General features: G+C 31.3%; 6 protein-coding genes across 13 annotated transcripts; 2 read left to right on the top strand and 4 right to left on the bottom strand.

Annotated features, from left to right (window-relative positions):
* Window positions 1–75,160: 75,160 nt before the first annotated feature.
* Window positions 75,161–132,784, top strand: LOC134684579 (uncharacterized). Its single transcript, XM_063543874.1, has 48 exons — window positions 75,161–75,378; window positions 76,282–76,453; window positions 77,962–78,205; window positions 78,724–78,841; window positions 80,048–80,229; window positions 81,627–81,786; window positions 82,197–82,394; window positions 82,597–82,821; window positions 83,627–83,786; window positions 84,398–84,639; window positions 85,143–85,273; window positions 85,997–86,147; window positions 87,163–87,384; window positions 88,350–88,443; window positions 92,712–92,829; window positions 94,228–94,376; window positions 95,724–95,857; window positions 96,140–96,412; window positions 96,598–96,888; window positions 99,509–99,657; window positions 100,784–100,925; window positions 103,094–103,197; window positions 104,033–104,236; window positions 104,806–104,980; window positions 105,769–106,043; window positions 106,326–106,481; window positions 108,077–108,272; window positions 109,149–109,297; window positions 109,980–110,472; window positions 110,912–111,123; window positions 111,989–112,175; window positions 112,878–113,048; window positions 114,485–114,892; window positions 115,942–116,092; window positions 117,400–117,536; window positions 119,444–119,529; window positions 120,217–120,391; window positions 120,746–120,866; window positions 121,373–121,580; window positions 122,114–122,305; window positions 125,390–125,609; window positions 126,964–127,261; window positions 128,196–128,229; window positions 129,171–129,260; window positions 130,258–130,332; window positions 130,817–130,891; window positions 131,866–131,955; window positions 132,662–132,784. Exons 1-48 carry the CDS (start codon window positions 75,180–75,182, stop codon window positions 132,716–132,718), a joined length of 8,493 nt encoding a protein of 2,830 aa, XP_063399944.1. The 5' UTR covers window positions 75,161–75,179; the 3' UTR covers window positions 132,719–132,784.
* Window positions 132,785–135,655: 2,871 nt separating this feature from the next.
* On the bottom strand, window positions 135,656–191,402 carry LOC134685652 (signal peptide, CUB and EGF-like domain-containing protein 2). 3 transcript variants are annotated; one of them, XM_063545604.1, is made up of 24 exons: window positions 191,301–191,402; window positions 187,544–187,808; window positions 176,959–177,600; window positions 152,898–153,017; window positions 151,880–152,002; window positions 150,891–151,016; window positions 149,884–149,994; window positions 149,340–149,456; window positions 148,827–148,943; window positions 148,052–148,174; window positions 147,352–147,468; window positions 146,366–146,488; window positions 145,558–145,767; window positions 145,002–145,121; window positions 144,402–144,560; window positions 142,339–142,441; window positions 141,602–141,705; window positions 139,900–140,064; window positions 139,511–139,678; window positions 139,101–139,262; window positions 138,632–138,829; window positions 137,923–138,075; window positions 137,343–137,422; window positions 135,656–136,244 (listed from the first exon to the last, which is right to left on the bottom strand). In XM_063545604.1, exons 2-24 carry the CDS (start codon window positions 187,569–187,571, stop codon window positions 136,101–136,103), a joined length of 3,513 nt encoding a protein of 1,170 aa, XP_063401674.1. In that variant the 5' UTR covers window positions 187,572–187,808; window positions 191,301–191,402; the 3' UTR covers window positions 135,656–136,100. The 3 variants fall into 3 exon arrangements, with proteins under 3 accessions (XP_063401674.1, XP_063401673.1, XP_063401675.1); XM_063545603.1 differs by lacking the exon at window positions 191,301–191,402 and having other exon boundaries at window positions 187,544–188,009; XM_063545605.1 differs by lacking the exons at window positions 176,959–177,600; window positions 187,544–187,808; window positions 191,301–191,402 and adding an exon at window positions 167,828–168,417.
* Window positions 191,403–201,157: 9,755 nt separating this feature from the next.
* LOC134685651 (MAP3K12-binding inhibitory protein 1-like) lies at window positions 201,158–209,935 on the top strand. Of its 2 annotated transcripts, none has more exons than XM_063545601.1 (8): window positions 201,158–201,268; window positions 204,217–204,395; window positions 205,452–205,545; window positions 205,713–205,784; window positions 206,639–206,779; window positions 207,648–207,748; window positions 209,082–209,144; window positions 209,623–209,935. In XM_063545601.1, exons 2-8 carry the CDS (start codon window positions 204,234–204,236, stop codon window positions 209,707–209,709), a joined length of 720 nt encoding a protein of 239 aa, XP_063401671.1. In that variant the 5' UTR covers window positions 201,158–201,268; window positions 204,217–204,233; the 3' UTR covers window positions 209,710–209,935. The 2 variants fall into 2 exon arrangements, with proteins under 2 accessions (XP_063401671.1, XP_063401670.1); XM_063545600.1 differs by having other exon boundaries at window positions 201,179–201,268; window positions 204,214–204,395.
* Window positions 209,936–215,808: 5,873 nt separating this feature from the next.
* Window positions 215,809–233,370, bottom strand: LOC134685649 (APOBEC1 complementation factor-like). 4 transcript variants are annotated; one of them, XM_063545596.1, is made up of 11 exons: window positions 232,594–233,370; window positions 231,612–231,792; window positions 230,196–230,296; window positions 229,489–229,542; window positions 226,645–226,742; window positions 225,877–226,018; window positions 225,092–225,181; window positions 222,580–222,678; window positions 221,654–221,774; window positions 219,002–219,193; window positions 215,809–217,797 (listed from the first exon to the last, which is right to left on the bottom strand). In XM_063545596.1, the coding sequence occupies exons 1-11, from the start codon at window positions 233,281–233,283 to the stop codon at window positions 217,769–217,771; spliced, it is 1,797 nt and encodes a 598-aa protein (XP_063401666.1). In that variant the 5' UTR covers window positions 233,284–233,370; the 3' UTR covers window positions 215,809–217,768. The 4 variants fall into 4 exon arrangements, with proteins under 4 accessions (XP_063401666.1, XP_063401667.1, XP_063401668.1 ...); XM_063545597.1 differs by lacking the exon at window positions 229,489–229,542; XM_063545598.1 differs by lacking the exon at window positions 225,092–225,181 and having other exon boundaries at window positions 232,594–233,369.
* A 10,011-nt stretch (window positions 233,371–243,381) lies between these two features.
* Window positions 243,382–254,023, bottom strand: LOC134685648 (leishmanolysin-like peptidase). Its single transcript, XM_063545595.1, has 4 exons — window positions 253,930–254,023; window positions 250,370–250,930; window positions 248,703–248,986; window positions 243,382–247,797 (listed from the first exon to the last, which is right to left on the bottom strand). The coding sequence occupies exons 2-4, from the start codon at window positions 250,861–250,863 to the stop codon at window positions 246,554–246,556; spliced, it is 2,022 nt and encodes a 673-aa protein (XP_063401665.1). The 5' UTR covers window positions 250,864–250,930; window positions 253,930–254,023; the 3' UTR covers window positions 243,382–246,553.
* Window positions 254,024–266,492: 12,469 nt separating this feature from the next.
* LOC134685647 (integrator complex subunit 12-like) lies at window positions 266,493–284,943 on the bottom strand. 2 transcript variants are annotated; one of them, XM_063545593.1, is made up of 9 exons: window positions 284,820–284,943; window positions 282,749–282,888; window positions 278,075–278,137; window positions 275,130–275,270; window positions 274,355–274,656; window positions 274,022–274,088; window positions 270,053–270,145; window positions 268,944–269,072; window positions 266,493–267,290 (listed from the first exon to the last, which is right to left on the bottom strand). In XM_063545593.1, the coding sequence occupies exons 2-9, from the start codon at window positions 282,875–282,877 to the stop codon at window positions 266,604–266,606; spliced, it is 1,611 nt and encodes a 536-aa protein (XP_063401663.1). In that variant the 5' UTR covers window positions 282,878–282,888; window positions 284,820–284,943; the 3' UTR covers window positions 266,493–266,603. The 2 variants fall into 2 exon arrangements, with proteins under 2 accessions (XP_063401663.1, XP_063401664.1); XM_063545594.1 differs by lacking the exon at window positions 278,075–278,137.
* Window positions 284,944–288,358: the final 3,415 nt, after the last annotated feature.

The raw sequence follows: 288,358 nt of genomic DNA, 5'->3' as shown, positions 1-288,358 counted from the left end.
ACAGCTCTCCACAAGAGACCAAAATGACACCGAAATTAACATTCAAAGGTCACCTGACGGCCTTCAACAATAAGCAAAAGCCGATACTGTATTGTCTGATATAAAAGGCCCCGAAATGACAATGCATACCAATGAGACAGCTCTCCACAAGAGACCAAAATGACATCGAAATTAACATTCAAAGGTCACCTTACGGCCTTCAACAACAAGCAAAAGCCGATACTGTATAGTCTAATATAAAAGGCCCCGAAATGACAATGTAAAACAATTCAAATGAGAAAGCTAACAGTCTTATTTATGTACAAAAAATGAACTAAAAACAAATATCACTGAACCACTGAATTACAGGCTCCTGACTGGAATGTGCATGATACATGTACAATAAATGTATGTTCATAATGAAATTAATAGAAAACAAAAACTGGAAATTTTGGAAATAAAGGAGGAGGGTTAAAAAAAACATTTTCATGTCCCCAAGTACCTGAAATTCTCAAGTCATTAAATCTTTTACAAATTTCTTCCTACAACACTTTACATCCTTTCAAATACGCTCTGAATGCCCGCGATTTCGCGGGTGTGTTCTAGTTGTTTTGAAAATAGAATAATCAATAAACTTTTTTAATATACAAGCAGTTTTTTTTATTTATTTTCGGCAGCGAAATGTGTTATATTATATATATTTATTTTTTTTAATTTTAAGGATACTTTTTTAAAAAATGTTGAATGAATATTGATAGATTTTTTTTTACCTGCCTTTATTTGAATCACATGATTTAATTTCAGCCTTTTCTCTAAAACAGTGGTATTTAGAGAAAGCACTCACACCAGGTGACACATTACAAGACTGGATGATATCACATCTATTAAATGGAATGGGTGTTTCCACCTATCTCAGTATCCAGGAATGTAGGAGATCGGATGTATCATATTCTCCAAGTATCAATGGCTGGAAGAACGGTAAAATACTATTATATAAGCTTTTGATATACTTCAGATAACACTAATTTTGAATTGATTCATAGAAATTCAGTATATTAATGTTCAAACAGCAAACGATAGCAATAAATGGAAACAAATATAACTACAGTATTTTATCTGATATGAAGGTTCACACATTTAGAACACACTGAAACACATTGCTTTATTATATATGAATAATTATATTGTCAAAATGGCACCATTTCAACTTTTTTATGTGCTCATGATTAATGCCAGAATTTTCTTTCAGCACTGTAGTTTCTCCTTTTCACTTATATAATCTATGTTACATGCATTAATAAAAAAAATCTGCAAATAATATTTAGATTTGCTAACTAAAATGTTTTAAAGTATCTTGTGTTACATTTTAACGTTGTGTCTTTTGTTTTCTTTTATATTTGAGTGTAAATTCGCGTTACTAAAAGACTTGTCACGGTACTTTTCTATCCCACATTCATGTCTTTAGTTTTGATGTTATATTTTTATTCTCATCGGATTTTGTCTAATGCTAAGTGTGTGTTACATTTTGATGTCGTTTTTCTTCTCTTCTATTTCTCTCTGTTTTAGTTTGTTACCGCGGTTTTGTTTTTTTGTCCATCGATTTACGAGTTTTAAACAGCGGTATACTACTGTTGCCTTCATTGGAATACAGGACAAAAATGTCAGTAATCACCTCAGAAACTAACAAAACCTTGAAATAGACTTATTTAGAAGTGAAATAGTTACGATACTGTTGTCAGGTCTTTAAAGCTTGCATATTTTGGCGTTAATATTGCTGCACTAATAGGGTTTTTGCATCGGAACTCAACACATTTTTTCAAAAACCAGATGTTGGCATGACACAGGTTATGTTCTTCTTATATATGGTATGATGGTATGATAATCAACCCCTAACGGGAAGGATTGTGCCTGAAATTCATATGATGAAATCATAATCTTTCACTCAGTTTAATTGAAGTCTAGAGCTGGCATGTTAGTTAACTGCAAGTAATTTGTTGTTATATATGTATTATTGTCATTTAATTTATTTTCTTTGGGTACAACTCCTGACTTCAGACTCGGACTTCTCTTGAACTAAATGTGCGTATTGCTATGCGTTTACTTTTCTACATTGGCTAGAGGTAAAGGGGGAGGGTTGAGATCTCATAAACATGTTTAACCCGGCTGCATTTTTGCGCCTGTCCAAAGTCAGGAGCCTCTGGCCTTTGTTAGTCTTGTATTGTTTAAATTTTAGTTTCTTGTGTACAATTCAAAAATTAGTATGGCGTTTATAATCACTGAACTAGTACTGTGAAAGTACTTTAATTCGTGGGTATCAATTTCGTGGTTTGAGCAATATTTACATGTTTGTGGGTTTTTAAATTCAGGGATTTGAGTTTTCTAAAAAAAATATTGAAAAAATTAAGCCTTTAGAAACAAGGTTATAAATAGTCTGGATTGACGGAAATTGCAAAGTAAACATTGACCCGTGTAATCGTAGTAACAATACTTATTAACCCCGGATAAAGTAATCAACAGATTAAGGACCATCAAGGGTGCTAATTATGCCATAAAAATGTCACCTAAAAAAATCAGTATCATAAACAAATACTATAAACGTATCTTGAATTATCAAATAATTCTTATCAAAATCAAGCCCAGCATGAAATAATCATTTCCCATTTGTACGAGAACTATGAGGAATAAAATGAACACTTTATCATACTAGCATATCCATACCGGAAATCTGACATTCATCGATTTTAATTTTGTTTTTATGATAATTAAAAGTTCAAAAGTTGTTCAGTTTAGGTTATTAAAGATTAAATGGGTACATAATCCTGCATGCAGTTGTAGTTCTGTGACAGCTATTAAAGTATTCTCAGATTCGAGGTTATTCAATATATTCTCTAGATAATATCAGTAGTCAAACCGAGTCAAACCTTCATAGTGATCTTTCCATGTCTTGATTTGGACAATGGTTGTTTTATTTCGTTGGATACTAAAAATCGTGGATATAGTTATCCACGAAAACCACGAAAATTAGTACCCCACGAATAAAAGTACTTCCACAGTATATATTTGTTTAGGGTCCAGCTGATGGACGCCTCCGGGTGCGGGAATTTCTCGCTGCATTGGAGACCTGTTGGTGACCTTCTGCTGTTGTTTTTTCTATGGTCGGGATGTTGTCTCTTTGACACATTCCCCATTTTCCTTCTCAATTTTAATAATACACATTTTTCAGGTTGTTCAACAAATACTGCTGTATTACCAAAAGTGGATGACCCAGTGTCCTGTCTCCTGTCTTCTGAATGTACTTATATAGAATGCTGTGTTGATGTTCACTTCATTCCAAAGTCAATTATGTTCTACCTTCACATTGATCCATGTGAATATCAACTTACAGTTGGAATAGAAAAGTTCTACAGGAATATGTCATTAATAAACTACAGGTGGGGTGAGTATTTGAACATGCCAAAGAGATGTGTCATGCAGTTTTTTATAAAAAGTTTTTTGTGTTTCTTGCATACATAAAAATGAAGAAAACACATTCGAAGCTCTTCGATCAACGTTTACACTCCTAATATCTTTGTACATTGATAAAAACTGAGGACATTTTTAAAATACTAAAAATTGACATTCGCAATAGACAATTTGTCAACTTCATAAGGGTTGATGATGAATTAATTTATCCGTTATATGTGGAGATTTAGATACCAATTTAAAATACATTCTTTTGTAAAACTTTTTTCTTTATCTTTGATAACTATTAGAAACAACACATTAACAGAAAAAATACTCAACACATTATTATAAGATAGTTATCAAAACTACCAGGATTATAATTTTAAACGCCAGACGCGCGTTTCGTCTACATAAGACTCATCAGTGACGCTCCGATCAAAATATTTAAAAAGCCAAACAAATACAAAGTTGAAGAGCATTGAGTATCCAAAATTCCAAAAAGTTGTGCCAAATACGGCTAAGGTAATCTACTCCTGGGGTAAGAAAATCCTTAGTTTTTCGAAAAAATCAAACTTTTGTAAACAGAAAATTTATAAAAATGACCATATAATTTATATTCATGTCCACACCGAAGTGCTGACTACTGGGCTGGTGATACCCTCGGGGACGAAACGTCCACCAGCAGTGGCATCGACCCAGTGGTGTAAATAGTTACAGTACGGGTAGGGACTTATTTTTATGGATGTCTTAATCCGTCTTGTCGGATATGAATAATCGGACATTTTTATGGTAGGTAGTATGGTCATTAATCAACAAATCCAGGTGTGATTGGCAATATATTTGTCCTTTCATCTTAATCCGTGCTGCTAGAATTACGGTTCACTGATTTCAGAATCAGGTTACCTGTAATTTTAACCTCTCAGTCAATTTATTGATTACATCGTTTTTGACATAAAATATTTTTACAGGTGAAGTACTGGAGACAACTTTGTTTTAATAAAAATAGCCTATTTTTTTAATTATGGTTTTCATATTTCAACTGCTTTTTATTTTCTAATTTGTTCCTCAAAATTATTTTTGTTCTATGTTCTTTGTTGTTTATTTTTTGTTTTTTTGTGTATCTGTTTCTTATTTATTTGCATAAAATTTCAAACATAAATATTTTTACATGTATTCTATTTCTGGAAGCTTACGCTTATTTTTGTTTTACTCGTAAATCCATTAGCAGAATGCTGTCTCCAGGGTTAGTTTGAAGCGGCCACATGCAAAATATTTCTATAATATGTATTTAATAATCAGTCTGTGTTGGGTCAGTTCCGAGATAAAATAAAAATATAATTACAGTGAGCAATACTTGTATATTATTTAGTAGCTTGCTGATTCTTTGTAGTTTTTACTTTTTACTGTTAACAATTTATTGTCCGAAACTTCAAAGTTGGAGATGTATCAATAAAATAGAACGCAAATAATAACACTAGAAGAAGATATTGATTCTTCCCGGACATAAGTTTATTTTAAGATTTCCGTGTTTGTTCATTATGCTAAATTTATATAATTGATCTGCATTTGGGGGTAGGCAGTAAATAGGGTCCGGATCTCGAAATCCCGGGCTTAAAAACACGAAGTCCCAAAGTCCCGAATTTAAATAAATCAAAATCCCGACATCGCGAAAAAAAGAATTCCCAGATCACTATAGTGTTAATCCCGAAATCCCGAACTTAAATTAATTGTGTAATAATAATTTACGCACAATCCATGTAAAAAAGGAAACTTGTATGTTATATATTTAACAGCAATTTGTTAAGAAAAATTTGCCGTGAAAAGATAATTCCATGATACACATATTAGTGATCAACAGCGTGTGCACGTGGTTGAACTTTAACTTGACTCCACTCACAATATTATTGAATGCTAATAAAAGATTATTGATTTTGTCCACTGCACGAGATTTTTATATGGCGGGAAATGTCGTAACAGTAAACTCAGGTGACCTTACTGAACTATCGTGGGAAAATCCATTCATGATTAAATTTGATGTGGAATGATTGACAGTATTGTGCGTTAGTTTTGAGGCTCTTGATCGATTGACCAGAATAGAAATTTAATTGATTTACATACATGTAAAATCAAAACAAGATTTAGTCTTCTTTAACTTTTTTTTGTTTTATTTTTATCAGTCATTTCCCGGATTCCCATTTAAATATTCTACTTTGGAGAACTCCTTTAAACTTCGGAAATAATACAACATCGATTTAAAAATTCTTACGGACTGCGCGAGCTATAGAATGACTAGAAGTACGACGAAAAAGTAAAGACAGCTGATCATGACTAGTACGATTAGCCTTCAACCCTATTGGGGTATAAATGTGCATTTATTTAATAAACTATATAAGGTTAAATTTTGATTGTCGTGCATCGATTCGTAAAATATATTTATAATAAAAACTCCGGCGATTTTCATAAAAGAGTCAAGACATGAAAATAGAAAGGCAATATCTCGAATGTCAATATTTTTTTGTAAAATAAAAAATAGGAATCGAAATATAATCACGGCGTTATAAATATTGTATTTAAAGAAACCAATTGTTTGACTTTCAAAGAGATTAACGGGAAATATGTCAAAATAGAAAGCACGATCGTGATCTGTCTGACCAAAATGTTTTACTTGCGAGAAATGATTGACAGGTGTGAATTGATGTAAAGGCTCCGACGGGGAAAGTTGTATTAAAAGAAAAAATAACTTTATTCACAATGCCTATACATATTTTATAAATACGATATGTTGGCCTTATACTTAAAATTGTGTTTCTAATAATAACATATAAAGGAACAGGACGTTTAAAGGGGGAAATAATATAACCATCAATGAAAACTCGTATAATTTACGGGATTGATGTCTCAACAATTTGATTTAAACTTCGATTGAAAACAGTCTTGGTTGTTATTAGGCTTATTGTTTTTAATTAGATGAAATATTTACGGTTTACAAATACAAATAAAAAATATTTTATTGGCACAAAACTATTATAATAATTGGCAACACAATATATTGTTAAAAATCGTCTTTATTTCATTTTCAAATTATAAAAAAAAAATCCACATTCATGATATTTAATTTTGATTCTAAGTATTTAATTTTTAATTTAAATTCTAATATTTAATTTTAATTTCAAATCTTTCTCTTTGAATACAAGACAATATTTTACATTTATCTATTCTCCATAAATACAAATATATCTGTACAGGTAAAATTTAATTCTAATCAAGCTGGTTCAGATTGATTTACGACCTTCCACTTGGATATTGCACAGCAGGTGTTTATTACTCTGGGACAACTGTCCGACCAGTCTGACATCTAGACGGATTAAGGCTTCCATAAAAATAAGTCCCTACCTGTACTGTATATTAGGAATTATTATAAATTAAGGAATGTATCTCCCTCATGCAAAGCTCTGATTCCTTTTACGAATTTGGCTTTACTTTTTGGACCTTTTGGATTATAGCTCTTCATCTTTTATATATGCTTTGGATTTCAAATATTTTGGTCACGAGCATCACTGAAGAGACATGTATTGTCGAAATGCGCATCTGGTGCAACAAAATTGGTACCGTTGATTTTGTTATCAAAAGTACCAGGATTATAATTTTAAACGCCAGACGCGCGTTTCGTCTACATAAGACTCATCAGTGACGCTCAGATCAAAATATTTAAAAAGCCAAACAAATTCAAAATTGAAGAGAATTGAGTATCCAAAATTCCAAAACGTTGTGCCAAATACGGCTAAGGTAATCTACTCCTGGGGTAAGAAAATCCTTAGTTTTTCGAAAAAATCAAACTTTTGTAAACAGAAAATTTATAAAAATGACCATATAATTTATATTCATGTCCACACCGAAGTGCTGACTACTGGGCTGGTGATACCCTCGGGGACGAAACGTCCACCAGCAGTGGCATCGACCCAGTGGTGTAAATAGTTACAGTACGGGTAGGGACTTATTTTTATGGATGTCTTAATCCGTCTTGTCGGATATGAATAATCGGACATTTTTATGGTAGGTAGTATGGTCATTAATCAACAAATCCAGGTGTGATTGGCAATATATTTGTCCTTTCATCTTAATCCGTGCTGCTAGAATTACGGTTCACTGATTTCAGAATCAGGTTACCTGTAATTTTAACCTCTCAGTCAATTTATTGATTACATCGTTTTTGACATAAAATATTTTTACAGGTGAAGTACTGGAGACAACTTTGTTTTAATAAAAATAGCCTATTTTTTTAATTATGGTTTTCATATTTCAACTGCTTTTTATTTTCTAATTTGTTCCTCAAAATTATTTTTGTTCTATGTTCTTTGTTGTTTATTTTTTGTTTTTTTGTGTATCTGTTTCTTATTTATTTGCATAAAATTTCAAACATAAATATTTTTACATGTATTCTATTTCTGGAAGCTTACGCTTATTTTTGTTTTACTCGTAAATCCATTAGCAGAATGCTGTCTCCAGGGTTAGTTTGAAGCGGCCACATGCAAAATATTTCTATAATATGTATTTAATAATCAGTCTGTGTTGGGTCAGTTCCGAGATAAAATAAAAATATAATTACAGTGAGCAATACTTGTATATTATTTAGTAGCTTGCTGATTCTTTGTAGTTTTTACTTTTTACTGTTAACAATTTATTGTCCGAAACTTCAAAGTTGGAGATGTATCAATAAAATAGAACGCAAATAATAACACTAGAAGAAGATATTGATTCTTCCCGGACATAAGTTTATTTTAAGATTTCCGTGTTTGTTCATTATGCTAAATTTATATAATTGATCTGCATTTGGGGGTAGGCAGTAAATAGGGTCCGGATCTCGAAATCCCGGGCTTAAAAACACGAAGTCCCAAAGTCCCGAATTTAAATAAATCAAAATCCCGACATCGCGAAAAAAAGAATTCCCAGATCACTATAGTGTTAATCCCGAAATCCCGAACTTAAATTAATTGTGTAATAATAATTTACGCACAATCCATGTAAAAAAGGAAACTTGTATGTTATATATTTAACAGCAATTTGTTAAGAAAAATTTGCCGTGAAAAGATAATTCCATGATACACATATTAGTGATCAACAGCGTGTGCACGTGGTTGAACTTTAACTTGACTCCACTCACAATATTATTGAATGCTAATAAAAGATTATTGATTTTGTCCACTGCACGAGATTTTTATATGGCGGGAAATGTCGTAACAGTAAACTCAGGTGACCTTACTGAACTATCGTGGGAAAATCCATTCATGATTAAATTTGATGTGGAATGATTGACAGTATTGTGCGTTAGTTTTGAGGCTCTTGATCGATTGACCAGAATAGAAATTTAATTGATTTACATACATGTAAAATCAAAACAAGATTTAGTCTTCTTTAACTTTTTTTTGTTTTATTTTTATCAGTCATTTCCCGGATTCCCATTTAAATATTCTACTTTGGAGAACTCCTTTAAACTTCGGAAATAATACAACATCGATTTAAAAATTCTTACGGACTGCGCGAGCTATAGAATGACTAGAAGTACGACGAAAAAGTAAAGACAGCTGATCATGACTAGTACGATTAGCCTTCAACCCTATTGGGGTATAAATGTGCATTTATTTAATAAACTATATAAGGTTAAATTTTGATTGTCGTGCATCGATTCGTAAAATATATTTATAATAAAAACTCCGGCGATTTTCATAAAAGAGTCAAGACATGAAAATAGAAAGGCAATATCTCGAATGTCAATATTTTTTTGTAAAATAAAAAATAGGAATCGAAATATAATCACGGCGTTATAAATATTGTATTTAAAGAAACCAATTGTTTGACTTTCAAAGAGATTAACGGGAAATATGTCAAAATAGAAAGCACGATCGTGATCTGTCTGACCAAAATGTTTTACTTGCGAGAAATGATTGACAGGTGTGAATTGATGTAAAGGCTCCGACGGGGAAAGTTGTATTAAAAGAAAAAATAACTTTATTCACAATGCCTATACATATTTTATAAATACGATATGTTGGCCTTATACTTAAAATTGTGTTTCTAATAATAACATATAAAGGAACAGGACGTTTAAAGGGGGAAATAATATAACCATCAATGAAAACTCGTATAATTTACGGGATTGATGTCTCAACAATTTGATTTAAACTTCGATTGAAAACAGTCTTGGTTGTTATTAGGCTTATTGTTTTTAATTAGATGAAATATTTACGGTTTACAAATACAAATAAAAAATATTTTATTGGCACAAAACTATTATAATAATTGGCAACACAATATATTGTTAAAAATCGTCTTTATTTCATTTTCAAATTATAAAAAAAAAATCCACATTCATGATATTTAATTTTGATTCTAAGTATTTAATTTTTAATTTAAATTCTAATATTTAATTTTAATTTCAAATCTTTCTCTTTGAATACAAGACAATATTTTACATTTATCTATTCTCCATAAATACAAATATATCTGTACAGGTAAAATTTAATTCTAATCAAGCTGGTTCAGATTGATTTACGACCTTCCACTTGGATATTGCACAGCAGGTGTTTATTACTCTGGGACAACTGTCCGACCAGTCTGACATCTAGACGGATTAAGGCTTCCATAAAAATAAGTCCCTACCTGTACTGTATATTAGGAATTATTATAAATTAAGGAATGTATCTCCCTCATGCAAAGCTCTGATTCCTTTTACGAATTTGGCTTTACTTTTTGGACCTTTTGGATTATAGCTCTTCATCTTTTATATATGCTTTGGATTTCAAATATTTTGGTCACGAGCATCACTGAAGAGACATGTATTGTCGAAATGCGCATCTGGTGCAACAAAATTGGTACCGTTGATTTTGTTATCAAAAGTACCAGGATTATAATTTTAAACGCCAGACGCGCGTTTCGTCTACATAAGACTCATCAGTGACGCTCAGATCAAAATATTTAAAAAGCCAAACAAATTCAAAATTGAAGAGAATTGAGTATCCAAAATTCCAAAACGTTGTGCCAAATACGGCTAAGGTAATCTACTCCTGGGGTAAGAAAATCCTTAGTTTTTCGAAAAAATCAAACTTTTGTAAACAGAAAATTTATAAAAATGACCATATAATTTATATTCATGTCCACACCGAAGTGCTGACTACTGGGCTGGTGATACCCTCGGGGACGAAACGTCCACCAACAGTGGCATCGACCCAGTGGTGTTAATAGTTATCAAAAGTACCAGGATAATAATTTTAAACGCCAGACGCGCGTTTCGTCTACATAAGACTCATCAGTGACGCTCAGATCAAAATATTTAAAAAGCCAAACAAATTCAAAGTTGAAGAGCATTGAGTATCCAAAATTCAAAAAAATGGGCCAAATACGGCTAAGGTAATCTACTCCTGGGGTAAGAAAATCCTTAGTTTTTCGAAAAAATCAAACTTTTGTAAACAGAAAATTTATAAAAATGACCATATACTTTATATTCATGTCCACACCGAAGTGCTGACTACTGGGCTGGTGATACCCTCGGGGACGAAACGTCCACCAGCAGTGGCATCGACCCAGTGGTGTAAATAGTTATCAAAAGTACCAGGATTATAATTTTAAACGCCAGACGCGCGTTTCGTCTACATAAGACTCATCAGTGACGCTCAGATCAAAATATTTAAAAAGCCAAACAAATTCAAAGTTGAAGAGAATTGAGTATCCAAAATTCCAAAACGTTGTGCCAAATACGGCTAAGGTAATCTACTCCTGGGGTAAGAAAATCCTTAGTTTTTCGAAAAAATCAAACTTTTGTAAACAGAAAATTTATAAAAATGACCATATAATTTATATTCATGTCCACACCGAAGTGCTGACTACTGGGCTGGTGATACCCTCGGGGACGAAACGTCCACCAGCAGTGGCATCGACCCAGTGGTGTAAATAGTTATCAAAAGTACCAGGATTATAATTTTAAACGCCAGACGCGCGTTTCGTCTACATAAGACTCATCAGTGACGCTCAGATCAAAAAATTTTAAAAAGCCAAACAAATTCAAAGTTGAAGAGCATTGAGTATCCAAAATTCAAAAAAATGGGCCAAATACGGCTAAGGTAATCTACTCCTGGGGTAAGAAAATCCTTAGTTTTTCGAAAAAATCAAACTTTTGTAAACAGAAAATTTATACAAATGACCATATAATTTATATTCATGTCCACACCGAAGTGCTGACTACTGGGCTGGTGATACCCTCGGGGACGAAACGTCCACCAGCAGTGGCATCGACCCAGTGGTGTAAATAGTTATCAAAAGACCCAGGATTATAATTTTAAACGTCAGACGCGCGTTTCGTCTACATAAGACTCATCAGTGACGCTCAGATCAAAATATTTAAAAAGCCAAACAAATTCAAAGTTGAAGAGAATTGAGTATCCAAAATTCCAAAACGTTGTGCCAAATACGGCTAAGGTAATCTACTCCTGGGGTAAGAAAATCCTTAGTTTTTCGAAAAATTCAAACTTTTGTAAACAGAAAATTTATAAAAATGACCATATAATTGATATTCATGTCAACACCGAAGTGCTGACTACTGGGCTGGTGATACCCTCGGGGACGAAACGTCCACCAGGAGTGGCATCGACCCAGTGGTGTAAACACTTCTTTGTACATGTTGTACATGCACAGAATAGAAAATAAAATTGTAAAAGTGCAGTTTATTATAATTCATTTTAAATGAAAACTTAGTTTGTAATTTATATTGTATTTAAAGACAGCTTTAGAAAAAATAAAATATTTACTTTCACGGACAAGTCAATGTAATATGTATAAATATACTGCACATTCAGTATATATGTTTCTTACAGGTATTACACATGACCTCTGGTTGGTCGGAGTATTTCACGCCGCTTTCAACATCAATAGTTTTGATGGAGAAAAATTCCTTGTCGTTTCACTTAATATAAGCATTTGCTTTGAAGAAGCACAACCTTGTTATCTTTCTGTACAGATTCTGCGCAATACTAGACTTCCAAGACGTATATGTACCTGGGAAACTCAATATAGTATAAAAAGTAAGGTGCATTTTATACTGTTAAAGAAGTAGTTTTTATTGACCATTTTGGTAAAATGAAATTATTTATATAATGTGAAAATTTTGAATGACCTTTATATTTCTGGAAAATCCGAATGTTCTGTCTGGATTTTCCCATGTATTGTCAAGGAAATTATTTTCATGGTAAAATGTACACTTTCATGTGTAAAAGTGTTCAAATGATGTTTGATTACGTCAGTTTCACAAAAACATTTTGTGATAGTTCTGTGGTTACTGTATTGAATGATTGTTTAATGAGTTTTTTTTTCGACGAATCATCTTTATCTCATGTTATTTAAATTTAGCTGATCATTGCTTTTTTTGAAAGTAGAAGTAGCACATGTATGAAAATCTTCATCTCAAGATATTTTACAAAATGTTGTGCTGTCAAAATTGATGAAGCAGGCAAGACATTTCAGTGTACCTACCTTTTGCCGAAGGTTTTTAAATATTATCATACATATCACGAAAATCACTTTTCGTTTTGATCTATCATGAGATATGGCAAAATTTAAAACCAGGTAATCAAGTAAGTTACAAACGAGGGTGAGCTGACAGTTAATGTGAGACTTAAATAAATAAGTGTTAGAGTAGCGACTACAAATGGCAGCAACAGTTGCTTTTTTGTAACAACTTTAAGGAAGGCCATATTTTTTTCTAGAATTTAAAGGTGACCAAAAAAGAAAAACAATATGTTTCTTGTCTGTAAATGTCTTGTTTGAATATTTCTGTTGCTGATATATTTACTCAAATATGTTGTTTTCCTACTCTTCAAAACCTTTCGTCCTTTGCGATATGTTACACGAAAGCAACTAATTTATTGCACGTTACTCATATCAAAATTGACAGAATGATTTCATTTTAGGTTAGCAGCTTTGTATTGATGAGTTGTAAAGGGTGAATGCTTTTCGGATCATCCAGACATTTACTGTATGTTTGATAATAATGTGATTAACAATTTTAGGTTTGCTCAGCATGGTATACCTTCAAGTTCGATTTATATAAACCAAACATTTATACAATCTGTAATCTGTTTAAACAAAATAACAGCCTAATTTTTACAAAATTGCATTGTTTTTATTTTAACACAGATTTCTCGTTAGAAAAATGGAAACAATCAAAATATCTCAACAGAGACCACCCTTTACCAGACTATGGATTGTCACTTTTATTTGAGGAACTTGATATATCACCGTTCGTAAGGAAAGAGCAGTGCAGTCAAGATATACAAAAGTACAGAAAAGATAGTCGGATAAAAAACGGTAAAAAGATTAGATAAGGAAGAGGATTATGATCACTTCTTTATACTGTGTCCGTATATTTCTTAGAATAAAATAGATCAAGTTTTAAAGAACAGTAAAATAATGTTTAAGATAAAACTAAGACACTTGGTATTTGGATATAAAACTTCTGACGAAGAATATTTTGACTTTAACTATTTTTTAACAATTGTTGGTTTTTCAATTTATAAAGCCTATTACATATCTGATCAAAAGACGAAAAAAGTCAATGTTTTCTCCATTTTTTTCAATGAGTTCAATAGAAGAGAAGGTAATTTTTTAGCAACTATTAGAAAACATATGAATAGTTATACTAAGTGATATTATACAAATATAGCCTTTGTATGAGGTCGATACAAGGATATATTGACCTGAAAGAAGTATAATGACTGAGGACGAAGTCCGAGGTCGATATACTTCTTTGGGTCGATATATCCTGTATTGACCTCATACAAAGGCTATATTTGTTATATTATTAATTTCCGACCATATTTGTATCAAAATCGTCATTTAAGTTTGTTGGAATTTTATAGATATTACATTTTCTCCTTGACAATAACAACATATAAGTTGTTATTTCATTTACTTTTTTTTTAAATATATTATGTATTCGAAGATTTTTTTCGTCAAATAATCGATCACAGATATTATGTGTTTCAAAACGTTAAACAATATCCTGAAATTCATTACATGACGTCACAAAGTATATCGGTTTTTAGATATTCTAAAAATAACCGTGCGATATGCCTTTTGCCGGTCAATATGCTTTTTGCTATCCGCCGTTTTCTCTCTACCTTCGAAAATATAGTTTAACATGTGACTATCCCTAAACGAATCAAATTTGTTAAAATATACGAATTAATAATATTATTTAATATATATTTGATATACAAATGTAATATATATTTGATATACAAATGTAATATATATTTGATATACAAATGTAATATATATTTGATATACAAATGTAATATATATTTGATATACAAATGTAATATATATTTGATATACAAATGTAATATGTATTTTACAACTATTCACTACCCTGAGTGATTAGTCGATTGTAACAGGGAACATCAGGAGGAGCTTGGACTCCTGAAGGATATTGTAACAAGCCAATATTTGAAATAAATATTATATTATGTTGTTAAAAAAAAAAAAAAGATTTGATAAGGAACATGAACAAAACAAAAAGTTAACAATAAGAAAAGGACGGACTACATGTTTTATGAATCACCTCAGAAATCGATGTGATCTCCTAAAGTAAAAACAATGAGTTTATTGTTTCTATATTTTAAAAACTAATTCACACATATAATTGTTCGTTTGTTTTTCCTTTAAAAAAAAGTAATTAAACAAAAAATGTCTACCAGCTGTTATTAACCTTGTTGAAGTTAATGGTTTATATGGTAAAGTCTGTTCATCATATACTATAATAAAAATATTTATTGTAATTAGTAGGTATTTAGATAGTAAAAAATCGACTATCGTGAAACTGTCTACATCATTCAGTTTGCGTTTATCTCCCTTTCAGAACAGTTTCTGCAGAACATCAAGATGTATCAAACAACTGCACCGATGGTCTGGTCTTCTAGACTTCAAGATAATAAGAATTTTTTTTTAAATAATTGTCAGCACAAACATTTCTTATACTTTTAATATCTATAATTCATTTAATCTAAGTTTGAAGTATCAAATTTTGATGTGTAAGTCATTACAAGTTTTAAGGTTTTAATAATTGAGGACATTTTGTAGATTGTCTTTTAGAGAGATCATCTGAAATCATCATAGAGGCGGATGTGCCATGCTATATTCCCTCTCTTTGCACTGGCATCCAGTGCTGTGTCCCTGCTAATGCACTGAGAACAGATTTTGAAGTTACCGTCATTCTGGATCCCTGTCAGTTTGTTTTTACAATTGGAATTGAAGCATTTATGAGGAACATTTCTATTGCTAAATTAGAACTGGGTATTTATTATCTGTTTTCATTTTAAGCATTTTGGATACGTAAAGTGAAGGTAAAAAAAGTGTGTTTATAATTGAGTTTAATAGATATATCGTTAAAGAAGAGAACAAAACTGGAGATGTATTTTATATATCAACTTCTGATGTGAATATTCTAATTATTTATCATTGGTTATTTAATGAGACATATATTAATGATTCTTCTTTCATTACAACAAATGTTAAAATTTTGTAAAACATGTTCAAATTTTTGTAACTTTTTACGCCCCACCTACGATAGTAAAGGGGTTTAATGTTTTTTGGTATGTGCGTCCGTTTGTTCGTTCGTCCGTCCGTCTGTCCTTTCGTCCGTTCGTCTCGCTTCAGTTTAAAGTTTTTGGTCAAGGTATGATCTTTCTAATTTTATTGCCAAATTAATGTTTTGACCCCAATTTCACGGGACACTGAACATAGAAAATGATAGTGCGAGTGGGGCTGCCGTGTACTATGCACACATTTTTGTTTATGAATTTATTTTGTTTACAGGAAGACTACAACGGTTTTCATTTGGAGGGATTGTTAATGTGTTGTAAGTTTTATACTTTGAAGACCAAATGCTAACCGCAAAATATGATTGCTTTCTGATAGGTTTTGGTTTTGCAGATTTTGAATTCGTGCACTTAGATTGTTTCAAATGTTAAAACTATTACTTTTTTTTTTCGGTACATGGTATTTGTTTTATATGATATTGTAATTCAAAGGAAAATATTTAAAAGAAAGCGTTCGCTCTTATTAAGACATGTTATTAGCAGAAAAGTTACCTACTTATGACTTGATGAACGTCTACTCTTCTATGTTTTCAAAATGCAAACACAGGGGATATTTTTTTAATTTACAGTTTTTAAATAGTTTCAGGCAGGTAAAACATAAGCGTAACATTTTCTCTTTCAGAGTTATAATCGACAAGATTCAGAAGGAGCATGTTTATGTTATGTCACTGAATGTTACAGTTTGTACAGAAAGCAACCAACCTTGTGAACAGAACTTAGTGGTGTTAAAAACTGCACTATTCCCTATACTACAGTGTTCGTCTGAACTGAGATTTATAGATGAAAGTATGTATTTTCTATAGTTTCCTCAAAACAAAAACAAAATGTTTTCGGCATTTCGTCTATACAAATTTCTCTATTTAAATTTCCCTAAAACGTTTTTTTTTTATTACTACCATTTACTCTTTATTCACACAAAGTGATTTTTCTCTGTATTTCTATAAATGATTTGAACTTTGTAAAAATTTTAAACTTGAAAACGTGCTCGGTGAGATTTTTTTTGTAAATATTTGCTTAGAGTATTAAAGTATACACTTCATTGCGGCAAATTACAAAAAAAATGTAGGGATGTCAACGAATACTCGAGTATCACTCCATAGTACCGGGTATCGATTACTAACATGATACACGACTTATCGGTTCCCTGATGCTGAGAGAATGTTGTTGCTTTCTTAAGTTGAAAATGAAAATTAAACTACGATTCGAATGCTTGCGTTAAAATGTCATTTAAAATTCTCCAAACAAAGGTACATGTAGGATATTTGAATAAAACCATTTTCCCAAGTAATACACTTTTAGTTAATCTAAGTTACTGTCCTACCTTTTCCGTCAGAACACATATTTTCAACAGGCAGACTGTTGGCAACTTTGAAAAATGGCTACGTCTCCGAAAAGTTTGCCGAGATTTTTTTTTTTTAATAAGAACAAATGTGTTGCACCCTCAGAAAATGATCAATTGCGCCAGTAAGTTCTATCATCACCCCTTTCTTATTTGACAGTTCCGCAAAAATGTTGTATGAGTAATATTTTTGGTATAGATATTAATCAATTACTCAATTAGATTATTACAAGTTTACATTATTAGTACATGACGTAAATGAGGTTTTAATTATGTTATAAATGCCTTGGCCTATTATCTAGTCATAGGTAATAGCGTTAATGGTTTTACAATCATATAACAACGACCCACAATACATAAGATGGGTATAACATGTATAATTTGATATGTTTGTGCTTTTATTTTGTAAATGTTTACCAAACGAGCAATCGAGTATAGCTCGGTAAATGCAACGAGTAATCGATTAGTAAATCTTCACCGAGTTGACATTCCTAATTAAAAATATAAATAATTTACTCTTTATATTCCTACGCAACCTTAGGATGCTAAACTATTTTTCAAAACTTTTTATTGCCTTAAAATCAATTAAAAAAATTTATTTAAATGACTTACATGTATATTTTTAAGATTTTTCACTTGTTGGTTGGAAAGCAGAAAAGAATATATTAAGAGAAAATCTGACAGAAAATGAAGCTGCCAAACTGTTATCTGACATAGGACTATCCTATTACCTGAAAAAAGTATCCTGTGATAGAACCAAATATCCGTACTCGCCATCAGAGTCAGGCTGGAATAACAGTAAGACTCTTACTTGATAAACTTTGAATTACTTAAATCATGTGAGCGTGCAGGATCATTTTTGAAAAGATTTAAAAGGAGTTGTGCACGGAGGTTCCTATTTTTTATTTTTCTTAATTAAATTTGTGAAAAATTACAAAAGAAGGTAAAACAAAACTGATTCTTTACGTTTTGAGCTATTTCAAGTTTAAAATCAAGAGATCGAAAGATTTCTGTATCTTTTCGCTTTTTGAAATCGTATTTGTTAAAATCAAACGTTATATTAATAGTTACAGCTGTCTTGTATTTATCTCATAAAAAACAAATAGCAGGGATCCAAATTTGAAGAAAACATCTTTAAAATTTGATCCTTTGTATCAAAGTAGTCTGATATGGTTTGTTATGAATTCCCAACTGTTATATGCCAGTAACAAAACTACGTCTATTTTCTTTCAATATACATTAACGCAACAGTAATATATCGCTGTTCGAAAGTCATAAATCGCTTGATAGAAAATAAATCTGGGTTACAAAATAAAATTGAGGTAAACACTCACTATAAGGGGAAACAACCAAACAACAGATACTCTGAAGTTTAGAAATAAAAACAATACGACAAAACAACACACACAGAAACAAACTATAAGATAACAACTGCCGTTTTCCTGACTTGGTACAGTAAATTTATGAAAAAAAGGTGGATAGACACGGTTTTGCAGCTAACCAAACCTCGCGCAAGACAAGTGTAAGAGATTTTTTTCTCTATCAAAAGGAGATTAGTATGAATGGTAGTAACACCTGAGTAACCTTACAATTTGCGTGCTGTTGTTTTAAAAATATGTGTTAATTAAATTTATTTTTCTGGGTTCTGTATAGTGTTTCATTGAGTACTCTTTTGTAGTTGCACATCGTGTGTCAGAAATATGAAAACTCGACGTTTTGTGACGTCACACTCTTAACAATGACGTCATTTAATAAATTGCGTCACGTCCGAAGGACCCAACTTTTGAGGATTTTTTTTTCTCGACGTAATACACGTAAGCATGTACATGTGTAGGAATTTGATTGATTTTGGAACATTCTAATACGAATTCAGAGATGGTCTTTTTTGTTGGCACTAAAATCGACTCATTTTGCAAACTGTATAGAGATTTTCAAAGCTTACAGATGTATTACTACTCATAAGCATAAGGTCTATTTCTGTCGCAGCTCATATTAATAATTTTATTGATATAGACTGATAATTCATTATATTTTGCAGTGTGTGGGAGAATTAAGTCTTTGCCAGCCTTGACATCTACTGTTCGTTGTTCCATGGATACATCATGTACTGATATAACCTGCTGCGTTGATATTCCTGGTGTGGGAAGAAGTTTGTTCCTTGCATTGTCAGTTGATAGTTGTCACTATACAATGTCATTACAGCTTGAAAGATTTCAGAAGAATATATCTCTATTGAATTATGAATGGGGTTAGTTTTGATGTTTCAGCAGTTTGATAATTAAAAATGACGATTGAAATTTTATTTAGGCAGTAAATAAGATGATTAAGGGAATTATTTGCTTATCATATATATTGAAACTCTTCCATCATGGAATAAGAATACAGAACATTTTTTAAATATCAAATATGCAAATTTAGTTTGTCCATGGTTGGTTGTTCAAATCTTTTTAAATACAAATGTGTTTAATTGTCTCTTTTTAGGCAATACTCTTCAGTATAATTTGGTTGGTGTTTTAAGAATATAGTAAGTATACATATTATACACTGAAATACAGTCAAATTTAGCGTTTGATAGTTCATTGATAAAATTTTGGCGTATCACAAACAAACAACATGCAACGTCTAATTGCATTGACCGAAAGATAAAAATACAACAACGATAGTAGTGTGCACGTGAATTAACACAGGTGACCGACAATGGATTGTACTATGTTAATACGAACGTAAATAGTTTACAAATAATTGTTCCAAAGAATTTAATGTTTTGTGAAATTTCAAATAGTAGGGTCGAAATATTATACTGCAGAGCTTCGTGCATGCACCAGCACAATTATCTTTTACCGCATTATGAAAAATATAAGGATGAAAAAAATACATGTGCCGCTTTTATAAGGATGAATATATAAACCACTTTTAATTTCTATCATAATGACGCTTGGTTATTATCCTCACAATGTCGTAGTTACTTCAAATAGAATCATATTCAAAATGTAGCTGTGGCCATTCATTGACGACCTTAAAAAGTAAAATCACAAAAATACTGAACTTAGAGGAAAATCAATTCGGAAAGTCCATAATCACATAGCAAAATCAAATAACAAAACACATCAAAAACGATTGGACAAGAACTGTCATATTTCTGACTTGGTACAGGCCTTTTTAAATGTAGAAAATGATGTTTTTAACCTCGTTTTATAGCGCTAACCCTCTCACTTTGATGACAGTCTCATCAAATTAATTTATCCCATTGACTGGAACAGATTATGTGAACGTTTGTCTGTAATGACCACTGCTCACTACTAACTTATTATAAAATTTAAACTGTGGGGTCATCAAAGGTTCTTAAGGTGATTTATATTATTGATACAAATCAAAACATCGTGTTATTCCTGATTATTTTTAATCTAATTACTTTATTTAGGTGTTGAACCTTTTGTGAGTCCACAGTTTATAAGTGTCTATAACAAGTACATAGTGAGCAGCGGTCGTTACAGACAAACGTTCACATAATCTGTCCCAGTCAATGGGATAATTTAAGGTCGTCAATCAATGGCCACAGCTACATTGTTTTGAATATGATTCTAAGGATCTCATAATACTGACCCTTTACAATAATTTATGATGGGTTGCACATTCCTTTTTATAATTACATGCTGCTATAAAACTAACAAATAGTAGCTAATCGTTTGTTGATTCAGAAATAATGTATCATAAACGGAGAAAATTGTCTCCAAAGGTAGAAACAAAACAATTATCGTATCATGTGTGCACGTGAATGAATTCAACGAAGGCATGTTGGTATAAAAAGGATTGAAATATTACATGGGCTAATAAGATAATTCTTTTCATTTGCTTGTGTGGAACTAAATAATAAATAAATACTTGTGAGAATTGTCGTATTTTATAAAGAACAATATACATGTACTGGTTTTTAATTTTATTTTAATTGAGTGAACAGTAATCTTTTAGTTTTATACCGTGAGAAAAGAGCTTTACATAACATTGTTGAACTATCCGCCAAAGTGTTCTATGGTAAAATTGAGAATGGAAATGGGGAATGTATCAAAGAGACAACAACCCCACCATTGAAAAAATAACAGCGGAAGGTCACCAACGGGTCTTCAATGTAACGAGAAATTCCCGTATGCATGCGTATTTAAAATAAAATACAAAATCATCAATGTATAATAAACTAATAAACGAAATATCAAGAAATTAAGGATGACTAAATGCATGTTCAAGAAGGAACTCACCTTTTTATCAATACATTTAATGAATAGACACGATTAAAAACTGATTGTTTTCGATGTTTCTATTTAAATATTTACAGTATAAAATTAACGTTCGTTTTTCAACCGAGAATAACAAAACATTTAAAATGATAGTTCATGAAGTATATCGCTGGAGCTTATAACGTACATTTTCTTTCCCCTGTCCCATGGTTTGCTAGCTCCATTTTTTCTGAACAAAGCTATTTTTAAGCATCATATTCGGTTTCATCTTCTGAATTTACTCAGAACTTCGGGATATTTTTCAAAATCTAATAAAAAAAAGAAAAAAACCCACTATTCTATGTCTATTACCTAAAACCGGCGAAAGAATATGATAAGTGAATATGACAGTTTATAACACATACCCATTTATTAAAAAAAATCAACCAAAATCTTTAGCATGTAATTCGGTTATTTGCGTAGTTAAGTACGGTTTTATTTCAAGTACAGCGTTAATTCATCGATTTCATTGAGTATAAGAGAAGGCAGGATAAGCAACTTGGCAAGATGGTGTTTCATGTAAAAAAAAACCATTAAGATTAACTAATAAAAAAAGGTAAAACTGAATAAACTGATATTTATAAAAATGGGTAGTGTTTACAACTTAAAAAGTTGCAGGACAAAACATTTCATTCAAGTCTCTCCCAACCCCCCCCACTCCCCCACCCCCACCCACCCCCTAAATCAAAATAAAAAGTTAATTCCCTTACGGACGACATCAAAAGAATAATGTAGGATAATATTTGACACCGATAGTACAGATATCCATATTGGTCAATGATTGTATTCCCCAAAGTAAGTTCAGGAGGGTGGTCAGTAACAAAAATATGTGAATTCAGGTTTTTTTCTATCCTACATTGAACTGTTGATGTCGTCTTTAAATCCAGAGAGAAGATAGTTGATTTAAATACTTCGATTTGAAAAAAAATTTAAAGTTTGAAATTTTACTTATGCATAAAAAGTCAAATCACAAAAATACTGAACTTAGAGGAAAATCAATTCGGAAAGTCCATAATCACATGGCAAAATCAAATAACAAAACGCTTCAAAAACAAATGGACAAGAACTGTCATATTCCTGACTTGGTACAGGCATTTTCAAATGTAGAAAACGGTGGATTAAACCTGATTTTATAGCTCTCACTCTCTCACTCTCTCACTTTGATGACAGTCTCATCGAATTCCGTTATATTTATATTGATGCGTTAAATAAACAGACACAATAAATAAAATAGTCAAAATATCGATACATCAGTCATCATCGTATAACAATTTTAAAAGGAACAATTTAACAGAACACAAAAACATCTACTATCTACGAACACATTCATTGATTTGAGTGTCTGACGTCAGAAAATTTTATACGTCACATAAATCTGTCGTTCAATGTGCATACAAACAATTTTCAAATTTGCATAGGCAATGTTAGCATACAGGGTTAAAACATCAAGTATGTAAGAATAAATTACAAAAATAGACCGAGATTTAAACTAGTCCAATTTTAAAAAAAGCAATGAATTTTACACGCACATGTTTACAAGCTAGAATTGAAATTGGATAATCAAGTACACAATCGTATACACGACATGTTTACGACGATTGGAACTCTTAACGACTTCGACCAGCTACGTGAATATTGATCAGTCCATTCTACGCTATAGTACGTGTGTTATATTTTCGCGGGTGTGAGGTGTATTTTGATACCAAGCATGTATGTTAAGACATTGCAACATATGAATTCGCATTTTTGTCATTTGTTCAACAAAACTTTTATACTGTTCCATGCAATAATGTTATAGTAATTCTTTATATTATTTATTATTACTAGTATATGATCCGATTTTTTAAAAATGATGTTGAATCTTAATGGGTTTTTTTAAAGATCAGTCCACTTAATGACCAATTTTCTATTCTGTGTTTTTTATTAATAACTTTTTTGTATTTCAATGGCAAAGGTCTTAATTTAGAAATGTTAGATTACCAAAAGCTGTTTAAAGAAAAACAACAGCAGACAACCAAAAATTTACTAAAGCTTCATTAAAATGCTAATTGAATGCGACCGATTAAAGTTGGAATAATTTTGAGGAAGTTTAAGGAATAAACCATGATTCTTCAATGTGAGATATTTTTTATACGGTTATGAATTATTAACATCATCTTATCGAAGATATCACGTGTTTATGGCACTTAATATTTGTATAGTATTTGTCTTACTGGTAAATAAAGGCAATAGTAGTATACCGCTGTTCAAAACTCATAAATCCATGGACAAACAACAAAATCGGGTTAACAAACTAAAACCGAGGAAAACACATTAAATATAAGAGGGAAACAACGACATAACACTTAAATGTAACACACACAGAAACGGACCGAGCATCAGAAAAAATCCCATGAGAATAACAAAAATAACATCAAAACAAAATACATGAATTTGGGATAGACAAGTACCGTGACACGTCTTATAGCAATGTGAATTTACACTAAAAAATAAGAGAAAACAAACGACGCAACGTTAAAATGTAATTCACACAGACACGAACTATAATATAACAATGGCCATATTCCTGACTTGTACAGGGCATTTTTCAGGACAAAATGGTGGGTTGAATCTGGTTTTGTGGCATTCAAAACCCCGCACTTTTATGGCCATTTGAAATATAACATCAAAATGACAACACAACACCACAGGACTACAATATAAATAAATTGGAGAACACAATTGACAAAGAATTACACGAACAACAGCCAACAAAAGGCAACAAGTTCAAAATTTTAATACGCCAGGTGTGCATTTTGTCCACACAAGACCCACAAGTGACGCCCAGATACAAAAGTTTGAAAGCCAAAACAAGAACAAAGATGAACAGCATCAAGGACCAAAAGATCCAAAAAAGTTGTGCCAAAAACGGCAAGGTTTTTTGTTAGTTACCAGAACATCCCTATTATTTAGAATAATTTATACTTTTGCAATCAGTAAATTTTATAAAATGACTACAGAAAAGATGTACATGATTAAACTGAAGTATTAACTAATTACAGGAAAAAAAGTACTTAAAAAAACATTAAAAGTGTTTAACATACTTATATCTGTAATTGTTTTACTGTTATATTATGTTATGAAATTATTTAGACACTTGTGATAAAACATCTTGTACTAGAATCAAAAAGCATAACACCAGTCTATTGTTTAGTGATTGAATTAGATTGACAGTTTTCTATTGGTGTATTTAGTTTTTGTAAGATATAATCTTTTTAATCGATTTTATAACATGATTATTATTTTTATTTCGTAAGTTTGAAAATATATGATCTTCAAGTGGAAGACAAGTACATGATTACTTTTAACATCAGTCTGTGTATGGAATCCGAAGGACCATGTATGATCACTTCTCCTATTTTAAAAGATACAAAAATACCAAAGTCTTACTGTTACTCGTCAACTAAGTCAGGTATATTGTTACAACCTTTATCTTTTTAATATGATGTATTGTATTGATTGAAACCATTATGATCTGATATTTTGTTGTTATGTTGCCAGCAAATGGATGTAAATAGAGTGAATGTCATATGTATTTTTTTAATAACTCGTCTTTGTCAACCCGAGGCAATCATATATTCCAAGAGCTCTGCTCGAGGGAATTATATATTGGTTGAGGGTAGAAAAATCAGACAGATCAGGAATTTGAGAAAGCATTTGCCATCGATGATTCGACGTAATATATATTAAAGGTGCGACTAAGCCTTTACATCCGTGACTGATATCGATATGATCACAGATAGCTGATATAACACGATTAGTTGTATCACACAGAAAAATTATGTGTATTTACTTCTATTATATAAGAGGGACGAAAGATACCAGAGGGACAGTCAATCTTTCAAATAGAAAAAAATGACAACTCCAGAGCTAAAAAGAAAAACAATAGTACAGGTGTTGCTGGAATGTTGCTACTTAGAAATGGGAAGTTCACAATTGGAGAGCTGCAATTATCTCTTTTGTTGTAAAGTTTTGTTTTCAACAGACCCTCATTGTCAATTTTTAGATGCAAGTCAAGATATGAGGCCGACTTAAATATATAATTAACTGTATATGTAATATCCTTTATCTGTAGATCGATGGGATATATGCGTGCAATAAAGGCAACAGTAGAATAGTATTATACCGCTGTTCAAAACTCATAAATCCATGGACAAAAACAAAATCGGAGTAACAAACTAAAACCGAGGAAAACGCATTAAATATAAGAAGAGAACAACGGCACAACACTAAAATGTAGCAGACAAAGAAACGGACCAAGCATTAGACAAAATCCCATGAGAATAACAAATATAACATCAAACCCAAGTACATGAATTTAGGATAAGTACCGTGACACGTCTTATCGCAATGTGAATAACACTGAAAAATAAGAAAAAACAAACGACGCAACGTTAAAATGTAACACACACAGAAAGGAACTATTATATAACAATGGCTATATTCCTGACTTGGTACAGGACGTTTTTAATTGAAAAATGGTGGGTTGAACTGGTTTTGTGGCATGCCAAACCTCCCTCTTTTATGGCCATGTGAAATATAACATCAAAATGATAACACAACACAACAGGACTTCAATATAAATAAATTGGAGAACACAATTGACAAAGAAACACACGAACAACAGTCAACAAAAGGCAACAACTTCAAAATTTTAATACGCCAGAAGTGCATTTTGTCCACACAAGACCTACTAGTGACGCCCAGATACAAACGTGTGAAAGCACAAAATTGAACAGCATCGAGGACAAAAAGATCAAAAAGGTTGTGCCAAAAACATAGTCATCAAATTTTGGATTATTTAGTAAAAGAACATTATCTTTATAGCAGAACGTAGAGTTAAAAGATATTGATAGCTTCTTATCTTTCTTCATAAGAAATTTCTGTATGAAGTCAGCCTCATAATAATAAAGATTATATTAGATATAAACGATGTCTGATCAATAGCCCTATATTTATAAATCTTAATCTTACGAAGCGATGGATCATTACAATATGATACAGTACACTAAAAAAAATATATAATATCTTATACGGTACAACATCACCAAAAATAGTAAACTCATGATCAAATAGTTAGTTGTCTGTTTAATTTAAATTAGTCAGGAATATGACAGTTCTTGTCCATTCGTTTTTGATGCGTTTTGTTTTTTGATTTTGCCATGTGATTATGGACTTTCCAAATTGATTTTCCTCTGAGTTCAGTATTTTTGTGATTTTACTTTTTATAGGTTGAAAATATATGTTAATTATCGTTTTTACCTGTATAACATTTTGTTTGGCTTTATAACTTTTTTTGGATTCGAGCGTCACTGATAAGTCTTTTGTAGACGAAATATGCGTCTGTCGCATACACCAAATTTTGTCCTGGTATCTATGATGAGTTTATTTGCGGGTCATATCGGTCATTCAAATAATTTGCCCTTGTTTTATATTCAATGTTGACCTTTTTTTCCTTTAGATAAGTAAACACGCATGATTCGTGTGTTATCCAGGTCTAGCTAAGGGTTTTTAAAGTGAAGTTCATGAGATTGACTGTACTTTTGGGATCTTTTGCCCCTCTTAAAATGAATACAGATTTAATGAGGTCGAATTATTCACATGCTAGTTATTCACTTGCTCGTGAATAATGCATCATTAATATTTCTCAGCAAATTATCACAAAATTGAACGGCACAGACTGCTATATGCAAAATATTATTCAATTACTTTACTTTATCACTTCCAGTAACAAAAACATCAAAGCACCTTTGTTTAATGACAATGAGAATCATCTTCGCTGAGCGAAATCTTGTTTTCAACTCAAGGACCGTGAGTTTAGTTATTCGTGAAAACTTCTGACTCTTTAGAATTTTACTCCAACAAAAGCTTGTTAGTTTTTGTATTTTGAAGTCAGAACTACATACATATTTTACCTTTCACAATGTTTTGAGTAAACAGAGTTTGAGACAACGACAGTTTACTGTATATGATTACAATGAATTAATGATCCCAATTGATATTAAATTAATTCTTTTATTAACATAATTTCCTCACAGATTTGTCTCTAGTCTCTTCAAGAAACCGACCATATCGTGTTCCTGCAATTGATAGCATGTCAACATGGGCAATTTCAAAACTTAAAGAAGATTTGGGAATAGAACATTACTTATTTGAAAAATCCTGCAAGATCGATTTGATTCAAAAGAATCATATGAAAGGTATTTCTATTTACGAAAATCGTATTTTTACATGAATTTATGAACTATATTGATTTATTTCTATTATTTATATATTTTTCTATCGATAAAACTTATCAATTCGGGAAAAATTGGAGCAAGGTTAAAAGTAATGTTCATATTGTAATTTACTTCACAAAGAAATAGGATTTTTTATGTTTTTCTTTTTCAGAGTTTTAAGAATAAAGGATATTTGCATTTATGATTTTTATAAATGACTAAACACAACTACACAAAATTCAATTTGTGTTGATAATTGTTTAAATTTAAGAAATTAAAATCTTTGGAATAATAGGCAAAACAATCACATTTAGTACTATCACAACATAATTAAAGCACTGTAAATGAGGACAAATAGGATGAAAAAGACATCTTCATGTATTTATTATAAAAAACTATTCAAGTTAGGCAGGGATGCTGATCTTTCAAATAAATTAAATGCATATGAAATCAGTATTCCTTTCTGCTTTTCTATAGAATGTTCAAATCAGTTTCAAGATAATCCTGTGAATGAAGATAGTGTGAATTGTGTCATGTCATCATGTTATGGATTTATATGCTGTGTGAAAACCCCAACACTTAGCACATCTGTTCAAATATCCTGGGAAATTCTGGAATGTAGAAACAGAATCAACTTACAAATAGAAAAAATGAAGAAGAAAGTTAAGCTTGATAACTTTCACTTTGGTAAGAAATCTTACTGGTATAAATGTTGCTGTTGTTACATTGAAACTTTTCTATCATTCTTCATGTGTTATATAGCTGCATTGTATAGTTCTTAGTCAAGTTGGAATTAAAATAAGAGCAACAAGGGAACAAAACTTTATTTAGACAAACAGTCTCCAACATCAACGCAGAAAAAAAAGTTTAGTCAATGCAAACTTTACTACATATGTTGTGTCCTTCATTTTATAGTCGTGTGATATTGAATTATATGTTTTAGCTTTAGAGCAACTTACTTCATGTTCTATAATTATTAGAATATTGATTATTCTCAATCGTGTCAATGAGCATGAAATGTTTCATCAGTTGCTATTACCCGTTAAAGTATACCTTGTATGACATTTCTTTGAGAATTTCAGGTGCCCGCACATTAATTTTTTATCTTTTGCTTCTTCTGAACTGATACGTTGATTAAATGTAACAATGAATAATAAATACATATCATTGAAAGAAACAGCCTAATAATACGAATTTATATCCTTTTTATAGGAGAACACCACACAATGTCTTTGTTAGATATTTTCAAAATAACGTAAGTATAAAATAAATGTCATTAACACACGTGTTTGTTAAAATATTCAATATTGTATAATTCAAAATAGTGAGGTTGACCTTTTGGAAACGTTTCCTGTTTAAAATGTAACTATAAGATGTTTCTTATTGATATTATATTGATGTGTGTCCAAAGCTGATTGAAACATTTTTTGTTTTGATTACTGTGTATTAACAATGATTAAGGTGGCTCGCTTGGCTAACTTGAATCGATCATTTAAATAGAATATCGCTGTATTTTTCTATAAATGATCTTAATCTTACAATTTATAGAAAAATAGAATTAAAAAATCGGGTCACTATTCATTTACACTCATAATCTGCCTTTGAAGGAACCATACATGTTTGTAAATCTACCTTTTTTTTTCTGTTGAACAAATAGGGGAAATAGAGGTAATATCGGAATAAAACAGTACTTAATTACAAAAATCGCTCAAATTTAACAATAGTTTAGAGATCATAATAAAAAATATAGGTCACCGATGAGTTAAAAAAAGTCTTTTCAATTCTAATGCAAAAAAATGTACCAAAGGGAGATAATTTGAGCATTTTCAATGATATCTACATTTTAAAGTTTATCTGGGGCTAACATGAATTTACTTTTTTGAATTAATTTTGTACCATAAGATAAAGTAACAACTATGTACGTAAGGTAATGATTAAAATTTGTAATGAAAATTAAGGTTTTTTTCTGAACGTTTTATACCCTCGAGCCTTCTAAACAGAATTTTCTTCTATTTCAGGTACCAAATAGACACTGATGAAATAAATGAAAAAAATATAATAAATGTGAACATAAGTGTATGCTTTGAAACAGACAGATGTGAAGTGAATTTGACCATTTTAAACGATTATTTAGTTGACAGGAAGAAATGTGATAATGGAAATGGTTTCCTAGATAATAGTAAGTATTATCCCGGTCAACTACGACCAATGATGATGGGATATAATATCTGCATGCAAATTAAAGAATATTAGAAATGACTTGGTTGTTTGTCTTCTATAAACATGTTTTATCTTGAAGCACATTTCCGCATTATGAATACAATAATATTTGCAGTAATATACATTAAACGAAGAAATGGTCTGATTACCAATGAGACTATATGACAATGAAGTTGGCAACGAAATAAGTTGACAATATAGTCTTAAGCAATTGGCCAAAAAATTACTGTATTTTAAACTATAAAAGTACCTCGAAATGACAAAATGGTAAAACAACTAAACGAGAAAAAAAATATAATCAAACTAAATACGATTGACGACAACAACTGAATTCCTGAATGACTTTTTATAGAGGCATATTCAGATTGTTGAATTGTGAGAAAGTTCTACGTGTACTTGATGGCTCAACTCTCAACCGTACCTGGGACCAAAGTGTAACACTGCATAAGAAGAAAAAACATGCAAATCAGTTGAACAAGGTTTAACCGACTAAATCAGTAAACATTATATAGAATGTTTGTGTTAAGAACAGCAAAGAATATACATGTTTTAAACTATTAATAACAAGATCAACAATATAACGGTTTCAACATTATTGGATAATATTATCAAAAAAGGGAATTGATAACACGTTTATTTGACTCGGTTTAATACAGCATTTGAAAAATACTATTTATTCGCGAATAAAAGAAGTTTTAAATACTCTAGATTCAGATAGTGTTGCAATATTTTGTTATTATTACATGAATTGCGACAGGGTTAATTCACTGGTTGTCGTTTGTTTTATGTGTTACATATTTATTTTTCGTTCATTTTTATGCCCCACCTACGATAGTAGAGGGGCATTATGTTTTCTGGTCTGTGCGTCCGTTCGTCCGTCCGTCCGTCTGTTCGTCCGTCTGTTCCGCTTCAGGTTAAAGATTTTGGTCAAGGTAGTTTTTGATGAAGTTGAAGTCCAATCGACTTCAAACTTTGTACACATGTTCCCTATGATATGATCTTTCAAATGTTATTGCCAAATTAGAGTTTTCACCCCAATTTCACGGTCCAGTGAACATAGAAAATGATAGTGCGAGTGGGGCATTCGTGTACTGGGGACACATTCTTGTTTTACATAAATAAGGCCGTTAGTTTTCTCGTTTGAATTGTTTTACATTGTCTTATCGGGGCCTTTTATAGCTGACTATATGCGGTACGGACTTTGCTCATTGTTGAAGGCCGTACGGTGACCTATAATTCTTAATGTTTGTGTCATTTTGGTCTTTTGTTGATAGTTGTCTCATTGGCAATCATACCACATCTTCTTTTTTATATTAAATTCGCAATAATTAAAACTCGCATTTTTAAATTTCCAAATGGATCAAAATATTTTTCTCGATATCGCAAAAATTAACATCACATTTTAGTCTAAAATAAGAAAATGATAAATGCACTCATTAATTTCTGAATTTTACAGTAATCACCATAGTGAGAGCTATCGAGTATTATAGACAAATTCAAAATACACCTTTAGCTCAATTGACAGTATTGAATCTTAGACAATAATCGCCTCTGATACTGAACCAAAGGCCGACAGAAATAACTACTCACTTTTATTCTATGAATAAGTGTACGAGAGAGATAACCAAGCAAATGACTCAAAACTCTTATCAAAGTTCCAGTTCAGTTAAAGCAAGATAAAAAAAAAATTGTTTTAAACTCAACCTTATATTTAACAATAACGTATAGTATTTAACGAAATAACAGTAAACATGAATTGCTTTACTTAGCCCAAAACTGAAACATTGTGTTTAAGACAGAATGTACGGACTAAATTGCCAACGAAAGACACTATTTGTTGTTCAAGACATGTTTTCGAGAACAAATTTATTGAAGGACCAAATAGAATGTTTGAAGCATTTAAATCAAGCAAGTTCTAAAAAACATCCAAATGTGTGAACAATCACATTAATGTTAGGGTAGAAACCATATTTTTTTTCTTTTCAACTGATTTAAGCTGCAAAATTAAAGCCTCCAAATACATTTGAGTTGTACAAACTGTAAAAATGTTAAGTTTGTTTTTTTTAGCTTTTTCATTGAAGAAATGGTTCAAAGAAAAACAACTTGCATCAGAAGTTTCCAACAGTGATGTCATTGCAAACGAATTAATGGTAGTACTGGGTATTGAAGATTATATGGATCCTAAAAGTCGGTGTGATGTAGATTTGGCACCCTATAAAGAGACTGTACATGGATGGAATAATGGTACTTATATACATAAAGTATTACATTGATACCAATGATTATTCAATTTACTAATCAGGATAGTTATTTAAAACAAATAATAATGAAAGCCTCAGTGAAACTTTAGAAATTGGTTAATTTGAATAATACCCTACTAACTATTTTATTATCTGTTGCTATAATGATTATCAAAAATAATACCTTTCGATCGAGTGCCTTTCTTATTTCTGATTTCCACGTTATACATATAAATTGTTAATTTCTAAAATACCCGTTGATACATGTCAATTGATCACAAGAGCTGATAAAGTTATTGCACCTAATAATGTTCGACTATCAAGTATCCATCTTTTGCGAAAAAGAGGCAAAACTTATCAACGTTACATAAAACTCATAAGTCGAAAAAGTAGAAAACCGAACACTGATCAAGATGAACCCCAACAAAAACCAGGTGATTCATAAGTCTCATAAAATTAAACCGAAAACATTATCGAAGGTAATATGGCAATTATTTCTGATGGTAAAGAAAACCAGACAACCCTATGACTGAAAAAACATTAAAAGAGCAAAACACAAACAGTCAAATACAATCTATATATTTCTCTGCTGATAGGGTAGCATATATGTGATATATAAAGTGTAACGGAGCAGCTAAATCTATAATTTGTAACACGGTAATATTTAAACCCATCATTGTTTCCAGGATATAAATTTTGTAATATATGTTACTTTGCATTTTGAACATTATCTTTTGTACTATTCAAGATATAAGATATAAGAGTTGTGAACTAAAATACATTTCAGGTTATGTACAGCCAGATGTGTTCAATAATTTTGGAAGAGTCACCTATTAGATTTGTTTAACTTCAAATTAAAAGAGTAATGGCATGGGTGTTATCGATGATTTATTGCTTATCTTACATATATTAAAACAAGATAAATCGTATAATGGTTGTTTTTGTTTTTCTCTCAGCATGTCTGAACATTACTACACCGGTTGCTGTTTTGCCAGCCAACATGAAATGTTACATGTCATCTGCCTGTAATAGGATATCTTGCTGTGTATATGTGGATGTCTTCAGAAGATCTTTACATGCCTATATAGAAGTCGATACATGTCAGTATATGTTGGTAGTTTATTTGGAAAATCTCCGATATGAAGTTCCGCTTTTGAACTACAAATGGGGTAAGAAGTCGTTTTCTTAATATTTCATATCCCTGAACTATTCTCTTTACCTAATCATACAAAAGTGTTGAGTTGAGTGACATAAAAGAAATTCAGAATCAATTTAGAATTTTACTGATAACCCTTTCACAAAGGTATCATTAGTTTTGCTATATCGACTTTGCAGAATGGAAAGAAGTAGGTGTTGGTTTTTTTTGTACAATTCTACTATTAAAAGATTTAATCCTAAAACATATTAAAGTCATCCTATCACAATTAATAATAAAACAAACTATCGAAATTTCAGTAAAGAAACAAGACCAAAGAAGGTACAGGAAGAACTATACACTTTAGATTCCATGTAAATGATATAAATATATAAACATTTTAATCAAAAAGAGGGGCGAAAGAAACATGTACCAGAGGGATAGTCAAACTCATAGTTCGAAAATAAACTGATGATATCATGGCTAAGAAAGAAAACGACAAACATATGAAAAAGACAAACATATAAATTATAGTACACAAGACACAACATAGAAAACTAGAGACTAAGCTTTATGAACCCCACCAAATACTAACGATGATATCAGTTGATCCAAAATGTTACGTAGATTCTGCTCCGTTTGTGGCATCTGTCGTGTTACTCATGTTATTACAAAACCGGTAAATAGTAAGTTACATGATCATTATAATGTTTTACTATTCAAACGTCATGGAGAAATAAAAGTAATGAAACTGGAGTGTAATTAATAAACTCGCCTTTTTATTTCTTAGACAAAGATGAAGAAGTTCAGATTCATGGAGTGTTCAGGCTGATGTAAGTTGGTATATTTGCCGCTGTAACTTGCTGTTCAAAGATATTTTTATATTCCATAAAATCAAGATTAAGCCATAAATGGTTTAAAATTTCAAAAAAAGAGATACCGATTAAATGAGACAGTGTATGAAGCAACATTACACTGCAAAAAACAAAACTATAAAAAAAATGACCTTGAATTAATCTCATATTTTTTTCGCACAAAATGTTGACTAAACCTCAAAACACAATATAACAACGCTTTTTTAATACCTGTGCACTCCAGTGCAATGACTCATGCATTTAGCCATGACTCCTTTATATTATCAATTGTGATATATCGTAAAAACTGTTCGTATCTCCACCTCAATACAATATACATTCTTATGTTTTAGGACAATACCGTTTCGTTGCACCTTGTGTCTTGGCCTTTTGGTCAACACTGACTCATTATACAAATATCAGTGACAAACATGCCTAGAATGTGTATAGAACAAACCCTTAAATCGCCACAATATATAAGTATTTTTATTTTTTTTACAAAATCTTGTTTACACAAAAACAAAATATTACAGTAATGTTACATATATATATGTGTCCCTATAAAGATACAAGTATGGTGAACAAAATTATTATCTTTCAATACATTTGTAGTTTTGGGAACATTTATTGACAGCATTTTACATTATCTTCCGAAGTCAGGGTTAAAAGAAACACAAAAGTGTGAACATTTAATATGTTTTTTATTATTAATATACGTATTACTGCAGTACAGAGGTCGCATTTTCTATTATAGTTTCCCTGATAGATAGTTGTTGATTACAAATAAAATTTTGAGGGAAAAATTTAAAGTGTTGAAGTTGAAATAATCCCTTCCAAAATAACAGATGTCATCACAAGTTGGCTTATAGTTCTAAATTATAGTTATCTGTTTCACAGATTACCATGATAACTTGCAATAGTTGGAACCACAATCCAGTACTCTTTTCCTTTTATGTGAATTCTGTATAAGACTCATCACAATCGTTGTTCGTAAATAAGTAGCGCATTAGGTTCTATGTACGATGTGAGATAACCCTTAGTTTCAGCTGGTTTATATGTTGTTCATTCTTTACTTTTCTATGTTGTAGTTCCTGATCTGCCGGTTATCTTTTCGTCGTTATGAGGGTTTTTTTTTGTGTATGCCAATGTCAGTTTGCTTTATGCTTATGAATTTGAATGTGTGTTTGATATCTCTCGCGTCATATGAATATTTTAGATTTAGAGTGAGAAACATACCTTCTGAGACTAGATTTTCTGTTGATGCTGAAATTAAAGTCTGTTTTGATGCTTCAAGTGATCAATGCCAGACAGAAATATCTGTAATGAAAGCATCTGATCTTTTGTACACAGTTTGCTCCCCTGACGATGACCAAGCGCCTTTTAGAGGTAAAAATAATAATATCTGTTTTTTATCTTGTTTCCATTTTAAAATTTTCCGAGAAAAAATGCATTGTAACAGTTACATTACAGATTTTTAATGTATCAATGTGGCTAAAGGCAATATTGAAATTATTACATCAAAGTTTTCGATTGCACATTAAAGATCTGAAAAGAAATTTTCTCTTGTAAGAATTGCAGCTTTGGCGTAATGAAGACTAACATTGTGATAGAAATTTTGTTAAATAATTCCGAATCATCATTTTCTACTTGGATTTGAGTGTTTATAGATGTAGATATGTATGCTTCAAACAGGTATCGAACTGATTTATACTATCAAAGCTTATTTCTTAGTATTTTAATGATTAAAAAATTGAGAAAGGAAATGGGGAATGTGTCAAAGCCAAAACAACCCGACAATAGAGCAGAAAACAGCCGAATGTCACCAAAATTATTGAAAATAATAAGTTTAAACATGTTTGAATGTTGTGATTCGTTTACAAATAAATAGATGAGATTAAATGTCAGATTGATCACTGGTGTCAAGTTTGCAGTTAAAAATTACTTACTTTTTATTATAATTTCAAATCTTGTGAGAGAAATCAATTGAACATTTTACGGAACTATTTGCTCGAACTCGAAAAATATAAAAATTATATATTTGATAATTGGTATGGCTATCAAAATATAATAAACTATGTTTAGTTATCATGATTAACTAGAAAAATATCGTTAGCACTCAGATCGCTACAAACGAATACCCTTTCAATGTAGATACCAAAATCATTGCATAGTCACTTGCACAGAGGTAAACCTCAGTTTTGCATAAAGGTATTAACAGTGACCAACATTCGTATGTCAAAAATACATATCTTGAGATCAATATGAGACATATCTTAGACTTTATATACTATTCAGACAAAAATTATAGAAGTGGAGCAAATCATTTTCCTAGATCTTACTAAGGCATTTAATTCTTTTAGAGAAGGAATGACAGTGTTATTCTTTTCTTTTTCAAATAGGAAAGACAACTCTTACCAACTCATTTATCCTATGGTAACTTTCTACTTTTTTTATGAAATAATAAACTAAAAAAGTAAAAAAACTGCCAGTTTATGAATGGATAATGGTTCAGATGGGCTTTTTAAGATCATAGTAGATAAATATATTGATCTTATAATACTTTTTTGGTAGGAAGACTAAAAGATTGAAGATTATGATTCATTACCTAATTGGAAATTAATACTTACACTTGACTTTATTAGATCTGGGACAGACAGATTACTCTTAATGAATAAATGTTCTATCTTATTTTTTTACTTGTTTAAAAGAAAAAATGTGCGTTAAATATGGAAACAAATGTCTATTTTATAAATCATGATATATAAACACAAATATTATTGGTATGTTTGAATTTTATTTAGGAATTTCCTATGATTTTTGGAAAGTAACAGAATTATCTGTAATCCCAACAGATAGAGGTAAGTTTTACAATATTGATATTTTATAGATAAATTTATATATACATGTATGTAGATTCAGTATGAAGGCTTCTTTGCAAGAACTTATAAATAGAAAATTAAAGATCTATTTCACATTGATGAAAACAGGTCATGCATAATAACAAAAAAGTTATATTTAAGACAAGGAGATGCAGATATACTTAAAATTCAAATCATTCAAATATTTATTGTCATTTAAACTCTGAATAAAAAGTTTGTGACAAATAATATAAACATATACACAAACAAAATTTAACAAACAAAACCATTAAAACAAAAAAAGCAAAACAATCTATCTATATGATTTATAAATGTATTTTATAAATAAATCAAAAATTTGCGGTCTTCAGTTCTAATGCCTGTTTATAATAGGACCCTAAGCTTTCTTCTTCTTTTTAGGTCGATGGGCAAAGAAGAATTTTATCTTTTTCATTTTTCTTGCCAGGAAATAAAATCTGGCAAGACAGAACTCATGCTCTACAGCCCATTATTTGTTGATGTTTGGGGGCATTTGAACATTTCTGTTTTATATTGTTTAGCATGTTCTGTGATGCTGCCTCAAAAGTCAAATGTAGTTTGTCAAATGACACAAAATTGTCAAGGAATACAGTGCTGTGTTGAAGCTGTGTTTGAGTTTGGAGAAAGAAAAGTGTGTACATCATTCGGAGTGAATAAGTGTGATCAGCTTGAGTTCAGTGTTGAACGCAAAAAGTGGCAAAGAAACATCATTGCAGGTGATATTAATTATGTTTATCTATCTTTGATTGTGAATAACAGATAATCTAAGGTCTAGATTTTCATTCAAATCAGCAAAATTTTATGAGGAATGCAGATAACTGATGTTTGTTTTCATTTAAAAAAATCAATTTACAAGATTCTAACTTCTGAGGCTAAAATATTTACAAATGAAGATTATTTTTGCTTGATTTTTTTTCTTTTTAAATTTACACTTACAGGGGATATTACTATGAAATATTGCATATTCTGAAGGAAATCTGCATGAAATTTTGCTATTTCATTTTATGTTGAAAATACAACATTCAGTGAGTGACCCGATCATTTCTTTTTCTATATTATCCATACACATTGTGGCATTTTGTCACAACCTATAGCTTGGGAAAATGCTCGATGATTTATCATTTTTATAATATTTGTAAATGTATAACAATAAATTCTGCATTTTGGTAACTTATCAATATATTCTATCATTTTATTTTATAATTCTATACCACCTCAAGATTTGTTCTTACATGTAGTTGATATGGATCATTAAGGGCTAGATTTTTTACTTATAGATAATATATTTTTTGTTGTTTGATAAGGTATCTATATATAAATAAAAAATGTTAGAACTATAATAGAAATACCAAATTAATATGCAAACTCACAATGGGAAAAAATATGGAATAATACGAATAACGAGCAAAAGACACACAAGAGTGTGCAAAACACAACATTTCAAATTCTAAACGCTCAACAAAACACTTTGAAAGTGTGAACAAATCCTGTACCAAATATTGTAACTGGTCTGTTGCTAATGTATCTACATTTTTACTTGTAGCATCCACAAATACTTGAAAATTCAGCATCAACACAAAATTTTGTCTCAGAATGAATGTTTCGCACTTTAAACCTAAAAGATGAATGTGATGGGAGAGATATCACAAGATATCAAAATTTATCAGTAAAAAACAAATTGACAGTGACTTAGAATTTTTTGTTTTAAAGTGACTAAAAGACAAACAGCAGTAACAACCTACAACATAGAAAAAGTAAATACTAGAAAAAACGAACCCTGAGCAGAATAAAAAGTAAATGCAGGGCTATAAATAGTGAACAGCAGCACACCGAACAACCATTTTTCTTGAAGTATTTGAATTTATTTATATTTATATTATTAATATTAATGCCATTCTTAATTTTGATCGCAATAATGTTTTATAGATGATGTCATATCTGAGTCGATAGGAGACTTATTTAAATTACATATAACCGTTTTAAAACTTCCAACTCAATACAGATTGACGGCATCTTTAAACGCTCATCATCTCACTACTGGTGCACATACCTTTGAGCTTTTTAAAGACATTGACCTTACGAATACAGCATGTCATAGAGGAAAGAAAAGAAAAAAGCGTAGTACATTGAGGTATATGTATGATACAATATACAACTATTAGAGAACACTGATGATTATTTTAATGTATTTGACATATGCCTTATATAAGATTTGCTTTGATGTGTTGATAACAAGAATTGTCAATAAGATTTGAGGCAAAGAAACAGCAAGATTTCCCCGTTAGATGAAAAGTAATCATTCATGTTTGAAATTAACCAGATAGATTGTGTCATACCTCTGACATCACATGATAATAACTAATGTCAAGTCGTTGATCTTCTATCAAAACAAATTGAGATTGCGCTTAGAACAGAAGAAATAACTCATTGTATATCTACTTATCCCCACATGAACGTGTCTCAGAAGACAATGATAGGATTGTTGGCGACCGTTTGTCAAAAATGCCCTAGGGTACACTGTACTGAAAAAAAGACAAAAAGGTTAAAAAATCTGAAATAAGTGAACTGATTTAAATCTATTTAAAATTACTGGTCAATAGTATTTAACGGAAGACTATTCAAAGAATTCAAATATAGAAAAAAAACTTTCAGGAAATCAACATGTCATCTACTTCTAGCAGACGTTAAATAAATGAGTCGTTCGTTCACTCTGTATTTTTTTGCTAAAATTTGAGTTCTTTGATTAGTAATTTAACAAATTATTGCTTCGCTTTCAATTAAATCATATTTTATATATGCACGTTTATAATATATTTTAAGCTGGGTTTTTTTAAATAGCTTTAACAGCTTTTCCAATCATGGAAATCATTTATATTTTCTGTGTTTTGATTGTCAAATCATGTTTTGTAAAAACAAAGTGTGATTACGTTTCAGAAAAATGATTTTCAATTTTTGAATTCTTCAACATATTTAGGTTTATAAGGAGTATCTATAGTCTACAAAAAAACTAATAAAATACTTGTCAATGTTTTACAATATTTTATTTTTTAACCGGAATCCAAATATATGATATTTTGTTTTGAGAATATTTAAAAACAGTAACTGATATATTTCATTTAATTTCTTTAAAGCCTTGATCCAAATAATATGATGCAAGGCTTAAGAATGTTGTCCGGACAAAAAGCATCAGAAAGTGCTTATATAGACTTTTTTAATGCTGTTAAAGAAACAGAGGTAAGCAAATAAACACATGACAGATTGCAAGATACTGCTTTAAAAAATCTTAAATACCCCAATAATTTTCAACCTGCCTTTTATTTTCAAATTCCTGTCAAATGGATTTGAAATCGATGAGAGACTTTTCAATTTCGTTTTAGATATTGAATATTTTGGTTAATAATCGCAAAATATTGGTCACATCCTCCCCCTAGAAAGAAAACTACCATTTATCTAGATAAGAATAAGGAAATATGATAATATTGCCAAATGAGAAAAATTTTACTCTACATCAAAGATTAAATAATAAAATCATCATAGATATATGCCAGATGGATACTATAAAGTGGATATGAGGAATTAAATGCAAGTGAATGGACTTCAACAATTAGAACAAAAGATACCGTATAGGCTGCATTTCTGTAAATATAGACAATGCATTTCCCATAAGAAGTCCATTTGCGGCTGAAACTGTGACACTTTTACTATAAAGTTTAAAAATTATATCCTAGAATGGAAAGTTGATATGCTTTATTATTGTATTTAATGGTCAAAACATAGGGCTGTGCGGCATATTTTAAAAATGTATATATCCTGAACCTTTTAAAGTTTAAACTTATACTTAAAAGTCTTAAATTATATACTACTCCTACTTTTACTTTTTGGCTACTTCAAAATTCATTTTTCAATGCAATAGTATATTTTTAGTAACATTCCCAAGTTTTGTCTCTATGAGATGAAACATACAGATCAATTCTTGAAACCAGTAAGTCAACAAATCAAATTATCTATGAATATTATATATCTCCCCAAAAAGGGGCGTGTTTTGAAAAAACAGCTGTATTTACAAAGTGCAACCAATAGTCGGTTATAAAAGCCCCCGCCATGACAAAAATGAAAGAAAACACAATCAATTGAGAAAAATAACAGTCTAATTGATAACAAAAAATATTACGAAAACCAAAGATCGCTGACAGAAAACCTCGGCAACTACTTATCTACAGGCTAACAACTTGGGTCAAGCAAATAAAGAAACTAAAAATGTGGCGGGGTTCCAAATGTTTGTCAGTATTCAACTATCCCGTAACTTGGAAAGTGGTGTTACAACACAACATAACAACATAATATACAAAAATCAGTTGTAAAGTGTTTAACTCATCAGATCGATACAAATCAGAAAGACATCTAACGTAAAACGACACAGATTTTTTTATCGTGGAAAATCTATAAAATAGTTGTCGTGCAAAACGTCAAAATAATATTTCGAGTGGTCACACCAGCTACGACATGTCAACTATAGAACTAGACAGAAAACAATTATGTATTTCTACTGTCATGTTTTGTCGCAAGTCGGTCGTGCGACAGTTGAGCGCATCACAATATGTTGTTTTGTCAGTATTTTTAACTAATTCGTGTTTATTAAACGAAAATGTATCATCAAGATAACGGTTTGTCTTCTTAAATTTATCATTAAATGTTTAGATGGACTTTTGCTTAGTTTGACTTCACACTGAGAAAAGTAGATAAATAAGACTACTATTGAAGGGACACAATTGAAGCCCGTAGGATTTTAAAAATCTAATTGGAATTGTTCATGTGACAGACATAAAAGATGACAGGGACTTATGTTTGGTTTTTTCATGCCCCACCCCCTAAATATGTTAAGTAATCATTATAGTTTTTCTTTACAAATTGTTGTAGGTTTTTACACATATGTGGTTATATGAAGGGATAACAACATTTGGTCTTAGAGGTAGAACAGGTGCATTATTTGCAACATTGTGGTTTTTAAGGATTGATGTAACATGTGTATGCATAGAACCATTCAGTTTTTTCACTATGATTTGTATCGAAGATCTCACAGTTTTTAACCCTTCAGAAAGAGTATTTACTTCCTCTATATCGTGGATAGACTATGTTCGCTTTATCAAATGAAACATTATATTAACGTATCTTCTATTGATCGGTTATAGTATGCCTGAAAATATTGATGTAAGTGAAATCAAACGTAAAAGTAAGACAACTTATCTTTCATTTACTACAATTCATATGTGACTTTACTTTTTAGGAAGTTGAAACATTCGTGTGAGGAACAGTTTGTTATACTATTATAATGTTTTTATGTGCTGTGGCAAATTCATTTAAGGTGTTCGTTCTTATTCTGTGGTTAGCATGACTAAATGTACTATTACATTATCTATCTATGTTTTTATCCATTTTAAGTGTTCTTGTATTCATTTGTACTGTAGTCGTATGATGTATTGTTCTCATTTACGCGGTATTTTTAATATTTCTTTTAAGGAGGAGGTTTGCCTAGGAGTGAAACCATGTGTAATCGAGCTTTTGTTTCTGAAAATGTCCTGTACCAGGTCGGGAAGATGGTAGTTGATACCAAGTTGTTCGTTTTTATTTATGTTACTCAAGTGTTTTTTTTATTGTTTGCACTTCAGTGTTTCTGTTGTTTCGTTTCTTTCCTTTTGAAGTTGATGTGTTTTTCTCTGTTTCGTATTACAACCCGGATTGATTTCTCTCAATCGATCTGTGTCTTTCAAAAGCGGTAAACTACTGTTGCTTTTATACTTTCCTTTGTTCCATTATTTCCGTGAAAAAATATTTAAACTGAAATAGATAAAAATGTGTGATTTTGATATTGATTGCTGTATTCATAGTAAGACGATTTTACCAGTAATTCTTTGCCACACAATAAAAGGATTCATGTTTGAAAATCATAAAGGTGCTATTAGCTTTTTGTGAACAGAATTCTTATACGTTAAGTTTTTAAGCTTAAAACCTTTAGGAAACTATTCTGCATTATCTTTAAACCATATGATTGTTTAAATTACAGAATCAAAAGAGACAGAAACAGTTTAGAGCGACATACATTCCCGAAAGTGACACAAAGACTGGTCCTAGATCCTTACTGAAAGCACTTGGTAAAAACAATCCAGCAAGTATTCCATTTGCTGGCAATACTGGAACTCTCAACCATGTCACTGGGGGTAAGAATACATTTGAAGCATGGACTAATATAACTGTTTCTATATAGTTTTGTACATTTGATATCTATTGAACGGTCAATTCTAAATCATGAACCGACCTTTACTACACTTATATCCTTATTCAAGTTATCTATTCCAGATAGTAATAATGTTCCTCGTGAATATGATGATATTATTGGCATTTCATCCGCTAGAGAGAAAAAACCGTATGATAATTCCTTCTATTTAACATTGCCATCAGCATGATAAGTATAAACCAAACATTTTTTTTTTCATGAACCTAGACAAATTGATTCTAGAGGTTAAGTGTTCTCATCATAAATTGATAGAGACAGTAACAACATTGCAAAAAATTAATAGACATGATTTTCTAAAAACGTAGACTTATGTAAAATTTCCTATGCTGAAACATTATGAAACAAAACATAGAAAAAACAAATGAAGGTTGTAAAATATTTTTCACTTAACGATGAAATTTATTTATATACAGAACAATCAATTACAAGGATGATAGGTGGAAGAACAAGACGACAGAGCTATCGTTCAAATCAACCATTTATGGTTGGCCAAGGGTTAACTAATAATGGAATCAAGGTTTTAGGAAATAAACTGGCAGCTATGACTATTTCTGACCTGGAGAGTATGTTAGATATGAAGAATGTTGATCCTGTAGAAATTCAGAAACTGACGCAGGAAATTAAAGATCTAGCGAAAGCTTTGGTAAATATGTTGAGTACTTGTGTAAGTATTTTAAACCTGGAAGCTGCGATCGTGATTATAAGGACAAAAAGTATGAAAATGGGGACATTGTTAACTCGATGGGTTATTATGCGTTTATCGGTACAAAGCAAATGTGATGATACTTTATTTTTAAATAAGAACAAAAAAAAAAAAAATTAAATGATAACATGGAGCGTCAGTGTAAATTTACCCGAAATATTTGTGAGCTATTTAGAAAAATACATTTGTATTTAGCTGTAAATTTAGGTAGACTGGCATTTTCATAGAAATTCAGCAGTTGTATGTTATTATCTAATAGATAGAGAAAAATAATTTAGGTTTTATATACCCTTAGTTTTGCATGTTAAGTCATAAATCTTTAAAAGAGTGGCGAAAGATACCAAACTAATATAGATCGAAAATAAACTGAAAACGCAATGGCTAAAAATGAAAATGACAAACAGATAAACAATAGTACACAGGACTTATGATAGAATACTAAAAACTAAGCAACACGAACTCTACCAGAAACCAGGGGTAATTGCAGGTGCTCAGGAATGGTCAGCATTTCAAGCTCCACATGTGGCAGTCGATGTATTGCTCATAGTATTACAAACCTGGGAAATAGTCTAATTCGGTATGTCACATTTGTGAAAAAGGAAGGGATGGTAGCCAAGACATACGGAACACATCCGATATAATCTGTAAAATCGTTATTCCGTAATGGTCAGCCAACTGGAGATGGCGTCCGAAAAAGTTAAATATTCAAAATACGATAATATTAACCAAAATATTTGTTAGAAGAGAGTGACCATTTTGCACATATTGCCTTAAGAAATGAGAAAGGTAATATGGCCAAATGATTAATTGATCCCTTGTATAGTCATTTTGTAACATTTTAAGATCTTTTACAGTAACAAGGCTAATATAAATTAACTTAGTCAATTAGCTGACATCATACTTATATTGGGTGATACACAACAGTGCCCTCCCTACACTTTCATTGAAGGTTGTTCCAAAAATCATTTTACGATTTCAAGCAAAATACAACTCCCGTTTGGGAAATGTTTGCAACTATTTCTCATTTAAGAAAATTTCCTCAATACTTACATTTTTATATTTATCAGTTATGGACTTTAAATTGATCAATACGTTATGAATGGACCTGATCAGATTATATTGACCGAGGACAAAGTCCGAGTGTCAATATAATATAACAGGTCCATATATGACTGAGTGAAAGTGTTTAGTTTCTTTAAGGCATATGTAAATATTGTATTAAAAAAATGACGTTCAATATTCGTTCGGTGTATTTTTTAATTGTATTTTGCAAGAATTTTAACATGTTACTGAAAAATCTTTCTGTTTAAACTTTCATAGCTTGTTTTATCGTTTTTTAATCGTCTGCATTTAACATAAACTTATTGAAATCCCTTCTTTTTTTCTGATTTGACGCTTCCTCCGTGGTTTTTATGTGTGACGTCATGACGTCATCAATCTAAATATTTAAATTTAGCGTCAATATACGTAAAAATAGAAACAAGGGGTCAGATACGTAAAATAAACTTTGAATCACGTGATCGTCATATTCAATGAAAATAGAAGAGGCCTACACCAAATGTATTTAAAATATAGGATCAAATTCAAAATCCTTGTTGGTATAAGTGTCCTTTAAATGTATTTTTTTCTAATTTCAAAGATTGTATCGATATTTTCTTTAAACTTAACAAAAGTCTTCTGCTTTTGGTTACATTTTGAGGTAATTTTTTTAGCAAAATTTGGCCTCAATCCTTATTAGGGTATCAATTCTGATTTTAATCTATTTTAACATGATTTCCTCAACAAAAGTTGAATCTGGTGAGCGACTCGTGCTCTTGAAAGCCTCTAGTTGTGATCTGTTCTGAAAAAACGTTCGAAATTCCTTTTTTAGCTCACCTGGCCCGAAGGGCCAAGTGAGCTTTTCTCATCACTTGGCGTCCGGCGTCCGGCGTCCGGCGTCGTCCGTCGTCGTTAACTTTTACAAAAATCTTCTCCTCTGAAACTGCTGGGCCAAATTAATCCAAACTTGGCCATAATCATCATTTGGGTATCTAGTTTAAAAATTGTGTGGCGTGACCCCGCCAACCAACCAAAATGGCTGCCACGGCTAAAAATAGAACATAGGGGTAAAATGCAGTTTTTGGCTTATAACTCAAAAACCAAAGCATTTAGAGCAAATCTGACATGGGATAAAAATGTTCATCAGGTCAAGATCTATCTGCCCTGAAATTTTCAAATGAATCAGACAACCTGTTGTTTGGTTGCTGCCCCTGAATTGGTAATTTTAGGGAAATTTTGCTGTTTTTGGTTATTATCTTGAATATTATTATAGATAGAGATAAACTGTTAACAACAATAATGTTCAGCAAAGTAAGATCTACAAATAAGTCAACATACCGGTAATCAAAGTGGTCAGTTGACCCCTTTAGGAGTTATTGCCCTTTATAGTCAATTTTTAACCATTTTTCGTAAATCTTAGTAATCTTTTACAAAAATCTTCTTCTCTGAAACTACCAGGCCAAATTTAAACAAACTTGTCCGCAATCATCATTGGGGTATCTAGTTTAAAAAATGTGTGGCGTGACCCGGCCAACCAACCAAGATGGCCGCCATGGCTAAAAATAGAACATAGGGGTAAAATGCAGTTTTTGGCTTATAACTCAAAAACCAAAGCATTTAGAGCAAATCTAACAGGGAGTAAAATTGTTTATCAGGTCAAGATCTATCTGTCATGAAATTTTCAGATGGATCGGACAAACCGCTGTTTGGTTGATGCCCCTGAATTAGTCATTTTAAGGAAATTTCGCCGTTTTTTGTTATTATCTTGAATATTATTATAGAAAGAGATAAACTGTAAAGAGCAACAATGTACAGCAAAGTAAGACTTAAAAATAAGTCAACATGACCTAAATGGTCAATTGACCCCATAGGGAGTTATTGCCCTTTAAAGTCAATTTTTAACAATTTTCATAAAATTTGAAAATTTTAATTAACATTTTCGACTGAAACTCTTAGGCCAAGTTCAATATAGATAGAATGTTTGTAAGCAGCAAGAATGTTGAACTTCAGTAAAGTAAGATGTACAAACACATCACCATCACCAAAACACAATTTTGTCATGAATTCAAATGCGTCCTTTGTTTAATATTCACATAGACCAAGGTGAGCGACACAGGCTCTTTGGAGCCTCTAGTTTAAGAAATCATATAATATCAGGTTCAAACTTGTCATGAAATTAAATAAATTGCGATAGACTTTTATAACTGGAAAAATATATCATGCTCTGTCATGAAAATAAGAAATCATTTTTTTTTATCGAATAGAAAAAGTGCTGTTCATGCTGAGTTTTTTTTTTCTTAAGTTGATAATAAATCAGATTATGGGAAGTTAAAGCTTTTCAAGTGTCAGTTTACAAAACAATACATGTATTACAAATATTGTTACTTTGGGTATTTTAATATTTTTCTTATAGAAATAGAAAAAAAAATCTTAAATAGGTGCATTTGTTTTAATTTGTATTTTCGATAGAATAAAAAAAAATCATTTATTCTTTTCTCAGTTTATGTTACTGTGCAAACATATGAAATGATCTTCAACCAAAACAATTTCTACTATATTTCGAACTGTAACGATATTTGAATTACATTGACAATGGCCATTTTAATAAAATTTAAGTAGAAAAAGTAAGGAACTATATCTTTTTTAAGCATTCACAATTTGCTTAGATGCGACGTCGTTGTCAACGTCTGTATAAACAGATTGTTGTATGATGTGAAATTATTTGTTTTCATTTCAATTGTAAATCACTGTCTTTCAATGAAACCAATGTTTAAATACAGTTTATTTTTCAATCGTCAATTTTCAAATTTTCAGAGTTCTTCTAATTGTCCAATAAAAAAGGAAATATTTTTGGAGCTAGTAAAATTGAAAATATGTAAATAGAAATATGTGTTTCATCTGTGTGAATCTAATGCATTTGTGGAAGTATACTCAAGAGCGTATAGCAAAAGTGTTATGAATTGTAGAAAAATACAAGTCCAAAACTATGGAAATTCAGCCATTTCGTTATTATATTTTACTGTAGGTGTATATCAGTAAATTTACTCGATTATCTAAAACGACAAATTCTCTCAAGTGTTTATAAATGACATTTATCAAGACAGAAGTTCGTTTGGTTTTCATCACACCCTGATTTCCGAGTTACTGTTCATATTCGTGTGTTCGTTTCATTAAATGTCTATGTTAACTTTACACATGTTTGGTATTTATAATTTCAGCTGGCTGAACTTATTGAAAAAATTCTCGGAGGAGATGGAAAAGAGTTTGAATCTTTTGACTTTACTCTGGATGGAGACTTTTCACATCCAAGACAGAATGTTGAATTTTTTAAGTTCAGTGAGCAGATTCAAATCGGAGGATTTATATCATTGAGTATAAGTAAGATATTATAATTTATACATTAGATGCAGTAATAAATGTCTTCACCAAATCCTTAAAACACTGAACTTCATTTTAAACTTAACTTAGTCTCATACTGCTATATAAAGTTATTCATGTATTTTCATTTACCCTGCTTATTATTTTAAAATCTAAGGATTTTCTTATCCCATGATTAGATTAGATTAGCCGTATTTGGGACAATGTTTTAGAATTTTTGTAATCTCGCCGCTGAAACTACTGTGAAAAACTTGTTCACAATCATACTGAGGGAATCTTGTTGAAAAAAAATATGTCGATGACCCCGCTTGCCAAAATGACCGACATGGCTAAAAATAAAACATAGAGGCAATATTTTTTGACTGATATCTCTAAGACTAAAGTATTTAGAGAAAGATTATAAGGTAAAGATCTATCTGCTTGAGGTTTTCAGAGGAATCAGCTAACCCGTTTTTGGAGTGTTGCTCTGTATTAGTAATTTTAAGGAAATTTTGCAGTTTTTGGTTATCACTTTGAATATTATTATAGATGGACATAAATTGTAAACGGCAATAATGTTCAGCAAAATAGGATATATACAAATAATTCAACTTGACCAAAATGATCAACTGAACCCATAAGGCGTCATTGTCTAGAAAAGTAAAACTAAACAATCTTTCGCAACTTTTTGTTATATTTAGTAAAGTCTTCTCCTGAAACAACTGAGACAAATTTATCACAATCAGCATAAGGACATATAGTTTTGAGAAATGTATCAGATGACCGTGCCTGCCAACCAACATGACATACATGGCTAAGAATGGTACATAGGGGTAAAATGCAGTTTTGACATATATCTCTGAAAATAAGCAAAAGTATAACGAATGCGTTATTCCATGCACCAATTGTAAATAAAAATTTCAGATGAGTGACAGGTTCCTTGGAGCCTGTAGTTTACAAATCCCTAAATTTTTATTTCCTATCAATTTCAAATTTATGATCCTTTTATCTATTTGAAGTGGAAGATTACATAATTTATTCATCTTTCTTAACCCAGCTTTTCTGGTTTTAACTGGTTAAAGTTAATAACACCAGAATAGGTATTACCAATGTCATTTAAACTGATTGGGCGGAGCTTACGTTTTAATCTGTATAAAGACAGTCTATTTGAAGATGTGTGTGATTAGGATGATTGTGGTTATAATTTTTACTGATTTCTAATCACCTATCAGTGCCATCAAAGGAATTTACAAAAGAATGACTGGATACTTCATTGATGAGTTTATCCTAAAACACCTATCTAAAGATGGAATAGTTTATTATGAGTGAAACGATTAAACTCCGCCCAGTCAAGTGAAATAAATTGAGTAATAACTCCTTGGAATATCTCTGTTCTGTGACCCTTTTAAATTTATCAAAACAGAATACCATTGTTTCTTCACTATTTTCAGGCAAAAGAATACATCGGTATAAGCCCATGAACGTATTTGCGGACTAGACAATGTTTTTAGCCATTCTTCTTTTTTATGTCCAACGAATGAGCATTATGTGTTTTGGTCTGTGTGTTCGTTCGTTCGTTATTTCGTTTGTTTGTTAATCCGTGCAATCAAGTTGAAACTTAGCACATACGTTCCCTATGATATGATCTTTCTAATCTTAATGCTAAATTAGTTTTTTACCCCATTTTCACGGTCCACTGAACATAGAAAATGATTGTACTGATGGGGCATCCGTGTACTTGGGTTGTCGTTGATTCGTGTTTGTGTTGGGTTTATTGTTTTGTCGTACATAAGGATTTAAGTTTTTTCTTATTTCAATGCTTTTGTATTTTTTATGTCGGGGCCTTTGATATGGGATGGAATATTTCTATTTGTTGAAAGCAACATGGTTTGCACTTGATATCTTACATCCACTTATGAGAAATTTGGTCGATAGCTGTCGCAGTGGCAATCATACCAAATATCTCAATTGTTATCATGGTTGATAACAGTATACAGGATTTTGAATTTCTACAAAAGAAACAAATGTTATATTTTGATCATTTTCTGTCTGTTGTTGTCATACTATTTAACTCTATTTTGTCTAACAAGATTTTCAAAGGTTGATTCGATTGACCGTATGGAATTTTGATGTCCAAATATAGGCAGATCGACATATTTTGACTTTATTTAGAGGGTTAGCGCTATAGAACCAGGTTTAATCCACCATTTTCTACATTTGAAAATGCCTGTACCAAGTCAGGAATATGACAGTTCTTGTCCATTCGTTTTTGATGCGTTTTGTTTTTTGATTTTGCCATGTGATTATGGACTTTCCAAGTTGATTTTCCTCTGAGTTCAGTATTTTTGTGATTTTACTTTTTACATACTGCATATGAAACACTTTGGGGTTTTTTTTCATATTGATCCAGTTATGATATCTATCTTTTCTGATAAATAATTGTTGACTGTGTTGTTAATCTTAAATCAATACTGTAAAAACTCAGGTATCGCCTAGTGCAGGGTCGCCCTATAGTGATCAGTCTGTCCGTCCGCTTGTTCGTAACAAATTATGTTCGCCATATATCTTCAAAATCGTACTGATTTCATAGTTTATATCTGACATGTATATTGACCAACAACAAAGGGTGTGTCATAATGTTTGAAAAATTTCATATGTCAACATTTAAGGTAAAAGCCTTTGGTTTCAGCTTACACCAAATAGTTCTATGGTAAAGATCGTGCCCGCTCTATATCTTTAGAAGCGTTGATTTCAAAGTTTATACTTGACATGTATATTATCCAACACTAGAGAGTGTTTTATACTGTATGTACAACTTCTTAGGTCACAGTAAAGGTCAAAAACTATTGGTTACAGTTGACTTCCCCCTGTCCTTTGGTAAAGATCGTGTCCGTTCTATATCTCAAAAAACGTTATGATAATTTAAAGTTTATATTTGAGATGTATATTGACCAAAAACAGAGACATGTTTAATGTGTGTACAACATCCTGGCTATATATGTTGAAGGTCAAGTTCAAAAACTTTTATTTCAGTTTGCAACCCCGTGTCCTATTTTAAAGCATAAGTCTATGTTACTCAACAGAATTTTTTTTTAATAATGCAGTACTCATTCGGATTTCACAAGGTTAAATTTTGACTGTTATTTAAGTAAATTTAATCATTTTAAGGCTTCATTTGACTACCACGCGTGTTTATAGGCTTTACAGTTAATAATCAGGATATAAGACATATATGTATTTGCAGTGAGTACGTATGTCACATAAAGAAACTAAAAAAATGGGGTGTTGTACCGCAATTTTACCAAACAACCTAAGTGTGATTAGACAGATGGTAAATAGTTCTGTAAAAGCTGAATATTGATTACAGATCTTCGACTGTTCTACGTGGTCTAAATCAAATGTTTATTTTTTACAGAATTAAGTGGTGGTGCATACTGGGGTGTCAATTTCATTGTTGGTGCCAAGATTTTCAGTATGACTGTCTTTACTGAGGTTGAGCCATATGCTGGCTTAACAGTTTCTGGAGAAATTGGACTTTGTGTAATTTTCGTTTGTGGTCAGTTACAACTTAAAGGAATGATAATGGAATTGCGTTTTCCTACAAGAGCTGAAATTTCATTTAATAAGTTTCCCATTGATGTTGGGTAAGTATTTGTGTGACTGCATTAAATGAACAGTTGATTGAAGCCTGTATATCAATATGAATTAAATCAGAAAATGTCCATATACTTTCTTGAATGAAAAAATTAAAGTAAAACTTAAACTATTATTTATAACTAAGGAGGTATAGTCCCTTGATTTAACAAGTTTTGCTTCTCCTCTTTTTTTCAATTTAAAGGAAAGCTATAATAGAAGGAAACCGAAAAAACAAGAATGTGTCCATAGTACACGGATGCCCCATTCACACCATAATGTTCCATGTTCAGTGGACCGTGACGTTGGGGTCAAAACTTTAATTTGGAATTAAAATCAGGAGGATCATACAATAAAGAAAACGTGTACTACATTTCATGTTGATGTGACTTTAACTTTATCAAAAACTACCTTTATTAAAATCGTTAACCTGAACTTCGAACTATCATTTTCTATGACCATGAAATTGGGATCAAAATTATAATTTTTGCATTAAAATTAGAAAGATCATATCATGGTGAGCATGTGTACTAAGTTTCAATTTGATTGGACTCCAACTTCACAACCTTGACCAAAGACTTTAACCTGAAGCGGGACGAACGGACGCACGAGCGGTACAACGAACGGACAGACAGACGAACGGAGGCACAAACCTGAAAACATAATCCCTCTACTATCGTAGGTGGGGCATAATGATATGGAAAAGAGATATTTATAGTCATGTTTTAACTTTCGCCATGATTGGTTTTTTTCATTTACATGATCAGTATATGTTCTTATCTGTTTTAAACTAAGTTGCTATTACGTCTGATATCGGTATTTCATTATAAACTGTTAAAACTTATTCAAAATAAAGACATAAAAGCTCCTACATTCCTTGTTGTGCTCTGACAATACTGTCTCTACTTTTTGTCTTACTAGCTCTTCACATGTTTTATGCCCCATTTAAGGTCATTATGTTTTCTATTCTGTGCGTCCATTCGTTCGTCCGTTCGTTCGTTCGTCCGTCCTTCTGTTTTTTTTTCGTTCGTCTGTCCCACTTCAGGTTAAAATTTTTGGTCTAGGTTGTTTTTTATTAATTTGAAGTCTTTTCAACTTGAAACTTAATACATGTGTTCCCTATGATATGATTTTTCTAATTTTAATGCCAAATTAGAGACTTTCCCCTCATTTTCACGGTCCACTTAACCTCGAAAATGATAGCGCGGAAGTGGCATCCGTTAACTGGGGACACATTCTTGCTTTTCGTTTGTTTAAAATTTCTGTTTTAAAATATTAAGCATTACTTAAAATACATGTTTTGTCGAAAAAACACATATTGTGCGTGTTGTACAGCTGAATTTATACTATATATAAATGTAATGAAAATTGAGAATGAAAAAAGGGGAATGTGTCAAAGAGACAACCCGACCATAGAGAAGACAACAGCAGAAGGTCACCAAAAGTTCTTCAATGCAGCAATAAATTCCCACACCCAGAGGCGTCCTTGAGCTGGCCCCTAAACAAATATATATACTAGTTCAGTAATAATAAGGGCTTTATACTAAACTCCAAGTTGTACCCAGGAAACTAAAATTAAAAATAATACAAGACTGAAAAAGGCCAAAGGCTCTTGATACTTGAGACTTGGGACAGGCGCAAACATGCAGCGGGGTTAAACATGTTTATGAGATTTTAACCCCTACTATATTGTTCTGTTATTGTGAAGGAAAAAATCGGTATATGACTGACTATCTTGCTTTGTGTGTGCTACATGTAACTGGACAATATTAGAAAAAATAAGCCTTTGGTCATACTAAACGTTTGTTAGATTTTGTCAAGCTAAAAAAAATTAATGACGATCAAACTGTGATACTGTATCGCATGTGACAGAATTCTTCCAAAAATCATCATCAATAAATTAAGTCGGTTATCATTGTAAGCAAGAGAACGATGAAACTACTTAGAAAATGGATAGATTAGAAACCAATTCTTATCTGTTTAGATTAAACCTATTCTATGGTATCAGAAAGTACCATTATTTCGTCGTTGCTCGTGATAAATCAGAAATTAATTTTGCAAAAAAAATGCACAAAATAAAAAGAAATAGATACTCTGCATTGTCCTTGATAATAGTTTGATAAGTTGGCTCGTCCTGTGGATATTCATGCAGCCAGAACTGCACGTGTTAGGTAGGAACATCTATACATGTATTAAAAAATCGTCCATATGCTAGGAAGGGATATTAGGTTACATTTTGTCAAGCACCAGGAGAAGAGTAAAGTAGTAAATTGCAGCAAACTTAAATTGACGTCAAAGTGTATGATTTCAACGTTACGTTGAATTTTACGTTAGAACACATTCATGTGTTACCAAAATTGAAATTTCTAAACTAATTTTTCACCGATCGTTTTCAAATTTTTTACATTGTGTTGGCATAAGTATTTTCTGTTTAATTAACTAAAAATCTGATAATTCATATTGTTTGCCATAAGGGTCGTTTTTGCTTGTCGGGCGTCATATATATATGGCTAAAACTTTGTTGATTTCTGTGTTTGAGAACAGTTTGTTCCTAAGGATATCACCAGCCCAGAATACAGTACTTTTTCTACGGACATTGAGTTATTTGAATTTTGGTTCAACATTTTAGAAATTCAAATGACGTATTGTGATACCATGCCCGGATTTGACTATAACTTTTATGTTTTATTTGGTCATTATTTGTTTAGATTGAACTGATTTATGCAATATTTTGTCTTGTGCATCACTGAAGTGATATATTTTGTCAAAATGCAAATCTGGTGTTGCCACATTGGTACTGTTAATATTTTATCATTTTTCAATACATTGGTATTTTTATCATATTTATTTATTTTCAGATATATGATTTATACTTCCAACATTTGAGTATCTGTACTTTACTTTAACGGATCTATTTTAAAGATGTCAGTTTTTAAACACCATAAATGATATAAATTCATCGGTTAAATAATGTTGCTTTCGTAATGACGAGTCATCTGCAACTTGCTGTTGATAATATTAACAATGACAGTAAAGTAATTGCAGGCAGCTCATACTGTTCTTATCTGTATTGGGTATGTTTTTATTATTATTATTTCAGAATATCTATGTTTCTTGATCTGATTCCAATCAAGTTAGAGTTTTCTGCTCTGGTTACATTAGAGTTATCAATAGCTGGGAAAGAAGTAGCCAAAAAGATATTGTATAAAGGGTTATTATGGAGTTACACAGCACCAACTATCAGAACTAAAGTTGTTGATAAAATAGCAAAAGAGAAAGATAATTCACCACCAGAAATATCTAGTTTTGTGGACGAGCCTTTGAAAGTAATTATTTCTTGTGTATTATTTTCATTAATCATGCAACCTTTTTTGCCACATTTCGCCGAACTGCGTAAATTTCTTAACTTTAGCAAATTTCCAATCCGTCTTAAACATCTTTACACCAGTGCTCATTGTGTTTAAGTTAAAATATGAATACTCTGAGAAGGACTGAGAATGAGATTGAAAGAATTACTGATATCTATTTTTGCATATTTATAACCATGTCATGTCATGTTTTTAATGAGTGTATTCATTTATAACTATGTATTATGAACTAGATTTTTATGGCTCACCTTTCCCTCACTTGCCCTAAATGAGCATGTGAGCTAATGCCATATCTTGCTTTACTTATTGTTGGTGTATTCCAGTATTTTTCCCCTTGTTTAGGGTATCTAGTCTTGTGTGCTTTGTCTTTTAGTTCATGTCAATCTACTGAAATGCTCGTCATTGCTGAAATAGAAAATAAGGATAAAATGCATAAGATTATTTTTTGTCATGCAAAAAGGGATAACAAAAAAGCATAAAGTATAAGCTCTGCTCTTGTTCTTTTTTTTTAATTAGTGTATACTTGTTTTTCATTAACATTGGCCAGATCACTCTTAACATGCTAAACTAAACGTAGGGTAAAAGAAAACAAAAATCGCACTTTTGGCTTATGTATTTATCTTTGTCTAAGACATGTATACCATCAGCTTTTATTGATATATATATAGTGTATAAACAGAAGAACTGATCAACAGTACAAGTTACCACCAAAACATGACAGTCACATTATTTTAGAGTTTCAATCGTTTTGTCACCGGGACAATAAGTGTAGCAAGCGACTGGTTTATTTTCTTCCTGTAAAATGAACGGTGTTGAACCTTGAATGATAGCACAATGAACAAATATTCTGGACAAATAATAATGAAAATGACAGGCAGAGTGACTACCTTTGCTTGGTGCCTGGAACTATGAATATGAAACTCTGGTGCAAACTAACACTCGAAACTCTGGAACGCTCGACAAATTATAAGAAAAAATCAGCATGGAATATTTTCATGTTGAACAGACTGCATTTAATGTAATGTCCTATTTCCTATTAGATTCATCAAAATTGCAAACAATTATTGATACTAAAATCAATCGACTATAATTAACATAACAAATAAGAACAAACCTGGCTAATATTATTCCCTGTCAAAGATACATTATTTTAGAACTTGGAAGTATAACATGTCTAAATGTGAATCGATTATCTGAATTTATTAGAACATACAGTTATGAATGATATAAATATAAACGGTAACAGAGTAATGGAAAAAAAATTGTAAAAAGATGCGGAAGTTTTCAATAACAAGATGAATATATACAAAGAATTGAAGCCCAAAATATTGAGTGTAATTTTTAAAAGTATTGAACGGAACGGATATGTTATATCTGCGCCGGAGATTGACTTTGTACTAGACCGACATGTTTAGCCAGACTGTTAATGTGCTTGATCACAAGGTAGCAGTTCAGACAATGACTGTTCATCTTAACCGAACACACATTATTCAGACTCCGAGCCAACTACTTATTAATGACGCGTGCTTCGAGGATAAGCAGCAAACACAAATATTGAAGTCTTTGGTTCGACCCACGACCTCCTACAATCGTGTCGTACACGATAGCACGAGACCACCGATACTGAGTATAAGGACGCACTGTTTACAGATAGTTTGGTACTACAAAACGATATATCATATCTGAAAAATAAGGGATATATGCCATCTAGTCTTAAATTTATATCTCTTTTTTATTCAAAAAAAAATTTAACAAGAGTTCGACAGCGATCTTATGTCCTTTACTTAACTTTTAAATATTTCAGTTATTGACAAAACTGCAGCTATGCGTAGGAACTATTTTTATTAAAGTGTGTACTTCTTTATTGTATGTTCTGTATTCCCCTGTATTGCACACAGAAACGGACCGAGCAAGAGACAAACTCCGACGAGAGTAACAAATATAACATCAAAACCAAATACATGAATTTGTGATAGACAAGTATCGTTACACGTCTTATCGCAATGTGAATTTACACTCAAAAATAAGAAAAAAACAAACGACACAATGTTAAAATGTAACACACACGAAATCGAACTATAATATTAAAAACCAATTGTTCAGAGAACAATTGAAGGTCTTTCCATCAAAACAATGTATTTTGATATGAAAAGTTGTGAAACTAAGTTTAAAATGTCATTTCAATCGTCAAATGATAGCTCCTAGTAAGGTGATTCCAAAAATATATTGTTTCCATACAATTTTTTTTAAATAAGGGAGATAATTTGTTACTTCCGGTTTGAAAAATGTTACTTCCGATTATATTTGAATATTTACTTGACACTTATTCCAAAAATATCTGGTTCTTTATACTTTTATATTAATAAAGTACAAAAAAATAGCTACTTCCGGTTTACAAAAGGTCACTTCCGGTTGTTTTTTTCAAGGTTAAATGGTTTGATACCTTTTTCTAAAAGTTGTATATCTTTATCATGTATACATATAGAATAAAAGCAAAGGTCAAAATCTAGAACGTCAAATTAAGCTATGACCTTGAGATCAATTTCAAGGTCATTCACCAAGGACTTCAAATCAAAAGACCATAGGTCTTGATTATATTTAGTTAATGAGTTATATCACCAAACGCGTATTTTTAAATACAAGAGGGGAGAAAACTCCCTTTTACAGTACGCTTGCAATCAAAATTTACATCTTACGACATGTCGCAACTCACAATTTAGTAAAAAGAATTTGTTGATATCTTATACAGTCTTTGGATATAAGTGAAAATAAGCCAAATTCAAATATTAGAATATGACCTTGACCTTTGACCTTGACCTTATTTTCATTTTTTGGGACCAAGGACCTCAAATCAAAAGATCCTAGGTCTCTATCACTTATGATTTATAAGATAGAAATTCATATCACTTATATCAGATGCATAAGGGGAAATAACTCTCATATGGAGGGGTCATATCGCTTCGGTCAAAATAGGACAAATCATGCCAAGGATATAACGAGCAATTTTGTAAAATAAATTTGTCATAATCTTTTACGGTTGCGAAGGAGATGCGCTAACAAGGAAAACAGTGTTTGGGGAGATAACTCCTACAAAGAAAAGTATTCGTTTACGCAGGGTAAATTTCAAAAGCGCATAAACTGTTCGATATCATATACCAAATATCTAAGCGACTTATTGCGAAACAAATGTTTATCGCAAGAACAAAATTAGGCGGAAGAAAAAAAAAAAAAATAAATAAATAATCAGAAGAAAAACAATAGGTCTTTCCACAGAAAAGTGGAAAGACCTAATAACAATGGCCATATTCCAGACTTGGTACGGGGCATTTTTAAAAGGAAAAGATGTTGGGTCGAACCTGTTTTTTTGGCATGCCAAACCTCGAACTTTTATGGACATGTGAAATATAACATCAAAATGACAACACAACGCCACAGGACTACAGTATAAATTGGAGAACACAATTGACAAAGAATCACACGAACAACAACCAAGAAAAGGCAACAATTTGAAAATTTTGATATGCCAAAAGTGCATTTTGTCCACATAAGATCTACTAGTAACGCCCAGATCTGTCTCTGAAAGAGCAAATGTTGATCTTGATATGCAAAAAGGTATCAGCTTTTGTTACAACGTTTTTTTGCCAGATTACAGTATTCAACCATGTAACCTTGAAAAAAACAACCGGAAGTGACCTAATATAAACCGGAAGTAGCTATTCTTTGTACTTTATTAATGTATATAGAACCAGATATTTTGGGAATAAGTGTAAAGTAAATATTCAAATATTATCCCCAGTAACATTTTACAAACCGGAAGTAACAAATTATCTCCCATATTTAAAAAATATTGTATAGAAACCAAATATGTTTGAATCAGCGCACATACAGTAAGCTATCATTTGCAATTAAAACGACATTTTTATACTTAATTTTAAAACTTTCATGTTAAAATACATTGTTTTTTGTGGAAAGACCTTTAATTGTTCTCTGACCAATTGGTTTTTAATTATTATTTTTTTTTTTTCGCCATATTTTGTTCTCGCGATAAGTGTTTGTTTCACAAGATGTCGATTATATATTTCTCATATTGTATTATAGTTTATACAGTTCATCCTGCTAAGACGAACCATTTTCTTTGTAAGAGATATCTCCCTTTTAACTGTTTACCATCTGTGTGTATCTCCTTCATATAGAAAAAAAAGATAGCGACACAAATCTTTTACAAATTGTTTGTTACATCCTCTGGAAGTTTTAGCTAATTTGAATCGAATCGATTTGATGAAATTTTATAGGAGTTATCTACCTTTACACTTTAGATTTGTCGGTATGTTTTTTAACTCATAAACCTTTAACTGTATAACCCTGAAACATCTTCATTTTAAGTCCCTAAGTTCTAACTTAAAAAATCACAGGTCTAGGTCAAAGGTCAAGGTAACATTCTAAATTTCGACTTTTGCTTATTTTTGCATTTTTTCAAACACTTTTAAAGATATATATAAATGAGCAAGTGCAAACTGTTTGCTTTATTGTGATGAAGATATGTTACATTTAGTCTGAAACAATTGAATGACATATTATAGGAGTTACCGTTCAATTATAAGGTTAATTGATTATTTCTTCATCTTATTTCAATAGAAAGCCAAATCACCTTTTACAAAAGGTTGGGTGACATATGACCTTGAAAATGGACAACCGGAAGTGACCTGGAGAGAACCGGAAGTAGTAATTTTTCGCACTGTTTTCATGAAAAAAGAGTCTGAATTCATATATGTTGTCATTTAAAAACATTTACCTATCACGCAAGACTAAAGTTGACTTTCGATCAACCGGGAGTGGCCAATTATCTCCTGATTTAAAGGCTACAGTATATATAAACTATATTTTTTTTAAATCAGTGTGAATCACTGGAAAGCTGGAAGAGACATTTATTTCACCGGAAGTAGAAAAAATACCTCCCTTATTTCTCTCAAGAGTATATCGAAACCACTTATGTATCGCATCAGTATATGGTAACTAGCTTCTTTTCAAAATTTCTATAATGTTGAAAGACCTTCAATTGTTCTCTGAACAATTGGTTTTTAATTCAGGTATATTTTCATTATTCTAAACAATCTTTCTCTTGAAATTGATAATTAAAGATAACCTCAAATTTGACACGCTTTGCAATTATCAAGACAGATATAGAATCACCAAAGAAAGCTTTACCACCTTGATATATATCGGTTATTTCCTTCATATTACATTAAGTATCAATGTAAAAGCAGTTTCTCATCAGTATATTTATTTACAGAGAAGAAAAAGATCAACAGCAAGATGTATAGTAAGACAATTACCTGATCAAGATTATACAGAACCTCTTTTTGAAGTGTCCTTAAGAGCAAAAGATGATAAAAGTGATGTCACACTCTACTTAAATGTAGGCACACGTCCTGGAGGTAGTGATGTATTAGAGGAAAGACCACTTGGTGGACCATCAACCATTATTAAGGATGTAAGGTTTAAAATGGCACATATTTTGATTTCAAATATGATTGTTTATGCATCTCATGATATTCAAAATGTCTCCCATTGAAATAAATCGCATTTTCGCGGTTGTTTATGGCTCTGAAAAACATCAAATAAACAACTTAGTTTGTTTTGTTTTGTTTTGGGTTTTTTTTTGGGGGGGGAACTGGTGAATATTTTCCACTTTAGAAATAAAAACCAATTATTTCAGACCTGTCTCTGAAAGAGAAAATGTTGATCTTGATATGCAAAAAGGTATCAGCTTTTGTAACAACGGTTCTTTTGTCAAATTACAGTATTAAGAGGCACTTTGATTACCTCCAATCTAGAATTGGAAAAAAATCCAACAGAAAACGCGGACTGCCTTGGTGCAGGTCCCCTTTCTTTTTGAAAACATTTGATACTTATATGTATTTAATAATTCTACGATTTCATCTTCTTTATTAGCATTTTATCGTCATGGTTGTTTTAGCATACTAAATTCTCTTGGTGGAAATATCAATCAATTCAAATTTTGTTGACTTGAATATATCCATTATTTACCAGATCAACGTTGAGTTTATGTTACTTAAATTAAAAAAAGCTCTTTTGGTTCAAAATATGGACTTGGAATGAAGTCAATGTTGAAAAGTAAATACAACGATTTAAAGATTTGATGCATCCGAAGTTAAACTTAGACAACATCTTAAATAAAAATAATCAATAAACAGTCATTTAATTGACGCCTGTGTGAAATTGTGTGACAAAAACATGACTGATTTCCATAATGTCTGAAAGTTTCTCTTTTGAATAATTTTTGTATGGGACATTTTTTCTCATAAAAATTATAAACAAGCCAAAAAAACATTACTTTTTCTATGATAGAATATAGAAACGCAGAAGAAACATTTTTGTATATACAAATCAATCTATACTGATAATTTTGTTTTACATTAACAATGATTTTGAATCAATGAAATGCAATTAAACCTGTTAACAACTAAAATAAAATTGAGAATGGAAATGGGGAACTGCATTTCAACCAACTGCTGCTCATCAAATGCATACAAAAACCTACAATCAAAGACAGAATGTTTCATGTCCGAAAAAAAAGAGCAGTAAAGTATATTTACAAAAAACCTTTGGTCTTATAAAAGATATTAATTGATTTAAAAATAAAATAAAAATAAACTGTGGTCTCAAAATTATTGTAGTGTGAAATTTCTTTATTTTCATATAAATGTTCTTTTTACATTTTATTGGATAATTTCCTTAATTCATCAAATCAGTACATAAAAATTACGAAACATGACCTTCGTTCAAAGTCAAATTAGTTTGATAATATTTGAATTCTCTTCATTATAGAGGTTATCAGCAGTAGGTGTTCCATTGTACTTTACTGTGATAGCTGAAAACAGTGCTGGTGAGAGATCAAAGGCATCCTGTTATTTACCAACTTATGATGTGACCTTACCTGACGGAAGATTTCAGGAAGAATTTATAACTTCCAGTAATCCTGACGAACTTAAGGCTGCAGTTAAAATAAATGCAGATTCAGAACTGAACCATAGAATGGTTGGTGTAGGATACGGAAAAGACATCTATGGAGATCAGATTATGCGCTGGAGTGATGTTGTTCTGCAGAAATACCGTCATGGTTACATCAGTACGGCTTATACCATACATCATATTATGAAATAATGATATATATAGGAGATTTGTTATGTATATCAGTGAGATAGTAATATAACATGTAAAAATAACATTCACAATATTCAAACGAAAGCTAGAGCCTTGAATCGACTAGTGTCTGCTTTGACCAACAGCAATATCATAATTTCTAACAAAAAAATACTGTGTACTGTAGGCTACTATAAATGTTATATATTTAATTTGGTTTCTATAGTTTTAACTGAATTACTTACTAGTATATGACAAAAAGGATAAATATTTAGTTAATTTGATTCAATAACAATGCATGTACAACTTGAAGTATAATTTTCATATTATGTTTACTTTTTAGAAACCACACTCAACTAACAAAAGCATTTCTTTTTTTTCTTATTTCAATTATATAGTGCTAAGTGAAATTAGGTTTCAACAAATGTGTTACATATAAAATGTCATTCTGATAAAAGATTCTAATCAAAGTGATATTTTAAACTAAAATTTGTAACATATTCGTTTTAGATTTGTCTTACATTTGCATTATTAGCTGAAATTAATGGCAGCTTGACTAAATAATTTTACCAATTGATCAGTTTAAAGACTGCAACCTTGAAAGATATCCTATTGGTATCATGAAAGTAAAAATTATTTTCATAGATTTTTTAAGATCAAATGAAATGTTGCATTTTTGACAAGTGTGACATATCATAAGTGATTTTCTTTGTGTGTAAAAGATATAAAGTAGGTGATGGTAATATATGAGTTTTCATAAGACTCTTCTCAAATTCTATTTTTTTTTTCAGGTAATGATCCTTTTAACCATAAGGTTATGGGAATGTTCACACGGATGAGAACAGGCAGGTTAATAGGACCAAAAGCTGGTCCTGATAAGTCAACACCAACCGAGGGAGACTGTGCCAAATATTGTGCTGATTTTCCTGTTACTAAATGTTTAAGTTTTAACTACGACTTTAAAGATGGCACCTGCGAAGTGATGGAAGCCATTGAAAACAAGAAATATAAATTATCTAAATCTAGACTGTTCGAACATTTTGAAAAAAATGGCGGAATGACAAAACAATTTGTTTTTAAAGATCTTTCTCTGAAGCACAATTCATTATATTTTTTCAACTTTTGGATGAAAAATGTATTGAATTATGAAAACATTATAAGTTCGAATGGAGTTCTCATTGATCTAACGCCACCAAACCCTGGTATGTAACTATAATTATTTTTCTGTTACCATTATGCAATAATATATGAATCACCGCAGTAGTGTAAATATCATACAAAAAAAATATATTTGTATTCAAGCAGAGGATTTTGCATTACAATTTCTTACACAATGTACGTGTTGTAAGATTATGTTAAACTGTTAGAAAATGAAATGTAAAAATCTTCCAGCAAAAATAATTTCAAGTCAGTGATTAATTTTCGTTTCTCCGTCAATTGCTATCAAGTCAGCTAGTGCTTAACTGATTGAACCAGGTTTGAACACACCTCTCTCAATGTCTTGTCATTTTATCAAAAGTTCTTTAACATGAAAATCAAATTTAAGAGAAGAATAAGCTTAAAGTTTTTTGTTAAATTGAAGGCCCCGGTTCTTTTTTGGTGATTTTTTTTCCTATATTTACAGGACCTATACAAAATTCTACAGCAGATTATTTAGAAATAGTTGCCTGTTTAAATTTAATACCAGAACACAACCGACCAGATTGGAAGGTACACTGTAAAGGTGTTAATCGAAAAGTAAAAAATCACAGGTAAATTTTGTTCTTTTTGTACTTTCATTTAGTTGTTTTAAATGAGTGACATTGTGGGTGAATGAATAGGGGGCGACTGCAAATTATTATCATGATTCGTCAAAGCAAGCTAATTAGAGTATACTAAACTGATGTAAAAGAACGCAGAATATTTTGTATTGTTCGTACATACTGTACCAAAAAAAATGTGGATTTTGACCATTAATAAAATATAATTTGTTCAAAAAGTGCAACTCTCCATCAAAGTCACAAGTGGTCAAAAGTAAACTCTTATAGGTTAACGTACGGTCTCTAACACGGAGCATTGAATCACACAGAACACATAATAAATATTATTTACAAAATAAAAAATAACCAAGATTGATACAGGGAATGTAATTGATATGTGCATGCCAGTTGATTCTGATAGTACAATAGAAATTAGCCCCAGTGACAAGTCTTACAGAATGATAAAGAATTAACGCCAGTGATGATGGTTATGACACTGACGTTGAAACATCAATAAGAATATACTTTTGGGAACATTGTCGGTATATCAATTCCTCAGAATGTTAATGCCGCAACCGTTCATCGATATATCTTTTGTGTAATTATTGAATCCTGAGAATAATTGTATCGCATTGGAACAGCTGTAATAAATTTTAACAGGATATAGGCAGAGAAAATTATTAAAAGATGTCAAAGACACATCCTTATTCGCAGCAACAGTTTCTGAGCTTTAACTCTACCGACCGTGCGAGGGCTGAAAAGCCAGTCAAGGTCGTTAAACACTTTCATATATATTATGAGCTTTAACTTCCGCTTTGTTTGTGAATCAGTTATAATTCTTTCTAGAATTTGTGGAAAGTTTTTCTTCTTCATGTAAATGCCGCATTTAAAAATGTAGGTGTAAAAGGAAAGGATGAACTCCACTATTTTAATAATCACTCACATGGTCAAACAAAAAATACAGAACTATTTTATGTGTTGTAAATTATTCTTATATTCGGCTTTGATAACACTTGCATATACATCCTTTTTAAATCAAAATGTGTAAAAGGTGCGGTAACAGGAATGTGTTTATGTTCAATCATTAATGAAAGTAATACAGTATAATAATTATAAACATACTTTTTAGAATTCAATATTAAAATCAAAGCAACATAGAAAACTTGCACGTGGGTTTTACCTGTTTATTCATATATATATGGTTACATCGGGTTATAAACCCTCGGCAATATTCAGAGGTCAAAGCAATGGTTAGTTAAATGACGTCTAGAAATACAAACGAAACGTTGATACATCTTATCGAATCCATGCATTGTTATTAATAATTTTTATGCTTCAGATATAAGTTTAAGTAGGTTATAAATCAAATATGATAATTTGAGACACATAAGTACAAATGTATCAGTTTAATTTTTAAAACTTAATTGTATTAGTATCTTTTACACATGGACGTACTTAGATAAAGGTTGAAATAAGTTTTATTTTGACATCAATGTTTATTTCTGACATATTGTCTGATATATCTCTATTGTAGTTATACACATTATGAATATCCTACTTTAAGTTTGATAATGTGATATTAAAAAAAAACAAATCTACAAGATGGAAAAATGTACAAACACATACCTACCTACTTATGATTAGTTCCTATGAAAAGAATTCGAAAAATTTAATCTTTTATTTCAGCTCCAATTTGTATTAAAAATATACTGTTTCCAGATTTGATAGTTATTATAAAATATTTTTATGTCGTTACGTTATTGGGAAAATATCATTTGAATATGTTAGCTATACATGTAGTGTGCGGTACATATATAAAACAATTTCACCCAACACTCCATATTTGTCTTTAGACAATGATTTCTTATACATATTCAACTATTTTTAAGAAACTTTCAACATGCATTTAATGCTGCATATTTTGTTCAACTCCCACAAGAAGATAAGGCCTGTTTTTGCCCCCCCCCCCCTCTCCCCCCCCCCTCCCCCCCCCCCCCATATTTTCTCATTTTTCAAATTCTGCTTTGGAAAGCTACTTATTATGTTTAACATAACCTGAGGTATCAAGTTTGTTTGTATGAACTTCAAAACCACTAAATTTTGCAACTGGGTGAGGTGAGAGTGTTGAACCTTTTGTAATTATTCAAATACTGTCATTATTATTCATTTTTCAGGTAATTTTACATCATCTTTTTATTTTTTAAGTGCGTGCGCAAACGTGTCGCAGTTTTTTTTTATTCCAATGTCATGCGATCTGTTTTTCAGGTATAAATCGACATATTTTTTTCCGGGTGACATAGACGCACGCTATTAAATTTTAAGAAACAATGGCCAGACAGCGGTTGTTTTCCTTCTTTTGACGTGTTTGATGCCCTTTAAGGGTAACCCCCCCTAACTTCATCCATTTTCTGAAATTAATGGTTTTATAGTTCATGCATACAAAATTCAAACATAGGGGAATATTTTAACGCGATAAGTAGCTTTCCAAAACAAAATTTAGAAAATGAGAAAAAAGGGGAGCCAAAAAACGGGCCTTATCGTACCTTGTCCTCTGAAATATATTGTGTAAAACATTTTTAAAGACACCAACATGTTTTCCCTTTTGATTATTTAATAAATTCACAGTTGTATAACTGGTGTTCAAAAATTATATATCTTTTGAGAAAAAACAATTCCGGGTCACAAACTAAACCCGAACGAAACACATAAACTATAAAAGTAAAACAAAGCAACAACAAGAAACTGAAGTCTTATATTAACTTCCACAAATATTACGTAGAAACAAACTACTTGACATACTTCTGACTTGGTACAAGACATTTGACTCCAATGATCAATAACTGTTGAAAAATTGAAAGATAAAAGACGTAAAATATCAGTATTGTGTCATTTTGGAGCAGGATCTGCTTACCCTTCCGGAGCACCTGAGATCACCCCTAGTTTTTGGTGGGGTTCGTGTTGTTTATTCTTTAGTTTTCTATGTTGTGTCATGTGTCCTATTGTTTTTCTGTTTGTCTTTTTCATTTTTAGCCATGGCGTTGTCAGTTTGTTTTAGATTTACGAGTTTGACTGTCCCTTAGGTATCTTTCGTCCCTCTTTTAACATAGAACTTATAACATAGATAGAAGATTGAGTATATCGTTTACAAAAGAATATCTTTATTTGGATGAAATAAATTTTAAATCAGCATTTCTTTTTCATATTATATTAATTCTAATTTTACGGATTTTTTTTGCAGGGTAATAATTGATGGTCCAGGATCAAAAACAGTTTACAATGGACCATATCAAAATACAGGAGCTTACTATACAAAAGCAAACAGATATATTTCGGGTAAATGTGTTGCCCTTTAAATAAAGGATTTTCTTTTTTCTTTTTTTATGGAACTCAACATTAGTGTTTTTTTACTGTGTAAGCCATGTCTTGTTAAGATATGTTCTGCTGCCACTTACTTCTTCCTGATTTTTCAAATTTTTACTTAATTAAGTATACATGACATTTTGATTATTGGTACTTTTGGTAAGGCCCATTCAAGAATAATATGTGTACAGTTCGAATTTAGGAAGGTTCGCATGTCCATTTCTTCTGATTCTATGTTTTAAATCCTATCACACTATGTCTATTTGATTAATCGCTAATTTGAGATAGTAGATAGTCCTGTCGAAAAAGTATTTGAACGTTGAATTGTATTTAGCATCTTTCAAACAAGCCAACACGTCACAAAATAAACTAGGCACTGTGTATAAGTCTTCTTAAACGGTCATATATGAGTATGAACATTACTTAGTGACTTGTATAAAAAAATATATGTGGACAAATAAATTGACTTCAACATGGATCTGGCGGTCCCAGACTGATTGAAACATATGTATAACGGAAACCTCCCTTTGCATAACGTTTTGTGACTTAAATGACTTGTATAGTTTGCATTGGTTTGCGGTATCAGTTTTGTTCATAGATGTAGGTCGTACAGTCACTTTAGTTACTTACGTCTACGTCATTTGGTGTAGAGTTGTTTCATTGCCATATTTTATTTCACATACATATAAGTTTTGTAAAAATGCCTTAGTTTTTTTTTAATGCAATGGATGAAAAACAATACTTGCAGTCAAATCAACCAAAGCCTTGTACAAAATCCATATTAATGTCAACGAATTTTTTTTTAAGTACCACAAACCTTCTATTTCTGTAGGCGAAAATTAGTAGAAATGACATGATTTTAAAATCGCCAATTTCTTGAAAATCCTGTTTTCAAATGACTTAATGACACATCTCTTAACGCAAATACATAAATACAATGATTCCTGACACCTGTACTGTTACATATCAAAGTAGAATTTTAATCTTAACAGTAAACTGGGACGGTTTCCATGACCATGAATCAGGAATCCTTGGATACAGTGTCACAGTTGGACAATCAATATGTGAAGATTTAATCCACCCACATCATGATCCACATTTTCACCTGTTTGACAAATCTCAATGGACACATTCAGTTATGATTTCACCAATTCCTGAACCTTTTAGAATACTTCCAGGTAAGAAGTCACGATTTCACCAACAATCTCACGTTAGAATACTCTTAAGATAAGATATAGAACATATCTTGATATATTCAGTTATGATATCAACTATTCCTTTATGACTTAAAAAAGATAAGATTTCACCTACTGGAGATTTATCATTATTTATAGGATAAGTGTTTTAGTTGATTTCGTGGTTACAGCTAAAACTTAAATTAAATCTTCAACTAAGTACAAATGTTCTATAGCTGGCTTGTCTACCAACCTTCACAAGCCACGAAATCATATATACACGAAGATACAAAGTCTACTTAATTCCAGAAAATTGGTACCAACAAAAATGAATAACTCCGCACATAGCATTCCATAATATTCTGGATTATATCAGTAAACAGATACCACAGAGGAATTCAATCAACTCGAAAATAAACTGACAAAATCATCACATAAAAAAAAGATCAAAGAAAAACAACAGTATACAAAGCACATAACATAAATTTAAAAACTGAGCAACACGAGCCCTACCAAAAACATTGGAGTGCGATCGTAGGTACTCAGGCAGTGCAAACAGATCTTTGTTTACGTGTGGTATCTGTCCTTTTGTGTATACATGTATAAGCATAAAACCATAAGTTTCTACAAACAGCAATGATTCATCACCAAGCCAATATTTAAAAACGAGAGAATTCTCAAAGTTTTGTTAAAGAAATCACTTAAACTATGTGTTAAAATCGACTGAATGTAATTTATTGTTTTAGTTGATGCCAACTGTCCTATTTAGAAAAAGGAGGGATGCTATTTATCAAATATCATACTTATTGAAGTTGCTCCTTTCTTGTATTTTGTATGCATTGACTTAGTTATAGTTGGTGGCTATAGAAAGACACTTCGAATGGTTATTGAATGTTTTCAGAAAATATTAAATGATTATTATTTAATTATATTTCAAAGCAAAATCATTCCTGGCAATGGTTTATAGTACTATACTTGACAATTTATCTGAAACAATCATTAGGTAAAGAGCAACAAAAGAAATGTGTGCCATATCATATTATGCTTACTTTACTGTAAAATCTGCATTATTGTTTGGTAGATGGTCCATATTATACCACTGTGAGAGCATTGAATAATGTTCAGTACGGAGGACCGCTTGCAACAACTGTTTGCCATACAGCACCATATATTGTTGATATGTCACCACCCTTTGTCTGGGAAATATTTGACATAAAATATGATGAGGACACATTTCAGCTGAATGCAACACACAACTCAAGGTACAGTGAAGGAAATAAAATCAAACGTTGTAATTATATCGAAATGTATAATACTGATCATACCTTCAACGTGAGTGATGGAATACTGGGTCAAATTGTTTTTGTTACAAAATGGTCAATACCTGCAAACTTTCTGAAATATGGTATCAGCCTTGCCAGATTTATCACATCATCAATTCATCCAGACAAGGTTTAAGAAATTTGGAACCACCTTTCATGTCAGCATGTTATATCGTGTATTGTATTTTCATAAAATTGATTTTATCTAATGCTTGATGTTGGGGCATAACTAGTTGCTGACAGTTCCGTTCAATTTGTTTATGTATATGCAACTATAGTATGCAAAATCCTTCACTAAACAGTTTTGTTATATCACAATATTGTTAAGACCTCTCAACGATGACTGGTAAAAAGAAAACATTCAGTAATTATTATGCCTGTCCGACAAAAAAAATATGTTTGAGTCATTTCACCAATTTAAATCAAACTTGGTAGAAGTAGTTTTCTCCAATTATCTATTTAGGAAAATGTACCCGATGAATGTGGATAATAATAGAAATAACAAATTCCATATAATTCCTTATGTATTATGTGAAGGTAAATTATATAACTTTAGCAAATGTTTATGCATCACTTTACATTGTTAAATCCTATGAGAAAAATATGCATTGAATCACAATAGTAGTTTTTGATGAAGTTGAAGTCTTATCAACTTGAAACTTAGTACGCATGTTCCCTTTGATATGATCTTAATGATTTTTGTCGAGCCTTCGACTTTAGTCGAAAAAGCGAGACTAAGCGATTCTACATTCCGTCGTCGGCGGCGTCCACAAATATTCACTCTGTGGTTAAAATTTTTGAAATTTTAATAACATTCTCAAACTATACTGGATTTCTACCAAACTTGGACAGAAGCTTGTTTATGATCATTAGATAGTATCAAGAAGTAAATTTTGTAAAAATAAAATTCCATTTTTTCCGTATTTTACTATATGGACTTAGTTTTTCTGCGAGGAAACATTACATTCACTCTATGGTTGAAGTTTTTAGAATTTTAATAACTTTCTTAAACTATCCTTGGTTTGTACCCAATTTGGACAGAAACTTGTTTATGATGAAAAGAAAGTTTCCAGAAGAATATTTTGTAAAAAAATAAATTCATTTTTTCCCTAATTTACTTTTAAATAGACTTAGTTCTTTTTTGTGGGGAAACATAACATTCACTCTGTGGTTAAAGTTTTTAGAATTTTAATAACTTTCTTAAACTATTCTTTGTTTGTACCAAACATGGACAGAAGTTTGTTTATGATCAAAAGACAGTGTCCAGAAGTAAATTTTGTAAAAAGATAACTCCATTTTTTCTGTACTTTAATTGTGAATGGACTTCAATTTTCTTCCAGTTAACATTACATACAGTCTGCAGTAAAAGTTTTCAAAACATTTATTAGATTCATTAACTATCTTAGATTTTTACAAAACTTGGACAGAGCTTCTTACAATCATAAGATAGTATCAAGAGGAATAACTTTATTGATTTTTTGCCTCATTTTTGTTGAGCCTGGGATACAGCAAAAGTAGGCGAGACACTGGGTTCCGCGGAACCCTTACAAATGTTATGCCAAATAAAAGTTTTGACCACAATTTCACAGTTCACTAAACATAGTAATTGATAGGACATCCGTGTAATATGAACATATTCTAGCTATTTTTAATTTTATCAAATTTCAGTGACCCAGAATCTGGATTGCAATATAATGACTTTTGTCTTGGTTATACAAGAAGAGACTGTAATGAATTACATTGGACCCGGCTAGATTTCAACCCTAATATGTCATACATCACACAATTAACGGATGGAATTCCGATTTGGGTAAAAATAAAAGCAGTTAACAGAGGTAATGAAGTAAATGTTCGGAGTTAATTAAGTCTCCCAATTTTTTGCTCAGTTCTTATTATTTTTCTTCTTCTTCTTCTTCTTCTTATGGGATTTAATTTTTTTAAATTTTAAATTGAATATAACTTAAAAACTGTAAGTGATAGATACATGCAGTCTTCAGAAAAGATTATTGGGCAATAAAACAAATCACATGAAATATAGGGGAGTCCATGGGAGTCCATGGGGGGTCATCCCCACCCCGTTCAATTTGAGAATATGCTATTGTCTTGTGAACAGTCCAGATCCCAACCCCTAAACCATACATATTCTTAAATGGGACAATGAAACAAATTAAATGAATCTAAAGGGAGGTCCCCAGGGGTCATCCCCACCCCGTTCAATATGAGAATGTGCTATTATCTTGTAAATGGTCCAGATCCCCACCGCTAAACCATATATTCTTGTAGGGGACAATAAAACAAATTAAATGAAATAAAAGGGAATCCCCTAGGGGTCACCCCACCCCCTCTTGTTTGAAAACTTGTAAACGGTCAACATCCCCACCCCTAAACCATATATATTCTTAAATGGGACAATAAAACAAATCGCATGAAATTAAATAGAAGTTCCTGGGGTTCACCCCCACCCTGTTCAATTTAAGAATGTACTATTATCTTGAAAACGGTCAAGATCCCCACCTCTAAACCATATATATTCTTGTAAGGGACAATAACACAAATGAAATGAAATAAAAGGGAAGTCACTAGGGGGTCACCCCACCCCTCTTGTTTGAAAACTTGTAAACGGTCAACATCCCCACCCCATAACCATATATATTCTTGTAGTGGACAATAAAACAAATCAAATGAAATGTAAGTCAAGTCCTTGGGGGTCACCACCACCCCCTCCTGTTTGAAAACTTGTAAATGGTGGATATCACTACAGGTAAGCCATATATATTGTTGTATAACAACAGGGACAAAAATCAAATCAAATGAACATGGGATCATTTGAATGGCGAGTTATGGGAGCTTTGTTTAGGAGACTTCGTAACAGCATCCTGTTACAATTACTTCTTGTTCTGTTTCAAATTTAGTCAAGATGTATGCAGTAAATATTTGGTGTTAAATAAAGGCACACAGTAGTATACCGCTGTTCAAAATTCATAAATTGATTAAGACAAAAAACAAATCCGGAGCATACACTAAAACTGAAGGAAAGGTAGCAAATATAAGAGGAGAACTACGACATAACAGAAACACAACATAAAAATGTAACACCGTTTCCAATTAAGTCAAGTTACAACAGAGCTATAGCCGATAATTTGATGTTAGTTTAATGACATTACTAATTTCTTGGGATGTTATTTGATAAACTATTCTAGTGGTTTAAAAGGTCTACACAATTTAATATGAAACTGTTTTGACTCATAATTTTTTTTTATATTTCTATTATAATTAACTATACTTTAAACAATAAAGCATAACTAACAATATAGTATCAATATTATGTTAAGCCTATAAATAATATAGATAATAGAACATTAAATGGAATACAAATGATTTTTCAGATATTTTTATTTAATTAAAATTATTATAGCAACTACTAGTTATGATTTTGTACGGTATGACACGGCATGTGCAAACCAAACCCGTTTTGAATGTTTGTTTTATGACTGGACAATATCGAGCTGAAGTAAAACGGTACTAATGTATTGACCCAGATACGTATTTTGACCATTAATGTCTCTCAGAAATTGGCCTAGACTCTGTCCATTTTCCCCTTCAAGTAGCAACTTGCAGAATATGTTTAAATATCCAGTATGAATTTCCCTTTGAAAGCTTTTCTCTCTGTCTTACATTATTTTGAAAGATGTGATCGACAGTCTTCCAGCAGACGTTTAAACCAAATGTCACATTGTAACATTGAGTTTTATGACACCCTACAACTTGTTTTCAAAATTTTACTGTAATCCCTGAATCAATTTATTGAGATTTTGTATATAGGCAAATGAAAAAAAATTATATGGAAAGCTTCGTGTTTCATTCCAATCAATAAATTAATAAAGATGTGGCCTGAACATATCATTGTTCTACACTTTGTTTGTCAACTCACAGAAGTTGCGTTCTATGATAACAGTCAATATATATTTTTATTCTATCTGTCCTTATTCATAAATATTTAGCATTTTCTGTTTTCGATCATTTATAGAAAATTATAAAAAAAATATATTGCGATGTCAGCCTTCTACAGTGGCTTAATGTTATATCCGTCGTATCACTTTGATATTTTACACAGCAGACTCAACATTTTTTTTTATAAAGTTTTTTTTTTAATGTGTTTCAGTGGATTTGAGAACAAAGCGTGTAGCAGATGCACCAATTATAGTAGACAAAACTCCACCAATAGCTGGCCACGTAAATGATGGACCAGTGTATCAGACTGATTTAATGTATACAAAAAATTCTGAACAGGTAACCTATCGAATTAAAGAGTATATTCTTTATAAAGTACAATGAAACATCGACATAATATAGATACATTTGAGATAGGCACATATACTTTGTATGTTAACTAGTATCAAGTTCTTTGTCTGCAATATTGATAATAGTTTTATCTGAACACTTTTTACCTGTATCGGTTATTTACAAAACGAAGAAATGTTTAAATTTCTGAATATCCCCTTAGTTGAGTTTTTGATAAATTCAATGCATAACACTTTAATCTTATAACAAGTCTGGAAATTGAGTTGCAGAAGGCCTACTTTCCTTTTTCAATGTTATGAAAATCATTAAATACTTCTCAGAAAATAAGTTTTTTTTAAATGTATGTATGGAAACATTACATTGTTCCATTCATCCTTCAAATTTGTTTTCAGCTATGCTCAAACTGGCACCATTTTTATGATCCGGAGTCAGGGATCGGATATTACATGGTTAGTGCCGGATCAGAACCAGAAATCAACGTAACAGATATTGCAAACTTGACTGAATATGATAGGCGAACACATGACGTGTGTATTGAACTTACTGCAGATAACTACTTAGAACATGGACAGACATATTACACAACGGTTTGGGCTTTTAATGCAGGGATCAAAATAAGAAATATATCAGCCATCTCTAATGGAGGTGAGACCACTCCAATCATATATTTTTTTTAAGTTTAAATCACACTTAAGGTATTAGAACATTAAGGAAGAGAAAAAATTGTTTGTCAAGCACAAGGCAAAGAAACGCATGTTTTTTTTTTTTGTTTTTTTTTTTTTGGGGGGGGGGGGTCATTTGTTGAGCATTACCTCTCGTTGTCTTTTCACCTAAAAGGATTTGATTGTCATTAATATATTTAAATAATATTAAATATAATAAACTATTTTATTAATCTCTAAGTGTTGGTACAGTATAGAAATCTGGAATACTATAATAAGTCACATTCAATTATTTAATTTAATGCGTAAAAGAGTTGAATTTTGTTAATTAAGACTGTTTGAACAACAACATGCAACCAACAACACATGTTTTGTGTAAGAGTCAATCATTCATTTAATTTTGACTTTAGTTTTATGATTCATTGTTAAATTTGATATCACTTCAAGGAAGAATGTTTGCAAAGTGAGAATGTCGATTTTCACAGAATACGTCTGACTTTGACCTCCTTCGAATTTTCACTGATTAACGTTTAATTTCCTGTTTGGAAAAATCTGCAATCACCTGAAGCAAAAGGTCACTTTTATTTTAGGTATACTTGTAAAATTATTTACAGCTGTTTATTATTATCGGTCAGAGCTAGTATAAACCTGACCATGATGTTATTTAAGTTTTGGTGATGAGTTTAGTTTCTCTGATATTAGGAGTAATAGGTCAGTTAAATTGAATAAATTGCTGCAAAATTGACCATGCATAATCAGGATATTCAGTTTAACATATTTAGTAATCAGTTACTAATAGTCTATGCTCTGAGTAAAGGAAAATCTATTATTTTCAATTTACGAAACTTTCATTGATTTGTACTTGTACACTTCTTTGTGTTAACAGTTACTGTTGATCTAACAAAACCTATACCAGGAAGTGTAATAGACGGAAAGAATGAAGATTTTATAGACATCCGTTTCTCTGCCAGTCCAGCAAAGGTTGAAGTACAATGGAGGAATTATACTGATCCAGAATCAACAATATATCAGTATGAAGTTCTAGTGCAGTCTGCACAGTTAGTACATTCATATATTTTCAACATATCGGTTAAAAATTGTATTGGTTATATTCACAGGTTAAATCGTTTGACTTTACTTGACTAATGAATTTAACAGTAGATCCATGATAGTTTCATGTCATTAATAAGATGACTTTTCTAAATAAACAGGCTTGAAAGGGGAAATTGTGCATCTTCCAATGTAATGCGCTAAACAATCCAGACAAAAAAAATTCAGCTTGAAATCTATATGTTATTAAAATATCAATGAATTCCAAAATGAAAATTAACTTTACATCATTGACCAGATACATAAAATTGAAAATGGAAATGGGGAATGTGTCAAAGAGACAACAACCCGACCAAATAAAAAAAAAACAACAGCAGAAGGTCACCAACAGTTCTTCAATGTAGCAAGAAATTCCCGCACCTGGAGGCTTCCTTCAGCTGGCCCCTAAACAAATATATACAAGTTCAGTGATAATGAACGCCATACTAATTTCCAAATTGTACACAAGAAACTAAAATTAAAATAATACAAGACTAGCAAAGGCTAGAGGCTCCTGACTTGGGACAGGCGCAAAAATGCGGCGGGGTTTAACATGTTTGTGAGATCTCAACCCTCCCCCTTTACCTCTAACCAATGTAGAAAAGTAAACGCATAACAATACGCACATTAAAATTCAGTTCAAGAGAAGTCCGAGTCTGATGTCAGATGTAACCAAAGAAAATAAACAAAATGACAATAATACATATATAACAACAGACTACTAGCAGTTAACTGACATGCCAGCTCCAGACTTCAATTAAACTGACTGAAATAATACATGTTTTCTTTTAATTTCCAACTCCCTTGGTGTTGCATATGGTTGGTAGATACAAGTTATAGATAAAGTACACCTTTACACTATTGTTTCAGATAGGGTGAAGGTTTGAACCTAATAAACCCGCTGCATTTGTCTCACTTCTCCTTAGTCAGGAACCTTATGTTCATTGGTAGTCATTCGTTGAAGTGTTTTTCGTTCATCATTTATATATAGAAAAGACCATTGGTTTTCAAGTTTTAATTTTACATTTAAGTTGTAATTTTGGGACCCTTTATAGCTTTCTGTTCGATGGGGACAAGGCTTCGTTTTGAAGACTGTACTTAGATCTATAATGGTTCACTTTTACAAATTGTGACTTAAATGGAGAGTTGTCTCATTGGCACTCATACCACATCTTCTTATATACTTATATATCAACTGCTTGTTGATGACTAATAAGTTAACGTCTATTTCATATCAGGTCAGTTCTTAGAAGTTATTACTGGGGGCGCCATTGTTAATTTATGTTACAATTTGATCTGATTTTGATAATATTTTTTGGTTTGCTAAATAAACAGTTGTGCACTTTTCAGGTTCATTTTAACTGCATGCTATGTTAATATAAACATAAAAAAAAGTTCTTGATTTCGAACTAGACGCTTTTTTTTAAAACTATATTTGCTATGAATATTTCATATAAGATCCTGTCTTATTTTACAGTAATGGTTCTATTGATTTTAATATTATAAGAAACTGGGTGCCATATAACAATGATACTGCTGGTGTTAGATGGTTAAACTTTCATCTGCATCACAATGATTATATCACATTGACACTGAGAACAACAAATGGAGCTTTGAACTCTATTATTAATGACACAGATGGATTTCTTGTTGATCTGACCCCTCCTAAACTGATTTATATAAGAGATGGTACCGATTATATACAGGATGCAGAGTTCCAGGTAGTTATTTAGAAAGTCCGATAAAAAGATACTTTAAACATGGAATCGAGAACATTTTAGATACTAATTTTCATATAATTTGATATGTATACTGCACATTGATGTATGTTGTTCAGAGTGTTATAACAATACAAAGGGTTTTACAATCGTGTCAAATTAAGATTTGTGTTAATGGCCTGTAAAGATAGATAGTAATATGTAATGATATGTCAATCTTTACAATGCTAATTTTGCAAATTGTAAGATCTCACACAACAGGTTTCAATCAATTCCATTACTATAAAAGTACAAAACAAATGTACCAGTACTATTAAAAGTAATATATGTAGAAATGATTTTATATATATATATAAATATGGAGGCAATTGTTTCTCAGAGATACATTTCAGTTTAAAGGTTTCAAACGCAAGCAACTAAGAAATGAGAAACATTACCTTATTCCTCGTACTTAAATAGATTTGTAGAAATTTGCTAAATGTGTGCCAATATATATTTTGTAAATTTCCTGTATTTTACAGTCAAATATAACAGCTTTATCAGCAAGTTTCAAGTTTATTGATGAGGAATCGGGCATTGGACAGATTAGAGTCAAAATTTTCCAACAACATCATGGAATACGAGCACAGATCTTACCAGGTATGGTGAAAAATGAGATTATGGTTTATCAAATAAAGCTTTGATTACTTATCATTACATGAAAACACCTCTTCCAGCTGTTATATAACAAATACTGAAAAGAAATAATTGAGGAGCACCTTACAATAATTATAACTGAATCAACTCTTCATCAAATGTTCCTTCTTTATAAGATGAAGTAAAGGTGTATATATCACCTTTTTTTAAATGGTACAATCGAAAGCTTTCTGAAAATGAAAAGATACCGTTCAAAGCACTTTTTTTAATATATAATCAGGAATGATTTAAACTCAAAGCCAAATATTTGAATGCCAAGCATGTATTAGTACTAAATTACTTTAGGAGCTTGATGACAAAATATACCTATAAATATCCCATTCCATCTAAGGTCAACTTTGCCTGAGAGAGTTGAAATCTTAGTTTCTTTAAAATGACAAAATTTACCAATGGGCAATTCGAGAAAGATTTGTTATAAATCATGTTAGTACCGAAAATACTGACTACTGAGCAGATAATACCTTTGGTGACTGATAGTATATCAACTCAGTGATATAAAACGTGACAACAACACGTTAAATAATAGTATGCGTTCAAGGCGTTTGATTAAGTAACCTTCGTCAGGAACGTTCACTTGTACTACTCACTAACTTCCCTTTTAGCTAATAGTTATATATTCTAACGTATAAAACATATTCAAGTTTTTCATAACACTTTCCATAAACAATATGCTACATTTATAGGATTTCTTAAATATTTATCCAACTGGACGTGAGAATACTGTACCGCCGTGTAATGTGTTTTCATATCCATTAATTGCTCATCAACATCTTTTTTACCGAATATTTTTAGATGGAAGTTTATGACTGAGCTATTGTTCTCAGTAGACTTTTTTTACTTTCTCAATTGTTGTTCTAAAGTGAAATATTTTGCATTTAAACACATTTTAAAGGGGATATCCCATCGATACATGGTAATATGTCACACATCTGTACTGATGAATACATGTTATATTGGATCGTCTTGTTCAGTTCAACTTGTCTGAGCTAGCAGTGAACATTATCTACAAATAAGTTACTATTGTAAAACAAAAAGAAGCAGTTCAATGCATGCATGTGACTCTCCTATGTGAGGCATCCATGAGAGGGTTTCCATCTTATAACATGTTAAGTTGAACAATTGATGCGATTAAATTTCGGTTTTTTTCAGTTAATGAGAGTGAATGGATTGAGGTACCGGATGATGAACTAGAGAAAATGCAGTTTACAGTAAATGGTTTACCTCTCAAGCAAGGAGGATTCTACAGTATGAAAATAGGAGCGGTAAACAATGCTGGTATGATGGCTGCATTTGAAACAAATGGCGTCTTAGTTGATACCACTCCTCCAGTTGTAAGTAGTATTTTTGTCAATTCAACCTATCTTTTGACAATTTGCATTTGAAAAAAATGTGTGTAAGCTTATACTACCTCTTCAGAAGTGAATATAATTTGAAACAATACTTCTGCATTGGTATGTAGCATTTGACAAACATTGTTTGCTAGTAGATACTCATTTTCCCAGGAGGTATCAACGTTTAAATGAATTTTGTAATATGCAATATACTAACATAAAACAGTGCTTTACATAAGAGCCGGAAGGTAATCGTATTGTTTATGCAAATGGTCTGGTTGTTGTAATTTTCATTCAATGTTTGTAGATTAAAGAAAAGATATTCATGTTTAATTTATTTAAGAACATACATGTGTGGAACATATCAAGTATTAATTTATTTGATAGAGTTTTTCTCTCAGAAAATATAACTAGATAATAAATCAATTATCTAATTACTACCATAATTTGATAATACTAAGTATTGAAAGTTGCATTGTTATAAATAAATGTAATATATCAAAATCACAAACCTTATCTTGATTTTTTCCCTAATTCTATTTTAAATTTGTGACGTCACATAAATCTGTGTGTTTATCGATTTGTCTAACGCGGATGTGAATGTTTATATGCTGGTTTATGTTATTTATCTATCCGTTTTCATTTTGGAGTTAGTCACAGGTTTTATCATTTATATCTATTATATAGTCATTTTATGAAAATTTAATGTTTGCAAAAGTATGAATTAATCTATAAGTAAGATGTTCTTATCCAAGGCAGAAAACCTTAGCCATATTGGTCACAACTTTTTGGAACTTCTGGTCCTCAATGGTCTTCAACTTTGTATATTTATTTTTTTTTGGCTTCAAACTTTTTTCATCAGAGCGTCACTGGTAAGTCTTGTGTGGGCACAACATGCGCCTGGCGTATAAAATTTTAAACCTGGCACATTTTGTTAGCTTTTATTCGTGTCTTTCTCTGTACTATATGTTCTCCTAATTAATTTGTATTGTAGTCTTTTCATGTAATTTTGTCATTTTAATGTTATGTTTAACATTGCTATAAAAGCAGGAGGTTTGGCATGCCACAAAACTGGGTTCAATCCACCATTTTTATTATTTAAATGTTTTGTACTAATTCATTGTTATATTATTATTCTTTTCTGGGTGCGTTACATTTCAATGGTGTGTTTTAATTTTGTAATGTCGTAGTTCTCCTCTTATATTTGATGTATTTTCCTCATATTTAGTTTGTGACCCGGATTTGGTTTTTTTTCGATCGATTGGTGAATTTCGGACAGCGGTATACTACTGTTGCCTTTATTTAGATGAAGCAAATGATGCTTTTATGTTGAAATGCATATTAGTGAATGCTAATAAAAATAGTTTGTGATCAGTACATCTTCTCAATTTTTCCAGATATACTGGCTAAGAGTTGGTGAACTTGCTGGCAATAGTGAGGACAAGTTTAATGGATATGTGTGGCAAGCAGATACATCTGGAATTAAAGCTGCTTGGCTTGCTGTTGATCCTCAGTCGGGCATAAAAGGATACATGATTTCAGTTGGTTCGACGAAAGGTATGTTTTTATTAATAGTAATCACGAACAAAGTGAACAGATCGAAGAAGATATTTTGTTGTTTGTAATCATTTTAAGACATGATTCTAGGTTGTCCAAACTGTTTTTTCAAAACTTATGTCTGGATAGACATTCAGGTTTTGAAACAAACTCACTAATTCAAGGGTTTGATGACTGTCATAAATGTATTGGTTTCAACAACAAAATATTGAAAATTATTGAGGACGTTGTCTTGGATTTGTTTATTTTTTTTGATACCTAACTATTTATATGTGACTCGATGCTTAATCACTAAAATATAAGGCGCGTTATTCACCAAAAGCATTAGCATTATCAATTAATATAAGTTACAAGTAACCTCCCAAAACCTTTCTTTTTCCCAAATGTTTATGAATATTTGATATTTTCAGGGGGGACAGATATTTTAGATTGGAAGTCTGTAGGTACAAATAAAGATGCATACATTAATGGTTTATCACTGACAGTGACAGATGAGGACACAAAACTACCAGTTTATTTTGTGACAATTAAATCTATGAATGGTGCAGGATTAACCAGTGAACCTGTTGTATCGACACCTATCATTGTTGTGGATGAAGACCAACCTGGTTAGTATCATTTAATTCAGGTCCTTTTATTCAAAAATTAAGTCTTGTGTGTTATATGTTAGATCTCTTGTAGCGTACAATTTCTTTTTATCAACAGTTTAGTAACCACGGAAGCCTTAAATTTATAGTTGTTGTCACTGAGCTTTTGTCATCATTCTGCATCTCAAAACTTATTCTTTATTAAGATTTTATTTTGTTTTAGGCATAGTAGTAGATGGTACAGATAGCTCTTACACTGTTGGTAATGATATCAACTACCAGTCTGATATATCTACTGTGTCAGCACAGTTTAGTGAATTTACCAGCCATTTACATGGTGTTATGTCTTATGAGTGGTCAGTAGGCACAGAACCAGCAGGAGAAGATATTCTACCATTTACTTCACATGGAATTGTTCATAAAGAGGAAAGGATTGTGAAAGGAGATGGTAATACTACTCTTTATGTTTTTTTCAGAAAAACATAGAAAGAAAGAAATAGTTTTTAAAGTATGAAGTTACATTTATATCAGGATTGAAACTCACTTCCAATCAAAATTAATACATTTTACACCACAGTTCTGCCTTGGAAAGCAGTATATTTGATAAGATAGAAAAGAATCCCTCAATCGATAAAGATTAAAAAGTAACCAAATAATTAAAAAGTATAATTACAAAAATACCGAACTTCCTGAAAAAATCAAAACTGAAAGTCCCTAATCAAACAGCAAAACCATAGGCTCAATAAAAATGACAACAACTGTCATATTCTTGACTAACTACAGGCATTTTCTTGTGTAGGAAATGGTTAAATCTAGTTTTTAAGCTAGCTAAACCTCTCACGGATATGAAACGACTCAGAAATTATATAATATATCAACCAACAAAAGAACTTTTTTTCTCATAAGTTCGTTGACATTTCAATAATTAATGTACAATTTTAACATTCATTTTAGAATAAGGAAATGTTATAAGATTTTGACAATATTAATGTGACACATATCCACAAAATGTTTGGATGTAAAAAAGTGTAATTGATCAGAAATATTTATTTTAAAAGTAACATTGAATAAATATTTGAAAAATTCAAAAGAGTCTGGACGATAGCGATTATTCATACTAATACTAGTCGGATATCCTGCATTTTTAAGGCCACAAGACCAAGTAGTTTCCTCAATGTTTTTCTGTACGTATAGGATCCAATGTTAAGATTTTAATGAATATATATAATGCAGGTGAAACCGTTTTTCTTTAGGTGTGACAAGTTCTGGTTTTGCTCATACAACAGTACAGCTACAACCAAATATTACTTACTACTCTACTGTTAGAGGAATAACCAATGCTGGAAATGTACTGGAGTCTGTTTCTGACGGATTTACTGTGGATAGGTCACCTCCAACTATGGAAATGGACAGGTATATAAGCTTTGCACCAAAACAATAAACTGTTGATAGGTTGAAAGGTATAGGTTGATCTTACAGCTTTGTTCCCAAAAGGTTTACTTTCGATAACTATTGTCATGAACGTGTTTATATTAAAAGTCGTAATAAACAGGACTATTGTAAGGCTTTTTACCAAATAGAACGCTTTTTGACTTTGATAAACTATTGATAGGTTGTGATAAACAGGTTCTATATATATAAACAGCCGTGTGCCTCATAAGTTAAACTATTCAAATGTCGCAAGGACCTGGTAAAGTTCAAATCTTTGAACCTTTGTCAGTAATTTATCCCAAACTATCATGAAAAAACAGGTATATCTTAAAGCTTTGTACCTGAAAAGTTAAACTTTAATAGGTCCTTTCATGATAATAGAAAGGTTTATGTAACCCTGTATATATAATATAAGTCACATCAATTGTTGTTATGTACAGATAAAGCTTAAAGATTTGCAGTAGATTGATTGGTCACATTTAACAGTTATTATTAAAATTTCAACAGATCAAGTTTGTTATAGGATTTCAGAAGTTTTCTTTACAATGATTTGTGTGTGACTAAAACAGTCCAAATTGTTTCTTTACTTACAGGCTGACTGATAAAACATCTTCAGAGACAAACATAGGAGCAGGATCAACTATGTATCAGAAAACACCAGATGCTTTGTCTGCAATGTGGCATTACTATGAAACAGAAAGCAATATTAAAAGGGCATGGTTTTCTGTAGGAACATATCCTTATGGCAGTGATGTATATGAAAAGAGAGAAGTTAATATCTCTTCCACATTAACAAGTGACTTACCATTGGCATCAGTGCTACCAGATCTGACAGGTATTATGTACAAATTGAATAAGATATCACATTTGTTTTGGTCATGCATCGTTGTCAATGTAATGGAATTTGAGGCGACTGTAATACAAGTGAGAGTTTAGTTATCTATAAAACCAGGTTCAATCTACCGTTTTCTACAAAGGAAAATGCCTGTACCAAGTCAGGAATACATGTATGACAGTTGGTATTTATTCGTCTGATGTGTTTGAATTTGTGATTTTGCCATTTGATAAGAACTTTTCATTTTCAATTGCCTCGGAATTCAGTATTTTTGTGATTTAACTTTTTTTATAATATACTATATAAGCCTTTTTGTCTTATTATGAAGTATGCTCAAGTTTCGATGATTGGGGGATAAAGTGATTCAAAATTGAATCGACGGCAATATTGGTAACGATGGTTGCAATTGTAAAATTTAACATAAAAAGCAAAGGAAATATGGATAAGTCGTTTCATCACCTTAACGAAAAATGCATGACGCAGTCGTTATTCCAAATTTACAGGAAAACCAAACATCATCAGTATTTGGGCAGAAAATGAAGCCGGTCTGATTGGACACATTACATCAGGAGGAGTGATATTTGATACAACATCACCTGGTCCAGGTTATGTTAAATGTCCAAAGTATGTAGGGGTAAGTGATCGATTTTCTAAATGTTTCTAGTGTATAATTCATCATGCCAATATTTTCTTTACATTATCAGAGTATTAAAGAAATATCTATATTGATACTATGTACTGTGAAGATAAACTCATCATAGATGCCAGGATTATTTTTTTTATTTATTTACACCAGACGCACGTTTGGTCTACAAGACACTCATCGGTGACGCTCGAATCCAAAAAAGTTTTAAAAAAGGGCCAAAGAAGGTACAAAGTTGAAGAGCATTGAAGACCGAAATTGTAGAACAGAAGGGAAATACACCAAAAGAACCTTAAAACAAATATATCGAAAATAAACTGAAATTGCCAAAGCAAAACACAGGATCAAAGCATTGTATGTATGTTTGTAAGTTGTCATTCGATCTTTTAATTTATACTTTGTTCCTAATTCTGAGTTGGTATTACTTTGCATGGTTGATGAGTTAAACAATTTGCAGGGATCAACACTTCTGTCACTGAATTACAGGGGTTCTCTATCTTTATGATAAACATGATTAACATAATAGCATTATGTTTTGAAAACATGGGGACTATAATAGTTGAATATATCATTGGTCTATTGACTGATAGATGTTAAATTTGGAGTTAATTACTGAGAGCAGTTAAAATAGTTTGAATCTTAAATACTTTTTTATAAAAAGAAATGTCAACATAATTGTGGTCATTATAAATCGACAATCATTAAATATTGCAGATTTTGGTTCCAATTAATTGTAAGTGGACAGGATTCTTGGACAGTGAGAGTCCTATCCAAAGATTTATAGTTACAATGGGCTCTGAACAAGGTGCTTCCGATGTTTATATTATGGAGGTAGCAGGCTATTTAACAGAACATTCTATTCAAGGTAAACATCATTTTATTGCTTGTGATGGACTTCTGTCCGATATGGAATGAAGTAAGATCTAAGAATATAGATATAATTGTACACATAAAAATTCTACCAAGTAGCTAATTTATATCAAATAAGTGCTATGTGATGTTGAAATGTTTAGACATTTATTGTTTATTTGGCCATGAATTTATCAATGCTTACTATAATTTTCTGTAGAGATAAACACAAAATAAAATAGGTCTTGAAAGTTTGAAAGAATGTATTCTTATCAAATTTAAATTGTTGAAGTTTGTGTTTTACACATCAGTTACTGAAAACGAACCTCGCAAAAATAAGGCCAAATAAGCTATAAATCTTCTGACATTTAATATATCTTATGGAATCAATTTTATAAAAATTGCTAATGATTTTTTTTTTCAAATATCGATTTTATATGAAATGAAAGGACTATTTTTAGTTGGAACTCATTTTTGTTCTATGACTGTATGTCTTTATTTAGTTGAGAATTTTTAACAACACCTTAATAATATAGAATTAATGAAATTTCATATCTTATCTATTGAAAATTCCTTAATTAACTAATAGAAGATTTGAGTGAAAACCAATGAAATTGAATCAAAAATGTCAAATGCAGCTTATATATAATTACATTTCCCAACCTTTTTAAAGGAAGCCCCAAAAAATATATTCCTGAAATACCTCAACGCAGTCTCTATGGTGTTATTTCCATGATGCTCAAATCTTCTGAAGCTTCAGGGGGGGAGAGATAGTCTTTCACACAAATAGATTTTAGGTTAACAGTTTTCATAGAAGTTGAGCAACTTTTGAAATATAAAACATAGGGTATACATTAATTGCACATTGTATCAATTTCATGGTAAAATCTGGTGCTTATGTTGGTAAGAATATAATTTTGAATTCAAATCATCTTTTAATTTTTACGCAAACAGCTAAGCAGAAAATATATCTTAGGAATAAATAAAACTATAGTATAAACATATTATTATTTTTTTACTCTCTGTTCTAGGAATAACCAAGCATTTGAAACATGGTAAATCGTATTATGTTACTGTCACAGCCATGAACATGGTTGATTTGGAAACGTACGGCTTCTCTGGACCAATCGCTATAGATACTACTCCTCCAAAGTACGGTAGAGTTATAGATTTACATACAACATACAGGTTAGATGTGACAGACAATGAGATTACTGTCAACTTAAATTCCAAGGTGTGTGATGAAGAAGAAGGTAAGACTTATTTAAGAATAAAATATCAAACTAATATCATGAAGATGTGTGTCTAAAATATCCATTAACGGATTGCCTAGTAGGGATACTACAACATGCTACCCAGAAGTTGTACGAAATAAGGAATATATAGGTTTTTCATTGTGCACATTTGTGACAGTTAAGACAACTCCAGGATACTCAGGTCATTGGCTATTACAGGTGTTAATACCCATATTGATATCCATTATATCGTAAAAGAGTAAAACAAATTAGTACTGACTACGCATTTCTTTTGCTTTGAGTGTGGTCTGCTGTACTTGTTCTAACATAGTGCAGATGGGATACATTCTTGTTCTTTTCTATAATAAAGTATTAATTTTGTCACCCTATGCATTTAAACCAAAAAATAAAATGTATTGTTTTGAATAATAGTTAAAGTGAAAAAAAATAATAAAAACACTGTACAATTAACCTGCATCTGTGTTGGACCCGAGAACTAGTTGGATCATTTTCAAACTTTCAGCCTAAACAAGAAGGTTTACAAATTCGTTAGAATATTTTTTGAGTTTTAATTTGAAAATTTTAAGCCTTGTAAAAAGTGATAATCAGGATGTATATTTTTTATGAATGTAAACATTGATCGTATCAATACCTTCATTGTCAAAATGATTGAAATCAGTCATGCGATGCGTTAGGTGAATGTGTAGAAACCCACATAATTTGAAGTTAGAAAATGATCAGATAAATATAGAGTATTCGTGAGAAGAATGCATATCGGCATTTTGATTGAAAATTGTGTAAAAAAAGGTTTTGTGTTAAAAATTTTAAAGTCAGGTATAAATAATAAGTTGAACACTTGTTCTTGTAGTCAAAATAAGTATGATGTCTTGAAATGCTATTTTATTTTTCCTTGCCTTTTGTTAATATTGACACATCAAAAAATAAAATGGCCATTATTATTTGGACTTTTGTTCTTGTTTTAGAGTGTGATTCACTTGAAGCAACATGTTCAGAATCTTTATCAACTGTATCAGTTACTTGGCAACCATTCAGTGATTATGAATCAGGAATTGTGAGGTATGTTTTTTATGCAAATGGATAAAATTTCCTTCATTTTGTTTTTTTTATTTATTTTTTGTTTTGGGGGGATATGGTTTACGGTCGGTAAAATTGTGGGTATATTATCTTTCGTTGGTATTATTTTGAATGGTTGGATATTAAAAATGGCTCTTTGTATGGCGTTAAATTTTTACTGGTTTCCTCATTTATATAAAAATACATCATGTGATTTTGAGTACTAGTTATCTCAATTCATTGGTTTTCCCTTGCAAACCAGCTTCACGATAACAAATAATAAGTAATAAATACTAATGTAGTAAACGTAAAAACTGAACTCTGAGAAAAATTCAAAAAGGAAAGTCCAAAAAGGCCAAACACATCAAACGAATGGATAACAACTGTCATATTCCTGACTTGGTACAGACATTTTCTAATGTAGAAAATGGGGGATTGAACCTGGTTTTACAGCTAGTTAAACCTCTCACTTATATGACAGGCACATCAAATGCCATTACATTGTCAACGACACGTGAGCAAAACAAACATACTCAAAGAGTAAAAATGTCAAAAATAGCGGTACAGCAGTCAACATTGTGGTATCATCTTAATCACTATAAAAACAACAAATGTAATGAAGAAGCAAAAAAAGGCATACATCAAATTTAACATCCTCAGTTTGCTTATCTTACACGATTTTATTTATCTATGTACAGTCTACAAATAAAGGATGGAAGGTTTTCAGTACTGGTGTAAAATTACGCGTTTGAAATTCGCACAGGTAGACATAAAATAGTTTTGTCGTTCAAAGTATGACGGCATACATAAATGCAGAGTCACTTACAGTACATTTTAGATATAACAAGAAACAGCCTTTACAGTAAAATTAATAATAATAAATAAAATAATTGTGTGGTTCAAAGTATGACGGCTTACATAAGTACAGAGTCACGTCAAATGTATATCATAAAAAACAGACTTAACAGAAAAAGTAGTATAAATGAATAAAATAGTTTTGTCATTCTTCTTCTTCTTCTTCTTCGGAAGTCTACCCTATTTGCAGGGTCACCGCATTAAAAATATCCTAGTTTTAGGTTACTTTTTTTAAATTTAATATGTAACTTAGTTTTAGTAAAACAAAATAATAAGGATATCAAAGTATGACAAGATCCATAAGTAAAATCAATATTAATAAACGAAATAATTTTGTCGTTCAACGTATGATGTTTTACATAAGCACAGAGTCACTTCAAATGAATATCTCAAAAAACTGACTTAACAGTAAAATATAAAAGCATAGTGTTACACGTGTGGTATAATAGAAGTTGCTTCTTTATGTAAATATTATTTTTCCACCTTGCTTAAGATAGTTGTAAATATAGAGATACGAATAACTGACCACTTAAACTGTTGAAGTATTATAGATTTGAGTCATGCTCTTAAATTTGCTATAAAATACAAAGTTCACAAGTATTTTTCAGCATTCAGTATATGACCTTTTGCATATACTTAGATAACAAAATAAAATGAATATAAAAGTTTTATAGGAGCAAGGTACATTCATTTTATATTTGATACAGGACCTGCATGTATGCTACCTTTTGAATATTTATTGAAATGTTGATATAATTTTGCGAAATGTGGTAAATTTAATCATGTAAACTAAGCGATCTTTGATTAATCTAAACCCCTTGTTAAAGACAACAGAAGAAGAAAACATATTACTGCAAAATTAGGAGCGTGGTTTTTCTTAATGTTGCACATAAGTGTGATAACGGATCTATCCCGTTACTGTCTATTCTATTATCATGGTTTTAAGCAACATGACATAATATATTTGACTGAAATGTCTTTAAACGGTATATAAATATACGTTGTTTTACACATGATAAAATATTTGGCAATATAGGTTAAAAGATTTTCATCTTCTCAATATAGCAATCGTAATGATTAGTAACTTGATGGACAAAACAAGTAACAGAATGGTACCTTATATGTGCTATCATAACCTGTTATCGTCAACACATTGGCAAAAGTAAAATGTTGTGTGAGGGGATTATTTGGTGCAAGGTTCAATTCAAAGAGAAAATAATACCGAATTGAATACGGTGCTGGTGGTCATTTTGCAAACCAACAATTAAGTTTTATTCTTAAAAAAACATTTGAATTTATTTCAGACAAAGTTTTATTGAGCACTTTCCTAAAAGCTTTAACTAGCTTTCAGAAAGGGAAACAGGATATGATGACACAATTTGCACTAATTTTCCCAAATTATTTCAATAAAGTTTTGTTTGACACTATCATTAGAATTGCATTTTTAGCTCACCTGGCCCGAAGGGCCAAGTGAGCTTTTCTCATCACTTGGCGTCCGTCGTCGTCCGTCGTCGTCGCCGTCCGTCGTCGTCCGTCGTCGTTAACTTTTACAAAAATCTTCTCCTCTGAAACTACTGTGCCAAATCAAACCAAACTTGGCCATAATCATCATTGGGGTATATAGTTTTAAAATGTGTGGCGTGACCCGGTCAACCAACCAAGATGGCCGCCACGGCTAAAAATAGAACATAGGTGTAAAATGCAGTTTTTGGCTTATAACTCAAAAACCAAAGCATTTAGAGCAAATCTGACATGGGGGTAAAAATGTTTATCAGGTCAAGATCTATCTGCCCTAAAATTTTCAGATGAATCGGTCAATCGGTTGTTGGGTTGCTGCCCCTGAATTGGTAATTTTGAAGAAATTTTGCTGTTTTTGGTTATTATCTTGAATATTATTATAGTTAGAGATAAACTGTAAACAGCAATAATGTTCAGCAAAGTAAGATCTACAAATAAGTCAAATGACCAAAATGGTCAGTTGACCCGTTTAGGAGTTATTGCCCTTTATAGTCAATTTTTAACCATTTTTCGTTAATTAAAGTAATCTTTTACAAAAATCTTCTCCTCTGAAACTACTGGGCCAAATTAATCCAAACTTGGCCACAATCATCTTTGGGGTATCTAGTTTAAAAATTGTGTGGCGTGACCTGGTCAACCAACCAAGATGGCCGCCACGGCTAAAAATAGAACAAAAGGGTAATTGCAGTTTTTGGCTTATAACTCAAAAACCAAAGCATTTTGAGGAAATCTGACATGGGATAAAAATGTTTCTCAGGTCAAGAACTATCTGCCCTGAAATTTTCAGATGAATCGGTCAATCGGTTGTTGGGTTGCTGCCCTTGAATTGGTAATTTTGAGGAAATTTTGCTGTTTTTGGTTATTATCTTGAATATTATTATAGATAGAGATAAATTGTAAACATTAATAATGTTCAGCAAAGTAAGATCTACAAATAAGTCAACATGACCAAAATGGTCAGTTGACCCCTTTAGGAGTTATTGCCCTTTATAGTCAATCTTTAACCATTTTTCATAAATCTAAGTAATCTTTTACAAAATCTCCACTGAAACTACTAGGCCACAACCATCTTTGGGGTATCTAGTTTGAAAAATGTGTCCGATGACCTGGCCATTCAACCAAGATGGCCGCCACGGCTAAAAATAGAACATAGGGGTAAAATGCAGTTTTTTGCTTATAACTATGAAACCAAAGCATCTAGAGCAAATCTGACAAGTAGTTAAGTTGTTAATCAAGTCAATATCTATCTGCCCTGATTTTTCAGATGAATTGGACAACTGGTTGTTGGGTTGCTGCCCTTCAATTGGTAATTTTTAAAGAAATTTTGCCGTTTTTGGTTATCTTGAATACTATTATAGATAGCGATAAACTGTAAACAGCAATAATGTTCAGCAAAGTAAGATCTACAAATAAGTCAACATGACCTAAATGATCAATTGACCCCTTAAGGAGTTATTGCCCTTTATAGTCAAGTTTTAACAATTTTCATTAATTTGGTAAATTTATGTAAATTTTTACCAAATACAGTTCTCTGTTACTAATGGGCCAAGTTCATGATAGATATAATTGTAAGAAGCAAAATCGTTCAGTAAAGTAAGAACTTCAAACACATCACCATCACCAAAATACAATTTTGTCATGAATCCATTTGTGTCCTTTGTTTAATATGCACATAGACCAAGGTGAGCGACACAGGCTCTTTAGAGCCTCTACTTTTATTTTGCTTAAATTCTTTCTTTTTATAAAAAAAAATGTTAAACCAGTAACGTTTAATCAAATTTGTAATTTCAAAATTGCACATATTTAAAGAACTATATCTAAGGTTTATAAATTCAAGCAACAAAACGACAAAAAACTTTTGTCTAAAATGTTGATTATATGTCAATATATATTTTCAGATACCAGATAGCAGTAGGAACAACCCCTGGAGGAGGCCAGATAAGGTCATTCTTTGACATACCAATAGATACCCAATATCATACAGTGACTGGTCTTGATTTGATGGGATATAGGACGGTACATTTATTCAATTTACATGATTACATATTAAAAAAATATTTTATTTCTGCAGCAAAAGCCTTTAGTCTTGATCTTTATTTGATACAGTGATATAATTACATAGCAAATCAATCATGCATCTGTATTAAACAATCCAAATATCATCTCACCTTAAATATGTTTGGAAATGATTTGACTTGGTCTGTTAATGATTCAGTCATTGTCACTGAACTAGTATATATTTGTTTAGGGGCCAGCTGAAGGACGCCTCCGGGTGCGGGAATTTCTCGCTACATTGAAGACATGTTGGTGGCCTTCTGTCGTTGTTCTTTCTATGGTCGGGTTGTTGTCTCTTTGACACATTCCCCATTTCCATTCTCAATTTTACTCTTAAAGATGACTGTCGATCATATAAAATCTATCAAAACACGTTGTGGATGGTAATGATTATTGATTTGAAGTAATGGTAACTGAATGCTAGAGTCTGTGTTTTACATTTTGATGTAGTTATGGCTATGAAATAAATAGGTTAGGTATATTTTCCGGTGAGAACGTCGCTAAAACGTAGTTTATTACAACATGTACGATACGAAACAACTCATGCTGTAGGACTATTTTGAACAGACACAGTTCGTTTGAATCGTTTTTATTTGTTAGTAGAGTTTGAAAATTTGGAAACAAAAAATCTGCATAAAAGAAGTCATATTGAAGAACACCTACCTTATGCACAACCTTATATTTTTATCCTGCCATTTTTAGCAAACCAGGCCAAATTTCTATTTCAATAAAGTTATTTGGAGCGACATATTCAAAATTATTTCTGTAAATTGTCTTGTTTAAAGTTCTCGAAATAACTATATTATGTCAACACGTCAAACTTAATATTTTATCAAAATGTTATAAAAATTTCAAAAGCCAAATAGTTGCATTCTAGTTATATAGACAATGCAAATTTCCTATAAGAACTTCATTTGTGGTTAAAATTGTACCACTTTCGGTATAAAGTTTCGTGAAAAATTTATCCATAAACGGAAAGTTGATATGCACTACTAATTTATTTAAAGGTCTAAATATAGGGCTGTGCGGCATATTTTCAACAGTAATATGGTCTGAACCATAGTTTAAACTTATACTTAAATTCTCTTTTACCCCTACTTCCACTGTTGGACCTCATAGGAAATAAATTGTATGCGCTTCCTTTTTTATCTATACTGGTAACATTCCCATATTATACGCTAACAGATTAAAATATCTATGAATGTCTTATGTCTCATCAAACGAGGCGTGGCTTGTGAAACCGCTGTATTTACAAAATGAAACCTATATCAATGTGTTGGGTACTCACTTGATTTGTATTTATCTTTTTCTTGAGACATTATAGAACATGATTCATTTTACAATATTGAATTTATTTAGGTATTTGTATCAGTGAAAGGTGAAAATGGTGCCGGTTTAGCTAGTGTTGCTACATCAAATGGCTTACATCTATCTTATTTGAGTCAAGGATTACCACCTGTGTCTCATATTGGAATAAATGACGTACTTAGGAACTCGATAGGAGATGTGTAAGTATTGTAAGCTGGTTCTATTGTCCCGCAACAAATTCTTCAAAACAAAAGCCGTAACAAGAGTCGAGATTCAGCTGGCCTGCCGACAATTTACTGCGTTAAACACGTTTTGGGATACCTCATCCCTCCCTTCCACTTCTAGCCAATGTTGAATAAACAAACACAATGCAATATTCAGTTGGATATAAATATAAGCCAGATGCAAGAATATGTAACTGAAGAAAATTAGCAAAATGACAATAAGTAACATAACTTGACAAACGACAACCAGCTGTTACTCGTCTTCTATATCATTTGACAAGGAGGAAATTTTGCCGAACCAAAAGTCCTTCATGGCTTCAATGATTATTAGATTTACAGCAAATCTGAGGAATTATCTCGTTTGTACAATATACTTAAGCATCATAATATTTTGCATGTTCGACGAACGAATAGTCAATTAGAGTGACAAAATTATGTCAACAGTGAAATAGGATCTTCAACAATAATGTGAAACTCTTAATTCTCTACTGGTATTATCCCTTTGTGGATTTAAAAAAACGAAAAAAAATAGAATTACCTTCCACCCAGCTTTTTGAGCACTCTCATATTTACATTCCTGTCGGATTTTAATCAAATTTATATCAAAGGTTTATAAAGTAAGAAATCAGTACTGATAAAAAAATCAAAGAGTAATGTCCTTGTTAATATTGTGGTTCTTTTTAATTTACAATAAAAACGCATTTAAATCACAAAAGTTTGCATTTGGACGCATACATTATGTGGAACACGAAGGACACTGGACTTTTATTTCATAATTTTTTCATGCAGACCTATCAGTTTATCTTATTTTTTTCGCTTTGAAACTTCAAGATCCAGGTTATACTTTAATCAAAATGGAACAAAATCACGAAGTACTTTTGGCTTGTATGTATGGGTTTTTTTTATAGATGTTGTAATTTGAATACTGATTGTGATATTATGATAGTATTCCGAAGATGTAGTTTAAGAAAAACTCATTTCCCTTGGTAAATACGTTGAAGGTTATTATGCCAAAATGTCTTTATGAAACCAAAAGTGTGTTTTTCTCCTCATCATTTGACTGCAGACAAAAATGTTTTAATTTAAATAATTTTAAACGTTTATAAGTTGTAAATACTCATCACAACTGTCTAGTAAACATCTTTTACCAGTCTTTGTTATGATCAACTAGTTTACATTTAGTTAGTTTAATATGAAAATTTTCTTAGCAAAGGAAAAATTAACTGATATAAAAGTAGATACATGTATTTGATTTGGAATTTGTTTTTTTTTTATGGAAAATCAATCTTTTTACTATGTCCATCACTATTATTTTTTTATCAGAAATTTCCAGGAAAGTTTTGACACATATAGAGCATCATGGGATGTTTCTGGTGATCCATGTTCCATCCGGAAATATGAATGGCAGGTACAAAGACTTGATGGCCAGATCATACAGCAATGGCTGGATATGGGAGGTTGGTCAATCATTTTTAAGGATTTAAATTTGGTTTTTGTTATTGAAGAAGAAACATTTAGTCGTTAGAACTTTCAAAATGTGTGTAAGTTTGGGTTGATAAAGCAATTCAAATAAGAGTTTTTAAGTTATGAGTACTTTGCTTTCTGTGAAAATCTCAGTCGAAATTGATAGAAATAATGTGCATATTTTATTTTATATATCTTTAAAATATCATTTTCATAGAAAATGGGCATATTGGGGCATTTTTATTTACAATTAACAAATGATGTCTTTTTTTAAGTGAGAACCTCTGGAATGAATGATGAACTACACATGGAAAGTGGAGCTTTGTACTATTCATTGCTTAAAGTAATAAATGCACTGAATTACACATATATTATAAGATCTAATGGTGTCACAATTCATCAAGACCCACTGATCCCTGGGAAAGTGTTTGATGGAGATATAACTGGATATGACCTTAACTTCCAGCCATCAAGGACAAGTGTATCCGCTAACTGGGATAGTTTTGGTTTACCAGCATCTGCTAAAGTACAGTTTGATGTTATTTCAGGTATATTTATCGTGATTATTATATGATTTGTATTTCAACATTTCTATAATTGTTTAAATTGTAACTATCATTATCATTTTTGAAATATTCTACAAAACTTCTATGTGAGTATATGTTATGGTAAAAAAATTTAAAGCAAAATTTCAAACATGACCTAATTTACAAACTTTTTTTATTATTTAAAGGAAATCCTGGAATTCATGTGGACAAAGGAATACTGGAGGAACAAAATGACAACCAACAAGTTACCTATTATGAGGTAGCTGTTGGAACTGACAGAAGATTCCCTAAAACTAGGGATAATGTTGTACCATTGACTAATGTTGGGAGGAATAAATCTGTAACTTTCTACAACCTTGATTTGGTTCCTGGTTCAGGACTGTACTATTTCACTGTTAAAGCCTACAGTGCATCTTACTCCATTGCCACTGTGACGTCTAATGGATTTCGAGTTGGATTTGATGGTAGTATTACAGGTAACTGTCAACTCACAATAGAGAAAAAAATGAATAGAACCTTTGACTGACGAATAAGAAAAACTCATATTGTCTATTAATGTAAAACAATACGTAGTTTTTTCTTATCACAATATTTTCTGTACTTTTCATCTAGAGTTTTCCAAGATATTTGTTGGTGTCTTCTTGAATATAATTATATATAACTGCCATTTATACTCCTTACTCTAACCATAAAGAATACAAGATGTCCATCTTTCCTTTAAGTAATTTTTGTTATCATCTACTTGGAAATCTTAATAGGTTCTGATGTACAGTAGTTGTCGTTTGTTTATGTAATATATACGTGTTTCTCGTTACTCGTTTTGTTTATATAGATTAGACCGTTGGTTTTCCCGTTTGAATGGTTTTACACTAGTAATTTTGGGGCCCTTTATAGCTTGTTGTTCGGTGTGAGCCAAGGCTCCGTGTTGAAGTGTTGTTAACCTATAATGGTTTAATTTTTAAATTGTTATTTGGATGGAGAGTTGTCTCATTGGCACTCACACCACATCTTCCTTTATCTATCTAGCTAGAATGTGAAAAAAACACAAATTCTTCACAGCTATTTGTATTTGTTTCCGATGCGCTGATTCCTTTTACTGTTCTAGAGTTTTATCATGATGTTATACAACCAAATTATAGCACGTTCCATCCAGTGGCATACGAAAATATGTCGATAAAACTATTCCCTTGAATTTGACGAACGTAGATTGGTAATCCTACATTTCATTGCATTTAAACATTTCTGGTCAATAAACATAAGTATTGGTTATTTTGAAATACATTTATTTTCTAATTGGGGTTTCTATTGAATTTTCTGGACACTTAAGGTTACATGGTTCTAAAACGTATATATGTTCCGGACCATATGATTATCTGGACCATACGCGTATGGTCATGACCATATGGGTATATACTCATATTGTCCGACCATACGCGTATGGTCGGACCGTACGCGTATGGTCGGGGTAATCAACACGTATACTTTTAAACTCTTCATTAGGTGTGACCCTTCTGGTTGTTATGTCACTAAAATGGCATTTTATTATATATTTTTAAAAAAATTAAAAAAACCAACAGTTTCACACAGTTAATATCACTTACTATTTGTAAGTACAATTATAACAAGATGTCAAAATCAAATGAACATATTGTAAAAGGAATTTTATTGTTAAAAGTAGGTGTCATCACCGGCAAGGATCATGATAAATTTTTTAAAGATCATGATATTTTTAAGACATGTTTTATAAGTGAAATATTAAAAGTGTATGTTTCTTTATTTTTTTCTATACTTCTATTTTAATCTTAATTATAAGACCAGTAAAATAGCATTTAAGAGCTAGAAAATAGCTATTGCCTTTATTTAATTTGATCTGTGATATTCATTTTACGATATTGGAGATTTAGAGTTTCTAGTGAATGACATTCCAAGTATACAAAAGCAAACACGAATACAATAAGCGATGAAAACTAAGATAAACTTACTGTGGTATCAATATTTAATGTTTATGTAGCTTTAAAATGTAAAATTAATACGTATTATTTCTATTGTATATTTGAAAAAATACCTATATGGTCCAAATACTCATATGGTCCGGCCCGTAAATAACCAAACGGGTATAATACTCATATGGTCCGACCATACGCGTACGGTCGGACCATGCGCGTATGGTTGGACCATATGAGTATACGCATATGGTCCAAATACTCATATGGTCCGGAACATATACAAGTAAGACAAAGGTGAACATTTGATTGGTTAACTTCCATTAATGGTTACTTTCTTATATGTAATGAAATGTTATGTGAATTTTTTTTACAGGATGAAACTTTACTCATACTAAGTATTTCTTTCAATAAGGATAAATTCTGCACATTTTTTTTTAGAAAAATGCAAATTTAACAAAAACTAATAAAAAATCATTGTTGGTATTACACATCCAACTATTATAGTTTCCAATATAAATGACTAAAAGTGAAATAACTAGTTAACAACTTTATTCTTGGTCCATTAATTTCAAAAACAATTTCACCTGATAATATTGACTTTCCTTGACTGATGATGTGTTTAGGTTCATTTTTTATTTTTGGAATTTGTCTTGAAAGCTTGGTATGGAGACTGAGAGAGATTGTCAGCAAATGGTCAGCAAGATAAATGATACAAATAAATCATCTTTATCCAAATTTTCACTTAAATTTATGTAGCATTTCAAACCTTTAAGTGACAATTTTATACAATTTTTACTGTTCGAAATGTTCTTGAAAATTTAGCCAAATAAAATCAAAACAAAAACTAAAAATAACTAGATTAAAATTATAAATTAGCAAACAAAACTGAATGAAATAAAGGCTAGAAACATATTCAGATAGCACATGTCTTATAAGTAAGCAGTTCAGACTTTTATGAGTCGTTTTGATTTTATGTTTAAATCTTTAAAATATAATTAACAGATTTTGCACATTTGCCACTTGCTCTAAAAAGTCCTCAGCTATGGGGTTATTGGAAAAATTGTCAATTTTCAGATTTGAATAGGAGTTGGTAAATGAAATCTTGTAAAAAAATCATATGATACCATCTTACGGTTGTTGTTTGTTTCAGCTGGGAAAATAATAATGACAGACTTTGTAAACAACAGTACACATGTTGGTGTACAGTTTGAAGGATTCCAGTCCAAACTAGATATATTAATGTATTATGTTGCATTATCTAACCATTCTGAGGCTGATGGGACAGATTGTCAACTCTATGTATGTATTAGTTATTTTTTGTGTTTCTCATTATGTATAATAAAAGAAAATTTGGTATGCGGCAATATCTCATTTTTGTACTTTGTTTTAACTCAACACGCTGTGTTAGTTATGAAATTTCATTTTATATTGTAAACAATAATAGATTATTTGTAAGACTATGACATTAAAACCTTCATTTGACTTTCATAATTGCGTTAAACTTAAATTTATTTCTGAATTCGTGATAAAAAAAAAACAGCATTGTGAAATTATAGGATATATGACCGGAAATGACAAAAGGTACAAATTAAAGATAATTATGATGTCAGAATATTTGTGTCATTTGAAATACGAGGACGGGGCATGACATCCAATTCGACAAAGGAAATACTTACAAATATAATGTAAAAGTTATTTACTGTCTTTTAATCAAATTGAATTGATTTGAAATTTCCAATCACTTCACTGCTGCTTATCCAGTTTGGACAGAATTATTTTATTTATCAATTTTTTTCTATGAATTTTCTTCCAAATTGCTGACCATGCGAAAATATTTTTATAAAAGACTTTTTTTATTGATCCAAATTTCATTTTCTAACACTTATTTGTATGCTAGCGATAATTTAAATATCTGTCTCGAAATATAATGTGGTGGAGAAACCTCAAATAAATGCCCGAGTTTTTTGGTTTAAAAAGAATAAGAACTCTTATTGTTTTGTTCATGCATCGTTGACAATTTAATGGAATTTGATGCGACTGTCATGTAAGTGAGAGGTTTAGCTAGCTATAAAACCAGGTTCAATCCACCATTTTCTACATTAGAAAATGCCTGTACCAAGTCAGGAATATGACAGTTGTTACCCATTCGTTTGATGTGTTTGGACTTTTGATTTTGATTTTCCTTTTTGAATTTTCCTCGGAGTTCGGTATTTTTGTGTTTTTACTTTTTACGTTTACGTTTATTTGGTAATATCTACACCTGTCAGGCTTTATTTCATCTTGATTTCAATTTAAGAATTCATTGCATATTGAAATGGTCCTAATGTTGTTGATTGTCATTTTATGCTATAAAGTCAACTCTTTAAAGTTGGTTAGGTTTTGAAATCAAGCTTATAAAGTATATAATGTTCTTGTCGTTTGTTAGATTGAAGGTGGCAAGGCTTCTGATCAAGAAAGGGAGACACTGTTCAATATGTTCACTATCACAAACGTAAATAAAAACACCTATTACAGTTTTGTGAATCTAGAGTTGGAACACGGAGAAAGTTATTTTGCCTGGGTGATAGGTAAGTATTGAGGTCATTGTTTTAAAAGTATTGAGAGTTTTAAAATTTAAATTCAACTTTATATAAAAATCAAAGAGGATTTTAAGACTATCATTTTGTTTATATTTCTGTGTTGCCACATTATCTAACATTTGAGAAATGATAAACAATTTGCATACACACATCATGTTTAATGACTGCAAGATTTATCAAAGATACGTTTATATTACTTACATTACTTAGGTAATTTTTCACTCTATTGCTGACAGTGAAACTGTAAGGGATAAAGTGCTAACACTGAACAACGAGTAATGATGGTTTCCATAATCCTCTTATATACCAATTTCTATCTGAAATCAGTATTTTGATATGAAAAGCTCTAAATAGACTGAATCTGAAAATATTCAGTGATGTTTAGTCTTGATGTCAGTTTTCTGTGAAATCCATTGCCGTTAATTCACTACAATTCGGGTAATTTGCTAGCAGTCAATTAAGATATTTTCAGTTTATGCTACCAGTTAGATTACAACGAAAAAAGTAAAAACACAAAAATACCGAACTCCGAGGAAAACTCAAAAAGAAAAATCCAAAATCAAAAGGCAAAATCAAAAGTCCAAACACATCAAACGAATGGATAACAACTGTCATATTCCTGACTTGGTACAGGCATTTTCAAATGTAGAAAATGGTGGATTGAACCTGGTTTTATAGCTAGCTAAACCTCTCACTTGTATGACAGTCGCATCAAATTCCATTACATTGTCAACGATGTATGAACAAAACAAACATACTCAAAGAGAAAAAATGTCAAAAATAGGGGTACAGCAGTCAATATTGTGTTATCATCTTAATATCACTATAAAAAAAAATGTAACGAAGAATCACAAAAAGGCATACATCAAATTTAACATACTCATTTTGCTTTTCTTGTACCACTTAATTTATATATATAAAGTCTACCCGTAAAGGAAAGAAGGTTTTCATTGCTGGTGTAAAAATGCGCGTTTGAAATTCGTACAGGTAGACAAAAAAATAATTTTGTCGTTAAAAGTATGATCAAAACAAACATACATGCATAACTATAAAAACAACAAATGTAACGAAGAACCACAAAAAGGCATACATCAAATTTAATATACTCATTTTGCTCTACTTATACAACTTAATTTATCTATATAAAGTCTACCCGTAAAGAATAGTAGGTGTTCATTGCTGGTGTAAAATTGCGCGTTTGAAATTCGCACAGGTAGACATAAAAATAATTTTGTCGTTCAAAGTATGAAGGTATATTTACATGCATAGTCACGTAAAGTTGATATAACAAACAACAGACTCAACAGTAAATGTAAAAATAATAAATAAATAAGGTGTGATTCAAAGTATGACGGGATACATACGTACAGTATCACGTCAAATGTATAAAATAAAAAAACAGACTTAACAGAAATTTAAAGTATTTTATTGAATGAAATAATTTTATCATTCATAGTATGTCAAAATCCATAAGTAAGAGTAATTTAAGTAAATGAAATAATTTTGTCGTTCAAAGGATGATGTTTTTATATAACCACAGAGTCAATTCAAAAGAATATCTCAAAAATTTACAAGTTATATTAATAAAGACTAATAAAAATAATACTATAACGCGTTATTAAGATGATAACCAACGTCAGTACGCAAAATCTATACTTCAAGACCATCTTGTATTATTTGTGAAGTTGTTACGGAATATTTATCAACAAGTTCTTGGTATCTTCCGATGAACTTTTTTAGAAAAAGGACGAGACGTTCTTTGACATACCCCTGGTTCATCAACTTTCTGCTCAGACAATGGTGACGTTTTACAAAGTCTGAATAGGAGCTGCAAGCTCTTGAATACCTAATAAGTTGGGAAATGTATATTCCATATGCAGGTGAAGTTGGTATATTACTACTAAGGTGGGGGAAATTGATAATTTCAAATTGAAATCGTCTCGTTTGTCATAGATTCTGGTACGAGAGCTGGTATAGTAGGTGGACTATTTTTCATAATCGTGTTGATAGCCCAGCAATATAACATCAAATCGAGAAAGTATAGTAAAGAACTCTGTTATCAATCTCAAGCTTTTACAATATCAATACTGTAGAAAACATGATGTAATTTTCTATTGTGACACGATTTCTGTGAAGCAAGTTTTTGTTTTTATAAGGTGTGGATGAGTCAGGTGAATGTGCAATGATTTCCCATCGGTTTGTTGTTGATTTGACACCTCCTATCAAAGGCAAACTAACTACAGGATCATTATATTATATGGTAAGTCATATTTGCCTCAACAATTTATTTCATCTATGGACATGGAGGAACACTAAACATTTGCTCTGCTTTTTTAGTCGAGTAAATGTTGTGAAAAAACATTTCAGACAGGTGAATGAAAAGAATCATGATATATTTGTTTAACACGTGACATTACTAGGATAATTGTCATTCGGAGATTATATCTGATTTTTGATTGATTGGTTTATAAGCATTTGATAACTGGTTCTCATATCAATGAAACCAAATACAATTTTGCACTGATAACCCACTTTTAGTTGATAAATAGGAAATTTACACCTTGTTGCTCATCAAACTTTGGTTGTATTTCATGATTTACATTCCCAGGACACTTTCTCGTGATCAACATTTAGTCAAAAATAAAATTAACGGTACCAATTTTCTTGCACCAGATGCGCACTTCGACAATACATATCTCTTCAGTGATGCTCGTGGCCAAAATATTTGAAATCCAAAGCTTATATATAAGATGAAGAGCTATAATCCAAAGGTCCAAAAAGTATAGCCAAAATCTGTTCATTGTCATCAACAGCTAGTACGTAATGACTGATAAGACTGTATAAACATCGTTTAACACTTAAAAATTGGTGTAAATTACGCTAACCAATATGAGCGCTTGCTTGAAATTTAAGTTTTCCCTTGGAACCTATGATAGATTGTGTATTGCTTTGCTGTAAAAGCTCATTATTTGAATAAGAAGGTTCCTAGATAAAATTCAGCTATTTCAGTTAGAAAGTATGTTGAAATAAAACTTGAAAACTCGCATATAAGTTGCAAGAAACTGAGCACAGTTATGTTTTTTTTAATCAAACAGCCTGTTACCTACACTGTTGATAACAGCACCATACAAGTACTATGGGAGGATTATAATGATCTAGAGTCTGGTATAGAAACCTATGAAGTGTCTTTGTGGAATTCTTCCTCTTGTTCTGATCAAAATATACAAACATTATTACATGACTGGATAGAGTTGACAAATAATTACACAGGATACAGCTTTGTGGATCTACAACTTGAGGTTTTTATGATATATTCATAGTGTTATCCGTTATTTGTTAATCATCTATAAGTGCTGTAAACTTGAAAAAAAGAAAACAAACATACTAGTAACCAACTTCAAAATGGGGAAATCGACGAAAACTGACCAAATTAAACTATATCACACACCTGTAGCTTAAATGACCAGTATTTCTCATTTATTTTTTTCTGAACAGCATATTATATTTTGCCATTTTTAAATATTAAAAAATTATCGTGTTACACAGAGGTTGTAGCTTAAGTTATCAGTTTGGCATCCTTAATAATATGAAATAGCGTTTGTTGTAATGCGTATAGCACAGACGTGTTTTTTTAAACTGCATATTTCTGTTGTTCTTTAAAAAGTCTCAAGCATATTATTTTTTCATCTGCAGACAGAACTGGTAACAAACTTGAACACAAATATATGCCCAAACATCATTATATCCTTGATATCAGTTTAATGGGAAATTATATTTGGTTTTATGGAACCAATATTCATACTTATAATTGAGTTTAAATGGCTGTTGGATTTGAAATTTAGAATTATAATTTTATCTTCATTATCAGAAAGACAAACCATATATTGTACAGTTTAAAGTGACAAATAACGCAGGATTATACACAATAGAAGATTCTCCGCCAGTATTGTATGACTTGTCAACACCAACACCAGGAAAAGTAGTTGCTGGAAAGGATTTCCTAAAAGAACAAGTATGGTTCAATTCAGGACAAGCAGTCACAGGTATTTAGAATTCTAATAATGTACATGATGCATAGATTCAAACTCCCTATTCAATGTCGATATTTTTACAATTATACAATTCAAAGTAAGTTAACGTGTGGTCTTTACAAATGCAGAAATGAAAATAATTAAAGTAAAAGCGTGTAGAAAATTTTCCAATTTCTTAAAATGAGTTTGATTAAATAATTAATATTATCACATAATTTTGATATCATTTCTTATTATCGTATTAGTTTTGTCTCATTCAGTTTTTTATAAAAATGCTACATTCCTTCGGCATGTTCAGTTTTTATAGGGAATGATGAATACTTGAAAAGTCCTAATTTATAAAACAAATGAAAGATACACGTAATATGAATTACATGCGACTGAATCGCTTTTCTGGAGGTACCCTCATCAGGATAGCTCAAAGTCAAATTTTTGAAAACCAAGGATTTATCAAAAAACGAAACAGTTGAAGCACAATATGACTAAAAATGACCTAATTAAATATCCAAATCAATCTAAGGCCAAGTTTGCCTGAGGTAGTTGAAACCTAAGTTTCTTTAAACTTTAGAACGGATTGTCATAACTCATGTCAGTACCGAAGTACCGAAGTACTGACTGCTGAGCTGATGATAATCTCGCGGACTGATAGTCCATCAGCAGCGGTTCCGACCGGGTGATGAACAAAAGATCTAATTTATAAAAATTTATGTCTCAAAAACATATTTAGCAAGTAAATGACTAAGGGTCTAAAGTATAGAATTGAATGTTTTCTAGAAAACAATTATTTCTGTGGAATACAGGTACTCTATTACACTTGCCTAAACCTTACGGTCCAGGATGCCTATCCAGACATATATCTATGATAAACGATAGTGATTGGAGAAGACTTGAGCAAATAGGATTCAGAGATCCAAGTGGTACAATATGGAAGTTACATCATCGTAAAGAGAACATTGATACACTGATCTATGACAATGCTATCTCTGTAAAGCTTGCTAGACACAATAATATGAATAAAATGTTAACCGGTGCTTATGTAAGACCAGCCGACATAGAAAATGGTGGAGTTTATGATGTAAGTGGCTTCAAATAATAAAAGAACATAGATATATATTTAAAACTTTTAGTACTTCTAGTTGCTTAAATTGTTAAGTTTGACAGATTGTTATGTTTGCATAATCCATTAAAAGTAAAACTATGTCATCAGGTTTAGATCTACCAGCCCTGGTAGCTGCCTCTAAATTAGTAAATCACATGATTTCGATAATAACAGTAGACACTGGTGAGAAACGCATGCTCTTGTGAGCCTTCAGTTATATTTTGTTCAGATGTTATAAGACTTTCTCTGTTAATTCAGATATCTATTAAGGCAGCGGGAGGAGATGGTCAAGCAATTACTGGTGTCATGTTCTGGGATGGACCCGAAGATGGAATAGCTACATTTACATATGAGGAAGACAATGATTGGGTCGCCAATGTTTGTGAATGCTGTTTAATGGAACCAGTTCCAATGGTAAGTATATAACCATTCATAGGGGAAGTTTGAGCGATCATTCGCTCATTCGTCTTTTTTATATTTTATACATAACTATATTAAAAAAAAACGGTGAAGAAATAATAACTATAGTTTGTTTCTATTCTTAAATGGGCATATCATGTCATTATTTTTTCAAACATCTTTCTATAAAAGTCATCAGCTGCCACTTCAAAATTTATCTATTCGTAAACTTAGGCCAATGTTTTCTTATTGGAAATTCATTTCTATGGTAAATTTTACATTTAAGTCTACAAACTTGTAATAAATCTTTTCCGTCCACAGTTTCTAGCATTTTTAAATTCAACATGCGAGAGTAAAGTTTAAGTCAGTGTCTTTGCCTTTGCCTTAGACAGAGATTATTAAAACTATAGTTGCTCACAGGGATTTTAGATGTACTGAGTTTTATACATCGTAGATGAAAATGCATTTAAAACATTGACTGACAAAAAGGTCTTCTTATTTTTAAAAGTTTTAATTCAATCATGATTGACACAACACGATTACCTTATTGTAGTAGGAGCTGATGTATTGCTTGATTTACGAAGTAATAAAGTTTACAATATTGACTTATGTGCATTTCCAAAATTGTTTTGCCATCGAATAAAATGTAAAAAAAAATATCAAATTGACTTGTTTTCAACCACAGTTAAGCCTAGCAAACATAGATTACAATTGAAACTGAAATTCAGGCCAGATGGGTCATTTGTTATAACAAAAATAATGTGAAAACAACTTGTTTTAACAGGTGCTCAAACTGGGTTGATTTGTTACAAAATCGACAGGACATTCTATGTACTAATTTGGTTATGAGAGATATACAATTTGTCAATAATTTTAAATAAGGGTAAAAAATTGGGCAGAGTGCCTTGCACTCTTAAATCAATTGACTCTTGTTATAATAATGGTATACAATTTACATGTTTGATTATAACTCCCAAAATCAGTTTAAAAAAGGCAAAACAGTATTTTAGTGGTTCTGGGCGTTGGATTTAGTAATATTTTGTCGTCCTGAACAGACACTTTTTTGTACATATATTATAAGTATGAATGTCCATCTGATATCTTTCGCCCCGCCTTTACATTGACCCAAACTCGTGATATACAACACGTTGATATTTTGAGAATTCACTTTAAGAAAGAATGTTTTGGTAACGTAACATTTTGAAAAAATAATCAAGTAGGTTTAGGCCAATTGATGTTTTTCTGAAGGTACATGTACATATTGCACAATATAATTGCGCCTTGACAATTCATTCTAATTGTTCTGACTTTGGAGTCTAATAAATATTCTTGTTATGCAGATAATTAGTTTATTCAGCTGTAGGACTTTGAAAAAAATGTCCGTTGAAAAATAGAATATATGTCCTTTTTGGTATTTTTCTGATGAAGTTGAATTGAAATGCTAAAAATTGGCTGAAGTGTACCTGGTCATTTGGATTATAGACCAATATTTAATTTATAACATGAAATGTATCGTTTGAGGGAGCATACCGTACACATATTCATGAGAGTTTTTATTTTGTTTTGCAGAGTACATTTGCTTAGTTGATTTTCTTTATTTTTGCTTTCAGTATTGTAGTTACTGTAATTGCGGAAACAAAACATTGTCAGATTTTACAACTACAACAACAACAGAACATTCAGTTCTGAATACAACATTACAACAGTATGAGATAGTCAACAATCCTGATGGAAGTATTGTAGATACTCCAATAGACACTAGTATACCTATCACACAGGCAGCTTGTGGTATACAGATTTTTTCTGGTAAATAATTAAACATCATAATTTTGTACTGGATTTCAGTGCTAAAAGGACTCCATTGGAAACAATTCTATTTCTACATGAACTTTTATTAATGCACATGATGATTATTCAGCATTGTGAAGGTAAAAAATAAATTGCTTTCAGTGTAAAAGCTTAATGGGTATATTATAAATGTAAGCGTGAAGGTGTTTACAGCAAATTGTAGATGGGGGTGATTTATTTAGTTTCTCTCACTCTAATATCGGATAAAAAATTCAGCTAATATCAGTTTTATTTTTAGAAAGAACATTGAAAAAGGTTGAATAGAACGAAATGCCATAAAACATTCTAAATACTATACAGTTATGCCGCTGCTATTTTGATATTTGATCTAGTTATTCCTGTGTTTCTAAATATATGTGATACAAGACATCCCCACTAGTATCATTTGATTGCAGGATAAGCACACATTCATTAGACACCCAAGTACTTTGAAGTGGTTTGCTACCTATGTATTTGTTTAAATTGAAATATGTGTTTAGTTGCAACAAATCACAATTTCTTTAGCAAGTGATGACCAATAAACATACTGAAATTAAACTGAAGGACGCCTTCGGGTGCGGGAATTTCTCTCAACATTGAAGACCTGTTGGTGATCTTCTGCCGTTGATTTTCTATGGTCGGGTTGTTGTCTCTTTGACACATTCTCTATTTCCATTCTCAATTTTATTACAAATTATACCTTCCACATCAGGACTAAATGTCAAAAAGCGATATAGAATTAGTTGAACAAGCCTGATCCTGAAAACTTCTGTTGACCGAGTGAGTTCTTTCCGAATAAAAAGGCCAATAGTATCACTTTTCCAAACGTTTAGAAGTGTTTTCCTTTTGTTTTAGGCAAAGACTCTATGATTGTTACCTGGTGCCAGTCCTTCAATAACACATTTCAACCAACGAAAGCAAAGATGAGTTTAGAGTTTGACCCTTCTGAAAATTTCCACGATTACCATATAGAAATTAGACCAGAAAGAGATGATGCAGTTGATGTGAGTTGACTCTTTGTTTATTATTCATATCTATTTTTGTCTTTCTTTTAGGTGTAATACCACTAAATCAAAGCTCCATAGCTTTCTATGTTAAAATCTGCAATGTCAAGCATAAATGGCTACTTTGTCTTAAATTCAAATAAACAAGCAGTTATTTTACGTCAAAACTTTACATTATCCTGACTTGTGCTAAACAAATAGCATATCTATTGCATTTTAGAGTGTACTGGTTCCGGAAGTTTGATAGTACAAAAACAAGTACTTCTGATTTCAACAACAGGGGAAATGTGCTCTCCTATTAAAATTTTACATACTTCTTTGTTATTCGACAGAAACTTTAAACAAGTTTTCTACAGTAATCCCAAGTCCAAAAGCTTTCATTTGATACCAAAACTACCCACATGTTCAACCTATTGACAAAGATACAGCTATGCATAGGAACTATTTTGTTTCAAATATGTACCACTTTTTTGTATGTTCTCTCTGACCAATTATTGTTGGAACAAATTTTATTAAACATCGGATTTATCAAATCCCATAATTTAATTGTAGCAATATGTTGGTGAGTATACGAATTTTCGAGTTCAGTGGTACTTTGGGCGACGTAATTAAATACATTGTTATTTCTGATTTAAGCACGTTTTGTCTTATATTTTACATGTTTTGTTATTATGACTTACAGATATTATGGTGTTTGTTTGTGTTTGTTGACGGAGAGGAACTTACGATGATGTGTGGTATTCCATATCTCAGTATCAAGTCAAGATTAGTTTTACATGTTTGGAATCGTGAAAACACAGTCCCAGAACATGCAGACATGTTTAATAGATATTCAACGAAAGCTTTCTTCAAAAATCTAATAATGCCAGCACCACAAGGATCCCTTTGTCGCTATGGTGACCCATTCAGAGGTGGTACAAATCCAGTTGTAAACTTTGAAGCCGGTATAGGGAGTGAAAGACTATCAACTGATGTATCACCTTTTTCTGAAGTACTTGCACCTTGTTTACCATGTCAAGGAATGTGTTCTGAATATATGTGTAATTCAGCCTGCAATCTTAATGACACAAAAGATTATACGTTTATATTACAAGATACAAACCTAGCACCAGTAAAGACATTTGTTAATGAATCTGGTCTTCAGGAAAATAAAACATTGTCTTACTATATAACAGGTAATGTTTTATTCCTTAACAAACTATGTTTACCCCGAATGACATTCGTCTTTAATGAGCAGAAAATCATTTCTTATAATAAATAATCAAAAAACATTTACAATCTGCTTGGTTGAATGTATAAAAATTAAGAGCAATTTCCAACGAATGATGTAATGTTCTATTTAGTTCGGGATTCCAACAAAGAGTTTGCCCACAGTCCATTAAATTTTGTAAATAAGTTAGGACTACTGTTAGATAGATTTGATACAGATAATCTAAAGTAAAATTGTGAAACAGAAATAGCATTCTTAAATATTCAATCATTGTCATCTTCTGAAAGTTTAAACAATATGCCCAGATGTGTCAACTCAATATGTAATTTATAATTATAAAAAGCATACAATATAACATTAAAGATATTTTGAATACTTTGTTTAAAAAAAAGTATGCTTTTTAGTGAAAGCTGTTCTGGGATCAGGTCTAGAAGCCATTAGCTCATCAAGCGCTTTCTATCTTGATGACACACCACCTGTGTTTGACCCCGATATAATGACGTCTCAGATCTATATAGATGTCACCCAAGGGGAATTCACTCCAGTAAATTATCAGGCATCAAAAGATACAATAAAATCATTTTGGAGATGTTATGATGATGAAAGTCAAATTGCGGTAAGTGGTTTAATAATTTCTGCTGATTTTACAATATAATTGGTCTTTCATTTTCTATATGTATTTTGAAATGGAAAACAATAAGTATTACAAGCTGGTAGTGTGTTTATTAAACCTACTTAATGTTATTCCCTAAATTTTAGCAAATATCAATGCCTTAAAGATGAGTAAACATGATCCACTTTATCCACCTGTGACGATGTCATATGAGACGATTAGTTCAGGGATATTTTGTTCTAACATTTACTAGATATTTTACCTAGATTTGAACTAACTTTGTCATTAAAGACTGTCGATTTTTTAGGTACGAAAAATCGACGAAGTATGCCTGCATTTGTTTTCACTCTCAACTTTCAAACATAAAATGTATCATTATCAAATACAGCATATATTTAAATAGTAAGACTAAACGAAAGTACGGGCACTTTCATTTAAAAAACAGTCGTTGATACCAGGATTAACATTTTGTATTTGTTTTTCGTCTACCAAAGATTCATCAGAGACTCTCGAAGCATCTATAAGTAAAAAAATTGAGGAGCATGGAGTACCATAAATTCTTGAAAATGTTGCCAAATATAGCTACGGTAATCCTGAGGTAGAAACAAGATTTCAGTAATTTTACATGAATTAGTTTTGCATGACTACTGTGCATTGTATTTGTAAACCACAGCCCATATGAAAGTAGCATAAGTAATACTCCTTCCATAAATAGCTCAAATTTACATTTTAACAATTTAATAAAACTCCTATAGATTGGGGATAAAACGGCGTCATACTCCCACTCCTTTGTATCTTCAACATTTTCACAGACGGATCAGATCTACCGCTTCGTAGTTATTTACAGTTGTAAATCTGTCTGTTTTAGGACACTCTATGGGCCATTGGAGGTTCAGTTGGAGGAGAAGAACTGCAGAAATTTCAGTCTGTTGGTAGAAAAATGATAGCAGAGAATAAGAACTTTGATGGTATACTACAACACAATACTACTTATTATGTTTCTGTAAGATGTATCAATGGAGGTGGCGCACTTACACAGTGGAATGAAACAAAAGGTACATGTATATGGTTATAGAATATATGATGTATATTACAAACCAGCTATAAGAGATCAAATGACGTAAATGTAAGCTAATATAGTTCCATATACGGCCTACAACAATAAACAATACCAATATCACACAGCAAGATAAAAAGCTCTAATTTGACAAATTGCAAATATACAAACTTTGAAAGTAAACGGGTCAGCTTATAAAAACGATATAAAGCACACAAACACAAATGAAACATAAGTGCATGTAGAGGAATTTGTTATTTCATTTTTAGAACAAAGTTTGTATTTTTCATTATTAAGCGGAATTAAAAGCATAACTAATGTTTTCTTAACCCAGGCATAGATTACCTTAGCCGTATTTGGCACAACTTTTTGGAATTTTGGATCCTCAATGCTCTTCAACTTTGTACTTGTTTGGCTTTATAAATATTTTGAGCGTCACTGGTGAGTCTAATGTAGATGAAACGCGCGTTTGGCGTACTAAATTATAATCTTGGTACCTTTGATAACTATTATCATAATTCAAGACTTCAAATTATACCTTTATTAAATCGGCTACATCAGATCAAACAGAACTAAAATTATCTAAGTTTTTGTCTATAAAACATGAATACATATATTCTTTTTTTATCAACAAACTTATGTATAGTTGTCAATAAGGAAAATGTAGTTTTCATGTTGTTCAGTATATCTTTGATTTCAGGAGTAATAGTACTGTTAGTTCCACCAGAAGTAGATAATTTGAATAATACTTTACCTGGAACAAAAGAATTTCCAAATGAAGTAAATCCTAAAGATGCCAGAGAAACAACTGATCCCACATCTATAGGGATGACATTTACTGCTAGTGAAGATAAATCTGTTATCAAATATGGTAAGTGTGAGATAACCAATATACTTTTCTTTGAATGACAGTGTCTGTCAAGTTTTGTAGCATTTTACCATATTCGAGGTCTGTCCATATCTCTGTCCGTATGTCTAACTCAATTAAGCTTATCAGCATTATATACCTTTTGACCTGGATTCATGTTAATCGCTGAATAATTAGTTTTGTATTTTAAGAACTGTTGCCATGCATATTAATCATCGATGCAGCTTACTTAATTATTACACTAAGAGTTCCAAATGGTGCAGTTGAAATCATCCCTTGGTAATTTTACGGACACCATTAAGAGTTGATTGACCGTTATGGAATATTCATTTCACACACATTTGCATGAAGCGAATTTATCCCAATTTCGTCATTACAATCTCTCAAATTTGAAGTACAAAAATAGACTTGTTACCAGTTTTGTACTTACATGAGCAACACGATGAGTGCCACTGGATCTGTTTATCCTTTCCGGAGCACCTTAGATCAACCAAGTTTTTTGGGGGGTTCGGGTTGCTTAGTCAACAGTTTTCTATGTTGTGTTTTGTATACTATTGTTTGTCTGTATGTCTTTTTCTATCTTATACATGGCTTTTTCAGGTTGGGGTTCTTCATACTGAGGAGTTTAAATGTTCCTCTGATATTGTTCGCCCCTCTTTTCTTACTAGAAACCAAAAACATTTTTTGAAATTTATGATTATGCTTAACATTAACACACTATAACATGATATCATAAGTGAGCGCTAGCTCCTAAATCTCCTTCCAGCAGTAAGTCATATTCAGGAAAACATGCAAAAGGATGTAAATACTAGTATTTTTTAAAATACTTAACTGTTTAATGTTTAAAAGTAAAGAATGTACTAAGGGGATGTAACTTATATGAGATTATTAAACAATATTTTGAATTTTTAATCAACTTTAAAGGTAATAACGAATTATCCAGGTTCTATAACGTTTGTGACTACTTTTTTGTGAGACAGTTGTTACTCACCACACATCGGACAAAACAGTGACGTTATGATTGGATAAACGCCGTCACGTGGTATTTCCCTTTTAATTCATATGAGGGCAAAACATTTCATATTGGATTAATTACTTCACGTGAACTATTGATGGTGACGTCATCTATCAATGTTATTTTATTTCATTGTTTATTTTAATCCAAACTAAGCAGGAAAGACCCTGTGTATGATAAAATTGTTTACTGCTGACCCCTACGAATGATAGATGGTAAGTAAAATTCATAGTAGATTCGGATGATTCGTAGAGGTCATTAGCAAATCATATAGTTTATATTATGTACCTCAGTTTCTTCAGTCAGTAGTATATCAATTTTAATACAGACATCATTTTGGATGTAACAGAAAACAGGAATAATTGCATTAACAGTATTAATAAAGCCGTCCAATACCTTTTTGCTCTTCCTTGCATAATTTTAGATATGTGTATTGGAAGTTCTGAAAACAAAGATGACATATTACCTTGCCAGTGGGTTGGATTAAATGAATCTGGGTCAGCTATGATAAAGAATGGCTATCTTTATATCAATGGATATAAAACAAGACCCTTATCAGTAATGCAAATTCAGAAAAATAGCAGCAATTCAAGTTATGATATGAGTGAAACATTTCACATGGAACCTGGTAGAACTTTGTTTATGACTATGAGAGTTTGTAATGAAGCTATGCTGTGTTCTAATAAATCCCTTGGATCTGTTGCTATCACAAACAACAAGACTCAAATAAAAACATCAGTCCATGGGGAGAGTATTCGAGTTGGGTATGATATATCTACTTCTAGAAGAGAGAAAAGAGATACTCCAGTTTTATCAGTGACAACTCCTAATGGTATGTCCAATTCAATTACTATATAGCTCAGTTGTCTTACTTTTGCTTCACTTTGCATTATTTTTGAATAGTTGTCAAGTTTTGCAAAATTGAAGCTTTGAACTACTAGGTCAAACGCAAACATAACATCAACCACCTTTCTACTTACATTGTTACTGTTACTATGAATAACGATGAGTGATCATTTTATCTTGTTAACACATTCACATGAAATGCAATAACTTGAATTTAACATTTTCAATTACAAATACAGTCCACAAAAACCTTATGATTAACATAACTTTATCGTTTCTGGTTTAAAAAAAATAAAAATTATGACTTTGATAAACTTTCCGGGAAACTTTTAGACGAATTAAGGAGAAGTCACTTTTTTCAATGTTAATTTATTTCTCCATATTCCAGTGTTAAGCACAAAACTTATTCAGACCATATCTTTAAATGAAAGACGACTGTTCAACATTGATATAGTAAAAGTTTAAATTTGGTACATATATTATATATGGAATCTAAAAAGTCACTACTTTACTTTTTACATGACAAGCAAATAATCAAGCTATAGCATAATATGAAAGTAAGAAGATATGGTATAATTGCAAAGAGCAAGGGCTGGAAAGTCCGTCAAAGTTGTTTGAAATATGAAAGTAAGAAGATATGGTATGATTGCAAAGAGCAAGGGCTGGAAAGTCAGTCAAAGTTGTTAAAAACTTCCATCATTATCTTCCATAGAAAATCTTTAAATAGAAAAATGCTTCATGTTTGCTCTTGTATTAGTAACATTGATGGAGAGAAAGAAAAGCATTAATAATAAAACAAGTTTTACCTGCCTTGGATATTTTGGAAAACCTACACTTACTATAGATTTAAATATGTTTCATACCAATAATTATATACAGTACTAAAGTGTAGTAAATTTTAAGATAAGCAATTATATAAATTCACAAAAATTTCAAACTTACAATTTCCATAATTGTAGTATTTGAACTAAGCCAATTAATAGCAGTAGAGGTGGTGCGAAATTAAAATATTTTACTGGTCATATCTTTTGACAGGATTAATGCCAGGACAGACTATAATGCTGCAGCCATTGGATGATGATGATTTAACGACAGACTATAGAGCTGATGTAGCCTTAAATTTCCAGCCATATATTGTTAACCCTTCTGAAACTGGAGATATGGTAGAAAGATTATTATATAAAAGGTTTGTTTAAAATGTAAAACAAGAGAACTTTTTGGTTTGAACTCTGGTTTTATCTTTTTATTATGCCCCACCTGTGATAGTAGAGGGGCATTATGTTTTCTGGTCTGTTTGTCCATTCGTACGTCCTCCCGTCTGTTTTTCTGTTCGTTCGTCCGTCAGTCCTGCTTCAGGTAATTTTTTGGTCAAGGAAGTTGTTGATAAAGTTGAAGTATAATCAACTTGAAACTTAGTATAAATGTCCTTACGATCTGATTTTTCTAATTTGAATGGCAAATTAGAGTTTTCGCCCCAATTTCAAGGTCCACTAATCATAAGAAAAGAAAGTGCGAGTGGGACATCCGTGTTCTATGAACACATTCTTCTTCACAATCGTATTGAATGTTATAAACATTCTTTTGTGCAGATTGATAGAAATCATTGTTTTTTAGAATACGGTATAACAAAGTCATTATTTGGGTCTCTGGAATGGTAAATTGTAACGTGATTATTCCTCTCAGAATTATCTTTATTTTATTTATTGCATTTGATTATAAAATCGGATTATAAAATCTGGTCGGGTCACTCTTTCACAGAAAAGTTATGTGTTATGACATTATTGACATATGACACAATGTGCGGATAGATTTTTGTACCTTTTGGCCTAAAATTTAAAGTACATCAAAGAACGTTTTTTGACATTTTCGAAACACTGAATATGTCTACCTAAGTTGAATTAGTTTATGTAAAAGATTTGAACTGCTTTTGGTCATTTGATGATGAAACAATCTATCAAATATGCCATAAAGGTATCTTTTCAGATAGTTTTTGTCTAAAATATTGGTGGTCGCATTCATGTTCGTCTTAACCTTTAGATATATGTAGTATTCATCAGCATAACATACAATACTTATTTGAACATTGAGACTACACACATGTTTGTCCACTACAATTTTTGACAAAACTGTTTAATTTAAACAAATGTCAACATTTAGCTCTTGCATGTACGTTGTATTGTTAAAAACTGTTTTCACTTATCTAACAGATATATTATTCTTTCCAATAGATAGCTTATAAAGTTTACATATCTGACAAAAGCGAGTCTTGCGGTGCCTATTATTTTAAGTTTGCTTAGGAAATATCTAAGAACACAGCTATTTTATAAATGTGTATGATGCTTCTTCAATTTTTAGTTGTAGGTCTTTAGGAAATATGAAGGACCAAATTCAAGCATGTTATAAATGATTTTGAAAAACTTATTTAAATATCCCATATATCTGCCCTTTGTAAATATATGCCAATTTATGATGACTTCTTTAATATCGTTGTAGGATAAGATCTATTTTATATTCTTTCTCGATAACACCAGTTGGTCACCTGCCTATGCCAGGACCTTTAAACATAAAAATTGAAAGTGAACTGGATGAAGATGAAAATTCAAGAATTTCTCTTATTCATTGGAACCCAAGTAAGCATCTTTGAAAACTACAATGTAGTGTGTTTTGAAATTATATATTTTACTTTCAATTTAATCCATACTTTTCTATCCTGAGTTTTTCAGTGTATTAATTGCCTTTATTATGTTATTCTGTTGTTAGTAACAAGGGAAACAAACGTGTGGAGGAGAAGAGGAGGAGATACTTAGTTAAACACTGCCACATATAGTTATTGTAATGTTTCGAAACTGCTGAAATTTTAAAAAAGAAGATGTGGTTTGATTCCCAATTAGACAACTATCCACAAAAGACCAAAATGACACAGACATTAACAACTATAGGTCACCGTAAAGCCTTCAACAATGAGCAAAGCCCATACCGCATAGTCAGCTATAAAAAGCCCCGATAAGACAATGTAAAACAATTCAAAACTAACGACCTTATTTGTGTAAAAAAAAACAAATGAACGAAAAACAAATATGTAACACATAAACAAACGACAACCACTGAATTTCAGGCTCCTGAACAGGCACATTCATAAATAATGTGGCGGAGTTAAACATGTTAGCGGGATCACAACCCTCCCCCTAACCTGGGACAGTGGTATAACAGTACAACATAAGAACGAACTATAAAAAACAGTTGAAAAGGCTTAACTTATCAGATAGACAAAACATACAAGTGGACGTGGCCGGGTACTTATACATCCCGACATAAAAAGACACAATGAACAGATCTGAGAATACTCGCAGTTATCTGACAGCTAGTTCAAAGCCATTAACAACTAATAAAAAAATCATGCCTCTAAGACTTAAGAATTAAACTTTTTTTCTTAACCTGATTTTTGGGTTTATAAGACTATAAAAAAAGAATTGGTGAAGAAAAAATCATATGGTGGTGCACTTCTTTTTTTTTTTCTACGGCCCTTTGAAAATGCCCAATTTTGATGATTTTCCCATTTTTCATCTATTTTTACCTATTTTTGGGCTATTATCATGAAAAAAATCACAGTTCCACAATTAAACTTTTTGTCATACTTTCTATTAAGATGAAGTGGTCTAATCTGAATAAATTTTACCTTAAAAAAAACTATAGGTAGGTGTTAATATAAGAAAGTTTTATCATATTTTGACGCTTTTTGGTGTAAAATTTACCACGCTGTCAATTTTGTATTTTTGTGATTTTTCTCAATTTTAAGAACAAAATGCATATTATTTCATTTTTTTTGTTTTAAATGATTGAAAAAATACATATCTAAGAAATTTGAAAAGACCAAAATGATATGGGATGCACATGAATTTTGTAAAATCATTTTTTGTATCCCTAACCCATTTTCTCAAAATTTTGGCTAAAAATACTGACTTGATTGGTCAGAAAATTTTAAAACTGGATTACTCAAAAACCATTTATAGTAGATACACAATTTTTTCACAGAGTTATGTTTGATTATAATTTTTTTAAATTTCATTGATAATTTTCACTTGTATAACATGTTTTGGAAATAATTCAAGAACGAGATTTCAACGAGACTGAACGAGAGTGAAAAGTCAGAAGAATACATCCTTAACAAAAAGACAATTTCATAGTTAGGTTTGATTTCGTGTAAATTGTAAATCCTTTGTACTTTAAAGCTGGCCAATAGTCACTATAGATTTTTTTTCTATTTTGATCAAGATAAAACATTAAAGGAAACTTTTCATTTTTTCGACGAAAACTTACTTTTATTATGACTTTATTGACTTCTTATCGAGCAGCCCGAAACCAAAGTCTCTGATTTGCGATGTTACGCAAATTGACGTTGTAAATTTAAATATGTGCAACCCGTGTTATATTTTATTTGAAGAAATGCATTTGTTTACAAAGCAGTAGAATAGTGTCATTTTAAAATACAGGGTCATTGTGTCATCCTGTTAATACTAATTACATGTATTTAAATTAGTTGGAGAACAGTGGGTACTTTCATATAGGACATGTGATGGATCTAATGGAGTAACAAAAAATACAGATGGAACTCAGACCTTTTTTGTAAGTATTTAGTTGTTCGTCTTTTGAAATTTTCAATATTTGTATAGTCATTGCTTATATCCATTTCACTTTGGTTGGTAGTTGTCTCCATGGCAATCATAATGATGGAAGTTTTTAACAACTTTGACTGACTTTCCAGCCCTTGCTCTTTGCAATCATACCATATCTTCTTACTTTCATATTTCAAACAACTTTGACGGACTTTCCAGCCCTTGCTCTTTGCAATCATACCATATCTTCTTACTTTCATATTTCAACAGGTTGTTTTGGGGGAAATGAATGCTCTTCACTGAGTTAAAAAGATGATCAAATAAACAAAATTGTTTTAAACATCTTATATGTTGCAAACAAAAAGGTTGATACGTTTATAAGTTCAACAAGCTACCAGTTTTTACTTATATGCTTAAAACACTGACCGTCCATCATATGTTGTCCATAAGTTTCGATTGGACAAAATCCTTCAGGAAAAAGGAATATGATGTGGTGTTTTTCATTCAGCGACGATAAAAGAGATACTAGTATTTGCAAAGGCAGCTGTAAATGCTAAATGATAATTTTGAAACTCCAATATATATTTTACGAATACGTCAAATCTTTTAAGACTTTCTGAGAATGATGATTCTGTAATAGCAATAATACATGTACCACATAAGAAACCATTCAATTCTTTATGAATTCTTTGTAAAGGTGTGCAGTACACGATCAGTGCCGGAAAAGACAATACAGAGACAGAGACAATTTGCTGGAGAATATTACTTCTCAGAAGAAACACAGTTTATTGTTGCTGTTGTTGATAAGAACGTTTATAACTCACCACCTGTTTTGTTGAGTCCTGATGTCTTAACAATGAATGAAGATCAAGGTTTGTTGTGTTGTAGACTTGTATGAATGGGAACACACTGTTTGTATCAATTTCTGTTGATTAGTATCACTATATTTTCTATCATCTAACAATGAATCTTTCAAGTAAGTGTGTGTATTTTTACAAACTAAACGCAGAAACTGTTAAAAAGTATCGAAAATTTGACAAATATTTTATAAACTTCAAGGTAAAGTCAACTGATCATATTCAAGAGTAAACACTTTTAAGAGTAACAAGGTAATGGAGAAATGTCTTTTAAAATTTGTTATTATGTTTTCCAACTTTTAATAGATTCAAGTTCAGTGACAAAATACATGATTTTAATATAACCATTATGTTTTTTTCATTTTCAAGGTACCATACAGTATACTCTGAGAGCCTCTGATGAAGAAAATGATGTGATAGAATACCATATTCAACCATCTTTCAATGTATCTGATATAAATGGAACCATGTTTTTAACGAAAACTGGAATGTAAGATTAGTTTTATGTCAACAACATTTATTTTGATATTGATCTTTTACTGTCTGTGTCATTGATACTCACTCTATAATCAGTGAATTCTTAAAACTATCTAAATGAAAGTATTTGACATCTTTTCCTTAGTGTGTCTTATTGTAAGACAAAGTTGATTTGTTTACGTCATTTACATTTTTCAGCCAGAAAAACTAAAGTTTCTAGATTCGAATTTTATATTTTTTTAACATTATGATAAACTTTTTTTTATTAAATAATGTCCGTCAGTTTTGCCAGATTTCCTGGAAAAGGAATTGTATGCACCAAACTGATTATAGTTATATATGTATTTAGCAGAACAGTAAAGTTATCATAAATATTGTATATTATTACTTATAAGAAAATTCAACTTAGGATGACATTTAGATTAAATTGTATAGATCTATGTTTGCTAGTAAACAAATTGCCACCATTTCACTCTTAATGACATTAAGCTAAGGTTGAAATGTATTTTTTGTTTCCAGACTGCTATATACCCCATGTAGAGATTGTACCGGTGTCGAACAGATACCAATTATTCTTCAGGAGGTTCAACGAGATAACTCAATCACTGCTATTCATAAACTAATAACATTGACTTTTAATGTCGCACAACTAAATGATCCACCAATTGTCTTTATGACTCAGTATGGACAAAACATTCTCCATGGTGACCCAACAGAACCTGTTCTGGTATGTTTTAGTGTATCTTGTTGTAGATAGTGAAATGCATACAACCATCGAAACATACAATTGTGTTGCTGGTACATTTTCAATGGGTTTGGTATTTTTATATTTCACAGTTGTAATGCCTTATAATGGTGACAATTGCATTCATAGAATATTAGTATTTCATCAATCAAATAAAACATACAAGGCTACATTGTATTTAAGAATCTGAAAAATGTAGCTAGAAAAGGTTTTAAGTCAAAAACTCTATAATTCATGTAATTATATCTATATTATCTCGTTGGCTGTATACAGGAGATATTTATTTATATATACATTTGTGCATGCAAATCTGGAAATATCACGAGAAAGTTCAGTTTTATAAAATAAATATACCTTTACAGTTGTTTTGGACATCAAACCTGAAATTGAGAGAAGAACATAAATGGAGCCTTGTAGAGTGAATGGATGTCAAACAAACAATACTTTATATTATCACAATATCTTAGTAACAAATATATGATTAAACTAAGTTAAAAGCTAAAGTCTTTTTGTAGGTTTATTTAGAGCAAATGAATGCTTTTAATGGAGAAAAATGGTCTAGTGAGTTTTCTGCTACCTTTGGTGCCTATGATATAGAAAAACAAGATTTATTCATAACTGTATCAGAACCGACACATGGACGAATACTGATATCAAAAGGAAGAACTTCAGTTCCGAACCTGGAAACTTGTCCTCCTTACAAACATGTATGTGATCCATCTTTTTTCTAAAACACATTTTCAAGGAACTTTTAATAAATGAACCCAAACTGACTGAACTTATCAAAAGAGATATTTGTAACAGGAACTATAGTTTTCAATTCTATTTTAAAAATGTCATTAATAATTACACAATTTAGGAGGTGAGTTTTTATTAAAGTCATTCAGATTAATAACTTGGTTTTGGAATTACTTTTTAGCTCACCTGGCCCGAAGAGCCAAGTGAGATTTTCCCATCACTTGGCGTCCGGCGTTGTCCGTCGTCCGTCGTCGTCCTGCGTCTGTCGTCGTTACCTTTTACAAAATTCTTCTCCTTTGAAACTACCAGGCCAAATGTCACAAAACTTGGCCACACTCATCAAAGGGGTATCTAGTTTAAAAAATGTGTCCGCTGACCCGGTCAACCACCCAAGATTGCCGCCATGGCTAAAATAGAACATAGGGGTAAAATACTAATAACTCAAAAACCAAAAAATCTGACAAAGTGAAATTGTTCATCAGGTCAAGATCTATCTATAAGGAAATTTTGCTGTTTTGGTTATTGTCTTGAATATCATTATAGATAGAGATAACATGTAAACAGCAATAATGTTCAGCAATGATTTACAAATAAGAAACATGACTGAAATGGTCAATTGACTCCCTAAGGAGTTATTGTCCTTTATTGTCAATTTTTAACAATTTTAATAAAAAATTTCACTGAAACTACTCGGCCAAGTTCATTATAGATAGAGATAACTGTAAGCAGCAAGAATGTTCAGTAAAGTAAGATGTACAAACACATCACCATTACCAAAACACAATTTTGTCATGAATCCGTCTACTTCTTTTGTTTGATATTCACATATACCAAGGTGAGCGACACAGGCTCTTCAGAGCCTCTAGTTTTTATACGCCCTGGACGGGACGTATTATGGTATACCGTTGTCCGTCCGTCCGTCGTCCACACTTCGGACCATAACTCAAAAACACTTTCACCAATTTCCATGAAACTTAAGTGAATTGTTTATATCTATTGACGTAAGCTCCCTTTCGGTTTTTTTTAATTTCAGATTTTAAGTTTTGAATTCATGGTGCTTTATTCATAAAAAAGGGGGATTTTCAACACTTCGGATAATAACTCAAAAAGGCTTTCACCAATGTCCATGAAACTTTGGTGAATTGTTTATATCTATTGATGTAAGCTCCCTTTCAATTTTTATAAATTTCAGATTTTAAGTTTTGGATTTATGGGGCTTTATTCATAAAAAAGGGGGATTTTTAACAATTCGGACAATAACTCAAAAAGGCTTTCATCAATGTCCATGAAACTTTGGTGTTTTTTTTTATATCTATTGATGTAACAAATAATATTTAATAAAATCTGATAAAAACATAAAATTTGTAAAATCTTTAGTTCAATTTAAAACATTAATTTTCTTGTAAAAAATAGGTTCCATGAATGTCATACGTTTGTACTATTATTGAATGGTTGCAAGGATGAAAGTACATTAACAGTCCCTAAGATACTAACTGTTCCCTGAGGCATATATCATTTTATGATAACATTTTTACTATCTAAGCTATGGATAAAAATCAAATACTGTTTTTGCATATAGGATGTTTTACTCTTGTTAAAATTGGTTGCAATTGAAATCACAAATGATACCTTAGCATCGCAGCTTTTTTATAGAGTAAGGTTTCGGTTGAAGGGTTTAGCGCAATAAAAAATGTTATAAAACATAACTAGTCTACAATAGCACATAATAAGTGAACAAGTGACAACATAAAAATCCTAGCATGTGACTAAATATTCCTGAAATGTTAAAGGGTGTCATTTTATGAAAAAAATAAGGAAATCAATATGATCATCTTTTGAATATTCTAAACAATAAAAAGGTTTTATCAATATACCCCAAGAAAATTACCATCTTTCAAACTACTATAAAATTTGGAAATCAGCCATAAAATTACTAAAACCCATAATCATATATCACTTTCCTTGTATTGCATTGAAGACTTCTATGTTATATGCCAATGTTAATGATATTTGTTTTTATGCTAAATATTGAAAAGCTGAACAAGTTTAATCATCAGTGTCTTCTTTACTGTAATCACTGTCCTCATCATCAAAAAAATCCTCATTTTCATTCTCAGAAGAGGCCTCCTCATCATCAATGAAATCCTCATCATCATCATCAATGAAATCCTCATCTTCATCATCAATGTAATCTTCATCTTCATAATCAATGAAATCCTTACTTTCATCACCTACTTCCTCATTTAGATCAGTAGAGTCACTTTCACCATCTTCACTTTCCCTGTTATTTTCTTGCTGCTCCTCATTGTCATTGTAGTCTTTTTTGCCATTTTTATACGCCCGTCGTCTTTCAGACGGGACGTATTATGGTATACCGTTGTCCGTCCGTCTGTCCATCCGTCGTCCACACTTCAGACAATAACTCACTTAAGCTCCCTTTCCATTTTATAAATATAAAAGGTACTTGGTACTCAGAAAGTGTGTTGTGAACAAGATAAAATGTATGGATGAAAAATTAAGACAACAAATTTAGTTAAATTTGAGGTAGCCTTAATAGTGCCAATTTTTTTGTGCATTTTATTTATTATTTGTGGGGGGGTATTTGACAGGGCTCACACTATTTCTAGTTGATCATATAAATTCATTAAAAGACAAGTTAAAAGAGCAACGGGCGTATCATGCGCTAAAGCGCAGGCCTTTATTATTATTAATGCAATTTCCTTCATAATACAAAAAGAGGAACAATCAACAAATTCAAAGAGTGGTAGAAATATAGACCAAATATGATCAAAACGAATAATATCAAAAGATCAACAGAACAAACATACTACAATTTCTCTACAAACTAAAGTTTAATTCAGGTTTTCTAGAAAGGTCAGCAACTCTTGTTGCATTAGTAACACACATTTTGCATACTTCTAGCAATTTATTTAGAAGTCATTACTGGTGTGCTTAACGTTCTTGCTAATTGTAAAAAGTTGGGGTATTTTGTGAGAAAAAAATAATTTTTAGATTAATGTATTGTAAAAACGGCTTTTGTATTGCTTTTCCAGTTGACAACTGAACCCTGTGGAAATTTCAGTCACAGTTTACCACATTACAAAGAAACCTTGTCCTGGATTTATGCTAATTTGACATATAAACAGAATATGTCATCATCTGGGAATGATTTCGTAAAGATCCATATGACTGATTCTTTTAATGCAACCTCTACTGTTTTAACTGTACAGTTTGTTCTGATGGAATCACCATGTCAACAAGGAGTCTGCACTCGTATGTACAAATGTATCTTTAATCAGTTTTTACAGAATTAGATAAATATATGATAATTTCTTAACTTCCAATTACTAGTAGTTACATTTAAAATTCTTCAAAGCAAAGTCTACATTTTAATTGGAAGGAAAAAGGCAGAATAGGTTATAAAGATGGCAAAAGCAATAAAAAGGGACTTCATTGGAAAATTAATACCAGTTAAACTTCAAACAACCTTTTCAAGAGATAAACTTTTGTTTGTTTTATAATACCAAATTCTAACAAACAACACAAACAATCCAGTTTAAGTTCAAACATGTATCGACATTGAGAATAGTACAAAACTGTTTCGGTATCTCATTACAATATTAGGATTTTAATAGAGCAGATTGCCATCTATTCTCGAAACTGTTTGACTTCTTCGAGGGAAAAGAAAGTAGTTGAAATCTTTAGATGGCCGTATTTGCCAGAAGGCATCAAAATTCTTGCTTTACATCATGCAGAAAAATTTCACGTAAAGGATGGTTCTGAACCTACTATATCTTTGTCAGCGAATATTCATCAGTTTTTTTCTTTATTTTTTTTCACCAAAAAAAAGCAAACTTTGTTTATTTAATATTCTTAGAGTGAACTAAGCTATGAATCATTTACATAATCTTGTCAATGTTTTGTTGCAATTTGAATAATGTATCGTTAAAGCAGGATGGCTAAGAGCTTTAAGTTACATATAACAATCGTGTTTTGATGTAATCATCCAGCATATGTCCAATATACATTACTTTTTTACATAGTTAATGACTTACCAAATTACTGTTTAGTTTTCCTGTTCAAATGAGTTTTCAAATATTAGAATTTGCAAACAAATTTAAACCTAAGTAGAATATGCAAACAAATTTAAACCTAAAGTATTAGTATTGTCAGTATGACTTCTACAAATTATCCAATCATTCAGTTTTAATTCTAATTTGGCAGTTATTCATCTGTTTTAGTTGTCTGATTTTTGAAATAAATGCGTATTAGTCTGACAATGTTATCCTTTATGGATATCGTTTGCTTGGTCTTTGGATTTGTATTTGTGATAAGTGAAGAGTAATAATAAGGATAACTGAAATGGTGTTTAACCTGTATAATCATAAAACGACCTATGAACATGTTTTTGCCAAAAGTTAGCTGAACTTATTTTCTTTATCAATCTTAAATGTTAGCTTAGTTTCTCAGTTACCGCTAGGTCAATATATTGTGATATACATTCGTTCATTATAATGACATTAAGATTGTGTATTTCCTAAAATACTTGAGAGCTTTTCTATTTGTCCAAATACAGCTGATGATAAATTACAGTCCATGCTTAGGTGACACTTTTTGTCTCTTTCAGCCAAGAGAAATTACCCGTGTAGGAGTGTACACAGAGCAGTAGACTTTGATAAGAACTATATATGTACATGTACTCCAGGTTACACAGGGAAATACTGTACAGATGATATTGATGAATGTCAAAGTTCACCATGTGTTCCACCCTATGTGTGTAATGATGTTTTGAACGGATATTTCTGTCATTGTCCAATTTACGATCCAAACTGTGTACTTCGTGCATGGGTGATAATTCTGATAATGCTAGCAGTTTTGTTTATAGTTTGTTGTGTTTTATTTGGATTATTTGTGTATAGAAGAAGGTAATGATATTTTTTAAAAATGAAAAGAATATAATACTTGTTAAAGGCATTAGGGAAACCAACATCATTTAAGTTCAAATTCAAAATTTATCATGTTTTATATCTAATTGTTGCCTTCACATTATTAGGTCTGAAACAAATAAAACTAAGAGAAATGGCTTAAAGAAAATATAAGATAAAAAGAGAAAATCAAGAACTGTAAATGATTTAGATTTACAAAGTGATTATATAAAGTTAATATGTATTTTTTTCTCAAAAACGATTGTCAATGTTATGCAGTTTTTCCTTCTTTTTTTTATTGTTGGCAGAATTGGACACAGAAAAATATTTAAACCAATTATTTACAAGAAACAAGAAACAGTTTTTTATTTATTTGTTAAAAACCATGTATAAGCTAGAAGAGAGACTCAGTTAAAATTATTTGATTTTTTCAAATGTATGTAAAGAATGTTTTCAGGAATAAACGATGAATGGTCAATTGTATTAAGTCGGTAATGATTCACTAGTATGTGACGTAGGCTCACCTTATGATATTATAGTATTATATGTCTTGTCTGAAAACAATAGGCTACTTTTGCTACAATTTCCATTATCCTGTGCAATTATTTGATAAAAAAAAGTATGGATATGGAATTGCTGTAACAATAAAATACATTCAAATAAAAGGATAAAACCAATGATTTCCGTTTCATGTTTTCGTTAATCTTTTGAAACAGTAAAATTCAGTTTAACAATATTTTATGTGTCTGCATCGGCTCTGATAAAATCTAAAAGGTAAATGTTAGTTATGATTTTAAAGCTATACTAAATTATGAAGTTATTTATTCTTTACTTGTGTGGTTTTGAATTCAAAAATAAATAAAAACGGTCTTGTTATTGTATCAACTGATAATTATTGGTGAATATTCATCTGTTTCTCTCATTTTTGTTCAAGATTTGACAAGAATCAAGAACCTTTGCATGGAAAGGTAAATATATTGATTGTTATATACTGCTGCTGCTTATAAAATGACCATTTTATACGTCATATTGGTTATTTTTTTTTACCTGTAAGCCTGAGTTTGGTGACTACTTTATGCTATCAATCAAATTGTAATTGTTGTGATCATGCTTTAAAGGATTTTTTTTTTAAATCAAAAACTTTTCTAAACTTATGATAAAAACTTACCACAAAAATTAACGAGCATAAAATTCTTGCAATATCTTACCCTATATTTTTGAACCCTAACCGATCAAACGCCATTGAACAATTACAAATACAATGTACATAAAACTATTTTTTCAGGTTAGGGAATTTAATAATAGTTTCAACTGAATTTTCATGAACTTTATCATTTTTTTTTGTATTACATAATTACTTAAGGATTTCACTTTTAAATTTTTCGGAATTTTGAATTATTTTTTCAACAAAGTCTGTTTTCAAAGTTATTTTCAGTAACATTTCAATACCACAACAGTTTATAGATAAGGTGTAACTTCATTGCATCATATCTAAGTAATGTTATTGCATGCATATATATATATATATATCTCTTCATCATCTATATGTTCCTCCTTTTGTATATTTCTTTAATAAATAATTATTTATCAAATATTCATTTACTAAACATTTATTTATTTATAAGACATTTTTCTATTAAATGCTGACTTATTTAATATTTATCTATTAAATGTTTAATCACCAAGTATTAATTTTTATAAAATATAAAAAAAAAAAGTTAATCATGACGTTCATAAATATTCAGGGAAGACCAGAGTATAACTCAACGTAAGTAATTTTTGTTCCAATAACTGATATTTTTAAACATTACTTTATATAAATAAGTAAAAATCGAACAAATGTCTGCAAATAAAGTAACAAGAGTTCATCATATAATGTAAATGGTCCTGACCTCCTTCACTATTTCAGGATAATGATACAGAGAGCAACCTGAGTGACCATGAAATATTTTTAAGAAACCTCCGAGCCAGGGAAGACATCCCATATGCAGATCAAACAGTAAGTAAGCATTCTTTTGTGAGTAACATGATTGAAATTTATAAAATAGAAGCTCTTTAATTATTTTAGATTCCGATAGAAAATAATATTTTGAAAAAGGATTTACACTGAAACAAATTACGGTATTTGTTCTTTACGGACTAAAATGCATAGACTATGTTTTCTGAAAGGAACGGAATTATAGCACTATTAATTAAAACCGTAATACAACCTAATTATAGTACATCACATCCGGTTGAATACGAGAAAGGTTTGAAAAATATTTCCCTTGAATTTGAAAGTTTTAGGAAATTATACTTCATTTCATTGCAGTAAAAAATATTCTGGGTCATAAACATATATCTTGGATGTTTATAAGCACCATTTTTGTTACTCGGTGTTTCTATAAGATTTTGTGGAAACTTAAGGTAACATGGTTGATAAAGCTTGTACACAGGTCGAAAAGTGGTGAATATTTGATTGGTTGAATATTAGTGATGTTTTTTGTTCTTATATGCAATGAAATGATATGTGATTTTTTTTCTCTATAGTACTGGACACTTTACGCATGCTAAATATTTTTTCATCGAAACAGAAACAAAAATAAATTCTGAAAAAAGTGGTATAGTATTACTCAAAAAATTATCAGGGAAGCTTATGTTACGCAGAACAAACATTTGTAGACAGGATATTTTCACCATTTGAGATTGAGTGTCTGCATCACTTGCATTCAGGAGCCAATATTCTATTTGGAGAATTACAGGTTGATTATTGATCATTAATCCTTTTATAAAAAAAAACATTGTTTACCTATATTGTAATATATTCAATTCCTTGTGACACATACAGACATATTTGTTGACAAATATGTTCATGTTAAATGTGCATATGATAAGTTATATCAACTGATTTTCGGTTTTGAAAATATCACTTTATACAATCATGTTAGATTCAATCATTATAGAGACAATACGTAACTAATGTACATGTAAAGATTCTTGATTTTTTTTTTGTAAAGAATGTTGATATAGAGAGCAAACTGAGTGACGATGACACTGTTTCAAGAAACTTCACATCTTCGGAAGATCAACAAGTCAGTCATTTATTTAATTGTACTGAAAGTTCAAACAAATTACACGAAATCTATATATAAAAAAAAAGCTTTGTGTCATTTAACTATTATTTATGGACTATTATCATGTAATTCTTCGTGTAGCTCAACAGTTATAATTATCATAAATTGATCGAAATTTTCTTGTGATGGTAAATTCGACAAAGCAATAAAAAGAAATAAATTGAAAAATATTTTATGTTACATATTTATATCAAATATGTCAATTTCTATTTCTAAACCGTCAATGAGTTTCAAATTCATAATATACACTTTGAATGTCCTACTACATTCCGCTGTCATCTTAATGAAAAAAGCTTGCTTTCTAACCCGTTAAACTTAATTAAGCGAAGATGAGGTATCAAATTACTTTTGATTAAATAATATCTTTTCAAAATCGTTTTCACCGAAACCTGATTATATAATGAAGTCTGATAATAGTTTAAATGTTCTTGACTTGTTTAAGATTTTTGACACAGAGAGCAAACTGAGTGACCACGAAAGTTTTTCAAGAAACCTCTTAGCCACGGCCAATAAACAGGTCAGTGGTTATCTGGGAATAAATTGAACGGTAATCAATAAGTAAATAACATTTGATTTCGGTCAATTTATTTCTTTTTTTTTGTTTAAAACTTGTCATATTAATGGCTGGTTCATCCAACATAACGGCTATAAGGGTCAGGTATATTATATCAACAGTCTGAATCAGTTCTACTTTTATCTGACTGAAAAATTAATTACAAACTGATCCAGCCAAAATTTATGTTAGTCAAATCCTGGATAAGGAACTGAAATATTCATTTTAAAATGTTCTTGTACTAAGTAATACGCATATCTTGGGGATGTTGATGTGTTAAGGTCGCATTTGGTTAAAGATGTTTTTGTGAAACGATTTTTTTATACTTTGATATGAGTATATGATAAAATCTGTCAATGACAGTTTTCATGACGGTGTTTTAAAACTTCCCTCCATAAAATTAAGTTGTAATGAAAAAAACTTATTTGAAACAATTCTGTTTTATACAACAAATAAAGGCAACAGTATACCGCTGTTCAAAAGGCATTTTTCGATTTAGAGAAAAAAAATCCAGGTTACAAAGTAAAACCGAGGAATACACATCAATTATAAGAGAAAAACACCGTGTATAACAAAAACAAATGTCAATGCAAAAACAGTGTGTAAATGTACAAATGTACAATTTCATGATTTCAACTGTTGTTTCGGGATGTTGAAACAGAGAGCAAAATGAGTGACCATAGAAATATTTCAAGGAACCTCCTAACCACGAAAGATGAAGAGATCAGTTGTTTTTGTGGTACAGAGGTAATGATGGATTGATAAGGTTGAGTTTGATCAATAAAAGGAAGTGACAAGTAATATTTCTAGCTGAACAATTTGGTTAGAACAATAGCTTTCATTATATTATTTTTTTCACAGCACTTTTTAAAGATACACTTGTATGAACTATTAAAAGTGCTGGGCGTAAATAATCTTGAAATTTCTTTGTTTTACAGGATTTTGATACAGATAGCAACATGAGTGACCATGAACGCTTTTTAAGGTACCTTCAAGCCAGGAAAGATATCCCATATGCAGATCAAAAGGTCAGTGTGAATGAATTAAAGCGAAGGAGATGTTATAACCAACCAAATGTATAACATTTAACTTATGTAAAAAAAAAGTTTCTGGCAAATATTCAACAGCTGGAAGATATCATTTATAAAATATAAGTTTAAATTCATAATCTGCTTTTTAAGCCAAATCCCAACTTGTATGAATGGGTTTTTTACAGACAAAAGATAACTAGTATTTATAAGAGGTAAAGACCATTTATTACTTTTTTCATCTCAAGTCTTCAACAATAAGCTTAAACTAGGTAGAAGATGCTTAAAAATGGTAAACAGGATGCTAGCAAGTATCTATATATAATTTAATTTTGGATGTAACGCGTCTTCTGATTGGCTGACGTTATTTTATTATGAGGCCATAGATATAATTTAGTCATGTGACCGTGACGTCATCAACGTTTTTTAATGGTTTTCTACGGTTTAAAATGGAATTAAGAATTAAATTATAAGAAATGACTGATATATTTTTTCTGTCTATTCGAAATAACATAAAAAATGTGGTGCACACTGTTAAATAACCCGCTACGCGCGTTATTCAGTACGCACCAAATTTTTATGTTATTTCTTCATAGACAGAAAAAAATATTACAGTCATTCCTTAAACAATTGTTTTTGGGTTTTATATCTAACTGTATATGTTATTTATTCACCATCTTTTTTAAACACATATTTTTTTTCACAGGATGACACTGAAGCATATCAACCGACGATGAGTTCAAGTAATGATATGGATGAATAACAAAATGGCTATATGATTTGCATAACCTTTTCTTTTAGCATATATTATTAAAGTATATAAGACATATTTAATAGCATTGTAAATAAATAGCTTGATGAAATATTTGTGTGGCATATAAATGTAACTTATTATTATGGTGAATGTCCAAGCTTCTGCTTTCTTAAGCGATCATAGCAACTCTTCTAATTATTATGTTTTGAATCAAAACAAATTCTTCAGTTTAATGAAACTCAGAGAATAAAAATGAACGTACAGAATACCTTAAAACAACTTACCATTGCCGATCTGATTATTTTGTCATATTGTCTTTTGCAGATGCCTTCATTTTTCAAATCTTTAAAAACAATATCACAAATATAACAAAAAAGTAAACAAACTAACCTAAAGATCTTAAAACGCGACGACATGTCAATACTTAATTTGATATAGACACCTTGTATTAGTACCGTTCAACTTGTGAAACGTCGATTCCAGAGATTCTTACTGTTACACTAGTACTAGACAGAAAGTTTGTAGAGGTTCTAACTGTTACATCATACGGACAGTTTATAGAGGGCACTCCGTATATTGTGAACATGCACGTGTGAACCGTTTTATATGATATATGTAACAATATATACGACTTGGTAGAGGTTATGAAAATATCAGAAACAAAAATGTGTCCAAAGTACACGGATGCCCCACTCACACTATCATATTATATGTTCCATGGACCGTGCAAATTGGGTAAAAATCTTATTTGGCATTAAAATTAGAAAGATCATACCATAGGGAACATGTGTACTAAGTTTCAAGTTGATTGAACTTTAACTTCATCAAAAACTACCTTGACCAAAAACTTTAACCTGAAACTCGCACTTTCATTTTCTATGTTCAGTGGACCGTACAAATTGGGGGGTCAATAGTTTTATTTGTCTGTAAAATTAGAAAGATCATATCATTAGAACCATATGTACTAAGTTTCATGTTGATTGGACTTCACCTTCATCAAAAACTACCTTGACCAAAACCTTTAACCTGAAGCGGGACAGACGGATGAACGAACAGACGGACGGACGAACGGATAGACAGTAGGTGGGGCATAAAAAAATCCTCATGTTTCAAGTGTCAGTATTATCTTTTGGGTAATTTGAATTTTGATTTTTTTTCGGCATAAGTACAAAGTAGAAGTCAGCCTTTATGGATGCACAATCAATTCTATTATGAACTTGCCACGTTTGCATAGAAAGGAATCTTACATGCTCGCCATATAATCCAATTGCTTAGTACTTAAGATTGTGTGGCCTTAATTTGTTTCAAGAGTGATAGTATTATAATACACGTTATATTCGAATGAAAGTGCTTGATTAAAATTCATCTTTCATAGGGTTGAAACTGAGAGCTACTGCTTACTGCCCAAATATTTCGGGTACAGGAATTCGTTGAGTGTTAAATCTGAAAACAAATCACACAGTATATCTGATTCATAAAATCCCGTGAAACCAAATTTTAGAGACCCTTGTATTGTAGTTCCTGCAAACAATGTAACGAAAATGTTCAACTTGGTTATGTGTAAAATTATACAAGTGTTCGGTTAACAGGAACATAAGGAAGTTGGTGTGTGATGAATCTGAAAACGCATCACACGGTATAGCTTACTTATATAAACCCTGAAACCAAATTTCAGAAATTCTTGTATTGTAGTTCCTTCGAAAAATGTGACGAAAATGTTTAACTTGGCTTTCATATGTAAAAAGTGCTTTTGAAACTGGAGTATAACAATAAAGCTAAAAATAAGTCACATATAGGTGAATTATTTACAAAAGAAGATTTAGACATTTATTGACAAAATATACAAGAAATTGACAATAACTGAAAATATTCTACAATAACTGTACAACTATATATTGTGTTTACATCGTTTCTGTTTATGTAAATCGGAAATTCATGCTCAAATTAGCATTTGGATAAGACGAAACACAGGGAAGTTTAGTCTGATCAATATTCATCCATTCTTTAGTTCTGAGATTCAAAGCATTACTTCATATTGACTGTATTTTTAGCAAATAAAATTGCATAAAGTTTTGTTTATTTTTAAATCATTGGTATTTGTTTATCCTACCGCCTATTCAGATTAGTTTGCATTTGTATTCATCTGTCTGTTTTATATATAAAAAAAACAATCAAAGATACAAATTAGCAATGTAGTAAATTGTTATGAAGAAAACACAATTTTCGCAAAGTTTTATTGCTAATAAGTACTTATTTTAGTGCATCATATTTTAAAGTCAAGGCTTAATAAAATTAAAGTAAACACACGCCCAGCAATTTGATAGTGTGAAAGTTTTACCCCTTCTACATTAAGAAAAAAACAAAAATGAGTCAAATATTTTGGGCATTTACTTTAAAGATAACATAATCACCACAACAATGAACCAAATATAAAAAGAATCTTGATTTTAACAACGCATTAATTTGTTAAGCGCTAATTGTGATAATTAAGTATGGTTGGAAGGAAGTTGCTATCCACGAAGTCTCTTTTTTACAGGTTGTGTTTCTTCTTGGAAACATTGTATTACATTACCTTTAATTTGATATCACAATAACATTTATATTACTTCGACTCAAATAGCACAAGAACAATTATTTTTATAACACCATATTTATCCTTCAAACACACACATTTTAAAGCCATTACAATTTTTATGACTTCTATATTGATGTAAAGCTGGACACTCGACCATAATAAAAAAAAATACTTCCTACACTTGAGTTTACTGGATTTCTTTTTTTCGTTAAATCTTATTTTGTTTCTGTTGTTTTGTATTTCTGATATCAAGGTATCGTTTTGGTTGACTGCATATCATATATAACTAGGAGAAAGGAGTATGCTGATTAAATTGATAGCAGATTTAAAAAATATCTTATAATTTCAAGTAAGATCAGTTCCAAGTATGAGCCAACGCTTTTTTTCTCAGCACTAGGATTAAAAATAAGTTTGAATTTCAGCACATGTAATTAGAAGCATTTACAACAAATTAAATACCATTCAATTTAAGTTCAGTGAACACAATGAATAATGGCGACAGAGTGACCGGGATGTATAATTGAGAATCGTATTTACAAGTTGTTTGACAACTATCAATATTTTAAATGTAAATTGACCATTATATTTATGTACATAATTCTAGTATCATCATACAATATGTACAAACGCACAGATCCGGTCTAACAGCATCACTCTTTTGAACCAGCAAGATGGATCCTTTGAGTATAAAGTACATATGGTGTCACTTTGTTCATCGTTAATGGAAAGCGTTTGTAGTCCTTCAGTGTCTGCCACTACTTTGAAGAACTATAACAATGACACAATGTCAGAATTTAATCATTACCCCACGTCTAGTCATGAGGAAAAGAATCTTCTCACTTTAGAAGTCAATAATTTAATAAAAGACTGTGGCATTAGTGTATGCGATACATTTGCATACTTAAAATAATTCAATGGCTGTGCTATCACTTCCATCAACGCATTCAACAGTTTCCTGTCCTGAAAATAAGATTTATAAAATATGAACAGTTTACTGAAACCACACTTTAAGCGAAACCTCAAAGTTTCGATTTATTAACTTGATTAAGAACACAACATTAATACAGACTACTTAAATGCTAAAAATCATACATATTTATCTTTCTTTTTTACTGTTATTGACAAATGTGAAACATTATTCGATAATAATGATGTTTTCTTTCAAATTCTATAGATTGTTTAGAATTCTAAGGATTATCTCAATGTTTTGCACCTTCTAACCTTATTTGGTCTAATTTTTTTTACTTTTTTATTTGAGAATCACTCATGCGTCTTTTGTAGACTTTTAGTTAGGTATGAGTGATAAGTTTATGACTTCATATCTTAATATGATTTAATTATTGTATCAATGATTTCATATGGCCTATCGAGACTTACCAAATAACATTATATATTACGGATTACAAATGTGTCGAGGTTTGTGATTGGATAACAACACAGAGATGTCAGTATATATTCAGGAAACTGCCGGGGTATATACGACGTTTTTAGCCCCAATTGGAACCTCAAAAACGTCATCATAACACCGGTTACTATGTGACGTAGTCAAAAGCTTTCAGACTGTCAGAGGCACACAGAGGGAAAATAATGACGTGCTTCAGTCAATAATACATTTTTTATACAAAATCACGCAATTAACACTTTTAATACTTAAATTTAATGTTAAAAGTGTTATTATAAATTTTTACATACACGATAAAATTATGTTCACAGCAAATTAGAAAATCCTTCACGTATGCCGAACATATCAGGTTGGATTTTCAACTCAGTTACATATGTGTTGTCAACAAATACCTGCACTGGAAAATAACATTAAGTCAGGGGTAATCCGTAATATATGTGTAATTCAGGTCTCAGAAAGGGTATATACTGTGACATTCCCGGCTTAGGGCTTATATCCCCTTCGCCTTCGGCTCAGGCGATATAAACTCTAAGCCGGGAATGTCACAGTATATACCCTGTCTGAGACCTGAATAACATATAATATTTAATTCTCACAATTTAATTAGCTTATTTAGTGTTGTATAACAGTGTCTATTCATCAAGTTCGTTCCTTACCTTTAAAATATGTTGGTGTTGATATGAATTGTATAGCCTTCCATCTTTTACAATGTCTTCTATAAGTGGTTGATATTCCTCTGCAATGGAAAACAATGTATAAGTCCAAATTTGTTATGGGAAAAACATATCAAATATATGACTAAAAGCGGACAGTATCATAGTATGACTTTCTTTCTTTAAATATAGTCAACTTCCTATACGTTATTACTCCCATTGATGCACAAGGTTTGCTTTCCTGTTGTTCTTGTATAAACATTTGAAAATACATAACCCGCATGAGTTTTCCGAATTGTTTGTTTGAAAACAATACAAGAACAGACAATAAAATTAACAAAGATTTACTTGTCTGAGGGTGTTTGAGTCTTAGTTTCTTTGAAATAACTTTCATAACTTATGACATGAAACTTTAAAGTTTTCTGAAAAATTACGCCAGTACCAAAGCACTGACCTGATTATATAATTATGGACTATCAATCAACCATCAATGATCGTTTTTATAAACTTTCCCTTACAGTGTTTACTTATTTGGTGAATATGCATTTTTCTTAAAAAAAGAAATGGTTATATTTATATGTACCATTATAGGTTACATATGGTATAGAAAATCCAGCTGCTGTATTTTTGCCATCGGATTTGAACTGAATCCACATCCTTTTGGATCTTGAAGTGAAGGCAATAGGTCGTTCCTTGGTCTCGCATGCCTCATATGATGTTAGAGAAGATGGCTTTTCTGCAAATAACGATCACTATTATTACTTATACCTAAAAATCTAAAACACTATTCCTATGTATGCAATAATAATTAGAATTGGGTTTCAACTCTTCTATCTTTTTGTACTTCAAAATACAAAATTTCCTAATCTTTACAATTATCGTTTTCCTATTACTAATGCAGCAATTTTTTTTGTCAGGAATATGATATTTTTCCATTATTTCACTGTGTTTGAGCTGTAACTATGAAAGTCTTTCCGCGATGATTTTTTTGGATTTTGGTATTTTTGTAATTTTAACTTTTACCATTTTTAAAATTCTTTTACACATCAATCGTCTGCGCTTTTGCTTGGGGTTCATGTTGCTCATTTTTTTTATTTTTCTATGTTGTGTTTTGCGTACTGTTCATCGTCTTTTATTGATTTTTCAGGGGGTTTTAGGCTATTGCATTGTAAGTCTCTTGACACAAAAGTTTTGTACAAATTGATTATCAAAAGCCTAGAATCTTCAACGACTTTTTCGAATAAAATAGGATACAGGTATTTGGAAAGTTTTATTATAGCAATAACAATTACTTGATTGTCTCATTACTAAGATGTCACCGCATTTGTCTATCTGTTGCAAAAATACTTCTGGAATTATGACAAGGATCCTTCTTTTCTTTCCAGGTTTTATTCTCCAAATACATTCTCTGTTGTTTGGATAGTTTCCTGGATAATTTGGACTTTGGATGAATCCATGAAACTTTCCAATTAGTCCACCACATGCCGCGTCTAAAAGAAAAATTATGTTAGGCCTGAATTTAAAAAGAAATAATTTCGTGTTGTTGTATTATATGTATGCTGCGACAATGACAACGATATTTATCAATCAAATATTGTCACATTATAAGAATTACAAATTTTGCCTTGTTATAAGTGATTAAAAACACAATTTTCATTCGAAATAAAACAGTTTTCAAAATTCAAAACAAAACCTTTATTCGGTTAGTTTCAAGACTAATTATGATTTTCAATTTATAAGATGCTTTGTTTCAATACTCACTTTTACATTCTGAAACATTAGTGGTTGCATCTTCATCTGTAATGGTATCTCCAGGACAAGCTGTGCAATAGTTCTGGCCATATTCCATCTGATAACTTCCTGTAGGACACACTTTACAAGTGTGTGTTTGTATATCGTAGAAATGGCCTGGTGAACAAGTAGCTAAGGAATAGAAAATGATAACAATGATCATTTTGAAAAATTTCTTGTGTGAATTAAAACTATTTTCATATTCTTTTTGATATTTGTGAAACTAATTTTGTACACAGAAAAACTGTACAAGTCGTTCGTATGTTTTTTTTTGTATCTGAAACATCAACAATAAGAAACTAATGTTAATTTGAATGGATAAATTCAAACTTTGATGAACATCTAAACTACTTTGCATTACGATAATAATTTGTATTTACCTTTAGTAGAGCATTGTTTGAAGCTGCGTGATCCTAAACCAGTAGTTTCCAGTCCTCCTCCGCAAGGAACACACCTAAGTCGACCATATTCAGACTGATAGAAACTTTTTGGACAGTCAAGACAAGGTAACATACCATCTTTGGAATACGACCCAGGTTGACATAAAACTAAAAGAAAACAGACAATTAACTTAATTTCAGACTGTAATATTATCAAACGAGTTTAAAACTAGTTCATCTCGTGATTCCTTGCAAATTATTAATTTTCCTTTTAAAAATATATATATATCATTCTGCAATTTATATTAAAATTTAACGTTTCGATATGTAGTTTTCTGGTAACTATAGTATAATAAGTCATACCTGTCCTTTGTGTTATTTTGACATACCTGTACATTGTGTTACGTTGACAGCTCCAAGTATTCCTATACCAAGTTTGACTTGTGGACATAAATTGCACAATGTTTGTCCCTCTTTATCTTGATAAGTTCCTCTTGGACAGATTTTACATTGCTTTTGTTTCTTGTCAAAGAATGTTCCAACACTGCACGCCACTAAAATATGATAATCAAAAATATAACTAGGTGATATAACATTTATTAATAGTCTTAAAATTAAGATTACCGGATTTTTTACCAGTGTCATACTTTAAATTGTCCGTCCTTTAGTCTTGGAGTTGAATAATCTATCAACCATTTTATGGTGGAACTTTTAAAAACGTTAGCAATCACCAGCTTACGAGAAGAAACTTAACAATATTTGCAATATTTTTGTGAATGGTCGCTTTAGCTTATTTTGTGACTGTTTACATTTATTCTTGCTTTAAATAATGTTCTGTATGGAGTAGTGACAAAACTCATTGTTTTGAAAGAGGCGAATAGTACATCGGAAGATTAATGAAACAATGTGTTCTGTTTATTTAAACTTAGGTGTAGTGCGTTCACATTTAAACATTTTTAAACCGATCAAATTTAAGATTAATCATTCTTAAAACACACATGTTGTCTATTAAAAAGTGGAATATCACTTGGTCTAAAGGTAGACGGAACAACCCAATCCGTGTATTTATTCTAGCATCATTGATTTGAAGTCGTACCACGTAGAAACTTAACTTTAACACAAGATGGATTGTATGAATATATTCAATTCTGTTTATCACTATTTTGAATCTTTCGGATGCACATATTGTCAATTAAATTTCCCATTTGTGCACATGCACAGATATGTAAACAACATGGTTTAGTTTAACCCGAATAATCCAGTTGTTATTCCGATAATTCAAATCATTAATCTACTAATAGGCGAGTGACATTTTCAGAAAAGACGATCAGTTAGTGACTTAAATGCACCCACCTAACACACTGATGAACCTTTTTATATGTTGTAGTACAATACCTGAACTTTTTTTTTATCGGTCGTAAAAAAATCGTACGGTGCAATTTTTGTAAAAATTTAATTAAAATCGAGAAATAATTCCAAATTGAAAAATGACAAACAGTGTAAAAGCGTGAAAAAATCACATGTAGCTTATTTTCTGTTGTTACAATGCAAAAGTTATGTACGTTTAACATGTCAATGTATAAAAATATACTTTTCAAAAATAAAAGAAGTAATTTTTGCAATTTAAAAAAAATGGTGGCAATTTTCAAGTTTTTTTTCATTTCTTATATGTGTTCGGCTTGAAACCCAAATCAATGATGTCCGTATTATTCAAACGTTCATTACTTGTTTAATACATAATAGTTGTCAAATGTACAAGGATTATAATTTAGTAAGCTCAATCAGTATAACGCATTAAAAAAAAGTCGAAAAGTGCATCTTTTTTCTAGATTTGTCACAGTTTGACTCCTTGAAAATAAAATTGTACGTTAGCAACGTCATTACCTCCCCTTTTACTGTATCACATGCCCTTTACTAAGAAAAAAGTGTTACATTTAGTGTCAGCAGTGTAAGCGTTCCCTGTTATGATTAAAAATAAACAGTGTGTTATAATTCTATTTTTAAACTCAAACTCTACTTTTTTGCAGAGGAGGAGTCAATTTGCATAATACAAATTTTATTTCTATATTTGTAGTTATATTTCTAACTTACCACATGCTTCTCCGACTAACAAGAAACCGTCGGAACAAGAGAAATCCACCTTTTTCTTAAATTTTAAGGACTTTTTAAGAATATACCGATCAGCATTATCATATCTACAATATAACTCAAATTCAAATAAGGTTACACCACTTGGCAGTATTCATATGCTATGAAAATTATGTCGTCAATGTATCTATATTCATCCTAGATTACTTGTTATAAAAGCATTTGTTTCAATGTGTTTAAATGGTCAGAAATAAAGGTTATAGCTTGAACTAAAGAACTAAGGCCTGTACTAGATATAAAATTCATGAATTTAATGTACCACAATAAGTAAGTATCACTCACACAATATGTATGCATAACTAATCATACGACTCGAAAATCTGCTAGTGAGTATTCATATCAGACTAATGATAAGCTATGAAGACTGATAAACAGAAACTGGTCTATATTTGAATTAAATAGTCACCTAGTGAAGTTTGATTAGAGTATTTAAGTTGAGCTGTAGAAAAGCATCAAATCGCGTGCATAATTTAAGCAGAAATTTTGCATCGTTCGCATGGTAACGTTTGACTATATAGGTACACTCTCCTTTGTAGGAATGCAAATTTACATCGCACATAAAAAAATGAAGCCTGTGAAAGAAATAAACAGGATGCATAAATTATACATATTGCTATCCATACCTTTATAATTTTTCGCAATTCCAATACTTTCTTATTACTATGTTCGTTATCATTTACCTAAAGAAAAAATCTTTCTTATTTGCTGCTTTTCTCATCTTTTTCAGTGCTTTCTTCATTCGACGTTCAGTCCTTTTTGTTGTACATGCAGCATCACATTTTCCTAAACATTAAAAATATTTAAAAAAAAAATGATTTCGCACAACGATATGGAATGAACTCAATCTCTGTATTACGTTGAATTTTTCGAAAAACTAATGGCCTTCTTATCCCAGAGTAGATTACCTTAGCCGTATTTGGCATTATTTTTTGGAATTTTGTGTCCTCATACTCTTCAACTTTGTACATGTTTGGCTTTATAACTATTTAGATCTGAGCGTCACTGATGAGTCTTATGTAGACGAAACGCGCGTGTGGCGTATTAAATTATAATCCTGGTACATTTGATAACTTTTTACACCACTTGGTCGATGCCACTGCTGTTGGACGTTTCGTTCTCAGGAGTACCACCACCCCAGTTGTCAACACTTCGGTGTTGACATGAATATCAATTATATGGTCATTTTGATAAATTTCCTCTTACAATACTTTGAATTTTTCGAAAAACTAAGGATTTTCTTATCCCAGAGTAGATTACCTTAGTCGTATTTGGCAAAGCTTTTAGGAATTTTGTGTCCTCAATGCTCCTTAACATTGTACCTATATGGCTTTATAGCTATTTTGATCTGGGCGTCATTGATGAGCCTTATGTATTTGATGCAACTGTTATAGAGAGGTTTAGCTAACTTTATAACCATGTTTAATCCCCCATTTTCTACATATGAAAATGTCAGTACAAAGTCAGGAATATGATAGTTGTCATCCATTCGTTTGATGTTTTTGAGCTTCTTATTGTTCAATTTGACTTTCCTTTTAGAATTTTCTTCAGATTTCAGCTTTTTGTTTTTTTATTGATTATCATTTTCTTAAACTTTTTATGATTTCAACAATTTTAGATGCCAAAAATATAAAACCTGGACTATATCAACATTGTCAACAATGCTTCCCTACGAAATTTGTTAAGTAAAGGACTGAAAAACTGTCAGTCGAACTTATGAAAATGGAAAGTTTAAACAGATTTAAAAAAGTAACGCTTTCTTAAAACGCTCATACTTCATTTTTTTTCAACGACCTACTAGTTATCATATATTTTTCTTATCACAATGACACATGTATGTGTTATCACATTATATATGTTGTATAAACATCTGATTAATAGAAGAAACAGGTGGCAATGATTTTGAAATCTAATATATACCGCAAACAAAACTACAGTTAAAAATTCTTACATCCAGTTTGTTTTGATAGATATAGGAAGATGTGGTGTGAGTGCCAATGAGACAACTCTCCATCCAAATAACAATTTAAAAATTAAACCATTATAGGTTGAGTTGATTTAAAATATTTAACCAAAGTTGGAGATCATATTTTCCTTCAGTTTACTGGATACTTACAACCACATTATATTACATTTCTGATAATATATGATGAGTTTATTTACAACCACTGGGTCGATGCCACTGCTGGTGGAGTTTACATTTCAAGAGGGTATTACCAGCCCAGTAGTCAGCACTTTTTTGCTAACATGAATTATCATTGATATGGTCATATTTATATAAAAACTGTTTACAAAACTTTCGAATTTTTGAATACTAAGGCTTTGCTACATCAGGAATATATTTCCTCAGCTGTGTTTGACAAAATTTGTAGGAATTTTGGTTCTCAATGATCTTCAACTTGGTACTTTATTTGGCCTTTTTTACTATTTTCGATTCGAGCGTCACTAATGAGTCTTTTATAGATGAAACGCACGTCTGGCGTCTGTCTATGATGAGTTTATTTACTCCTTTAAAAGGTTCCTTTAACCCAAGATATAGTGTGCCTTAACAGCATGTGGTCCATGTTTTCCCATATTATTGGGTTTCAATAGTCTTTAACTTCGTTTTTGATTTGTCTTCAAACTGTTTTGAATCAAGCGTCATCTATAAGACTATGTAGACAAAACGACCACGTCTGGCGATACAAATTATATATATATATATATGACATTTGAACACCGGAATACTATTGAGGTCTTTATTTACCTTTAACAGGCAAAGAATCAATTTCCATTTCAAGTTCAGCCGCCACAACAGCCTGCTTAGCTTTTTTATATTTTCTGAATCTCTTTGGGAGTCTAGCATTGCAATCTATCTCAACAGTATTCACATTACACGTCTGACGGCAATTATACTTTTTCTGTTCTGTAATACAAAACATACATATTGATGATTATCTTATGAAAATGCATTTGAGTCGAGTTCTGCTCAAAAAAGTAGTTTCTCACACAAATGTCAAATCAAATTATCGATTGAATTAACATTTGAAAAGTAGGATAGAAATTGAAAGAGAGATAACCTTGAGATAGTTACTTACAATGTATGTTTAAATAAAAAAAACAATTGAAACCAATCGTCTACAACCACACACTTTTGCTATAGAACTATAAATTACATATATCCAATTAAAGAAATGTTTGTTTCTTCAAAAACTATTTAATTCTAAATATCATTCATCAGACTCTTTTACTTTACAGAGCTCAGCACTGAGAAGTATAAAAACATGCTTGAAACTTATACACTTTCTTGCAGTACTAGTTTATTATAAACGTTTTTATCACATTTTGGTATATGGACAGTATTTACCGTTTAACTGTTGTGTTATGTTCCTTCTTATCAGCTCACGTAAACTTCTCCTTGTTCGACATTTGTCTGCCACAAACAAGAATGTGACAGTTCTTTTCAATTTTGGTCCTTTTATAGTTTCTACAAAAGAAATAACTTTTTAGACGATCTTTTTCATTTCTATTAATCATGTTTCGCACATGTATGTACAAGTTCTACATAAATATATTTAAGTGTATAATCCTTTTTCAGTCATACTAATATAAAACACATAGGTAATTATAACTTTTATCAGGAACGCTCAGCCCGATTATTAAAAACTCATGACCTTATTAGACCCCAAACAGTTAGAGAGTTACATTACCAAAAATGGATCTAGCATTTGATGTCAATGGTGCTCGAAACAAAGTATGGATTTCTAAAAAAAATATGTCAATTAATGAGCAAAAAGGAGTGAACCAAAGTATATCCTAATATTTGTTCCTTCATAACAAAGTATTATATAATAGCATGCAATCTATTTTCTTATCAAACCATTACCAGAAAAGAATACCCTTTCTTATCATGCAATACTTACTGGAACAATGAGGAAGTGACGTCACAGTTGAGTTACCAAATTTCCATTTGAATTCTGTATTAGGACCACATTCTAGTGCAAAATTGTCTTTCGTTGTAGCTGATTTTGCCGTTCTTTGACATTGAAAGTCGCATGTTTCTTTATCTCCTTGTTTATTACAGTTTAATCGCGAATTACTCGGTTGTGTCAGTGTATCACATATGTTGTTTGCTGTAATAAGATAACACAAAAAGATTGCATAACATCAAAGTATTGCTTTATCAGACCATAGGAAAGTCAAATCCGAAAAGGATTAAATGTTTGCTTGGGGAGATATATTTCCTAATTCTAACATTATTTCCAAATTATTTTACAGCAAATTTCAATCAAACTATATCCGTACTATCTTCTAGAACTGAGGTATTGACAAATTTGCTGGAGTAACCCCCATGGAATAACCATCCATCAGCAGAGGTGTCGACCCAGTTGTATTGATAATATCAACGGTGCCAATTTTACGGTACCTGATACGCATTTCAACAATTTGTGTCTATTCGATGATGATCAAGGCCTGAATATTTGACATTCAAAACATAATTAAATGTGCCAGGGCTGATAAAAAAAAATTAAACAAAATTATAGCCAAATCTTTACAACAAATAAAATCTTTGCATTAGGGTGAAATGTTATTTATGAGTCTGAATGCCCCTCTTTTATCCTAATTTCAACGATTTCAAAAAACATTTAACAACAAATTACAAAATATCAAACAATATCAGTATTTGTTTGACAAAACCGAAGTACTGGCTTTGTTGTTGTTGAAACTTACAGATGCAATCCTTTCCATTTGAATGTAGTTTAAATCCATTTCTACAACTACATCTAAATCCACCTTCAGTATTCTCGCAGTTATTTTCACATCCACCATCGTTAATGGAACATTCGTCTATATCTGTAATTACATCAAAACTTATTTTATACACATTGGTTTTCTGGCCTTCTCTAGAATTATAGCGAGAATATTCCTCTGGGTCATACGAGATTCGCATGTAACAGTTGTATTCGACATTTAAGACAAACTAGGGTATTAAGAGAGTAAAAAGAAGCGAAAGATGGGTGAATTACAATAAGGATCAAATCGTTCGTTAAAAAGAATAACAATCACTCTTGGTTTAATTCAAACGACAGATATCATATTATTTTGCAATGATCTTGTATTACAATCACCAATGTATAAATACAAAGAAAAATGTTGGTTTAGATAAATTGATCCTTAAGACAAAAACTGTTAAACAGGGCCATGGTAATTGTTTCCCGACTTCATGACAATACATATATATTAGAACATTTTTAATAAAACTAAACAATCTGAGTTATCTCTCTTTATTAAACAAAACTTCTGAAATAATTGAATCACCGAAGATATATCATGTACAAGTTAAAAAGGTCACTTTCTTTATATGAATTCGCATCTTAATTCAAATGAATAGATAAACAAAAAAGTTCATTTTTTTCCTCGAAATAAGCTAATTAAAATTATTTTTGTTTTACCGTTCATTGCGGTCATAAACTTTCCAACAAGACGAAAAACTCCTATTGTAATGCAATAAAGTAAAAAACACAAATTGATCCACTAATACAGTTCTGGTTCATGTTGATTATATACATGAATTACAGTTAACCACTGCTATCTATTTGGGGAATACGTTAGTAATAGATCATTTCAAAAATGCTTTTACAACTGTGCGTTCATTATTTATATACCTGAATCTTCTCCAGGTTATAACAATGGGGAATCAGCTTTATGAATCCTACCTGCACAATGTGTTATTCCGTACAGTTGATATCCTTTGTCACATTGACAATGATAACTTCCAGGGGTATTGACACACGTGTGATCACAGGTACTGTTTACCTCACATTCGTTTATATCTGGGGTGCAAATGGAAAAACAATATCTCAATTAATACTTTTACAAATAACTAATCCAATTTTATAAAGGAAGTATGCAGTTACAAGAATATAGACATACATTTCACATCTTCTTACATAAACGGGTAATATAAATGTTTAATCAAGATTTGAATACAAATAACAAACACACAAAAATCTAAAAGTATAGCCTATATAAAAACGCACTCATTTATGAACCCTTACCCTTGTTAGTTAGTGGAATTTCTGTTAATTTTTCGTTGACTTCCCATGCGTAAACTAAAATTGTGATTTTGGTTAGAATATTTGGCAAAGTTCATCTTTTCTATATAATCGATATGGGTATATGTTTATAAAAACTTATTCTAGCATTTCATTTGGTTGAAATAATATTGAAATCAAAGAAAACACTTTTTTATCAATAGTTACTGTTAATGAAATTTGGAAACAGAAAATAATGTACCCTTAAAAAGTAAATGTTCTTCCATTTTGAGAACTTCTGAAAATTTTTGTAATAGAATGATGTCAGAATCTATTTTAATTGTTAGCGTATTTGTATAGATGAATAAAATCAAAGACATACCTACACAATTTCGCTGATTTATTTCAACTTTGAATCCTTTAGGACAAACGCATTCATAACTACCAACATTGTTCACACACTGGTGGCTACACTCGCCGTTATTTATCTCACATTCGTCCACATCTGTATTAAATAAAGGCAACAGTAATTTACCGCTGTTCGAAATTCATAAATCGATTGAGAAAAATACAAATCCGGGTTACAAACTTAAACTGAGGGAAACCCATCCAATATATGAGAATCACTATTTATTATTCATATACAGAAAAATTCGGTGAAAAAGTGCTGAAAAACAATGAAAAAAACTAATCGTGCACATTTCAAACTGTATCATTTATTTATCTACGGCAAGGTCTATAAAAACAATTAAAAATTCAAGATGCTCTGAACAATTTATTAATAAGACCTTTTAGAGACTTTTTGCTTTCATGCAAAGAATAACAGTACAAAGAGGAAAGTATAGATTTTTTTGGAAAACTAATATAAAAATTAAAATCACAAAAATACTTAAATCCAAGGGAAATTCAAACGGAAAGTCCCTACTCAAATTACAAAAATCAAAAGCTCAAACACATCAAACGAATGGATGACAACTGTCGTCATATTCCTGACTTGGAACAGATATTTACTTATCTAGAAAATGGTGGATTAATCCTAGTTTTACTTGTACTTGTATGACAGTCGCATCAAATTCCAGTTACATTCAGATCATTTTTTATATATTTTCATTGATATCTACTGAATATACAAGCCTACATGTTTCTCAGTCTCTTACCTAGACACGTCCGTCCATCTTGATGAAGTTTATAGCCTTTTGGACACGAACACGTCGGACCCTTTTGTGAGTCAGTACATTTTCTATCACAACCACCATTGTTTACTTCACATGTAGCTAAATAAGGCAAAATTCATAATTAAAAGAAAAAAATAGAGAGATTTAACAAATGAATGCATACGAAAAAGGTATTTATCTTAAAAAATCTAAAATGAAAAATAAAGAGAAAATCTATGAGTTTTCATTTAAACGTTCTTATTTAAGCATGTTCAGATTTATACTATTCATACTATTCTGTTAAATGTTGATTCGTTAAATGCATCATCATAAGAATACATGATCGAGACCAAAACTTCAGAGTGTCAAATAAGTTGGTCCTATCAAAAAGAATAAGGCTGAATCATTCTTGTAAGATGAGCCAAAAAACCAAATGATAGCTACATAATTATAGGAATTGCAACATCATATGTTAAACTTAGGCTACAGAAATTTACCAATGTTCAAAATACCTACCGACACAAGTTCTTTGGTCACTCATCAGTAAATATTTAGGAGCACATATACATGCCGTACCCTCTGCTGTAACAGTACAGTTATGTTGACAACCACCATTTCCCGCAGAACATGTACCTAGAAATAGTTTTTAACACATGAAAAAAAGAAACAAGTTACTTTCTTTTTCTGAGATATGTTTATACTTTATATAATTCATCCTGACAGTAAATGAAAGAATGCTTTGGTGTATTTATTTTAAATTATGTTAAAATAAGATGATTTTTAAAAAATATTAACTATTTACGTTAATAAAGTTTGACAATACTTCCTCTTTTACACGTATATAGTATTCGTATAAATATAAGAATCTGTCAAAGTTAAAGACACGTTCTTATTTTACACTAAATGGTGTAGATGCTAGAATCTACAGGTCGTGCATACATCAAAGTATATTAACCAGCAAATTTTGCTACAAAAAAGAGGTTTTCACTATTTGAAAAATGTATCTTTCTAGCTCTCTCTCTCTCTCTCTCTCTCTTTATAGGCGACGATTTATACTCACGTAAGCAGTGCTTGCCATCGGAATGTAATCTATAACCTTGTCTACATCCACATATACCATTTGTCTGACAGAAATGTTCACATTTCAATCGGTCCTGACACCAACGTCCAACTATGAACATACAAATATTTATTACACAGTTGTAAGGAAAAGCGTCTTGATAATTCGATTTTCTATTACGCTAATAAGGAAAGCTTTTGACTTGGGTGGATATATTTGTCTTATCGGTACTCATAGATACATTTCAATATGAATTTATATAGCCACTGTATACAAAGTTCTAGGGACTCTAATGGAACTTTGACGCTCACCTTAAGATATATGAGAATCTTTACTATGGCCACTGTTTAACAGATGAAGATAAGAATAAAGTTCATGACTCAATTATTTTGTCCTGTTGATATTATATTGATGATCATAAGTTATGTTTATAGTTTCTATATATTCTATTGGGTTTGTTTTTGCCAAAAACACAATCAGAGATACATAAAAATTTCCTGTAGTACATTTTGCATATCTTTTAATATTGGTGGGCTCAATTTCAGATAAGAAAATATATTGATAAGTGTTAGACAGGTCTGTACACTAAAGGCAACAGTATTAGATCTGCAAATTCTCGTTAACCACCTCGAACAATTAGGCTGTATAGAAAATGGATTTCATTAGTCGAGTAGTGGCTTTTTTAGTTAGCTTTATTAAGGGTTGTAACACCATGATGTACTTATTATATCAGCTATGTTTTGTCTATCGTTAAGGATGTCAATGCTACTTTTCATGACATCACAATACATATATTATTGCTGCTTCAAGACATGTTAGCAATGATAAAAAAATGTCCTGATTTTCATGTTATTCTCAAAAACAATAAATACATTTGTAACAACTACATATTATCTTGCATTCTACTGACCAACGGGTTTGTTTGTTTTAAATTTTTCAACTCTTTTTAACAAAATCAATTATCAATGGAAAAGAAATGCGGAAACGTGTTATGCAAATGAACTCACATTGGCAAGATTTGGTATCTGCTGGAGATAAGGAGTAGCCAGCATTACATCTACACTCATAACTTCCCATGCTGTTTACACACTGGTGCTGACATCCACCTTTGGCCGTAAAGCATTCATTCTCATCTAAAACGTAACAGACAGATGAATTAAATAAGTAAACGAAAGTTTGTAACAACAATTTATCTTTTAACAGATACTTAAGTGCAAGTAATGCAAAACATAATTTGTGAAATTAGCAGAAAAATGCAGCTAATTAAAGTTGCATTCGTGTGTCGTAAATAAGTCTTAAGTAGCTAATCTGCAACTGAATACTTTTGTATACAACATTTAAGAAAGTATCTGCCAAAGCCAGTAAATTTTATAAATAATAGATACAATTTAACTAGAAAACAATTTTGTAATATGCTTTGATTAATCAGTTACACTGTACCACGTGCACATATTATAATTAACTAATGTCTTTTCAGTATTGTTCGAGGTCAAAATATTTAAAATTCTTAATCTAGAATAAACATTAAACAACTGATATAACTGAAAAGACCAAAAACATACAACGATCAAGTGAAAGGGAGATAGACGTATCGGTTTACATGCTTGCTCACAGTAAAGGATGTGAAAGGTATTCAAATTAGTATTCTACTCTTAATGAAAATTTCGTGCATATTGCAAAGTTTTTATTCCATATTTTGACAGACATTCATTTTTGATTAAGATAGTATTTCTTACTTAACTTTTGTTCAACTGAATTTTCGACTTTTTAACAATTTGACATCAACTTTGATAGATGACATCTTAAAATTTTTAGTTTTTGCAGAGCCAAACATTCTAAAAATGAAATTTACAAAAATGTCTATACTTGTTATATAATTCATTATAATGTATCATGTATACTTATTTTCAATTTAAATCCAAATAGATAGAAAATGAATACCAATTGCAATCTTTGTTTGGGGCACTCTAACTATTGGTCTTGTTTTACAACTCACCTATACAATTCTGGCCATCTTTGTCGAGAATGAAACCTGGTTTGCAACTGCACGTGTAATTTCCTGGAGTATTATGACAAAAATGAACACAGCCTCCATTATCATAATTGCATTCGTCTCTGTCTAAAAAATTTACATGTAGATAGTTTGAATTATGAATATATGAACTGATAAACAAAATTCCTTTAAATAGTATTTACGAATGTATATGCTGTCATTTAATGGTCAAAGTAAACAAAGTTAGATGTTTTTGTTATTTATAGATTATCGTTTGTCATCTCAACGAGAATGATTTTCTCGATTCAGCCGGTACGGCATCGTATTGAGATGACCAATGTTAATCTGTTTATTGCTATTTTACCTTTGACGACGTTGTTTATTTTATTGACAACAGCAGGTGAGTTTCTAGCGATATTTTTCATATCACTTTACTGTGCTGAGAAAGGAAATTATCAGTCGGTAAGATCAAAAGCAAATAACGTAGAAGTTATATGGAGAAATATGTATACTTGGATTTATGTATATGCCTGTCCAATGTCATGATACTGTATTACAGTTGTTCGTGTCTGTCATATTTGTTTTCTAAAATAGTTTTGCTATCAATCATGTTGTTATAATTCTCGTTTGAATTATTTCGCTTTTAATGATGGGACCTAAATAAAGGCAACAGTCGTATACCGCTGTTCAAATCTCATAAATCCATGGACAAAAAACAAAATCGGGGCAACAAACCAAAACTGAGGGAAACGCATTAAATATAAGAGGAGAACAACGACACAACATCGAAACGCAACAGCACACAGAAACGGACCAAGCAACAGACAATACACCACAAGAATAACAAATATAACATCAAAACCGAATACATGAATATGGGATAGACATATACAGCCGACTATACAGTTGTTGTTGGACTTGTATATTGATAAAGGCCGTAAACTGCCTTCGAGTGCTTGATTCCACTACTTTTTAACTGGAATGGTGGTTAGTTATAATGATAATTTGACACAATTCTTACCTTTACAAACTTTTTTGTCATCATAATAACCTGGATTACATTTACAAGTATAACTTTTTCTAGTACTAATACATATGGCATCTTTGTGGCAGTCATGAGTTCCTTTTTTGCATGCATCCTCTGTAGAATAAAACAAAAATAGAATAAATTAGAAACACATAAGGTTCTAATATTAGTGCCAGACACATATTTGTGAATGTTAGATTCACACATATTCGTCAAAATAAGGGGGAAAGTTAAAATCATAAAAATACCGAACTTCAAGGAGTATTCAAACAGGAAAGGCCCTACTGAAGTGGCAAAATCAAATACTAAAACATATCAAACAAATGGATTACAACTATCATATTCCTGACTTATTGAAGCTAAAACGGGATATTTATCAAGAAGGTCTTGGTACCTACGTGTGAACTTTTATATAGATAAATGACGAGACGTTCTTTGACATAACCCTGGTTCATCAACTTCCTACTCAGAAACTGGTGACGTTTTACAAAGTCTATGAGGAGCTACGGGGCGCCGAATGGGACTCTTGTGGTTTTGTACAAAATTCAATTCTGTCATAACAAAATCATTTTTGTCTTACAAAACTATGTGCTACAGACTTGTTTTGTGAAAACTTCAATTTTGTGATGACAAAATTCATTTGTGTAGACAAAATTCATTTGTGTAGACAAAATTCATTTTTGTCATGACAAAATTCATTTTTGTAGACAAAATTCATATTTGTCATGACAAAAGTCAATTTTGTCTTAAAGGTTTGCAAATATAAACATATTTGCATACAAAATTGACTTTTGTTACCTGATATGGAAATTAAATCACAAAAGTCAATTGTGTACGGTAAGATTCAATTTTGTGTAACAAAATTAACTTTTGTGAGACAAAATTGACTTTTGTGAGACAAAATTGACTTTTGTGAAACAAAATTCAATTTTGTCATTTTTGTTGAGAAATCACAAAAGTCAATTGTGTACGGTAAGATTCAATTTTGTGAAACAAAATTAACTTTTGTGAGACAAAATTGACTTTTGTGAGACAAAATTGACTTTTGTGAAACAAAATTCAATTTTGTCATTTTTGTTGAGACAAAATTCAATTTTTGTCATTTTTGTTGAGACAAAAGTCAATTTTGTTAATTTTGTTGAGACAAAAGTCAATTTTGTAAATTTTGTTGAGACAAAAGTCAATTTTGTTAATTTTGTTGATACAAAAGTCAATTTTGTCAATTTTGTTGAGACAAAAGTCAATTTTGTCAATTTTGTTGAGACAAAAGTCAATTTTGTCAATTTTGTTGAGACAAAAGTCAATTTTGTGACGACACATTTCATTTTTGGGATGACAAAATTCAATTTTGTAACAACAAAATTGACTTTTATGAGACAAAATTGACTTTCGTGAGACAAAATTGACTTTCGTGAGACAAAAATCAATTTTGTTGAGACAAAATTCAATTTAATTCAATTTTGTTAATTTTATGTAACAAAAGTCAATTTTGTGTAACAAAAGTCAATTTCGTGTAACAAAAGTCAATTTTGTGTAACAAAAGTCAATTTTGTGTAACAAAAGTCAATTTTGTGTAACAAAAGTCAATTTTGTGTAACAAAAGTCAATTTTGTGTAACAAAAGTCGATTTTGTATGCAAATTAGTTCACAGAAACCAAACTAAACTAATTTAAATACAAAATTGACTTTTGTCGCTCAATTTTCAAATTAGGTAACAAAAGTCAAGTCTGTGTAACAAAAATGAATTTTGTCATGACAAAAGTGACTTTTGTCCGCTGATAGATAATTTTGTATGACAAAATTTCAAATTTGTAGTATGATACAAATTTTGTTAAACTGAACTCATTTTTGTTGAACAAAAGTCACTTTTGTCCGCACAAAATTGAATTTTGAGTACAAAACCACAAGAGTCCCATTCGGCGCCCCGTAGGAGCTACATAATTCATGTTACTTCATCGTAAAAGTACATACAACACTTAACCACAGTAATCTGTGATTGACCTACAAATACATCGTACGCAAGAGAGCAGAATTTTTCTGTAATCTTAACATGAAAGTCTTACATATTTGAATAATATGTATAAATAATACCCCTCACAACACGATCTCGCCCTGTTCATATAACTTAAGACTTTTGCTTTCATATCCCACAGAACTCAAAAGTTATAATCACAGATAACTGTGGTTAAGTGTTGTATGTACTTTAACGGTGAAGTAACATGAATTATGTTTGCCAAGAATGTTTCAGTCATGTGATTAGTAAATCATGAGTCTTCCATACATGAATTAAATATGTAAAGCCCATGTTCAGCAGCTTACGTGTGGCAGACTAACATGAAAATCTCAGATTCTTGGAATTTATTCAATATCGTATGATTTTTTTATTTTTCCGATTTTCTCTATTTTTATTTGTTGCAATGTAGGTGTGTATCAACAAATGTTTACTGGACATTTACCATTGAAACTAAAAAGGGGATTTTTTAGTGAAAATGCATGTTTTTTTTTTTGTTTTTTTTTTTAATATAAAAATAAAATTATCGATTCTGAACACAAATGCAAATAAAGCTGAACCTGTAATTTGATTTGGTAAAATACCAGGAAATACAAACAAAAAACTTTATCAAACAAACAAAAAATACCAGATACCAAGAGTCTTAGAAGAATAGACACAATAACAGAAAGAAACGATTTTTAAAAAGACAATCAAAAGTCAAATTGAAACCTAAATACTAATCAGCCTAACCAAATACAATCTCGTATAACTCCGTGGTGATGGAATGGTATACCGGTAGGAGTAATGTCTTCCCCACAAATGTCATACTATAGAATCCGTCACCGTTTTTATTTTCTTTATACTTGAATGACCTAGAAGACTATCTCATCTTGGAAAATGTTTTAGGTATGAACACAATAAGTAAAGATATAGAAGAAAAACTTGGAACTTTAACGAAATTATTCATAATTCTCTACGCAGATGACACTGCAGAATCACCTGACCAACTGCAACATGCACTTAACAAATTTAAAAAGAATTGCGAAACCTGGAAGATGCGAATAAATGTTGCTAAAACTAAGATCTTATTTTTTTCAAAAGAAAGAACGACAAACACTCCACTTTTCCGATTCAACAATCATCATATTGAAACTGTAAAACACTTTAACTACTTAGGAATTATTTTCAGCAAAACAGGCAGCTTTAAACAATGAAAACAACATCTAAAGGACAAAGCAATAAGTGCAATGTACGAACTTTTAAGGAAGGAAAGAATTCACAATTTATCCGTTAAATGCCACGTAGATTTATTTGACTTACTGGTAAAACCTATAATATGGGGTTACGAAAACATAGATTTACTAGAAAGAGTTCAAACTAAATTTTTTAAGCTACTTTTACATCTTAAGCCATATTCTCAAAACGACTTCATTTATGGAGAAATGGGTCGGTATCCCCTAGAAATAGATATAAAAACTAGAATTGTATCTTAACTGTAAGCTCGCTGCTGTAATGTTTAGATACCTTTTCAAGTTAGCACAAGAAACAACATTTCGATCGCGATCGTTAGACAAAAAAAGTATTCTAGACAATTGTGGATTCTCTTACTTATGGTCATTCCAAACACATCACCTAACATTAAATCGATAATTAAACAAAGACTAGAATATCAGTTTACACAGTGATGGTCAGGAAAGGTAAACGATTCGCCTAAAGCCCTGCATTATCGCCTATACAAGACATCACACAATTTCGACCACTACCTTAACGTACTTGATGATAAAGATGTAAAAACAATGTCGCGGTTTAGGACACTGAACCATAAACTGCCGATTGAAAATGGTAGATGGCAAAACATTCCCCGAGAACAGCGAAAGTGTCCGTTGTGCAGAGTTGCTATAGGTGACGAATACCAAAATGTAATAGAATGCAGCAGTCTCTTGACAGATAGAACACTACTAATTGACAAGAAATACCTAACGAACTGTAATGTTTTAAAATTAAATGCTATTATAAACCAAAAACAGAAATCTAAACTTCGAAAATTGTGCCAATTTATTAGAATTATAAATGACAAACTGGATTCTCTCTGGTGTTAATCGTTCGGCTATACTGATCATACCGTTGTAAAAAAACTCATATTTAATGCTCCCTCAACAAATGAACATATATGCAATGTAATGTAAACTAATGAGTTTTTCTGTATACCTTTGTCCAACTTAGGTGATACCAGAATAAAATGATATATATATAGAAAAAATATCTATTATAGTTGAAACAAAGTACGAATAAATTGCAATTAAAATTCTGAATAAGGGTATACACCAATAAATCGTGGAAGATTTCAAGCATCTCATTAATTAAAATCTGTGTGATTCGATAGAGTAAGTAGTCTACCGATATCCAAGTCTCGTAAATCTATTCAGAATGTACAATTCAAGATTTACAAAACTCTTAAAAACTCCAAAACAAATCGGAATGAATGACTGGGTAAGCGTCTCGTCCAGCTCATCTCACCAACTATGCGACTCCATACTTAGTCAGAATGTCACAAAAGAGGATGAAACACAATCAGGCTACTCTTCTGGTATCTTAGGAATATATATAGACTGCGAAAGTATATTGAATAGAGACACAAACACATCATATCGCGCCAGCTAACAAAAGAAAATAAACTCATCATAGATACCAGGACTAAATTTTATATATACGCCAGACGCGCGTTTCGTCTTCAAAAGACTCATCAGTGACGCTCGAATCCAACGAAGTTTAAAAAAGCCAAATAAAGTACAAAGTTGAAGAGCACTGAGATCCAAAATTCCTAAAAGTATTGCCAAATACAGCTAATGTAATCTATGCCTGAGGTAGAAAAGCCTTATTATTTCAAAAAATCTTAAATTTTGTAAACAGTTAATTTATAAATATAATAATATCAATGATAGTTCATGTCAGCACAAAAAAGTGCTGACTACTGGGCTTGTGATTTACTGAACTTATTTAAAGTGTCGAGTTTAGTTGCTCTTCTTCATAACCCTTGAAGCAGAACTTATGTAAGGAGAATACTCCAGTGAATGGAGTCCGTGTAATGTGAAAATATATATATTGTTTGAGAAGTGTTTTCAATATGTTAACGCTCTACGGAGAGTCAGAAAGTATGTTACTTCTAAGAAATGGGTAAAATGAAATCATTCCGTTTATCATAGAATCACATCTTGTTGGAGAAAGAGGAAGATTACTGCCCAGAGATGACCGCCGACCTTAGTCAGTGAAATTGTCAATCCTATTCAATTAAGATTAAGAATAAATGAACACACCCGATAAGATAGAGCAAGACGATACCAATTGGACAATCAAGTCCTATAAATCCATATAAAAAGTTAACAACATGGCCAGTTGGAAAACGATTTAATAAAATACTTCTATATATTTTAGGGAGATTGGCTGTCAAATTCGTATTCACCGATTCTCATATCTAATTTATAACATACTATAACGTATTTTCAAATTATAAAAAAATGAAAAAAGTGAAAAAATAATAATTAACAAGGCATGAGCTTGATAATATGTACCATCGTTTCGTAGGTATTTCATTTTTAGACTATTGAGTTGGCATCATAAGACTGCCGATTGTCATTTAAGCGATAAAACATTAATATAGATGTGAATAGATAGCGAACTCGTACATTGGATTTTTCTAGGTCTGTTTAATTTCATATAAAAGACCAAAAATATTTGTAAATCATCGTTTTAACCTGTTAAAGAAAGAGTTTTTGTAGATCAAATAAGTCAATTAAATTGGTTTCCTTTGTTTCACTTTCAATGTTGACATTCTATTCCCTTTCATATCTGAACACGCATAAACTAGGCGTAATCCATCTCTAGCTAAGGATCAAATTGAAGGTCACATGGATACGGAATGAATTAGGTGTAATTATTCACTTGCAAGTGAATAATTCATTATCGATGTTTCTTATTTTATTTTTGACGAAGTTGAACCATACTGGCTGCTTATAGCGAGTTATTATATCATTATTTCATTTTCGTTAATGGTTGGACCAAACAAAACCATATTTTAAACTTTGTATATATCACGTAGCTAGTGCCGTTTTTAACTAAGATAATTCCACCAAAAACTGAACTTAACTGCTCCGAAATGGTGAGCATTTCCTGTTTCACTATTAACATCTGAGTATGGCGATTACTCGATGCAAAATAATTACTAAGTAACTATATACTAGCAATATATAACAACATGCTTGCTGATTTTTTACTTAATGAAAACGATAAAATTCACAAGCAAGATAAAAAAAAAAACTTATTAATTAATAGAAATTAAATAAAAGTCATCATTCAGATATGTAGAACTGAGTACGAATTGCCTTGTAAAGTAACAATTCTGAAAATCAATCTAATATGTATGTTAAATTATCCTCGGATATCACACAATAAATCACTTATGTAGTAAATGAAATCTTAAATTGAATATTAAAACGACCACCTATATAGTAGCAACTCAAATATGAATGTAATGAACGCAAATGAAAGTGATACATTGCCCTCTTCCTGTAGGTAGAGCATTCAAATTAATGTTGTCTTATTGTTATATTATGCAATTTTTAAGGTGCATTCAAGTTTAATTTATCATTTAACTACTAATATAATATTTTATAAATATTTTATGCCCAATTTTTGATATTATCATTATACGATAAAATCATGAATCATACGGTTATATATTTTTACGTCAATTGTGGTTAAATTGGTTTAGCTAAATTCAGTACACAATGTTTCTGACTGAATGCATGTTGTTGGTTATTCAAATTCCTCCAAGGTATCAACGTAGTACGTATATACTTAAAAAAAATATAAAACGATGTCAAAGAATGTAATTAAAAAATCATTTAGCTTTTCATTTTTAGCTGTATTTGGCCAAAAAAAAATAGGAATTTTTGGTCCTCAATGCTCTTCAACTTCGTACTTTATTTGGCACTTTAAACATTTTTTAATTCGAGCGTCAATGATGAGTCTTTTGGAGACGAAACGCGCGTCTGGCGTAATTATAAAATGTAATCCTGGTACATATGACGAGTTTATTTGTACATCAAACACTTTTGTTTAAACCTGGGAACATTCCAATAAGATTTTTTGGTGAATTAAATGTAAAACTATTTTCCTTAAAAATTCAATATCAGATTATTACATGGCATTTTTCATATCGCATGTATTATTAGCCTTAGGTTCAATATCAGCCCAAGAGCCGCATGTTTTGTTTGTTTGTCTGTTTGTTGTTGGTTTTTTTTTTTTGGTTTTTTTTTTTATACACAATATACTTTCCAGTATCCAAATAATTGTTTTGTACACTACTAATTGTAATGTTTTTCATTGAAAACGTAGCATTGTGGTGTATTTTCCGGAATTTGCCGAGTATCACCGGAATGTCATGCGATAACGTTACGGAAAGGCATGTGATAACAATCGAAGCATGTGATAAACTTTTCATATCAGCCCGCTAAGCATCAATTCGAAAAATATGGAATTTACGTTCATTTAATGCTATTATCATACAGTAAAATTCATAAGTTATTTAGTCTAGTAAGTATATGATAATGATGTTTATTCAATCTTTCAAAAAGAAAATCAGCATTATCATTAATAAGATATATATAATTTATTCTCATCTTTGTGTTGTTACACCACTGTCCCATGTCAGGTGAAGGTTGACTCCCACACATATTTTTTACGCATTATGTCCCAACTCAAGTGGTTGTCGTTTGTTTTTGAATATCATTTTCATTTTCGTTTGTTTCTTTGTAAATAAATGAATCGGACTGTTGGTTTTCTAGTTTTAAGTGTTTAAAATTTTGTCATATGGGGGCCTTTTATAGCCTGCTTATTATTGAAGACTGTGTGGTGACCCATGATTGCTAAAATCTACGGTCTCTGTTTTCGCAAAGAAAGTTTCAACCCTCATCCTTATGTGTATTGATGTGCTTTGAAATATTTAACGTTTATTTAAACAAGAATATAAATGATCCAATATACAGTAAATAGGTCTAAACACTGAACAAATCATGCTACACATGTAGACATCAAGGAGACAAACATAATAAAAATTGCTGGTCCAGTATTGGAACTTGGCAGATTTTTTTTGAAAGAGGGGTTAGAAATGTTAACAATGACACACACCGCAAAACAAAACACTAACCAATAGCAAGGAGTATATATATATATGGTCCATTTGCAAGTCTGTAAGATACAACGGATGAAATACTTACAGTTCAAAATTAAGAAGAGGTTTTATTTATAATTGCAAATAAGACCATTATTTGCCAGAGTGCAAATGTATATGTAGGCAACTATAGGTCTCTGTTCGACACTCAACAATGTATAAAAAACCATACCATATAAAATTAAGAATGGGGGATATGTCAAAGAGACAACAACCCGACCATAGAGCAGAAAACAGCCGAAGTCCACTAAGATATAGTCAGCTATGAAAGTGTCTGGCCTAAATCATGTATCTCATCATAAATGTATGTTATTCTTTCTTAATTATTTTTATGTAGAGAACTTGTTTTGGACGATTTTGAGCTTGGTGCATTGTATAGACGCATAAATAACGTAAATGTATTAAGATTTTTGTCGTATGGTTGTAATAAAACCTACGTGCTAGAAATACACTCACAATTTTGGTCAAACCATCATGTTTTGAAACCTATGGCAGTCAAAAAATGAAACCTCAATACAGATGACTCTGTTATGTTTTAAGTTGTTCTTGGTGCCTCGTTACTGTTTACAAATTACTAATTTCCTATGTTAACTCATATTGTTAATTAACAATTAATAAAATCTCTCTTTTGCAACAATACTTTATGAAATACTGAATACAGATAGTAACATGTACCCGAATTCTTCATTTCAGAAAACAAATTTTCTTTTTTAATGTAATGTAAGTCAAAGTTATCGAAACCAATGACTAGTATGTAAAACGTGGATCAGAAAATGAATTTAAAATGTCGTTACTCGAACATAACAAAGAGAACAAAATAGGTTTTGGACAAAAAAACACTAAAATATATAGGCCTTACTTCAGTTTTAGTGGTTGGTGTTGGTGGTTTGTTGCAATGCAAAATAACATTGCCTAACCAACATACCCTCATGTTCCAGTGCTAGTCCAAATTTTCCAGAGTTAATTAACATCGACTGATACTTTTCAAGACCTACTATTACATTTGTTTGTACAATTATTTATTTGCCAATGGACGTTCAAAAAAAAATCAAGCAATCTTTATGTAGACGAGATGATAGAAAAGGTGTTTTTTTATGAATACTATATATATATGTAGATACTAGAACACACCCGTGATATCATGATATCGCGGGTCCGTGACTGAATTAAAGTATATAACTATGCGCAAGACTTATTTTTGTATTAGTATTGTCATCTGATAAAGTCATGCCGATTATAAGATAGTTATCACAGTTGTCTCTGCTTTCAAATCTTTCTGTTTGAACCCGTCTAACTGGAACTTATCAATTATTGGTTATATTAATTATTTGGAAAACAAAAGGTCCTGGGATGGAGTATTCTTTTAATCAACAGTATTGTCCTATATTAGTTATAAATAAAGTTGAATTCTTTGATTCGCTGTTTTACGTCATGCCCGCTAACAAATTGAAAACTGTACCTATACGCCTTATTTTTAGTATTCGTATTGTTATCTTATAAAGTCTTAATGATTAAAATACTACAATAGGTAACCATTTGACAATTTAGTAGTGTCAACCCTGTGATTATGACCCGTGTATATAGCATATCCTGAATACACCGTTTGGTGGTGCGCCTGTCAAATGCAGAACGTATAGATAAGGTAATAGGTAACAGATGAATATACTATTGGTATCGGTATCGGACTCGACCCGGAACTTCTTAATTATTGGCAATATTAATTACGTGGAAAACAAAAGGGCCTGGAGTGGTGTAATTTTTAATCTACACATTTGTACTATATTAGTCATATATAAAGTTGAATTCTTTGATTCGTCGTTTTTACGTGATGACGGCTGACAAATTGGACCTCGTAATTTTAGTATTATAGATACAGTTTCAAGACTTGTGATATAATAACACTGATGAAATACAAACACGGAAACAATTCTATGACATCTAGATATTATGCTATTGTTTCAGAAAAAGGGAGAAGGTTTGGATCCATTAAAACATTTAATCCCGCTGCAAATGTTTGCACCTGTCCTAAGTCAGGAATATGATGTACAGCAGTTGTCGTTTGTTTATGTAATTTATACGTGTTTCTCGTTTCTCGTTTTTTTTTATATAGATTAGACCGTTGGTTTTCCCGTTTGAATGGTTTTACATTCAGTCTAGTAGTTTTGGGACACTTTATAGCTTGTTGTTCGGTGTGAGCCAAGGCTCCGTGTTGAAGGCCGTACATTGACCTATAATGGTTTACTTTTTTTTTAAATTGTTATTTGGATGGAGAGTTGTCACATTGGCACTCACACCACATCTTCCTATATCTATATACATATCTGATGAAACGATGGATATCTATCGAGTTGTCTGGGAACGATGGATATCTATCGAGTTGTCGGGGAAACGATGGATATCTATCGAGTTATCGGGGAAACGGTGAATATCTATCGAGTTGTCGGGGAAACGGTGAATATCTATCGAGTTGTCGGGGAAACGATGAATATCTATCGAGTTATCGGAAAAACAATGGATATATATAGAGTTGTCGGGGAAACGGTGGATATCTATCGAGTTGTCGGGGAACGATGGATATCTATCGAGTTGTCGGGGAAACGATGGATATCTATCGAGTTGTCGGGGAATTTCATGTGAATACATCAACCTATAGCATCTTCTCGAATGTACTTTTTTATGGAATTCTTTACAATGTAAATAAATATTACCAATCCTAAGGGAAGAACTTGAAGTAACTGGTATATATAATAATAGCCTGTGAATGTGTTTAACAACTTCAAGTTAAGAGGAACGTCAATTATCTCATCGAAATAAAATGTCTGCACGTTTTTTCTAAATTTTTCAAAAAGAAAAAGACCACCCATAAAATCGAAGAAAATCAAGATTTATTTTTGTTTTACAACCCGTTGGCGAAACAAGTATGGTAATTTGTTTATGTTGTTTCTCTTTTAAGTTTATTGTCATACTAGTGATATATTATATAACAAGTATTTGTAATATCTTCAAAGAATCTTTGTACAGTGTAATATACATTTATATTATGACTTTTCTACTTTGCAAATATTTTATGATAAAAAGGTTTATTATATTTTTCAAATAAAACAGTTGTTACAACAGATTTCCATGTGGTTTTACTGCTAAATAACAACTTTTTTATAGTGGACTTTTATACTATATTTTATAAGTTAACATCAATGAAAAAATGTGATGCACATTAAACACGATATTTACTTTCTTTCTTGAATAATACGTATATACGTTCGTTTAGAATCAAATAACTTTAACATCAACTGCTAAATGGTCACTGAAGATGTGAAATAACAAATATATAATTCAAGGTTGTTGACTGACCAACAACCAAAGCACGTGTGTGAATTTTCAACTGTTTTTTTTTCTCTTTAAAATCAAACGTATGTGTTTTCTCTTTACACGGAATGTGAACATATTACGGTTATGTGAACAGTTTCCCCCTGTGTTTACTTCATTCACAGAGTCAAAATCATGAAAGTTCCAAAAACAAACTGGATTTGAATTTATCAGTCTTTCGGTTATAAACTTCAATCACCTTTCAGCAATTTGGTGTTATGCAGTAAACTCACATTTGATATTCAGCAATATCTATTTTATTTCGAGAGAGCAAAAATCCGGTCGATGCCTTTGGGAAATATGAATCTTCCAGGGTTAAAAAAATATCAATATCATCCTAAAGCAATGGAATTAACTCCATATATTGTTAGAACCTAAAAGCACACTCATGAGTGTGGAACAGTGGCTTTTAGTTATTTTAAAAGAAGCTTTAAAAATCCACGGTCTTACTCAACATAACTGAACTGCAGATCCAAATATTAAATCATTCCATATCAAAGATCACAAGAACTTTTAAGATTTTTTTTCGGACGGACGGACAGAGTCCAGTGGTTGCTTGACAAAAATAAAGAACAAACAAATGAAAGAAAAAGCGAAACAAAAAGGGTGATCATCTGTTTAACAATGAACAAGCAATCACACAAACTCACAATATATACCCAAGTACTCTTAATCTACTGAGTCCACACATTTTGTAAAAGATACATACAATTGAATGACAACATCTTATACTGAATTGATGAAAACCGATAGGATTGAAGACAAAACCCTTATCAAACATCAAGACTAGACAAGAACATGATAAAAATGCTCACAATAACGGAAAGAAAACTCAAAGGTTATAAACTATGGAAAGAAACTTGATAAATGATTGATTTAACTCATGTTGTTTGGTTGTTTCTCTTACATGTTTACCCACATCTTCTATTCATATCTAAAATATATCAGGTTTCAAATGAGTTGATTAACTTGATTTGATCCAGTGCAATACATTTTTATCCAGTAGGGGACTCTGTATTGCCATGCAATACTCTCAGAATGTTTGTTTATCTAAAGGACTATTTTCAAATATTTCTTCAATATGTACTATATTTATGCCAGCTTGACTGGGTTATATGTCCCTTTGGTCTTCTTCTGTCCAGCAAATAAACACTTGCCAAAGTGGGATTCTGTTTGATTTTGCGGGATGTACAAGTACGCAACCACGTTTAAGTAAAGAATATTTGCAACGACTGCTTGAGGGGTCCGAAGGTGTCTATTGCCAGAATTTATGTTCCCATCCAAATTACCCTTGTTCTAGTGGCAGGCCAAATTTGACGCCCTTCGTCTAGGTCTTCCCCTATTACAGATATTCCTATTGATTTTATTGTACATTCGATTTCTTTTCCTGATTTTAAAGTCTTATGTTTGGTCAGCTTCTCAATGGTTGAACACGTTTGGGTTATTCAAATATTTCCTTCTCGGGCATCAACTTGTGCCACTAATGGTAGTGTAGTCGTTCGGAATATAAGTGAACTATTTGCCACTGGACATAAGAAAAAAAAACCAATCAGTCAAATAGATGTACTGAACTTCATTTACAGTATAACAGCTTCATATGAGTGTATATTGTGAGGTTGAAAAAACGATGCGCCGAGTTTCTAACAAGTACAAACATATAAAGGCTTTTACCAGATGTCTTAGTTCTAAATTGATCAAATTTGATTATATGTTTGGAAAAAAAAAGCAAATTTTACAAACAATCTTGTAATCTACAGGAACTGATTTTTATAGGGCTGTCATTTGATAAAAAATATAAAATTTACAAAAATTGTAGATTTAGGTATTATATCAAAATCATATTCAGTCGCAATTCGCCCGACATAATAGATATAGGAAGATGTGGTGTGAGTGCCAATGAGACAACTCTCCATCCAAATAACAATTTAAAAATTAAACCATTATAGGTTAAAGTACGGCCTTCAACACGGAGCCTTGGCTCACACCGAACAACAAGCTATAAAGGGCCCCAAAATTACTAGTGTAAAACCATTCAAACGGGAAAACCAACGGTCTAATCTATATAAACAAAACGAGAAACGAGAAACACGTATATATTACATAAACAAACGACAACTACTGTACATACCACATTTAGATTTGGTGGTCATTTGGAACATTATTCCAAAATTTCCAACAAAATTGAGAATGGAAATAGGGAATATGTCAAAAAGAAAACATTCCGACCAAAGAGTAGATACCAGCCGAAGGCCACCAATGTGTCCTCAACGCAGAGAGAATAATCTCGCACCCGGCGGTGGGCTTTAGGTAAGTATATAATTCAACAAGCCAAAAGACTTAAGAAAAGTTGTGTACCTCAAAATTAAGTTCTTGCTGTTTGTAATCAGATGATTAGTATCTCTAATTCAATGATATCTATGTATAACACAAGAAAAACGACTCTCTTAAATCTATTCAACGTCGGTGCACACCATGCAAAACATGTGACAAGATAGATGTACAAATCTGTCATATTATATGTGACGAGTCTTTGGTGATCAATCCTATGATTTACGAGCATATAGTTATGTGTTCGTTTTTTATTCTTATTTGCACTTTGACGTACTTTGTAGTACATTTGTAGTATATTCCTTTTATAAGTCTAAAGTATAATTTACGAAATATATCATTGCCATTAGGTTTTTTTTAGGAGAGAGTTTTTAATATATAAAAGAAGATGTGGTATGATTGCCAATGAGACAACTATCCAAAAAATACCAAAATGACACAAACATTAACAACTATAGGTCACCGTACGGCCTTCAACAATGAGCAATGTCCATACCGCATACTAGAAGTTAAGCTCCGAAATCACAGTAAATACGGATCAATTTGACCAGTGAATGACCGTAACAAATGCGGATGAGCCAACTGCAAATATATCGACAAAGATATTGCAACTTAACCAATAATACTGATTTCTGTTGTGCTGCGGCCAAGATACAATTATTCAATGAATATCGTGATAGCCATCATATAGACTAAATAGGGTTTGTTTCATTTTTTGGGCAAAACAGTTCAACAAAATTAGGTATATAACTTATCACAACTTCCTAGATAGTAACTACATCATTCAAGCCAAACATAAAGGTAGACTGTTGATCAATAATAAAGTAGTAAAATCATCTATCAGTCAACAATAAATGTCCCGCCAAAATACCACACACATACTCATTGATCAGACGACTAGTGCCCGAAGCTAATTTTTGCTTCAAGAAAAAAAAATAAAGCATATTTAACTAAATGAATTAGAATATATCATTTCCTATTAAATTATGGAAAGATAAAATAGCCTACCTTTAGACTTTTTCCGCTTTCCTTTCTTAGCATTGGCTGTCGGTGCAAATATAATCAACAGGAATAGCACTGTACAACCACAAACTAGTAATGTCCTATTAAATTTCATGTTGAAAATAATTTATCGATTTTAACACTTGAAGTATATTAATATTGGCTATCCCACAATTAGGTAATTTTTGAATCCATCATAGTATATATATATCACCTTAGGAAAGACATATTTCCGTCCCTCGTAAATGTCAATTGAATTGTAAGTTCACGTCTTTTTAGTTGTGATGCGATGCAGATTCTTTAAGATGACAAATTTTTTAGATTCCATTTTCACGCTTTCTTTTAATGCCTTGGTTTAATTATATTCAAATAATATCGTTTCACAGGATGTAAACTTATGCACCTACAACTTTAGCAGAATAACGATTAATAAAATAGTGAAATTTAAATGTTTTCCCTGTAAAAAGTGCATTATCCACCGAATGCAAGTTAATAACAAAATGTTGTTACATTGCCATTATCAAAAAGTTATCGGTTTACACTTCGGTTGTTGATGCAAATAACTTCTATGTTACGTCTAGAATATCGAAATTTAGCAAGTCATAATGAATTAAAGTTAAGAAAATTATAATAAACTTAACACATATCTATTTACTATAAGCAACAAGTTGTTAAAATCAATACACAAGCATGCGCTTTCCACAATGGTTTGAAATTATACTTTATAATTTGATCAAATGTATCCGATATACAGTCACAAAATTACAAGAAGTTATCGAGAAGAAATCATAAACGACAAAATAATGAGAGATATTAATCAGCGATATTAAACGGACATCTATACTCATAATATAATGAAAGTCATTTGTGATCAGACTGATTTTATCTGTCGGGTCAAAAGAGTTCCCGTTTACACAATGATTCCAATTATTTCAGGAATATTATCGAATTATAAAAATTATAAGTCAGCCATTAAAATTATTAAATCTTTGGGGGGAATTTTTAAATGCGACTTTTCTTGACAATTTCACATATTTTTTTGTTAAGTGTAATTTTATAATTAAAGAAGATGAAGTGGACATCTATCTTTTTAGACATTCTGTATTGGTCAATTTAATATTACAAATAATGGAATTTAGATTATATTTGTTATGATTAATATTGATAGAAACGTATGATAAGCATTGCAATAATTAGACCGATACATATTATATTACACAAATAAAGCTAACCGAGAAAAAGATAAACTGAGTTTCGTCATAAAGAGGTGAACGATAGCCTCTGTTATGAATTATCCAAAATATGTGTTTTATTCCTTTATGGTACAGCTCTAATGTCAGAAACATAAGTCAGTCGTTCTCTTCTGTAATCTTGGGATCTTAAAATAATCTTAATACAATTTGCGCATATTCTATTTTTATAAAGATTATGTCCGATTGATGTATAAATAAACATTTTTTTTCGTCAATTCCTTCTGATTAGGGCCCTATGCGTGAATATCTCCGACCCTTTGTGTAAAGATGCGTTTTTGTTTCTTGACTTTTCATGTGAAACTAGCTGTTTCGAGAATACGTATATGGAAGTTTCTCCTTTGGCCCGAAATGCTTACCGACACTAATAAAAAAAAATGAAGCTAGTACGTTGTTTGATCAAGAGGGTATATATAACACCCCAACTGATTGACATTGTTGTCACAGACCATAATGAATACTTACTTGTCTGTAACAAATTATGTGAATTGGATACATTCTAAACTCATAATTCTTCTTTACAAATAAAGTTGTAACTCTCTTTAGTAGAGTTTGCTTATTCAACATTTGATTTTTTATACACATTTTGGTTTTTCAGCTATCCGTGTTTTGTTTTATCTTCCGATGATAAGTAATCTTGATGATCGCAGGTTTAACGCAACAAAAATAGCAGTAGCACAACATCAAATTACAGAGTTCTTATTGCAATCGAAACAATTTTTTACTGACTGACAATCGGGAACACAAATCCTATCTTATCTGTCCAAGGGATAGCCGGTTAAAAGTATTTAACAATTTAATATACAACCACTTGTATACAAATGTGTGTTCTCAAAAGCATAATCAACCCAGCAGTAAATATTTAATTGAGTGACTTGACTCATTACATGCTTTGTTATCAATTTTCAGCCGACAAATTTGATGAATTTTGTCAAAAAGAAAAGATTGCTACTATCTGAGGCCATATTAACTTAAAGGATGGTTTTGTATTCTCTATTCATGTTCTAGTTACACAGCTCCTGTGCGTCTTGGTCCGTTTTAGAATAGATTGTTGCTGTCATATTTCAAGTGTGATAAGTAAGAAGTATTAAACGAAACAGCTAGAGTGTCAAGATTTACTTTACTTCACATTCATACTCAATATATGCATTCTTCAACAGCAACATGTAGCGCTGCATAACATTCTGATTTTTGGAAATATGTTAAATTGTAAAGATAATTTGAATTTTATGATGCTGACCCTTAGATATTGATTCCAAATAACATTTGACAGCTTTTTGATTTCGTGGGTGTCGAAAGACTACAAGGAAAATGGCCGGCTATTTCACTAAAACAGTGCAAAACTAGTGTAGGTAAATAACGATGTTTTATCTTTGCTAAGTAAGCATGCTCCTTACTACGCATGTTTAATCGTTTGCCGAAATGACTTTTTATGTACTTATATTTAACAGATTTGATGGCTAGAGATATGGCTAAGAAATTATAAGACATTGTTGCAAATGAACCACTTATTTTACACTTTTGAGAAACGCTTTTAATATTTGGCTTTAATCGTAACTGAAAATCCAGAAAAGCGCTTCGGACGCATGATATTTATAAAGTGTTTGTTTTGTTTCTACAACGTACATATCTTGTACTGGATATTTCAGCGAAAGCGTTCTTATTTAGAATTTTTTTATCATATTAACCATTATCAGACGATTTGATCCCTGCATACCATTATCCCAAAGCACCTCATGCAGCGATAAAAATCACAGGTGATTTTTTTAATCTACAATTTTCAAATTATATTTAATCTACAAAGTAAAACGATTAAAGCGTCTGTCAAACTTTAATCCAAATAAAGTTTCAAACTCTCCATCAAAGAAAGTAGAAATTTTTGATTTAATATTAAAAAGGATTGTCCTGCCTTTTACAACCGTAATTATTATACCTTTATTGTTGACGTGAACGTATTTTCCTTTGACGAATCTTTATCAACCTTGTGTAATGTTTGTAATAAAATGTATATCATTATTTTTCGTTCAGTTGGTTAAACTTATTGTAAAAGTGATCGTTGGAAATTTTATAGGACATCATTCTCATAGGGGTATAAATGGGACTGAATGTTGAATTCTTATTCATTATACCATAATTTAAAACAAAGATAACCACTAACTAGTATAAGTATACCCAAATTAAAGTAAAAGGATAAAACATTACTTTACACCTATATACTAAAGTACATAAACTAAGCATGGTCATTTTAAAGTTAGTTCTGTATTGAAATACCTTAAGAATACCCTAAATAATCGTGGGACGATATTTATCAATTGTTGGGAATAAATTACCACGATACTGTGAATAGCTTACGTCGGATGCAGGTTAAATTCCCAGACATTATTTTGGTGAACTGAGATGACCCGGACGAATTACCTATAAGACATCCTAAGGCCCACAAACCACAAACATGATTATAAAATAGTTGTTGTCGTTTACTGCATGTTTTATGTATTATGTTGTGTCGTATACTAATTCTGTGGTAAAACTTAATCATAAATGTCCGAATGTTTTTTCACATACTTACTTTTGAAGTATCAAATCCCGATTTATGCTATTTAAAGAAAACAGCACAAGGGTGATTGGATTTGTCACATGATAATTTTACGCCTGGTCAGTTCAAAAATGCTACACTTCGGCAGTTAATAATTTTGTTTTATTTACAGATTTATAAGAAGTCGTATCAAACTAGTAGCTTTGACCTGTTTAGTTGAAAACTTGAATGAGAAAGTTTGGTAAGATATGCCATTTTTTTATGAGAATCATAATTATAATAATTGTACATGTGTACTTATAAATCACAAAATCCGATAAAACTTTCAGATATGTGGAAACGTATTGGAAACGTTTCGTTATACAATCCGATTATTCTCCCGATTTATTATTTATCAAATTCTCTTTAAGATTAAAGGTAACAAAGCATAGTTTAAACTTTAGATTTTGATCTCGCATAATAACTGCACTCTATTTCCTTTGTTGGTTGCTTTATAAAAATAAATCGAAGAGAAAACCATCCACAAAAACCAAATGACATGAATGTAAGCAACTATAGGTCATCGTACGGCCTTCAACAATTAGCAAATTCCATACCGTATAATAAGCCATGAAAGGCGATAACATGGTATGCACATTTTATTGTGACTTTAATAGTAGACCGACATCATAGGTTATCGGATGACAGATCTAAGAAATATCGCGTCTAGGTGCGAACGTGATTATTTTTTTTACACATTTCATTCGATCGTCTAGTCTTAGCTGACATTATTTTTCTTCAATTTTCTTATTGTTTTTTGTTTCCAAACTTTTAGCCTCGAAGTTTATAATTGAGACATAAATTGTGTAAATGTTCACATAACATATCAAAATAAATTCTGTATCTTTGTTTTATTACAACATTTTGATTGTTTTATATTTAGCATTTCAATCTTCAGAAGTATTTCAAATAGAATGGCGTAATGACTTTAATCTGTATATTATTTCAAGCGGAAATGAATACAATCAACTTGGAAGAGTTGGATATGTATTTTGACAAATGAAACAGAAAATTCTCAAATACCTTTGCGATCAATTAACATTCATCTGTTAATGAAAATAGCAGAAAACATCTTGAAATCAGATTTCATCAAAAGCCATAGAGTGCGACACCATACTTTTACCTGTTGATTTGAGCTAACACTTTTAGGATCGTTTTTTGATTGTGTTTACTAGTACGCACGTGTAAACAAATATTGTCAGACATTTGCAAAAAAAATTCTAAAAAAAAGTATAAAAACTCCCCTTAAAGTTTAATATAAGTTTTGATGACTGTTTTTGTATACTCTCAATTTTTCATTCGTTTTCTGTGAAGCAATTTACTGTATGTTCACATGACTATCTACAGTGTATTCCTATATTGTCCGATTATTAAGTTCAATATTGTCAGATTATGAAGAAAGTTCGGGCTCATAAGTCGAAAATAAACTGATAACGCCATGGCTATTTAAAAAAACATCGACAAACACTAGAACAAAAAACACAAAAAAACTAACAATTGAGCAACACGAACCCACCAAAATCGTTTGGTGTTCGCAGGCAACTGTCGACAAAAACCTGTCAAAAAAACTTACCGAGTATTTCAAAAATCCCATTTGATACATTCATTTAGTGATTAAGGAAGTTCGCTGCTCAGTTGATTTTTCAGAGCTTTATCATTGACCAGTTAAAGTTCTCAAATACTAGTACTACTAAAACATAAATAAGATTTTATAAGACTTTTACAAATGGCTTATAATTATACATGGAGAAGATTTATAAACATAAAAATGGGGGTCCATGGGCTATTTTTTAAGGCATTCAAATGAATAAAACCAGAGGATTTCGAAAAATTGACAAAAATTCCAAAACATGACATGCAAACATTATTAACTGTGTTTCATGAGAGACACACGCGAACATATATATATATATATATATATATGAGTGGTATCGGAAATAAAGATGAGGAGTTTAACTGTATGAATGCTAAAAATTGTTAGCATCGTAGAGAACAAAACTTTACATGTTGCTACTTGAGACGATTTATATTTTGACGTGCATAGCATAGGCATTTCGCTATTTTTGAAGACTGTTTGTCTATTATGTGAGTCATGCATGTTAGTGAATTGACAGGGTGACGTGCTTCATTCCTCATATTTATTTCTGATATGTTAATAAACCACATTGTCAGGTTTTTTGTCAGTTCCTCATTTCTTTATTTAGTTGAATCGTCGTCATATTAAAGAGAAAATCACACTTAAGAGTGTCTGCCATTTTGAGTTTATCAAAACAGAAAAAAAAATATGAGATTGACCAGACATTTTATTTACTTTAAAAGCACTTAACATTACCAATTAATAAATATCAAATCTTTGGTGGTTTATTTGTATACTGTATTAAAACTAAAAATTGAAACAACATTCTGCGTTATGTAATTTCTTGTCTGTTTATTATGTTCAGCGTGCTATTTGAATCATTCTATATGATCTTGAAACAATCAAATTCACACATAAAGTGCAATTTATATAACATAAACCCGTCATTGCAACCTCCCATCGCGAGTTTATGACACGAACTAAGAGCTTCTTTAGCAAAGGAAGAATATAAATCTATTTAAAATCGATGCTAGCCAAGAAAACTATTACTTCATCATAATAATTACGCCGTTAAAACTTAAGTTTGTGCTTGGGTGGTTGTCTACGTTTCATTAGGTACAAACGTCTTCTATCATGATTAACATCACAAAATGAACTCCATGTAGAAATAAACACAGATTTTTAAAATAAGAAGATATGGTATGACTATCAATGAGACAAAAAAAGGATATCAAGCCACATCAATTGATATCAGTATTTCTTTTTATGTTGCAATGTTGCACCACTGCTATTTCAGGTTAGGGTGAAGGTTGGCGCCTGTTAAAACGTTTAAACCTGCTGCTTCTTTACACCCGTCCTAAGTCAGGATCCTGTTATTCGGTGGATGTCGTTTGCTGATGTGGTTCCTTAGTTTTTCTCTCGTTTCTCGCGTTTTATATAGATAAGGCTGCTGATTTTCTTGTTTGATTTGTTTCACCTTAATATATAGCTTGCTGTTCGATGTGAGCGAAGGTCGTACTGTGACTTATATTTTTTTTTTATGTTTTCCTCATTGTGACTTAGATGGAGAGTTGTCTTACTGGCACTCATACCACATATTCTTATTTCTATAAACAACTCACACGTAATCACCATGAGCAAAACCCCTATTTTATAGTTAGTTATTATAAGCCCCCCCCCCCCTCCGATAAAGATAAATGACTTTCACACAGACCTTCTATGAACATAAATCTAATAAAAAGAATATAAAAGATGGTACGGTATAGTCATTAAAAAACGATTAAAATTACAATTATTAATATAATATAAAAATTAAAAACATGCTTGTCGAAGAAAAACATCATGATCAATAGTTAAAAAAGACAAAAGCAGTACACGAACCCTGCCAAAAACCACTTGCGACTCACTCACCATCATAAAAAAGGAATCATTCACCAACATGTGGTTTCATGACATGTATAATTGTGTTGATATGTCGAATTGAGTGATGCCATAAAAAACAAAGATATAATTGTGGCTACGGCAAATGAAACATATCCGATGTCCTCCGTGACATGGATTCTACTTAATAACGGTAAACCAAATCATAATGATTTTGTTAAACTGTCGTTGAAAACCGTAACATTGAGTGTCTTTGATTTACTAACATACATGTAAGCTATAATCATACATTAGAATAGTTTACAATTATGTTGCATTTGTTTTCATTTTAAACAGGATTTATTAACTAGTTTTGGACGTGGCCGTGTACTTGTACATCCCAACAGTAAAAAGGACACCTTAGTATAGATCTGAGAGTACACGTAGTTACTAACAGCTAGTTCAAATCCAATAAAAATGAATAAACAATCAGGGATCTAAGACTAAACTATCAAATAAACAATTTTCATTTTCATACCAGCCCTTTTTCTTGATATTGCTATGATCTTCTCTTTCTATTTCAATTGCTTGAAATGCAGATAATAACCAAGTACAACCCTTCGCCAAGAAAGATAATTGTTTAGTTCTGATGTACAATGGAGTTTTATTTTAAAAACTGTATCATATAAAGTACTTCGGTTACAGATGGTTGTAAGCAGACTTTTTAAGTATCAATATCTTGAACCGTATGTGTGCTTGAAAGGTTTAATGGATAAAATTGCCATGCTTCTATAAAGCTGACTATTGTCACCAATATTGTGAGTTCTAATAATTGGACATGTACTCGTTTATCAATATTTAAGTTGTGTTGCTAAGTGTTTTTGTCACCTTGCTATCGACACTGTCCATTACTGTATTTTGTCACCTTACTACCGACACTGTCCATTACTGTATTTTGTCACCTTACTATCGACACTGTCCATTACTGTATTTCGTTTACAGTTGGTTGCAAACACACTTTTTAAGAATAACGGAAAAGCAGTACAAAGTATCAAAATGAAATTTGGCATTTAATCCTTACATTGTCAGAAAGTTACATTTACCATGACGAGTAATTTACCGCTTTGAAGTAGAAGTCAATTGTATTATACGGAAGATCAATTAAGAGGCTTGTTTAGACTAAACATGCTGATGTAAAGTGTTAGAGTGTTTAAGCTCATATCGTACTAAAACTGGCCTGTATCCAGATGTAGCAGTCATTCAAATATAAACATCCTGTAGACTTACACAATAATATTGACAGATATATCCTCATTCAAGTAACCAAATAAGAGTTGTGAATGAAAGGGATATTTTCTAATTTAAAAATATGATTCTGACTAAAAACATTCCTCATGTTTTTAAGTTTTTAAAAAATAAGTTAGTTTTCACTTTAATTACCATTTGATTTTTTACTGTATAATTTGCTTGTCATCTATTAATTATATAACTGCAATGCTGTACAAAGAATCAAGCTATTAAGTTCACAGAGTCAGATGGTTACTTGTATTGTTTCCTATAGTCGAAATGTACGGTTTCTGACATGTATTCCGGAAATCTGTACATTACATACAGGTGGCGGAAAAAAAAAATTGTTTTGTTTGAAAAGTATGTTTTCTTTGCATCTAAAATGCCACAAAGCATTATTAGCTTTAGGTTGATTAAGGTAATAGAGCCAGTTACAATGTATCCATGATACATATTTAAATACTTCTGAATATCACACTTCAAATACCTTGAAGTAAAACTTTGGTCATTATAAGTATTAGTGAAAACTCTTCCAAGGGTACAATTATCCATATCGATCACAAATTTCTACCTTACCACTTTATATACTTACCGGGCAATGAATACAATGTAATGGTCGCCCTGCATAGGCCACTTCCGCTTCTGTAACTTCCGGCTACGACACGATTTAAACCAACATAAACACTATAATCTTTTAATCCATATTCCGTGTCTTGTCCTTTTAGTGTATATAAAAATCTTGATTCTATATAATCCTTCGTTTTTCCTGACTTATATTCGAGTCTTTCATCACTTATATCCATTTTGACACGTGACCCTTTTCTAATAAAGTCATCAATAGTTCGAATCAAGAGCCCACCATCTGACGAAGCATCCATATGACCTTTCAAATTATTGCCATATATACGAAGTTGCTTATTATGTACTTGCATTTCTGCCATATTACTCGTGGTTCCATTATCTCCCCCGAAACCGTCTCCTGTTGGAGAATCTGAAATATCAATGGTCCACATTCTTGGAGGTTCTCCATATTCAAACATGAATCTAGCTCCATCGTACTTCCCAGAGAAATCAATTTTAAGAACTACTTGTTTATCACATGAAAAACTACCACTCTTGGTTGGTTGTTGAACAAAAGATATATAAGGACTGTATCCTTTAACGACGCCATTACGTAAGTCTAAATCTACAATATTATCTTGTAGAGCTGCAGTTTTTAGACATAAACACAAAACTGAAAAGAAAAAATAAGAAACTATTGTTAATCTCAACCTAAATGAATTGGTATGTTTGCTGAATTATGAATAAAAGTCGGATATACCAAAAAGAAAAGGAATTAAGCTTAATTAAAAAATAGTTTTGTCACAAATGAACGGCGTCGAAGTTTAGTCGAAGTTGTCGTGAAATTTGGTCAACAAAACCACTTTTTTAGCAAAGAAATTATCAGTTTCCAAAAACATTCCAGGGTCAAATTCAGTCTTCTGAAAATTATTTTTTGGAAATCTTATATACTGAAAGGTCACCCGTTCATGGACTTCGCCAACTTTAAGAACACATGAGTTGAACCACAGTTTTGGTGTCCACGTCTTATTTATTAACATAGAACACAGCGTTTTGTTAACTGTTTGTCCTTTTCTTTTTGATAGCAATTTTTTTTGCGAATTATGGATTTTGATAGCTCCCCTGTTAGCCTCTTCTCTTTTTGTCTAGAGCAGTTATTGATACAAATCTCAGTTATTAATACAAATCTTTATTATAATTGAATGACGAAACCTTTAAAAAATAAAACGAAAAAAACAAAGCTTTAAAATGTCTTTGATTTTATTTCAAATAAGAATACCGTATTGTACTTTAAACACATGTGTATTGTATAAACTGACACATTATTGACAGTGCGATTACTGTCACGAAAAGTACTAAGTGTCTTGATTATTGATTTCTCCGGCTAAAAAAATTGTTTATCAATAATTTTACTATTGTCCGAGGGTATGTTTTTACCAAAAGAATCAAACCCTCTATGTTAACATTTTAATATATAATGTTACCCAACGGTTAAATAAATTGTTACCCAACGGTTAAATGAAATGTTACCCAAGGGTTAAATGCATATAAAAAGAACGTTATATGACATGTATTGTATGAGTATAGATGTATATGTGTCCATGATATGCGTACTAGACCCATAAATAAAGGCAACAGTAGTATACCGGTGTTTGAAAGTCATAAATCGATTGAGATAAAACAAATGCCGGATACAATATAAAAGCAAGGGAAACAAACCAAATATAAGAGGAAAAATAAAAAACAACAGGAACACTGAAGTGCAACAAAAACAAACTCAAACAAACATAGAAACGAACTATTTGATAGCAGCTGCCATTTTCCTGACTTGGTACAGGATATTTTACAAAATAAATGGTGGGTTGAACCTGGTGTAATGGCAAACCAAATTTCCCGCTGTATGGCAATGTTAAAAGAAAATAGCCACTTTTCAATACAGCGGATGAGGGTCGATGTGTATAACTATCGTTTCTGATTTGTTTTTAACATCTGGATTTTCAAAACAAAAATGACAAGAATAATATGTTGGCAGAAATTTCTGACATCAATAGCTTTGATTCATATGAAAAACAAAGAGTAAAATCATAAAAATATTGAACTCAGAGGAAAATCTAATCGAAAAGTCCGTGGCAAAATCAAATGACAAAACGCATCAAAAACGAATGGACAAAACTGTCATATTCCTGACTTGGTACAGGCATTTTCAAATGTAGCAAATGGTGGATTGAACCTGATTTTATCTTTATACCAGATTTTCCATAACGGTCAACCAACTCGTGAAAGACTCCGTAAAATTAACGAAGTTATGATTTCAGCTTCCCAACGCTGCACTATAAGAAAGAAGAATCATCTCTTTTGTCGTAAAATTTTGTTTTAACCGACCCTCCTAGTCAATTTCTAGATATAAATGCTAATCAAGTGGCAAAATCAAGAACTCAAAACACATCAAACGAAGGAATAACAACTGTCATATTTCTGACTTGGTACAGGTATTTCAAATGTAGAAAATGGTAAATTGAACCTGGTTTTATAGCGCTAAACCTCTCACTTATACGAAAGTCGCATCAAATTTAATGACATTGATAATGGTGCGTGAATAAAACAAACAGACACAATAGGAAAATATGTCACAAATAAAGGTAAAAAGTCTTAATTCGGTAATTCATATGCGTGAAAAGGGAACGGGATTGAAGTAACAACATAGGAACATATCCGATTTTATCTTTATACCAGATTTTCCATAACGGTCAACCAACTCGTGATGGACTCCGTAAAATTAACGAAGTGATGATTTCAGCTTCCCAACGCTTCACTATAAGAAAGCTGAAATCATCTCTTTTGACGTAAAATTTTGTTTCAACCGACCCTCCTAGTCAATTTCTAGATATAAATGCTAATCAAGTGGCAAAATCAAGAGCTCAAAACACATCAAACGAAGGAATAACAACTGTCATATTCCTGACTTCATACAGGCATTTTCAAATGTATAAAATGGTAGATTAAACCTGGTTTTAAAGCGCTAAACCTCTCACATTGATGACAGTCCCATCAAATTTCGTTATATTAACAATGGTGCGTGGCCTAAACAGACATCATAAATAAAATAGTCAAAATATGGGTAAAGCAGTCATCTAAAAACAAACAATTTTACAAAAAAGGACACAAGCATCTATCAAAATAAAAACACATCCATTGCTTCGCGTGTCTGACGTCAGAAATTTGTTGTACGTCACATATATTTGTCGTTCAATGTATATACAAATAATTTTAAAATTTCACATGGGCAATGTTAACATACAGGGTTAAAAATCAAAAGTATGTAAGAATTAATTTCAGAAATAGTCCAAAAGTTATATAGAATTTATAGGAATCCACAAATAGTTCATTAAACTACAATGTACGTGATTGAATAATTTTGACGTTTGTGGTTCAACGTATTTTCTAATTCATAATAGAAATATATCATAAAGACAAATAATAGAAAAAAATATCATACAGTAAACCGATGCAGATTGACAAAATTGTAGGAACAATGTTATGAATTTTAGTTAGTCCCTTAATGAAAGCATTGCGTTAATGTAGCATTTTATTTTATATTGTAAAGTAAAGTGTCTGGTAAACTTAATTCATAATGATAACTAATTATATTGACTGTCACAAATGGCATTGTCAATAGAGAGAACAGCCAGACAGAGATTTGTTTGAAAAGTTGTAAAGATGTGTTTGAAACATGTGCGAATTTCACAGACAGAATTCATCGTTACAAGTAGATGATTTATCTTTTATCAATACATTTTCCAGTTCAGATGGTACGTGTTAAGCAAAATAGCATTTTTTCAGTGATTCCAATTAAACGAAATGCATTACCATTATAGTCAACCGATTAACGTATAACGCCAACTGAAATTATTTACATAATACTAAATTATTATGTCAATCAAATATACTGTAAAAAATATATTAATTAGTATCCTATTTCAGTCTGTCAATCGTGTATCTGAACATTCTTGGTAATTATATATAATTTCTGTTAAGATTTCTTTTTAGAAAATGAGTACTGTATTGTAAACATGTGTAGGTTAGATTGCTATTAAGAGTTTTGCCTTGATTTTATCTTTTAATTTCCAATTAACTTGTCAACATATTAATAATTCTTATAGGTAGACAAAGAAAACGGTTTTTAACAAGCTTTTGAACAGGACTATTCGGAAGAAAATGGAGCGAAGGGAGGTTACTCGAGTGCAAAAGTGAAATGAATTATGATTAGTTTTGCAATTCCAGTTCAAGTACAGATTATTTAAGTGCAAATGCTTAAAAAAACGGGATGAATAAAGAAAAATCATATTAAAAGTAAACCATAAGGATTATAAAAAGGAAGATTAATATATATGTTGAAAATGAATTTATACACTACATAATTTTTTTTAATTTATTTATTGACTTTTCCATTTTAATTTTTTAAAATGTGTGTTTAAATAACTGCTAAAATGTTGCTGTTAAACAAGTAATGTTTCAAATAATAAGGACTTAAAAAATGTTGACAATGGAACAAGTTTTACTTTGATTTTTGCAATCAAATTGTATTAGAGAATCTGTTATAGAAATTTGTGAGAAATCGTATATATGCTGCATAACGAATTTTCACACAGAATCGCGACAAAGTCGTTCAGGAATACTTTGGCAGATGAGGAAGTACTGACAGGAAAAATTCCTTGAATGTTTTGGATCCAGTACTATTGACCTCTTTATATTGACATATTGACCTCTTTATATTGACCTCTTCATATTGATTGTTGTACTGTTATGTTAAAATTATTAAAAAGAATGTGTCATCTCATACACGTCGACACAACTCGTTATAGCCTGTTTGAAGTTAATTCCAACTTTTATTTTAATGTTTGTAGATATAGGAAGATGTTTTATGAGTGGCAATTAGACAACTCTCCATCCATTGCAAGTAACAATTTAAAAAAAGTAAACCTTTATAAGTCAAGGTACAGCCTTGTCGTGTAATTCACAAACTATGATATTTCAACTTTTGGTGGTCCAATCGCAAAAGGTCTTACAGAAAGCTAATTATACAACAGTTGTGTGTGTCTAAACTACTTCCCCAATTTCCAAACAGATGAACTCTTTTAGATCTTAATCAAAGTACAACGTTTCTAAATCTGTATAATAACTTGTAAAAAAATTGAATGGGAAGTAACCGTTTTTAATATTTTACTTTGATAGAACTAGAGTAGTCTTCCATTTAAGGAAAAGCTTTTTCGGACAATAATTTTTGCGCTATTTTTATCTGTTTTTTTTATGTCCATTCCGCTGAAACAAGTTATCAGTTTTACTTCAAAACAGAATTTAAAGACTATACCTTTATTATATATATTAACATATTAAACTTAATACCAACAATAAAATTGATAAAGAAGTAACGATAATTGTCAGTATATTATCTTATGACACGTGCACTACTTTTACTACCGAATGCTGATTTCTTCGTCTAGACATTGTTATTGTTACCAATGAAATTTTAAATTATAAACAAAAGTATGAATTGATTTCAGATACATCTTTATATTTTACCCGAAAGCAATTCAATACAAACTACATCTTATTATAATACAGTAATTGTTGTTGTTTCTTTAAGGAAAAATTAAGGAAAAATAAACAGCGATAGTCATTACAAAGTAAGACGATTAAACAACTTTTCCAACTTTGATTGAAGCAAAATTATTGAAAGCAAATTTTTTACGTTCTCAGTCATAAGCTTTTCATCGGTTTTTTTGTGTTTTGAGAACTCGATATATATGTATAAATAAAGGCAACAGTAGTACACCGTTGATCAAAGGTCATAAATCGATTGCAAGAAAACAAATCCGGATTACAGACTAAATAACAATGAAATAAAGTGAAAAGAAAAGAAAAACAAAGGTCATGGATCATCTGTGTATCTTCTATCTAGGTTTAATAATTGTTATAGTTCCCGGTCATAATGTAAATGGAGAATAGTGTTATGTCAAAGCAATTAGACTCAATTCGTATGCATTTCTCATGATTTCTCTTTATTTTATACTTTACATTTGGGTTTAAAGATGGTCGTTTAATTGAAATTTCACGCCACTTTCTGTACTATTGGCTTTGTCAGGGCAGTCAGTTTTTATTGATGGAATGCCGTAGAAAACCTCAAACATGACAATCCTAAAGTAACTGTCACACGCCGGGTTTGAACTTACAATTTCATAGTTGTGAGGCTGGTGATGCAGTATATGAAGCACTTAACCATTTGACCATCGAGGCCCCATTAAAACAAATAAAAATATCATGAATATAAAAGAACTCAATATAAATATATTTTAAGGTATTCAACTTTCAGCTAGGGAAAGATCCAAAATATAAAACAATCTAATACTTTCATTGCATAGCTTTTTTTTTTTATTTCATAATTTATCTTTAAAAGATAAATTGTCTGTTTGTTATGTTAACAAACATTAGATCATACTTATTACCTTGAATTATCATAAACTTGAATTTAGATACCATATCCTCTTTTCCATGAGTATGCTACCACCAATTGAGACTTTTCACCGAATATGTTGTTGTTAGAAAGAGACACATGACGGATGCCACTTGTTGGGCGGATCTCCAACCCACCGGAGCACCTAAGATCCCCCAAATATTTTGATAGATTTTGCCATTTCGTTTTGAGTTTCTGTTCTATTACTGACCTTTGAATGTCTCATTGTTATCATTCGTCTCCTTTTTTAGCATGAGAAATATTAAGCGCACTTATTTTGTGTTGGTTTTTTTAACGCAAATCATATATTTCACTAATTTGAATAATAATTCCATAAGGCCAATAGACCATGAACTTGCCTTTTCTCTTTATGTCTCCTTTCGGTCGTATAACTTTTACAGTTTCATGTCATTAACATACTTGGATCTATTTTGTATAGGTTTTGAGCGTTCAATGCTCACAACCTATACAAATTAGATACACTCTTCCAGTTGAAGGTTCATCCAGCTTAACTTTGGGCAGACGAATTAAATCAAGTATTATTTGCTTTAGATAGTTTTGTCGTAGGTAAATCCAGAAAATAGTTTCAGACAAATTTAGTTATATCAAAATTATTTAATGGAACATGGGTTAAACAAAACCAGAAAAAAAACAAAGAAAAAATAAAAATTAAAAAGATTTTCAGTTGTTACATTGTTCAGCCTTTTCGTGTACATTCATACCTTTAAATGTGTATCAATACATGTTCTGAGAAGAACATCGGTAAACTACTGTTTCATCTACAATTAGTATCTTTATATAATGAATACCGAACAATTTTTTGGCGATGTGTTATTTGAAATGTAAAGTTTACTAATGCTTTATAGTAAGGGCTACGTTTTTTTTCATTGCAACTAATTGGTAGTAGAGAAAGTATAAAACTCATCATCAATACCAGACGTATAATCTGGTACGTTAGACGAGCATTTCGTCTACCTTATGTTCATCAAAAGATTTGGACTACTTGATTGGTGATTTTCTCGTTGAAGAAATATCCACCAATAATGATATCGATCAATTGATCGTGAAAACTCGTCAAAGATATTAGGCTTATCATAAACGCGTCAGACGAGCGTTCCGTTTACAATAGACTTAGTCGTGAAGCTCTAACCAAAACAGTTGGAAGACGAATTCAAATTCGATTGAGGAAAAAGATGAAACAGGTTTCAATCTTTGAAAGTTCATCAAAATAAATAGAAACGCCGGACGAGTGTTTCATTTATATTAGACTCATCAGTAACGAAACACAAATTTCGAAGTTGTGCAAAATCTAACTCATAGCAGCATTTATTCCTAGAGGTAAATACTGCTAAATATTTCGAACGATTTTTACTTTATATGAACAAACATTTTACAGAAAATTACCGCATCTATGATATTTTTGGTCAACACCGAAGTATAGCCTAAAGAAATGGTTTTTAACAGCTGTTTTACCGGCTCGATTCAGAACTGTTTGAATTAACAAGTTAAAGAGCATTAAAAACAAAGTTACTAAGAGTTTGTCCAAATCTAATATAATGTCCTCTATATTACGGATGAAGGAGAGGAATCCTTCTTATTTCGAAAGGATTTTACACTCTGTATATTGTAAATTATCATACAATGACAGAAAATTGATCAGCAGTCTTGATGATACTGTGGAGGAGAAAGAGTAATTAAAAGTGTTATTGACTAAATGGTATATATTTTCGTCAAAAGTACATAATAACTGCAACCGTATTCCAGACAGATTTTAAACCATTTCAAATAAGATTGAAAGCTTAATCCATTCGTGAAAATAAGCGAGTTAGTTATCTAAATACACTATTATCAATAATCTCAACAAACAAGTGAATATAAAAAAAATTGATAAAGAAAAATAGTATACAAAAGGCGGAATTCCAATGCAAATTCAAAAAGAGGAAGTCCATAAACATTTACACATCAAACGCTTTCAATCAACGAAACAAGTGAAAAACAAGAACTCGATTTAAAATAGGTGGAAGGGTTGGCATACACTCATAGACAACTTTATCATTATTTATATTTAGATACTACCGAAATATATTTGCATGATATAGTCATGATATAGGCATAAAATCATTGCTTTTTTCGCTGATTCTATTTCTAACAGGCTACTATTTCAACTTAGAATTAATTTTAATTATGGTATTTTTATAATTTCTTGTGCTTGAAATTTAAATAAATTCCATGTTTATCATGTATTATAATGTTTCGCGCAGTGCATTACACTTTCCATGCAATGTAGTTTGTATCGAAAAGTGTTGAGAGCGGTACATTCTATTGACAATGTGATATTTTCTTTGTAATAGGTTGTGTTGTCCGCCGCACAAAACATTAAAATACCGTAAAAACATGGAATTTATTCAATATTTCAAGCACCAGAAACTATACAAATTCTGCAATAAAAAATAATTCCAAGTTGTTTTCTTAACTTTTCGTAAATTTTGATGTTTTAAAGTCTTTTAGTAATTCCGTTGGGTTAAACTTGGGAGAAATTATCTTATCAATCCAAGTTTTGTTACCATCGCAAGCCAGTATTACGAAATTTCAAGATGTTCTGAGCGCTTATAATGATAAAATCGTGATTAAATATCACAGGATTAGCTTAACGATATCTCGATTAAACTAGTGTGGGGGAGGGGAACAATCGTATCGGATGACTTCGGAATTGAAACCCTATATCTCAACGGTTTACGTATCTCAATAAGGTGTTGAATCCGATATACTAACCAAATTTTATTAGAGCCGTTCAGTCGGAATCAAAAACTTAAACTTGATGCCTCGATTAGGATAAAAGCTGTCTTCTTGGAGGAATAATATTAGCATTATCAACCCCTACTCCCATTTGTTAGTGGCAGTTGACATGTCCTCATTCCTTCCCGGCCGATGCCCTTCCTAGATCTAACCTATTGGATTTATTGTTAGTTTTTTTCGTCTTGGATATGCCGGAGATATGTTAACTTGACGTTAGCAAACCATAATCAATCAATTAGAATTAAAACCCAAACATGAAAAAACTAAATGATAATCTGGATTTGGCGTGATTGAGTTTTTGTTTGCTATTGAATCCAATTATAACTAACGTATCTGCGTTGCTTTCAACAATGCTTTTTTTTAATGTTTCAGGATTTGAATTTTTGTTCTCTAATCTATTAAAAAAATGGTTCTAAACTATTTCTAAATTTATCTACCATCATAAGTGCAAGAGCACGTATTTTTTACATAGAGATGTTTGATGGTAATCTAGAAACTCTTGCTTCGTATGTAAATTGTTTGTTTAAGGTGCATGGAAATGAAACTGTCTATAATTGTTTACGTCTCTTTTCAATCAATATAAACAAAACATAACTGGAAAAACCCATTATTGTCTTAAATTTATTTGTAGAACTTGATATTTAAAGTGGACATTAAGTGCTAATATGATAATATTTATGTACCTTACAGTTCCGTATTTTGTCAATGATGTGTTAAATAATTATAATAGTTTAACAATAAAACTAGATATAAAGGTTCACCAAGGTTAAAGTTGTACCTTTCATGAAAAGAAACATACATAAAAGTAAAAAACAAATGACTGATCAGTGGGTATACGCCTTTTTGTTGTATTGATGTTTACACGCCATTATGACAATTATGGGAAATTGTTTAGTTTTTTTAACAAAATATTTGACTGCAATGAGCTTTCTTATCTATCAAATAAGTTCTTGGTTTCTATAATTTGCAGTGAAAGTCCCATAATAACACTTATGTCAAAAACATTTTAAATAATCCTTGTTTTACGAAACAACGATATTTCTTTACTTTTCAAAAATTGTTATACTAGTTAAGAATTGGACTCGATAAACCTTTAACGCTTTGTATAAGGTATCACAAAGAAAACTAACTTTAAATGAATAAAAGAAAAGTTAATTGCTGAAGCTGAAATAAAACAGTCATGGTTTTAAGTTTTAACAAATATGATTTTAAGAACAAATTGTTCGAATTTAAAAAGCACAAAATTTAATTCAGTTATAGAAAATAAAATGGCAATAAAGTTTAAAAGCATATATATTGTAAAACTTACTTGCGAATAAGGTACTTCTGTGACGCATTGTTTACAATGAGGGTAGCCGGATGCGGTATTATTGTCACCGTGCCTTAAGAAGTGTCATCCAATATAAAAAAGTTATAGTTGTTGACATTGCTGTGGGCGAAATAGCAATACACTGGCGAAAGGCTGCAACGGTTCGCTTGTAAACGATTACTGTAACGTTAGAATTCCTAAGGATGAGCCATAGACACATCTGTTTATTTATTCCAAAGTTGTTCTACAAACGTTCAAATAGTCGCTGAAATGTAAGAAATATTCCAGATTCAACTACTCTTTGATAAATGTAAATGAACAACTTCTTCACAAAGCCAATAACTGTCAATAGAACGTATTTAAACACCAGGAATTAAGTCTTATCAAACTTTACTTTTTCAATGCTTGAAAACATTGATATTTTTTCTTTCATGTTTAATTTCCACTCCTTTGAATTAAAGAATATAAAATTTATATTCGAGAACGACTTTATTTAAACAAAAAAAATGCAGTACAATAAAATAAAATAGTTTTCTTTCAAAATGTATTTTCTTAATCAAATATATGGTTTTCCTTTTAATATTTATTTTAGCGGTAAAGCTTTTGTTGGAGTTTAATCAACTGTTTGGTGTTGACATGGGAGGGGAGAGTGCCATCGTGTAACTTAAGCCGGGTGATCTCTATTGTTTCGCCACCGAATTGACAGCAACTTTTGTCCTACTTCAATTCATTGCAGATATTATCTTCCCGTCCGACAATATTTGACTTGATAAGCGAACATTGTGAAACAAATTATCTACAATTTTACAACCGAAAGGAAAAATAAAATTGATATCAAACCAAAATTGTCAATTATTTCCACGAAGGACCATTTTCTTTTGTATGAAATCAGACAATCTTGATGAAATCATACAAATGAACAATCTTTAGAGCATTAAAATATATTTAAAAAGCGGAAATTGAATCAGTGAATGATTAAATATATATTATTAAGATAGGTACAAATTATCTAGAGTTCTTTAAATATGAGCCTACACAGGTATTGAATTCTGGGATGGTGTTTTGCGCAGTGTCTAATGTTAAGCTCTTCTAGCTATATTGATATGCCAAGATCAGGGTGTCGTAATTACAAGTCTTGTAGATAGTGAATGAAAGGAACAATACACGGAAGCAAAGTTAGTGATATCATGGAAATACAATAAAAGAGTTAGATACTCAATTTAATGACCATATAATTTATTAAAAAAGCCTAGTGTTCTCTCTTATTTTCAAAACTTTTTTTTCTGTCAAATACAGACCTTTTCTTTTTATATATATTATACTTTTTTTAATATTATTTCAAAGTTTTAAAATCGTATCTTTTTAAAATAAAGAGTTTATGAAAATTGGCACCTAGATATTAAAAAAAAATTTTTTTACAAAGGGCAGGAACAAAAAAATAGTTTATACCAGAAGTTGGTATGGTTGATACTTCTTTTTTGCAGGACAAATTTTAGGTTATGAATGATAGAAATTTAAATTATTTGCTGATAGGATATTACAGGTAATATATGATTTTAATTAGTAACTTTAACATTTTCAATGAGATCACAGATCTTTTAGCTGCCAATATCCTGCATTTTATGTTTCTGATGATAGAATATATATATATATATATTTATTTTTTATCGCATAAAAGTTTTTCAAAATCCATTCAACTGACATCATATGGTTTAAATACGTTGTTGTCGAAAATGCATCGGAATACAATTTATTGCATTTATATCATCAGTGTTTTTCATATATATGATATGCATGTGAATCTACATAGAAAAGTTGAAAAAAGAAATCCCTCTTAGTCATGAACAGCATCAAATAAGTACAAAAATTAAACTTTGAATCGTACTAACGTTTTTACAAGTGTAAGGTTCTAGATTATTTTTGGCCAGTAATGAATTAGATAATTGAACTGTATACCATGTTGTACTGTATATATAATATGATTTTAAAACTTCTTTCTGACCAAAAAGATAAAGTAGTTGAAGAATTAAAAACAAAATATAACAAAAAAATACCAACGCCAAGGTAATTTCAATAATGAAAAGTCCATGAACATTAACAAAATCAGACGTAAATATATTGATAATAAAAATATTTTTAGTATTATTATTTTTATTATTATTACTATTTTTATTATCATGGTCAGGTCAAGTCTGTAATTTTATATTCAAACATTCGTTTTTTATTTCAATATGGACAGTATAAAAATAAATAAGAAACTATATTTTCTTCGAGGTAGGAACAAGAAACTGCGATTTTTCTTTAATTGGGTGATAAGGTCGTAGAAATTGAATAATTGCCAATTCTGGTATAGTTTATTCTACCTCTTTCAGACATTCCGTTTTAAACGTTTTGACCATTGCATGACGTGTAAAATATAAGCAGATGATATCGAAAGGATAGTCAAACTAGAAAAAATTACAATGCCAAAGCCAAAAGACAAAAAACGAACAATAGACAACAGTATACAAAACATAACATGGGAAACTAAAGACTGAGCAACACAAGCACGGTAAAAAAAACGGTTGTACTCTCATATGCCCCGAACATGTTGCACCCTTCGCTATTGTTCATAAAGGTACAAACTCTGTGATAAGTGAAGAATGTCCTTAAACGCCCGCCATTAATAACAAATTGTCAATGCATAGTATAGGAAGACTTTTTATTATATTTTTGTAATACTAAATATTCAGCACAGGGAATATTTAATATTTACACACAATAAAGATTATGTAAGGTTTTTTTGTTGAGTATCGTTCATATATTTAGCAATAGTCAAGAAGTTTCTTATACAGCTATTGTCTTAATAGAGGCTAATAGTTATCAAAGGTACCAGGATTATAATTTAATACGCCAGACGCGCGTTTCGTCTACATAAGACTCATCAGTGACGCTCAGGTCAAAACATTTAAAAAGCCAAACCAATACAAAGTTGAAGAGCATTGAGGACCCAAAATTCCAAAAAGTTGTGCCAAATACGGCTAAGGTAATCTACTCCTGGGCGTAAGAAAATCCTTAGATTTTTGAAAAATTCAAAGTTTTGTAAACAGAAAATTTATTAAAAAAAAGACAATATAATTGATATTCATGTCAACACCGAAGTGCTGACTACTGGGCTGGTGATACCCTCGGGGACGAAACGTCCACCAGCAGTGGCATCGACCCAGTGGTGTAAATAGTTATCAAAGGTACCAGGATTATAATTTAATACGCCAGACGCGCGTTTCGTCTACATAAGACTCATCAGTGACGCTCAGATCAAAACATTTAAAAAGCCAAACCAATACAAAGTTGAAGAGCATTGAGGACCCAAAATTCCAAAACTTACGCCATGCAGAAAAGGAAACGTTGAAACTTATTTAATTTTCGCTTTAACCATCCTCACACATTGATGAATTTAAAATTATTTCAACAGTAATAACACAGTTATATAAAATAAAATAAAATAAATAAACTAATTTGTCATTCGGTTGATATGGACATTAGATATAATTTTGTTGTAATTTATAATATTCAGTTGTAACACAATATTTTGAATAATAGAATATACTTGTTGTTCCAATGAAAATAATATATAAATGACTTTCATGATTTTTTTTAAATTATTTTCTTTTATATTACTTATTATTATTTATTTTTCTATGAGTGCGACATTAAAAATTGAAAGAAATGCAAAACTTTTTTTCAATATTATCGAAGTTCAAAGAGGTTATCTTACCTATTTTGAAAATAAAAATACATTCCATGTTTGATATAAATGATCATTCGAATAGTTTTTCAAACATATTAGCAGTAATTTTGTGTCATTTAATGTTTGAAAAACATCCCACGAAAGATAAAGATTAAATATTTCCCTTTTAGTAATAATTCACTAATTATTGTAACCAATATATAAATACAATGTTTTGACGTATGAAATGCTATCTGAGAAAAACCTTATGATTTTTGTGGATAGTGTACAACCTTAAGGCGTTTTACATATACTTGAATTAGACGTCACTTAGATAGGAATGATAATATAAACAATTCACTTACAAATTATGGTAAGGCTACATTTAAAAAAAGATAGTTTAAACAAATGTTCAAGGGGTCTGTCTTCCTTATATATAGCAATATACCTAAACTGACAAATTACATGTTGTAATTGAACTAAGCATGGTTTTAGAAACAGTAAGGTTTTTGTACTTCAGGAATACCTTAGCTGTATTTGGCAAACTTTTAAGAACTTTATTGTCCTCAATTCTCTTCAACTTTGTACTTTATTTGGCTGTTTTGACATTTTTTTATTTGAACGTCAGTGATGATTCTTTTGTAGACAAAACGCGTGTCTGGCGCAAATTCAAAATTTCAATCCTGGTATCTGTGATGAGTTTATTTATGGTGATTAAATCTTTAAAGTTGGAAATTGATGAAAGAGTTGTCTAAAACATATAACAAAAAATGAGGAAAAAAATTAGGGTTCTGGGACAATTTTGATAAATTGTATGTTGAATTCGTCTGGTTGCATTTTATAACTATCTTGTCCATACAAATTCAGGCAACAGTAGGTTACTGATGTTGAATCTTATTACTCGAATAAGAAAGAAAAAAACTGATAATAAAAAACTCTAAAGGGAGAAAAACCTTAAATGCGTGAGAAGAGGTTGAATTTAATTTATTAAAAATAATTTCCTTCATATTTATTCCTGTAAGACAATACACTCATTTCAAAGTTTTATCAAACAAACACGACAGTTGTACCTTGTGGAACAGGAACTATCATCCTTCAACAGCACTCTAGTCGAAGCCAACTGTTTGTGGAATATTTTTGACTATTCTCCTCCCCACACAGTATAAGTAATACGTAATTTATTGTAGTGATAAGATGATTGTTTTGTGGACTAAAATTATGGTTGTGTGTGTCCAGTAATGATTTGTTTTGCTTTTTAGAATGTTGACATGCTTATTTGTTTTTCTTACATTATAGTCCTTTAGAGTTCGTAATTGTTTTCGTAACTTTCTTTAGAAAAGTAACTTTCTTTAGCGAGTTCTACATTGTATATATCTCACGGAGGTTATTCGGACACGGTTGTATATGTTCGTAATGTCGTAACTACAACCTCGTTCACACGAATGTGACCTACCGAATTATGGTATTTACCGGTTATCAAATAACATAAGCAACAAGACGAGTGCCACAATGGAGCAGGATCTGCTTACCCTTTCTGAGCAATTGATTTCATCCCAGTTTTTGGTGGGATTCGTGTTGCTTAGTCTTAACTTTTATATATTGTATCTTTTGTACTTTTACTATTATAAGTCTGTTTGTCTGTTTCTTTTTTAACCATGATGTTTTCAATTTATTTTCGATCTATGAGTTTGAAAGTCAATAATTATCTTTTGCAACTCCTGTATATAAATGCTTACCTTTTTTGCGCGATTGGAAACTCTGCATTGTTGAAATCTATTTTACTTAGATTGTTGGGTTTTTTTTTTGCTTCCTAAGCATGAAACTTTGGCACTTCAATCATAATTTCCTTCACGTTAAACAACAAACAATCAATCAACAATTCTAGATCTGGAAAACAAATACTTGTATTATTATTCTTTATCATTGAGATTAACTAAGTTGACTATCATGATTAAGAAATAACGAATAGACTAAGGCAATGTCTAATTGTTTATATAAAAAAAAATGTTGCTTCTTAACATGTATCCCAGAATATTACATTTGTTCGGCCTAAATGGTCATTACGAAATATGATAAGTTATAATTAAATTAGCTTAACCGTATCTGGTAGCCAACAATTTAGCTTGAAGGAGATTGTACAACTTCAACCAGATCATCATTTGATGACCTTACTGACAAATGTGTATTGTATATAGAATAGGATACCCCTTGTTTGTGTAATATATTTCTCTCTTGTTTACATCTCACAGAAATGAAATGTAGCGTTAAAACATTTGATGGGTAATTAGGCATATTCTATTTCACAAATTAAACTCCATGATTATAGTGGTGAAATAACTTGATGGACGATTTGATTCACACTATGATGATTTTTGTTCCTTACAGTGATCAAGTATCGGTCAAATATTTTGTACTTTAGATCAGTATATATAACTATTTTTTAAATAACAAAACATGAAAAAAAACTGCTGTCGTAATCAATAAAAACGCATTCAAGATCAGAAGACAATATTGTAAGGGAAATTTTGAGTTTTGATATTTGTTGCAAACGATTTCACAAAGGGCTCATATTGACCTCAAATTTCAGGTTTGTCTAACCAAAGATTTTGGACACTTTTTAAAAACTTAAGAGTCTATTTCAATTGATTCAATTAGTTTTTGTTTGAAATTTAACTGATTTAGTCATTAAAAACGCTCCGATTCAAGCTTAAACATGAAAAATCTATCAAATATGCAAAAAACGTCAATTTTTAGGTGTTGTTGGTCAAAAATGAAAGTGGCCGAATTCGTGTTCATCCTCAACCTGTATATATGTTATGCATTATTATCGAATACAACTTACATTTCAATATTATAAATGAACTCGAATGCGGCCACTTTCATTTAAGACGGAAACCGTCTAAAATTTAACTAAAATGCTAAAATTGTGAAGATTTCAGTAATTTAGCATGACTTAATGATGCTTGTACTCGATATATGTGCATTGTATTGACAAAAACAGCCCATATTTATGTAGCAGGAGCATTCTTCTTTCCAATAAATAGGAAAAACATTACATTTTCACAATTTTGTAAAACTGCTACATTTTGGGGCCAAAAAGGGTCTTAATGAACCTACTCCTTTCTCAGTATCAAATATATATCTGCACGAAAAAAAATTGTCTCAACAATGTAAGATCGATAAATTTTTGTTCTTTCCTCTTGGGATTACAATCCTTGGTTCTGTGGTATTCACCTACAAATGAGTCCAGCGCTCTGTAACGCTCAATCAACTAGGCTATCTAGTCAAGTATAGCCTGTCCTCGTAGGATAACTAGGGCTTTAATACAGTACATGTTGTTTAATTGCAAGTAGGATTGTACGTATATCTTTCGGATCAGCTTTTTTTTGTCCGTCATAAAAGATGATAATGTAATTACCATGCCGTCATATCAAATCATAATTTTATCTTATATATATCTATATATTAAGAACGAATGTGGTATTGTAACTGTGATATAATTTAATATACAATGGTATAAGGATTAATCCCAGTTTTGTGTATTAGTCTCAGTTAGTACGTACCTTATATTTCCTGGAGTTGACACAATGATATTTGAAACTTTAATAACTGTTGATGTTCGTGAACTTCATCGCACCCTATCATCAAAGTTTATACTATTTTTTCACGAATTGAAATTACAAATAATTATTAATAATTAATTCTAATAACTTTTAAAATTTTCATTTTACATATTTGCGGTATATTCAAATGAAAAAATGATAAGATATTATCCAGCAGTGGCTGTTTCACAGGGTTAACTCTTTTTCACACTATTTCATTGGAAAGTCGTGTTCATAATTGCAGTTGTATTGCTATAGAACAGTCAATTATTCGGGAAACTGTGGATTTCATTTCATTACTTTTAAAAGAGGTGGAAACAATAGTTTCGAATAAAATTAAGACGAATAGATTATTTATTAAAAAAAAATATGTAATGTCAAATTCTGAGTTTTTACGTTCAAACTTATTGATGATGAATTTGGCTATTATTTAATGTCCATTTTGGTCTTGATTCCCTTCAGCTGTTTCGGTTTTCATCCATTGAGTGTTTCTGATGTGGGTAAAATCCAAAATGCGCTTTGGACGCATGCAATTTATTGAGCGGTTTTCATTTATAATATATCTATGATACGTCTAACTCACGGTTTGAAATGTAATTGTTGTCAACCTCTTACTTCTCTTTACTACCTTACACTCTGTCCTATCTTAGGGTTGTTAATCACAATTGATACATTGTTTAAACTGAGGAATTATCACCAAATGTAAAGGGAGCGAAACCTGAGAAGAGGTTTATTTCAAATAAAAATGAATAAAACCTCAGTAACTATATATGTAAGACAATACACTCATTTTCAAGATTCTCAAATAAACACGACGTGTGCAACTTGTGGAACAAAAACTGCTTCAGCACAGAAGTACCAATTATGAAGGGTTAAGAAGAAGAAATCTGAAATTAAAAAAAAGTTTTAAAGTTCTTAATCACATGATTCCTTCATGTGTTTTACCTATATTTGTATACTATAGTATTCACAATTGGTTTTGAACATCGATAATATATTGTTGCCTTTTATCTAATCACATTGTATAGATATCGACACTACAGTAGGTTTGTATTTGTTCGTCAATGTTCAGTTGGGTTCTGGAGATTTAAATTGCCTGAGCGATTAAAAATATATATTATACTTATAATAAAGTACGTATAATATATAAAATAAGATGTATCTTCTAAAAAAAATAAGAACAATTTTACCTTCATTTCTCATATACCAATTGTATACACTGCATGAAATTAAAACACCACATAGCTAACAGTCTGGAGAATTTTCTATTAATATTTGTAGGCGTTGTTCAGATTAAGCGTAACATTGATTTCATAGTTAGTATATTTAATAGTTAGTACATTTAAAAATAAACAGCCTAATCTTTTTATTTACAATATTTTGATACATATCAATTGAAAAGCTGATACAAAACATAGAATAGTACAAAATTTTGGATGCTATTGATATTGATAAATGTTGTTTTTTTCTAAGTATTGACCTGGTCTAATCAATGGTATCATTTGGAGATTCCCATCATGTCGACTCACCCGTGCTCACTCCTTCATGTGACCACCCCAGTTTCTGTTCTAACATTGATGTGTATCGTCTTATTAAACTAATGAGATATGAACATCGGTAAAATACTGTTGCCTCTAATTGATGCAATTCGATAATATGGCTTTCGAGTGAGCGCTAGGGAATTCAGTGGCGGATCCAGGATTTTTCATAAGTGGGGGCCCACTGACTGATCTAAGAGGGGGTCCGCTCCAGTCACGCTTCAGTGATTCGCTATATAAGCAACCAGGTTTTTTTTCCCAAAAGCCCCCCCCCCCCCCCCCCCCTCCCCCCCTAAATCCGCCTCTGGAATTCACCTCCTTGAAATAGCCTATAACAGATACCAAAAAGGTTAATTTCAGAACTGTTTTTAATAAAAAAAAAACAAAAAAAAAAACACTCTTGCTGTTGTTATTATATCCATGTTTTTTCACTTAGTTGTCAACAGCTATTTTAGTGTTAGATAAACATTCTACTTTATTCTGATGTCTTTGGTAATGGAGCTATACAAGAATCGTATACTTCTTATTCTGATAAACATATCAATTTCCATGTCTACTGTTAAATTAATGTGAGATGTGATGGTATGTGTGCTTTTATTCATATTTTTTTTATTTTTTTTTGCCTGTTGTTGTTTTTTCATCTAGGTCTTATTTATTTTCTTTGTACTTCTTGTAAAAAAAAGAGTTAGACGATACCAAGAGTACCTTTAAATCTCATGAGCATAAAGAAAACATATAATGCCGTGGGGAAAAAACATTACCGACGAAAAGACAAAAAGACAAAAACAAAGAAAGAATAAATAAACTGATCATAGATACCAGGATTAAAATTTTATGTTTACGCCAGACGCAAAAGACTCATCAGTGACGCTCGAATCAATTTTTTTTTAAAAGGCCAATAAAGTACGAAGTTGAAGAGCGTTGAGGACCAAAAATTCCTTAAAGTATTGCCTAATACAATTAAGGTATTTTTTTCCTTAGGGAGAAAAGCCTTAGTATTTTAAAAAAATCGAAGTTTTGTTAACAGTTAATTTATTATCATGAACATATCAATGATAACTCAGGTCAACACAGAAGCGCTGACTACTGGACTGGTGATACCTTCGGGGAAATAAATCTCCACCAGAAGTCGTATCGACCCAGTGGTTGTAAATAAACTCATCATTGATACCAGGATTAAAATGTTATGCTTACGCCAGACGCGCGTTTCGTCTACAAAAAAAATACTACACAGAAACTGAAAGTCTGGGCAACACAGAGTTAAAAAGTTTATCTTTCTTAAAATAGTTAGTTTTCCTCGTAGTTGATCAATATTGTTTTTAAATAAGATAGGATGTCAGTGTCCACAAATACGTGTTTATAGAATAAACTTCACCGGATATACCCAAAACATAAAATTTGGAATGCTAAAAATGCTTCGAATAAAACTGCCAAAATCATTTAAGGTCAAAATACGAATTTTAGTTAAAACACAAAATTTATAAATTAAAATTGAGCTTTTAATTGATGTAAGTAAACTGTTGATATACTTTCAGTCATAAATAGTTCTTATGTTACCGATATTTGCTTTTTTTCTTAAAAGAGGGACGAAAAAATACCAGCGGGAGTCAAACTCATAAATCGAAAATAAACTGACAGCGCCTGGCTAAAAATGAAAAAGACAAACAGACAATCAATAGAACATATGACACAACATAGAAAACTAAAGAATAAGCAGCACGCCTTCTTAATATACGCCTGATGAGGTAGACTTTGCCGCGGATTTTTTTTTTAATTTGTTCGTATGTTCAGCTGTTACATACCTTTCTTGTGTCTTGGGAGCGACTTATCACTCAAAAATATATTTATATTCCTGTATTCCATTTAATGTCTTAAGTTGCTGCCTGCCATTAAATTATTAATTTGTGTTTGTTTTATGATGGTCAAATGATCTGTATATACTTTTTGGTTAAATAAAGATTTAAACTTTTTGAGTTACGGGACTTTGTAACTAAAACAGGTCTGTATTTTTTCTTCACAAAATTGTTAGTTATATTTATTTGAAGATCTTGATTTTTTTTAGGTGATTCAAAATTTAATTTTAGAGTAATTGAGTTTTTTGTATAAAAAAGGGGGGTTTCACATGTCGCACCGTATCTCAGAAACCATTTATGAATATTTGCATAAAACTTGACACACTTGTTAGTTATATTAATCGGAAGATATGTATACTTTTTCACAATGATTCTCAATTTCATTTTTGAGTTATTGATTTTTTATTAAGCTTTTTGTTAAAAAATACATGTAAAACATGTTGCGAGCAATTTTTGTCTGTCTCTTATATAAACTTCCTCTTGAGCATACTTAGCATGACTGTACAACTCCCGTATTATTCGAAAAACGACATTTATTATTTAGAATTTGTTTTTTCATGAGACAAAGGACGTATCATGCGCTCGTGGAGCAGCTAATTATTTTATTTGGTTAGTTATGGATTAACTTGTCTGGTTGTGGTGAGACCTGTCCGAGAAAATACACACAAATTTAGCAAAAAGTTTTTGAAATTTTTTTCTTCCTTGTTACAAAAAGTTTTGGTTTGTATTTTTCATGGTTTTCTATTTGAATGTTTGAATAACAAATCCACTTTACTCTTATTTCAGAAACCACAATTTGAGTAAGATTATCGATCATTATTCATTTTATATAAAAAGATTCATTCATTCAATAAACAAGACCGTTTGTACTTACTTTCTTACTTACTTTACTTAGGCTTATCGTGTATACTGTTCAAAAACTATTGATATTCTGAAATGAACAAAAGGAGATGTAGCTACGTCAAAATGACAGCAATTCTACGTGATCATGACGGGGGATAAAAAAAACCAGCCGGGACACACAACAACTTCATCGGAATTAAAATTATAGTAAACCACCTATAAATAGATAAAGCAGAAAGGAAATAAAATCTCTGTAACCGGAGAAAAATAATGCAATAATGCATATAAATATATATATATATATTATACAAAATATTATTCCATATTGGTATTATTTTAGTAGGTTTCTCTATACGAATTGGATTTTGAATAAAAAAGCATATTCACCTATAGGAAACGCTGTTATTCACCGCACTTAACGTCACGCGCTTTTACATGCAACGTTATAGTAAAATGTTTCATGTAAAATTTGTTTTGGTAGAGTGGGGCGCTCATATTCGCCGTGGACACAATTTCGCCGTTTTATGATTTTGAGGTGTAAAAACTTCAAAGGATGGTTGAAATAGAAGAAATATGCCGTTAAATTATATTTTTATAAGAAATATGATAATTTTTTAAAATGAGACTAAATTTCGGCACTTACGGCAAAGGACCGAAAAATGGACAACAATTTTCAGCCAATTTCCTGAATGAAAAATGCTGTTTCAAAGAAGCATTCCTTATTAATTATTTGACTGATTGCCCTAAAATTCAGTTTTTTACACTTTTCAAATGTCTGTTATTTGTCTATAATGAAATTTATTTGATAAATATTGTTTAAAGCTGCAGTTATTTGGTTTTGAATAGATATGTAAAAACGGCGAATATATGTGTCCCCCGTTGACAAAAAAATAGGAAATTTCATACACCCTTTAATCCAACTTTTCAGATGATTTTACTCAACACTTACACGTTTTCAAGCTAAGACTATTTTGCATTTGAAGTTATCTTCATACAAAAATATCAGTATACTTCAAAAACGTAAAGACCTGAACATAAACTGAAGAAAACATGGAAAGATATGGCGAAAATGATCACCCCACTCTATATGTTTGTGATTAAATATGTTAATTTTCTTCTCTCGGAATATGGAATAAAACAATTACTCTCTTTTGTTTCGGTAAATATATAACGTGACGGTACCCAAATTGCACCTATTTTGACAGTTTTTTCACCTACGTTTTTTTATGATCAGGAAAAAAAATGTCCATACTGTGTTTATTTTGTAGCCCTATCCTTCTTTGTCATATACGTACACCAATTTAATTTTTAGTCCATATTGAGTCATTAAAAAAATGGGTTTGAATCAACCTCCAAACTATCCATGATTCTGTAATGAGGAGTACCCAGATTGCATCCATGCTTAAATTTACATCATCAAAAGTCTAATAACCGAGCTTTTGTTTAATTTCTTCAAATATTTTGAACAATTGGGTATTTGTCCATGCTTACTATTCATATTTTACGAAATGGATACTTATAATATATTGTATTTGCCAATTTTAAAAAGATGACGTTTTGATGACGTCGCATGGTGACGTTTTCGTACATTTTGTTTTTTTTCAGTAAACAGTCCATCTGTTGATAAATACTGTGAACGTTTTGTGTATAACTAAATATGTTTACCTATGTTGAAAGACGGGCATAGTATCAAATCATAAAAATACAACTTGTTTAGTCTCTAGGAAATCTTGTAAGATTTTTATTGCTATTTTTTTCTAAATAGGTGCAATTTGGGTACTCGGTGCAATTTGGGTACCCTTACGTTATAGGGTTTTCACAGGCACTTGTCTCAGAGAAAAAAAATCCTATATACCTTAATGTGTTATATTTTAAAGGTATATAGGCATTTTTTTCTGAGACAAGTGCCTGTGGTTTTAATTAACTTTTGAAAAACCGCATATTTACCTCATTAAAAGACAGTAATTCAATTGTATAGCATTGGCCACTGTGACTGTGTACTAACTTCAATAACGACATTGATTGGTCCCGGAAAAATACCTGTTTCGCACCATACAACATTTTTTGAACTAGAAAGTTGACTTCCGGTGTAAAATTTAGCACGTTAGGAAAGACAGAAAAAATGTATTTTCACATTCTATTTAGCTTTTTTTGATGGAACAACGCAGAGCATCGATAAGGTAAATCAATACACAGGGGCTTGTTACAATTGCCGGGTTTACTATCCATACGAACCCCTAAAAAAAAAGTTTTTTTTAGGGGTTCGTATGGATAGTAAACCCGGCAATGGTAACAAGCCCCTGTGACTATACTTTAAGGTACATGTATACAGTCTATAGAGACATATAATACATGTAATATGAGGAAGGCGCTACCTTAAATGCCAGCTTTATACTAAGACAATGTCCTATATATTAATTGGTTGTTGGTTGTTTAACGTTCAGTGGCAAATATTTCATGCATGTTCAGAACGAATGTCCAAGGCTACATTAACGTATTGTGTTTATGTCTAAAATAAAATTATAAGTTCAGATGGAAAATGTTTAGGGAACGAACATTGAACTTGAAAAGGCATGAGGGGTTATTTTATTTTTCCTGAAAAAAATATTCTGATTCCCAAATTGATGAATGAAAAATCTGCTCAAGCATAGGACAAAATAAATATTTTGAATTCAGATCTTTACCAAAAATGATTTATCTTTTAGATATGCAAAATAAATTTAACTTTTATACATCTAAAAACATAAAAACTTCCCAAACCTCACATGTCAGTCTGTACACAGTATTGTTTAGGTGATAATAAGGCCATATTTGCCAATTTGTTATGATAAACCTTAATACTAGTGTTAAATTTTGACTTAATAAGTTTAATTGATAGCGCTGATAGGCTTCGGTAATAAAAATCTGACTTGAATTAAAAAAACATTTGTATTTCTGATCATCTTCAGTTTGTGAGTTCTACATCAATATTATGTACTATTAAATTCAGAGTTGGTTTTATGTCATTTCTTGCATGTCACTACTTAGACTCAAGTCTCCCTTTATGATTAAACTAAGTGAGAGAAAACAAAACAGTTTCCATCTCCTGGGACTGTATAAGGCGTGACATAATCAAAGAAAAGATTTGTTGAGTGTTTGCCAAAGGTCTGAAAGGAAGTACAGAATTAGAAGATTGTGAATTGTTTGAATAATGTTTTATGTTTTAAACTTTTGTTAAGTTTTAAATTAGTCTGTGGGCTACCATAGGAACCAGAGGGGGGATCCCCCTTTTCTTGTGAAAAAATTGTTGACTATATAGGGAATCACTGAAGCATGACTAGAGCGCCCCTTCAGGTGGCCCTCCTTATGAAAAATGCTGGATTCGTCATTGACTACATAAATAACAGTGATGATCACATTCAACAGTTTATCTGTGTTCCTTGATGTGGGGAATAATGTGGCAGATGAACATAAGTAGTCATGGTCAACCAGTGCACCGGAGGTGGAGCTTACTCTGCATGCCGCATGGCCATTAATTATAAAAAAAAATCCGAAATGTATTGCCTGCAGAGGTTTATTCTGTTATCCCATGGCTGGATGGAAATTTTACGCTAAATATGTTCTCATTTACTATGATTTTGTTACTTTTAAATGAAGTACCTGTGATTATTTAGGTAATTTGTTTTGACCTCACTGATAATGGCATGTTGAAGCAGACGAAACATGGTGTCAGATGTTGTTTTCCTAACTTCGGTAATTTCTGTGATACAATAAAATTTAAATAAGCTACACAAGTTACCAAAATTTGTGAATTCTTGTTTTATTTAATAAATAAAACTTCATGTCGTATTTAACATCGAAATTATTCCGATCTGTCCCGTTATTTCAAGATCGCGTTGAAACGTTAAATTCGACCGCCGTTACAAAATTTTTTTTTACGAGAGTGACGAAACTTTTCAGATTGGTCGTGTAGAGAGAGTTATCGTTCTTTATTCCAAAACAATGCTTCTACCATAAGTGCCAGCTAAAGCTGGCATATTATATGTCTCTGATGTATATAATGAAAAATGAACGTTTCGTAAAATTAGATTTTGAAGTTCAAAGGGAGATTAAATGAACTCAAAAAGATTAATTATATCATGTATATATAGAGCATAGTAGAGGATAATTGTGAAATTAATTAACCAGTTACTAATTATTACTATACTTGTACAAATAAATAAAAAAATATTGTAATTAACTCATATTATTCAAACATGATTCAGGAGCTATAAGTTTATAACAGCTTTAATGTCAATATAAAATTCACTATTAAGTCTTGGAAAGAGAGAGCTGGAAGAAAACTTGGAAGAAAGTAAAGAGTTTGTTAAAACAGTAAAATGCTGGCCATGATCACAGTGTACCATCAATGGCATCATCAGTTAAACATACAATCATTCCTTATAAAATTGTCATATCATATCTTTATATCATTATGCATACATGTATATATGTGACACCTTTGATTACAGATTAATTCCTTTATATACATGTATATATATGTATTGTTTATTAAAAATAACACATGTACAGTACTGGTACAAAATTTTTATACTACACCAACTACAGGAGATCTGAAAAAAAGGAGGGCGGGTGCTGATTCCATTGGAAAATCCTCTAAATCCGCCCCTAACCTAAGCATTATGAAATAGACAATGTATAATGGTAAAGTTTATGAATTAGTAGGTTGCCTATATGAATATTTTTTTATAACCAATATAGTACATGTATGTCTTACATTTTCTTATGGAATTGCTAAATGAACTATCTGTATTTAAAATACAAAATGAGCATGGTGTCGGAGTGCATGTAGTATTTAAGTCTCATTGGTTTTTTTCTTTATTGATATTTTAAGTAAGAAAAAACATTCTTTTTTTGTTGGTATTATTTTTTAACCGGTTACAAGTAACCCTTTTGTATATTTATATTTTCATTAGAATACATAATGTATGTGACAACTGAAATGTTACTTCTCTTCATATTCTCCTTCATTTATAATTTGCCTGTTATGGATTATGGCTTACTTCAAGTTCAACTCTTGGATGTTATTTTTGCTTCCATTTATTATTAACCAAATGATATACATCAATGTAATATTATTTTGGAGCAGTCAGTGATGTAAACAGTATGCAAGTGGAAGAATTTGATTCAAGTGATAATAGACAGGATGAAACATATAAAGTTCAACTACCAAGCCTGACAGACACTTTTGAAGAAACCAACAAAAATCAGTTTTCAAACAGGAATGACGAATCACATCTTATTCAAATAAAAGCTTCAAAAGATGAGGTAAGTATATAGTAAAAAGTCATTACATGTATTTGTAGTAGTCAATTGAAAATAGTAGCATTTTTTATGTTGTCAGAGGGTGGGCAGGGACCTCTATAGCTTCGTTGAAGTGGGGTAACAATACATGAGGGCTTTCTTTTCTTACAAAAGGGTTTAATTTATCTTATGAATAAAGGTGTGTCAAAAATATGAGATAGACACACAGAACATACCTTTATAATAGCCTCTGAGCATATATCTTTTTTTGTAAATTGAAAATAGTAGCATTTTTTATATTGAGGGTGGGCAGGACCCTCTATACTTTCAAATAAGGGCTTTCTGATCAATTTCTCTCAGTTAAAATGTTGTCTACATTGTCCTTGAGATTTTTCTTTCTTTACAAAAGGTTTAAATTTATCTTATGAATAACAGTGTGTCAGGAATGTGAGATTGACACACAGAATATACCTTTATAATCATGATAATAGCCTCTGAGAATATATCTTTTTTGATAATTGAAATAAGTTTAATGGTCTTAACAAGATTACTTAATAGCTAACTATGCCATATTGGCTTCGCTTATTGTTGAAGGCTGTACGATGACCTAGTGCTGTTAATTTCTGTGTATTTGGTCTTTTGTGGAGATTTGTCTCTAAAGCAATCATACCACATCTTCTTTTTATACATGTAATAGTAAACCTTTTCCTGTTCAAAGAATGTCACTGCAACTTAAGGTGGTACCCAACACTTTCACTAAAATTAATTTGGCTCGTTTAATTTTCTTTAAATTTTGACAAAGTATTTACTTCGACCCTTTGACAAAAATATAAAAAATTCAAGATTTGAACCAACCGTTTTATCAGAAAAATTACACTGGTTATATAGCAGTTTGACTAACACTTATTTTGATCATTGAGAAGCTTAATACTCCTTTTGCAACACAACGTAATTAAAACGTTTAGCTGACTTTACGGAGTTATCTCCCTGTAGTGTTAGGTACCACCTTAAACATTTAAACAAAGTCATATAAAGCTGTAAATGTAAGATGCTTTAATTTTCATTATTTTAATTTTAAAGATAGACAGAAGAATCACTGCTTTTATTGAACAGAAAAGACAAGAAGTAGATGAATACAATAGAAAAGAGTTCTGTTCTGTTTTCACAGATGAGGGTATGTAGTATTTCCTGTAGCTTTTAGCTACTCTTTTCATGGAAAAGTTATACTGAAATGTTAATATTTTTACTCGTAAGAATTTTTCGTGAAGAGAGCTGCAGGTCAGTGTTTTGCATGGGTAATAAATCATCCTATTGACATATGCTTATCTATATTATATTTAGATCTTGATGACAGTTGTGCCAGAGTCAACGCTGTGTGTTTATCTAGACCTGGTGGAAAGAGCCACATCAAAGGTGAGAAATATTTATGCCCTATTTATGGGTATATGTCTTCAGTCTATGCATCCATTCCTTCCTCTCTGACTGTCTGGCCTGCTTCAAGTTTAATTTTTGGTCAATGTAGTTTTTGATCAAGTTAGAAGTCCAATCAACTTGTTACTTAAATAGTACACATATTCCCTTTGATACAATCTTTCTAATTGTAATGCCAAATTAGAGTGTTGATCCCAATTTTACAGTCCACTGATAATAGGAAATCATAGTTCAAGTGGGACATCCGTGTACTATGAACACATTCTTGTTTTTTGTATGTTTATCCATCAAAGATTTTCAATGTGACAAGGTTGCATCATATTTTTTGAAAATCAGTGTTATCATTTCTTGATAACTGGAAGTTGAATAGCCTCTATAAGTTTAGAGTTATTTCGCTATGTATTGTATAATGTGTAAATTGTTAGTTAGATACCAATTGGATATTCAAACTAATAAATCAAAAACAAACTGACAATGCCATTGCAAACAATGAAAAATTTCTGTATACATGTACATGTCACTAAATAGAAAACTAAAGACTGAGCAACACACACTCTATCAAAATCCAGGGTGATCTCAGGTGCACCTGAAAGGTAAACAGATACTGCTACACATGTGGCACATATACATGTGATAAAGGTATTACATGTGTTCTGAAATAAATGTATACTATAAAAACTCCTGCTCCAAGGAAATCATCATATAAACATGTATGTACAAATGTATAACAATTTACATAAGAAACTCTGATAAATCTTCTAAGCTACTCACTGTCATATTTTGAATGATCAATGATCATCAATGATACTACATGTATTGAGATATTTCTATTGAAGTTTCAAAAGTGGTAAACCTCCATGGTCCACAAACACAGATCACCAGTCCACTGAAAATTAAGGAAGAAAAAACAGATGATGTTCTGCCAGGAGTTGATGAGAGGCTTCGTAACATAGAGGAACATCTTAAGATCAAATCAGGTACATGTATAAATATATTATTTATTATTGGTTCTTTCATTTATTTTCAGTTAACCAAATTATGGAATTATAAACCAAATATAGATTAAACAATTAAAATTGAAAACTGTTAAAAAATTTGCTGTCAAGTTTTTTAATTTAATTTTAACCAAAAAAGACATGGCCAAATATATAGGCAAACTTGTACTGCCTTTTTCAAATATAGTATCTGCAAAAGGGCTGTTCTTTCAATGTGACAGCATCAGACATAGCTTCCTTCTTTTTGGTAATTTCACAATATCAAATTTCAGAAGATAGCAAGAAATTTAATGTCATAATTAAATTTTGACTAATGAAGAACTAAGATCAAACAAATCACACATTGATTATAATATAATAATCAATCAGCCAGAGAAAATATAAATCAACTACAAATAAGAGAAAAAGATATAAGTAATTTTGGGTTTATTTTAATATTATAGTAATTTGTTTGCATTGGGAATATGATATGACAGATATTCATGTAAAATTTACAATAATTCAACTATTTAAAATCTTATAAATTTATGGAATTCTATACTTTTCATTCATATTAACTTTGTACTGATATATTTGCTTGAAACAGCAACTTATTTCTTTCATAAAGGCTAATAAGTGTATGTATAGTGCTTCCCTACGCTTATATCACCTTGCTCAGTTTCTCCCTAATTCTTGTAGAACAATAAATAGATAATCTGGTTTTCTTTTTATAGATATCGTAAAATATCAGCCGCTTGTCACAATGTGAACTCAACAAAAAGGTTCACATTGTAGCTCACAGCTGATCTTTCACAATATCAATGTGTCGAAACCTAATAATCTATACTTATTTATGTTTTTCTTTTTACAGGTCTGAAGATAAATAAAACTAATGTATATAGTAGGCTGAAACAGCTGGAGAATAGAATTTTATATTTGGAAGGAATCTCCCCAGAATATTTTGACCGCAGTGTAAGTTTTATATGGTAGATGGAAGAAAAATTGAATTTTCAAGCATTCTTGGTACACATTGCTTTCCCAAAGTTTGCATTTGTGAAATTCAAACTATCTTGAGTGGTTCATCATCTCCTCAACAAAAAATGAGATCCAACGAATAGTAATAAATTAAGAGTAATTCTTTGGTTAGTGTATTTAATTCAATATTGATGAGATATGATGAAACATAGTAGATTCAATTTGAAGTTTTTAATAGCTTGCTGTTCTTGACATGAAAAACGTTTTTATTTTCAAACACTATCCTCAGAATTCAAATTGTACAAACTGGATGTATTTTTAATATATATATCTAGGATTATTTATCTTTTTATGTATTGTCAACTTAGTTAAAGGGGCACAAGCTGTCAAATTCATGGTAACCGATTTGACTAAAATTCTCATATTTGATTTATAACAATGTAACCATTTATCCAGACTACCAAAAGTCTAAAATAAACAGTATACAGAGCATGGCATAGATAATATGTAGGTTTGTTTCGTGTGTTTCTTAGTCCAGACGCCATCTAATTAACTATTGATTTGACCTCAGATGACCATATAAGCGATGTAAACATAAATAACAATATGAATAGATTAAACCAACACGTTCAATTGGATTTTTATAGGTCTGTTTGATTTTATCTTTGTCTCATTGTTTTTAACCGTATAAGAATGATGCTATATAGATCCAATCAGTAATCAAATGATTTACTGTAATTCCACTTTCATTGTTGACATTCTTTTTCTTTAAATAACCGGTACACGTATAATGCATGTGTTGTCAATCTCTAGTGAGGGGTTAAATTGAAGTTCACATGAATACGGATTTAATGAGGTCAGCTAATTCACTTGCAAGTGAAACAGTAATTATCAATGTTTCATTGCTTAATTTGACAAAATTAAACCATTTTGGCTGCTTAAAGCGAATTATTATTTCACTATCATCATTGATTGAACAAAACAAATCTTACTTAAGATTTTTTATATATCTCGTAGCTAGTGGCCCTTTAAACTCTAATTTGATTAGTACTAAAATAGCTTTACAATTATACTGCATACAGCAGTACATAAATATATATATTAAGGCCATCAGCTATTATTTACATTGAATATTCTAAGGCTTTAATTCTTTTAATTATAGTTTGTTAAACTTAAAATTAACTTAATTTTTAAACTAAAACTTTGAAAAAATGTACCCCAAGGGGGGAGGGGGGTAAGAAAATCAACAGAAAATACATAACAGAGGCATATTTTAACAGATGTCCTTAGAAATAACTTTGAATAACACTTTTTATTTATATATTTTCAGGTTCCTCCACAAAAACAAAGAAAGGTAGATAGATTTGTGAAACAGGAAACCAGTGTTAATCAGGTAACTCTAGAAACTATCTGTGATCTTTAAATAAATACTCATTTTCCGGGTTTCTATCCCCTTTCAAAGCAGTCAGCTATGATTATCTTCACATCTATTTGTCAAAGAATTTATTTGTCTGTCACATGATTGGTGTACAAATAAAGGTACCGGTTAACCCAGTTCTTTTAAATTATTCATAAGGTTTTCAGTTTTCAATTATGAAATCTCTTTTCCAATAGTTGTTTATTCAAAATTAAATGTAAAGAAAAATTATTCCATTTATAAAACTCAGCAAATTGGGGCGAAACTTTGTGAAACAAAACTGTACGTGAGAACATTTTTCTAAAAAAAAATATTTTGTAAAAATAAACCACTTTAAAATAGTAAACATTTATCTTTTAAGTGTCCATTTACTATAAATCAGTATTGATGAAGAGAACTTTGTGTTCTAGATTCTTGAACATTAATCTATTACATGGTTTTATTTTTCTTACAGGAATTAAGTTTAGATGATATCGATGCCAAGATGTCAAACTTGCGAGAGAAATTAAAACGAAAGTTTGTCAGTGGAGACCAAACTTGAGGCAATAGAACATTGTGTATTTAATCATGAAATATGTGCATTCTATATATACATTATTAATGGAAGTGGTTATAACAATAGAGACATGTCAGAACAAGAGGAAATTCAACAGTTATTGACCAGACTGAACTATTCTTCACATATATATCATTCCTTGATGCATGAATTGATAAATGGAATATAAGTGTTACTATTTAATAGAAATAAAAGCTGTGGTTATGTTTAATGACTTTACAATCTAAAACATCAAAGAAAAATAGGTATAACTTCATCTTGCATTTGACAAAGTCCTCTTACAAACATTTGTTTTTTTATTGTACAAGTTTATACTGTATATCTTCCATCATGTACAGTCCTACTTTTAGAAATAAGATGTGTATGATTGCAAATGAGACAGCTGTCCATCCAAGTCAAAATGTTTAAAACAGTATATCATAGATCAAAGGATATATAAAAAAGAAGATGTGGTATGATTGCCAATGAGACAACTGTCCACAAGAGACTTAAATAACACAGAAATTTTAAAACAACTATAGGTCACCTTACAGCCTTTAACAATGATCAAAGCCCATACCACATAGTATAGACTTTAACACAGGGCATTGGCTTACACCAAACTATAAAGGGCTCCAAAATGGCTAGTGTAAAACAATTCAAACAGTTAAACTAATGGTAAAATCTATCAAAAAAAAAGAAGAGAAATGATATCCAGTGGATCCTTTTGCGAGGATTTGGTAAAGAAATCAAGTCATATTTGTTGCATAATTGGCAACAGTAGTCATTTCATTAAATAAATGCCAATTTCCACAATTTTGATAATAAATAACACATGTATGATATTTGACAATACAATAGCAACATTGAGACACACAAATCATCTAAATATCCAAACAAAACAAAGACACTTGATCTATCTACATTCAATTAACATTTGTGCAACACTTTACACAGATTCATCCTGCTTGAACCATGTAAACTATTGAAGGTTTTAAAGAACATTTTTTTTTTCTTGAAGAAAAATTGTTCTTTGACCATCTATGTTTTAACTGATACACTGTAATGATGACAATTAAATCACATCTGGAAATTAAAGCTACAAAATGTCTTAAGTTTGTAAGTGGTTTGCTCATTGAAAGATTTTCTGCAATGTCTTATTACATTTAATTGAGGAAAAAAAACATCTTAAGAAGTGCAAGATTGCTTTGCCATAGTCAATGTTCCAAGAAGTTGTAGTACTCCTAGAAATGGTTAAAGTACCACAACTACACTATTAATTAGGAAATATCAATATTACAGTAGTGTATAGTCAACTACACATGATGGACTTATCCTACCAAATATGAAAGCCATCTTCAGATTTCTCTCAATGGAGTTCAGTTTACTATGTGCTATTGTCATCAAACTCCAGAAAATGGTCAAGGTCTGATAACTTCCATACAAATAGTCAATTGACCAATGAACCAAGAAAATGAGGTTAAGGTCACATGACACCTAACTAGACATGTACATCTTACAATCATTCCATACATGAAATATTGTTGACCTATTGCATACAGTATAAGAAAAAATACCAAAACACAAAAATGTAACTATAACCACTGAACCATACAAATGAGGTCAAGGTGTCAGATGACACCTACCAGTTGGACATGTACACCTTACAGTCCTTCCATACACCAAATTTACTAGACCTATTGCTTATAGTATCTGAGATAAGGACTTGACCACCAAAACTTAACCTTGTTCACTGATCCATGAAAATGAGGTAGAGTTCAACTGAAAACTATCGGACAGCCATGAGGACCTTACAAACTACGCACATACCAAATATAGTTATCTTTTTACTTATAATAAGAGAAAAATTAACTTTACAAAAAAATCTTAACTTTTTTTTCAAGTAGTCACTGAACCATGAGAATGAGGTCAAGGACATTGGACATGTGACGAACGAAAACTTCGTAACAAGAGGCATCCATATATAAAGTATGAAGCATCCAGGGCTTCCACCTTCTAAAATATGAAGCTTTTAAGAAGTAAGCTAATGCCGCTGGAACACTATCCCTGTCGAGCTTTCTGCAACAAAAGTTGCAGGCTCGACAAAAAAAAAATTTCATTAAAATTACTAATTCAGGGGTAGCAACCCAATAATAGGTTGTTTGATTCATCTGAAAAATTTTAAGCAGATAGATCTCAGCCTGATGAACAATTTTAACCCAACTCAGATTTACTCTAAATGCTTTACTTGATATTTCCCAAAAACTGTATTTTACCCCTATGTTCTATTTTTAGCCATGGTGGCCATGTTTATTGGCCGGCAGGATCGTGGGACCCATTTTTTGAACTACATTCCCCAATAATGATTGTGGCCAAGTTTGGTTAATTTTGGCCTAGTAGTTTAAGGAGAAGATTTTTGTAAAAATTAACGAAGATGACAGACACCAAGCGAGGAGAAAAACTCACTTGGCCTCTTAGGCCAGGTGAGCTAAAAAGGGTAAACAAAAATTGTTATTTAAAGGCAATCACTCCTATAGTCTATTTTTGGCAAAATTTGACTTTTAATAGTAGATCTTAAAATATAGAATGGAAATAGGGAATTTCAGAGAAAACAACACGACCAATAAGCAGAATATAGTTCATAATCTTAACTGGAATGAAATATTTCAATGGATCTTCCAGACATTGGACTAGTCCTGTAGTTTAAAAGAAGATAAGAAAGTGATTTTTTTAATAATTTCCAGAAAGAAAAAAAAATATAAACCATTGCTGCCATGATTTTCAATCACATCAAAATTAAACAGTGCATTTAGTTATCAGGTTTTTATCCATCTGTAACAAACAGATCCTTTTGAGAAGGACCTTACACTAGTTCCATTTATGATTAGTGAACTTAGCAATCGTAGATTTTAACTTTTTCTTTTACAAAGCTCATAACAAGAAGAAAGTCTATGAAGTGCCTTCACAAGACTTATACTAGATACCAATAAGGAAATAATACAAAATGTGATTGAGTGGTATTTTTTTATTAAAGCTCTGATTGTCAATATTGTATAGTGAAGATATTGTGTAATGATTAATGATAAATCAAATCACTTTGTCATATTCTACTCTAAACTTGTGTAAACTACCTGTTAATAAGGTTGCATAATTGTGCAAACACGAAGACAAAGGGGAAGTTTGTTAATTAAAATAAGGCATCCTCCTCACATTGGAGATATAAATAGAAAAACATCATTTTTACAAATATGTTACTGGTGATACACCATTACATTACAACAAATGTAAAAACATTACTTTCAATGAATGCAGAAGGATATGACAAAGTGATTCTTCTGCAAATTTATATAATAAACTTGTGACATATTTTTTGGTCACAATTAGGTTTTCTAGATTAACTTGTATAATAAAACTGCACTGGTAAAACAATTTAAGATTCTTGCTGCATTTTCATAAGTCAATGTTTATCATGCTGATTGTTTGGTGAAATAGTATAGTTCATGATCATTAATGCAAGAATCTTTCTGTTGAAAAATATTTTTTGGAAGAAAGTCTACAAGAATATGATATCCTTTTACATGATATATATTAAAAATGCACAAGATAATTTCATATCACATTGATGAATCGATAAATATACTTGTAGAACAATTTTATTAACAGGGAAACAAACAAAATTTAAATTTTCTGAACAAATACTTAATGCACCTGATAATAATGCTGATAAAGAAATGTGAAGAACACTTACGTATAATTATTAAGTAAATAAAGCTTGTGGTATCCCAAAATTTGCAAAATTCAAAACATTAACTCATGTCTAGTTTTCATTCTTTAAATCAGAAGTAATTTTGAGAAACAATAAGGATTTGCAGCAAGAATCTTTTGTTTGTTAGTACCAGTTTATTGTAAAAATATTGATGTATAAATATCACAGTAAAATATAACTCCTGAGACCCTTCATAACCAACAAAACATAAAAACATGGGACTAGTTTGTCACATAAGGCACTGAGAAAAATCACCCTTGTATGTTCCCTACAATTATCATATTCAACATCACACCATTCCAAATAGACTTAACAAATCTTATTTTACTGATTATCACCAATTTCTAAATGCTTAAGTGAAAATAAACACTACTAGCATAAAATAATGCTTGAGATTTTGTTTTCATTTCAATAACTCTGACATTTTATATTTTCTTTGAAGAAAAATCTCAATAATTAATGTCTTTTCACATTTTTCATAACCTATTTGGAATCTCATTGGCATTATGTCATCAATTCAATTATAAACTTTATCAACAATGCACAATTACCTTTCTAATAGAGAATTTGGGGGTACATACAATTTCTCAGATAAATGGCACATCATACAATCACTATCTATTTATGTAATTCTTACAAAAATATTTGCACTATAATAAACTACTTTGGTAATCAGGAATGGTTAACTATGACAAAATTATAAAGAAAAATCTGTGTAATCTAACTGATTAAAATAGATACATTATCCAATAAATACAGGTTTTGTCCCAAATAATTTTGTTTTTTAAAGGGGGTTATTTATCCTTTGTATCAATAATATATAAGTCTTAAAAATCTGTACTAATTGGATATTACAAGTAAATGATAAAATGAACGTAAATCAAATAAAATAACCACCACCAACATTTAAATGATTATATACTATAATAATAAGGTATTGTGTAGACTAAATAATTTGGCAAGAGGTGCAGGCTACAATTTTTTTTATATACACATGATAAATATGAAACATTACCATTATGGAAGCATGAATTTATTACAAAGCAGTATTATGGAATGATTAATCCAACCTAAAATCTGGAAGCTTATTTAATTTATATTGTTACTATTGAAATCCTACATCTTATTTGGAAATTAGATTTCTTATATTATTACATTATATTTTGCATTACTTTTTAATTTCTCGACACTTTAAATATTGATTATTTTATAAAGCTGTAATTGTTTCATTTTTAATTTTAATCAAATACTCAGGCCTTATACATACTACATCATAATCTCACTTTTGTCTTTTTAATACATATATTATGCCTTATTTAATCTCTTTAAGTATTGCATCTTTTATACAAAAAGCCTTCTCTAATTACTTTATTTTTCTTAATTAAGTTTTCTAATATCTACATGTAAATCTTCCTTCCACCTAAATCTTGGACTTCAAAATTGCTTCATTATATTTTGTAACTTTTAAAGAGGTTTTTTGAAACATTGATTTGATATTTATTCATGGTATCTATTCTGACTTTGCTCTAAAATTCTAATACTTCATTAACAACGTTTAAACATAATTTCTATTCTATTTTTCATTAACCATGTTAACAAATAATTTCTATTTTATTTATTAAATTTCTGATGTAAATACTTAAAGTCCTTAGAGCAATAACTGTTATGGAAGACAATTTTTCTATTGTGGAAGAAACATTTACAACTCTATGTTGATGTAAGTTTGATTTTAGTTATTACAGGTTTAATACAAACATTGCACATAAGCTCAGTTTTGGTCATACTGAGTCAATTTTATTTATAATTTCTTAAAAAAGATTTATATAAACATTGAACTCTTTCATATTTTATCAATATTTCAACTAATTTCTCGTTATATCAGAATGAACACACTGGAAGCAAAGAATTTGTATATACACAGTATGACCAAATGATACACAATCCTATATATGTCTTGCAATACAATCATAAATACTATCAGCATAAATCAATTTTGTAAATATCATACCATTAACCCCCCTCCCCCTCTCTCTTTTAAAAGATCCCTTTCATCACAATCAATACATCAAACAACAAATTACAACAAGGTTTTAAATAACTTAAATTTTATAAGTATTGTTGTTGAATTTGAATCATTCTTGGAATATTTCTTTCATAAGTATTTTCAACAGAATTATGCCCAACCTCTTTAGATTAAAAAATAGTATTTATTTTAGGGAACTTTCAGTACAATTAACCTCTTAATTGATCAAGCATTCAAGAGCTATTCATGAAATAAATCATAGTTAACAGTTTATCCCTCAAGTAATAACTTTTAACCTCACTTCCCCATTTTTGAATTTTTGCAAGACATAATAGAATTGTACTGAGCATATCTGGCTAAGAAAGACATTTGGCACCTCTTTACCACCTACGGTGGATCTTGTATAAAAAGATTATTTTTTTCAAATTTCAACAAATCAGGCAATTACAGGATGTTATTCTTATTATCATTGGTTTATTCAAATGTATCCAATTGTAAGTATATATTATTCTTTTAAAAACTATAAAAAAAAAATGTCAGAAAAATAGTTCAAAAGAACATATTTTTGTTTAAAATAATTCAACAAAAGCATGCAATATATATATATATCACCACACAACACCTTTGAGTACCTTATAAAAAAATAAAAATGAGCACCAACCTGGGTCATGGCAGAACTATAACTAAATATAAGATTAAAACTAAAAGTTTGATAAAGATGAGACTATGCTCATCAATTGAAACAACCAACAATATAAATTAGCCTCAAAGTTTTTCATGAACAATAATGGTTTTAAAAGTAAAAGGACATTCAATACAATATCAGTTAATATATATCTTAATATCCTTTCAAAAATATATTTTTTTGCAGTTCTCAATCAGCAACTTTTGAAAACAAAATATTAATATTTATCAAGTAACTTATAAAATGTATCCCCCACACAAGGCTTATTTTATGTTCAACTTAAAGCCAAGACTCCAAAATCTACTTTATATTGAAAAATGAATGATAGGATGAATGTATGGAAAGGATGTCAATGAATCATGAATGTCTAAGAACAACAGAAAACACATTTGAAAATAATATTTAGCAGGAACTTAAAAATATATTAACCTTATTCAGTTCAAATGGCTTTTATTTGTATGTAGTGCATACTGTGTGCCTACTAGTAACATATAAATGGAATAAAAATAAAGATAAATGGAATGATTTTTTGCAGTTTGGAATGGAGATATAAAATAATTGATATGTGACAAAGATATAACATTATACATGTAGCAACAAAGATATAACATTAATTATGTAGCAACCCTAACTTTAACAAACATTGAGTAGTCAATACTCCAGCCTTACAACAAACAGAAGTTACTTGGAATAATTCAACTATTTCTGGATATCTAGTTAAAAAAATTCAAATCTCAGGCGTCTCATAGGCATATTTTATAAGACTGTGGTGTTGCTTATCTTTTTTAGCAAACTCATCATAAAATTCAAAGACTTTTATAGAATGACAAGACAGAAATCTATTATAAGACATATACTTCTTACTTGAAACTTATTTCTTTAAGATTTGGTTATTTACTTTTAAAATAATTCAATTGCTAAATTAATCTACACCAAGAGAAGCTTTACAAGTATCATGAATCCATTTCATGTCAATCATTTTTGTTTTATTCCAGAAACAGTCAGTTATTCAAGTCTCCCTCCAGCAATAACATATAACAAATATATGATCCAAAGCAACCTCATAAAACAATCTGAATAACAAGTCAATATATGAATAAAAACAACTTTTGTGCATAGCACTTGTTAAATAAATAACATAACAGCATCATAAAAATGAAAAAAATAAATTGCATGCACTTATAAGAGAGATAAATGTACTACAGTTTCAACAACTTGTCCTATCTAGTAATATTGATACAATATAGATAGAAATTAAGGCATTTTGATAAATGTCCTAATCTAATCAAACTATAGAACTGGTTTTCATTTAGAATTATAAAGATTTTTATTTTTTTAACCCCTTCAATAAAACAAAAGTTGGACTTTGATGCCCTGTCCTACATAAATGAATTGCAAACATATTAAATAAGGTGTCTTTCAAAACATAACTGATTAATTATAATATATTCCTATAGAAACTGAAGATTAAAAAAAATACAGACAAGTGTAGACTAATGTAAATTTTCAGCACAAACTGCTGAGAAAAATAACTGGGAAAAGTCTTCTCTTTTTCTTTATGTTGATATAAGTAACTTCCTTGACATCTATTCTAATTGTATTGTCCATATTCATAAGGAACTGAAAATATACATTGATAAAGTACATTCACATTCCAAAATGTTGAAGGTGTTATTTTGCATTGCTATAGGTAAAAGTTTAGTTGGTAGAAGACCTGAATTTGATAAGGTACCCATTGAAAAAAAATCAATAAAAAAAGAAGAATGTAGATAGATATAGGAAGATGTGGTGTGAGTGCCAATGAGACAACTCTCCATTTACCTATGCATAAATCAATGTACTTATTCATACTTTAATGCATAGAAAGGAAGACAGTTGGTCAACACATACAACTTGTCAACAGTAAGAATAAAGATGAGATAAATTTGTCCAGTCATAAAGAGACATTTTTCATTAATAAAGGGACATAACTCAAAAACTTTGAAAGTGACATCACCCAAATTGTGCTTGGTAGTAATAAGCATTGTGTTTAAGTTTCATTATTGCATTTGGTCGAAGTAAACTGAAGTTAGAAATGGAAACCAATTTTTGGGATGTACAGATATATGAACAGATGTAATGACAGAGAAGAATATGAAAATGTGATATTCCAAATGGAAGCTATATCGATCCCCCTAAAGTTTCACAACATTTCGCATTGTAGTGGCAGCAATGCTTTTCCATTTGTTCATAACAAAATAAGGATTATTTCATGAAGAACCATTTCTTATCCCTGCCATATTTGGTTCAAAAGAGCAGAGGTGTTTCAATAGGATGATGCAACTGTAAATTTACCCATGCAAAATGGACCTACATAGGATACAAAAAAGGGCACTATAGTAATACATAACATATTATAATTAATAATTATTTTCCTCCAATCTTTTAGATATAGGGTTTGATTGTGTTAGTTTCTTTTATATTCAATTTTGGTAAATTTGTGGAATGTGACATGAAACTGCATGGACACCAATCACTGACACAGTTTTGATTGAAGAAGTGGCCAACAGGCTTTAGCAAGTCATCCAATCAATTTTTTGTTTTTAAGGAATAAAAATGTGTGTAAATTATATAGGTTATACCATTGGTTTACTTGTTTAATTGTTTTACACTAGTCATTTCTTTGGGTTTTTTCATAAGCTTGCTGTTAAGTGTGAGCCATGGCTCTTGTGTTGAAGGACATACTTTGACCTTAAATGGTTTACTTTTAAAAAGTGTGACTTGGATGGAGAGTTGTCTCATTGGCACTCCTACCATATCTTACCAAGTCTAATTGTTTACTTACTCTGTGGACCTGGTGGTGGGGGCATTGTCATTTTCCCTGGAGCCATTGTACTGACATAGGTTGGAGGAGCACTTGTTACCATTGGTATTGTTGCATAGGGAACATCTGATCTTGGCAAACCATTTGCTATGGCATAGCCTGCTGGACCTATTGGCCTTCCCTGGTACATACTTGTGGCAAGATTTGATGCATCTGAAAAATAAATTCATTTTGTATATATATATATTTTGATGTTATTCAAAAATTCATTGTTTTATAGATATAAGAAGACAGTGGCATAGCTTGCATGTATGCTCAGATGCTCAAGCATCCTCATCATTTAGACCAAAAAAATTAAATAAGTTTGTGTTCCCAGCAGTTACTCTCGGAATTATCATAATATAACAAGGATGTGGATATGAGGCCCATAATACTGTCCATTTTTTTCCGAAGCAGTATACATGGTCTTTCATCTAGGATAAGTTATTTTATGTAATCAAGATGGATAAATCGCAGGGAAAAAAATGTTCGCATCTTTTTACATAAAAAGTCGGCTATAGCAACCACAGAGGATGATGATATGCAGACCCGCGGACAAGTTTGAGACTAATTAGGCGATGGCTTTTACATCTGACTAGCAACATTATCAACAACTAAACCACCATATCTTAATTTCTTGTCCTGTGACATGAAAGACAATGTGATAAAACAATCAATTTGTAATAGAGTTTGATCATTCCTAGCTGCTAATGATTTCCCGTTTTTATCTAGGTAAAAATGTTAATTTTATTTTCAATTAGTCCCTATGTCCCCCGCATTGCACATATTTTATCCTTTCAAGGCACAAGGGCAATAACTAAAAAGGATCTTTTTTCTATTATTTCCTTTTTTTCTTAACCCTTACCATGCGGTACCCGTCTTTTGACGGGCGGACCCTAATAACCGTTATTTGGCTCCAATGGAGTTCCATACTTTTAGAAGTCCACTTTATGATACTTATTTTAAAAGTTATGCATGTTCCGTCAACCTCAGGCTATCCATATTCACGTTTCTCATGTATAAGTAGCATTTTGAGCACAAATACGGACTTGGAAAATTGAAATTGGCTAAAAATCAGTTTTCTGGAGGGGTAGGCTTCACATCTGTATCTTACACAAGAAGTTCAGAGGCATAAAACTGGCAAAGATAGTGCGAACCCACTGCCATATAACTGCTGATCATAATTATTATTGAAATACGCATAGGAAACAACTACTTCCGGTTTTGGGTCCATTCGAAGTCAAAAATCGGCAAAAATCGTGAAATTCAGTATTTTGGGTCCAAATGACCTTCTGTAGACGGATGCATCAAGATCAGATTCACTCCGACCTAACAACTGTTGGGGTCAATTTGTTCACTAGGGTCCACTCTACACGCAGGCTTCAGCTGGATACCTTAACCAGCAACCCTGGGTCTTCTGGGTCAAGAGAAGGGGTGAAAAATCGGCAAAATTTGGTGCTTTTTGCACCTGTTGACCCACTTTGGGGCAAATTCCTGTCAAAAAAATTCCGCATGGTAAGGGTTAAGAGAAATAAAAGTTTCAGAGCCAATGCAATGAGATTTCCATTATAACATATATTTTAGAGGGTCATAACTGGTTAAAAATATTAGATTCAGAGTTATTTTCGAAAGACATTGCTGATATGAGTTTCATAAAAATCTTGCAAAAATTGCTTACATGAGAGTGCTAACAAGACGGGACAGTCGGACACCCAATATTTGCATGTCTCCTGCCAAGTAATCAAAAATCGAAAACCCCATGTACACACTCAAATTGTGGGAAAGGGGCTCACTTCAGTATACTTATATTCCAAAATTCCTTAACAGAAGTGTCTCTGTAATGGGTCAGTTTTTGAGAAGTCAAATTTAAGATTGGGTGGGAAACTTTCACATCAAATATTTATGAATTGAATGGTGGTAATTTCAAGAAAACAAAAACATTCTGCTGGAAATATAATTACATGAATTCAAAATTGGTTGTATTTTGAAGTACAACAAAAATCCAGAGTCGGATTTTGGGAGAGTACATTTGCTTTCAGAAAAATGTCTGAAAAAATAAAGTTTTCTGCATAAAATGGTTCAAAAAATTTACAGTTTTGCTTCCACATCATTTAAACCCTGACTACGCCACTGGAAGATATAGTATGAGTGCCAATGAGACAACTATCCATCCATGTCACAAATTGTAAATCTCCATTATACATGTAGGTCAAAGTACAGTCTTTAACAAGGAGCCTTAGCTCACATCCAAAAGCAAGCTATAAAGGGTCCCAAACATAACAAGTGTAAAACCATTCAAACGGAAATACTTTATTTAGATATTCATTTAAAGAAAAATAGTTTTCACTTTCTTGTTGCCACTTGTTAAATCCTCATAATTTTTTATATCTACCAATCAACATCAACTGATTAAAACTTATATTTGATGCTAGTGATCAGAACTTTTTTTCTGTAGAAGGAGAGAGAGTGCAATCAAAAATTCTGAATATGTTTCAATGCAAAAAATAAAATAGCCTTTCCAGACATCATAATTATATGGATTAATGACACATACGTTTCAAAAAGAGTTTTTTTTCTACTTTTTTTTTCTTTCTGTAGTAATTATTTGTTCTCTTCTATATTACAATCACTCACCACTGTCATAAGGGATTCCTAACTGAGTTAGGACAAATTCTGCACCAAAGTTTTTGGCTGTGTCTATACTTTTTGATAACTTATTTGGCTGGAATGGGGTACTGAAAGCAGGAACAGTCACCTAAAAAAAAACATTTGATAATAGTTAATTCATGAATTGTCAATACAATACAACATAAGAAGGCAAATTCTCACAAGTGTCACCAATTGTTTTATATTACAGTGAATTCATAAATTATTGTGATTTTCTGAATTTTACAGTAACCTTTATTTATGTTTAACCTTACTTTGCATGCATTTCTTGTCTTTATTTTTCAGTAGTTTGCAACTTTTGGTTGTATATCAATGACCACACTTCTTTAAGATATATGTAAGTGAAAAGTTGTGACAAGAACAGGACTGGTGTAAGAAGGTAGATTTTGAATTAAATACAGGTTTTTTCATTCAATTTGTGGAGGTAATTTTTAATCTTTAGTGAAGGTGATACTAGTTATGATGAAAGGCTTGTGAGACAGCAACCACAATATATAGAGAGAAAATTTATTCTACCAAGGTCATATGGTATTCTAATAATGCCCTTCACATGAATTTTTAAATTACTTAAAATTAATAAATGTTTTGTTTTTATTGGATAACAAAATAACAATTTCTTAAAAGTGTGAAATCAACTGGTTCTTCACAGGATTTTTAAATGATTTATATGTTTACTCTATATGCAATTAGATTGAAAGTAGGGTCATCAGAGATAACCAAGTCACCTTTAAAGATGATAAAGGACAACTTTTGTTCTAAATGGCTTAGTGGTTCCAGACAAGACATCACACAAGAAACAGGACAACAGATAATAAGGGATGGCAAAAGCTAGGTAAAATGACAAAGATCTGTATGCAGTTTCTTTGCAACAAAACAATCATCAAGTAAATTACCTTGTACAAGAAGAGTTGGGAGTTATCATTAGCTAGTGTAGAATGTAGCTGGTAAACTGGACTCCCCCAACCATTCTTCTGACACAATTCATCTAATATCTAAAAAAGAAAAGAAAAATCATAATAAATATTTTATTCAAGATATTATTTTATATAGTAGATTTAAGACTTTCATCAATTGTATCATGGCAAACTAGTCTTTTCAACTATTTGTCACAGTGAAAGGTCATGAAAATAATTATCAGGTAATAAATAAAAAGTTAAGAGAGAACAAACATTTACTACCTTAGAACCTTCTGTTTACAGGGATTTTCCTTTTCACAACACTTAGCCTTTTTAAAATTTTTCAATACATCAAATATGTGTAAAAGTTCTAAGATTAACTCCTAACAGCTCTTAACCCTATCAAAACCTTATGCTTTCTCCGTTACATTTAATGTAGAAAGGTAACCTCACACCCACACAAAAAGTCTTGAATTCATTATGACGAGTAAGCCTAAATCATAGCACAAATATTAATATGTCTCCTTCATGTTTTGATAAAAGTTGGGGGGTGGGGGGGGTTTACAAAAAAAATCACAAAAATCTGAAAGGACTATCCTAGTATCTATAGGTATGAACATGAAAATTAAATTAATTATTTGAGAAATCTTTACTTATCGTAAAACATAGAAATGCTGAAAGACATATTACTACAGAGCACTGGCGGGACACTAACAAATGTATTCCCCTACTAGCCTAGTCATCCATAGTTTAACTTTACACATTGCAGACTTCCATTAGTAGATTTTTGGAACAAAACATTGAACAATGTTATAAATAAATGTGTCTAATGGCCACAGATGCCCCTGATAATGAACATGTATTGGACAAATTCCACACGCAGATGCAGGATTCACCTACTTTGACCGTTTAATAATTATACTCATAAGTTTAATAACATTTGGATGAGGCAAACTAGAGGTAGTGGTTGAGCAAATTTTCCATTTATTAAGGGGCATAACGGAAAAACTGATCTGTGTTTTGTGGTATTAAGCCATTGTGTACAAGATTCATAATATTTGGTTGAGGAAAACTGAAGTTAGGGAATGTAAACGGAAACTTAAGCAATTTTATCATTTGTAAAGGGGCATAACTTTAGTTTAGAAAAAAAAAAATTCCTACCAACCCAAATTTAAATTTAAACTGTGCTTTGTTGTAACAAATAGCATTGCCATTGCGTACAAGTTTCATATTTGGTTGAGGCAAACTTTACAAAAGTTAGAAAACAGAAACTAATTTCCTTCAGTTATGTTTGAAGCCATGTCCTAAGTTTTCAACCACACTTCTTAACCCTTTCCTCCATGAATTTTTTTTCCTCACATATTTGATTTGCATAGGATTTTTTCAATAAACAAGAATGTGTCCTCAGTACACGGATGCCCCACTCGCACTATCATTTTCTATGTTTACTAGACCGTGAAATTGGAATAAATTCTCTAATTTGGCATTAAAATTAGAATGATCTTATCGAAGGGAACATGTATACTAAGTTTCAAGTTGATTGGACTTCAACTTCATCAAAAACTACCATGACCAAAAACTTTAACCTGAAGTGTAACAGACGGACGAACGAACAGACGGACGGACGAACGGACGCACAGACCAGAAAACATAATGCCCCTCTACTATTGTAGGTGGGGCATAAAAAAGAATCATCAGGTTTAAAGTATTAATGCATTGTGAAACCGAATATTTCATTAATGAAATACAAGTCAGATATTCTTATGAATGTCCTTTTTATATTGGATACAAATTTTTTCAAGTCTGATGCAGACATTTTTAGTCAAAGGGTTTCAAATGAGGTTCTACACAGGCGTCATTAATTTATGGAGGAAAGGGGTGGTGTCAAAAAGCGTCATTATGGAGGAAAGGGTTAAAGTGGATTACAAATGTCTGACAGCAATTAACTCTTTGCTAGTATTTCTTGATATATTTCTATTAAAATATACAGTATTTATTATCCTATGCAGTCATGTTGAATGGTAGCTGGGGTCATCCTGAATAATTTTGAAGATGAAGTTCATCAATTGCAAAGTCTTTGTCGAAATCTGATTGGGAAGAGATTAATTAATATACGTTTATTTCTTTCTCTTCTTTCACTGATTTTTTTTATAATGAAATGATATTCCAAACTAAGGTAGCAAAAACAGGTAATTTGGAAAATTCATTACAATGCCCAAATTTTCTTTCAATCAAAAATTTCCTAAAAATGTATTGTTCCCATAAAAACGTAAATCACCGTGCCACTGCCTACAGGAGAAAATTTCTGAAAACAGATGACAGACAGTAAAATAGCTAACAAATAAGCAATTGTTTGGGCCAGCCATAATAATACGCCATCATTCAATTTGTTAAACAGAAAAAAAGTCCTGAAATTAAGAGCACAAACAGGATATGAAAGTAGTATCTATGTAATGAATGTAACTAGACTATTCAGATCAGTAAATGGGAAACAATAAAATTGTTTTACCTGGGTTGGTAGTTTATAACTTTGTGGTTTAAGAGTTACTGGGTTAGTAGGTGTCAATTCCATGCCAGGCATTAGATCAACTAGAAGATCCTACAAATGTTAGTGGTTGTTAGTCATGCAAGAATTATAGTGCCACTGCCTCAATTATAATGATTACAGTGTGTTCAGTGAAAATTTAACAAATCTCAAGTTTATTTTTGTTTTGTTTAAATAGCTTTCAAATTCACTGAATTCTAACTCCACAGATTATATAAATTAAACTGAATGAAGCATCATTATGCTCTTTAAACGAAAATTTCCTAAATAAAAAAAAGTTATTATTGAGACTTGATTATAATATTTCACTCTTTCTATCAAACTCGTAAAAATAAAATTATAAAATTCAAATGAAAAGGAGGAACTTCTTTATAAGTATTTCTTAATTGTTTGAAAGACTAATTCATGTGACTTGAAAAATTTGCATTGCTAACATAAGACTAGTTTTCCTTGACCATGTCAAATTATGCAAGTCAAATTTTATAATGTACTGCAATAAAATAATGTTGAACTTATAATCAAGTCAAATTGCTAAATGTTCAATATCAAATCCATTTGAAAATCATAAGAAGCATATAAAACAGTGCATCAACAATACTTGTTGGCCTTTCAGAATCTAAGAGTCTACATGTAAGTGATATTAAAATTAAAGAAAGTAAGTGAACATTCAATAAACTAACATATTAACTAAGAACACCATGCTAGACATGAAACTTTCAATATAAACTGGTGGATGAAAAGAAGTATACCTCTGATGGGTATTTCTTGCCAGAAAATCCAGCACCAATCATTCCATATCTGAGAACACCTGCTCCTCTTGCTCCAGCCGCTCCTCTTCCTCTACCTCTCATAGCCCCTCTAATTCCTACAGCTGTTCGACCTGTGAATCCCCTGTAATGAAACAACAAAAATATTTACATAGGAAAGAACAAATATTTTTGCTGTTACCTCATCCCAAATAAGAGAATCAAATTATATCTTCTTCACCCTCACAAACATATGGACTTAATTAGCCAGATTTAAAGAACAGGAACTTACCAGCTTTGCAGTAATACATACTAGAGCATTTGTAGAAAATAATCTGGATATCCCCTTAGTCAATTTTCTTTTTTGCATATCTTTCATATAAGTGATATTGTTCTGACCTAAATTGACCATTCCATAATATATTTTCAAGTAAAGCTATTGCTCATTTCTATATCTTAATCACAAAAACTCAAACTCAAGCTATTTTGAAAATCATGTAAATAAAAAGGATAACCCAAATAAACAATATGTAGGACAAAATTCAAAAGTATAGATAATGACTTCAAGCAGACTAATGTCTTGTGATCATTTTAAAGCTGTAATTTGGTTAATCTAAAAAAAAAAAATCTTTTTCTTATTCAAAGGGCAAGTACAACATTACTCTCTCAGATTTTATCAAGTTAAATAAATATCATGTTCTTACAAAATAATTCTTTATGTTTTACATGTACAATATGATAAATTTCATAATTTAAGATTTAAATATAAACCTTGCAATTCCTTGTACACCTTGTACTCCTGGAGGATACATTGATCCTAACACTGATGAAGCATCACCGTACATTCCTGTAGTGTAAGCACCATAAGCCTACAATGGAAAAAATGCAATTAGTTTTCAATACTGTTGGTAATATGCAATTCTTATTCTTCAGTTCAATCATAACACAAAATGAATTTATAATTAGATATTGTTTTGTTGATAATTTTTTGCTGCTAACAGATTCTGTCAACCTAGTCAATAAAAGTTTTCAAAATAATAGCCATGAAGAAAATATAAAAATTAGCATTCAAGGGCTATAACTCATAAAAGGAGTCAAATTTGTATATGTTGATTAATCTGTCGTGTAAAACTGACTTAGTCGTAGATCTAATGTTGCCGAACAACTTTGATCTTTACAGTCTAACTAGTCTTTAATTATAGGTTTCAAGATTTTAAAAAAGTACACACACAAATTTTTGCATGTAACAATATCTGTATTCAAGGGCAATCACTCCAATGAGTATCAGGAATTTAGGGGTCAATTGAAGAATTCAATAATTTGAGTTATACATCTTGAAATGCTGATCAAGGTCATCTACATGTATTAAAAGTAAACCTTAAAAAAAAACTCTACATTATCACATTTTTTTCAATAATCAGTGTTTTTCAGGAATAAATAAGAGACATAATTTTAAAACTATGACACCTTTGGGGTGATTGTAGCCAAATTACTCCTGATGGACGCTGTTTATGATGAAGAAAAAAAATGAACAAGGAGTGATGGAGATAGCCAATGACAAGTGCTGGCAAGAGCTCACATGGCCCAAAAACAATAGGCTTTTGTTTTGTTCAGCAGTTTCAGGGGAGCAGTTCTTTGAAAAAACAGCTACAACTAACACCAAGCAATGGTCATGTGAGTGAAAAGTAACAATATATTTATGCTAGTCAACATGCACAATTTGTCAATGGAAACAGTACATACAATTTTAAGACTACCAATTAAAAATTTTATGTTCAGTATTTACACAAGGTGATGCAGTTAATAAATATCCCAGTTATTGACAATGAGTGCTGGTTATTGTTATATAAATATCATTTTATTCTGATATCACCTAAGTTGGACAAAGGTATACAGAAAAACACATTAGTTTACAAAACATTGCATATATGTACATTTGTTGAGGAAGCATTAAATATGAGTATTTTACAACGGTATGATCAGAATAGCTGACAGGTTAAATTGTTAGTGCTTTACTCTAAAAACTCTATTCAAACAACAAAAACATTCAAAAAAAAATCTAACACAACAGGTTTTTCTCATTTAAAGACATCATAAATACTAGTTTCCATTTTTTATCTAAATTTTAGTCTGTAGAAAATAATGCAATATTGCTAATTTTTGTAAACAGCTCTGCATTCTTGGACAATTTAGGCTGCTTATTTTTTATCCGAAATTTAAAAAAAACAAGGTAAAATCATGATTTTAGTACATTGTGATTACCTAAATTGATTATAAATGATAACAGATTGATGCAACATTATCTAATACAATAGAGTTTATATATCAGAATTTAGTCTGCGCCAAAAAAAAATCATCTGCTAGTCTGGAAACTAAATATCAAAATTTTTCACTATCAGACAATTTTCACTGGTCCGAATCAATATGTACTAGTCTTGGCATCGGACTAGTGGCTAATGGTACAGACTGTCAGATAAACCAATACAGAAATTTTATAACACAAATTCCTGTATATGTACATTTTATTTGGTTTTATCTTTGAACTGAAAAAAAATTATCACCTGATTAATGTCAAACTGTGTATTTAATTTAGATAAAAATATCTCTCTATAGTACTTTTCTGCTTTTATAATACAATGTACTTGTTGAAAAAGAAATTATAAATGTAGTCCCTAAACAATATAAAATGAAAGAAAAATAACAACCAAATTATATTTTTCATTGATGTTCAGTCTTAGTTCATATAATCATAAACACATATTATATTTTAGCCTATAATTAAAAGGTGTAATCGATAAGTTCAGACAGATAAACAGATAATGTGTTATCAACTTATTGCATAACAGAGAATTCCCCAAAATTAAATTTCATATGAATACTGATAGACAGGACAGATGAACTTCCAACTATTAGATATATTTTTGTTATATAAAAACAGACACTGAGACAGTAAATTTTCCTTTCCCAGAATTAATTTAAGTTACATGAAGATTACTTCCCCTTTCAACATTGCTTGAATGCAAAGTGCACTAATTCTTTCATTTAATAATCAACCAAAGTGTACTTGTCATTGTAAAATTCATTGCTTTAATTCAGAAGGGATCTAAAGTTTGACTTGCTTATACCAGTCCACTAAGTTTGAATCGGGTTAGTCAAACAAGTAAACCAGTTTGCTATCCTACAATGTGACAAGTCTTCACGCTGAACCACAGATCCAGCATACCATGCTTGTAAAATTGCTCTCAGGTCTGTAAAAAATATATTTACAGGCCAACAGAATCTAACTTATATTTTCTAAAAATGGAGGTCCAGGGCTATAGATTTAAAAGTTCATTTAGAAGACAGATGTAACCAAGGGAAATAACTCTAACTCAAATCATATCAATGGCAACATTCTCATGTCCTTCATACTTTATAGACTTGTAAAGTACATTTTAAGTTCAACTTTTATTCAAAATAATCTTGTAAAAAATATGTAAGGAACTTCGAACCAAGCTTAATATAAATAAACTTTATAGCTAAACTATAACCATTCTTTATTAAGTTATAACTAAATGCAATTAAAATATTGAACACCATGCAATTTTGTTAGAACAACAATGCAAAATATAGCACCTGTAACAGAGATAATGCTTCTGAAAGCTCCTCAATATCATTGTCTTGTTCATCCTAAAATATTTATCAAAGTTTTTCCTACTGATCACATGTATTATGAAAACTTGCAAAGAAAATAAAAGAAAAATGTAATACAGGATGTTGCAATATCTGGATGTTTATTAAACTGACAATGGTACTTCAAAAATGTAAAACAGCTCACATCACAACTTTTTAATTTATAGAAAACCTAGAATTTCATATTTATTGGCCAAAAAATACACAACACATATATCACTTAGATATATATTATTAAATCTCACTTTAAAATCTACACTCACAGTGTTCAACTTAAATACATTTGTGTTACTGCTCTTAGGTATTTAGGTATATTTCCAATTTGTTTTGAAATAAATTTCAATTCACACAATGTTTTAGCTTACATGTATGCCATTTGATTTTGCTTATTTGTAAACATGTCTATTGCTTTATGACTAAGTTAACCTTTTAGTTAGGCCATGGAAAATTAATTGTTGGTTTCCCCTAACATGTGAAATTTTTTTTTTTTTTGCAATAAAATTTAATGACCCGGCGGTTAAAAAATGACCCGGTCGGGTTAGGGGAAACCATCAATTATTTTTCCATGGCCTTATTGTTTTACAAATACATGTAATAAGACAGGTTTAAATTTACTACATTCTGTATTCATAATTATCTCCCCTATTTACCTGTTGTAATGCTGTTTTGCCTCTTGCATAAATCCTATAGTCATTCTTGTCCACTGGCTTGGCTAAAACTACTTCCACTTTTGATCCATCAATACTCTGATCTGAAGTAAAATAATATACCTGATTGATTAACCCTTTCAACGCTACACAAAAAAATAGAAAAATGGTTGCTGCTGCTGCATTTTTTGTGTGTTCATTCATTAGAACAGTAAATTCCTTTTCAGACTGCTGTATCTTTTTTATTATAAGAGATACAGAGAAAGTTATTGCATGAAAAATGCTCAGGAGAGTATTAACTGTAATGTTAGGCAGTTATTTCAGTAAATTTTTTATCAGGTTACTTGCATTTTCAGGTAATTAACAGGTTAAAGGTGTAATTTATTACATTTGTGTTGAATTTTGAATAAAAACTACTTTTAGTCTTCATCTATTTTGTTGTTTTATCTGCCATATAATAAAGAAGACATCAATTGCTCGATTCCGTAGCGCATTGCACCATACACAACGGATTATGTAATCGTGGCACAAATCAGTGGCTCCGTTCTCAAAATTTTCAGTCAACCTCCGTTTTCCCCCCCTTTTTCTACGTCTCGTAATGATCGATCAAATCATATTTCCCACACGAATTGAATGTAATAAACACATTGAGGTAACAAGAAACCTTTTAACTAATCCTCGTTGTAAGTTTCCCCATAGAAATGCTGAAATATTTCCATATTTACAGCTTCGTTTCCGATTTTCGCCATTTGCATTTGACAAAATATTTGTTTTTATTTTCCTTCAATTTTCCTTCTACTGCATGATTTTACAATAAAAATTGCCGGGATTTCAAGTGCAAATGAGACCTTGTATATCCTCGATTCAAACAAGGAAAAATTAGAGAGGACCCGAATGAAAACCGAATGGTTTAAGAGTCTTTATGAAAAATCCGTTGTCACGAATAGCAGTGGCGGACGGCATATGTCATCGTGACATATGCCGTGTATAGCGTTGAAAGGGTTAAGAACCTAACAGTTTAGTGAAAGATATTGTTTCTTAGTCCCACTTTATTTTTATTTTTATAAATTGATAGTAAAACAATATATATATTTAACTAGCCCATTTCTAAATGCTGTAATGACATAACAGAATAAGACTAGTCAAACTGTTATATAAGTAGGTTGGAATTTTTGGTATTGGTATACATTTTTTTATAACAATTTTTCATACCTTAAATGTATTGCTGATTACCTGTACTTAAATTGTGAATGCAACAAATATTCATCAAAGTTCAAATAAAAGTGAATGTTAGAAATTTAAAGCAAATGTAAAGCCTTCAAAAAACACATAAGATATATATTTAACTATAAAAGTCAACAACATGAAAATTTGAAACAATTCAATTGAGAAACAAAATTTTTATATTTCTCAACATACTATTTGTCATGTTCAGGGCTTTTAAAGCATCTTCTCTTTCTCTGAAGTGGATAAAGGCATAATCCCTGATTTTCTTTACTCTTTCCACACTGTTTTCCCTTCCACAAGCCTTGGTAAAAACCTGATGCAATGTCTCTTCTGTTGTGTCCAACATCAAGTTTCTAACATATAATATCTTCACCTAGAATATAGAAATTAATTAATATACCTACAGAACATCAAAAAAACAATCCTGTTAAGGCATTATATTTGTTTTACAAAAATGAGTTTATGAGTGACACATTTTAAGCATGAAACATATCAAATTTTCAAAGTATTTCAAATGAAGATTTTGATACAGATTTGAAAATTGTCACATAATATTTAAAATATTGAGGCAAGATAATTTAAATATAAACTGTTAAATACAGCTTTTGTTAATACATGTGATGAGCATGTTCAAACTACTTGAACATTTTGACAATCCCTTGCTTACAAGTATCATTCCATACACAGGACTCATTTGAACTAGCATTTTGCAAATGAATCTTGTTGAAAGAATGACTTGGTACAGTCACTGAAGATTTTTTAGAGTCACTGTTTGAAAATACACCATGTAAACAGTACACAATTAAGTTATTTTGTAAGAAAAGCTGTGGCGGATCCAGAACTACATGTATTAATAAGGGGGGCCACAGACTATCATAAAAGGGGGGCCACCGACTATCATAAATAGGGGCCATCATTATAAAAATAATCATGATTCAGAGATTCTCTATTTAATCAACCAAATTTTCCCCAAAAAGGGGGAGGGGAGGTCCAATAGCCCCCCCCCCCCTTTTTTGGATCCACCTATAGGTAACTCTCAAAAAAATAAACTTTACTTTTTAAAATATATAGATTTGGCCTTGCAAGTCAGTGTCAGTGAATATGTGGGGACAATGCAATGAGACCAAGTACATTTTTATATTTAACAAGGCCAAGGGCCAAAATTAAAACCTACTGAACCCATTGTGTCTTCATCCACCTCTTGTTCTGGTTCAGCCCAGTCTACTGCTATTTGGTGTCCCCACAGCTGAATTCTACCTGGAATTAATTTTCTTCTGGCCATTGCAGCAGCTCTGTGATTTTCATACTCAACAAAAGCAAATCCTCTGTTTTTCGTTTTATCCACAGCACTTGGATAAACTATAACGTCCACTACACCTTCAGTCACTTTTATCATTTCTTGCAGGATTTCTTGCTGTCCTTTTGTTTTCGGTATGCCTCCAACGAAAAGTCTACAATTATCAACAGACATGCAAACACCTATTAATCTGCCTTTCCTCAATTCAAAATTATTTAGTTCTTTAACTGCCCTTTGAGCATCAATGCGGTTTGTGTACATAACAAATGCATACCCACGATTTGAACCACTAAAATCCATCATTAACCTAAGTTCATATAGCTTTCCAATTTTTTCAAACACTGGAACAAGTTCATCTTCAAAGCAATCGCGGGGTATTTTCCCAATGAAAATTTCACATCCCCTCTGTGGTGCAGGTCCTTTCCAGTCTGGTGGTGGTCCATATTTTCTCTGTCCATTTTCCTGAAGCATTGGATAATTTGTTCTGTCTATCAAACATAGAAGATTTTGTTCATTTTGAGCACCTGCTATTCCCTGTTTACTTTTCTCTAACGTCTGCGTTGCCATTTTACCGTTACTTTACTCCTTAAAATAGTAAGGACCTTAGCAGACGGATTTCTGATTTTCCAGGGTCAAAGTAGGTTGACACATGCGCATAAAAACATTATCAATTTCCTGTTTCAGATAACGGAACAGACGAACATTTTTGATTGGTGTATTCATTTGCACGTGGTAAAAAGTGATTATTAGCACAAGATCAAAGTCAATATTCACCTGTAAAATTTTATGACAGTTTAGATAACTGTGTGTCTTATCAGCATTGATACAAAATCGTATTCATTTGTAAAAGCTGGTCAAAAGTCAAAGTTTATCTTGTATTGAATTAAACATGGGTAAAACGTTAAAAGCCTACTTATAACCTGTCAGTCAAATATACTTCTGCCTTTCCCGAGCCGGGTTATTGTTTTTTATTTATTTAAAAAATGAATTGTAAGGCAGATCTACGTACATGAACGAGTGACCGTAGTGGTTCTTTTTAATCGGTCTGGCGTTTCAAGTTCTCTTATAATTCAAGTTATTTCCCTACCTATTGATAGATTTATTTCAACGCCGAAGAAATAAACTAGTACAACAGTACTACAGTGCTTTTTATGAAAATGATTAAAGAAATAAGGAAAGTCTTATTTCTTGGTCTGTATATAACTACTGAAAAACAAACATTCCGTGAAATAAAGAAATCATCACATTAAAAAAATAATCCGTGGTTTCACAACCACTAAAACATGCCGTCTAAACGCGTACTAGTATTCATACAAGCGTTTGATGTCCATGGGCTAATTAAAAAAAGTCATAGAATTTCGTGTCTTGATTCAAAATACACATTTTTTTGAAATCCCTATAGCTCGCGAAATTTGTTTCAACATTATATACCGCAATAACGTCGATCGGAAATGTGTAAAACTACAATAAAGAGTGAACTCGACTGAACGTTACGCTGAAAGTCTTAAAGATAGAGGTTTTCAAAGTGACTACAGATGACCAACATTGACCAATGCACCGCCAAAAAACCCTTCTAGACAAACATCGATGATTATTTTTAACAAATCGGCCTTGTGGACATGCCATGATGACAGCTTGCCAATGCCAGTAGTGTTCCATGGATCAAATAAAGCTGACATATTAACGGCAGGATTATAGTATCAGAGAAACCAAAATCACCAAAGAAAGTTTACGTTGACCAATAACTGAGATAAAGCGTCAAGAACATATGAAATCTACAAGACGGACATGCATCCCAAATACCAACTATACCCACGGCCGGTATAGTTGACCCTTTGCTTTTAGTATCGGTGAAATTTAAAGTTGACTAGTGATGTCAATTTAACCCTGTCTGATTTACATGCTTACCTAGAACTGATTCTATATATAATATCATTCACATGCGTTAGGAGAATTATCCGCCCCTTTTTTTCTGTCCGTTTTTCTGTTCACCCTTTTTTGCCAATATTCTTTAATTTATTTTTATATTATTCAATACGATTTTACAATAACAATAACATAGATATAATGCCCCTTTATTCTTATTTTCCAACATTACATCTGTATACAAAATATGAAACATAAAGCTTTAAACCAATTGTTTAGCAGGCGAAACAAAACAGAAAGAAGAGAAATCTAAAAGAGTATATCGATAAAAACATTCATCAAAATCAAACAAGACCATAAAAAGAAGGAACATATACACTACCTTATATACATAGATAAAGGAAGATGTGGTGTGAGTGCCAATGAGACAACTCTCCATCAAAATAACAATTTTAAAAAAGTAAACCATTATTGTACATATACATGTATATCAAGTTATCGACGACGCGACAAGACGATCATTCATGTTAAATTATAATTTGAGTACAGTCATATCTGTGGATAATATCGTAAAAGTTTAGCAGTGTTGGAGTACAGTCATATCTTGGGATAACATCGTTAAAGGATATCAGTGTTGGAGTTCAGTTATATCTCGGGATAACATCGTTAACGAATAGCAGTGTTGGAGTACAGTCATATCTGGGGATAACATCGTTAAAGGATAGCAGTGTTGGAGTACAGTCATATCTGGGGATAACATCGTTAAAGGATAGCAGTGTTGGAGTACAGTCATATCTGGGGATAACATCGTGAAAGGATATAGTAGTGTTGGAGTACAGTCCTATCTGGGGATAACATCGTTAAAGGATAGCAGTGTTGGAGTACAGTCATATCTGGGGATAACATCGTTAAAGGATAGCGGTGTTGGAGAAACATTCGTTTGAGATTTGTTTATCTAATATTTACAACAGAGACTGTAGAATGTCAGTTTTCTTTTCTATCATTTGTTTTATATATCATTTCGCAAAAAACTTTGACTCTAGCCTGGACGAGACAGTGCCCTGTAAGTGACCTGTTGCAAAGCTAAATTTATGGCCCTATCCAATATATATCCGCATTTCAGGGGCAGTCCATATATATCCGCATTTCAGGGGCAGTCCATATTTCACCAACGTTAATTCCGAACGGCCTCTTTTACAGGACCTACGTTCTCGTTCCGAACTTGCATGAAATATTTGTCACTGGACGTTTAACTGTAGGTTTATTACAGTAGACCTTGTAATAGTACAACAATACAAAGTAAAATAATAAAAAATACAGATTTCCAAGGGTAATTCAAACTAGAAAGCCCACTATTAAATGGCAAAATCAAAAGCTCAAACACATCAAACGGTTGAAAAAAACTGCCATATTTCTGACTTGGTACAGGCATTTTCTATAATATAGAAAATGGTGAATTTCTTTAAATACCTAGCTTATATACTAATATTTAATGAGACGGTTGTTTCGTGTATTTTAACCCATATCCCTTCTTTTCCTCTCTTTCATTACTCACAGAATATTGTTTGCATTTATTGTTTAGTATAATCTGTTTAATAAACCAACAACAATGCGGATGGAATGATATAAGATATGTTAGGTTATACTTTCGAATGTTTACACAACAGGCCAAATACCATAAATAAATTAGGTGTATATAACTTAATCATTTGTTTGATATCATGACGTGTTCATAAATCGGGAAGTGAAGTTAGCAACTATAAAATTATTTTCACACGAGATTTTTTTAAACCACAGAAAATTGACTGTCAAAGTAATGCTTTACGTTTATCTATTTGTCAAAGATCTATAGACAATCTCTTTGACCCTTGGATTATGGGTTTGGATTGTAAAAACATATAAAAACGGGTTAAAACACTATGTAGTATTTAAATGAATACCGGCATCAACAAAATATTAAAACAGTGTTAATATTATTTAATTAGTGCCTGCACAAATCGACGAGAGTCATGCAGTACCTGTTTGTCTAACTGTGTGTCTTGTCTGTCTGTCTGTCATCTATCAGTGTGTCTGTCAAACAAGAATTTCTCTGATGAATATAATTGCATTTGCTCCTTATTCAGGGAATCCGTGTGATTATGTAATTATGATTGATATATGGGAGAAGAATTACTGCACCCTATATGCATATAAGTTTTGAATCTATTTCATAACTTTTATTCAGAAAGAAATTAACTATCATAACCCAGGATTTGAAAAAAAATAATGTCAGTGTCTCAAGTTTTTAATGATATAAATCCTTGATATAGCATATCACTCTGCCCAATAAATATAGTGCTCTGATTCTTAAAATGAAGGCTTTTTTAGGGTCACATGTATATGTTAAGATAATTAATGCATGTCCAGTCACACAACTTCTTAAATTAGTAATAAATAATCTTTCATTTCTGAAAAAAAAAATCTGTTTAGTGGTCACAAAATTTATATACTGGTAAATTAATTTTTGGGGAATTTCATGAACATTTTGCCATATTTGATCTACAGGAGCATCATCTACAATATACTATATTGATTTATCATTTACCTGTCTTTTACTTTGACCTTTAGTTATTGTGTTAGCTATAAAACACAGCCAAGACTGCGATATTATTTGGTGATTGCTTCTAATACAGGAAGTTAATAAGATGAACATCATTTTCTTGTGGCTTAAATAGCTATGGCATCCTAACTTATCTAACTTTGAAATCTATCCTATATTCAAAGACCAATTGAGGTTGAATATACCTTTGTTATTTTTTTCCTCTCTTTTGTATAGGATCCTGAACATTTTGTAGCACATCATTTAATTTGCAATAAAATTGTCTTGTCTTGTACAATAACTTTGTCCATGCAGGAGCCTGTGATTTAGTATTTGTCCTTGGTTTCTGTTTTTTAAATCAGTAGTTTTGTATTGATTATGTCATAAATAAGACCACTTTTTTTCATTTGAATTATTTCACATTTCATAAAATTTAGGCAATTTAATATGACTTTGCAATATGGGTTTTGTGATTTCTAGAAGGTTCAAGGCCAACTTCAATGCTTTAGTCTACATCATTTGGACTTTGGTGGATAGTCATCCCATTGAAAAAAACATACCAGATCTCCTTATTTAATAATGACCGCCTGACTACCCTACACTTCACTTCTTGTTCAAAGTATAAGTTATTCCAAAACAGCATTAACTTCATTGTCTACATTAATTTTCAAAATGATTGAGCATAAAAGTATCAATCAATAACTTTATACAGAATAAAAGCTATGTTTTCTTAACCTGTTTTGTACCTATTTTGTGTGACAATATTAAGCAGCAAAGCATAGGAAAACTCTGTAATTGTTCATCATGTTATTATCATTTTAGTTACTCCTTATAAGTTTGATGTGTGTTGAGGGCTTTTCTGGAATTATCTTCACCGGAAATGCTCAAAAACAAAAATTTTAAAGCCAAATATATATTAATACTTTAGGAGCAATCTAACAAAAAGGGAAATAATCATTTGTCAGGTATAAAAACAATAAATCTACAATATTAAAATGCACATGTGTTAGGAACCAATACAACATTACATTACTTTTGTCTGACAACTAGTTAGTTCTTAAGCACCTTTCATTGTTTGGGTTTATTAATACAGAAATACCCTTGAAGTTTGATCTGACAGGAAATAATATGAAATACACAATCTTCCGTTGCATCTGCAACTAGAGGCTCCAAAGAGCCTGTGTCGCTCACCTTGGTCTATGTGAATATTAAACAAAGGATGCATTTGAATTCATGACAAAATTGTGTTTTGGTGATGGTGATGTGTTTGTACATCTTACTTTACTGAACATTCTTGCTGCTTACAATTATTTCTATCTATATTGAACTTGGCCTAAAAGTTTTAGTCGAAAATGTTAGTTAAAATTTACAAATTTTATGAAAATTGTTAAAAATGCACTATAAAGGACAATAACTCCTTAAGTGGTCAATTGACCATTTTAGTCATGTTAACTTATTTTTGGGTCTTACTTTGCTGTACATTGTTGCTGTTTAAAGTTTATCTCCATCTATAATAATATTCAAGATAATAACAAACTAGAGGCTCTTAAGAGCCTGTGTCGCTCACCTTGGTTTATGTGAATATTAAACAAAGGAAGCAGATGGATTCATGACAAAATTGTGTTTTGGTGATGGTGATGTGTTTGTAAATCTTACTGTAATAAACTGTCTTGCTGCTTACAATTATCTCTATCTATAATGAACTTGGCCCAGTAGTTTCAGTGGAAAATGTTAATAAAAATTTACAAATTTTATGAAAAGTGTTAAAAATTGACTATAAAGGACAATTACTCCTTAGGGGGTCAATTGACCATTTTGGTTATGTTGACTTATTTGTCAATCCTACTTTGCTGAACATTATTGATGTTTACAGTTTATCTCTATCTATAATAATATTCAACATAATAACAAAAAACAGCAAAACTTCCTTAAAATTACCAAATTCAGGGGCAGCAACCCAACAAAGGGTTGTCTGATTCGTCTGAAAATATCAGGGCAGATAGATTAAATTAAACCCCTGTCAGATTTGCTCTAAATGTTTTGGTTTTTGAGTTATAAGCCAAAAGCTGCATTTTACCCCTATGTTCTATTTTTAGCCATGGCAGCCATCTTGGTTGGTTGACCGAGTCACGCCACACATTTTTAAACTAGATACCCCAATAATGATTGTGGCCAAGTTTGGATTAATTTGGCCCAAAAGTTTCAGAGGAGAAGATTTTTGTAAAAGATAACTTAGATTTACGAAAAATGGTTAAAAATTGACTATAAAGGGCAATAACTCCTAAAGGGGTCAACTGACCATTTCGGTCATGTTGACTTATTTGTTAATCTTACTTTGATGAACATTATTGCTGTTTACAGTTTATCTCTATCTATAACAATATTCAAGATAATAACCAAAAACAGCAAAATTTCCTTAAAATTACCAATTCAGGGGCAGCAACCCAACAAAGGGTTGTCCGATTCGTCTGAAAATTTCAGGGCAGATAGATCTTGACCTGATAAACAATTAAACCCCATGTCAGATTTGCTCTAAAAGCTTTGGTTTTTGAGTTATAAGCCAAAAACTGCATTTTACCCCTATGTTCTATTTTTAGCCATGGCGGCCATCTTGGTTTGTTGACCGGGTCACGCCACACATTTTTTAAACTAGATACCCCAATTATGATTGTGGCCAAGTTTGGTTTAATTTGGCCTAGTAGTTTCAAATGGAGAAGATTTTTCTAAAAGCTAACGACGACGGACGACGACGACGACGGACGACGGACGACGACGACAGACGCCGGACGCCAAGTGATGGGAAAAGCTCACTTGGCCCTTCGGGCCAGGTGAGCTAAAAACGGCAAAATTTCCTTAAAATGACTAATTCAGGGGCAGCAACCTAACAGCAGGTTGTCCGATCCATCTGCAAATTTCATGGCAGATTGATCTTGACCTGATAAACAATTTTACTCCCTGTCAGATTTGCTCTAAATGCTTTGGTTTTTGAGTTTTAGCCAAAAACTGCATTTTACCCCTATGTTCTATTTTTAGCCACGGTGGCCATGTTGGTTGGTTGGCCAGGTCATGCCACACATTTTTTAAACTAGGTACCCCAATAATGATTGCGGCCAAGTTTGTTTTAATTTATCCTGGTAGTTTTAGAGGAGAAGATTTTTGTAAAAGATTACTAAGATTTACGTAAAATGGTTAAAAATTGACTGTAAAGAGCAATAACTCATAAAGGGGTCAACTGACCATTTTGATCATGTTGACTTATTTGTAGATCTTACTTTGATGAACATTATTTCTGTTTACAGTTTATCTCTATCTATAATAATATTCAAGATAATAACGAAAAACAGCAAAATTTCCCTAAAATTACCAATTCAGGGGCAGCAACCCAACAACGTGTTGTCCAATTCATCTGAAAATTTCAGGGCAGATAGATCTTGAACTGATTAACAATTTTACTCCCTGTCAGATTTGCTCTAAATGCTTTGGTTTTTGAGTTTTAGCCAAAAACTGCATTTTACCCCTATGTTCTATTTTTAGCCACGGCGGCCATGTTGGTTGGTTGGCCAGGTCATGCCACACATTTTTAAACTAGGTACCCCAATAATGATTGCGGCCAAGTTTGTTTTAATTTATCCTGGTAGTTTTAGAGGAGAAGATTTTTGTAAAAGATTACTAAGATTTACGTAAAATGGTTAAAAATTGACTGTAAAGAGCAATAACTCATAAAGGGGTCAACTGACCATTTTGATCATGTTGACTTATTTGTAGATCTTACTTTGATGAACATTATTTCTGTTTACAGTTTATCTCTATCTATAATAATATTCAAGATAATAACGAAAAACAGCAAAATTTCCCTAAAATTACCAATTCAGGGGCAGCAACCCAACAACGTGTTGTCCAATTCATCTGAAAATTTCAGGGCAGATAGATCTTGAACTGATTAACAATTTTACTCCCTGTCAGATTTGCTCTAAATGCTTTGGTTTTTGAGTTTTAGCCAAAAACTGCATTTTACCCCTATGTTCTATTTTTAGCCACGGCGGCCATGTTGGTTGGTTGGCCAGGTCATGCCACACATTTTTAAACTAGGTACCCCAATAATGATTGCGGCCAAGTTTGTTTTAATTTATCCTGGTAGTTTTAGAGGAGAAGATTTTTGTAAAAGATTACTAAGATTTATGTAAAATGGTTAAAAATTGACTGTAAAGAGCAATAACTCATAAAGGGGTCAACTGACCATTTTGATCATGTTGACTTATTTGTAGATCTTACTTCGATGAACATTATTTCTGTTTACAGTTTATCTCTATCTATAATAATATTCAAGATAATAACGAAAAACAGCAAAATTTCCCTAAAATTACCAATTCAGGGGCAGCAACCCAACAACGTGTTGTCCAATTCATCTGAAAATTTCAGGGCAGATAGATCTTGAACTGATTAACAATTTTACTCCCTGTCAGATTTGCTCTAAATGCTTTGGTTTTTGAGTTATAAGCCAAAAACTGCATTTTACCCCTATGTTCTATTTTTAGCCATGGTGGCCATCTTGGTTGATTGGCTGGGTCACGCCACACATTTTTTAAACTAGATACCCCAATGATGATTGTGGCCAAGTTTGTTTAAATTTGGCTTGGTAGTTTCAGAGGAGAAGATTTTTGTAAAAGATTACTAAGATTTACAAAAAATGGTTAAAAATTGACTATAAAGGGCAATAACTCCTAAAGGGGTCAATTGACCATTTCGGTCATGTTGACTTATTTGAAGATCTTACTTTGCTGAACATTATTGCTGTTTACAGTTTATCTCTATCGATAATAATATTCAAGAAAATAACCAAAAACAGCAAAATTTCCCTAAAATTACCAATTCAGGGGCAGCAACCCAACAACGGGTTGTCCGATTCATCTGAAAATTACAGGGCAGATAGATCTTGACCTGATAAACAATTTTATTCCATGTCAGATTTGCTCTAAATGCTTTGGTTTTTGAGTTATAAGCCAAAAACTGCATTTTACCCCTATGTTCTATTTTTAGCCATGGCGGCCATCTTGGTTGGTTTGGCGGGTCACGCCACACATTTTTTAAACTAGATACCCCAATGATGATTGTGGCCAAGTTTGGTTTAATTTAGCCCAGTAGTTTCAGAGGAGAAGATTTTTGTAAAAGTTAACAACGACGACGACGACGGACGACGACGGACGACGGACGCCAAGTGATGAGAAAAGCTCACTTGGCCCTTCGGGCCAGGTGAGCTAAAAAGGGACAAAAGATACTAGAGGGAGAGTCAAATTCGTAAATCCAAAATAAAATGACAACGCCAAGCCTACAAATGAAAAAGACAAACAGATAAACAATAGAACACATGACACAACATAGAAAACTAAAGAATAAGCAACACAGACCCCACCAAAAACTATTGGTGATCTCAGGTGCTCTGGAAGGGTAAACAGATCCTGTTCCACATGTGGCACCCTGTGTTGCTTATATTATTACAAATCCGGTAAATAAGTTAATTCGGTAGGTCACATTGATGAAGGGGAAGGAGATTATAGTTACAACGTAAAGAACATATCTGATATCATTTATGAAACAGTTATTCTATAACGGGCAACCAACTCGTGATGGTGTCCTTAAAATTTACGTAGGAATAATTTCAACTTCACCATATTGAACTCTTGGTTTAATAGCTTTCTTGCGAGTACCAATTCTCTATCAAGAAAATCATGATAGGAAATGCAAGCACGGGAATATTGTATCAATTGGGAGATATATACCCTATATGCTTCTGGAATGTTGCTACTTAGGCATGGAAAGTTCCACAATTGGAAAACTGAAATCATCTTTTGTCGTAAAATTTTGTTTTTAACCAACCCTCATTGTCAATTTCTAGATGTAAGTCAAGATATGAGGCCGACTTACTTTTAAAAAACACACTACATTACAAACAGCTACTATAATAAAACAAACTGCATATACATCCTCTCTCAGTCATTATCTCTTGATGTACCAGAGTCAAATAATAACAAACACTTTTATAACTTTCTTACTTTATTAAGAACTGACTATATTGCACTGAAACTTGTTACATAAAGCCTTTAATAATAAATAGCACCAACAGTTACATTTATACATCTAACATATAATTCAATACAAAATATGTAATTGATTGGACCTGGAATGGTAATTAAGTGACTTTTTTGGCCTAATTTTTGTTTAAAGTTTTCCAAATAATATTTTTTTATCACATGTGTAATGCTTATTGTGGTTCAATGTGTGTATATAAGACTTTTTTTTATACTACATGTAGTAAGAGTGGCACAATATTTCAATTGTTCAATTCCATACAACTTTCTTTATCATTTAAGTTATCATTCCACAATTGCAAGGGTTAGACAGTGATTCCAGGTCCTTAATCTTTTTTCATACAAAAAGTTTTACATATTCCAGACCTAGAATCACAGGCACTTGTCTCAGAAAAGAAAAATCCTTTATACCTTTATATCACACAATTTTCATACTTGAATAATATTGCTACAGATAATTCCAACAACAAGAGTATGTGTGGTATACACTTAAGTACCTTGTGTTTAATAAAGGTATATAGGAAAAAGAAATTCTGAGACAAGTGCCTGTGCCTAGAATTAGTGGTTCTATACAAACACATCAAATATGGTTGACAATTACTAATAGTAACTGAGATTCTGATGTAATGGTGAGTTCAAGGCCACATCTAGTTAGAAAGACATGTACTCTTTACAATCATTCTACAGTTCTAAAGACAATGCATACAAGTTGACCTGTGCACATGATGACTCATAGACTCTAAGATTCTGATATAGCTAAGAAAATTTAATAATGACCAATAAACTGTCTAAATCAGTTCAAGGCAGAGATCAATATAAAAAAAACATGAACTCCATAAATCACTCTTTAAGCACAATAAAGTTAAATAATAGTAACTGAGAATTTGATGTATTCATGAAAACTTAATATGAAAAAGAGCCCATGGTCAAAATCAGAAAGACATGTACTAAATACAATATAAAGTTGATCTTTAACTTATAATTACTGAGAAATCACAAAAACCTTTGACTTATCAATTGCACCTTCTGTCAGATGAATGAGAACATGTAAATCTTTGAATCATTTTGTATACAAAACAGAGTTGACTCATTTGTTTATATAGTAAAAATTGAAAAATCTTGAAAATTGAGGCTTTGTATTAGCAGGGAAAGTTTTGGTGCAGTACTTAACACATGGTATCATTTTACTTATGATCATTACAGTCCCTTGTTCACAACTGACCACAGATCATTCACTAATAAGGGTCACAACTAATCACAAAAAGCTATCTCATGAGTTTTTTACTGACCAATAGTAATCGTAATTTACTCAAAGATCACAACCAATCGATCATCCTGAACATACATGAAGTATTTGCCACTGGATGATACAAAACAAAGCAAAGCCCCACGCTCTTATTTTCATAGTATATACCTTTTTATACACCAACTGACACATATCATATGGGTCACAAATGACCACATGTCATTAACCCTTGTTCTTTAAAACTGACCTCAAGTAAAAACTGGTAATTAATTTCATCAATATATACATCAAATCTTGTCAATTCTTCAAAAATCACAAAATAAATGCAACCACAATTTTTGAATTTACACTATATATATATTGCTTTACAACAACAACATTATAGTTATTTTTAAGAGGGCATTATCATATTCTAATGCAATTTGTATGTAACATTGTTTTTCATTGGCTGAAAGTTGCCGTCAAATCCACAGTTGACTACCCATGGCCATGTGATTGTAATATTGACAGAAACTTTGATAATGTGTAGCAGCGGGCAAGGGCATAATCCATAAAACTTCTGTCCCAAAAGCAGTCAATCAAATTTATCATGATATTGCCATCTTCATTAGTAAAATTTAATTTATCAAAATACAAGGTATCAAAAAAATAATTAGACAAAAAGGGATATAACTCTAGAATGATAAGTAGACATGACCATGATTATCACTCATGGATTTCTTGTTGTAAAATTGAGAATGTCACATGAGAGCATATCTATACCAATGAAAAAGTTAAATTCAAATCTAATATAAAATAATAATGGATATAAATCTAAGTAGGTTATCAGAAAATATATTTTTTGCCTATATTCAGAAGTAATAATATACTATAGATTATAGTTGATAATCTCAACCAGATTGACGTTCTTACTTGAGCTGATACAGATAAAGTGAAAAAGCAATTGAGTTGAGATGACCAATGATAATTTGTTTATCTCTATTTTACCTTTGACAACGTTGTTAATTTCACTGAAAATGGGCATGTGCACCCTTAGTTTCAAGCGATCATTTTTCATATCACTCTACTCTTCCCAGAAAGGAAACTATCAGTTAGTAAGATCAAAGGAAAATTTCGTAAAATAGCGATAAATGTATTTCATATAATGTTTCTCATTGGTTAAAATTAATACATTTATTTGCAGCTGTTTATCTAAAACACCAAATATCTCATAAAAATAATACAAATAACATCACGCCTTTTCCAAGTGAAAATTATTCAAAGGCTAAAATTAAATAATCACAACAACCATTCGTAAGTAGTAATTGAAGGCTGGTAATTGAAATCATTTTTGAATAATACATGATATATAAACTTAAGGGCATGATCAAATATGTAGTTTGATTGCCTATGAGACAACTATCCATCAGAGTATAAGAAACAATGGTGTAAACCAACTACAGAACAACAAGGATTAAACCTCTATTTAGCTATTAGTTGCCTGACAAAATGTGAAACAATTTTTATAAATAACCATATACTATGGTTATTCTAACAGTGAATTACTTTAAGATTTTTATAAAGTAAAATTATTGGCAATGTTGTAACTAAAATGTAAATAAAGAATTCCAATGAGATAAAACTAATGTCAAGGCAATGTAAATTAATCATTAAATATTTCATCAATTTTAAAATGATTTTATTGTATGGTTTTCTGTGTGAATAGACAACTAGAATAAGTGAAAATTATTGCCAGTATGATTTTAAAAGTAGAATTGTTTGTAGTAATACTACATAAATGCAAGTGTTAATCAATAGTGTAAAAGTAAATAAAGGCATAAGCGTTGTCAAATTAACTCTGGTAGATAGTTGTACACGTGTATAATTGGCAAATAAACAACCTACATGACCTATTCTCATTCTTATTATATAATTATTTTTTTTTACTTTTTGAAAAGCAAAAGCTTTTCATCTTTTCATAAGCCATTTAAACAATCACACATTTAACAACATTGAGTGTAAAAAATAAATAGTGTATACGTAGCAAACTGAGATAAATAAAATAAAAAGTTATAATAAATGCTAGCTTTGGCACATGTATAGATTCAAAAACAACACTATAAAGGATATAAAATAATCTTTTAAGAATGCATTTATTTTATCTGCACCACATGGTACCCTTAAAAATGCATCACCAATGACTTTATATGGTTCTCTTTCTGGTGGGCAAACATACCCTGCCATATCACACATCTCTGTACACGATGGGCAAATGATGTCCCCATCATGAAGATACTGATATGCAATATAACTTATATGTATTTTTTGTCCTGCTTTAAGACATTGATATGAACGATCGTTAGCATAAATAATAAGTCCCTGTTGTTTGTCACAATCGTAACTATAACAACCACTGCCTGAATGAGAGACTGGATGTAAGAAATTACAGTGTTGTATTATCCAGGAATTAGCATGGTTAAAACATTGAGATCCTTGACCAAAATATTCACCATAAAAATTTAAAGAGGAGTGAGGATTATTTTCCTTCATAGCACAGCGAGAATCTCTTACAGTTCTGTCCCCATCTTTCCATGAAAATTCCTGTAGGTAAGGGCAATAATCTGCTAATGATACTGATCCTCCATAACGGTTGACATCATATGAATTAATACCAGGTAGAGAATTAAAATATCTATAGTCTGAAGGTAAGGCTACAGTAAATTCTTGTAAATTACAAAATGCAACAGCATTACGGTTTCTTGTGCATTCTGTTTTTAAAACACCTCGACGAACTGTATCACAGAATGGATGAATGTCCCCATGCTTTGCTCGCTGGGTGTGTATCCAGTCTAAACAACTTTTCTTTACAAAGTCACAACCTAACCCTTTCCCCCAATCTAAATGCTGCTCTCCAAAGTAATTTGCTCTATACCAGCCTGTATCTTCCATCAATGCTAAAGTTATACGTGATATTACTGGGTTTTGTGTATATGTTCCAGTCATAGCTTCATTTTCAAATATTCGTTTCTCCCAGTGTGTAAGATAAGTTCCTATCAACCCCTGATTTTCTAGTTCTGCTCCTTCTAAAGTTGGACAGTTAAAATGCTTTCTGACCTCATTTACAACTCTTGGTGTAACTATTAGATTAACTGCATGCGTAACATAACCACTAGCTACTTTCCAATCCTTTCTCTCAACTTTTCGTACAATCTTTTGACTCCATTGGTAAAGACCGAGGACAGAATTAAATGGTGGTAAGTTAGATGATGTAAACCTTGGAGTGTATGGCACTCCACTATCATCTCTGTAGAATGCAAAAAGTCCAGCTAAAACAAAGCAAAACAACAAGTGTTTTTAACTGGTTTACGCATATTCTTCATGAATTCTGACATGTTTTTTTTAAAGATGGAAGCCTAAATGAAAGTGATTTATTTAAGATTCTGGTGTCTTGAATTGGAAATTTGCCTTTGGTAATTAAGGATCATAGATTTTCTTCTTTTTTATGTCAACCATATAGGCTCTCAAAATGGCTAAAATTTAGTATAAGTGCATTCTTTTAAAAAATATGTCAAACATGACAATCAGACAAAAATGATGCTGGACCAGGTTTTGATGAAATACCAATAGTAGAGGTATTAATGACCAGGTTATTGATTTACGGGGAATTTTTTTCTCTACACCCCTATTAACTTTGTTGTAACACATGGACAATATATAATATTTTGAAATAATATAGCCGTGAAATATCAGATGTTGCATGAAGACTCCACTGTTTTTTTCCTAGAGTATGAACACAAATAGTGATAAAATATATCACCAAACAATAAAATTCTGGTTAAAATAATGAATAAATATTTTGTTTGTGTTAGACAACCGTATGGGGTAGAACAAAAGTTAATTATTGACACATATATTTCAGCACAACATTATTCTTTTAAATACTTTCTTTTGCATGTAAAAAGAAATACCAAAAGGTTCAAAACAGAAATATGAAAAATATTTATTTATATTTGTTTGGTCATTTAAATTGTGGGTATAAAAAAATATGATCTGCCTGTGTACATGTAGGCGCTCAATATAATCCTGTATGGTTTTGAACTATTTTAATTAGGTCCAGAAAAAAATCTTTGAGAGAGAGATTGCATACTGAGTTTGACTGCTAATAATGTTAACAGCTCACACAAACATCACAATAAATTATAATACATACACCATGTATATTAAGACATACCTGTAAATCCTAGTGCATGTAATATTTCATGTTTGATAGTTGACAATAGCTGGAGATGATCCTGTGATCTGGTCGATATAGTTTCTGGACAGATAGTAAAATAGCCTGCTATTGGTCGATCTAGTAGATGTTCCTGTTGACAATGGGCAGCGTAGGCAATAGTTCTACCAGTGGAACAACGTGATGTTGATACTGCTGCTACGTACAGAAGAAAATCTGTATCTTGTACACCTGGTCCTGAATTCATACTACTTTTGAACGCTGTCCCATCAAAATAGTAACACCTAAAAAAGATTAGAATGGTTCATGAAAAATGAGAGAAGATATTGAGGGATAATCAATAAATAAAATTAATATTATTAATAAATGTTTAGTCTACCAAGGGGCATTCCCGGTCCTGCAAGACCTCATTTCCCATTTTCACACCACAATAATTTGACTTTCACATGTCATGCTTACAAAAAATCGGCAATCCCATGTCATGCTTAGACCCAAATGAGACCCACTACCAATTAAGTTACAACATACCTTGATAGAAATTGTTTCCGAAAACTGGACAGCACCAATAAAGGTCAATGACAATGTAACCCAGATACACAAATACAAAAAATATCTATTAAGCAATCTCTTATTAGCTAAATAACTCTGGTTACTTAGGCCTAGACATCAAGAGCATTTGTTTTTCAAACAATACATGGGTTGTACTTTTGTATGTGTTGTTTAGGAGTTAAGTGTAGGTGGCTGATGTTGTCATTTGCACTGTGTAGCATGATTGTTGCCATGCATGTGACCCAATTAATACAAATAAGGCATTAAAGAAGGTCTCATAATGATCATTACTGTAAAGTTTGTATAGCTTAAAATTATTTTCCGAGTAGAGGAGTCCGAAAATTCATCAACTAGGTAAAACAATGGCCTCTTGTTTCTTGATGAAAAAAGTAAAATCACAAAAATACTGAACTCCTAGGAAAATTCAAAATGGAAAGTCCCTTATCAGATGGCAAAATCAAAAGCTCAATCATATCATAAGAATGGATAAGAATGAAATTTGACAAGAGATTCAATGCATTTTTTTAATACTGGGATCATTTCTTTTTTGTAAAAAAAAGATGTAAAGTTGTAAAATTACAATGATCCGATCGAGTAAAAAAAAATTGTAAAAAAAAATGTAAAGTTGTAAAATCACAATGATTGAGTTACATCTTTTTTTACAAAAAGAAATGATGAGGATACTTATTTCATACACATTAATCGTGTCATACCAAGAGAATCCATGATGATGCCTCAAAAGCTTTATTCAAAACTATATGAATTTTACAATGTACCATATATGTATGCAAGGTTACATTTCACTACACATGGCAATTCATTGCAAGCTTAATATTATACATGTATAATATAATATACATTTTGTAACAAATTCTTGTCAAAAAAAATTTAAGGAGATGAAGAACAGCCTTATCAGCTTTTTTCTTTTGATATAATGGTTAAAATTAGGTCCTAGAATTACATAACATTATTCCCATAGGTAAATGCATGTACATTTTGTACCCCAAATAATTTTTTTCTTAGATTTCCCAACAAAAACATACCCTTAATCCATATTTTCCAAGATTTTTTTCCAAATGTTTATAAACTAAGTGCGATTAAATGTTACACAGTATTACTTTTCAAGATGAGTTTCTGGAATTAAGATATCCCCACATTTAGTAACAGCTGCACAACCACCATCACAGAACCTATGTCCTCGATCATATGTCACACTTAATGGTGATGTACACTGTCTGTTCAATCTTACAGCTAGAACTCCTCTACGGACCTTCAATGTTCTCTCCCAGTATTGAACTGCTTCGTTCACCAATCTCTTCACAAGTTGTTGTTGGCTATAAGACAACAGGCTAACAGTGTAGTCATAGTGAAGGTGAATCCTAAGGTTTTCAAAAATACTTCTTTTCTGTATATGACCCTTGTGATCGGTGTCTAAGCGGACATGGCGAATCACTTCATCTTCTGGTGGTGGCTGATGAGAACAAAGCACTTCCTCTTGTTGAATAGGAATGTGTCCTGCCATAACATATTGTAATAATAGTATGCAAGCTGAGAACAACTTGATATACATTATTAGACTGGTCCCATTCTGGTAAGGTGAGGGAACAAACATGTTCAGGAAAATTGTACATGTATCTACCAATCCATTTTGTTTAATTCTCTATTATTCTCCTTAGGCTCTGTAATGAGAAGACACACAGTTACAAATTAACGTATGTGAACATAAATATTGACTAGTATTTTTATACTCCTACATAAAACATTGGACATTTTCTGTTATACTGTACATGCATTTACTAAACAATATACATTTGTAAGTCCAGATGAATTTTGAAAAATATAAACTTTCACCATTCAACCCTTCCTGTCAAATTAGCAAATCTGCAGTTTCCGAAACATTTAGTTTTGAGAATAAGCAGTGATAAGTATTTTATTTGGGAAATAAATATTCAAATTTGTATTTTTAGCAGACTGCATGACATGCATGATACATTTATATCTGTTTGAAGAACTGGCAAGCAAGTCCTGTTTTATTAGCTTGATCCCTTTAAAATTTAATTTGATAACTGATTTTAATATAAAAAAAAATCTAATAATTTAGACAATAACCAAGGACCATAAAATGCAGTTCTACACTCATGAGTCAGCCTTCACAAATAGAGGTTTCAGAAAGTCATTCTATATTGTGTAGATAAAAAATATCTTTATTTCCATTTATTTTGTAACTTACAATTAAAGAATAAATGTGGTAGCAAAACAAGTGCAATATTAGCTACAACTGATTTTTATAGTTAGCTCAGAAGATTTTCTGTTACACAACTGTCCCTGGTTAGGGAGAGTGCTGAATGCTTGGAACAGACTCCTGATTTGGGATGTTTAATCATGTACCAAATCAGAAGTCTGTAATTCAGAGGTTCATGTCGGTCATATTTGCTCTCCATTAATTGTTTTGTTATAAAATAGGCTGTTAGTTTTCACAATTGAATTATTTCATATTTTTCATGTCAGGGTCTTTTATAACTGATTAATATTATACAATGTTATATGTAAATTTTTATTATTGTTGAAGGCTAACCTATATTTGCTAACATCCACTTCAATTGAATTATCAGAGATAATTTTCTCATTGGCAATCATACATGTACCACACATTGCCACTGAATTTCAATAAACCAAATGTTCATGATAAAATAAAGTGATCTTCAGTGATAGTGGCTTTCTTTAAATTTCACTTTAAGAGTCTTAACCCATGTTGACTTATAGAACTATTTGTGTACAGATTTCATTTAATACCTATATCCACAATGTACATGTAACACAAATATATTAGTTCTTGTAATTGTTTTAGTCTTCTGTAGGGTCAGAAAAGTTGAAAATTGATAACATGTGATACATGTTAATTGTGATAAGTTCAAGAGTGAATTTATAACTGCAATCAAATGATTTGCCATATTTCATGTATTTAGCCAGTTTCCATTAAAAAAAATACATCATCAGATAAAACTTGTTTCAGTAAATTCATATGAAATTGAACAAAATTTTGCTATGTATCCTTGGCAGTCTGTTTAAGTCAGGTTCAACTATATTTCGTAGTATTAAATCTTTCATTTGTTTAAAAATAACTATAGTTAGACGGCATGAGTGAAGACACCAGACATTTGAAGAACTTTCAAACATGGGTTTCCCTAATTTTGGAAACATGTTACAACAAATCTTGAGCTGTTAAAATGGTTGAGGGTGAAACTGGTCATGCATACAAAAATTTTATGAAATAAAAGTATGTTTAATATGAAAGTGTTCACACAATATTTTCAGATTATTGATTTTCTTAGTTTAATTAAATGAAGTCTTGAATGTCTTCAGTGCACAGACACACTGTACTGCACCAAACATTGTACATGTACATGTATATATATAAACATACATGTATATCAGCTATCCACAACACTAAACATAACCCTAACAAAAAACATACCCTAACTCCACCCAATACCTAAACACGCAGGAGGATTTCTTTTTGATCGGTTATTTATTTTTGTAAACTGAGAGGACAGATTATTCATTTTCTGCACTATTGAAGCAACTCTGATTTTTCATTTTCATTAAAGCAAGGGACTGATTATTCATTTTCACAACTATATTTATGATATTCGAAATACAATTTTTAAAATATTTGTTAATTATGAATGAAAGTCAAGTTATTGTCATCTTCGCTAGCCAAGGGTATAATGATCCACTCCCTCTTGGATCCTAACCTATGGCTAGCAAAGATGAGTTATTGTGTACCATGCATTTAATCAAAATTAATCATTATCCCCTGCAGAAATTTTAAGATTCAAGATTTTATTCATAACCTCAGACACATACTTGTGTACAAGAGGAAAATGTATACAAACATATTAAGATAATACATAGCGAGACAGGACAACCGAAACACAAATACAAATGTACAGAATATATTATAAAAGACAATTGGTATATAATTAGTAGTATTTTATACATTTCTTTACGAAATGAATCATTTATATTCCCAATCAACATAGAAATAGGAAGATGTGGTGTGAGTGCCAATGAGACAACTCTCCATCCAAGTAACAATTTAAAAAGTACATGTATTGCATTCATACATAGTATTTAAGTTTGGTTTTTGCTAGCCCCTTTGAAAAGTATTGTCAAACAAATTTTGCCAAGCAGAGCGAGGCAAAAATTTTTGGAAGGGTTTTGGAACTGCTGAAGGCACTAGAAGCTACAGACCTGCTGAGTTATTTATTTTCAATACATTGCAAGTCAGGTAATTTATTTTCAAACTACTAAAGAACAAACCATTTATTTTTGTGATTATCAAGGCTGAGTTATTTATTTTCGAATATCAAATGGTCGTCCCCTTAGTGACACATCTCCATTAATCCCGATAGGGAGTGTACACGGATTCCACTGTACCCTAGCAGCTCTCCAGGGGTTCTCCGTAAATGGAGGGATCTACGTACATACATACATACATACATACATATCGTGCATCAATGGTAACAGGGTAACTTGTAACAGTGTAAGGCCTACAGTGGGACACAATATATTTCATTATTTGGATAAGTCCAAATACAAATATAATTATGACGGATGACGTATGACGTTTAGTTACAAGTTAATTGAAAAGTTAATTTTAGGATTGAGCTCTGACCTGCCTCATATTGCCTATGTATGGATGAATATCTTGAAAACATTGTTTTCAACTTTCTGAAAAATATTTCTTATTGACGGAAATTGTATAAAAGTATTTCAAGTACGGACTGGAAGGGAACCCGTTCCGCATTTCCCTATAGTAATATATTATCGAGCCTCCTCGTGGGTTTTTTGATTATGCGATTACTTGACCGATTTTATAATGATTATTTGATTACCAAACAAAACAAAAAAACACAATTCTTTGATTATTTTATAACCTAGGACTGTATTTTTGATTATTTCAATTTTTGATTTTCTTGTTTAAAAAAATAAGAAACTTGATGTGAAATAGGGCTCTTCCGTTTACAAATTTCTGGAAAGACAGTCTTTTAAACGACCAAAATAACCCTATCTCTTCTTCTTCTTCCAGGTAAGGAACCGAATTCAAATTTTGAATGTATGAGGTCCCGCGAAAACTAACGCAATGTCGGACAACACAGAAAGTCTTCTCTTGGCTATTTACAGGATAAAACGTTCTCTATATATATACAATTAAAACTATGTACAGGATGTTTCTGTCTAAACTGTTGCTGAGCATGCCTTCAGGGCAGCTCTGAATCCATCAACTGTGTCAGCTGATGTTGCTGATGTTGGCAGTTGGTTCCAGTCTCTAATGGTCCTTGGAAAAAATGATTGTCCGAAGGCGTCTGTTGTGGCCCTTTCTTGGAAGAAGCGGTTTTTACCTCTGGTCCGGCTATCGTTTGGTGTTAGATATTGGTGCCTTTCTATGTCTATCAGATCATGTTGGATTTTGAACAGCATGCATAGCCTATTTTGTTTCCTGCGGTCTTCAAGGCTTTCCCATTTTAAAGATGTTATTTACACAGCCAGGTGTGCGGTCTGTGTAGTTGTTGTTAACAAATCTAGCTGCTCTTTTCTGTACCTGTTCGATTGCTTTTATTTTTGCCTGTTTCTATTATCGTATTATCTATACGATGATATCAAATTTTATAAAAATAAGAATAAATGATAGTTATCTAACTCTTGAACAGGGTAGATACCATAAATTACCTTTGGAAAAAAGATTCATATAGTATGTCCTCTCAGTAAAAAGGAAGTAGAAGATGAATATCATTTTGCTTTAAAATGTCAAATTTTAGAAAATTGTAGCCTGCAAAATCTTTTTCAAGAAGTAGAGTATATAGTTCCAGATTTCACCAAAATGTCTGATGAGGAAAATTTTGTATTTATGTTTACTTATAATGAGTATGACATAACTTTAGAAACAGCCTAGCTGATAAGAAAAACTAGTGAATGCAGAAAAATTATGACTATTTTATATTTTTCTTATAGTATTTGTAATGACAGTTTTATAACAATCGCATTATTAATAAATGTTTGTAATTGTACTTTCAAATTTGCAAAAGTATCGCCTCCCTCAAAACATTTAAATATTTAGTCTTATCAGAGACATATAATACAATATTATTGTATTATATGTCTCTGGTCTTATAGAATATGAATGTTGTTCAAATTTAGATACATGTATTATATGTTTGTATAAATAATTGTCCAATATTTGGATTTTACACCAATAAAATGATTTGATTTGATTTGATTTTTTAGAAAGAGGTGGAAATAGTATGAAAGTATGGGAAATCCTATGTATGTTTCAAAGCAACTGCTCTGTTTTAATGATGTTTTGTATTTTTCACACCATTATTACCTCCATTATGAAAATCTGCCCCTATCCAATATGTCCAAACTATAAATCGTGAAGAGCCCTATTCAAAATGCATTTAATAAAATTACTTATGAATAAAGAAGGGCCGTAACTTCATTGAGGCAAATGAGGCAAATGCCTCATGTTTGTAATGAAAACAAAATGAAACAAAAGATTGTCTTCATATCAAATGTTTTCACGGAAAGTGTCTTGCAAGAAGCTTATTCCGCTTCACTCTCTGATGTCGCCCCTGCATGGTTTCCTTGATCCATGTTTATATTTTATAAAAGTGTATATTCAATTGATTGTATTCACATATCCCAATTACTTAAGAATAATGTGTTTATTTTTAAGTAATTGGGATAAACTCACAATAGATACCAGGGAAAAAAAAAATATTTAAGCCAGACGCGCGTTTCGTCTACAAAAGACTCATCAGTGATGCTCGAATCAAAATGTTATAAAAGGCCAAATAAAGTATTAAGTTGAAGACGGCATTGAGGAACAAAAAGTCCTAACAGTTTTGCCAAATACAGCTAAGGTAATCTATTCCTGAGGTAGAAAAGCCTTAGTTTAAAAAAAAATCAAAGTTTTGTTAACAGTTAATTTACAATTATGAACATATCAATGATAACTCAAGTCAAAACAGAAGTGCTGACTACTGGGCTGACCAGTGATACCCTCGGAAAATAAATCTCCACCAGCAGTGGCATCGGCCCAGTAGTTATATGTGAATAAACTCAATGAAATAAACACTTATGTTCGATGAAAGTATTAATTTTGTGATGTCTTATGATACGATCATCTAATGATGTAACATTGACCATTCACCTATTATGTTTAGTGTTTTGTGTGGTGCATAATCAGCAGTTTTAACTCATTTACACACTGCTCAGGAGTAACATAACGAAATGTCATTGGTGATTGAAGCAGGAACTGCGTGCTGACCCTCCCGGTGAGCATGGGATCAATTTCGTACTTTATTTGGTCTTTTTAGCTTTTTTTTTTGCTTTTTTTTTTTTTTTTTACATTTGAGCGTCATCTGAGACTACTATGGCACCACTGGTGAGTCTTTTGTAGACGAAATCCATAAGCGTGTCTAGTGTACAAAATTTTATTCCCGCATGGTATCTATTATAAGTTAATTTACATCCCCTGTTTTATTTGGGTTTATGTTGCTGGATCTTAAAGTTTTGAGGTAGGTTCGTTTACTTGTCGTCGTTTTTCTTTTTGGTCATGAATTTGTCTGTTCAATTCTTTTTTTGGTGGTTTTGATGGATTTTTTACTTTCCCTTCTCGTTTTTTTTCAACAGCATTCTCAATAATATAAGGGTGCACTTTTTGTGTAATCCTTATCAAATCTTATGATAGTGTTCAACCACTACCCTCATTCTTTGTAAAACGTGCTAACAATAATGTCAAAATTGAATTGGCCTTCCTGTTTGTTTGAAATATCTTGCCAGGATATAACTATTTAAAAGATGGCAGCCCGAGAAACCCTCGGCCTCACATAACCTCAAATTACAAGAAACAGATAGATAACATCAAACAGTTCTATCTATAGATTCTAAATCTTTGCTGACAAAACTTGATAATTCATGTGAATGAAGTTCAAGACATCTAGTGTTGTCAAGCATCTGTATTTTTTGTTATCAAGATATATTACTATTTTTAGCTTCTGTGTATTGTGCTCGTCTAGAGTGCGGGTGATTCCAAGATAAAGTAATTAAACGACTTTAAATTGGTTCTAGTTACTTCTCGGACAATAATTTGTCCGAACGGTAAGATATGCCTTGTGAGCTACCACTGAAAATCGGGTTGGTTTGGTAAAACCGTCCGGATTTATGCTTATCCAGTGGTACCTGGAAATACATGTAATACTCGCCACTGGAAGCTGGTCAATCTACGCAGAAAAAAGTATAAGCATTTAGCAGAAACAATGAAAATCAAGAGGTCATGACCATGCTAGTTGTTCATTACACAACTGAGTTCATAATTTTAATACTAGTCTATGTTAATCTATCTACTCTATAACGATCTTTTACCGTATTTAAATAGTAGCCGACTTGGGGTACATATTCTTTTGTTTTCTAAAAAACAAAGTAATCCCATAACCAAACAAGCCTTGATGTTGTTTTTTTTTTAAATAAGAAATTGTTATTTTCTTACCTTGCGTACACATCTTAATTGCACGACTGCAGGAATACACAATGAGATGAATAAGAACGACAGGTATACACATTCCAGCTGGTGATGCAAGGTTAGATTATTTAGCAGATTAATTATTATTGACAAATACTAAAATTATATATAACATACTACCTAGGGTGTATTTTCTTGTCTGTATGTGGCGATACTGTATAATTAGATTAATGATATCTGTCTCTTCTTTCAACAGCTGGAAGGTTTGCTGCATTATAACAACTGACCAAAGGACATTACATTGTATCATACATATATCATTATTTCTTAATATGATACGGTAATTATAGTCGGCCCGATATGAATATATGTGCATTTAGATTAATTTATATCTCGATTTCTAATGATGAAAACCATAGAAAAACGTTGGCATGTGTTATTACAAATTGTAGCATATCAAACTTTAAAATAATAAAAAAAAAAATGCATGGTATTTGATTTCCAACTTCTCTGTACTATAGTTATTATACTCTTACGAGCTCTTAGTAGTTTTATTCATAATTGTTTCATAAGACACATACAATATTCCTTTTATACGAGTTTACAGAACCAGAGACATATATGTCTCTGACAGAACGTAATAAACCCCTCGCCCACCCTCTTTTCAGTAACGTATACAGGTATACTGTTGTCCGTCCGTCCGTCCTTCCATCGTAAATATTTCCGACAATAACTCAAAAACGCTTCAAGTTATCAATTCTAATGAATTGTGTATATCTATTGAACAGAGAGCTCTGTCTATTGGCGTAAGATCACTTTATTTTTTCCGATTTATGGGATTCAATTCATAAAAAATGGAGATTTTCCAGTTCAGACATAAGTTTCCTTTCAGATAAAAACATTTATTTTATCATTGGGATTTTATTCATAAAAAGTTTACGGACAATAACTCCAAAAACGTTTTGAGCAGTTTTCATGAAATTTTTGGGACTCCGTAATACTAAAATTACGAGGTCCAATTTGTCAGCCGTCATCACGTAAAAACGACGCATCAAAGAATTCAACTCTATATATAACTAATATAGTACAAAGGTGTAGATTAAAAATTACACCACTCCACGCTCTTTTGTTTTCCACGTAATTAATATTGCGAAAAATTAGGAAGTTCCGGGTCGAGTCCGATACCGATACCAATAGTATATTCACCTGTTGCCTATTACCTTATCTGTATGTTCCGGATCTGATAGGCTTACCACCAAACGGTGTATTCATGATTAATATGCTATATACACGGGTCATAATCACAGGGTCCACACTACTTAATTGTCAAATTGTTACCCATTGTAGTATTTTAATCAGTAAGACTTTCTAAGATAACAATACGAATACTAAAAATCTGGACTAAAAAATAGGCGTATAAGTACAGTTTTCAATTTTTTATTTTTGCGGGCATGACGTCATGTAAAACAGCGAATCAAATAATTCAAATTTATTTATAACTAATATAGAGCTATACTCCATTCCAGGACCTTTTGTTTTCCAAATAATTATTATTACCAATAATTGATAAGTTCCAGTTCGACGGGTTCAAACAGAAAGATTTGAAAGCAGAGAAAACTGTGTATCTTATAATCGGCATGACTTTATGATTCTTTATCAGATGTCAATACTAATACTAAAATAAGGCTTGCGCATAGTTATGTACTTTAATTCAGTCACGGACCCGCGATATCACGGGTGTGTTCTAGTATATCTTATGAGAGAAGCCTCCCGCTTTTTTCTAAATTTTTTTTTTGATTTTGCATGAATGCAATCTTCACCACAAACATTGGTAAACAAATCATTTAAAAAGTTATTCTGACGTGTTAATTAATGATTTTGGTCATCTTGATTTTCTTTAGATTTTTATTTTCTCATTTCTCAGCTATGTTTTCTAATTTGTAGATCTGTATATAGAAAAAAAGATGTGGTATGATTGCCAATGAGACAACTGTCCACAAGAGACCAAAATGACACAGACCTGATGATAATTTTTGTTGTAACATGGTAAAAAAACATGCTTGATGACCATGTCATGTTTCAATAATGAGTACATCTTATCTGGCTGATCCTTTTTCCGTGTACAGATTTTCTCTTTTGAAGATCCAACAAAAAGCATTAAAATGTGTAAAATTTGTCTTACCAGAGTAATAACTCCCACATAAGGAATCTGCTAACAATTTCATAACTTATTCCAAAGGCTTGTCCTGCTATTTTCAGTTTTGCTTTATATAAAACCAGATGCTCCACAGGGCGAAGCTTGCTACCACCTCAGAGGTTGAACCCTGAACAGTTGGGGCAAGTATGGACATTTGGATTGTGATTAAATAGTTGACACAGAATAGGCTTTCTAATACATTAACCTAACTGTTTGTGTTATATATGAGCATATGTATGTAATCAGAATCCTCCATAGATTTGATTTTTAAAAGTTAAATTGGTGAAATTAATTCCTTTTTAGTGTATTCATGGCAACATTCTGCATATATTAACCATAAAATATTGCAAAAAGGGGGGTAAAAATTTCAAATGTTCCCCCATTTGGTTCAAACTAGAATTTAAGAGCCTTTGAGTGATACCTTTTCAGAAATCGTTGACATTAATCTACCAAATGATCTAATAAACTAGAGGCTCTAAAGAGCCTGTGTCGCTCACCTTGGTCTATGTGAATATTAAACAAAGGAAGCAAATGGATTCATGACAAAATTGTGTTTTGGTGATGGTGATGTGTTTGTACATCTTACTTTACTGAACATTCTTGATGCTTACAATTATCACTATCTATAATGAACTTGGCCCAGTAGTTTCTGTGGAAAATGTTACCGGTAGTAAAAATTTACAAATTTTATGAAAATTGTTTTTTTTTACTATAAGGGACAACTCCTCCTTAGGGGGTCAATTGACCATTTTGGTCATGTTGACTTGTTTGTAAATCTTACTTTGCTGAACATTATTGCTGCTTACAGTTTATCTTTATCTATAATAATATTCAAGATAACCAAAAACAGCAAAATTTCCTTAAAATTACAAATTCAGGGGCAGCAACCCAACAGTGGGTTCTCTGATTCATCTGAAAATTTCAGGGCAGATAGATCTTGACCTGATAAACAATTTTACCCCATGTCAGATTTGCTCTAAATGCTTTGGTGTTTGAGTTATAAGCTTTAGACACACCTTGGCCGCCACCTAGGATCCAAAATGTGTTGTAACCAAAAGATTCCAATATTGATCATTTTTGCCATTAAAGTTTCACCATTTATTCAAATTATATAAAGGTCAAGCTTTGGCTGGTGGTCATGGGATCTAAGCTTGATTCAACTACTCTGAGTATTTATATACAAAAAACATTGTTATTGTCATTTACCCCATCTTTTTATGTAGAAAAACTTATTTTTATATAAACAAATTAATTTAATGACTTCTCAAATAAGTTTGCAACCAGACAACAATTCAGACCAAGGTTTTTAAAATTAAGCCAGAAATTCTATGAGATTTAGTTTTTTGCCCACCTACGACAGTAGAGGGGCATTATATTTTATGGTCTGTGCATCAGTTCGTCTGTTTGTCCACCCGTTCCTTCATCTGTCTGTCACACTTCAGGTTAAACTGTTGGTCAGGGTAATTTTTGATGAAGTTGAAGTCCAATCAACTTGAAACTTAGTACACATGATCCCTATGATATGATCTTTCAAATCTTAATGCCAAATTAGAGTTTTTACCCGAATTTCACAGTCGACTGAACATAGAAAATGAATGTGTAAGTGGGGCATCTATGTCACCTATGTACTGGGAACACATTGTTGTTTATTGATAAATATAAGAAATACATGTATCAGAGATGAGATTCATTGTGTTAAGATTAATTATTTAAAAGAAAGAAAATATGTTCGATTGAAAATAAAACTCCATGTCATGCTAGATGAGTCTACAAAACAGATAACATAAATTTTTGGTTTATTCACATGTTTTTGAATCTGACCTTCACCGTAGGCCTGGCGAGCTAAAATAGCTCTGATTGATTATTCATGCAAGACTTATAAAGAAATAAACCATTAAGCTTCCATTTATTTATAAACTTCCTTTGGAAGGTGTATAGTAACAGTGAACAAATTATCGTATTTACACTTGTATGCAAATTTGTCCGCCATTACATAACATCACACAGGTTCCCGTAAACTTTGACTTCATAATTCAAAACATATGACGTCACAACTAAAAAGTGATTGTTGCTTGACGTCAAAAGGTTATTTGGAGGTGATGTAAGGTCATTTGGAGGCAAGATACAGCTAAATACCAAAAGTGTAAATACGTTTATTGTCAGACCTATGAATAACTTTAATCAAAGTGCTGGATAGCACCTCTGGAAAGTTTGCAACTTTAGTTGTGTATTATTCCAAAAATGTTATAGACGTGTATTATTTCAAATACAGCGAAACTTCTCAAAACCGGCCGCCCGTCGGACCACGGGATTCGGCCAATTTTCAGGGGTGGCCGGTTTATTGAATTTGAGTTTAACAAGAGTTACTTCCCTTCAATTTGTGTGGATTTTTTTTTTTCACCATGTATTGTACCTCAATCATAAAGTTTGTTTTATTGTGAAAATTAAGCTTTGTATTCTAAATTGATTATGAAATAAATATTAAAACATCATTGTATCTTTATTATTTTTTATTTTGCAGGAATTCTTGTATACTGCAAGAAAATATCCACCTAGTGAATTTTATATAAAGAAAATAAATAAAGCGATTTATGACTTTTTCTGGGACAACATTGAGCTGTTGAACAGAACAACAATTACTAAACAATATAAAGATGGTGGACAACAAGTACCTGACATTAAACTGAAATGTCAAGCATTACTTTTATATGGGGACGGAGTCCCCAATTACGATAGAAAAATTAAAAAAAAAAAAAAAATCGGGAAAATTTCCCGAATTTTTCATTGTACTAATGAACTCAAAATCGTTAACTTTTTTTTATGTCATGTTTTGAAATCCCGGACCGGCGCAGAAATCTACAATATACTTCCTCTTTCCGGTCTCGTTATGAATCTTTGAGTAAAATATATATTTATCAGTCTAGTATAAAAAGGAGGGAACGCAATACCAATTTCATTTTTAAAATAATTCTTTGATATGAAAAAACGTTACCTGATGAAAGCGTTTCTTTGTTTACATTGCATATGACGTCATAATTTAAATAACGTCACAACTAAAATCCCTAACAACAGAACCAAAATCGGAAACGTTACGGTATTTCCGTTTTATTTTTTTAACAAATATTAAAGTTACAAAAAATAATGCATACAGACTTCGTCCCCATTTACATGTATGCCTGCCTCATATTATAGAATAACACAAGTTTTAAATGGAAATTCGTCTGTTTGGACATCATTATATATTTATTTCATAGGAATCACCACAAGAGCCATAATTCCAAAATTAGCAGAAAATATGTATAGACATTCTGTGGTCACTATAGGGCAATATAAAAGATTAAAATGTATATATCTTAAATATCAAAGTAATGTTATACTTTATAAGAAAAGCTTTAAAGACGTTTATTTACAGTTGCTAGAATTAAACAATGTTATAAGCAAGATTGAAATATTATACCCAAATGTAAACTTCCAATATATATGGATTAACTTGCAAAGGGTGAACAATATGTATATAAGAGATTTTATTTATAAAGTTGTACATATGATACTGCCAACAGGGGCGTGGCTCTCAAGGAGAAAATTTTACAGGCAAACATATAAATGTAGCTATTGTAATAATCATGTTGAGACGTTAGATCACCTTTTTACAAAATGTGTAAATCTGACATAATTCAGAACCTTAGTATGTAATATTATACAAAATGAAAAAAAAATTCAAAATGTTACTATGAATACAAATACATGTATACTATTTAATATTGATATAAGACTTGTTTCCATATATTTATGGATATATACACAGTATTTGGACTTGCAGATATATGCCAATAGAAGAACACTTATTAGAAAGACTAATGTTAAAATATTACAAAGACCTCATTTTTGGTGTCGCTTCTCTTCTTTCCACAATAAATTAATCAACACGCCTCTGTGTCCTATAGGTACAGTGCATAGTGGCATTTGTCATCCATTCATATGATTATTCAGATTGAGTTATTATTGGAGAAAAACGAGAAAAAAGGCATCCGGATATTGTTCCGTCATTGGACGAAATTTTAAGTAAGATTAGACTTCCGGTTTGCGTTTTTCTGTATACTTTGAACATACATATACAAAGAATGTATGTATTTCATCACAGCTTTGATGTTTTAAACTAAACCATTGTCTCATCAGTAAAAATCACTTTTTTATGTTTATCATAAAAAGTTTTGATATTTTCTCATGATTGCAACCTTAAACTGTCATGACTGTAGATCTAAAATAATGAAATATAAATGCAGAAAACGCTGTTAATTTAAGTACCAATGCCATGTCAACTTTAAGGGCCTGTGAATTAGTATTTTTCTATTGGTTTAGGTCCTTCATATTTGTTTTTAGTAAATTAACACGCATTTTTGTTTGTTTGAACTGTTCCACATGTTTCATATCGGGGCCTGTTAAAGCTCTCTACATGTATATGGTACAAACATTTCTCATTATTGACGACCTTTATTGTGGCCTATAGTTATTAATAGTACATTTTCATTCTTTGAACTATTTTGGATAGCATTGGTTCTTTGCAAAAAATACTGCATCATTACTTATGAATAAGACAGTTACAGTAACTTAAATCAATAAAACTGTAAAGAAAGTGAATTTATATTAAAGGCTTTTATCAAAAATAGGGAACATGTCCATGGGACTCAAATGATGCCCTCGCTGGCATTAACGTAATAAACTCATGAACTGAAAATGTTACACTACCAAAATTTTTACTTGATCTGAATTATGGGTTAATAAACTTTGTGTATTTATTTTAATTATACAATATTGTTTAATAGAATTGTAAGATCTTGACATTTGTTTTGGTTCAGAAACCAATATGTTATGTCAAAAATTTGATCGAAATCCAAATTCAGAGCTGTATCAAGCTTGAATGTTGTGTCCATACTGGTCCCAACTGTTCTGGGTTCGACTTCTGTGGTCGTATAAAGCTGTGCCCTGCAGAGCATCTGGTTTCATTGTAACAAAGCACAACCCTAGAGCAGTATAAATCCACAAATTCATACTTGATCAGTGTTTGTGGTAATGCTAATTGTGTATAAGTTTCATAACATTTGGTTAAGACAAACAATACTTAGAGAACAGAAACTTAAATTTCCAGCAACTTTTCTAGAATGGTACAAGTTACGTAACAAAAATTCAAACTTGACTTGTGAATTGTGGTTATAAGCATTGCGTATCAGTTTCATACAATTTGGTTCAGGCAACCTAAAGTAAGAGAACAGAAACGATTTTTTGGATATATACTGAGGTACTTATAAGGGAAGAATGTACATACTTACAGAAGAACAAGGATAAAACTCAATACGGTGTGAGCATAACAACAGCAGTATGTCCACATGAATAAAAGGTTTATATACGCTAGATTCATAATTTTGTTGCTGTAATCCATTTGTTTGATATATTATGGTAATCATTGCCTCTGTGTTTGGATGACAAAGTAATTGAATTTCTATTTAAATAGGGCATGCTATGCACATGTTTGTCTGTAATCTATATACATTTTGAGGTGAAATGCAACCATTTAAGCCAAGGGGTACACATCATCATAATTTCACGAGTCTTAATCATTTCTACAGCACTTTTCTTCACACCTGATCGAGCTATGTTATTCAAGAAGTAGATGCTGACCTGGTTGCTATATGATACGAATTTGCGATAAAACACCAGTCGGCAGAGGTGGTATAAGTATAACTGATGTAAATTATTGCAAGGAGACTGAAGAAGAATTGACGTAGATCAATGTTTTTCTGCTGTCAGTTTGATCCACTTGAGCATGCTGAACGAGTGAACCCTTATATCCACATTTGAATGTATTTAATTTAATAAATCACAGAAATTAAAGTTTTCAAATGTTTTTTGGCATCAAAACCTTTCGATCGATGTTTAGACCGGCAAAAACAATGCATTTTAAAATTATTCTTTTTTATGAAAGCCGGTACCGTATTTACCTGTACTCGTCCATTGTTATAACAAACCATTATCACTTGTCAAATTATCCGACGGCTGCACCTCGTTCCCGATTCTTTCGATACTCTCGGACTTTTACCATGTTTACGTGCGTACGTAGTAAACAGCCAAAAGTAGAGCGGAAAATGTTCATTCATGAAATTTTCATGAATGAAACTGACGCAATCTGGCGTAGATTTCTTGTGATTTTCTCTTCAGCGTATGGCAGATCCGCGAAGTAGTGTTTGATATACTCATTTCAAAATGAAGTTAAATTCATCTGAATCGTCGGTGAACATTCAATTATTTTAGATTAAAGCTGTAATCTTTTCAGTCAAATGAGAAGTTACTCAAAATTTTTAAAAGAACCTTCCAAGAATCAGAATTCAATCACTATTACCAGTACTAAATTATCTCGGATCAGAATAAATGGCGATAATCTGTCACAATAAGTTTGAGGCCGATGGCTATGGAAAGTAGCAATAGCAAGCTATAGCAAACTTTCCAAAAAATAAATGTCTAATGAAACTGAAAGATCACTATACCTTTTATCCAGTAGAAAATAACAAATCTTTACATCTACAGAGCTAACATGTTATACAATAATATTTATTGTAATTTGAATGATTTGTCATTATTTTAATGAAGTCCTTTTTTCCTGTAATTTAGCTGCTGCTTTTTTCTTCATCATTTGTAGTTTCTTTTCTGCATTAACAACAGCACTAGCGCCCCCTTGTGGTTGATGAGATTTAGATGGTGCTGCCATCATACTAGATTTACTTGAACTACTGGTTCCTGGTTTACTTTGTTCTGGCTTTGGTATGCTAGGTTTCATACTTGCTTTAATAGTGTCGGGTGACAATTTTGAGGATAGTGTTTTCATGAAATCTAACTTAGGAGTAACAGTTGACTTGGAAGATTCAGCTTTCCCAGAAAACTTAGCTCCACTTAGAAGAGAAACTTTTTCCATTTGGTCAAATTTAGAGAAAATGTTTTTTGACTGACTAGAGGACTTTGATCCTTCAGATTTTGCAGACTGGCTAGTTTTGACCTGATCTAATTTTGTTAATTGACTTCCAAACTTTGATGAGTCCGATTTCCCCAACGAAGATTTTGATTGCTCTGACTTCACTGATTGGCTAGAAGATTTGGATTGTTCTGACTTTCCTAATTGGCTGGAAGATTTGGACTGCTCTGTCTTCCCTATCTGGCTAGACGACTTGGACTGCTCTGATTTTCCTGAAAGGTTTGCAGCAAGACTAGCCAGACCAGAAAGAGGTTTAGCACCAGCATTGTTGGACTGATCTTTGCTTGTTGATACCTGTAAAATATTTATTATTTATTCATCAGGAATAAGAGGTAATACACAAAGTATAGAAGTATTATCAGTAAAATACATAACTATTCTATCAATCATTATAATAATTTTTGAGTAAGTATAAACTTATTGGTTATGTAACATTTTAAAGATTAGTTGATCATAATATATACAAATTAAAAAATTCTACCAATTTTGGAGTTTGGCTTATAATAATTTTTTTTTTTAACGTAAAATATCAGTTTTCCATATCTATTTGTCTTATAGTGTCAATGACCCTTTTATAACGTGCATTATGGCCTTCCACATTTTTGAAAGACCATACTGCCACTTGTAGATGATGATCAATTTCTTAACCTTAAGTCTTCAGATTGATATTTCACACATATTTTTTTAATTCTAAAAGTTAGGATATATCAAGGAATGCTTCACTAAATACTGTAAATTAAGAAATTATTGTGTGCATTCATTGTTGTGATTTTGTCATTTTAGACTTGAATACAATTTTAATTTTTATGATTTTAAGCAAAATGGTGTTTATAGTTCATATAAAAAAAAAAATGCGAGTTTTTATTATCTGTGGTATTTTTCTCAATTATAAAAACCTTGCTATATTTTTGAATTTACAGTAGACTACTACACAGTAAATCAATAGTGAATACAAATAAAGATCTGATATAATCCCATGAAACAAAGCTATAGCAGGGATAAGGTTGTATAATTATCAGTAGGTTTGCAATTTTTCTTACGTTTATAAAAGTATACAATCAAACTAAAAAAAAAATAAACCTCATCAGAGGACGATTCATATTTTACATCAATGTCATGGATTATTAAAGGATAGGGTCACTGGATAGTATTATAGAAACAGCCTGAAGGCACTTAGGAATTTTCCTTTTATATCCCTAATTAGCAAAATTGAAAAGTTAGAGCAAGTTATTTTTACTAACATAATGAGATAATTTTCCTTAAGACTGAAGATTTTGGATTGCAAGAAAAGAATACAAAGGACAAGTTTCACTTCTGGCACAAATGGCCTAAAATATCAACTTCATCATAAATCATCAAAAAAGAATCAATTTGGTTCGTAAATGGGTGTATTTCAAAAGTCTAAATGCTAAATATATCAGTTCTTTTCATAAGAGAACATAATATTTTCAAAAGTAAGCCCATTTTGGTCATTTTGTCTATTTTTCAGAATTAAAAACTTTAGAAACACCTTGGCCGCCACCTAGGATCCAAAATGTGTTGTAACCAAAAGATTCCAATATTGATTAAGACTTCATCAATATAAAAGCTTTTTGGATCGTAGATGGCGGCCAAGGATAATTCTGCCAAAAACAATTAAAATTATGGGAGTACCAAAATTGACCTTTTAATACTAATAATTTGTATTTAAGGGGTCATAGCTCCATATAAGTAAAGGAAAGTGTCAGAAAAATTTGTCTTAATAGTATTATCACAAGTATTTCTATGTGCAATTTGTAATTTTTTGGCCCAATTTATAAAACATAAAAAAATCAGGGGCAATTTAAACCCTTTGTGAACCTTCTCCTTTGTAGTTTTCTGTGTGTGTTGATGCAACCTTCATTTTTTTCAAATGATTTCCATAAAAATATGTTTTACATGATAAAGCTCCAACTCTAAACAACTTACCTTTGGATCTACACGTCTAAAACTGAACAATGATGTTGGATCAGATTTAGCAGTTTTATTACTGGAGGCTGTAGAATCTTTATCAGATGATGTGCTTGGTTGTTTGGTCTTTGTAGTCTTTGACTGAACCTTGAAATAAAACTTGTGTTTGTATAATAGACTTTTGAGATACAAAAATACTAAATTTTAAAAATTTTGATCTGTAAAATATAAGACTTTTTTACTATTTTGAGCAACACAGCTACATGAAATATATTTCAAACCTTGACCTTTAACTGACAAAATTTCTAAGAAATGAGAATTCATACCATTGTTCTATCTTAATTCATTTATTCATTAAAATAAGATATGTTTTGTAAGAAATAGTCATTTTGAAGTCATGATAAAATTAGTTTAACTTCATTTGTGTCTTCTAAATAAAATTTAGAAACTCTAAAAATCATAGATGCATGTAAGACAAATATCAATCAAACTTTATGAATTTGGACAGGGGCACCTGACAGCGTACATAAGAATAAACCAGTTTTGTGCATATATATGACAACCTTTTATTTCTCTTTCACTTTAATTTTTTTTAAAAGGTACAGTAAAAACTAAACAAAATAATATTTGTTCACTGTGTTTTTTTGTTGTTGATTTGCTCTATCCTTGATGTGAACTACACATTTCCTTTTGTTCCTGTTTATTTCAGTGCATTAAGTTTGCACGCATTACCATTACATTTGCGTGCAAAAATCATTACATTTGCGTGCAACTTTTGATTACATTTGCGCGCATTCTTTTGACAGGTAAAATACAAGTGATAATACTTATTTATATATTAATTTGTTCACTTATTTACAAGTATCAGTATCCCTTCCGTTAGTCTAAGTCTCGTAAGGCACCTTTTTTGAAAGAATTCAATTGGTTATTTTTTAGGGAAAATACAGGTCATAATAATATTTATTTATTAATTTGTTCAATTATTTACATGTATCAGTATCCCTTTTGCGACCTGAGATTACCTGTAAAATAAATGCGTGCAATTGTAAATAAAAGCTGCGCGCAAACATAAAACATTTTTATCCCCAAATACGTGCAAAGGTAGTGCGGCCATTTATTTTACTAACCATTTTCTTCATATTTTTAGAGCATTTACAACAGTACCAAACAAATCTAGGATCATTGACATCTTGTTCTGTAACCGGAGGTTTGTGACACTCCTGTGATAGAAAAAAAATAATATTAACTCATTGAAAAAAGAGCTAACATTTTTGTCGGTCATAACTTTTACTAAAAACTTAGTTTTGACATTTAAAAAGTTCTGTATACCAGCCTGAAAATATATTTGTACTTTGCTGAATGCTAAAATTGTGGAAAAACTTTATCCAAAGAATCTACAATATAAATAGTGCATGAATAATTATGAATTTATAGCAATATAAACATGACAATGTAACAATCAAGGTCAGTTAACCCTCAATCAGCATGTTTATTAGAAGTTTAAAAAGTATCAAATATGTATCAAGTATAATGTTAATTTGACTTCTACTTCTTTAAACCAAGAGTCTACCCCAATCTAAACTAGAACTTTATCCTATCAAGAGTCTAACTCAATCTAAACTAAAACTTTATCCTATCAAGAGTCTAACCCAATCTAAACTAGAACTTTATCCTATCAAGAGTCTACCCCAATCTAAACTAGAACTTTATCCTATCAAGAGTCTAACTCAATCTAAACTAGAACTTTATCCTATCAAGAGTCTAACACAATCTAAACTAGAACTTTATCCTATCAAGAGTCTTACCCAATCTAAACTAGAACTTTATCCTATCAAGAGTCTTACCCAATCTAAACTAGAACTTTATCCTATCAGGAGTCTACCCCAATCTAAACTAGAACTTTATCCTATCAAGAGTCTACCCCAATCTAAACTAGAACTTTATCCTATCAAGAGTCTACCCCAATCTAAACTAGAACTTTATCCTATCAAGAGTCTACCCCAATCTAAACTAGAACTTTATCATATCAAGAGTCTAACCCAATCTAAACTAGAACTTTATCCTATCAAGAGTCTAACCCAATCTAAACTAGAACTTTATCCTATCAAGAGTCTAACCCAATCTAAACTAGAACTTTATCCTATCAAGAGTCTACCCCAATCTAAACTAGAACTTTATCCTATCAAGAGTCTACCCCAATCTAAACTAGAACTTTATCCTATCAAGAGTCTAACCCAATCTAAACTAGAACTTTATCCTATCAAGAGTCTAACCCAATCTAAACTAGAACTTTATCCTATCAATAGTCTAACTCAATCAAAACTAGAACTTTATCATATCAAGAGTCTACCCCAATCTAAACTAGAAATTTATTCTATCAAGAGTCTAACACAATCTAAACTAGAACTTTATCCTATCAAGAGTCTACCCCAATCTAAACTAGAACTTTATCCTATCAAGAGTCTAACCCAATCTAAACTAGAACTTTTTCCTATCAAGAGTCTACCCCAATCTAAACTAGAACTTTATCCTATCAAGAGTCTACCCCAATCTAAACTAGAACTTTATCCTATCAAGAGTCTACCCCAATCTAAACTAGAACTTTATCCTATCAAGAGTCTACCCCAATCTAAACTAGAACTTTATCCTATCAAGAGTCTAACCCAATCTAAACTAGAACTTTATCCTATCAAGAGTCTAACCCAATCTAAACTAGAACTTTATCCTATCAAGAGTCTAACCCAATCTAAACTAGAACTTTATCCTATCAAGAGTCTAACTCAATCAAAACTAGAACTTTATCATATCAAGAGTCTACCCCAATCTAAACTAGTACTTTATCCTATCAAGAGTCTAACCCAATCTAAACTAGAACTTTATCCTATCAAGAGTCTACCCCAATCTAAACTAGAACTTTATCCTATCAAGAGTCTAACCCAATCTAAACTAGAACTTTATCCTATCAAGAGTCTAACTCAATCAAAACTAGAACTTTATCATATCAAGAGTCTACCCCAATCTAAACTAGAAATTTATTCTATCAAGAGTCTAACCCAATCTAAACTAGAACTTTATCCTATCAAGAGTCTACCCCAATCTGAACTAGTACTTTATCTTATCAAGTTTATTACCCACTCGAAGAGTAGAAAAGAGATGAAGGCCACCAATGGGTATTCAATATAGAGGCAAGTTTCAGCTGGCCCCTACACAAAAATATGTACTAGTTCAGTAATAATGATAATAATTATACTGTTTGTAGCTGAAAATTGTCTGTCTCCATAGCTTCTGTAACAAATGCCAGAAAAATCCCAACAAAATTCCATAATAACACTGAAAGTTGCATAGAATTTACTCCCCTTACAACAGAGTTTTCTTACACATGAGACTAAATTTAACTTCCTTCACATACCCAGCAATGCCAATGAGTTAAATAACTCAATATGGCAGTCAAATATTTTCGTGTTAGAAAATATATAACACAAATGTCTTCAAACAAATTCAACATCATCATAACCTTGCACCCAATCAAAACAAAATGAAACAATTGGTAAAGTATTTATTTATTCTTTCTTCTTCACATATTTTAAAATGCTTACAGACTGACAATTTGTTAAAGAAAAAACAATATAATTTCTAAGCATTTTACAAGTTAAATAATTCTTCAAGTATCTCCTACAGCTTATTTCTTTTACTATCTTAAATGTCTTTCACAGGGGAAATAAAGGGAGATTATTCTCATATATTTGTCTTTTATATCGATTATTTATTGCATTAAAAAGCAAAACCGTGTTTTTCTATATATCTTTGGTAAAAAATATAGAATCCAGGGGACACAACTCCAAGGAAGAACAGAAACTTCACTTTCAAATAGAACACAAGGAAGGAGCATGTCTTGAGTAACATGAGTTGAAAAGAATTTTATTCTGTTGCCTTTTAATTTACGATCACCTTTTAACAATAGCTGTTTAATGTACTAATAATGTCACAATTATTGCCAGATACCATACAATAATACACTTTGCTTGTGACATTTGCTTTTTGTAAACAAGGACCAAGTTAGATGTTTCTCTTTGAAAAATATTCTAAAATCAGAATCTCAAAAATATTCAATTTCAGGTTGTCAAAGTTTTCATGCAAATAATTTTACCAGTAAAATAATTGTTGAAACAGTGCAGGAATGTGTTACTCTTGAAAAACTAACAACAACTGCCTTTGCTTTAATTATGACTTGGTATAATTATATATATTAAACATTCCTGGTGCATAGGGAAGGCACTTTGTTAATGACCACCCAATACACGTCACAGAATTAATTTTCAGATTAACGAACCATGTGGTTAAAAAAAAATGTTTCTCGTTTCTTATTTTTAAATAGATTAGACCATTGGTTTTCCTGTTTGAATAGTTTAACACTAGTAATTTTTTGGGCCTTTTATAGTTTGCTGTTCCATGTGAGCCAAGGCTCTGTGTTGAAGACTGTACCTTGACCTATAATTGGTTACTTTTATAAATTATGACTTGGATGGAGAGTTGTTGCATTGGCACTCATACCACATCTTCATATTTCTACTTAGATTGCAGCGGAAGTTTTAAAATGGTAAGTTTTTTATACAGCAGCACTAAGTTTAATGACAATCAAGAATTTGTTCAGTATACAAATCCTTGCTACTATCAAGGCTTAAGGTGGTACCTAACACTAAAGGGAGATAACTCTGTAAAATCAGCTAAACAGCTAAACATTTTAATCATGTTGTGTTTTTAATGGAATATTAAGCTTCTCAATGATCAAAATTACTGTCAGTCAAACTGCTATGCAACCAGTGTAATTTTTCTGATAAAATGGTTGGTTTAAATTTTTGCAAATTTTTATATATTTTTGTCAAAGGGTCAAAGTAAATACTCTGTCAAAATTTTGTGAAAATTAAACAAGCCAAATTAATTTTAGTGAGTGTTGGGTACCACCTTAAACAAAAATAAGTGTGTCTAACAGTATAATTGTAATAACATAATATAAACATGATAAAGTTTTCATCTCTCTATATCACCACAAAATCTGGCATACAAGTTTAGTATATTTGTGACAATTGATAACATACCTGATGATATAAACTATGGCATTCCTGACATTCTACCAACTGATTTCTGGAAGTCACATCAAATGACCTGTAAATTATAGATTATTATGTAAGAATCAGTAGAAAGATACCATTATTTTGCCTTTTAATTTAACAAATTGAGCAGAAATATCCTAATATTTCAAATACTAATGTATATCACAATTAAATCTATGAAAATGAGTGCACCTCAATTAATGATGAATTTACAATTATTGTGACATCAAATGATTTTTTTTAATTATACATGAGCAATCGTATACAGATGTAAACATATGAAATAGTTTGATCATTTGAATACAAAAATATACTTACTTGCAGACAACACATGAAATTCCCAAACCAAAAGCAAATTCATCGGCATCCATATCTTCCTCCTTACTCTTCTTCTCATGCTTTTGTTTTTCCTCCTTTACTTCTTCTTTTATTCTAACATCATGTGATGGGCTACGTCCAGGTTGTGGTGACTCCTTCTTTGGTCTTGACAAAGACGGCAAACCTTCTGGCTGAAGATGATCTTTCTTTGGTTTGCTAGGAGGTTGTGGGGAAGAATGACGAGCTTTCTTTTCTGGTATTATTATTACGTCGTCATCAGGATCTCTGGGTTCTTTTTTCACCTGACAATATATATATATCTTTAAGCAATTGTCTTCCATACATTCATATTTTTATATAAATAAGGTTGTTAGTGTTCTCGTTTGAATAGTTTTACATTGTCTTATCTGGGCCTTTTATAGCTGACTAAGCAGTATGGGCTTTGCTCATTGTTTAAGGCCGTAAGGTGACCTATAGTTGTTAATGTCTGTGTCATTTTGGTCATTTGTGGATAGATGTCTCATTGGCAACCATACCACATCTTCTCTTTTATATAATAAAAATATAGCTTGACTAAGCTTCCATTTAGTAATGATTCAAAGAAAATGTTGCACTACCCTGCAGTCTACCCTGTAGTGTTCTAAACTTTGAAACAGCACCAAATATGATTAAATGCATGAAAATAACAGTTCAAGTATAAAAATAACACAACATTTGTTTATAAGAGATGTGAGAACAAAATTTTAAACAATTTAAAGAATTTGGTATAAAATACCTTCTCTAAGGTTCTTTTTTCAGCCTCTCTCTTTTTCTCTCTATCATGATCAGATTTGTGTGATTTCTGTCTATCTAGATCTGGTTTATGGGATGATGAAGATGATGATTTACTGCTCGACTTGCTCTCCCCAGTTGATGCCTTAAAAACAGAATAGAACAATACCTTTGAAGACACTGTTGACTTTAGATAAAGTCAAACTATTTTTAAGAAATAAATGTATCAAACTTGGTCCCTGTCTATAAGGCATATACATACGCTGATGTTTCACAATTAGAATGGTGCACTGTCAATTTGAATTAACAGTTTACGTTGGAACAGATATCGCATTTATTTCTAAACCAAATTTAATATATATATTTTTTTTTTAAATTATATCAATCTTTGGAATGGCCAACTGATTATCACAATTACCTTTTGTTATTTTGTTTTAAGGGATCAAAATCGGGATAAGGCATACCATATCTGGCTGGGTCAAATATTTTTTGGAAGCCCTGTTTTAAGGCATAAAATCATCTGTATTTTTAAAAGACAACATATGGTGTTTTGTATGAAAATATGTTAACACTTAACTTGATTTAGCCGTTATGAAAAAAATAAGCCTTTAATAATAAATCACAAAATACATATATGTCATCTGTTTATCCAAGAAGCTTTTTAAAAATTGTCTTGTCACAACACAAATGGGACACAAAAAACATCATTTTTTTCATGAACCATTATGTCAGTCTTTACAATTTAAAGGTAAAATAACAAGTGAAACTGCGAGCTACTGCTCACTGATGATACCCCCGCCGCAAGTGGATAATATAAATAGTGTAAAAATATGCAAGTGTTCGGTAAACAGGAAGTTGTCGAGTGATGAATCTGAAAACGCATCACACGGTATAGCTGACTTATATAAATCCTGAAACCAAATTTCAGAATTCCTTAAATTGTAGTTCCTGAGAAAAGTGTGACGAAAATTTTCAACTTGGCTTTCATGTGTAAAATCATACAAGTGTTCAGTTAACAGGAAGTTGTCAAGTGATCACTCTGAAAACGCAGTACACTGTATAACTGACTTAGATAAACCCTGAAACCAAATTTCAGAAATCCTTGTATTGTAGTTCCTGAGAAAAATGCGACGAAAAAATAAATAGTGTAAAAATATGCAAGTGTTCGGTAAACAGGAAGTTGTCGAGTGATGAATCTGAAAAGGCATCACACGGTATAGCTGACTTAGATAAACCCTGAAACCAAATTTCAGAAATCCTTGTATTGTAGTTCCTGAGAAAAGTGTGACGAAAATTTTCAACTTGGCTATCACGTGTAAAATCATACAAGTGTTCGGTAAACCGGAAGTTGTCAAGTGATCAATCTGAAAACGCATCACACGGTATAGCTGACTTAGATAAACCCTGAAACCAAATTTCAGAAATCCTTGTATTGTAGTTCCTGAGAAAAATCAACGAAAAATATTCATGGGACGGACTGACTGACGGACGGACGGACAGACAGAGGTAAAACAGTATGCCCCCCTTTTTTAAAGAGGGGGTATAATTAATTACCTTAGACATGTTATAACAATGTATATAAATGCACATGCTTTAATTCATACCATTAATAAACATTCTTAAATTAATGATATATAGGAAATTTTCACAAATTGCTCAGTTCAAAACAGCAACTTGAAAAAATGTTTAGAAAAATGGAATATAAGTATGATATCCATCTTCGCTAGCCAAGGGTTACGATCCACTCCCGCTCTCCTTGGCTAGCAAAGATGTATGATATCATAAAAGGGCTTAAAGTCAATGGGATGCAAATGCCATTTCAAGGGTCAGACTGTTCGTTAAAAAAAGGTAAATTTCTAATTTATTACTTTCAAACTGACATTCTGTTTTCTAAATCTTTATTTGAGTTCTCAAGCTAGTGTCTAAACTTAGTTGCTGAACTAGACATATAGGAGGGTAGGAAGTAGTAGGAATACCCTTTATCTTCAAGCTTCAAACTCTATTTTTCACTACCGTTAGTAAAAAATGCAACTTAATTTTTTAACGTCATAAATTTACATATTGATCGAGACAAGTATTTTTACCATATCTGTCCTAGAAATTAAGAAATCTTGGAGATTAATAAATATATTATACCAAAATTTAAACTTTAAAGTCAAACAAAATGTTTTTCTGCGAAAAAAGTTGACTGGAGCGAATAAACATTGGCTGATATATATTCTTTAACTATATTGAACTGATAGACACAAGTGTTAATATCTCATTTATTATATAATAGCTGTCCATGAATTTAGTGAATCTGTGAGATTAATAAATATATTACACGAAATATAAACTTTATTGTAAAAACTTTGAGCCCAAAATGTGACCAATAGTGACCAATAGTTGTAAATTTCTGCGTGGCACTTTGGTCTCGTGTGCAGAGTTGTCTCATTGGCAATCATACCACATCTTTTTTATATGGAGTGAGTGTTCATCACGGCAAACTAGAAGTACTAATATTTATTAGATTAATCTAATTTTGACACTTGTCGTAATCACCAATCAGACCAAATTACATGTTATTAAAGTTTTCACACCTGAGACATCAAAAACCAAGTAATTGAATTACCTTATATAATCAGTTGGCAATTAAAATCCAATCGAAGAAGAAATTTAATAAAGTTCAAGATTACATCTTGTTTATCAGATCCCCCCCCCCCCCTTTATAAGACAAAAGCAAACAAATTTTACTTGTTTCAAACCGGGGCAGATGATTGGAAATGTTACCAATATATGTAGATAAATAATGATACAAAATCAGTCGCCATTGGTAATGATGTTCTTAAAAAACAAATTTACAAAATCTGATTACCAGGAACAAAAGACAATACAAATGGTAGAAAAAGTTTCAAAAGTAACAAAAGCTTAATACTTGTGCATTTTGAGGGAGATAAACAGTGTACGTACCCGTTGGCCATGCGGGGAATAGTAAAAAGTCACATCCCCCTGAGTATAGGCGAACTGCTCCTTCTGTATGAAGAAAATAAAACATGACATAAAGTCAGATGACAAAACTGTCATAGATGTTTCCAGGGAAAACATATCAAATGGTACAGTTTCTGGTGAACACAAAGGAGTGTTAAATGCTAGAAATGTAAAACAAATTGAGAACCTAGTGAGGAAAGTCAATGAAGAGGAAAGACTGGGCAAAGACAATATAATATATATATATAACCTTTTGCTCTTGGCATATATTAAATGAATGAATTCATCCATGATGTGACTGTTTTCCCTGATCTAAGTTCAATCCTTGCTTTACCAGAAATGATGTCTATAGTTAATCAGTTACTTGATGTTAACACAGAAAACGATACTAGTATTCTTTCTGGGTTTTTTTCTATACTAGTAATACAACCTTTAAGTTTGAAGTCTTTTATGTTTCACCACTTGTATTTAGAAATATAACCTATAGTGCCTGTAGTTCGTTATCTTGATACACTGTAACTTTCACATTTAAAGGACCTCTTAAGGTGGGACTCTGAGTATATAACATTAAAAGATGACTTAAGGAGGCTCGTGGGTTTAAGATTTTCAGAAACAAAATAAACATTAATTTTTCATTACAAATTTTATTTATCACCTTTAGTAGTTGTTACTTTATCATCTGGTGCAAGAAAATTGGTACCGTTAATTTTATTACTACCACTGGGTCGATGCCTCTGCTGGTGGACTATTAGTCCCCAAGGGTATCACCAGCCCAGTAGGCAGTACTTCAGTACTGGCATGAAAATACAGATTTTTTGTGTTATTAAAATTTGCTGTTACAAAATATTAGAAATTATTATAAATTAAGGAATGTATCTTCCTCATGCAAAGCTCTGATTCCTTTCACCCATTTGGCTATACTTTTTGGACCTTTTGGATTATAGCTCTTCATCTTTTATATAAGCTTTGGATTTCAAATATTTTGGCCACAAGCATCACTGAAGAGACATATGTATTGTTGAAATGCGCATCTGGTGCAAGAAAATTGGTACCGTAAATTTTATTATCATATAGTACAAAAAACATTTAAAAAAAAACAATTCATGTTGGCCCCAGGTGACTTTTAAAATCTAGATATCATTGAAAAAGCTCCAAATTATCTCCCTTCAGTGCAAAAATGCCATTTTTGGAATTAAAATCTTTTTTAACTCATAGGTGACCTATATATTTTAATGTTGTTTTCGAATAAGCTGTACATAAACTATATAATTGTGAATTTAAGTGCTTTTTGTAATTTAGTTCTTTTTTTATTTAAATATTACCGTTATTTCTCCTATCAGTTCAACAGAAAAAAATGACATTAGCAAAAATGTATGCTTCTTTCTAAGGCAGATTGTGAGCATAATGAATGGTGATCGACCCCATTTTTTTATTTGGTCAAGTATAAGATAAAGTTCATCTATAGAAAAATATAGGGAAATCCTATATCAAATAAAAAAATTGATTTAGACCCACGAGCCCCCTTAATCAGAAAGTTGTCAAAACCGGTAGTTGTTGATGGAAAACGACATTCTAACTCAAAGGGGCAAATGCGTAATTGATAAATACCAAAACCTTTATGCAGATATAGGAAGATGAGGTGGTAGTGCCAATGAGATAACTTTATGACCCATTTTCTGATATTACCAATAATGCATGTGAAAGCATGAATGCAGTTATAACTTTTTTGGAAGAAAAAAAAAAATTTCCTATAAATTTTATATTTGCATGTCATATGTCATCTATGTGTATTGATATCGCAGATTTCTTAGTTTCATGAAAAAAAAAATGAAAAAAATTTTAATATTAACTTTTTTGTTGACCAGTTGAATATAATATATGTCATATATGTATTAGTGTACATCAGTGTATGTGAAATTCCGTCCTGGTCAACTTTTTTTCATATGACAAAATCAAAGGTACTTTATTCATTTGATTTACACCACGTGACTTTGGCCCTTATGGATAAATTACTTTCCTTAGTTGAAGATTGAAAATATAAATTATTTTAGATTTGCGGATAATTGTCATGGATCTAAAACAAGTGTGTCTTTGAAAACTTCCTTTGGCCGATATTAACAAAATGTTGTTTTATTCTTAAGGAAAATGCTTAAAATTTGACCTTTTACGAAATGGGACGGTTAAAATCATCATGTTTTAAAAAAAATTAGGCTGAAAACTCAAGAAAGCAATAAGTTAAAAGTTATTTAACCTTTAAATTCAACCTACAAGGTGTTTCCCATTATGCGAACAAATCATGAACAATATCTTCTTGCATATGTGTCTCTGTTTTGAATCTTGCTTTTCAAGACTTATTTACGATTTTCCATCAGTTTTTATAGCAAAAATACTACGGTTACGCTTCTGATTTTCAAACTAAAAAGACTGAAAGTTTTCAAAGTAGACAATATAAAAAATGTTCATTTATACGCGAAAAGAAACCTCAAAACATGTACAATTCACCTATATGGGAACAAATTGTTGATTTCAACACAGCAATTTGCAAATTGGCATTTTTATTAAAGGGGCATATATACTCCTATTGTAATGGCTGCCGTCATGATAAGGCAACATGGCTGCTATGCAAATTAGCAAAGTACTCCAAATTTTGTCATATGTGCTGAAAAACAGTTTTTTATACTATAAATTTTATATTTTCATATTAGATATTTATCGTTCTCACAGATTCCTTAGTTTCATGAAAAAATATATGGCAAAACAAAAAAAATATAAACACTTTTCGAATTAGTTCAATATAATCAATGTGTACATCAGCGAATGTGAATACCGTCCAGTCAACTTTTTTTGCAGAAAAAACATTTTTTGTTACTATAAAGTTTATATTTACGTATAATATATTCATATATCTCACAGATTCCTCAATTTCAAGGACAAATAATTCTTATATCATTTGCATATCTATAAATACTTGAATTGGATTGGTCAATTAGAATTTTTCTCTTGGTTTACACTTTGATAAACCATGTTTCCGAAACTACTTTCGTAAACTATTCATGCGGGATACACATTCTTGCAGGGATACTGGAATTTTCAGCAAATTGAGATTATAAAACAATTGCATTACAGTTGTTTTTATCTAATGCATATATAAAAAACAAAAAAAGAAATAAAGTAAATGAACTAAAGCTTCAAAATTGTATAAAAATAAAATTTAAATAAAATTCCAAAAAAATTTCATGAAGGATTTGGCAAATTTACGTCATGGAAAAACACAACATCATACGAATAGATATTTACAAAGGGAAAGATTATTTCGTTGTGTGTACGCTTCAAATTTGGATAATATTTAATTGAAGTTTTTGAGGTAGGTGCTATTTCATTTCAGATTCTGTTGCATTTATCGAACATTTATGGTTTTCAGAAAGTCAAGATGGCGGCGTACTCCTTAGTTTATATGACTTGCCATTGTGCTTTTGATGGTAAATATAGTAACTATCAAACAAATAATGTAAATTAATAATTGCATATGTTTGGCTCAAGAATCATAAGGATTAAACACATTTTTTCTAGAGGTTATTGATGTGTAAACCAGGTCTCTTACTCACAAACTTGACATAAAAGTCCTTTGGACTTTTATTCAGTTTGTGAGTTAATCGCCCCGGTTTATACATCAATAACCTCTAGAAAAAATGTGTTTAATCCTATAATATTGTAAAACAAAAGAAATTTTAACACTTGTTGTTGACTTGTTGGATATACAATGTATGTATATATGATAGAGTATATTGGCGAGAGTGAAATCTGTCTGGTCACTTTTACTTGCTCAAAAATATTTTTTTCACTTATTTTTTTTATTTTAATAAAATATAGTTTAATATCTCTAAGGTCTACAAATATTAAAAAATCTATCAAACCACAAAAAAGTGATGACTATTTATATCTCATCCTGTCATCCGTCCTGTCACTATCTTGGCAATCATCCTGTCATTTAATAGTGCTTCCCAAGTGGAGTAACTTGCTGTTGTTTTTTCTATGATCGGGTTGTTGTCTCTTTGACACATTCCCCATTTCCATTCTCAATTTTATAATATGAGCAGACTGAAATACGGAATCGTGTTAAAATGAATGTTGCAGGCTTTGATAAATAAAGACAATTATGAATTACTCATACATGGTAAGCTGTACAAAATATATAATAAGTGAAAGAATATTGTTTTAAGCAGCAAACAAATATTTAAACAGGTGCTCGTCAACGTTAACTTTGCAACGTAATAGCAAAAATTACGTTTTACAGCATCTGGGCCCTTTTTGTCAGATGTTGCCACATATGGTGGCCCTCGCTATTATTTCTTTTGCAAAATAATAAATTTCTGCTGGTCTTTTGAAAATTACGGTGGTCAAATCCCTAGGACTACCACTTTTCAAAAGTCTGACATAGATAGGAATGGTATCTTGACAAATATATGTATTAGAAATCAATTAATAAGGCCATTGCTTTATCATAATCTATAAATTTTGAATGTGACACAAGAATCATGTATCCCAGTAATACCTCTAGCAGTACAATACATATTTTTTTTTATAAATCAAAGTGTGTTAATTTTATAACTTTTTTTTATGTGATATATGAATATTACAATTGAAATTTTAAAATACCCTTTGTCGTTTCTTATCTGCAATGACATCATCTAATAGCTTCTTCAGTTGGGCTCCAGAATCTTTTGCTTTAGAATGAAGTAATCTGTGAGCTTTTATAAACAAAGGGTCTAACTCAACAACAGCCATTTCTTTTATTTCTGAAATGAATATACCAGTAAGTTGATACTTTATTGCAATTGATTTGTTGTCATCATGTTGGTTAATGTGCAATGATGTTTTTATTGTGTTTCATTTTAGAAGAATTGTCTTGATAGGCAAAATGGGGTGGGGGTCCTATTCATGTTAAACTATGTACTTACATGTACATGTATAGTCTTAAAGTCTTTGTACTAGTTTAAATTCTGTCAAATTGCAAATCTGTACCAATTTTGCTTACTGGATCATGTATTGTTTGTTTTTGTTTGCATTAGAGTGTACATATATATGTATGTATTGGTTTTAACATGTTTAAGTCTGGCATTGCTGTTTGGAGAGATATGTAACTGATTGAGATCTTTGGTGATGCAGCCATCATGCCTATTCCATGAATTATGATTATCTATTACCAGTATTACAATGCATTTTTTGTACTTATCTATTAAGGTTCATCATAACCTTTTGGCTAGTAACATGTATATAGTATGTCCGTATTTTCTCCACAAATTTTAAATTCAGTAATTTTTTAATGCACTGAACAAACCTGTGATATCGCAGTTCGACAGGGACAGAATTACAGTATGTAATTATACATGTATGTGCATGTAAGACTTATTTTAGCCTAGATTTTTAGTATTGGTATTGTCATCAGATAGTCATGCTGATTATAAGATGTTAATGAAACATATATATGCATGTATCCTAGTGTTATCGGTTCTCGATAGTGAATCAAACTTTTGCGCTGTATGGCCAGCTCTTCAAATAAATGTGGTCAAAGCTGATTGTGTTAATTTAGTAGATACTTTTATTCAATTTCTTTTATCCTCTAACATTATTTTCTCTTACGTAAATCAAGAAAAATCAAAACATCTGTTGTTGTGCTCAATTTTGACATTGTGTGCAATACATCATCAGTTGTAAAAAGTGTAGTACGGTAAGCATGTTTGATATTAATAGAAGATTTAAAATTACGAAAATTGAAGAAAAGTATCAATTAAGTATCATTTGTCTCTAGAAACATATTTTTTATGAATTTTAGCCTTATGGAACAATTAAGGCATCTTTAACAGATATCCTAGGAATTATCACTCAAGGATAAAAATATGCATTGAAAAAGTAATCTTTAATATATTTTAGATGATTTAGGATTTTTGAACTGATTCTTATAATTATGAGATCATGGAGATGTTTTCACAGCTCATCTTTAAAATTTTACTGCCACAGTAACAATAATTAAGGGCATTTTCCAATAAAAGAATTTAATTAAATTTTAAAGTTGATAAGATATGGCCCAAACTGCTTTCCATAGATTTTTTCCATAGCAACGTAACATCACATCTAACAACTGTGTATTACGTATGTGGACTTGACCTTCTTTTCGAGCTAAGTTTTGATAACATTTGAAAACGTGCTATTTTTGAACCAGGGGCTGAAGTTGGGGTTGTTAAGGGTATAAGGAAAAGTAGGTTAAAATCGGAAAATATTATTTTTACTGTTGTAAAATATCTGAAAACTTGAAACGTTGAAATTAATGCATGCTTGAACCAAGTTTTTGATACCAACAAATAGAAAACATGTAAGATTTCGGGAACTACTTTTATTTTAGCCATGCGCATTGCTATCGAGAACTAATTACTATCGAAAACAGATGACTACATGATATGCATAACAACAAGTCATATAAGTAAATTCTATGAATACCATAAGTCTTTTTTTGTTGTTCCTGAAATGCATAAAAATAAATTGATGGACTTATTATTAGGATTTGAGTTACAGTAAGCCTATTCCAAATAGTAATGACGTCTGGCAAGGCTACTTTTAATTTTTTTTTCAGGACCCAAGAAAAAAAATAAATAGCCTTGCCAAACTTCATAATTATTTAGACTACAGTTAGCCTAAAAATTGTTGTTGTCTAGTGCTATCCTAGACTTACTGATTAGATAATGTCAATGCTGCTATCAATCTACCAACAGAAGTGACTGTCAGTAATAAAACAGTATGATTAAAATGAACAGATAATTCCTTCCTTTTTTTTTTACTATTTCCACAAACCGGAAGTTACTTTTCTAAACTTCAAAACGGTTACGTTCAGATTGAGAAACGGAGTGGTGTAAATCAATTTAGTAAAATATCTACTCAAACAAAATCAAACATATTGTAAACCAATCATAAAGTTTTATCCAAATTACCATGTCTATAGAATTTGCACAATCTAAAAAAAGATGAAAATACATTGGTTCATAGTGTGACGTCCAGTGACAAATATTTCACTTTTCTGTTATTACTTAATTTCTTCTTCTTCCATATTATATACGAGTCAATGATTCCCTATATAAGCAACCAAATTTTTCCCACGAAGGGGGGGGCCCGGGCCCCCCAGGCCCCCTGGATCCGCCTATGTTAATGTGTTGTCTGTAGTCCTGAGCGGAAATCTTCAACTCAGGCGCGGATCCAGAAGGGGGGGGGGGGGGTCCGGGGGTTGGAACCCCCTTTTTTTTGGACGATCAAAGCATTTGATATATAATTGGAACCCACCGCCCCCCTCCCCCTTTTGTGCTGGGCTAGGAACCCCCCTTTTTAAAATGGCTGGATCCGCCCCTGCAACTGATCCCGCTTCAGCAACCTTGTCAGGTAATGTATTCCATTCCATGATTGTTCTTGGAAAGATGGATTTCCTGTAGACATCACTAGTGACCCTCTGTTGATAAAACTTGTGTCCTCCACGAGTTCTATACTGAATCTACACTGTCGCCACCTTCTTCTTCTTCCATATACAGATCATACCACCTGATTATCATGCTGATAACACAACTATTAACCCTTCAAGGAATGTCTCTATTGGACTGTTGAACAAAAGTAGGGTGTAATATATGTGAATTGGAATAACAGGCTTGTTTTGATACACATTATGTCATATCTGAAGTTGATATCTGTACACGAAACATATTCCATTTATTCTTCAGCAAAAAAAGATTTTCTTTCTAGCTTAAAAAAACCTCTTTGAAATGGTTTGCTTTGTTAAAAACTGCTTATCAACTTTATGGTTCTCCGCTTGCTGAGATATAATGTGGATGTGATAATTGGCGCAAATGATATGAATACCGAGGAAAAGTTTATCAGTTTTAAACAGTCGAAATTTCGAGATTCTAAAGAGCTCTAAAGGTTGAAAATTCTGAGTTTAAAAATAAGCAAATTTTGAGTTTAAATAAGCTCGAAATTTTAAGATTAGATATGTCAAAATTTGTAAAAATGTTCACTGCAAATTTTATTTTTACTTTGTCTATATGTTACAGGGAATTTGTAAAATCAACTACTAACAGTTTCAGTTGTTTTGTAAAATCACTAACAGTTTCAGTGGTTTTGTAAAATACTAACAGTTCCGTGGTTTTTAAAAATCCCTGATAAGTAAGTAAATTTTCTTTTTTTATTTTTTTTAGTAAGTAAATTCTATTAAGAGTCGGCATATATATACATAATAACAGAGAAAACATAAGCTCTGGTGAGCTCTTTAACCGACTATCACATAGAAAACATGCAGCATCATGCAAATACTACCAAATAAAACTAAAAAAAGCATGCAATATAATGAAAGCAACTCTATTTGATTTGTGAGCTTCCAGAGTCAAAGTTCATGTGGCAAGTGCCTCTATGTGCATTGAAACGGGGGAATCAGCAAATCACTTGAGATCATAAAATATAACAGACTAAAAGCATAAAAACAATAAATAAATAAATATAAGCACTAGCATTTAATGGCAGATATATTAAAAAAAATGCATAAAAAGCAGAGCAAAAGGCCATTATAAAAAAAAAGAAAGAAATTTCAGCTTTGAGACAGCACTGGTTGGATACGACATGAACTGCAGTAACATTTTTGACCCCCACACCAGGAATTTTGTATAATTCCTAAACTGGTCAAAAGAAGTCATGAGTCTAGCCTCATTAGGAAAGGATCTTTTACCATTTTACCATTACTGGAGGTTCTAGAACTAGGTACCTCAGCAGTGTTTACATACCTGAAATTATATGAACTGTTTTTTTTTTATTAAAACTAAATCTTGAATAAATAAAGGACATTTTTTACTAATTATTTTAAAGGTCTCCAAGGCAATTGAGCGTATTCTACGAGTTTTAATGATGCCCTTGAAGGTTCGAAATCTGCAGGAGTGTTTCGTATGAGCTCTGATGGTCTTCATAAATAAATCGAAGCGCTCGTTCTTGTATTTTTTTTTCTATTTTCCTGGTATTTTGTTCCCCACAGAAATGCCAAGTCAAAGGGCAGTAACTAAAGTTAGACATAATAGAAGAGTAGTAAATTGTAAGCTTACTTAGTTTGTTTAGATGTTTCCCCATTCTTTTCAAAACATTTAATTGCCTTGCAGCCTTTTTACAAATATTTGAAATGTGTAAATTAAAGTTTAATTTAAAATCAATCGTAACTCCAAGTAGTTTAACCTCATCCTCACATGATATAGATACCATTCAAATCAAACACAATCTTTTTATCATGTGTTTTTTTGCCAAGAGAGATAGCTTGAAATTCCTAAAGAGCAGAGATTACATCTTGTAAGGAATTTCCAGACTTTGACAAAGTGTTATCATCAGCATAATTATATAAAGAATTTTTTTTTACAAAAAAGAACAAACCATTAATAAAAATATTAAATAGGATGGGTACAAGGATAGAACCTTGTGGTACCCCTTTAAATATGTCAAGCATACCACTTAAATTTTGGTTTACTTACACACACTGTTTGCTTTTTGTTAAATAACTATATAACATATCAAGTGAGGATTTTGATAGACCATAAGCTTTTAGTTTCAATAGCAGTAAGTCATGGGGGAGACAGTCAAATGCTTTTGACAAGTCCATAAGGATAGCTGCAAGTTATTTATTTTGATCTAAGGCTAATTTCCAATCTTCAATTACTCTTAAAAAAGTTAACTGACATCCAAAACCAGATCTAAAAGCTGTCAAAAAGGACTGAAGATTTTTATGTACTAATTGTACTTCTATGGCATTTTCAAAATTTTAGAAATAGCCGGTAATACACTTACCGGTCTATAATTTCCCTTTTCTAAAACACTATTCTTTTTGTGGATAGGTGCAACTTGAGATTCCTTAAGATGGTCAGGGAAGGTCGATGATGATAATGACAAATTAACAATATCTGTAAGGGGTTTTACAATAGCAGGTTTAGCAAAATGCAGTTATTTAGGTGAGATACCATCTATACCAGTGGCTTTTTTAACATTAATTTTACGTATACGTTTCTCAACAAAGTCTTGATCAATAGGGGAAAAGGTCAAATTGTTTTGATCAAGATCTGGAATATTATCTTTAATGGCCAAAATACTCGGGTGATCATCATCAACCTTTATTTGACTGCTTCTTATATTCTTTGCAACATTTACAAAATAGTCATTAAATATCTCACACACCTCCTCCTGTTTTGTAATTAAAACATTATT

Source organism: Mytilus trossulus, chromosome 9, assembly GCF_036588685.1.
Source record: "Mytilus trossulus isolate FHL-02 chromosome 9, PNRI_Mtr1.1.1.hap1, whole genome shotgun sequence".
NCBI classification, from domain to species: domain Eukaryota; kingdom Metazoa; phylum Mollusca; class Bivalvia; order Mytilida; family Mytilidae; genus Mytilus; species Mytilus trossulus.
This window is presented reverse-complemented; position numbering and strand designations above follow the sequence as displayed.

Bases quoted from the DNA above. Each gene is read 5' to 3' on its own strand.
- LOC134685652 (XM_063545604.1), bottom strand. From the start codon at position 187,571: ATGCGTCACAGAAGTACCTTATTCGCAA. The intron at 177,601-187,543 runs GTAAGTTTTACA...TTTTCTTTTCAG, and splicing joins CAGAAGTACCTTATTCGCAA to TTTTGTGTTTATGTCTAAAA. The intron at 149,995-150,890 runs GTGAGTTCATTT...GTATGTTCATAG, and splicing joins AGATACCAAATCTTGCCAAT to TTGGACGTTGGTGTCAGGAC.
- LOC134684579 (XM_063543874.1), top strand. From the start codon at position 75,180: ATGGTTAGTGCCGGATCAGAACCAGAAATCAACGTAACAGATATTGCA. The intron at 95,858-96,139 runs GTTGGTCAATCA...TCTTTTTTTAAG, and splicing joins GCAATGGCTGGATATGGGAG to TGAGAACCTCTGGAATGAAT. The intron at 129,261-130,257 runs GTAAGTAAGCAT...TTTTTTGTAAAG, and splicing joins TCCCATATGCAGATCAAACA to AATGTTGATATAGAGAGCAA.
- LOC134685651 (XM_063545601.1), top strand. From the start codon at position 204,234: ATGCAAGTGGAAGAATTTGATTCAAGTGATAATAGACAGGATGAAACA. The intron at 205,546-205,712 runs GTATGTAGTATT...TATTATATTTAG, and splicing joins TTCTGTTTTCACAGATGAGG to ATCTTGATGACAGTTGTGCC. The intron at 207,749-209,081 runs GTAAGTTTTATA...ATATATTTTCAG, and splicing joins CAGAATATTTTGACCGCAGT to GTTCCTCCACAAAAACAAAG.
- LOC134685649 (XM_063545596.1), bottom strand. From the start codon at position 233,283: ATGGCAACGCAGACGTTAGAGAAAAGTAAACAGGGAATAGCAGGTGCT. The intron at 229,543-230,195 runs GTAAATAGGGGA...TAAATATTTTAG, and splicing joins GCAAAACAGCATTACAACAG to GATGAACAAGACAATGATAT. The intron at 226,743-229,488 runs GTGCTATATTTT...TTTCCATTGTAG, and splicing joins AAGCATTATCTCTGTTACAG to GCTTATGGTGCTTACACTAC.
- LOC134685647 (XM_063545593.1), bottom strand. From the start codon at position 282,877: ATGGCTGTTGTTGAGTTAGACCCTTTGTTTATAAAAGCTCACAGATTA. The intron at 278,138-282,748 runs GTATTTTAAAAT...TTCTTCATACAG, and splicing joins CAGATAAGAAACGACAAAGG to AAGGAGCAGTTCGCCTATAC. The intron at 274,089-274,354 runs GTAAGTATATTT...TATAATTTACAG, and splicing joins ATTTCATGTGTTGTCTGCAA to GTCATTTGATGTGACTTCCA.
- LOC134685648 (XM_063545595.1), bottom strand. From the start codon at position 250,863: ATGTTTGTTCCCTCACCTTACCAGAATGGGACCAGTCTAATAATGTAT. The intron at 248,987-250,369 runs GTAATACTGTGT...AATCTTTTTTAG, and splicing joins CCAGAAACTCATCTTGAAAA to GTGTTACTATTTTGATGGGA. The intron at 247,798-248,702 runs GTATGTCTTAAT...GCTTTGTTTTAG, and splicing joins ACATGCACTAGGATTTACAG to CTGGACTTTTTGCATTCTAC.